Source organism: Trachypithecus francoisi, unplaced genomic scaffold (assembly GCF_009764315.1).
Source record: "Trachypithecus francoisi isolate TF-2019V2 unplaced genomic scaffold, Tfra_2.0 Lachesis_group16, whole genome shotgun sequence".
Classification (NCBI taxonomy): domain Eukaryota; kingdom Metazoa; phylum Chordata; class Mammalia; order Primates; family Cercopithecidae; genus Trachypithecus; species Trachypithecus francoisi.
Genome location: NW_022681461.1, coordinates 88,658,618 through 88,898,980, shown reverse-complemented (window position 1 = coordinate 88,898,980; position 240,363 = coordinate 88,658,618). Strand labels below are relative to the sequence as shown.

The window sequence follows — 240,363 nt, the reverse complement described above, 5'->3', positions numbered from 1 at the left end:
AATATAGGGAAATGCACGTTTGAACTTCAATGAGATACCGTTACTCACATACCAGAATTTCTGAAGTGTTTCAATTTTTGTTACTTCCAAGTGTTGTTGAAGATGAGAAACTGCACTGTACAATGGTACTACGACTTTGGAAGAGTTCAGCCTTATCTCTGCTGAAGTTGAGGTTATGCTTTCTCTATCACCCAGCACTTCCAAAAGCAGGCTGTGCACGTGGACAGGAGGATTCTGGCAAGGAATGTTCACAGCAGCACTATTTGTAACACCTGAAACCTGCAAACAACCTAAATGCCCATTAATAGTCAAATGGATTTTTTTGAAACACTGTGGTATATTCATACAATGGAAAACCACAGCTGCATGAAACCACAGATTAACAACAGAGTTGAACAAATGAAGACAAACTACAGAGGGAAATAAAAAACAAGGGCGTGATCACCATAAGGGTCAAGGAAGTGATCATCTTTAGAGAGGAGTTGGGACCCAGGAGGGACAGGTTGGCTTCTGGGCTGTGGACAGTGTTCTCTGAGTGATGGTTGCACAGGTGTTCACGTTGTAAAAAGTCATGAAGCTGCACGTTTATTTTGTTTACACATACAACATAACTTGTATGTTCTTATATGTTTGATTCACAACAAAAATGTTTTAAAATAATCTGAAATACTAAATCATTGCTTATTTTAAAATGTATGGCATATACCCCTTGAAAACAGCGTTCTGTTATAATTGTGAGGACTTTAGAGGAATTCATTTTCTTGAGAAACAAAATTTGGTTAATGAGTGGCTCTCATTAGTAATCTATACATCAGGATTAAGAGCTGATTTTATTAAGGTCTATCCCACCAAAAGTTCTCCCATAATAATCCAAAATAAGACGTTTTCCTATTTCTTTATAAATTCCTTTGCATGAGCCATTTGTTTATTAAAACACTTAAAATTGTGTTTGGGATAAACTACCTAAAGTGGTTTGTTCTGAAAAAATAAATAAATAAAAAGTCTTTTAAGAACGTGGGTCATTTTGTTGCGGTCATTTCAAATCAGTATTTTAGACACTCCACTCGCTCTCAGTGTAGAGAGAATGCATTCGATTGCGTGTTGAAACTACGTGTTGACAAAACGATCGCCGTTAAAGCTTGCGGCTCAGAGCCCACCTGGCCGCGCTGCTGGGAGACTGAGGGAGCGGCTCTTCAATCAGAGGTGAAGGTGCAGCTGCCGCTTAGCTGGCTTTGGTCCATCACTATTGGGGACTTCAGATTCTCAAAATCTGAATTCTGGACCCCACAGGAATGCAAATCTGCCCACCTTTTCCCACAAAACTCTACCGTTGTTCAAACTCTTCCTGGTACCAGCGGGGAAGCGCAGACCCAGGCAGGGTCGGGCGCTAGCTCGGGGGCAGCCCGACTCCCCGGCGCTCCCCTCCCAGGGCCGCGTCCCGACGGGGAGGTGCGCTGCGCCCCGGCGCCCCCGAGTGGAGGGGGAGGGAAGGAGGGAACTGGCGGCGGGCGGGGCGGGGCGCGGTGACAGCGCGAGCCGGGCCCGCCCCTGGCTCCCACCCCCGGAGCCCACAGCGCCCGCCCGCCCGCGGCCGCCCGGGAGCTTGTCCAGCCCCGCGCTGCGCTAGCCCGCCCGCTGCCCGCTGGAGCACTGCGGCCGCCGCCCGCGTCCATCTGCCCGCTGCCCGCGCCCGTCCCTCCGCCCGCCGCCCGCGCCCGCGCCGGCCCCGCCGCTCTGCGTCCGGGTAAGCCCCCACCCCGCCTGGGGTCCCCTTCGCGCTCGCGGGGCTCCCTGCCCCCGCTCCGGGGCCTCAGCCATATCTGGGCAAAATATTCAGCTGTCGCCGCCGCCGCCAAGAGGGACTGAGCGTGGCTCCCTCTATAAATAGCTGCCGCCTCGGGTTGCCTCTGGGGCTGGGGAGCCCGGGTCTCGGGGTCCCGAGCCCGGCGCTAGCGACCCCGCCTCCCCGAGCTCGCAGTCCTGGCCAGGGCGCCCTCCGCTCTGGACCTCCGCACCGCGTCTGTGAAGGCGAGAAAGACCCGGGGTTCTGGAGGAGCGGTGCCCCGGGCTGGGGTCCTGGCGGAGGGGCGCCCCCGCTGCCCGCAGGACTCCAGCGCGGCGGGGCTCTGCGCCCGCAGGGCGCTCTGCTGGGTACAGGTGCCAGCGGGAGCGGGGCTCGGGGGCGCGGCCTCTTCTCCGCCTGCAAGAGTCTGGGGGTGGGAATGGGGGCGTAAGGGCTCGACTGGATGTGGAGCCCAGGTTCGCACTGAGAGTGTTTGGAGCAGGAGAAGTTTCCCAAACTGTGGGAGACAAGGTTTAAAGCACCACGACACGCGCTACGCGGCCAAGTGGAGCTGGAAAGAGCTTGAAGGCGGGAGCCCCAGGTTGTCGCCGGCTCTTGGCCAGGCCTTGGCAATCCCCCTCTTGTTTCTGGATCTCGGTTTCCCATTTGTAGGGGCGAGGTTTGGTAGCCGCGATGAAGCTGGGAGCCCCGGGCCGTGAGAGCAGCAGGGCGCTCTTGACCGCCTGCGCTCCCCCCACCTGTTCACCCGCTCCGGCCTGGGACGCTGGGGTCCCAACCGCGCACATCCGGAGAGGCTGCAGAAATCGGAGACTGGCTGCCCCAGACCCGATCGTATCCTGGGACCCACTAAGGCCCTCGGATATCCTAAGCCGTACAATCCTAGGAAGGGCACTTTTGGGGTGCCTATGAGCATCTCTCTGCTGCGTAGCCGCCATTGCCTTGGCAAAGCAGCCTGTGAGCCACACAGCTTCAGATGCGACGAGCTGGGCAGGGGTAGGGGTTCCAGTCCAGCCGCTCCCTGGCCAGTTTCCCAGTCTATACCGCGCCTATGATGCGTCCTCCAACCTGCGCAGCGCCGCCCCGTCCTACACCCTTCACCCACCGCTGCTATTACAGACCCTGTCTCTGGCCCTCGCCCTATGTCCTCAGACTCTCGGAGACCACCTGGCCCAAGCTCCTCTGTGTCTGAATCGCAGAACCAGACCCTGAACCCAGGTGCTGGGCCCTCAGCGTGAGAACCCCTAGGGACCCCACCCCATCTCTCTTCCAGAGGTGACTGCCATTTTGTCCTCCGTGCAGGGCCGCAGAGCCCCCTGCTCAAGGTCACACAGGACCTGTCACGCCAGAAAGTCTGCAGTCTCCCAGCCTTTCCCATCTCTTTCTGAACCCTTCCCACTGCTCAGGCAGGTCCGGGAGCTCTGGCAGTGCCTGATCAATGCCCCATCTTCTTGAATCTGCTGCTCTTCTGGACTTTACCTTGTCTAGACAATAGTGCCCTCATCCTGAAGTTTCCTTTTTGCTTCTACTTTACGTTGTATTATATGTTTTTTTTCTAAAGCCGTCTCAAAGACTTACAGATAAAGAATTAAGGGGAAACGGAGCTAAATAATACAGTTTCCATCAGTTACAGCCACACAACCAACAGGCAGAGTGAAAACAAGAACACTGTCACTTTGGTGTATTATCTTTAATGAGCTAGTCTTACAAACCCGTGTTTTAGAAAGTCATTGGCCCTTGAGTTCCTCCCAGCCTAAGAGGAAAGCCAGTGTCCTCTAAAAATAGCCTCCGCCCCACCTTATCAGGGTCTCACACCTTCTCCCTCCTCCAGGGTAGGGCGTATTCTTGCAGCTCAGCAAAAACAGAAAACACAAAGTAGGTGTGGCAGCTCTGAGCACTGGGAGGTGGACTGGCCTGGAGGTTAGGATACCGGGCTTCAGTCCCAGTTCTGCCACTCACTCAGAGCAACCTTGAACAACAAGGCGGTGGACAAGATGGTGTCTAGTGGACCTGGAGTGGGGAGGGCTTGGAGTCCCCCCTGGAAGCCTTTCTAGCATGACCCATCCTGTAAGGAGGAGCTGGGGAAGGAGTGAGAGAGAGTGGCTTTCCCAAGTGCCAAGGGAGGACTGAGGTGGGTAGTGTCACTTGCTGTGAAGAGACAGGAGTGGGGGATGAGGACTGGGAAAGGACCATCAGGATTGGCAGGGATCATGAGTGACTTTGACCAGGGCATTGCAGCAGGCTCAAAAAATGGGATCTGCCAGTGACCCAGCCTATCTGAGCCTCGTTTCCTCCTGTATACAATGGAGATAACAGTAGCCCCATTTCACAGGAGCTGCTTGTGGGAATTAAGTGAGATGATTCAGGGTAAGTCCTCAGCCCAGAGCCTGATATTGCAATGATATAATTAGCTGTGGTGAGGGGCAAAGGCAGGTGCTAACGGGAGCTGAAGAAGTTCTCCACTTCTTCAGGCTGTAGGCTGAGAAGGCTCTCCACAGAGCCTGCAACTCTTTCTAAAAGCTTGGACGAGACAGGAAGGGAGAGGCAAGGTAGCAGGAACTGAGGACAAGGGACAGAAGGGAGGCAGGCATTCTAGGATAAAGAGTATGGCAAGAAGTGAGAAGAACCCAGTAGAGAGGAGAGAGTTAAAGGGGAATCTAAAAGGTGTGCCCATAATGAGGATTGGGGACCTTCTGTAGTGACTTGCAGAATGTCACAGACTCTGCAGGTGGCCTTCATCCCCTGGAATGAGCAAAAAAAGGTAAAATGAAGGAGATCCTGGCTCAGACCCATGTGTCTCTGGCAGACCAGTATCTGCGATGGAGGATGGTGATGGGCCGTGAAGGGTGTTTTGACCCTGCTCATGGGCTTCATGACCTTGGCTTACTTATTTCTGAAATGACATCATCTATCGATGACTCCTGCTGAGCCCAGTCATAATGGCCTTTTCCAGTCAATGTTTTGAGTTTTGAGTCTTACTAATGGACCAGCCAGGCTGCCAACATTTCTAAAGAGGCCAGTTCACTCTTCCCTTAAAGCCAGAACACCAGATACATCAATTATTGGGCTGCTAGGAGCCATTATCAGTTTAAAACCACAGGCCTCTTTCTATGGAAAAGCATGAACCAGATAGCACAATTCCAGGGCCATTTCCTCTCTTTGGTTTTGTTTTGTAAAATCTTCCTTTGGCTAATCATGATAGAACCTGATTCTCTTTGCTCTTAATGACAATGAGAGAATGAGCTCATTGGAGTCAACTTAGGACACGGTCTGGGAGGTTTTCTTTCGTGTTAGGTGGTGTTGGGTCTTTGTCTGATCTGAAAAACTAAACAAACTCAAGCATGCCTTTTGTTTCTCCTTCTCTTATGTCCTTTTGGTTTTATTTCGGAGAAAAAAAATGATTTGTGAAAGGGTTGGACATTACCATCTGTGAGGAGGAAAGAGGGAGGGAGAAGGAGACAAGGGCTTTCATCCATCCACCCACGTCCATCCATGTCTGAGTTCATGTTCTCAGGGTCCCCAGCCTCAGGCCCCACTCACTCTGGGGCTTCAAGGGTGGTGACCCCAGGGCCCTTTCTAGCGATGATTCTGGAGGGCGATGAGTTGTAACCACTCCATTGTTGCTCTCCATGCCCAAAGGAATGAAGGAAAGCAGAACTGCCTCTTGGCATCCTTCAACCTCCTTCATAGACTCATCGCTGCTGCCCATCCCTTTGCTGTTGGTGCCTTGGTGCTACTCCTACCCCTGTTCTCTTTCCACCGCACACTCTCTCACAGTCTCATTCACTCCCACAATCCAATCACCTCACAACTCCCTCATTCTTGCATCAAGCTGGACTGCGCTCCTCGTCTACACATCTCTGCCTCCTGATTCTTTTCTCTTCACTACCCCATTCATTTGCCCACCAAGTCCTGTCAATGCTACCTTCCTTAATTTCTGTTACATCCGTTTATATCGCCACATCCACTATCCCAGTTAGGACTTCATCTCTCCCGTAAGCTGCTCTCAGAGCCTCTTAAAGGTATTTCTGCCTCAAGTCATTAATTCTTTCTTCCATGCTGCTCTTAAAAGATCTTCACTTGTGTCAATTCTCTCCCTTCAGGAACTCCCCATTTCCTAAGGGATAAAGACCAGATTCCTTAGCCTCTAAGACCAGGCCTCAAGCTACTACTCCAAAATCATCTCTAGGCACTCCTCCAAATTCTCTTTACCTTCTGGTCATGGCAAAAGCATGCTGTGCCTTCATGCCTCCCTGCCTTTCCCCTGCTGTTCTTTCAGCCTTCAGTGCTGCTGTTCTCCCTCCTCTCAGCCTATGAACTTGTAATCACCCTTAAAAGCAAAGTTCTTCATTGACTTACCTGTACCCCCGTAGCCCCCTGTGCCAACTTAGAGCACCAGCCAGAGTGTGTTCTAAATGGAATCACCCAGTGATGTATCTCTGTCTCTGGCTAGACTGAAAGCTCCCTGAGGACCAAGTTTCTGGCTCATTTATTTCTGCTTCCCCATGTGCAGCTCAGAGCTTAATGTTTGACATAGTACAGGCACTTCAGGTTTTAATAAATGGCTGACCACCAAATGAATGAATGAATGAATGCATGAAATAAATGAATGAAGGCTCTGTGATAACCGTGACAGTCACACAACACCAACCAGCATTTATAGCATGTTCTCCTACCCAACCAAATCATCAGCTCTGTGAGGGCAGAGACTATGCCTACTCTGCTCCCCACTGCCAGCTCCCCAGCTCCTACCAGCCCCATCAGGATAAGTAGCTAGTGTGTGAATCCATGAGCTCATTTGAAATTCACAGTAACCCCATGAGGCAGGAACAGCAAGTGTTGTTACCTACCTTTTGTAATAAGACAGGGCACCCTAGTAGGAATTGTCCCAGGTCATCCAATTGTCCCAAGTCATCCAATTCCAGAAAACTGAAGTGCTCTCCAGGGTTTGACAAACTTGAGAAATGAGTCTTCTTGTTTTATATCTGTGCTTCTCTAACTTTAATGTGCATTGAAATCACTTGGGATCTTTTCAGAAATGCAGATTCTGGTTCAGTAGGTATGAGATGGGGCTTGAGATTTTGAGTTTCTAAAAAGCTCTTTGTTTGTAATAAACTCTAGCAAGTTGATTACAAAATAAGCTTAATAATTCCTAATAAGCTCTAATAAACATCTAATAAGGTAGTGTTGATTAGTGTCTACAAACCACCACAATTTGAACAACAAGGTGAGTGCTAGTTGCCACAAAGCTTCCTCCTGGCCACTGCATTAAGATAGTGGCTTTTAAAATCTATGAATGAATTCATTTGTGCCCTGGATCAAAATCAAGGGCTCTTTCTGGTCAGCAAACTTCTTGCAAGTTTGGATCTATGAGCACCGGATGGGTGCCTGGCTAGTGCTGGAGTGGAAACCTGAGACACCTGAGACCCTAAGACATCAAAACCACTCAGAGGTGTGCAAAGTGAAGGTAAGAGAGAGGGAGACGTAGGACACACTTCCTCCATGCAAACCAAGAGACATTTAAAAATTCAGGATGGATAGCAACATTGCACGCATTTGCTTATTATGGTTTTACATTGTATTCCACTTACAGCATTAAAAAGGCTTGAGATGGCTTAAAAATAAACTACATGACCAATGTAACTAGTAAGAACAGAAATTCTAAAAAGACAGGGCAGAAACCTTGAAGATTAAGCACACGAAACTCCTGGAGAATCTGATTAGAGCTTACGAATTCTTGCTCCACAAAAATGAATATATTCATATACACAACCATTTGCATATCATTTCAGTGGGTGTGTGATTGCCCTGAAGCCTATTCAAAAGTCCAGGTTAAGAACACCCGATACAGAGAATAAAGAGAGAAAATGATGCCAGTGCCCTGGCTGAAGATGACAACTGTATTTGGATACTCAAATCGGCTCTGAGATGACTCATGGCAGCCAAGGGGAAAGGGGGCACGAGATGAATGGGAGAACTCTTGGTGTCTGATTGTGGAAGGAAGAACATCAATCAGTCTTTCAGGAGAGGGAACTATTTTCTTAGCCCCAGTCCTCAGTATATTGTCAAGACAGGCCACTAGACAGAGGGTATAGTGGTTAGGACGGACTCCAGATCAGTCTGTGCGAGGCCAGGGAACCCAGGAGCAATGAAGGGCAGACTCAAATCCTTCATTAGTCCTTTGGGGGGCCTTAAATAGCAACTGACACATAATGAGACACAATCTATCTTCCTGATTCACACAAACACACACACACAACACACACACACACACACACACACACATGGACTCGAGACCACCTCGCTGGATTCAAATCTAAGGTCTGCTAGTTACTGGCTCTGTAATCTCAGGTAAATTTTAATATTTTTTTCTTTTTTTTTTTTTTTTTTGAGACAGAGTCTCGCTCTGTCGCCCAGGCTGGAGTGCAGTGGGGCAATCTCAGCTCACTGCAACCTCCGCCTCCCGGGTTCAAGCAATTCTCCTGTCTCAGCCTCCCAAATAGCTGGGACTATAGGAGCACGCCACCACACCTGGCAAATTTTTGTATTTTTTTTGTAGAGATGGGGTTTCACCATGTTGGTCAGGCTGGTCTTGAACTCCTGATGTCAGGTGATCCACCCACCTCAGCCTCCCACAGTGCTGGAATTACAGGCACGAGCCACCACACCCAGCCAACTTTTAACATTTCTGTGCCTAGTGTCCCTATCTATAAAGTGGGGTTGTTGTGGGGACGAAATTAGTTCTTACATGTAAAATGCTTAGGACAGTGCCTGGGACATTATGTAAGTGTGAGCTGTTATATTATGGGAAGGTGGCAGCATGGAGTGCTGGTAATGAGTACTGATTGCCTGCCTGGATTCAAATCCTGGCTCTACCACTTGTTAGCTTTGTGACTTTGGTCAGTGTACTTACTGGGTTAAACAGGGTCCCCCCAAAAGTCATGCTCACCCAGTACCCCAGAATGTGACCTTATCTGGACATACGGTCTTTACAAATGTAATTAATGAAGTTAAAATGAGGTCACACTAGATTAGGGTAGGTCCTAACTACCCTATGACTGGTGTCTTAAGAAGAAGAGTGGACACACGCCATTAAAAAGGCTTGAGATGGTTTAAAATCAACCTATATAGGCAGCATAACTAGTAAGAACAGATGATGATGGAGTCAGAGATGGGAGTGATATGGCTGCAAACCAAGGAATGTCAGGGATGGCCAGAAGACACCAGAAGGTAGGAATGAGGTATGGAACAGATTCCCTGTCAGAGCTTCCAGAAGGTATCAACCTGCTGACACCTCAGTTTTGGACTTCTGGTCCTCTGAACTGAGACAGAGTAAATCTCTGTTGTTTTAAGCCATCCAGTTTGTGGTCATTTATTATGGCAGCCCTATAAAACTAACATAGTCTGCACTTCAGTTTCTTCATCTGTAGAATGGGATAATAAAAGTATCTGCTTCACAATTATTAAGATTGCATGAAATAATCCATGTAAAGAGCTTAGCATTGTGCCTGGTATGCAGTAAGAACAAAACAAAGCTTGCTATTATAAGGTACAGTGACAAGTGGCCAACAGTAGCCTCAAGGATGGTGTTAATAGCTGCCTGTTATGTGTCTCTAATTTATTTACTCAATGCCTTGTTGAATTTTTATGCCATTTCCAGGTTTTGGGGGTTTGGGTTTTCTTTTTCGCTAATAGAGTTTTATTTTGTTTTGTTTTGTTTAGACAAGGTCTCACTCTGTCACCCAGGCTGGAGTGCAGTGGCTCACTGCAACCTCCACCTTCTGGGCTCAAGTGGTCTTCCCCCCAACCCCAGAAGCTGGGACCACAGATGCATGCCACCATGCGTGGCTAATTTTTTGTATTTTTAGGGGAGATAGGGTTTCACCATGTTGCCCAGGCTGGTCTCGAACTGAAAAAGGTTATACCAATATAACTTCTCTTCTGTGTGAGGACACTGGTCTCCCCACATCTTGTCAACACTGGGAATTCTCAGACTTTTAAATCTCTGTCAATCTGCTAGAACTGATATCTCATTCCACAATTTGCTTTTTGATAATTATACGTGAGTTTTGTTATTATTTGTATGTGTATTCACCATTAATATTTCCTTTTGTGTAAATTGTCCATTCCTTTCCTCTACCCACATTTTCTGGCCTGTTCTGTTTTTTTATTGGAGGAATTCTTTGTCTATGAAACAAATCAGCCTTTTGTTTAATATGAAGCAAATATATTTTCCCCCAGTTAGCCATTTGCTTTTTGGTATTGTTCATATTAATTTTCATATTGGTTTTTCAGAAAATACAAAAATGTGTTTCATAAAGCTCTACCTTACATTAACTCCTGCTATGAGGCAACATGATGAAGTTCATGTTTGTAAAATGGAGACTGAGGATAGGAATGAATTCCACAAGCTTTTCTACAAGTTAGCTTTTTTTTTTTTTTTTTGGACACTGAGTGTCACTCTGTCACCCAGGCTAGAGTGCAGTGACATGATCTCAGCTCACTGCAACCTCCACCTCCCAGGTTCAAACGATTCTTTTGCCTCAGCCTCCTGAGTAGCTGGAATTACAGGTGCCCACCATCACGCCCAGCTAATTTTTGTATTTTTAGTAGAGACGGGGTTTCACCATGTTGGCCAGGCTGGTCTCGAACTCCTGACCTCAGGGGATCCGCCCACCTCAACCTCCCAAAGTGCTGTTACAGGCGTGACCACCACACCCAGCCTGCAGGTTAGCTTTTATTCTACCAGTGCTTTTGACTTATGGCTATCAAAGTTATAATAATGCTAGGCATTTATTCATTCATTCATTCATTCATTCAACGAATATGTCTTCAGCACTGGACAGGTGCAGGGCTTTGTGAAGGACCATGGGAGACAGAGATGTCTGTCCTCAAGTAGCTTTTAGTCTTGTGGGAGTAAGGTAATGCAATAACTTCCAGAGAACTCTGATGGCCTCTCTTGTTTGTATTACAATCTTTGGCTTCCTAGAACTCTCTTCTACTGGTGTGGAGGAAAATGAAATGGAAGGGGCAGACCATGGGGAGAGCTAAGTGTGACCTGAACCAGAAAAGTTGCAGAGATGGGGGAGGAGTGGAGTGCAGCATGGTTTGAGGGCAGGTGGGCAGGCCAGCTGAGACAGGGAGATGTCTTCAGACTCTTTTTCTGGAACCCTGTTGCTTACAAATGATTGCTGTGGTGACTCAGATATCGTGATGACACCAAGAGATGCAAAATGAAAACGCGCGCGCGCGCGCGCGCACACACACACACACACACACACACACACACGCACAGGCTTTTCCAATTTAAACCACTTGACAACTTTGACGTTTAGAGCATCGAGCATGGCTCATTGTGTTCTGGGATGAAGCTCATAGCAACTGCAGAAAGTGATGGAGTCAAACACTATGTTTAGTGTGTTTATTTTTTTAGAAGGTACTTTCCCATATGACTAAGAGAATGAAATCAGCCAGGGAAAATAACTGCAAATGAACCAGAAAACAAGCCTGTTAACAATAGCTGGTCTCTAAGTCCCCATCCTCCTCCATTCCGGGGCTCCACACACATCTGTCATAATAGAACTAGGCCTTAAAGGGCCTTAAATCCTATATTGTCAACTCCCCAACAACCACCATCAATTAAGACATCAATCCTCTCTGGAAGACCTCATCCGGGGCTCTGCCATCGCTGCTCACAGCCTATAGAGACAGGTGCTCACTACTTCCTGGCCTAGCCCAGTGTACCCTTGGGCAGTTTTTGTTTGTTTGTTTGCTTGTTTGTTTGTTTGTTTTTTAAGTCTGTCTTTCACCCAGGCTGGAGTGCAGTTGTGCAGACAGGACTCACTGCAGCCTCTTTCTCCTGGGCTCAAGCAATCCTCCCACTTCAGCCTCCTGGGTAGCTGGGACTACAGGAGTGCGCCATCACACTTAGCTAATTTTTGAATTGTTTGTAGAGACAAGGTCTCACCATGTTGCCCAGGCTGGTTTCAAACTCCTGGCCTCAAGCGATCTGCCTGCCTCTGCCTCCCAAAGTGCTGGGATTACTGGTGTGAGTCACTGTGCCCAGCCAGCCCTCAGGTGTTTTTATTGTTAGAAAGTTCCTTGTACTGATCAGAAATCTACCTCCTGGTAATTTCAATAAATCTATGTCTTCTGCCCTCTGGGGAGCCACAGACCTCTTCTGTTCCCTCTTCCCCAGGTGAGCCCAGTAGAGGTTTGGAGAGTATGACCGTGTTCCTCCTGGTCCTTCAGCTGTTCCTCATATGACGCCTTGTTCACCTTCTCTGGACTCAGCACCACTCAAGAGAGAAGGCTCAATTCACAGCAGAGGTCATCCCCATGTCCAGAAGGGCATATGAAACGTGCTCAGCATCATTAGTCATCAGGGAAATGCACAATGAGTTCCCACTCCCTACCCACCAGAATGGCTAACAGGAAGGTGCTGACAGTACCAAGTGTTGACAAGGTTGTGGAGCAGCTGGAATGCTCACGCATTGTTGGTAGAAATGTAAAATTGTAAAATTACTTTGGAAAACAGACAATATCTACTGAAAGTAAACGTATGCCTACTCTATGACCTAGCAATTCCACTCCTGGGTACACACCCAAAAGAAGGAAGTGCTTATTTCTACCAAAAGACATATTCATAGCACTGTTTGTAATTACCAAATACTGGAAATAACCTAAATGACCATTAAAAGTAAAGTAAATAAGATAATGATGGTATATTTCAGATAATGAGAAAGAACAAACTGTTACTACACACAATAGCACAGGTGAATCTCACAGATACAATGTTGAATTACAGAAACCACACACACACACACACACAAAAACACATCCACTATACGTTTCCATACAATGTTCAAAAAGCCAAAACTAATATACAGTCTTAAGGTCAGAATAGTACTATAAATATATTATTTTATATATGTTATAAATAGTTACTTTTGAGGGAGATAGACTAGGAGGGAGTTTAAGAAAGTTTTCTTGGGGGCTGGAAAGGTTTAGTATCTTCATTTGAGTGTCTCCATAGGTATAGAAATGTGGGAAAATCACATGGGTTGTATACTTAAGCCTTGCACACTTGACTGTATATAGCCAGTGTCTTGTTTAAAAAAAATTGTTACCACCTGCCCCCCACAAAACAGTGTGGCCCAGAGTTGAGAGCTCCAGCGCAAAGCCAAGCAAGACTGTCATTGCCCTTACTTTGGCACTACACTTTTATTGCAACAGCTGAGGTCTCACCATGGCTTTGGGGATGAACACCTCGAACTGTTGATTTATGCTGGGTCTACAGTCACCAGAGAGCCCCACATCTTTCTCATGGCTGCTCAGCCACATCCATTCAACCGGTGCTTGCAGGCTGCAGGCTGGGCCTGAAGGAAGGTGAAGGAAACTGGTTATCGAGCTATATCATCCCTTCTCTCATGTCCCCTTTACAGTGCCCCTTGGGAGAACATTCAGTCCGTAGCCTGCTCTCACTTTGCAGAAGAAACCCTGAATCTCAGAGGCACAAAGTGGTATGCCTGAGGCTGCCCAGTCAGCTAGAGCCAGGGACAGGGATTTCAGCCCAGGTTTGCATGACCCCTAGTTCAAGCTCTCATCTTTAACCAGGCTGACCCAAGGTGAGGTCTCACCTGTAAAGGGAACTAAGGGCCCAGGGCATCCATTCTGCTCCAAGGGTGGTGGATGAAGAGATGATGGGTGTGACCTTATCCCAGGAATCTCTGTATGAGTCTTATCTCCCCATGTTAATTATAAGCGCCTGAGAGCTAGGACCTCTTATTAATTTCTGTCTCTCTCAAAAAGACCCAGAATGCCCTCCCCATAGTGGGTGTCCAGTAAATACTCACCCAGTGAATTAGGTTGTAGAAACTGAAATCCAGAGAAGTACAGCAATTTGCTCAAGGTCATATGGCAGGTCTTCAACCAAAGTCAGGACTTGTAACCAGGCCCCCTGACTTCTATGGCAATGCTCCTTCTGCCATTGCACAGGGGCCCTAGTGTCCTCTAGACCCCGGGACTAGAAATTTCAGTGGATTGGAAGACACTAGGGAGGAAAAGGACCATCACATGTGAGCCAAGGCTGAGTCTGGCCCTGGGGCCTTCAGAGTGTGTGCCCCGGGGCTAAGGCTGGAAACAGGTTGTACACCTGTGCAGGTGCACAGAGCTCTGCTTTCAGAGGGACCCTGTGCTTGGTGGAATGTTCTGCAGTCACTGTCTTGAATTTTTTTTGTTTTTTTTTTTTTGAGACAGAGTCTCATTCTGTTGTCCAAGCTGGAGCACAGCGGCACGATCTCGACTCACAGCAACCTCTGTCTCCCAGGTTCAAGTGATTCTCCTGCCTCAGCCTTCCGAGTAGCTTGGATAACAGGTGCCTGCCACCACACCTGGCTAGTGGTTTTGTTGTTGTTGTTGTTTGTTTGTTTGTTTTGTATTTTTAGTAGAGACATGGTTTCACCATTTGGCCAGGCTAGTCTCAAACTCTTGACCTCAAGTGATCTGTCCGCCTTGGCCTCCTAAAGTGTTGGGATTACAGGCATGAGCCACCGCACCCGGCCGAAATTCTTAATAGTTTTATATTTGAATTTATATTTTTAAGTGAAATTCCAGTGGAGTACGTGCCAGGGCTCAGAACCTCAGCTTGCATGAGGTCCCACCTCTTGCTGCCTCACTGCTTCCTGGAGATGGGTTCTTGGACTAGAGCTCCCTTGCCCCTGGCACCCTCTGGATCCATTCAGCCTCCCCCTTCCCACTCCTGCTGGGCTACCAGTGAGGCCCCCTGGTGTATTCAGCTGGAAACTCTGCAGGGCAAGCCTTTCATCCACTGCTCATCCAGGTACCTAATGTCCTGGCACAGGCGTTGTAATACCCTTGGGAATTGCCCATGCTATTGCAGCCTCTGTGCCAGGACATTAGCTAATCTGAATTAGAAGGAGACAAAAGGATTGCAGCAGCGGTTAGGACCAGGACACTCGCTGCCTGGATCAGGGGCAGACAAGAAGATTGTGTTGGGCCAGTGGCCTGTGGGAAGGGGAAATGCCTGGCATGACTTCCTGGCCCTCCACCAGGGCAGATGTGTCAGTCCTGGGTGTGACAAGAGAGAAAAATTGGCAGCCAGTGGGCTTCTCGTGCAGTACATGGACACCTATGTGGATCACGGTATTAAATGGTAAATAAAAAACACCATGACTGTCTGGGCACCATGGTTCACACCTGTAATCCCAGCACTTTGGGAGACTGAGGCAAGAGGATTGCCTGAGCCCAGGAGTTTGAAACCAGCCTGGTCAACATAGCGAGACCCTGTCTCTATCAAAAGTTTGTAAACTAAAACAAAAATGAAAAATAAAGAAATCACCATGCCAGATCAAGAGAGAGACCATGGGAGAAAGGAAGAGCTTTATATTTTTATCCTTTTGTTTGTTTGTTCTGAGACAGGGTCTCACTGTATTATCCAGGCTGGAGTGCAATGGTATGATCTTGGCTCACTGCAACCCCTGGCTCCCAGACTCAAGCAATCCTCTCACCTAAGCCTCCCAAGTAGCTGGGACTACAGGCACGCACCACCATGCCCAGATAATTTTTCTATCTTTTACAGACACAGGGTTTTGCCATGTTGCCCAGGCTGTTCTCGAACTCCTGAGCTCAAGCAATCTGTCCACCTCAGCCTTCAAAAATGCTGGGATTACAGCATGAGCCACCATGCTCAGCCTATTTTGGTACATTTAATGGCACTTTTTTCTTGCCTTTTGAGCAAAGGGTCCCACTGTTTTACTTTGCACTGGACCCAGCAAATTATGTAGCCAGTCCTGCCTGGGTGGCAGGTGAGAAGCCAGGTGAGAAGCTGAGGCTATTTTACACAGGGGATCCTTAGGGGAAGCGGGATGGTTTGGAATCAAGACATTGGTGACTGAGAGAGCTCAGCCCTCTCAGTTCAGCTCTCTCCCTCTCCCTGTTTCTCCTCGCTCTCTTCTATCCGGAACCCATCACAGGTGACAACACGCCCCCAGGGGCATGAAACTGCAAGCATAAAAGTAGTTACATTTTTATGAGCTGCAAAGGTCTCTGCACATCGGAGGAGTGGTTATTGGCATAATTATTGCACCACCTTTTATGACCCTGATTTCAGCCTTAAAAACTAAGGAAGCCCCCTCAAACTTCCATTACCATTTGTCTACTCCTTCCACATCTTACCCTACCCCTGCCCCACCCAATCGACTGCTGGTTGACTTTCTTCCCCTGCCAGTCACTGGCCTGAGATAGGATTCAGTTTTCCACCCTTGCCCAGGGGTCTGTATTCCTGACTGACCATTCAATTTGATCTGCAGTTACTTCACCTTCACTCTGAGCCAAGCAGGGGCTGGGTGCTGAGATGTGCAGATGTCAGATGTGATCTTGGCCCTTGCCTGGCTCAGTCTGGGGACACAGAGAGATGTGGGAAGCCCTAGTCTCCTCCACTAGGCAGGGGCAGTGTTATTTCCTTAGAGCTTCCCACAGAGGTGTGGGAGGAGAGGGGGACAGTATCCCAACCAGGGGTGTTGGGAGTCTGCGTGGAGGGGTGCGCCTTAGAGACATGCTCTCTATCCATCCATGGGAAGCAGTTGGAGCTTGGGAAGCAGTTGGAGTTTTCAGCTTGGGAGTAGCTGGAGGACTGATTTTCACCAAGATCATTTGGAGGCTGAGTTGAGTAAGGATAGGAAGGAGGGAGAACTGAGGCAGGGGACTAGTTTGGAGACTGCTGCACTCACTGAGATCATAAGAGGCAGTGCTGTGAGAAGGGAGAGGAGGGACAGATCCAAGGATGTTAAAGAGACAGGATTCCAGTCACAAAGAGACAACACAGCGTGCCTCCCGTCATAGGTGGCCCCCAGAGTAGTCCAATTCACACAGACAGAAAGGAGAATGTGGTTGCCAGGGGCTGGGGGAGGAGAGAAAGCGGAGTTAGTGTTTAATGGGGATGGAGTTTCAGTTTGAGAAAATGAAAAAGTTCAGGAGATGGATAGTAGTGACAGTTGTACAACAACAGGAATGTACTTAATGCCGCAGAACTGTGCGACTAAAAATGGTTAAAATGGTAAATTTTATGTTATGTGTATTTTACCACAATTTGAAAAGCAACTATAACAACAAAAAGATAGTGGGCCTGTGGGGGTGGGGAGGAGAGGCCGGGCATGGTGGCTCACATGTATAATCCTGACACTTTGGGAGGCTGATCAGGGAGGATTGCTTGAGGCCAGGAGTTCAAGGCCAGCCTGGGCAACATAGCAAAACCTCATCTCCACAATTTTTTTTATTTTAATTAGCTGGGCATGGTGATGCACACCTGTAGTCCCAGCTGCTCAAGAGGCTGAGGAGGGAGGATTGCTTGAGCCTGGGAGTTGGAGGCTGCAATGAGCTATGATTATATCACTACACTCCAGCCTGGCTGACGGAGCCAAAAAAAAAAAAGTTTAAAAAAGAGAAAGAGCCTTGTCAGGCGCAGGCTGGCCCTGAGCTGGGGAGCGGGCGTGGGAGTCTATGCTGACCCCAAGGTGACTGGCCTGGGTGACTGACAGGCAGAAGAGGAGTTGCAAACAAGGCCAGGGGAGGGTGGTGGTGCGGAAGCTGGACACGCACACAGGGTTGGGTTGGGCATATGGGGCCTGAGGGCTCCAGGGAGAGGTACCCAATGGGGAGCAGGGCTCAGGAAGGGGCCTGGGCTGGACAGACACCGTCTGAGTGTCCTCAGCTTATCACACGTAGCAGTCCCCACACGGGAGATGATGAGAACCAGCCAGGGAGAACATGAGAAGAGGGCAGAGCCCAGAGAAACAGGTGGGCCAAGAATAACGCATCATCAAGGAGACCTGGGAGGAGTCAGAAAGGAAGCAGGGAAACCAGGAGAGTTTCGCTGCAAGGAGTGGGAGCTCATTCAGGTCACTTAGGACAGCGAGCGGGCATGGCCAGATGGGTGGGCCTGGACAGGCTCGTGGGAGGACAGGGGGCTCATGGGAAACAGGCTGAGCCATACCATCCAGGCCTGGGGGAGGGGGATCTGGACACTGGTGGATCTCATGTGCTCCGTCTCTCATGGGCAGCACAAAGTCTCCCTCAGGACTCTGCTCCCTTGCCTAGTCTCATCCCTCATCGCCTCAGCTTCCACACATCTGCCGTGGTTCCCCAAGCTTCCCTTCACCACGGCTGCCCCAACACCTGCCCCATCTTCTCCTCCTGTCCCAGTTCCATGCTATTACGGGTCGGATTGTGTCCCCAAAAAAACTGCACCTGTGAATGTGATAAAGTCCTTAGGGAAGCCCTAATCCAATATGACTGCTGTCCTCAGAAAAAGGGGAAATTTGGACCCAGACATGTACTGAGGGTAGACACTGCAAAGGAAAAAACAGGGAGAGGAGCCTCTGCCGACCAAGGAACACCCGAGGCCGGCAGAGCAGCTGGGAACAGATTCACCCTCAGAGCGAGCCAGCCCTGCTGACTCTTGATTTCTGACTTCTGCCTCCAGAACTGAGAGCCAACACACTTCCGTTGTTTCTGTCACTTGGTTTGTGGGGCTTTGTTGGGGGCATCCCCAGGAAACAAACACAAATGCTAAGAAATGAACAAGCTTATTTACCCAACTCCTCTTTTTGGGCTTTGGTTTTTTCTTTGTCTTGGGCCACCTAGGAACATTGTCACTGGCCTTCCAATCAACTGGCTACCCTTGAGCCAGGCACCCCTCCGCCCAGTCATCTGACAGTGGAGGGGTGACCTGTGATATGGGGCATGGCTGCCCTGAGAGGTGCCCCTTAAAGGGGGCAGGGGAGTAACAGGGAGACAGCTCTCTCAGGAGGGACAGGGGACATTGCAGGTGCTTTTGCATCCCTGAAGCTGAGGGAAGAGACATTCCGGAGAGGGAGGTAGATGGCATTGTCTTGGGATACAGGCTTTGGTGACAAGGGAAACTGACATAAAATCCCTTTGGCCAAAGTGTCTTCCAAAAGAGAGGGACAAATTCACAAATATTTGGGGCATAAAGGATGGACTTTCTAAGTCAACCTTGCCTTGCCATCCTCAAGATATTCACTGTGGCTGAAATAACAAGTCAGTATAACTGGAAAATATTTATTTGAACTTGTGACTCAGCTCTTCCTGAGCTCAAGGAAGTGAAGTCCATAAATCAAGATGATGCTGCATAAGTGCCTCCTCTGGAGTGTTCCCACATGGGCAGGCAATGCTGGAGAAGCCATTAGCAGAAGTGACTGGACCGGCTGCCCGTGAAAGATTTAAAAGAGCCTTGTGTACTCCAGGAGCTGCCCCTTCTCGGAGCTTTCATTTCTGAGGCTTTCCTGATGGATGGCCTCAGCCTTTGACTCCCTCATTTTTACTGTCCAACCTGCCGAGTGCTACTTCCTGGCACAACTTGTAAATTCTATTTTTTCATATTTAGCGGAGGCTTAAGGCTTCTGCCACAGAGAAGTGGGGTGGCCGGATATGCCTTAAGTGTAAAATAGACACCAGATTTGGAAGACTTGAGTTTGTGATTGTGTTTTAAATATATTTACCTGTCCTTTTATTGCTCTCACCAACTCTTGCTCAGGGTCACAGGGGTGCTGCTGCAGGTGGGCCATGCTGGGAACCCCAGCGGCTTCATCACCCCCTTCCTGCCCATCCCTCCCCTCTCAGACTTTCAGTCCCTCCAGATCTGATCCAATCTTTCCGTGGTGAAGACGGGAAAACCAAGCATCTGAGAAGATAAGGGACTTGCCCAGGGTTCCAAGAACCCTAGACCCTGACCCACGGGTGCTCATTCCCCGCTCCTGGGTGACACGGCTGGGCCAGGCACAGGACGAGGCACTGTGAACACAAAGACACATAGAACATGGATCCTCTCCTGAGGGACCTCGGAGCCTGACGGCAGGGTGGCTCGGGGAGAGAAGCTAGAGACTCCAGCAGCGACAGCCTCATAATAATGGCTGAGATCTGTGAAGCCGATTGACTGCACCACTCAACCCCAGGCTACAGCCTCACCTGCTTGCTGCCCCGTGATCCTCATGACACCCTACAGGTGTGATACGGTTAGCCTCTCACTATGCAGACCAAGAAAACCAGTCCATGGATTTTCTACTTTTTATTTGAGCCACAGAATCCTTTCTTCAAGTGAAATTTTATATGGAACCCAAATAAATTTACATCAGGTAAAATCGGGAGTGAGTCCCCCTCACTTATCCCTAACCCTTTGCGGGGGCCTGGAGGCACTTTCTCAGAGCCTGAGATCTCTGTTGGCATAGTTTAAAAACCAGCCGGTCAATGAGTCAATGCTTTCATTTTTCAGAGGAGCAAATAGAGGCCCAGAGGAGGGAAGGAGCTTAGCAAGGGTCACCCAGGGAATCACTGTCACAATTAGCACTCCAACCACAAGTCCTATGAAGCTCAGGCCTGTGCTCCATCCCTGACACCTCTTCTCTCAGGAAACGGAGGCCTTTTATAAGCAGCTATAAAATACAATCTCTTCCAAGCCGTATTTAAGACCGAGCTTTCAGTGGGCTCTCTGAACACACTGTTTTCGCCTCCCTCCCACCCTGTCTCTTCCCTACCTCCAGTTCTCCCATTTCCTCAACCACAGGAGGAGAATCCTGCTTCGTAGCAACCGTCCTTGTGAGCCAAGCCGATGAGTGTGGCTTGAAACTGACAGCTTCATAGTTTACCTTAGAGTTTTTGGTTCTTCTCAGTTTATTTCATGTTGTGCCTCATTGCTCCATAATATTCACAGGACCCTTGACATTAGAAAGGGCTTTTTAAATCCTGTGAAATAGGATTTTAGAAATGAACAGCACCTTGGGGTGTGTAAGTGGTGCATTCACTTTCCTGGATGCAGTAAGAGGAGACTTCTTTAGGAAATTTCATGATTTGTACCCCTCAGGGTGGCATCTCTAGGGGAGACCGAATGCCCCACCACATATCCCTCCTTCAGCAGGCCTCACAGTTGTCACCTGCTTTCCTTTCTGGCTCTTTTCCCAGCCCGTTTTCCTCAAGCTGGCTTTGATAAAGGATTTCTTTCTCCCCTGCTCCCTCAGCCTGGCCGGTCATTCTCCAGGGTCTGTCCATGACTCTTTTTCTAAGGCTTTTACTATAAAGTATGTAGAAAATGAGGCAGCTGGAAGAGGTAACAAGTATGAGAAGCTCACAGGGTTCCCAACCTGTTTGATGCTCCCCAGAAGTGTGTCCCAGTTGGTCCTGTCTCTGTGTCCCGTCTCGTGTGGTTCTGATGTGACCCAGAGGTGAGGCAAAAAGTGTGTTTTCCAAACTTGGTTTTGTGAGATTCCATTTCTGGGTGCAGTTTCTCAGACACGTGCTTTTATGATAAAAAAAAAAAAAAAAGACTGGGGTAATTCTGCTTGCAACCTATTCCTCTTGGAGACTCCATTGTATACCCACATACCAACACTTTTGAGAAGTCCTGCAGTCCAGAGTCCTTGGGAACTTCATATAACCCAAAACCCGCTTGAGCACCAAAAGCTTGTGTTTGCAGCCCGTCTAAGAGATGCAGTTTTAAGGCAGTTCTGGACATCTCTGTGAGTTGGTTCTGGAAGACTCCAAGCCCTTCATTAGAGTCCCTCTTGGCCCCAGCACAGAGATCATGGATCCTCTCCCCATCCTAGCTTCACTTAGGAAAAGCCAAATTAGGCTGCTTTCTGATGGCCTTCAGGAAGGTTTTTTCATCGATACCAGAGCACTGTCAGCTGGTTGTGCTTTCTTTGGAAGTAATAGAAATGGATCAAGTGGTGGGGGGCCATTTATGGTCTGAGCATTGCATTCTTGGGGCCTGGTCAAAGGAGGACGTTAGGCCAAGCTGAGCCATTCTTAGAGAAAAGGGTGGCACTGGGGTTTCTGTATTTGGGAAGCAAGTCCTTCTTACCAAGCCAGCTGTCATATACTTGGACTTCTCCTGCAAATAGGCCCACACATGCACAGGCTTACACTGATAAAATGTGCTCTCTGCTTTCTGAGACAGAGACTTTTTCTATTAGCTTAGTGAACTTTGGTTTTCATTTATTTTAGATGACTTTAATTATTTTTAATTAACAACTAATCCCAGCTTTTGGATCGATTGGTTGATTGTCCTTTCCTAGTTTTCATTTTTCTCTACTCTAGAAAATTTCATCATGATTTCACAGATAAGCCATGGGTGGGTTGGCTGGTTGGCTTGCTTGGAGGCCTACATACGTACATTGCTGTGAAAAAGGTCATATCTATTACATAAGTTTGCCTGGGCTGCTGTGACAAAATTCCAGCACTGGATGGTTTAAATAACAGAAATGTACTGTCACACAGTGTTGGAGGCTAGAAGTCTGAGATCAAGGTGTTGGCAGGGTGGGTTCCTTCTGGGGCTGGCTTCTGGTGGCTTGCTGGCAATCTTTGGCATTCCTTGGCTTGTAGTAGCATCACCCCAATCTCTGCCTTCATTGTCACATGGTATTCTCTTAGTCGCTGTGTCTGTGTCCAAATTTCCCCTGTTCATAATCCCAGGTAAAATATTGGATTAGGGGCCCACTCTATCCAGTAAGACCGTGTCTAAACTTAACTACTTACATCTGCAATGACCCTATTTCCAGGTAAGGTCACATTCTAACTTGCAATGTGATACTAGGTTACTGAGATACTGGGGGTTAGAAATTCATCATATGAACTTTTATTTTTATTTTATTTATTTATTTACTTTTTTGAGACTGGATCTCACTCTGTCACCCAGGCTGGAGTGCAGTGGTGGGAACGTGGCTCACTGCAGCCTTGACCTCCTGGGCTCAAGTGATCCTCCCACCTCAGCCTTCTGAGTAGCTGGGACTATAGGTGCCGCATGACCATGCCCGGCTAATTTTTGTATTTTTTGTAGAGATGGGGTCTCACTATGTTGCCCAGGCTGGTCTCAAACTTCTGGGCTCAAGCAATCCCCTTACCTCAGCTTCCCAAATTGCTAAGATTATAGGCATGAGCCACCGCACCCAGCCTTATATATGAGTTTTTAGGAGACACAATATAACTCATCACACTGATTCTATGCACGGTGCTACATTTAGCTAAGCTGGAGGACAATAGGGCTCGAGGTCCTGCTGTCCGTCCTAGCTCAGGGGAGGTGGTGTGGTGGAGTAGAGAGCACTCACGGACTGATGTCAGGGGTCCTGAGTCAAGCCCTAGGCCATCCCTCAGTTTTTTCACTAATAAAAATATTTTATGGGAGGCCGAGGCGGGTGGATCACGAGGTCAGGAGATCGAGACCCTCCTGGCTAACATGGTGAAACCCCGTCTCTACTAAAAATACAAAAAACTAGCCGGGCGCGGTGGCCGGCGCCTGTAGTCCCAGCTACTCGGAGGCTGAGGCGGGAGAATGGCGGGAACCCGGGAGGCGGAGCTTGCAGTGAGCTGAGATCCGGCCACTGCACTCCAGCCTGGGTGACACAGCGAGACTCCGCTCTCAAAAAAAAAAAAAGAAATTTTTTTTAAATTAAAAGACCTATTAGTATCCAGGAAGATCTTCAAGGTATAAAAAAGGGGAAAAAAAAAAAAAAAAAAAAAAGATGAACCTCCAGGATGTGTGGAGAGGCTCAGATGAGTTAACAGGTCTGAAAATGTCGTGGTTATGGGATGTAGCAGAGACAGGGTCCAAACATAGGCGTTAGGTGTCATCTGTGAAACAGGAAATGAACGGTAGGCTTCTCCAGCAAGAGAGAGCAGTCTGGGAAGCAGCAGAGGTGAACCCTGGTTCCCCAGGTCCTGATGGGGAACCCTCTGAACTTCTTCCCTCTGAACTGGCTCCCTCTGGGGAGAAATGGGGGCTCTGGACTAGGCAGCCCCCTGGCCATGCCACTGGGTGACTCCGCAGAGAAGGTCTGCAGCCAGCAGACCTGAGTTTAAATGTGGAGCTGCTGCTTCCTAGTAGTGTCGTTTGGGTAAGTCACTTAACCTCACTAAGTCCTTGTCTATGAAATGGGGATAATAGTAAATACCTACCTCATAGGTTAAATGAGAAAGTCCTTGTGAAGTACTTAACACACAGCTTGACATACAGTAGTTAAAGTTAGCTATTTCTATAAACTACCTTTTGTAAGGATTGAATGAAATGGTGTAGGTGACGGGCCTGTATGCAGTAGGTGCTCAATTAACCATCGATACTCCCCTGCCCCTTTTAAACTCAGTTTTGGCAGAGTTTCCAGCATTCATGATTCCCTCTGGTGTGTAGGGTGAAGGGTGGAGAGTTACACAGAAAAGTATTTGAACTCCTTGAAGAATAACATTGTTTTCAAGCACCCCTAAGCCATTTATAATTACCCATTTACTTGTAATTAATGTCCATGCCAATTATAACCAATTACAATTCATTAACTTACATGCTCTCAGGACTTTACCTTGCACAGTTTTATTAGAGAATTAGCCAAACTTAGTGTAGTGTTCCACCGTAGTCATGATTATCCTGGTGATTCATAAAATGTACCCAGGCCGCTGTGTGAATGATGAGCCTCCATTTGCTCTGAGAGAACAAATTTGAGATGGGTCTTTCTAAGATTCTTGTCTTTCTGGTAGGTATTAATCAGCGCAGAAACTCAGGAGACACAGACAAGTTCTTCCACAATGTCGTACAGACGAGAACTAGAGAAATACCGTGACCTGGATGAAGATGAAATCCTTGGAGCCCTCACAGAGGAAGAGCTCAGGACCCTGGAAAATGAGCTGGATGAGCTGGACCCTGATGTGAGTAGGTGCTAAAGGGGAGCACACTGTCACCAGTGAGGGGAGCTGGGGAGGGACAGGTGGGTGCTTCCTAAAGCCACCACTTCCTTTTTCCTTCCATGGCAATGACATTAGAATAACTTTGCCTTTGCAGATTTTTCTTTTAATGTGTTGTATTAGAGTTCTCCAGAGAAAGAGAGAACCAATAGGGTGTGTGTGTGTGTGTGTGTGTGTGTGTGTGTAGAGACAGAGAGAGAAGGAGAGAGAGAGAGAGATTTTATTTTATTTATTTTTTTTTTTTTGAGACGGAGTCTCGCTCTGTCGCCCGGGCTGGAGTGCAGTGGCCGATCTCAGCTCACTGCAAGCTCCGCCTCCCGGGTTCCCGCCATTCTCCTGCCTCAGCCTCCCGAGTAGCTGGGACTACAGGCGCCCGCCACCTCGCCCGGCTAGTTTTTTGTATTTTTTTAGTAGAGACAGGGTTTCACCGTGTTAGCCAGGATGGTCTCGATCTCCTGACCTCGTGATCCACCTGTCTCGGCCTCCCAAGTGCTGGGATTACAGGCTTGAGCCACCGCGCCCGGCCGAGAGATTTTATTATAAGGCGTTAGCTCACAAGGCTGTAGAGACCGGCAAGATCTGCAGTTGCTAAGGTGGAGACCCAGGAGAGCCGATGGTATAGTTCCAACACAAATACAAATAACCAGCAGGCCGAAGACCCAGGAAGAGTTGGGTCTGGGAAAAGATGTTTTAGTTTGAATCCAAAGGCAGAAAAAAGCCAGTGTTCCAGCTCAAGGCAGTCAGGCAGGAGGAAATCCCCGCCTACTTGGAGGAGGGTCAGCTTTTTTTCCCTGTTCAGGTCTTCAACTGATTGGATGCCCCCCCGCCGCCATATCAGGGGGAACAATCTGTGTTACTCAGTCTACTGATTCAAATATTAATCTCATCCGGGAACACCCTCACAGACACACCCAGAATCATGTTTGACCAAATGTCTGAGCATCCCATGGTCAAGTCAACACCCAAAATTAACCATCACAGTCTACCCCTTGTCAGCTTGACACACATGTACATCTCTTTAAACCATACTTAATTTCCAAATAAAGACAGTGATGATGTCATAATTCTGCCTAACATGATACAACTATCATGTTAGGAAAACACACTATCACCTTCCCCAGAAGAGGAGGTAAAGTCCATGAGTGATGTTTATTCTTCTCCTTGCTGTCCTGTAACTTAAATACTATAATGTAAAATTAATGATACTTAAATCCTATTATACAAAGCCAATACAATCAATAACAGTAAAGTCAGTATCAAACAATCTTGTGTTACGTGATAAGGGAATAAGAAAGGGAAAAAGCAAAGATATTTGCTACACACACTCACACACACAACACAAGTGTTCACAAAATAAGGAGGAAGTACTCATGACAATTACAGTCTTCATTTCTGTAACTACTCAGGTAGTTGTGGCTGGTATTGATAACTACCCTGCTTCATTACCCATTCTTTGCCTTTAGCAAGCACCTCAGCTGGTTGTGGTTCTTTACCCGATGGGGTGACCTAAGCTTTCATTTCTGAAAGGCCTAGGCCATTAGTAGTCCTGCCTGGATTAGTTTGTTGTAGTTTTCCATGGACCCTAATCACAGGGCATGGTAATACTTAAAAATGCCCTAAGGGCTCTCCTCTATCCAGACATACACTTTCTCACCTCCCTTGTGCAATAGCGATCCAATTTCTCCTTAGTAGTCAGCATCCGTCACCCCCAGTAACTCCCTTCTTTGCTCGTTGATTCGGAGTCATGAGGAGCCCAAAGTGGGCTGGTGGCAGTTTTAACTTCCAGTTTAATGGAATTACTGTGTCTCCTAGTGGAACTTTCCTCCTTTGAAACTAAGACTTCTAGGCCAGCAGACCATAGGGTCATGGGAACAATAAGTGAAAGTTTTGCTAGTGGATCGCTAGGAGTAATGGTGAGTGGCGCCACTCCTGTTTCCAGCCTTGATTCCCTGACCCACGAATCCTAGCTATGGGAGAAATGGCATCAGCAACTGCCACTGATTCAGAGCATATACCGCCTTCTGGAGAATGTTGCCCCAGCCTGTAAGGTGTGGCCACCTAGCTGGCACTGTAACTGTGTCTTCAAAAGACTGGCTGATACCCATTGTATCAAGCCAGCAGCTTCAGGATGGTGGAGAACATATGTCATGGAATGAATGAGCTGAGAAATAAAGGACCAGAAGAATCCTTCTCATTTAATGTTTGATGTTTTATCATTGCATTTCTTAGTTGGCACATTTAGAAGTGTGTTTAATGCTCAGAATTCATCCCTGCAGTCAGGGTACACAGTGTTAAGAGTCAAAAGTCTGTTTGGTTGTGTATGTGGTTTAGCAAGTCACACTAGAACTGTAAGCATGGACATAGAGGGGTTCGTAGGTGGCCTCCTAGACAGGGGTCTTCATCCTACAGCTATATCCCAGGCACCCAGGTCAATGACCAGTGCAGAGAAGGTAGATAATGAAAGTTACTGAGCTGAGTAAATGTTCCATGTTATTTATTTTTAATTAAATATGGAATGTATCACATCCTTTTTTAAAACCAGCCATTGCTCAACTCTGGCTTCATAGTGAGCCATAAAGAAAACAACACTTCAGTCTCACTCACACACAGATGGCCACTGCTAACATCCAGGGAGCACAGTGCAGATGGAAAAATGCAGGACTAGAAGTTAGGTGTTTTGCTTCCAATCCCAGCCCTGTCTCTTCTATTCCATGTGACCGTGGACCAAGCTGCCATCCTTCCTAGACCTCAATGTCCCTAGTCATGGAATAACAGAGTTGGCTGGTCATTTTCAGGGTTAAACTAACCTGACTTATAATCTGGTCTTATACCCAGGTGTGATTAAGTGGCTTCATTCCAGATAACTCAGAATCCTTGCCTTGGGCTCCTGGGTCCCAGGCCCCATGGAATTACACATCCCTCCAGCAGTGTGTCCTCCTCTTCCTGATATTCACAACCTTCCCCTGCCTGCCACGAGAACATGGTTTCCTGATGAGGCTGCTCAAGTTGATCAGAAGTCAGCATTGGTGGAAAGAGCCTTGCGTTTCTTTCTTCCCCCGCATCATCTCTCCCCATTAGCCTGTGTTTCAGTAAAAACAAGCCATGTAGGCAAGAAAAAATCAAGCTGTAAAATTATTCTGTTCTAATTCTATCCTAGATCACTGTCACACAGAATTCCAAGAACAAACAACTTTATAAAGGGAGAACAAAAGAGGCATGTAGCCAATTCCAGTTAACTCAATAAATGTGACTTGGTTACCTGCTGAGCACCAAGCACTGTACTGGGCACCAACAGGGGAGCCTGGCTGGGACTCTGCCTTTCAGGAGCTCAGGCTGGTGGGGACACAGGCATAATACACTGCGCTCAACACGGAGCAGACAGGAAGTTCTGCCAGGAGATGAACTCTTACTGGTGTGAGGCATCAGAGAGCAGGTAACACTGGAACTGGGCCCTGGATTTTTCTAATTCCATGCAGAGTGAAGGCCTTGAGAAAGGCCACAAGGAGAGTGTTGTGTAGGGAAGGTAATTGGGGATGGGAATCTTAGTGTGGTTTCTGTGGAGGGTCAGATGAGACTAGAAAGGAGGGTTGGGATAGATAATGTGGGGGAAGAGGGGATGGCAGGGTTTAGACTTTGCTCAGTAGATTCAGGGAGCCCAAAGGGTCAGAGACTCAAAGAGTTCGTTGGTTTTGGGAGGTGACACTGAGGACATATGGCCTGGAGGGGTGTCAGGGAGATGGGTGAGAGGGGGGAGGCGCTCCCATGGGGAAATCTTTGCCACTCCCAGGGAGAAGTGCACCTGAGGGCCCCGTGGGCCTTTTGGGCTGTTTGAGTTGCCCTGAGCTGCTGCATGGGGATGAGGTCAGGTCAGGCTGTGGCTGCAAATAAGGCAGGTGATGACAAGGGTCAGAGCCAAGCGTCAGACCTGGGAGTGGAGGGGGACAGATGGAGGAGGTCTCTCAGAACCCAGAGTGCATCCACCAGGAACTGCATTCCATTTCACCCCCACACTGGCAAAGAGCTCCCTCAGGTCTGCCATCCCACATATCAGAGCATCCAGGCTCAGCAGCAAATACCCAGGGCCCCTGCAGCTCTCACACAGCCAGCTCTCCCGCCCAGGTGATTAGCAGGCAAGGGACACTCCACTTGTGCTACTGGAGGGACAGGGCACCTGGGGCTCAGCTTGCTGAGGGTCACAGGACCCGGGCAGGCACAGAGACTCAGATTTCAAACAGGCTCCAGAGTGTGTGCACCTCCCGCTCTGGCAGGAGAAAAGTAACTGAGCACAGGGGTGTGGGAGCGGGCATGGGCCATCTGAGACCTGCGATTCTCACACCACTGTGGTTTCCCAGTTGGCATTTTCAAAGACCCCTTTCTCTTTCAGTTCAAAGAAAAGAGAAGAGAAACCAGAGAGAGGATAGGAGATAATGGAGGCCAGTGGGTTTCTGTCCCAGTCATACAATCGGCCCCTTCATTAAGATCAGCTCTGTTACCTGATTTGCAAGACAGTATGTGAGCTTCGAAAAGGCCTAGAGGGCCTCCCTTCTTTTGGAGAGCACAAACATTCCAGTTCTAGTTTCACCCTCCCTTGGCCCATGCTCTGAAATCACAGCACAGGGAGAGGCCAAAGATATGCAGACAATGAGAGACTCCTAGCTGGCCAGCAGGTGTCCGCCCCTCCCACCGCTTCAGACCAGGAGCAGAGCCCAGAGAAGGGAAAGAACTTGCTCTAGGTCATACGTCCAAGCAGAACCAGATCCGAACCCTGGTCCCTTGGCACCAAGGCCACTGCCCTCTCTGTTATAGTCCATATTCCTCCTGTTTTTATTTTTGTTTAATGAGTGCTTAGATGACACTCACTATTTGCAGGTGCTGTTCTAAGGACTTCGACAATATTAACTCATTTGACCATCATCATGATCCTAGGAGGCAGGCCCTGTTATCATCCCCATTTTACAGATGAGGAAACTGAGAGGTGAAGTAACTTGTCCAAAGGCCCACAGCTAGGCAATGGCAGAGCCACTATGTGTGGGTCTGGAGTCCACAACTTAGCTATGCCACTCCAAGTTCTCATGGGAGTGTTCAGGGAGAGAGTTTGGCTGCAGATGTGCTCTAGTTTTGTGGTTGGGGGTGCTGTATGAAAATCATCCCTCTTTTTTCTGGGGAAGAGCCTGAGGTCCTGGCTCTGCTCCAGACATGATTTTCCTTCTTTGGATCTCAATTTTCCTGCCTGTAAAACGGATGCAGTCGGCCTAGATGGCCTTGGAAGCCCCCTCCAGCTCTAACCACATATGATTTATTTGAACCATTCTTGGCTGCCTCAGTACCTGAATTCAACAAACACTTCAAAGGGTGATGCTTCTGGTTATGCAATTGTTAAGCCCCAGTGTCATGTGACAGAATGGAGTACGAGGACTTGGAAAGCAGCTCTGTTTGCAGCAGAGGATTCCAAACTTGTGCACATTAAAAAAAAAAAAAAAAAAAAAAAGTCCCCGAAACTTTCTATCTCTCACTCTGGAAAAACTCGAGCTTATCATGAGATTGTTGCACTTGGACTCCCTCGGGAAAGGAATGCTTCATGTGCTAAAAGTATCCGCTGTTGACTGACTCCCCAGAGGATCTGCCCTTTCTCGTCTCTCTGGAGTTAAGTGGATGCTGCTCTGAAGCGGAGCCAGTTCCTCAGTTCAGATTGCCTTTGTACCAGGTGGTGGGAGCAACACAGAGAGAGGTTTTAAGAATGACAAGTCATTGTGACTTCTGCAGGGAGCAGTGTACAGTTTTCTTATGAGCAATAGACACTCAATACTTCCTGGGTGTGCCATGAGCAAAGCCCTATGTGGATTATCTCATTTAGTCCTCTGGGAGGGTTCAGTCATTAGCCCCATTTTAAAGATGGAGAAGCCGAGGCTTAGAGACATAAAGTAACCTGCCCAGGATGCAATCTGAGTGGTGCTGGAATTCCAACCTGGATAGTCTTGGCCGGGTAACCTGTGCTGTTAACTGCCCCTGGGAGCACCTCTGAGACTAGCCCAGAAGGAAACTCACAGAGAGCAGACTGGAGAATTATGAGCAAATTCTTATTTCCAACTTGACTTCTTTTGAAGTTGTTATGTTATTTTCACAATAAATACTAATCTTTAAAGAAAAGAAGAATCCACCGACACAAGGAATTTAACCGTAAATATTGATGGTTAATGAGGCTTTGGGGAAAAGGCAGAACATTTCTTAAACTGTCTCATTAAAAGCCTCAAAATATTCGCAGGAGAGAGGATGGTAGAGATAATTCAACCTTGTAAAGAAACTGGGTCCTAAGAGTTGATTTTAAAGTCAGCTGTCAGGAATCTGCAACACAATATAACCATACAGACAATAATGGAAAACCACAGACCCTCTGCAAAGCCTGGATAATAATAACCATGATTTTCTACCAAGGTGTTTTTTGTTGTTGTTGTTGTTGTTTGTTTGTTTGTTTGTTTTTGAGACAGGGTTTCACTCTTGTTGCCCAGGCTGGAGTGCAATGGTGTGATCTCTGCTCATTGCAACTTCTGCCTCCCAGGTTCAAGTGATTCTCCTGCCTCAGCCTCCCGAGTAGCTGGGATTACAGGTGTGCATCACCAGGCCCAGCTAATTTTTGTATTTTTAGTAGAGGTGGGGTTTCACCGTGTTGGCCAGGCTGGTCTCGAACTCCTGACCTCAGGTGATCCACCTGCCTTGGCCTCCCAAAGTGCTGGGATTACAGACGTGAACCACTGCACCCAGCCTCTGCTAAGGTGTTCTTACATGCCAGGTGCTGTGCTAAGCATTTTATGGGCATCATTTCATAAAATATTTACAAGGATCTTATAAGATTGATCCTCATAGGATGAGGTTAATGTCATTCTGTAGATAAAGAAATAGGTGCCCAGAATCACACAGCTATTGATACAATTCAGACAGATGCTGCCTTCCTTAGTCCATAATGTGTCAAGAGTTCTGAGAACAGACCGGGTGCAGTGGCTCGCACCTATAATCTCAGCACTTTTTGGGGCCAAGGCAGGCAGATAACTTGAGGTCAGGAGTTCGAAATCAGCCTGGCCAACATGGAGAAACCCTATCTCTACTTAAAATACAAAAATTAGCTAGGCGTGGTGGTGTGCACCTGTAATGCCAGCTACTTGAGAGGCTGAGACAACAGAATTGTTTGAAACCTGGGAGGCGGAGGTTGCAGTGAGCCAAGATCACACCACTGCACTCTAGCCTGGGTGACAGAGCAAGACTCCATCTCAAAAAAAAAGAGTTCTGAGAACAAAGGGCCATGAATTGCAGGATGAAATAATGGAAAACAGAAATGGAGAATCCCAGAGCTCCAAGGACACTTAGAAATCATCTAACAGTACCCCACCAGGCATCTACATATGTGGTACCGGTAGAGAAAGCCTGATTTTGGAGTCTGTCCTGGACACAGTTGGTGTTTTCTGTATTTCATCAAATCCTCATACCATCCTGTGAGGTGTCATTATTACCATTTCACTGATGAAACATCCAAGCATCAACAAAACCCTGAAGTGGAAAGACGGGAAAGGACTCGTTCAAGGTCACACAGCAAGTCAGCGGCAGAGCCAAGGCACCCACCTGGTACTTCCTGTCACTCCACATGGCTTCCCATTAGATGATCATAAAATCCTCCTACTTGTGTCCTAAATCATATCCTTTAAGGCAAAGACACTCTTGGCCATCCAGGAAGCAGCCAAGTTTGGTCCACAGGGCCATGATTCTCCTTTGTAACACAAACCGGCAGAATCGCAAGCCCAGGATAGAAGTAAACAGTTGAAATGGAAAGAAATAAATCTCTCCTCTAAAAATAGGCACACATCCTTAGAAACACTGCCTGCCGTGCACGGAGACGAGGACGGGCCTGGCGGGGTGAGGGCAAGTCAGCCCAGGCGTCTGTGTGTCCCCATCCCATCCTCTGCCTTCTGGACCCATGACCACCTCTCCCAACCCCTCCTCTGGCTGGGGAACCTCCTTGACCTGAAGCCCCTCACTTCCTCCCATTTTTCAAGGCTTGACCTTTCCTCCCCTCCCTCAGAAGCCTTTTAGACTCTTTCACCTTCACACCCCAGCACAGCACCTGCTCCGCCCTGACGACACTGAGCTGTTTCCTTTTTGATTTTGACATGTTGAATAGGAAACATTGTAAACACATAGGAGAGTACAGTATACACCTATGTTGTCATCATCTGAATTTAGCAAACGTTAAAATTTTGCCTTATTTGGTTCTGATCATTCTTAAAAAAAAAAAAAGAAATCGCTACAGATAAAGTTTAAACCCTGCCTTTCTGTCTCCCTTTCTATTCACCATCGCTGCCACTCTACTGAGCGCTTTCTACTGGGAGGCAGCAAACCGAGTACCCACACGTCATGTAAGTGACCTACATGAAGGAAGGAAGATGGGTCAGTTTTCTTGAGCCATGTGGTCATCTTGGCTTATCTATTACTTTTTCACTTTTAAAGATAGGTATATGTAAGAAAAGTTTCCCTTACCATCTACATTTTCAGAAATAAAAGCAACTGCAAAACCAGTGCTGTGTAGTAACTGACTTTGGCCTCTGTGTCAGAGGCAACAGGGAGTGGTGGGGACTGAGGCAAATGGGAGTTTGTCTAAAGGGCCCACCATTTTCAGCTCCACTAATTGTTGCCAGTATGAGAGTACAGACCTGGTATTGCCACATCACCTAATGTTTCCAGAGATGTTGGAAATCTGGATTTTAAAAAAATGTGTAAGCTCCTTATTTTAAAATGCTGATAGCTCATTTAAATGCACGGGCCAGACAAACCCAACCGAGTGTTAGCATTTAATTTGCCTGTAGGCCTCTCAGTTTGCAGCTCTGGTTCTACCTCGTATGGCAGATGTTTGTTTTAGCATAAAAAATAGACACATACACAAACATATACATGTATGATTAGATGAAAAGCACCTAGCCCAGTGCCTAGCACATAGTGGTCCTTAATAAATGTGAGCCTGAGTATATGATTTGTCCACTAGAATCTAAGTTTTTTGAGACTGGGAACCATACTGTATGGCCACAGATACAGTGCAGCCAGGTATAGTTGTGCAAGTTGCACGCTGTACTCCAGGAGACACTGTTCACATTGACTAGAGAGTGAATCATGTCCTTGGCTTAGTGCAGTGCGCAACCTGCACAACCAGATGTGACTGCCCTGGCAGAGCACCTCCATAATCCAGTGTCTGTTCAGTTGAATGAAAGTGAATGATCATACCCAGTGATGGTAAAACTGACTGGCAAGAAGCTGCTTCTGTATGGAGTTAAACCCTTATTCTGAGGTTTCAAGATAAAAGGGCTCTTAACCCTCATTTTACAGATAGGGAATCCAAAACCAGAGAGAACCCGTGACTCATCTGTGGCCTCACAGCCCTTGGCTGAGAACCCAGGTTATCAGGTAGGGTGCAGCTTCGCTACAAGTAACAGAGACTCAGATAAATGTGATTTGTGCAGTGTTTTATCCATCCCTCAGGTAAAAGTCCACAGGTAGGCAATCTAGGGCTGGGATGCAGCTCAGCTGCCCAGACTTCTCAGAGTCCTAGACTCTGTCCAGCTCATCTTTCTGCCATTCCTAAGGTTTAGCCCTATAGCCATAATAACCACATTCCAGGCATCCAAATAGAGAAAAAGGGGTGCAGAGGGGGGAGGGATAAAAGAAAGGAGAAAAGCCAGGATTCAAGTCCCTTTTAAGGAAAGTTACCAGAAATTGCCACTGGACACTTCTCATATAATTGCCTGGAACTTAATTATATGACTCAACCTAGCTGCAAGGGACCCTGCAAAGTGTAGCCTTTAATCTGAGCAGCCAAGAACTCAACTAAAAAGTGGAGGCTGTCTTTTATTGCTAAAGAAGGGGAAGCTGGAATCAGGGACGATTTGGAGTCTATCACTGTGAGTTCACTAGTGTGATGGCCTGATGTTCTGCTCTGCTGAAAGCCCTGAGATGGATTGAGAGGAGTTGGCAGGAATTTAACCAAATCTAGGTCCTCAAAGAAAGCATTATAAAGGTCTCACTTTTTAGCTTGGCACTTTCCAAAATCCACAACAGTGAACCTTGGTCTCATACGAGACACTCCCCAACTCTGACACCTTTCATAATATGTCCCTCTCCCCAAAACCCACTTGGGAACAGCAGCTGGGTGGAAAAGCCAATGGCTTGGGACAGCAGGTGTGATGTGGGCCTGAAGGGAATCCAAGTCATATCACCCTGTTCCCAGCTGGAGCATCAGTGTTGTGTGACTGTGGACAACTCAGACCACATTCTCTTAGCATTCAGGGCTTGGTGCTGGGGATTCAGAGAAGACTAAGATATATCCCAGCTAGCCCTTGAGGGGCACCCGGTATCCTTGGGGAGAGACATATGGCATAGATATGCTCCACAGAGTAAGATGAGCATTATACAAGAACTGGCAACATGCCTAGGGGAGTTCGGAGCAAGATTCACCAGATCAGTATGGAGAACCCTGCAAAGGCTGAACAGGGTGCTCCAGGGAAGGGCTTTGAAAGATTAATGCAGGGGAGCTGGAGTGACGGAATTCCAAGTAGAAGGCACAGCCTGAGCAAAGGCATGTCAGTGGGAGAGTGCAGGGCATGGCTGTGGAATGTGGAGCAGCCTGGAGTGGCTAGAACATGGGCTACTTGATGAAGGGAAGAGGCTCAGGAGGCTGGAGAGGTGGGAGTAGGTTGGAGTCAAATCATGGAAAGCTCTTCATGCCTGGCTGATGAATTGGTCGAGATTCCGTAGGTCAGGGAAGTGGTTGGACATCTGTGAGTATGTTGGTGAGTGATGTGATCAGGTGTACATGTCGGTGGCGTCTAAGGAGCAGAGGTGGAGAGACCTGAAGCAGGGAACCAGCCAGGAGGCTGCTCTGGTGGTCCCGGCAAGAGTCACAAGGGCTGGAACAAGGATGATGCCCATGGGAGGAGACATTTCGGAACACTGCAGCCTCAGATCCTAATGCCTCCCCTAGCAGGCCATGCCACCCTCATCTGCTGGGCTTCTGCTGCACCGTGCTTTCTCTCTCCCTGCAATGCCCCTCCACTCCCTCTCCTCACTTGGCTGGCTCCTCCCTGGCCCCTCAGACTCAGTTCAGGACCACCTCCTCCAGGAAGCCCGGGGCTGAGTAAGGTGACTACACCACTGAGATGTGTATCTCCCCTGTGGCTGCGAGCCTCTCTGGGCCGGGATCACACCGTCATTGTTTCAGGACACCCAGTCCCCAGCACAACAGGAACATGGAACATTTTCCCTGCACATGAGGCAGGAAAGGAGGATTAGGGGAAAGCCAGGGAGGAAAGGTTTGTCCCCACCTTGTACTGTGAATACCAGAGAGAGACCATGCTGCTATGATAAATAGGTACCACCACAAGTAATTACTGGGTTCGGGCTACAGGAGTGCCTTTGGACATCGGCATTAATGCCCTATAAAGTTGACTGGGGAAATGGCAGTTATTGAGTTTCATCAGCCCTGCATCAAGGTCAGGGCCGCTGAGCCAAAGGCCTAGCTCTGTGGAGAGAAAGCAAAGAGCGGGAGGAAGAGTCCCAGAGTGTGTGTGTTGGGGCAGAGGCTGTGTCTGGAGGGGGTGGGGCTCTTAGAGGTTTGGATCCTGCTGGTCCCTTTGTAACATCAAGACGCTGTGACTGGGGCAAGAGTGGGCTCACCCCGTTGTCCCTGTCACACTCTCAGGCTAAAGTATGTGAGAAGAGCGCTCCACTGAATCATTTCCAGTGGGATCTGGAAGCTGCTGGCCAGTAATGCAGAGGCAGAGATCTGTATATCAGGACGGGACCATAAGTGCCTAAGCTTTACATAAGGAGAAACAGACCTGGCAGATAACTGGAAAATAAATCCTCAAGCCAGTTAAAAACGTTTGTTTTTCCAGTCAAATCCCTTGTAAAAGGCAACTAGGGGAGCTACTGGCCTGTGAAAGGTTTGGCCTGGCATGGCCTGGCCTGATGTGGAGCTGGGTGGGTGTCTAGGGCACACTTAGGTTAAATTGTTTGAAATGGGAGAAGGGAAGAGGAGTCAGCTGGAACTTTGAAAAGTGAGGCCACTTTGGTTTCACTCCTACCCTGGGACAGTTACTCAATGCCCCTGGGCCTCGGTTTCTCCATGTGTAAACTGAGACTCATTTGATAAGCAGGGGAGTGGAGAGCTGGCTTTCTAACACTTGGGGAGGAGACCTGGCTCTCACGTGCGGCCACATCTGGTTTCCAGGATCTGTTCCCAGAGGACGGCAGTCAGGTGGGATGGAAAGTTTTTTGTGGGATGGAAGTCAAGAGTCCCGGGCTCTCGGTCCAGTGTACGACCTCAGGCGAGGCGCCTCCCTTTCCCGGCCCTTGGCTTCTTCCAATCCCTGATAAAGCGGTTATACCACCTGTCCTGTCCTCTTCCAAGAAGCTGTATGTAATTCAGTCACAGAATAGCATCCTGGGACCCCAGAGCCCAGACCCAGGGGTCACGTTTTGCATTCCCTCGTCCTTAGATATAGCTGATATATTTGGGAAAAGTGATAAAAATTCCTTGTTTTTTTGTCACTGTGAAGAACCAGGTTAAGGGTTTTGCATGGTTTTATGCACGGTGAGCCACCAGTCTGAAGATAGTTATATAGATCCTTGACCATGCTAATATATATATATGCTAATTATATATAGTGTCATTTTTATGTAAGCTCAGCCTTCCCAGCTGTGAGGCTAACAAGCTATGTGACTTTAGGCCAGTGACTTCAGTTTTCTATGCCTCAGTTTCTCCACTGGAAAATGAAAAAAATCATTGGTCTAGAGGATCTCTTAGGGCTTTATATTTCTGAGCTGCCAGGAGTCTATGATCCTTTTATTGCATTGTGTGTGTGCATATGTACACGTGTGTGTGCACATGTGTGATCATGTGTGCGTGTGTACATCTGTGTGTGTATGTATACATGTGTGAGTTGTGTGTTATCTATGTGTGAACATCTGAACAAGCCCACAAGGTTCTAGCCAGGATGGCTTCTCACGAAGCCCTATCTATAGCAATGGTAACTGTGCAGATACTTGATATTTAGCTTTACTGGCACCTGTCCGCAGGGTGTTGGAGCTCCTAATGGCACAATTAAGGATCTGTCCAAGTTTCCATTGTCCTTTGAACAACTGGACTCCAGAGTGTGGGTGTGAAAATTAGACTGCGATGTTAGCCTGCCAAGCTGCACATCCGAGTTTTAATTCTACAACATTTAAGGGGAAGTCACCATTTTAAAAATCAAGAGATGGGAACTGAATACAGGAAAGGTTGCCGAATTTCCACCTCTATAGTCATTTTCTTTTTTTTTTTTTTTTTTTTTTTTGAGACGGAGTCTCGCTCTGTCGCCAGGCTGGAGTGCTGTGGCCGGATCTCAGCTCACTGCAAGCTCCGCCTCCCGGGTTTACGCCATTCTCCTGCCTCAGCCTCCCGAGTAGCTGGGACTACAGGTGCCCGCCACCTCACCCGGCTAATTTTTGTATTTTTAGTAGAGACGGGGTTTCACCGTGTTAGCCAGGATGGTCTCGATCTCCTGACCGCGTGATCCGCCCGTCTCGGCCTCCCAAAGTGCTGGGATTACAGGCTTGAGCCACCGCGCCCGGCCTATTTTCAAGAACAAGTTAAACTTTGTATTTTCAAAATTTTAAAAATTCTAAATTTAAAACCTATGTGTATACCTCTTGCTTTCTCTAGCCCAACACCTGATATGGGCAGGATACACAGTAAATATTCGTGAAATAAATGAATGAATATTTTGGCTTTCTTACATGGAATTTTAGTTTGCTAGGAACCTTAGATCAGATGTGGCATAATGGCAGTTTATGGGCCGAGTCTGCCTAGCAGATATGTTTTATTTGGCCTGAACATTGTTTTTAAAATATTTGGACTATGTGTCAATATTTTAAAATCAAGAGATTTCACACAAGAAATGAGCAGATTGAATAACAACATCCACATTCCTACATGTCAACAGTTCGCTGGAGCTGGGTAGTGTGGAGGCACGAACGCTCCAGTGTGCCCCAGTCCCCACCACTCCCAGGTAACTCACAGCTATTATATAATTTTAGCCTAAGATCAGAGATAATCTAGAATTTCCTCCTCCTTAAAACCCGCACTAAATTTCCTGTCTGGTAATGATAAAAAGATCATGCAGGTATTAGTCACTGCCCTCCTCAGATGAGCAAATTTCCAGTTGTTAAATACGACGTGGAGATTTCCTCAGACTCCTATACACAAATCTCACAACCTGTCTTTGGGGTAAGGATGTTTGTGTGACAAGTGCATGTGACTTTCAGTGCTCCTAATGAATTGACGGCTGCTTTGGTGGAGTCAGATTGATGCTTCCCTTTGAACTAACTACAAAAAAAAAAAAAAAAAAAAAAAGGCACTTGCCCAGCAAATTTATCCTGTGCACATTTTAAGATTGAGATTTAAATTCCTTATAGGTTAAATGAGTTCAATTTCCCACAAGCACCATGAAAGTATTCCTTTAAATGTAACGTATAGGCTTGTTATAGATTCTTCTTTACTATTCAATAAAGTAGACCTTCCCCTCCCTTTAGGGTCTTGATTACCATGTGTTTAGTGAATAACTATGTGTAATTAAGCTTTTTCTCTAGGCCAGGCGCGGTGGCTCATGTCTGTAACCCCAGCACTTTGGGAGGCCAAGGTGGGTGGATCACAAGGTCAGGAGTTCAAGACCAGACTGGCCAACACGGTGAAACCCCATCTCTACTAAAAATACAAAAAAAAAAAAAAAAAAAAAATTAGCCGGGCATGGTGGCACGCACCTATAATCCCAGCTACTCAGGCTGCTAAGGCAGGAGAATCACTTGAACCTGGGAAGTGGAGGTTGCAGTGAGCTGAGATAGCGCCACTGCACTCCAGCCTGGGCATCAGAGACAGACTCCATCTCAAAAAACAAAACAAAGCAAAACAAACAAACAAAACGACAACAAAAAAAGATCAACAAAGAAAAAGTTTTCTCTGATCTTACTCTACTTTCTCCATTCACCTCTCATCTCCCTGGTTACTCCAAATTTTTAAATTTCTCTTTGTGGGGTCATAACCCTACCTCTTAACACACTGCCTGGACACATAGCATTCATTTAGCAGATGTTTATTGAATGAATAAGAAATAAGGGAATGAGAGGTGCTTTTCTATGCATACGTGATCACCAAATACTCTCCTGGTCAGAGCCAACAACAGAATGGTTGTGGGAACTCTTTTCCTCACCTATTGGGTAGCCCGGGTCTGAGAGTCAGTATTAGGTTCTAATAATTGTGAGAGCTCTATGGCGATATCTTCAGGTTCATTTAACTTCTCCACAACTAATTTACATCATAAGGTAAATTACATTGGAAAACAGGCACCATTTGAAATTTGGCCAGCTCTAGCCTGGCTGATCTCAGCATCACCATGAACCACTGGCACATGAAGAGCTTTCTGTCCTCAGCATTCCATGACCATTTGGTGCAGTTACTGCATTAGCCACTTGTATCATTCTCCCATAGATGACATATGCCATTTAAAAAATGATAGCTTTTTTGAGATACAATTCACATAGTATACAATCATTCACTTAACGTGCGCCATTCAGGCCGGGCGTGGTGGCTCAAGCCTGTAATCCCAGCACTTTGGGAGGCTGAGGCGGGCGGATCACGAGGTCAGGAGATCGAGACCATCCTGGCTAATACGGTGAAACCCTGTCTCTACTAAAAATACAAAAAATTAGCCGGGCGCGGTGGCGGGCGCCTGTAGTCCCAGCTACTCAGGAGGCTGAGGCAGGAGAATGGCGTGAACCTGGTGGGACAGAGCTTGCAGTTAACTGAGATCACGCCACTGCACTCCAGTCTGGGTGACAGAGCAAGACTCCATCTCAAAAAAAAAAAAAAGAAAAAGAAAAAAAGAAAAAAAAATACACCATTCTTTGGTTTGTTCTTTTAGCATATTCACAGAGTTGTATAAACATCATGATCAATCTTAGAACATTTTCATCACCTCAAAAGAACCTCAGCCGGGGCGGTGGCTCAAGCCTGTAATCCAGCAATTTGGGAGGCCGAGACGGGCGGATACGAGGTCAGGAGATCGAGACCATCCTGGCTAAACAGTGAAACCCGTCTCTACTAAAAATACAAAAAACTAGCGGGCAGATGGCGGGCGCATGTAGTCCAGCTACTTGGGAGGCTGAGGCAGGAGAATGGCGTGAACCCGGGAGGCGAGCTTGCAGTGAGCTGAGATCGGCCACTGCCACTCAGCCCAGGCGACAGAGCGAGACTCCGCCTCAAAAAAAAAAAAAAAAAAAAGAAACCTCGTGCCTATTAGCGTCACTCTCCATCTCCCTTCAACCTTCCCAGCTGTATTAGCCTGTTCAGGCTGCTCTAACAAAATACCACAGACTAGGTGACTTAAACAACAGAAACTTATTTTTGCACAATTCCGGAGGCTTAGAAGTCCCAGATCAGGGTTTTGAGGGGTCAGTTTCTGGTCAAGGAACAACTTCCGTCTGTGTGTTTTCATGGTCACTGGTTGGGGAAGGAGGTGTTGCAGCAGCTCTCTGGCATCTCTTCTTATAGGAACACCAATCCTATCAGATCAGGGTTTTACCCTTATGACCTCATTTGACTTTAATTATCTCCTTACAGGCCCTGTCTCCAATTATAGTCACTCTAGGGGTGAGGGCTTCAACATATGAATTGAAGGCAAACATTCCAGTCCATAACACCAGTCCTAGGCAACCACTAATCTACTTTCTATCTCTACAGATTTGACTGTTCTGTACATTTCATATATTATATGGAATCGTATAATACATGGCCTTTTGTATCTGGCTTCTTACACTTAGTAGGATGTTTTTGAGGGTCATTCATGTTGTAATACTACATTTCTTTTCATAGTTGAATAATATTCAATTGTATGGATATATCACATTTGGTTTATCCATTCATTAGCTGGTGAACATTAGACTTGTTCATACTTTAGTTATCATGAATAATGCTGTTATGAACATTCATGTACAAGCATTTGGGTGGACATACATCTTCAGTTCTTTTCCACCAAGGGGCAGAACTGCTGCATCATATGATAACTTTATGTTTAACTTTTTGAGAAATTGCACAACTATTTTCCAAAAAGGTTGTATCATTCTACACTCCTACCAGCAGTGTAAGAGAGTTGTAGTTTCTCTATATTCTCATCTCATACTCTAAGCCTCCGGAATTGTGCAAAAATAAGTTTCTGTTGTTTAAGTCACCTAGTCTTGTTATTATCTGTGTTTTTTTATTATTGCCATCCTGCTGGCTGTGAAATGGTATCTCACTCTGGATTTGATTTGCATTTCCCTAATGGATAATATTATTGAGCGTTTTTTCATGAGCTTTTTGGTCATTTTTACATAATCTTTGGAAAAATGTCTATCCAGATCACTTGCCCGTTTTTAAAAATTTATTTATTTTTATTTTTATTTTTTTGAGATGGAGCTCTGTCACCCAGGCTGGAGTGCATTGGCGCAATCTCAGCTCACTGCAGTCTCTGCCTCCCAAGTTCAAAAGATCCTCCCGCCTCAGCCTCACATGTAGCTGGGACTACAGATTTGTGCCACCACGCCCCCCTAATTTTTGTATTTTTAGTAGAGACGGGGTTTCGCCATGTTGGCCAGGCTAGTCTTGAACTCCTGACCTCAGGTGATCTGCCTGCTTCAGCCTCCCAAAAGTTCTGGGATTATAGGCGTGAGCAACTGTGCCCAGCCACTTGACAATTTTTATTTTTTATTTATTATTTTTAAATTTTTATTTATTTATTTTTTTGAGACAGTCTCACTCTGTTGCTTGTGCTGGAGTCTAGTGGCACGATCTCAGCTCACTACAACCTCTGCCTCCGGAGTTTCAACACATTTCTTACCTTAGCCTCTTGAGTAGCTGGAATTACAGGCATGCATCACCATGCCCGGCTAATTTTTGTATTTTTAGTGGAGACAGCGTTTCACCATGTTGGCCAGGCTGGTCTCGAACTCTTGACCTCAGGTGATCCATCTGCCTCGGCCTTCCAAAGTACTGGGATTACAAGTGTGAGTCACCACGCCTGGCCCATTTTTAAATTGGGTTATTTGTCATATACTACTGAGTTGTAAGAGATTTTTATGTAGTCCAGATATGAGACTCTTATGAGATATATGATTTACAAATATTTCCTCCCAATCTATGGATTGTCTTCTCACTAGTGTCCTTCGCAGCACAAATGTTTTTAATTTTGATGAAGTCCAAGTAATCTACTTTTTTATTTCATTGCTTATCGCTTTGATATCTTATCTAAGAAACCATTGCTTAATCGAGAGTCAGAAAGATTTATGCCTATGTTTTCTTCCAAATGTTTTATAGTTTAGTTCTTATATCTAGGTCTTTGATTCACTTTGAGTTAATTTTTATATATAATGGGAGATCACATGCTGTTTTTGAAAACGAGTTAGTGTGATAAACAGTCAGGAGTTTAAAAATATGCAACTATCTTTGGTTTTACTGACAATCATGTGATATTTTGTTAAACATACCATTTAATAGAAAGAAAACAAATTTTAACCTCTAATGAGGCTGATATTCTCAATATTTACTTTAAAAATGTGATAAGCTTTGAGTTATTAGAAAAGGCCTTTGACATTTTTGTTTTTGTCAATCAACTGCTTTCAATAAAAACTTGAATAAATGAAGCCATATTTTTGTTTTATAAATAATATTTTTGAAATATATTAAAAACATCTTTATTATATAACATGTAATAATTACATGACTTTTTGTTTAATGCAGTGGTTCTCAATCAGGGGCAATTTTGCCCCTCAAATGAAATTTGGTGGCTGGGCACGAAGGCTCATGCCTGTAATTCCAGTACCTTGGGAGGCTGAGGCCGGTGGATCACCTGAGGTCAGGAGTTCAAGACCAGTCTGACCAATATAGTGAAACCCTGCCTCTACTAAAAATACAAAAATTAGCCAGGCGTAGTGGCAGACATCTGTAGTCCTAGCTACTCGGGAGGCTGAGGCAGGAGAATTGCTTGAACTGGGGTGGCAGAGGTTGCAGTGAGCCAAGCTCACGCTACTGCACTCCTGCCTGGGCAACAAAGTGAGACTCCATCTCAAAAAAGACAGAAGGAAAATAAGGAAGGAAGGAAGGGAGGGAGGGAGGAGGGAGGGAGGGAGGAGGGAGGGAGGGAGGGAGGGAGGGAGGGAGGAAATAAAAGAAATGTGGCAATGTTTGGCGACACTTTTGGTTGTCACAACTGTGGGGACAGTGCTACTAGAATCTAGGAGATAGAGAGCAGAGAGGCTGCTAAACAATCTCCAGTGGGTAGAGCGGCCTCCACGACAAGGAAGTATCCAGCCCAGAATGTCAGTTGTGCTGAGGTTGAGAAACTGTATTTTAACTAAATCCGTGGCCTCTACCAGATAGATTCGAAAAGAGATGAGAGTTTGCAAACCATTCTCCCCTCAGTTACAATCCCTGAATTTCTTCTATCACAATACTTAGCCTTTCTGGGGCCAGAACATGCCCCAGCATCTTACTGCCATTAAAACCCTTTATGGTGATGAAAATCTGTAGGCCTTCCCTGTGGGGATCCTTAAGAAGCATGAGCACTTGCTTTCAGTGCTTAATTCATTTTATAATTGTGTATTTTAGTTTTTTGCATTTATCCTTGGATAATGCATTCCCTGCTTAATATATATATTTGGGTAACCAATCTCCTGTTAACATATATTTTACCTGATTATGTAACAACAGAAGTGATCCTAAGTAAACATTTCTGACCGTTCACTATGTTAGGTGCTGTGCTAAGCGCACTTTCTGCATTATCTAGTTTAATTTTCTCAACCACTCTATGAGAGAGCAACTCTCATTATTTGCATTTTACAGCCATGGAAACTGAGGCACGATGAGATTGAGGGGACTTGCCCAAGATTGTGTAGTTGGATCATTATTACTCCAAGTCAGGGCTTAAGCCTGATGTAGGGTCCAATGTGAAGTGCAGGTATGTCACAAAGACTTTGGATTATTCATTATGGGCAGTCACACATTGATGTTTGCAGGGCAGTGAGGTATTGTCTCATTCTCTTGCATCACAGTAAGCGCCCTGATGTGGAATAGAAAGCATGGGCACACACAGCTAGCTACAGGAAGTCCCATCAAACCTGGGACATGCCCACAGAAGCATGGCTCACCTGGGAGCATCACCTGTCCTGCCTATCATGGTGGATAATACTTGAGAACTGCTGCTTAAGGAAAACTGGGATGTGTGAAGCATCACTTATTTTCCTGATACCCCCCCACCCCAAAGTCAGTCAGGCCTTGATTTGCTACCTACTATCCTCTCATAAAAAGCTCCAACTCCCAGTGTCTCTTTTGATCCGTGGCCTAAATCTGTCTGCAAGTACACCAGCACCACCTGCCAAGCCCATTGTCTGTCTGTCTGGTCTCTGTGCTGGGTGGGCCCTGCTCACTTACAACCCTCCCAGAGGCAGGATCGCACCCTGGTCTCCTGATCTTACAGCTACGAGTCTTACTGAAACAGCACTGTGGTGTTAAGCATAGTACACCTTTTAAAAAATGATGCATTAGTTAGGCTGGGCGTGGTGGTTCATGCCTGCAATCCCAGCACTTAGGAAGGCCGAGGCGGGTGGATCATGAGGTCAGGAGTTCAAGACCAGCCTAGCCAATATGGTGAAGCCCCGTCTTTACTAAAAATACAAAAATTAGCCAGGTGTGGTGGTGTGTGCCTGTAGTCCCTGCTACTCGGGAGGCTGAGGCAGAAGAATTGCTTGAACCTGGGAGATGGAGGTTGCATTGAGCTAAGATCACGCCACTGCACTCCAGCCTGGGTGACAGAGGGACAGAGGGAGACTCCATCTCAAAAAAAAAAGAAAAGGATTCCTTAAACAGTAGTATTCCCTCCCAAGCTGTATCCCTCTATGTGCCAGGCACACAGTGATCTTCATATGCCTGATAACGTTCCCCTCACAGAGGCGGCTTTCAGAAAAGGATTTGGAGTTTGTGAGAGTGACTGAAGATATGCATTTTGATGGTACAAAGTTTGGAAGTGGGGCTGGGAATGGTAATCCCAGCTCTTTGGGAGGCCGAGGTGGGCAGATCACTTGAGGTCGGGAGTTCAAGATCAGCCTGGCCAATATGGTGAAACCCCGTCTCTACTAAAAATAAAAAGAATTAGCTAGGTGTGGTGTCGGACCCCCGTAATCCCAGCTACTTAGGAGGCTGAGGCAGGAGAATCGCTTGAACCTGGGAGGCAGAGGTTGCAGTGAGCCGAGATCGCGCCACGGCACTCCAGCCTGGGCGCAACAGAGTGAGAGTCCATCTCAAAAAAGAAAAAAGAGGTTGGAGGTGGAATGACTTCAATTTAGTCAGTTTGAAGGTGCATATCTTTTGGGTGATGTTCTCCCCATACCAGCCGCCTATGTATTCCCCACTAGCTCTGCAAGTGCAGGGGACAGGGAGCGCACAACAATTAGAAATGAAGATTATCCTGCTCCCGTAGATCTGAAGAAGAACCTGGTTTTTGTTCTAGATCTGTCCTGAAACTCCTTGGGCAAATCTTTCCTTGCTCCGGGCCTCAGTCTCCCCTAATGGGAGAGCACATGTACTAGATGGTCTCCAAGCATCCTTGCAGCTATAAACTTCTTTGACTCCCTAAGGTACCAGGGCCTGAGTTAAAGTGAAGCCCATGAGAGTAACTCCAATCCCCCCTAATAGGAATCTGCTTTAGCAGTAAGCCCACACCTAGAAGCCTGCTTATGTTTGAAGAAGAGAAGGGAACCATTGGTTGATGTTATGTTTCTTGAGATACCCATCTCCAAGGGCGACGTTCAAAATATTTAACCACCAGTGTGTCGTGAGCACAGACCCGTCAGGAGGTTAGAAGGCAGCGGGTAGGGCCAGCAGGGGCTGTGGCCAGAAAGCATGCCCCGTCCACCTCTTAGCTCTGCAGGGCACTGCTCACCTCGCTGCTTTCCTGGGCCTTTCTCCAGCTTTTTTTTTGGTCTGCCTCTTCCTGCCTGATTCTCCATCCAGGGCCCCAGCTCAACCCCCTTTTGGCTTCTTCTCTCTCCAACCACTTGATACTCAACTCAACTCCTGTAAATATCTTTATGCATCCAAACAACAACTCAATCATATTCATCACTCAACAGATGCTCTTTCAGTGCCCTCTGTGCTCAGGCTGGAGTCGGCTGCCTTGCTTGACCCCTCACCTCCTCTCCTTCAAAAATGTTAGAGGGAGGGACGTGCTGGAGGATTGAGAGACCTGAGTCCTAGCCTGTCTCTGCCCCTTGTCTGCCTTTGACCTTGGGCAAGTCCCTCCCCATCCTGGGGTTTCAGATTCCTTACATGTAAAATGAGGGACACCATGGATTCCATGAGCTCTGAGTTCCCTGCTGTTCGATGATGAGTTTCTGGAGAAGTGCAAGTCTTCAGCAGCTGACCACTCTCTCTTTCTCTCTCTCTCTTTCTCTCTCTCCTGCCCCCCACAACCTCCACTGTAGAATGCACTGCTGCCTGCAGGCCTGAGGCAGAAGGATCAGACCACCAAGGCGCCCACGGGCCCCTTTAAAAGAGAGGAGCTCTTGGATCACTTGGAAAAGCAAGCAAAGGAGTTTAAGGACCGAGAAGATCTGGTCCCCTACACAGGGGAGAAACGAGGTACTGAACAATGTTGCTGTTATAATATGCCACTCCCCATGCACCACTGAGTGCTGACTGTATGCCAGGCCCTGCCAGGCCCTGTGTTGGGCCAAATGTGACTGGGCCTCCTTGTCCTCATCCCTGCCTGGCCAAAACACCCAAACCCAACTTCAAAAGCATCTATGGATGATGTAGATTTCATGAAGTTTTGGGGGTAGACTGAGGAAAGACTCCTATCCACTCAAATCAGCAAAACTTTTCCCTAAACCCTCTTTCACTAGGATGTCCTGATTTTTTTTTTAAATGCAAACCTAGACAGTTTTGAGAGTAAAAGAAGAAACTGTTAATAATGACATCAGGACTTTCGGAGACTCAGGCAGGCAGACCACTTGAGGTCAGGAATTTGAGACCAGCCTGGCCAACATGGTGAAAATCTTATCTCTACTAAAAATTCAAAAATTAGCCAAACATGGTGGCACAGGCCTGTAGTCCCAGCTACTCAGGAAGCTGAGGAAGGAGAATCGCTTGAACTACGGAGGCGGAGGTTGCAGTGAGCCAAGATTGCACCATTGCACTCTAGCCTGAGCGACAAAGCAAGACTCCATCTCAAAAACAAAAACAAAAACAAAAAAAGCATAAGGCCTAAGTAGGGACCATCCTATGCAAACCAGGGACTAGAGACGCACTAACGATCTCCACCCGGATTCTCTCTGCTCTTTCTCCAAAGTTCCTCTCTCTGGCAGCTGCAGCTTCCCTTCCTTCGTCTGTCCCTTTATACTCTCTGCTCCAGCCTGAGGCAAGCCATCTTGAAGGCCCCAGGCGAACAGAGAGGGCCTCCCTAATCATCCATTCTTCTAGGACTTCCCATTGCTCTCCAAAACCTCTGCCCCCTCCTATACCCTCCTCATCCCATTGTCCCATATGCCTCCTTCTGCTCTTCTCAAACTTTCCACCTCAGGACCTTTGCACATACTCCCTACTCCTGGAGTGCTGGTCCTGCTGCCCAGCTCCATGCTGTCGTCTTCATGGCTGGTTCCTCCTGCCTGGTAAGATATAATGGTCAGAAGCAGCCTGGAGCTAGATCTATTTCCGTTGCAATCCTGGCACTACCACTTACTAGCTATGTGAACATATGTAAATGTTTTAACCTACTGTGCCTCCATTTCCTTCTCTGTAAAACAGGAATGATGAAAATACCAGCCTCAGGAGGTTGTAATGAAGGTTAAGTGAGTTCAGATGTCTGTCAAGCGCTTAGAACAGCATCTGGCAGGAAGTGAATGCTACTCAAGTATTAGTTGTTATTGACCTTTAGGTCTCAACTGTACAGTCTTCTCTTTCAGGGAAACCATCCCTGTCTACTCTGTTCAGGACAGGCAGTCCCTCTCCAACTCCCTCGCTTGGTTATTTTCCAACACAGGAGCCTGTGTGTGTCCTTCAGAGCAACTCACATCTTATCAGCACCTCTTTATTTTTCATCTATCTCTCTCACTAGCCTGTAAACTCCCTGAGGGCAACCACTTGGGCTGTTTTTGCTCAAGTGGTACTCCCAGCATGCAGCCAGTGTGAGGCCTGCCATATAGTAGGGTTGAGTAGAGAGTTGTTGGATGAATAGATGAGCTAAAATTAAATAAATGTTTAATGGATTTGTGCACTACTTCCTTAGAATATCAGCTACACAAGTGCAAAGACCATATCTGTCTTGTTCATCACCAGCACCTAATAAATCTGTAGTACATAGAAGGCACCTAATAAATATTTGTTGAATGAAAGCACTAATTCTAATTAATTGTGTAATTCATTATTTCTTTTCAGTCTCTTCCATTCCCTCCACCCCTAAGAATGCAAGCATTGTGAGCTCCGGGTCCACGTCTGTGGCTGGCACCCCTGTATCGCTGTTGTATTCTCACAATGCCCGGCACTAAGTAGCTGCTTCATAAAATGAGGGGGTAGACATTGTGTAGAGGACTTCGAGCCATTCCAAACCCTGGACTTGGAGCTCAGTCCCGGTTTCTCTGAAAACTGGAAGTCCAGGGAGGCTTCAGGGGCATCTAGATTATAGAACTTCTGAATTTTGAAAGGAGTGCATGGTCAGAGGGATCTTGGAGGGGATGGCAGGAGAGAAGGTAAGGACAAGGGCAGGGAGTGGGGATGGGCAGCAGACCTGGGTGGATACCTAGCGAGGTGAGTCATTGCTATCGTCCACTTCCTCACATACCCACACCCCTCCCAGGGGAGGACCTGGAGGATGGTGTGAGGGATGGGGAAGGGAGTCTGAGCGGTACACAAATCAATCCTGCCCTAGGCATTCCAGGGCCAGCAAGGCATATTGCTTAGCATCATGGATCACAACCCTTTCCAGCTTGTCATTCTGCCACCCCTACAACCTGTCTTTGTCCTCATGGTCTATCTGGCTGCTGAAGCTCCAGCCATCACATTCACGTGCCACTAGTAAGATGAAGGGAAGAAGTCTAGGTACCTCTTACAGTGGCTCAGAGTTGCCATCCTCACTGGAGGAACCTGTTATGGGGTATAATACACCACAGGTCTTAAATATTTATTGAATATTCATCTCAGCCATTGCTTTAGTCATTTTAATACTTGAGTTCCTTTTTAGGGATTTTATTTTCCTTTTATGTTTTCCTCTTTTCTGGATCCCTGGAATCTGATATTAATAAAAGCTATGATACATTTTTTTCCCCAAATGATTCTGTTGTGTGTTTTGCTGATAGAGGTAATTGATATTTGCTGTAAACAATTTACAAAATAAAGCTAAGTAATTCAAAATCATTTCCTTCACTGAAAATAAGCACTGATCCCATTTTAGGGAATATCTTTCTGGACATTTCTCTATGCGCTTCCCACTCCCTCTCAACCTTTACCACTACAACCCTGGTATTGCACCCACACCGACCTCCTAATCATCTCTGTACCTCCATCTGCACTCCCTTCAGCTTATCCTCCATCAACAGCTACTGTGAGCTGTGTAGGTTTTTATAAATTGAGGTAAAACTTATATAACATAAAATTATCCATTTAAAAATGAACAATTCACAACATTGTGCAACCACCACCTCTATCAAGGTCCAAAACACTTTTGTTGCTCCAAAATAAAACCCTGTACCTATTACAGTTAATGACTCTCCCACTCCCTCTGCCCCAGCCCCTAGTGACCACCAATCTGTTTCTATGGGTTTACTAATTTTGTGTATTTCCTACAAATGAAATCATACAATATGTGACTTTGTGTGTCTGGCTTCTTTCACTGAGCACAATGTTTTCCAGACTCATCCATGTTGTAGCACGAATCAGTACTTTATTCCTTTTTATACCTGAACGATATTCCACAATTTTTTATCCATTCATCCACTGATAGACATGTCAGTTATTTCCACCTTTTGGCTATTGTGATTAGTGCTGCTTTGAACATTCCTGTACAAGTATTTGTTTGAATACCTGTTTTTAGTTCTTTGGGAGTATATACCTAGGGGTGGAATTGATGAATGATATAGTAATTCTATGTTTAATTTTTTGAGCAACTGCTAAACTTCTTTTCCATAGCAACCATACCACTTTACACTCCAATCAGCAACGTATGAGGGCTCCAATTTTCCACATTGTTGCCAACATGCATTTTCCATTTTTTAAAATTGTAGCCATCCTCATGGGTGTGAAGTGGTATCTCATTGTAGTTTTGATTTGCATCTCCCTAACGAGCCATGATGTTGAGCATCTTTTCATGTGCTTGTTGGCCATATGTATATCCTCTTTGGAGAAATGTTTATTCAAATCTTTTTCCCATTTTAAAATTGGGTTGTTTTTCCTTTTGTTGTTGAGTTGTAAAAGTTCTTTCTGTATTCTAGATACCAGACCTTATCACATATATGATTTGTGAATATTTTTCCCCTTCTGTATATTGTCATTTCAATTTCTTGATAGTATCCTTAGATGCGCAAAACTTTTAAATTCTGATGAAGTCCAGTTCATCTATTTTTTCTTTTGTTGCTGGTGTTTTTCTTATCATATCTAGGACTCCACTGCCAATTCTAAGGTCATGGAGACACACCCTTATGTTTTTATGTTTTCTTCTAAGAATTTTATAGTTTTTTTTTTTTTTTGGATGGAGTCTTGTTCTGTGTCCCAGGCTGGAGTGCAGTGACACAATCTCGGCTCACTGCAACCACCGCCTCCCGGGTTCAAGCGATGCTCCTACCTCAGCCTCCTGAGTAGCTGGAACTACAGGCACGCACCACCACACCCGGCTGATTTTTGTATTTTTAGTAGATAGGGGGTTTTGCCATGTTGGCTAGGTTGGTCTCGAACTCCTGACCTCAGGGGATCTGCCCATCTCAGTCTTCCAAAGTGCTGGGATTACAGGCATGAGCCATCGTGCCCGGCCTGAATTTTATAGCTTTTTTTGTGTTTTTTTTTTTTTGAGACAGAGTCTCGCTCTGCCGCCCAGGCTGGAATGCAGTGGCACGGTCTCGGCTCACTGCAAACTCCGCCTCCTGGATTCACGCCATTCTCACTCCGCCTCCTGGATTCACGCCATTCTCCTGCCTCAGCCTCCCGAGTATCTGGGACTAACAGGCGCCCATCACCATGCCTGGCTAATTTTTTTTGTATTTTTAGTAGAGACGGGGTTTCACTGTGTTAACCAGGATGGTCTCTATCTCCTGACCTCGTAATCCGCCCGCTTTGGTGATGCTCCTGCTTTGGCCTCCCAAAGTGCTGGGATTACAGGCGTGAGCCACTGAGCCCAGCCTATAGTTTTAACTTATATTTAAGTCATTCCATTTTGAGTTCAGCTTTACATATGGTGTGAAATAGGGGTCCAACTTCATTCTCTTGCATGTGGATATTCAGTTGTCTCAATACTATTTGTTGAAGGGATTATTCTTTCCCCATCGAATGGACTTTGCACCCTAGTTGAAAATCAATTTGCTATAGATGTTTGGGTTTCTTTCTGGACTCTCAATTCTATTTCATTGTCTATCTATCTATCCTTACGCCAGCACTACACTGTTTAGCTTTTTAGTAAGTTTTGAAATCGGTAAGTATGAGTGCTCTAATTTTGCTCTTTTTTTAAGATTGTTTTGGCATTTGTGGCCCATAATTCTGTAAAAATTTAAGGATCACCTTTTTTATTTCTGGGAAAAGGACTATTGAACTTTGATAAGGATTACATTGGCTCTGTAGATTGCTTTGGGTAGCATTGCCATCTTAATACTATTAAGTGTTCCAATCCATGAACTTAAAGTGTTTTTTCCATTTACTTAGGTCTTTAATTTCCTTCAGTAATGTTTTATAATTTTCATTGTACAAGTCTTTCACCCCTTTGGCTGAATTTATTACCAAGTTTTATTCTTTGGATGTATTATAAATGAAATTGTTTTCTTAATTTGCTTTTCAAATTTTTCATTGCTGATGTACAGAAATACCACTAATTTTTGCATGTTGATCTTGTACCCTGCAATATTGCTGACTTTATTAGTTCTAATAGGTTTTTTTGTATGGAAATTCAGGGTTTTCTATACATAAGATTATGTCACCTACAAACAGAAACAATTTTACTTATTCCTTTCTAGTTTGGATTCCATTGACTTCTTTTTCCTGTCTATTTATTCTGACTGAAACTTCCAGCACAATGTTGAATAGCAGCAGTAAAAGTGGGCACCCTTGTCTTGTTCCTGATCTTAGGGGCTCATTTCCTTACTTCTATCAGGTCCCAGGTCACAGGCTATCATCTCAGTGAGGCGTCCTCTGACTAGACTTCCCAAAACAGCGGTGCCCACCCCACCCACATTCCACCCTGTCATCTTCTAGGCCCTTGTCCTGCTTTATATTTCTCCATAATGCTTCATACCATTCCATATCTTTGTAAGTTTATTATCTGTCTCCTTTCACTACATCAGAAACTCTTGAGGATTTTACTCATTGCTGTCCCCTAGCCCCCAGGAAGGTGCCTGGCACATAAGAAGCACTCAATAAGTGTTGTTGAGTAAATAAATACACATATGCAATTTCATATAAATGGAATTAAATTGTTCGTGCTACTTTGTAAGTTTGCCTTTTTCAAACAACATTTGTCCTAGGCATTCTCCTTCTTAGTAAGTAGCAATCGCCATCATCCTTTATACTAACTGCTAGAAGTCCATTGTATGGATGCACCATAATTTCTTCACCAATTCCTGTGGGTGGGCATGACAGTGACCATCCTCATATGTACCTCTTTACTCCCCTCATTCCGTTATGAATCTGACACTTTACAAATATGATAATGAGGCAGGGATGCATTTTTTCTCCCTTTTCATATTTTATTTATTTGTTTAGAAATGTTTATATATTTTTCTCTCATTTCCCCAAGGTCTCAGAACCTTTGGTTAGGGTATCTCAGACCCTGGCATTCTATGAAATTTTTCTGTGATTTTTTTTCCTACTTACAGATTGTTTGGTCATGACCAATGCTTTTGATAGAGGGTAGTTGGCTTGGACCAAGTTATAAAATCATTCTTGTCAAGTGTGAGGGGTGCTGTGTTGGAGATCCCTGATTCCTGTTCTTTGGGGAAGTTGGTACCCAGAGGGAGAAACCTGAAGGGACTGTCAGCATGGAGGGACCCACAGGGCTCTGGTCCACGCAGGGCCATCGCCAGAGGCTGCTCCGTTGCAACCACTCCCATAACAGGTCCCCTCTGTGTTTGCAGGAAAGGTCTGGGTTCCTAAGCAGAAGCCAATGGATCCTGTGCTGGAAAGTGTGACGCTGGAACCAGAGCTGGAGGAAGCCTTGGCAAATGCTTCAGATGCAGAACTCTGTGACATTGCAGGTAAGAGGCGTTCCAGGAGCTTTCCACATCCTCCAGAAGGATTTGACCCACATCTGCAGGGAGCCTTGTAGGGCTCATTTCAGCATGAACACCTTCTCTATTTCTAAGAACTAGAGGAGACCGAGAGTGTTAAAGCAAAAATCCATTCTCAAAAACCAAAACAAGGAAAACAGAGATAAAACCACACAAACCCACCACACTAGGGAGCCATCTGTTGTTGCCATGAGACCCCATGCCAGAGGGATGTGGATGTATCTCAGGGAGAGCCCACAGACGCCCTTTCCCAGCCATTTGCATTGAATCCTGCCTAAGCCACTTGGGAAGAGAGGATAGAGGGAAGACAGACAGAGGGCCTCTGGTGTCATTGGCTTGGGAGGTTCACTAAGGGCTCGATTTTTACAACTTTGCACTTTGCCTGCAGTCGGCTCAGCGAGCCGGGCTTTGAGGGGTCATCCTTGTATATTGCATATTTGCCCCACGCCCTCCATCTTCATATGTGTTTCCATACGATCCTCACAAACTACCCCCGAAACTCCAGAAGGTGGCCTGATATTCAGAGCCCTTTGCCCCCCTCCCCACCTCACCCGACTTCCCTGCTGCTCCTGTCTAGTCTCTGTCCCACTGCCGGTGGTGTTCCATCCCCAGGAGGGTCAGGCTCTGGCCACATCCAGCACCCTGTACACTCCCTCCCCACCTACTGTGCTCCCTGACACAGGGAGTGGGTGGGTTTTTATTCTGCAAGCTTGGAGACTGCTAATCATAGCCCAGGTGATGGCAGGAGGGTGGGCGGGGTGGGGAAAGCCTCAAGGCAGGTGGGCAGGGGAGAAGGTAGAAGGAGATGCCTGTGACTGATTCGCTGTGAGAGCGAGCTGGAAGAGTCAAGCAGGGTAACCTCAGACACGAAGTGGTGTCGGTGCCATTAGTGACAGACGGCAAGGGAGGAGCAGGAAGAGGGGAGATACAGAGTTCAGTTTACAACCTGTGGCACTTGAGGCACCTGTGGGGCATCCAAGTGGGGTCAGTTGTATAGGAAGGTCTGGAGTGCTACAGGGGGTTCCCATTCAGGGCAGAGATTTGGGCATTATTAGTGTTGTCAAGCTCGAGGAAGAATACATGGCCCTCGTAGAAGCCTTTGGCAGTGGGCTGGGGGGCGGTGTGGAGGAGAGGGCCAAGTCGTAGAAATGGGGCAAAGCTAGAATGTGGATCAGTTAGCCACAAATTAGCTGAGAACCAAAGGCCAAATCAAGATGGGCAGAATTGGATGCAGGAGCCACAGAGACAGAGTGAGGGTTCAGGGCTGGCCAGGAGACTCAGAGGCATGTGAGACCAGAGGCCACGGCGGAGGTGGGAGGGCACCAGCACCAGGGACTCGGCCGGCCACAGCTGCCTTCTGCGACTTGTGAGTGGTGTTGTGCATGACCTTGGTGACATGCGTGCAGGGGTGGGGGAGCCACTGGGGGATGTGCAGGGGCAGTGAGAAGACTCAACTATACACAAAGGGCGCTCTGGGTGGTGACAGGTGAAGCCAGGTCTGGGGACATGAGGAGTGAATGCGGAGAGCCAGTGTGCAGACCCAAAGTCCAGACAGCCCTTTCCTCAGGAGACAGGGAATTTGAAGGACAAAGGGCATGGCTTGAAGGGTGTTGGCACTGAGAGAGAATGGTTTTCCTTTTCACTATGAAGTACAGAAGCAGTGAGTGCTTCACCCAGATGGGAAGGTAGCACTTAACTCTGGAATCTAGTTTGCTAGGGTAGGGATTTATTCTGTCAGAAGCCATACGAGTCACAGTAGATCCTTCATTGAGCCCATATATTATGTATCACACTTCAACCAAACCATCTCCCCGAAGGGTGTCCTTTGAGTTCAGGTTAATCTGTGAGGCAGGGAGGTGGCTGATGCCTTGGTGTGGCATCTCCACTTGGACTGGGGCTGTTTTTACCCTGGACTTTCTCCTCCAATCACCCTCCATGATGTCACTCCCCTCATTAGGCGGCTCAAAGGGATCACCCAATGACTGCTGTCACAACTGCCGGCTCCTGCGGTTTCCTGTGCCAAATCAGAGCTGCAACCGTGTGCTATGTTTCTGTGTTGCTTTCTTGAAACTATTTCTCTTTATTTTTGTTGGCATGGCTATTTGTTGTTATCTGTACCCATACAATACCCTGCCAATGTCTGGGAAGGAGAGGGGAGCTGTAAGTCTACACCAGTGTTAACTGGCTAACCTTGGATGCCTGTCATTTGATGTTGGACATTTGAAAGATGGCAGCATCTCTGGGGAAGTAGGGACTGAACATTTCTGACCACCTACCATGTCCCAGGTTCTATGTGAGTTGCTCTCGAGACCTTGTTGCATTTATTGACCAAAACAATCCTATGAAGGAAATTTTATTACTGTCCCCATTTTACAGATGGAGAAAGTAGGCAAGGTGTGGTTAAATGCCTTGCCCAAAGGATTTAAACCCAGGCAGCTTCATTCTAGGGCCTATGTGCAGCATCATGGCCCAGTGTAACCTAAGCAAAACTCTTCAGGGTAGGGGAGGACACAGAGCACAGAGGGTAGGCAACAGAGGGTGATGGGCAAGGCTGGAGAAGTTGGCTGGGGACTGGGGGTGTCACATTAGGAAAGGCTATGGATGCCACTCCAAGGAGATGCAACTTGGACTAGGGGCATGAGGGAAAGCTAGATGGGAGCAGGGGTTTCAGTGGAGTGGAGGGTGTTCTGCAGGATGGGCGAATGGAGGAGGCAAGCCCTGGATGAGGCCGAGGCCTGGGCAGAGCTGTGGGATTGCATCTGAGATGCAGCTTCACCGAGAGCCCAGCTGTTCCTAGTGCCGGCTCAGAGGCTGAGCAGCTGAGATGGTTTCAGGCTTTCTGGCCTGAGGCAACAGAAAACAGGCTGGGTGGCTGATGAGGAGTGCTCTGCCGAGAGCTGACTTCAGAAACTCCGCATGAGATGGTTTCAGGCTTTCTGGCCTGAGGCAACAGAAAACAGGCTGGGTGGCTGATGAGGAGTGCTCTGCCGAGAGCTGACTTCAGAAACTCCGCATGAGATGAAGGCTGGACTTCGAACATGGTGTTGGAGGTGCTGGGCGGAGCAGGCCCACCAGAGAGTGGTGGGTGGTTGGAGTCTTTTTCACAGGGTGGGTGGCTGGGGCCAAGAGTGTGGGTGACTCACTGGAGGAAGAATAGTAGGGAGAGGAGGACATGGGGCATCCAGGTCACCTGTAGTCGGTATGGCCTGTCTCCCAGGTGGAACATTTCCATCAGCTCAGCTCTGGCTTGCTCACTCACACACGCAGTCAGCGCCATCCATTGTCTCTGGACTAGGCCATGGGAAAAGAATGGTAAGAAAACAGCCCAATTTCTACCCTCACAGAGTCTACGTTAAACAAACATCAGGTAAGTATGAAATGACAAATGAGAATGAGCGTCTGAACAGAATCAGTGCAGTATGTGAGGCGGGCACTTGGGGTAGGGCTAGGGGAGACCAGGGAAGAGCTATGGAGAAGAGCTTAGGAGCAGAAGAGTAGCAGTGAGAAAGTGCGGAGAAGGTCCAGGGCTGGAGAGCGGCAGGAGCAGCGGTTCCGGGCCGGGGAGGGCAGGCCCCTCTGAAACGTGTGCTCTGCAAGAGTAGCATGGCAAGCTTGCTATCTGGTGATGGTAGGAGCCTGGAGGGCATGCTCAGGTGTGCCCTCTTAACTCACGTTGGACACAGGTGAGGTGCATCACTCATGCATTCACTTAACTGCTCATTAAGCCAGTGCACATTATTGAACTCCTACTGTATACTAGGATGAACCAGAGCCAGTCCTTGCCTTTGAGAGGCCCAGGAGGTGATGAGGAAGACAGAGGAGAAACATGCATTTTTTTTAACCTTAAAATCTTTTATCACTTAAACGTGTAGATTTCAACATTAAAAGTGTCCCTGCTGGGTGGCAAGCAGAGTGCACAGGTTCCTGGCAGGGCTAAGTTCTTGGCACATAGCCTTGGGTTGTAGATCAGAGGCTGCTGGGAGTCAGCAAGCGCTTAAAATTCCCAGTTCCTCCTCTGCACACCCAGGGAGGTGATGCTGGCTGGCCTTTAGGGACCCTTCAGATGGGGCAGGACCCAGGAAGGAAGTGGGGTAGGGAGACTCATCCTTTAGATAGGACAGCCTCGGGCCACTCACCCCCAAGGGCAGTTGGCAACCTGGGGGTCTTGCGGCTATCAGAGGCAGGCTTAGCCAGACCACCCCCTGGCTTCTGGCTACTTCCGTGTGCTTAGGCACCTGTCCTGCCACCCTACCAGTGGCAGGGTGTATCTTATCCAGGAGCAGTTCAACTGCATCCAAGTCCTGGACTGGAGCCAGTTTCTCCCACCTGTCCCTGGGATGCAGGAGAACATCTTCCAGCCATCTGCCCAGAGCCAGCCCGAGCAGCTGGCAGCTGGAGGAGCCGGGGACGTGTGCTGTTATCTCCCTGCGTCCTGAGTGGAATTACCAAATGAGTGAACTCTGCCAAGGCAGGGAGAGGAAACAGAACTCAATGTTCTTTTTCAGAGTTCAAAAATAGTCCTTTTTGAGTTTTGAGGAAGATCTAGACTTTAAAAAAAAAAAAAAATCAAGTTCCCCAGTGCTAAATTCAGCCTTGCCAGTATCTACAAAGAATGAAGCAACAGGCGATGTTGATGTGCCGTTTTCTCCCGTCACTCATTCCTAGCGATGTGGAGTGTGGCACAAAACCAAGTGAGAGGGAAAGTCGCAATTTTGTGGCTAGGGCTGACAGAAGGTAATACTAGCCCCAGGCATTCTGCCCATCAATGGAAATCTAGCTGGGCCCTTCCCTTCCTTCTTTCCTTCCTTCCTCTTTCCCTCCTTTCTTCTTTTCATCCTTCCTTTTTGGAATTCTAATTTCCTCTGAGCTGCAAAATTGTTTTATTTCTTCTTAGCCCTGCTGTTAACATAAATCACCTCCTAGAATGAATATATGTTATCTGTCCTTAAGACGCCAAAGTCAAGGGGAAGTTTTAGAACCTTAGAACTGCTAGTGAGCTAGTGAATGAGAATACGAACTTAAAAGCCACGAGAGTCCTTGCTGTATGGTTTTGGCAAAACATTTCCGTCTTGAGTTTGCTGGAAAAGTTGGGGATGGGGGGTCCACGTCAGCTACCCTGGATGCTGTTTGTTTGTGTGTGTGTGTGTTTGTTTTTAGACAGAGTCTCACTCTGTTGCCCAGGCTGGAGTGCAGTGGCGCGATCTCGGCTCACTGCAACCTCCGCCTCCCAGGTTCAAGCAATTCTCCTGCCTCAGCCTCCCAAGTAGCTGGGATTACAGGTGTGCACTACCACGCCCTGCTAATTTTTGTATTTTTAGTAGAGACAGGGTTTTACCATGTTGGTCTGGCTGGTCTCGAACTCCCGGCCTCAAGAAATCCACCCACCTCGGCCTCCCAAAGTGCTGGGATTACAGGCATGAGCCACCATGCCCAGCCCCTGGATACTTACTGTAAAAGTCAAACAGGATAAAAACATAAGAAATTGTTGTGTTGCTAAGTCCTATGGGTAGGTAAGAGATCAGTTCAAACACTTCACTTTACACGTGAGAAAACTGAGCCCCCCGCCCCCAAAAAGGAAGTGACTACAGGGTTACCCAGAAAATTCATACCAAGGCTCAGACTGAAACACAGGTCTCCTTCCTCTTGGTCTCCTGGCAGTCTTTTATAACTTCGCCACCTCCATCCCTCTTTCTAGACCATCACAGGAAGCTGGCATCTGTGTGCCAAAGGCACTTTCTATTTTCCACCTCTCTCCACTTTAAGCCACACCAGCCAGCCATATGAGGCTACGTCTTTTATATGATCCCCCAAAACCTGTACGAACTCTGTTTCCAAGCCTAAAACCTAGCACATCCCAGAACCCCCTTGAGCTGCTCTGTGGGAGTTGGAGAGCCTGCCCCAGAATGGGACTCCTTCGTGGTGATCTGATTCACCTGCTGCTGACTCGGGCCTCAGCTCCTGTTGCCCACGTAGACGCAGCTTAAATTAAAACCCTGAGAGCTTGAAAAAATGCAGATGCCTCTCTCCCCACCAGTTCTCTTAGTGATGAACAAGCAAGTCTAATTTTAGCAGAGAAGAATCTTAGAATGTGAGAAACAGAAGGGACTTTGAGATCATCTCATCTTGTGGTTTTTGACTCTCACTCAACAACAAAATCACCTGAGGAGATTTGAAAAAAAAAAAAAAAAATTGGCCGGGCATGGTGGCTCATGCCTGTATTCCCAGCACTTTGGAAGTCCAAGGCAGGTGGATTACTTGAGGTCAGGAGTTCAAGACCGGCCTGGGCAACATGGCGAAACCCCATCTCTACTAAAAATACAAAAATTAGCTGGACATGGTGGCACGTGTCTGTAATCCCAGCTACTTGGGAGGATGAGGCAGAATTGCTTGAGCCCAGGAGGTGGAGGTTGCAGTGAGCCGAGATTGCGCCACTGCACTCCAGCCTGTGCCACAGAGCGAGACTCTGTCCCAAAAATTAAAAAAAAAAAAAAAAAAAAAATCCGGAGGTTCTGATCGGTTGGTCCAGAATGGAGAGAGGCACTGATATGGTCTTAAAGCTCCCTGTGTGATCCATGTGTGCAGCCTTGACAGAGAGCCACTGGTGTTGTCTCAACCTCTCATTGGAAAGAGGAGGTTAAAGCCTAGAGAGGGGAGGGGAATTGCCCAAGGTCACACTGACATCAGGGGCATGGTCAGGGCTGGAACTTGTGTCTCCTGACTCTTCATTAAGGGCTCCCATTTGTCTCTCTAACAGGAAACCATATCTAATCAAATGACTTGGGTATTTTTTAAAAATCATCACCAAATATTTGCCAAATACCATATTCAGGGAGAGGTGGAAGAGGGAATATCCTTGTCTGACCTCCAGAAGCCTACAGTCTAGTAGCAGAAACACAGGTGTATCTAGTTATATCTAATGCCAGACAGACTCTGATGCATACACCAGGTGCTGTGGGAGGACTAGAGAGGGAGAGGGGGAATCCAGGAAGACTCCCTGGAGGAGGAAGAGTTACTCCCAGTCTTGAAGGATAGGGAGGTAGAGTTGTTAGATAAAATATAGGATATTCAATTGAATTCAAATTTCAGAGAACAATGAATATGTCCCAATATTGAATGGGGCATACCTAGCTAAAAAAAATTTGTTGTTGGCCAGGTGAGGTGGCTCACGCCTGCAATCCCAGCACTTTGGGAGGCCGAGGCGGGTGGATCAAGAAGTAAGGAGTTCAAGACCAACCTGGCCAAGATAGTGAAACCCCGTCTCTACTAAAAATACAAAAATTAGCTGGGTGCGGTGGCACGTGCCTGTAATCCCAGCTACTCAGGAGGCTGAGACAGAGAATTCCTTAAATCCGGGAGGCGGAGTTTGCAGTGAGCCGAGATCACGCCACTGCACTCCAGCCTGGGTGACAGAGTGAGACTCCATCTCAAAAAAAAAAAAAAAAAATTGTTGTTTATCTAAAATTCCAAGTCAAGTGGGTGCAGAGAATCACCAGCAGAAGGGAGAGCACTAGCAAAAGCAGGAGCAGCTATGAGCAGGGACTGTTTGTGTAGCTGGAGCAGAGAAGCTGTTGAGAGGGGGAGTGCAACAACACTGTTGAGGTGGGACCGGCCCAGGGAGGGCCTGTGAAGCCAGGCTCTGGATTTGGACTTGGCTCTGCAAGTCACCGTTCTCCCATCGGACAGCTGCAAAAGCCTCACGGCTCTGCAGCCACGTCCATCTCTCCCCTCTGTAGTCAGTTCTCAACACAGTAGTCAGAACTCAGGTCAGACCATCCCACTTCCTGCTCAAGCCTTCGATGGCTTCTCAGGCTGTTCCTAGGAAAAGACACCCGAACTCCTTACTCAGCCTAGAAGACCCTGTAGACTCTGACCTTGCCTAGGTGAAGAAAATCTACTCCAGAGGGTTATTGGGCAGATCAAGGAGGGGAGGGTCAGGCAATGGTTCTCAACCTTGGCTGCTCATTGGAACCATCCAGGGAGCTTTAAAAATGCAGGTGCCTGAGCTCCATCCCCAGATATTTCAGGTTAATTGGTCTGAGGTGGGACTGGGCATCAGGAATTTTGACAGATCCCCAAGTGATTCCAGTGTGCAACCAAATTGGGAATGATGGATATAAAGTGTCTTCCCTGGCACCAAGCATGTGCTTAGTGAGAGCGGTGGCGTTGCCATGCTTGTGATTATTACCGCCGCATATCGAGCTTCCATCCTGTTTCCCCCAGCAGTGATTGTCACAGTTGTGTCATCACTGGTGTCCTGGCCTTGGCCTCTTCCTATTGTCCACCTCCCAATGTGCAGCACAGAACAGCTAGAAAAGTCTTTCTGGAGATGCCAACCTGACCTTCTTCCCTCTCTGGCCTGCCACTCTCTGAACCTCGAGGCTTTCCCACCTGCATTCCTCTGCCTGGAATGTTCTATAGCCCTTCTCTTAACTTGACCAACACTTACTCCTCCTTCCCGTCCCAAGTTCCTCTTTTATGCTGTCTTAGGACTGAACTTTTCCTCTGCCACACTCACCATATCCTGCGCTGGTTTTTCATTGTGCGGAAACTCGCTTGGCTCCTCTCTCCCCCAGCATACTTTCAGCTCCATGAGTGGAGACCCAGTCTTTCTTATTCTCCGCTGTCCCCACCAGAGCCTGGCACACAATGCTGGGGTGGGCCTCATTATATGTTGAAAAAATGAATGGATGAAAGAATGGCTGAACATGGGAGCAATGAGGTCAGGTTGGCATTTCCAGAAAGACCTTTCCAACTGCTCTGTGCTGCATGCTGGGAGGTAGAGGATAGGAAAAGGCCAGGACCAGGACACCAGTGATGACACAGCTGTGACAATACAGCCAAGGAATGATCAGGCCTCCACTAGGATGGAGATGATGGGATGGGAGGGAGACGGATCTCAGAGACACTGGGATGGTCAAATGGGCTTGTGAGGAGAAGGTGCCACATACCCTGGGGTTTTACCCTGAGGGACAGGCAGGATGACAAGATGGAAAGAGAGCCTTCTACAGAAAGAGGCTGTCGCTGGAAAGAGCCATTCTGGTTTGGCCACGTTGAGCTGGATGTGCCAGCAGGACATCAGGGAATCAGAGGCCAGGGGCAGAGCAGCCTGGGCTGGAGCTGGGGATTTCAGAGTCACATCAATAGAGGGGAGAGTAAAAGTAAAATAAAATGTTGAAGTTTTCGTGCAAGTGTTTCTTGCCACCTCTGTGAGCCAGAGTTCCCGAGGTTTGGGTGTGGGTCCCTAGGAGGCTCTTCTGTCTGCAGAGGCGCATCACGAGCCCTTCCCTTGTCCCTGCAGCGATCCTGGGCATGCACACGCTCATGAGCAACCAGCAGTACTACCAGGCCCTGAGCAGCAGCTCCATCATGAACAAGGAGGGGCTCAACAGTGAGTATGCACCCACCCCTAGGAGGGACCTCATGCTTCTTGCTTCCTTCACTCACTGATGTTCTCTGGCTCGTTGCAGAAGTTTTAACATGTTATGTAGCCAAATCTGTTCATCCTTTCCTTGGAGTCTCCCGCGATTTGTGTCTTGTTTACAGAGGCCTTCTCTATCCCAATATTACAGAAATGTTCTCCTATATTTCCCTCTAAAAGTTTTAGAGATTTGCTTTTTATATTCAACGTTTTGTTTTTTTAGACAGGGTCTTGCTCTGTCAGCCAGGCTGGAGTGCAGTGGCACAATCTTGGCTCACTGCAGCCTGGATCTCCTGGACTTAAGCGATCTTCCCACCTCTGCCTCCTGAGTAGCTGAGGCTACAGGCGTATGCCAGCATGCCTGGCTCATTTTGTTTATTTTGTTCGGAGATGAGGTCATACCGTTGCCCAGGCTGGTCTCGAACTCCTGGACTCAAGCGATCCTCCTGCCTCAGCCTCCCAAAGTGCTGGGATTACAGACATAAGCCACCACACCTGGCCTTATATTCAACTTCTTAATCTACCTGGAGTTCATGTTTGTGTGTGCTGTGGGATGAGATCAAACTTTCAGTTTTTTGAATTGCTATCCAGTGGTCCCAATACCATTCCTTGCAAGATGTATCCTTTCACCAGTGGTTTGGGCCCCAGGCTTTATCATCCACGTGGGTCTGTTTCTAAGCACCTCCTCTGTTCCATGAGTCCTTTTGCCCTTTCCTGTGCCAATACTGCATTGCCTTCATGACTCCACTGCATTGTTCCAAAGCTGGCATTTTGGCCCCAAACAGAAATGAGGCTGCCAAAATATAATTATTCCTCCCTCTGGAAGACTGATGCATTTCTTTCCCATCCGGGCTTCATCTTAGCCTCCCAGGAGCCCACTGAGGTCATGAGCCCCGGTAAAATGACTAGCCCTGCTTTACAGATGAAGACCCAAGGTTCAGAGAGTGTCAGTAATTCACCCAGTTCTTGCAGCACGTCAAAGGCAGAGTCCAAGTAGAACCCCAGCCTCCTGGCTCCCTTGGGGGGCTTCTTCTGAGTGGTGCCCCCTATCCCCACCCAGTCCTTGCGATGTGCAGCCTTCATGTGCCCTAAGTCTGCACATGCTCCTTTCCAGAGTATCTTTGTGTTGGCAGAAAGTGAGCCCCTTGTTTCTGTGAGCCACCTCCCTTTTATCGGTCACTCTAGGTGTGATTAAACCCACACAATACAAGCCTGTGCCTGACGAAGAACCAAATTCAACAGACGTAGAGGAAACGCTGGAACGGATAAAGAACAACGACCCAAAACTTGAAGAAGTTAACCTCAATAATATCCGGGTAAGGTCCATTTATTTCACGTTACCTGCATGTGGGTGGGGGAGGGGGGACCATGTCACCCAAACGCAAGTGGTCCAGGGTTGGCTGTGCAGAGTAAACAGGGTCCTGTTTGGACTCTGGGTGCTTCTGCATCAGGAATAGGGACAAAACCTTTGCAAATGGGAGCCTTTAAGAGAGGTGGGCAGTGTAAACAAGTGCATCTGGCAGTCCTGGTTTCTTTCTGAGGATGATATCAGGCCCAGATGTTTCGCATGGGCCAACCCAGCTTCAATCTGGAAACCTGCCACGTTATTCAAAACACTGAGAGATTCTCCGAGATAAAATCATGAGTCAGACACACGCTGCTGCACGGGATCTCAAGGCTGGAAAAGTCCAGTGCCCACTAGGCTCGGGGGTAACACAGGCCCTGGGCAGGTCCTTCCCCTGTACCATTGCTGCTGCTGTATCACATTCATATTCAGCCTCGTTTTACAGCCACAGAAGGGAGCTGTTGACCAAAATGTCTAAAGCAATATCCCAAGCTATCTGCCCTTTTCTCTGTGGACATTTCCTTATGTGATCCCAGGGTAGGGGAGGGACAGGTAGGCAGGCAGTCCCACCCTGAACAGGCCGCCGCAGGAAGAATTCAGAGACAAATGCAGCTGCCCACCCACCTGCTCTGCCCGGAGAACAGCGGATTAGTTCTGGGAGGGGGTGAGGGTAAGACTAGAAGCCAGCCTCCCATGTGCCTGTTCCATTTCTTTCCTTCTCCACTTTCTTTTAAGCAGCTGCCAGCCCCACAGCACCATCAGATTGGAAACCTACGCCCTAGTGTTCACCCCCACCTGGCCTCCCCATGCTCTGCTCCCACGGGAGCTAAAGTGACGCTCTGAAATGAGATTGGTAAAAACACAGCCATGTTTGCTTTCATATGCCCAGTAGGAGACATTGGCACAATTGAGAATGCTGCTTCAGGGCCGCATGAGGGATGGCATCTCCCTGTGAGGCCCCAGCCTCTTCTGGGCCTCAGTTTCCCCTCTGCACTGTGAGCCTGTTGAACCAGATCAGTGGTTTTCACCTGAGAAGATTAAAAAATACATACCAATGCCCAGGCCTGACCCTAGAGATTCTGATTCTGTTGTTCTGGGCCGGCCCAAGCATCACCATTTTGTAAAAGTTCCCCAGGAGTCTGTGATGTGCAGCCGGAGCAGAGACCCCCTGGGGTAGACGTCTCTTAAAGAGCATCATATGCAACCTCCTTACCTGTTTTCCAGAAACAGGGCTAGAGAGGGGAAGAGGCTTTCACAGAGACACATAGCAAGTCAGAAACATGGCCGATCACTGGGACCAAAGCCAGGTTCCAGCCCCTCCCCACACCCGCAGTCCTCGCTCTTTGCACAATACTACATGCCTTAATTTTTGCCTCTTCTCTGGCCCCCAAGTGCACAAAGAAAGAGGTTACAGGTCTTATCTGAAAATTTCAGGGAGGATTTTCCAAATTTGTTTATCAGAAAGTTCTCCCCAAATCTCAGTCATCTGGGACAAAGCCTGAATCTTTTGCCCACTCAGCTTTTTGGCCAGAGACTTGCCAGGAATCAGTGAGGAATCAGGCTTATCCACCTGCTTCAGCCTGTCCCAGGTGAGGCTTCTGATCACTCTCTCTGTTGTCTTTCTTTGTGCAGAATATCCCCATCCCCACTCTCAAGGCATATGCAGAAGCCCTGAAAGAAAACTCATATGTGAAGAAGTTCAGCATCGTGGGGACGCGGAGTAATGACCCTGTGGCGTATGTATGTACCTTTATGTTCTGTTGCATTGTGGATAGGGGGCCTTGAAACAGAAGGGTTGAAATATGTGGCCTCAGGACTGGTTGTATCCCACTAACAAAGAGCTCTATGTGGTACAGTGGAAGGCACTGGACCAGGAGCCATGAGGGGGTGGAGAGGGAATGGCCATCACCTGGCCAATCCTCACAACTGCCTCTGGTCTCAGATGTGCAGGTCTCCCCACTTTGCACTTAAAGAATCTAGGGTTGAGAGAGGTCGGGCAACTTGTTTTGTCCAGTCACACAGCAAGTGAGAGGTGGACCTGCAATTCCAGTGCAGTCACATGACCCCCACATCTGTCTCTCTCTTCACTCGGCACATCATATTAGAACAAGGGCCTGCCCTTTCCTGTTCCTCAGTTTCTCCATCTCTAAAATCAATGGTTTTGGCTGGGTGCGGTGGCTCACACCTGCAATTCCAGCACTTTGGGAGGTCGAGATGGGTGGATCACTTGAGGTCAGAAATTTGAGACCAGCTTGGCCAATATGGTGAAACCCTGTGTCTACTAAAAGTATAAAAATTACCTGGGTGTGGTGGTGCACACCTGTAATCCCAGCTACTCAGGAAGCTGAGGCAGGGGAAGCGCTTGAGCCCAGGAAGCAGAGGTTGTAGTGAGCCAAGATTGCACCACTGTACTCCAGCTTGGGCGATGGAGCCCAAATAAATAAATAAATAAAAATTAAAAAAAATAAAAACAATGGTTTCGTCAGCAGGTCCCAATGACCAATTTTATTTTACCAAGTCTCAAAAGATATTTCTGATCAAACTAAATTGTACTTACTATGAAGTAGCCATCAACTCTTCTTTTTAAACATCCAGCACGTATGTATTAAGAGTCTCCCTGTGTCCAACACTGAATTAGGTTCTGGGAATGCAGTTGTGACAGAACAGTCTCAGCTTCCACTTTCATAAAGATTCTGGTCCATTTGGCCAAGCAGACAACTAAAGGATAACAGTACAGTGTGATTACTGCAAAGCTAGATTCCTGCAAGAAGGGCAGAAGCTAATTTATCAGGGCTAGCAATTAACCATTCTGTAGCAATCAATTTTTTTCTGATTCTTAAAGTAGGTAGGACAGCGTTCTTTCATATTTTTGAAATAATAGAAATAGCTCACAGTCTCTCATTGCTGTCAGTGGGGAACCTCTGGATTGATGACCTCTGACCTCAGATCTCCATGGTTCCTTGCCCATAGGAACACAGCTGGCAAAGCCACATGCCCTGTATGCTACTATGTCATGGGTCAGAAACCAAGCATGTCCCCGCTGGCCCTCAGCTCAAGTCCACAAATGCTTTTTGGGCATGGACTCTGCCAGACCAACAGCTGATATCAGCCCGTGCATACCAGTATGCCCATGTCGAACACTCAGATGCTTCTGGGCCAGTTGGTAAATCAGGCTGCCAGAGCTCTGTCAGTGTCCCCATTGCCTGCCTTAGCTTTTCTCCTGGGCCCCAGTTCCTCCACTGGGACCCAGCATACAAGGAGTTAACACCTAGCAAGACAGGGCCTCCAGGACCTGCTCAGCCACCAGTATGTCCAGTTGGATCAGCCTGGCGGATTGCCTACTGGTTGTTATTTTGTTTTTGTTTTTTAATTAGATTTGATTAAGCCAGGCCTTTCCTGGGAGCAGGGGGGTTCTGGTGGAGGATACAGAGAAGACTCTGGCTGGGTCCTTTCCCTCAGGAGGGCCAGCCAAATCAGAGACACCATCATAGAGAAAGCTGACATGCCATCCCAGGGGCACACTGAAGTGAAGGGCACTGAGGAGGGGGTGATGATTTCAAAACAGAGGGCTTTTGGGAGCTAGCCTCTCAGCAGGTCTCAGCAAGGCAGGGGCGATGGGGTAGGCATTCCTGGCTCGGAGCGTCCTTTCAGGCAGTGGGGCCCACTGCTCAGTATGTCCTATCAGCTGCTGGTGTCTGTTTTCCTCCATGACACATCGTTTCCACCAACTGCTAATTACCTCATTTCCTTCAGAGGCTCTGATTGTCATCTACACCCCCTGGCTGAGTTCTTCTGAACCATGCTAGGGGCCACCTAAGCTCCTCTTCTCCAGTTTGCCCTGGTCACTTGCCCAGTGGATGGTTTCCCAGGCTTCCCTCTTCCGCTCTATAATGCTCAGATAAAGAAAACCATGTCTCCAAGGAATTTCCACAGGCCAATAAAGAGACAAGTGGGGAGTATGTACGGGAGGTTGAGATTCCACTGGTCACTCAATGAACAATGCCTGAGGGCCTACTATGTGCTGGGTACTGTGGGCAACATGGGATAGATAGGATGCCTTTTCAGCCCACCGGGAGTATATAGTCTAATGGCAGAGGCAACACCAGTGTGAAAGCAACTCCGAACAGAGGAATCCAAGGTCCATAATGAGGGAAGTACGGCTCCATTCTATGAGGATTCGAGAGGGTAGGCTACATCTAGCTGGGGAATGTCAGCAAGAGCTCTTGGAGCAAGGGACATTGAGAATGGCCTGGAAAGATGGGCAGAGCTTGGACAGGGAAGCAGAAAGGGAAGGGAATTCCAGGTGGCGGGGATAGAAAGGGCAGAGACAAAGTGGGAAAGCACTGAGCAGGCATGGGGAGCTGCGAGTAGCCCCACTGAAGAGGAGCAGTGACAATTGATTCTGGACAGGGGAGTAGACCCAGGTCATAGAAGCTTTGGATGTAGGTTAAGCAGCATAGAATTCTCCTGCGGGGGATCAGGAGCCATGGCGGGTTGCAGGAGAGGAGAGACACAGTCAGAGTTGTGCTTGGTGAAGGACGTGGTGGGGATCATCCTCCTGTTCCCCTAGGTGTCTTAGGACCTACCCAGAGGGGCCTCCAGCCTTGCTCAGGGTGACTCATGTGCTTTCTCTTGTGCTTCAAGGCCCTTGCTGAGATGCTCAAGGAGAACAAAGTGTTGAAGACACTGAATGTGGAATCCAACTTCATTTCTGGAACTGGGATCCTGCGCCTGGTGGAAGCCCTCCCATACAACACTTCTCTGGTGGAACTGAAAATTGACAACCAGGTGAGATGGGCAAGGGTCTCCTCCGGTCTGTTACTACATGCAGCTCGCTGGCCTGCAGTTTTCCCATGCTGCTGAACGGAGCTGAGACTGCTGATGATAGAAGCTCAGAGCCCAGCTTTGAGGCACCTCCAAGGTCCCCAAAGTTCAAACCCTCTATCATGCTCACCTTCCTTCTTCATGGCTCCCACTGTGTGCTCTTCCAGTTCTGCTTGAGTCCCTCTTATGATGGGGGACACACTTCTTACCAACATCACCACTTCCATTCTTAGGCAATGAACACTTTCTTCCTTATATCCAGTAGAAGTCAGCTCCCTGTAAGTCCTGTTTGTTGGGCTTAGCTCTGTTTTCTGTGCAACATCTGTTGCACAGATCTCATGAACCACTAAGCTCTCCTTCTCCAGGTTAAAATCCCCAGTTTTCTTCATTCACTCCCATTCAGTGGGGCTTTTGAGTTTCCTCACCATTCAGATTACTCTCTAAGCAAATTCCAGTTTGTCTTTATTCTTATGGAGTTACCGTTTCTCTGTAACTTCTGTGGGTCAGTCATTTATCTGCAGAGCCACTCTTTCAACTCTGACTTTCTAAGAGGATGCTAATAACAATATCTTATATGTTACATGTGTTGAGGGTCTCCTGTGGGCCAGGCTCTGAGCTACACATCTGACATCCGTCATCTTTGATCTTCACAACAACGCTACAGAATGTGGGTATCATCAGTCTCAGTTTTCAGAAAACAGTCCAGACAGGCCAAAGATAAGCCCCTTTTTTAGGGTCATAGGGTCAGCATTTAGGAAGCAGGATTTGAATCCAGGTCTCCTTGACTCTGAAACTCGCACTTCTTCCAGTGTAGCATGTTGCTTTTGATGTTAAAATGCTTTCTTTTTTATGAATGGGGACTCAGTTGTTTTTTTCCACTACATGAAATTTTTTGCTGAATGGTTGTATAAATGTATGCATGAGAAAAAGATTGGAATGAAATATTACAAAATTCTAAACAGTGGTTATACCTGAGTGAGACTGTCACAAGTTTTTAACTTTTTTATTGTAAAATATGGCAAACATACAGAAAACTGCATAAAACTTAAATGCATAACTTAAGGAATCAAAACAGGCATGTAACCCCTGTCCAGGTCAAGAAACAAAACATTACCAACCTCCAGAAGACTTTGACCATCCCTTCCCCAACCATAACGCTTTCAAACCCATTCACAACTTGCTCCCCACTCACTTTCATGCCTCCATGCCTTTTCCTCCTTGTGGAATGTCCTCCCCTGCCTCTATCCTCTTCTCTGCCTTCTGGGTTTAGTTGAGGCTTCTCTTTATCTTAGTGGTGTTCTAGAGACAGCTTGAACCAGCTTGCAAGAGCTGATTGTGGATATCTCTTCCCGAGACCAACGATGGCACATCAGGTGGGAGTATTTACACTATGGAAATTGGCAAATAGGCACATCATGCATCAGGGCTTTTTTTTTTTCTTTGAGATCCGGGTTACTACTGTCTTCTCCCACTAGTCTGCCATAGCTCCTCCACACCTCTGCCCAAAGAGAGTTAGATACCTCTTCCTCTGGGCTCCCCTAGCACCTTGGCTTCCCTTGAGCTTCCCAGAAGCTGGTGCTATGTCTGAGGCATCTCCTTATCTCAGTGCCCCACTCAGGACCTCGCCCTTCAAGGGTGCCTGGTAAGTTAGTTTGCCCTGGATGGTCGTGCATATTGTTCACAGCACAATGAGGCAGCAGAGAGCAAAATTCAACCCGGAATCCACTCTCCGAGCTGTGTGCCTCAGTATGGGGCTTTGTTCACCCAGAGAGGGCACTTTTTCTAGTTTATATAAAGCAGTCACATGAGCTGGCAGCAGCTGTGTCACGTGCATTTGTTGCATTGGACTCCTTGCATCTCTCGCGTGCCGGTGGTCTTGCTGCTGCCTCGTTCATTCTCAGGCCATCCCCACCCCTACCCCTTCTGCGCCCTCCCTTAGCCATTGCTGACTCTGCACCATTGGAGGCAAGAGGGGCAGAGCAGATGGAACAAAGGCATGCAGCACGCTTGGCAGCAGCTCTGGGCCAGGCCCTGGGATTGGCTACTCATGTGAATCCCGGCCTGGCCTGGCAGGAAGTCAGGATCTACCCATAGTCAGCTGAAACTTAACTCCCAGGGCAGAATGGCAGCCAAAGAGGACTGGGAGCACTGGCTTCAGGTCACTGTGGTGGCAGCTGCTAGGGAGTTGCCCCTTCCCTCCACACGCTAACCCCCCAGAGTCCAAGATGGGGCCCATGCTAACCATTGCCCTTGCCTTAGCTGAACACCCGGGTTCAAAAACATTCACTTCCTTGAGCCTCAGTTTCCTTGCTTGTAAAATGGGGATTATAAGAATCTCTGCTTCTAAGGAGATAACAGATGTAAACTCTGAAGTTGTTAACTTCTAGAATTACTGGGAAGGTGATCTAGGGGATTCACACGCTATTCTAACAGTTGATTTCCTGAGCAGGTTATCATGAGCCAAAACTGGACTGGGTACTTTGTGTCTATTATCCAATTTAATGTTCACAAAGACTCTGTAAGTGGCATTACAACCCATCCCCATATCACAGATGAGGAAACTGAGTGCCAGGCAGGCTATGCAGCCTGCCCAAGGCCACACAAGAAGCGAGAGGGGCAAGATTCAAACCCAGGTCTCTGTGACCCCAGAGTCCATGTATAATGCTATGCCTGTCTGGGTTCTTGAAGCAGCTGTAGTTTCATGTGATGTCAGCCTGGCTTTTCTCATCTGTCCTCTGGCCTGGGGCCTGAGCACTGGTCAGCACCACCCCCATCCAATGAGCCTCTTTTCTGGTTCATCTCGACATTCTGATGAATGCTGGCTGCTTGCCAGGACTGTGCTGGGCTGTGTATGGGACTGAGGCTCCAGGTCTGCCCTCCAGAAATTTCCTCACTAGATGGGAGGAAAGATGTTTGCAGAAATGACCATCATACCAGGTGCTCCAGCAGCCAGACAGTGGGCTGTGAGGTCCATCAGAGGGAGCAGTCTCAGTCAGGAATAGGGATCAGGGAGGGTTGCTTGGAGGAGGCAGATTTTGAGATTAACCCATAGATGCTGGGTAGACCCTGACTTCCCACCCACAGGGTGAAAAGTATCTCAGGTGACATGGAGGTCATGGCATCCCAGGTGCAGAGAGGAGTGGGGAAAGCCATGGAGCCCATCCACACAGGCTCACAGTACCCCTAGAGGAAAGCCAGAAAGGGGATTAGGAGTCAGAGAGCTTTGAATGGGTAGGTTTAGGGAAAGTGGGCTGTGGCTGTGCTCTGGGAAGATGGTTCCAGCTGAATGGGAGGGGACTGGGGGCAAGGAGAGGATATCAGGGCCCAGGAGATCAGCCAGGGGCTATGGCCCCCAGGACCAGGGGCCTGTGGGGAGGTGCTCCTGCCTAACTGGAGTTGGGTCCAGCAGGGGAGGGGCTGAAGGCAGGTCTCAGGGAGGGGGCTCTGCTGACTCAGGCTCAGGAGGAGGCCACCTGTGCCTCCCCTTCAGGTGTCCCAGCCCCACTGGGGGGAGGCAGGGCAGTGTGACACAGAGGAGGTGGTGAGTGGCATTTGATTTATTCCTTTATTCCTCATTCCTGGTTAGTCACTGAGGTCCTTGGAGACGGGAGCTTTTTCCTCAGTCCTGTGCTTATAACCTGTGGCAGCAAGTCTCTGTCCTTCTTTCTCCTTATACGGCCAGGGAAAGGGACTTGGGGAGTTCTGCCCAGGGTGACACGGTGCTGGCTCAGGACGCAGTTTGGGAACCAGGACTTTGAAGCTGTTTGTTGACTCAAAGAGTCTATCTCCAGCAATGTTCTGTTGCCGCCTGCAATTGCGCCAAGACCACGATGAATTGGAAAAGGGCAGAGCAGGCCCCAGAGCCAGAAGGCACTGAGACAACGTCTAGCCCAGTCCTCCTTTCATAGGCAGGGAGACTGAGGATGAGAGAAGGGATGGGACTAGCCCGAGGCCACGGGCCAGGTTAGTGGCAGAGCTGGGTTGGAGCTGCAGTATCCTGGCTGCACTGATGGATGGATGGATGGGAGAGACCCCGTGGGCCCCGAGGGAGCCTGCAGGCCCAGCCCAGGCCAATCAGGCCATCTCCACGCATGGCTTCTCTGCTGCTCTCACCAAACTCTCCAAAATCCCCACAGAGTTGCTCTTCCCCAGGACCCCCAGGGCACAGGGGGACCCTGCTCCCCAGGCCAGACAAGGCCTGGGGTGAGCCCCACAAATGAGAATATGTATAATATCTGGGGTAGTGGCCGCTTCCCCACTTTTTATTCCAATATTTGACAATGAGGATGTACGTAATATTTTGAAGAGAAGTTAAAGTAGATGGATTGTGCTGTCTTGTTTTCCCAGATTGGATGATTTGTGTCTGGCCTTTTTTACTCAACATTGTGAGTGTATCAGTTATCTGTAGCTGTGTAACAAATTATCCCCAAATATAGCAACTTAAACAGCCTCAGAGTCCTGGCATGAAACAACAATAAACATGTATTAACTCACCATTTCTGAGGGCCAGGAATCCAGGAGCAGTGTGGCCGGCTGACTTCGCCCAGAGCGCATGATCCGAGGTGGAAGAACTGCTTCCACCATGGCTCCCTCATGGCATGGGCAGGAGACCTCAGCACCTTGCTGTGTGCACCTGGCCTAGGGCTGTTGGAATGTCCTCACACTATGGTAGCTAACTTCTCCCAGAGTGAGCGAGTCAAGGCAGAGAAAGAAGAAAGCCTCAAATGCCTTTTATGACCCAGCCTCAGAAGTTACGCAAAGTCATTTCCACCATATTCTATTTATTAAAAGTGAGTCACAAAGCACAACCCACACTCAAGGGGAAGGAAATCAGGCACCACCTTTTGGAGGGAGGACGATCAAAGAATTTTGCAGATATTAAGTCATCATAGTAAGAATTATCTGTATTATTTTGTGTCACAGGAGTTGTCCAGAAAGACCTCTGTAACTAGCAAAGCTACCCCAGGATGGAGCAGGTACCTCAAAGGGGGAGGAGTTCCAATCCTGGGGGTGTGTAAACAGCTGGGAGATGGAGGGAATTTTAATGTCAATTAGGGTTTGGGACTCTGGAGTTGGACAACATAATTCCAAGAGCTCCTTTCTGTTGTGTTTTGAAGTATTCCCAGTTGTCCACATCATCTGGGAATGGCCAGAATTGGCCCCATCAAATGTCCAAAGTGAGATTCTTTGGACATTTGACATCCAAAGTGAGCACATGTTCCTGGTGCTTCTGGCTAGAAAGGGGGCCTCAGAGCTACCGGCTCCAGGATACAGCCTGTAACACCTAAGGTACTGGTTGGTCATTTTGTTCAAAAGCAAATCTGATCTCTTTCTCATCAGACGGGTCATGCTCTGACACGGTAAAGGTGTGAGGACACACAGCTGTCACACACTGCTGAAGGGCACGCCGACTTTTACATCCTTTAGGCAGAGCAGTCTCAATTTTAATTCGGAAGTGCCTATCTTTCAACCCAGCAGTTCTGATCTCCGTGGGGAGCCTGAGGAATTCCCCCTCCCACCCCTGCCACTGCCACATTGTTCGTAACAGGAAAAAACGGAAGTAACCGAAATATCCATCTACACCAGGGCATCCCGTGAAGCCAATGGAAGGAATAAGGTCATTCTCTGTGTACTGACTTGGAAAGAGCTCTGCAAAATATTAAATGAAAAAGGCAGGCTGGGCATGACAGCTCATACCTGTAATCCCAGCACTTTGGGAGGCCAAGGAGGGAGATCACTAGAGACCAGGAATTCAAGACCAGTCTGGTCAACATAGCAAGACCCCATCTCTGTTAAAAAAAATAAAGGAAATTCTCCAGGCATGGTGGCACATGCCTGTAGTCCTAGCTACTTGGGAGGCTGAGCAGAAGGATCACTTGAGCCCAGGAGTCGAAGGCTGTAGTGAGCTATGATTGCACTGCTTTGCACTGCGGCACTCTAGCCTGGGCAACAGAGTGAGACCCTGTCTCCAAAAAAATAAATAAATAAATAAAAATAAATATAAAATGAAAAAGGCAAGTTGCAGAACAGTAAGTATAGTATGAATTCATTTAAAGAAGAAACAAGTACCACAAAACAAAACAAACCCCTGCACATTTCTGTCATATACTTCATGCATAGAAACACAACTCACTGACCATGGTGGTTACTTCTACAGAAAGGGGTGGGACTGGGAATAAATTGGGTGAGGGAGACTCTTTTATTTTACTCAATCTGTGTTAGTATCACTTGAATTTTTAATAATGAGGTTATATTTATTCACAAGTGGTTTATTTACTTCTCAAGCAAATCTGAAGGGGAACAAGAGTTCTTCCCCAACCATCCTGTCCCTGGCTCTGCTGCCCAGAGACTGTTGCCAGTCCAGGCATGACCAAGCCCATGGTCTCTCCCCCTTTACATACTTCCAGGCACAGGCGGCTCACTACCCTACCAGGCAGTTCCTCAGTGTGTGGACACTTCAGACGGTCAGACCATCTGCCCGTAGTTCCTCTCGTCAGTCCTACTTCTGCCTCTGATCATTCTCAGAGGCACTTAAGTGAGGTGGAAACCAGCACAGACTCTGGAGCTGACTGCCTATGTTCAAATCCTGGTTCTGCAAGTGACCCATTCTGGGATTAGGGAAAATTTTCTTAATACCACTGTACTTCATTTTTCTTGCCTATAAAATGAGAATAATGAGGATGGGCATAGGGGTTCATGCCTGTAATTCCAGCACTTTAGGAGGCCAAGGCGGGTGGATCACTTGAGGTCAGGAGTTCAAGACCAGCCTGGCCAACATGGTGAAACCCCGTTTCTACTAAAAATATAAAAGCCGGGCATGGTGGCACTACTCAGGAGGCTGAGGCAAGAGCATTGCTTGAACCCAGAAGGCAGAGGTTGCAGCGAGCCGAGATCGCACCACTGCATTCCAGCCTGGGCGAGAGAGCAAGACTCTGTCTCAAAAAATAAATAAAATAAAATAAATGAAAATAATGATAGTAGTACATATTCCTTGGATTGATAGGAGAAAATGAACTAGCTTTCATAAAATGTTTATGACATTGTTTGGCACGCAGTAATCACTAAATAAGTTACTTGAAAAATAAGGAAGAGAACTGGTTTTTAGTCCTGGCTCCCTAGCCACTGCTTCTCTCATCTATAAAATGAATGAGTCCTTTTAGTCTCAGGGTCCCCGGAGTCAGAGAAGGATGAAGCTTCTTTGACATCTTAAGGCTTATTGTAAGATGTATGCACATGTTCTATTTTACTCCCTAGTGTAAAAAGAATGGGGTTTGGTCTGAGATGAACACTCCTGGAAGATCACGATTATCTAATGGAATCCTGTACCTTGTCGCACACACCCAGACACATCTGTGTGTATCCCAGGATATTGGACACTAATGTGAGAACTCGGCCTACAGGAACCTCTGCAGTCCTTCCAGCCCCAGGTCAAGGTCAAACTTTGGCTCTGTCATGAATAAGTCGAGGGAGCATGGTCCAGCTTCCATCTACGCATGAGTTCAGTTTACCCATCTCTAAGCTGGCTCTTGCCTGCCCTGCTCACCTCCCAGGGATGTAGACAGGTTGAATGGGGCAATGCATGTCAAGGGGCTTTGTACTCTGCACGAAGCATCAACTTTGCAGAGGCAGCCCTTGAAGTCCCTGGTAGCCCCTTCACTCAGGAGAGACCAGTACTTTCTGAGACTAGCCCATCCTGAGTTTTAGCAGGGCATTTCCAGCAAGTGACCTCAAAGCGAGGCAAGGGTTCCTGGTAACTGGGTGAAGGCAAGGGTGGGTAGAGGAGCTGCCAGTTCCTTCTTGGGGCCTCAGATGATTGCTGTACCATCTCCAGGCCAAAACAGCCAGATTCCAGAGCTGTGCTGAGTCCTCCAAGGACAGACCTGACCTCTTCCCGGCATTCTTAGGATCCTTGCCAGAGGGGACGGTGGAATTTCACCAGTGTCCCTCTGCCTGCTGTGGCCAGCTTTCTGAGCCCAGTCTGAACCTAGATGAGCTCTGGTGAACTCAGAATACCTGGGGGGAGTTCTCAATCAAGAGTCTCAGCTGCAATTCGTGCTTGTCCATGAGGATACTGGGCTGATGTCCCCTCTATCCCTCCTAAGCATGTTCCTATTTCCTCCATTCAATTCAATTCCACACACCTTGACTGAGAGAAACTGGGTACTATGTCTTACCCGGGAGCTCATGGTCTACAGCAGCACTGTTCAGTAGAACTTTCTTTGATGATGGAACTGTTCCGTATCTGCACTAACCAACATGGTAGTCTCCAGCCAGTGGCTATTTGTTTGTTGGTTTTTGTAGTGACGAATTTTCTCTATGTTGCCTGCCCAGGTTGGTCTCAAACTCCTGGTCTCAAGTGATCCTCCTGCCTCAGCTTCCCAGAGTGCTGGGATTATAGGTGCGAGCCACTGCACCCGGCCACCAGTGGCTATCAAGCACTAGAAATGTGGCTAATAGGATGGAGGAACTGAACTATACATCGTTTTCATTTTAATTATTTAGATATATAGAGCCATATGTGACTAGTAGCTACTGTAGCTACTGTATTGGACAATACAGTTCTAATTGGTGAGACAGCTAGAGGCCGGTGACTCAAGTAAGGCAGATGGACTCTGCTAGGTGTAGGGAGGGACATCCAATGTGCACTTGAGTGTGGAATGGGGAGAGATCATTTCCTGGGGTCAGGATCAGGAAAAGCCTCATGGGGAGGGGGAATTTGCAGTGCATATTAAAGCAATAGGGATGTACATACAGGGAGGCTAAAAGCATTCCACGTGGAGGCACATAAGCTTTTAGGAGTAGACCTCTGTCTGCACCAGGTGCCATTATCAGACTGCCAGAGATAAACAGGCTGAGTAAGGAAGGAGAGAGAGAAGGAAAGCAAGGAATCATTTGTGAGGGCCTTGAGTGCCAGGCTGAGGAGATGGGGCTCTGTCCTGTTGGCTTAGTGGGGGAATGAGCTGAGATCATGCAAGTGGGGCACAAGGCAGGGTCTGGAACACAGTAAATAGCAGCAATTCTTGGCAATGAGGAGCCATTAGAGGTGGTTGTGTATTTCTGTTTGGTTTCTGTTTTTTTTTTTTTAATTATTAAACTTTTAAAATTTGGGGATAATTACAGACTAGCATGCAGTTGTAAGAAATAACACAGAGGAGTCGAGTGTGGTGGCTCACAGCTGTAATCCCAGCACTTTGGGAGGCTGAGACGGGTGGATCATTTGAGGCCAGGAGTTCGAGACCAGCCTGGCCAACATAGTGAAATCCTGTCTCTACTAAAAACACAAAAAATTAGCTGGGTGTGGTGGCACATGCTTGTAGTCCCAGCTACTTGGGAGCCTGAGGCAGGAGAATCGCTTGAACCTGGGAGACAGAGGCCGCAGTGAGCCAAGATTGCACCACTACATTCCAGCCTGGGCAACAGAGTGAGACTCTGTCTCAGAAAAGAAAGAGGAAGGAAGGAAGGAAAGGAGGGAGGGAGGGAGGGAACAGAGAGGTCGCTTGTACTCTATGGAGTTTAGGTGGGAACTGTAGTTTTGTATCACAGCAAGGATAGTAACATTGATACAGTCAAGATACAAAATATTTCCATCACAGGGATCGCTCATATTCCCCTTTTGTAGTCAAGCTCACTTGTCTCTTCCTCCTGCCTCCTTAATCCCAGGCAACCACTAACCTGTTTTCCATTTTAATATTTTGTCATTTAAAGAATGTTATATATATGATGTTATCTAAATGAAAATCATATGCTATGTAACCATTTTGGACTGGCTTTTTTTTTTTCCACTTGGCATAATTCTATGGAGACTCATCCAGGTTGTTGCGTGTACCAATAGTTTGCTCTTTTTCACTGGTGAGTAGTATTCCACAGTGTGGATGTACCATGGTTTGTTTGACCACTCACCTGCTGAAGGACGTCTGGGTTGTTTCCAGGTTTGTCTGTTACATATAAAGGTGCTATAAACATTCATGTACAGATTTTATGTAAACATATGTTTTAATTTCTCTGGGATAAATACCCAGGAGTCCAACTGCATTTTAAGAAACTCAACTCTTGTGCACAGTGTGCCATTTTCTAGACCCACCAATAGCTTATGACTAAGCCAGTTTCTCTACATTCTCACCAACATTTGGTGTTGTCGCTAATTTTTATTTTAGAGATTTTGTTAGGTATGTAGTGATATCTCATTGTGATTTTGATTTGCATTTCTGTGATAGGTCATGATGTTGAACATCATGTCATGTGATTATCTGCAATATGTACATTCTCTTCAGTGAATGTCTCTTCATATCTTTTCCCCATTTTCTAATTTTTTTTTTTACTGTGAAATTTTTTCTAATTGACATGTACTTCACACACCACACGATTCATCCTTTTAAAAGGTACAATTCAGTGGGTTTTGATGTATTCACAAGGTTCTGCAACCATCAGCACTATCTAATTCTAGAAAATTTTTATCACTCAAAAAAGAAACTCTGTACCCATTAGCTCTCATTCTGCTTTTATCCCCTCCCCCAGCCCCTGGCAACCACTAACCTCCTTTCCATCACTATGGATTTGCCTCATCTAGACATTTCATATCAATGGAATCATACAATATATGGCTTTGTGTCTGGCTTCTTTCATTTAGCACAATGTTTTCCAGGGTTATTCGTGTTGTATAATAGCACATATCAGAACTTTATTCCCTTTCTAGCTGAGTAATACTCCACTGTAAGGATCTACCATGTTGTGTGTATCCATTCATCAGATGGTGGACAGTTGGGCTGTTTCTTCTTTTGGCTATTCTGAATAATGCTGTTATGAGCATTCATGAACAAGTTTTCATGTGGACTTATGTTTTTATTTTCCACCCAGGAGTGGAATTGCTGGGCCATATGGTAGCTCTATGTTTAACTTTTTGAGGAACTGCCAAACTGTCTTTCAAAGCAGTGACACCATTTTATATTCCCACCAGCAACGTATGAGGGTGCCACTTTCTCCACATTCTTGTCAACACTTGTTACTGTCTGTCTTTTCTATTACAGTCATCTTAGTGTGTGTGAAGTGGAATCTCATTGTGGTTTGATTTGCATTTTTTGAATTATTGATGATGAGCACTTTTTCATACATTTATTTGCCATTTTTATCTTCTTTACAGAAATGTCTATTCAAATCCTTTGCCCATTTATAAATTATTTGTGTTTTTACTGTTGAGTTCTAATAGTTCTTTATATATTCATATTTAAATCCTATATCTACCAGATATTTTTACAAATGTCAATACAAAATATTTTTCCCATTCTTTGAGTTGTCTTTTCACTTTCTTGTGTCCTTTGAAGCACAAAAGTTTTAAATTTTGATGAAGCATAACATCTATTTTTTCTTTTGTTGTTTGTGCTTTAGGTGTTGCATCTAAAAAACCATTGCCAAGGTCACAAAAAACTTACACCTATGTTTTCATCATAGTTTCATAGTTTTAGCACTTACATTTAGGTCTTTGATCTATTTTGAGTTAATTTTTATGTATTGTTTGTAGTGTCTAAATTCGTTCTTTCACATGTGGATATCTAGTTGTCTCATCACCATTTCTTGAGAAGATAATTTTCCCCCATTGAATTGTCCTGATGTTCTTTTTGAAAAGAAATTGTCTGTAGATGTGTGGGTTTATGTCTGGACTCTCAATTCTATTCCATTCATCTATATATCTACCTTACGCCAGTACCACAAAGTCTTAATTACTGTAGCTGGTAGCAACTTTGAAATCAGGAAATGTGAGTTCTTCAACTTTGTCCCTCTTTTCCAAGATTGTTTTGGCTATTCTGTGTTCCTTTCATTTTCATGTGAATTTTAGGATCAGCTTGTCTATTTCTGGAAAAAAAAAAAAAAAAGGCACCTGGAGTTTTGATAAGGATGGCATTGACTCTTTTAATCAATTTGGTAATATTGCAATATTAACAATATTAAGTCTTCTGATCCATGAAGACTTAAGATCCATAGGATGTTTTAATATTTATTTAGGTCTTCTTTGATGTATTTCAGTGTTGTTTTGTAGTTTTCAACATACAAGTCTTTACTTATATATACAGTCATACATATATTTCTTTTGTTAGATTTATTTCTAACAAAAGAAGTTAGAATTAGTATTTTATTCTTTATGGCCATGCACAGTGGCTCATGCCTGTAATCCCAGAACTTTGGCTGAGGCAGGTGGATCACCCGAGGTCAGGAGTTTGAAAGCAGCCTGGTCAACATGGCAAAACCCCGTCTCTACTAAAAATACAAAAATTAGCCAGGTATGGTGGTGCATGCCTGTAGTCCCAGGTACTCAGGAGGCTGAGGCAGGAGAATTGCTTGAACCCAGGAGGCAGAGGTTGTGGTGAGCCAAGATCGCACCACTGCACTCCAGCCTAAACAACAAGAGTGAGACTCTGTCTCAAAAAAAAAAAAAGAAGAATTAATATTTGTTATGTTATTATAAATTGGATTATTCTCTCAGGTTCATTTTCAGATTGCTTATTGCTAGTGTATAGAAATACAACTGATTTTTGTGTATTGATCTTCTTTTCTGTAATTTTGCCAAATTCACTAATTTTTTTTTTTTTTTTTTTTGAGACAGAGTCGCATTCTGTCACCAGGCTAGAGTGCAGTGGTGAGATCTCTGCTCACTGCAATCTCTGCCTCCCAGGTTCTCCTGCCTCAGCCTCCCGAGTAGCTGGGACTACAGGTGTGCACCACCACGTCCAGCTAATTTTTGTATTTTTATTTTTTTTAGTAGAGACGGGGTTTCACCATGTTGGCCAGGATGGTCTTGACCTCTTGACCTCGTGATTCACCCACCTCGGCCTCCCAAAGTGCTGGGATTACAGGCATGAGCCACTGTGCCCAGCCTGAACTCACTAATTTTGTGTAGGAGTGTGTGTGTATTCCTTAGAATTTTCTATATACAACATTATATTATCTGCAAATACAGATAGTTTTACTTTTTCCTTTGCAGTCTGGAAGCATTTTATTTATTTCTCTTGCTTAATTATCCTGTCTAGACCCCCCAGTAAAATGTTGGTGAAAGCAAACATCCTTATCTTGTTCCTAATCTTGGGGGAAAAACTTTCAGTCTTTAACCATTAAGTATGATGTTAGCTGTCTGTCTTTTACAACCTGTTTAAGATTATATTTATGTTTTATTATTTTATTATATATGGTAATAGAAAATCTAAACAATACAATAATATAAAGGAGAAAACAAAAACTTTCTCCCCAAATCCCACCATTATCAGTATACTTCAAAGTTTTTTCTCTGCATTATGTATATATGTGGAAAATATAGATAACCTTACATACAAATCACCTATTTTGTGACCAGGGTTTTTTTTTTCCATTCAATATTGGTTCATGGCCGTCTTTCCATGCTCATGGTCAAAGATTTGCACCATTATTTTAGAGCTGCCCATATTCTATTTAGTAAGGTTGCAGTATCATTTATGTGAGCAACTCTCTTGATGAATTCTCTTTCTTTCAATTTTTATTTATTTATTATTGTTTTCTGGAAACAGAGTCTCACTCTGTCCCCTGGGGTGGAGTGTAGTGGCACAATCTCAGCTCACTGCAACCTCCACTTCCCAGGTTCAAGCGATTCTCCTGCCTCAGCCTCCCGAGTAGCTGGGACTACAGGTGCCCGCTACCATACCCGCCTAATTTTTTTTTGTATTTTTAGTAGAGATGGGGTTTCACCATGTTGCCCAGGGTGGTCTCGAACTCCTCAACTGAGGCCATCTGCCTACCTTGGCCTCCCGAAGTGCTAGGATAATAGGCATGAGCCACTGGGCCTGGCCTCTTAATGAATTATCTCCCTTTTCCTCCCACTATTATAACTGAGACTGTGATGAACATCCTCATCATATCCTTCCCAACACTGTCGGATCGTTCTGATTTTTTTTCTTTGTATCTTTGTCAGATGCTCACTATAGATTTGGGGGCAGGGAACTAGTAATAATATGATCAGAATTGGGCTTTAGAAAGCTAACTTTGGCATTGTCAACTTACTATGTGATCTTGGGAAAACCCTTTTTCCTTCTCTGGGCCTCACTTTTTTCATTTATGATTTGAAGAGACTAAATTACTGTTTATCAAACTTGGGTGCATATTGAAATCTCCTGGGAAGTTTTTAAAAACACAGCCATCAGAGTCCCACTGCCCAGAGATTCTGATTCAGATAGTATGGGGTGTAACCTAGACAGCAGGATTTTAAAAGTCTCCTTAGGACTAGATGATTGAAGGTCCTCCTTCAAATATTCTTCTGTCGTGGAGCTCTTACTTGGGCACCTGCTCAGAGAGAGGCTGTTGTAAAGCAGTGAAAAGATCTGTTCTTGGCATCCAGCAGATCTGAATGTGAATCCCAGCTCATTTGCTCCTGGCTGTGTGACCTTTCAACCTCTTAAACTTCCATTTCCCTACCTTGGAGAGGAGGCCAAAATCCCCTCCCACTACTCAAGAGTTTCCGCAGGTAAACGTGGTTTAGGCACCATACACGTGGAATGAGTGGTGATTATTGTGTTTTTGTTTTGTTTTGTTTTGTTTTGTTGACCAAAGAGCCAGCCCCTGGGCAACAAAGTGGAAATGGAAATCGTGAGCATGTTGGAAAAAAACGCAACGCTTCTCAAATTCGGCTACCACTTTACCCAGCAGGGACCCCGGCTTCGGGCATCCAACGCAATGATGAACAACAATGACCTTGGTGAGTAGAAATATACTCCCTACCCTGCCCATAGACCTGTTATTCCCTCCACCTGTGCTGGGGATGTCAAGGAAAATTCTGTAGATGCCTCTCTGATTCTTCTTGAGCCTTGATTTTCACACTGATCACGTCTTCCTTGTTTTCTGTGTTTGTACCTCATCTCCACCCTGGACTATGAATTCCTTGACTTTAGGAGCTAAGGCTGAGTCCTCTCCTCCTCAAAGCACAGCTCAGCACAGGCTGGGCCCAGAGCACACGTAAGTGTGTTCGCAGAAGGAACTGAAATTTGGGAGGGCACAAGGCTCCCTGGGAGTATTTCCTCTTCTGAATACCCTTCTCTGAACTCATGGCGTCCTCTCCAGGTCACACAGTCTAGATTTAGCCCCAAATCCCAAAACTACCTTCCAACAGGACTACCAAAATCCTGAGCCTAGGAGACTTCACATTGATTTTAAGATAAAAGTTAAAAACATCAACTTCATAGTAAAGTAAAAGTAGGGTATATTAATTTAATCTCAATTAAAGGCATAGTTTTTCTTCTAAAAGGAAAAGTAATTATGAAGGAGACATCAGGAAATGTTTAAAAAGAAAAAAATTTAAGAAAATGAAAGTATCACAATATTTTTTGATGATGAACACTTATCATATACCTATATGAACAAATAGGCATATAAGTCAACTGAATGAAAAGTTTGAGCAATCATGATCTTACTTGCAGATGCCAGTTGTTCACAAGCTCTGTGTAGTTATCGCTTATGTATATTCCTGCTGGCTGCCAAAAAAGAATTTGATATAACATTCAACAAAGGGAGCGTGACTGACAAGGCTATAGGAAAACAAGAGGGGAAAAAACCAAGAAAAGCAGTAGGTCTATATCATTAACATGAATGATGATTATATTCAGCCCTGAGTTTCCTAGAACCAAGGCAGGAGGAAGCCAAACCAAGTTACAGTATTCTTATCACAGAAGAGAAGGAAGCATAATGAGTTTGAACAATAACAAAAAAAAGCTTCTTTCTGGGACTAAATCGTGAAATAAACTTGTGTTTTAAAGGACAGTGTCTTCAGTGAGTTTTTCATCAGGTTCAAACCTGCTCTACACAATGGTTTCCAACCCTCAATAAAACACAAAGAGCTTAATACGAATGTTCCACTCAAAGTATGTCACTTCCTGGTGATTTATCTGAGGCCAGGTCACTACCTGGAAGCCCTCGAAGAATGGAGATGAGTGCGGAGGGGTGTATGCTCAAGGCAGGTGTGCACAGACCCCACATGCACAGATAACCACAGGACTACACACACTCACACACACACTTTAGATTCAGTTATTAAATTCCACAAACATATGCCAAAGTTCTATAGATTCCTGCTTGTAAGGATGTCACAGCCTAGGAGCTATTCATTCATTGCTCACTCCAAGTGCCACTATTTTCTAGAGCCTCAGGTTTAGAGAAGCTCATTTTAAAAAATGTCCACATAGTCTTGGTTTATCAGAAGTGTCCTTACTTAAAATAAGAACGAACACAAATAAGAATCATAATTCTTATATTGTACCACAGATGTCACAGCTAAACTGAATTGTTGGAGAAGGCCAGCAATGAAGCCTCTGTTGGTCCAGGTGTGATCTGGCTGCAGTACCAGCATGGAGAAGCCTTGAGTTTCTACTCTGTGTGCAATAATCTCGTATTTGTTTCCCTCTCAGTTAAGTTTCTTCTGTGCCCCTTGGCTCCTATCTCTGGGCTAACCCAGTTTTTGTCCTCCAATGGCATGATGGTCTGGAGGTCTTGTTTCTGGGGACAGAGGCTCTAGATGAGCAGAGGTCACAGGTGCTGCAGGGGGATACCAGAATCATCTAGGAGTTGGACAAAATGGCCTTTGAAAACTCCCAGTCCTGTGAATCTGAGAGTCCAAAATTCAGGCCTGACTCCCATCACCAAGAACTTTCACAGGCCATTGTAAGAATGTAGAATGGTAGAGCCAGGAGGACTTAGAGCTTATCCCTCCAGCTCCCTTAGAAAGCAACTGGAGCCTGGAGTGGGGGTAGGGGTCTAGGCAGCAGCTCAGTCAGGTCACACCAGCTGTTAGTGACAGTATTTTCTGGGCAACTTTTGTGTGCCTAGGACCGTGCTAGGTGATAATCAAAGGTAGCAGAAAGGCTACCTCTGACTGAAGAAGCTTTATAACCTTTTAGGGGGAAGAAAAATACTCAAAGGCATGCCTAAAAATTCAAGAATGCCTACAAATTCTATGTAAACAAAGTGAGGAAATGATTTATGGAAACAGAGGCCAGTTAGGCAAACCATCCTGGTTGGGGATGGGGCTTTAGCCAGCCTTGAAAGGAAGAGATAGGTTGATGGAGGAGGTCAAGAGGCATCCCTCTGGGGGTTCTAGAAGTATTATGAAGTAGTGCTGGGGGTACAAAGGAGAGACAGAAGGATCTAAAAGAACTGGAGGAACTGTTATAAGGAGTAAGAGCTAGAAGGAAAAATAGGAGTTCACAAAGAAGGACGGGAAGAGCATTCCCAGCAGAGGGAACAGCATGAGCAAAGGCAGGACAACTGAAAGTATATGGGATGTTCACAAGGAATGGGACTGGGTAGGTGTGTGGGTGGCTGCAGCCCAAGGCCTTTAATGTCAAGCTCAGGGACCTGGTGATGGAAGCAGGCGGGAAGCAGAAACTGTGGCAGTTTCCTGGATGGTGATGCCAGGTGATAAAAATGGGCCTCTGGGTTACCCCAGGGAACTGTGGGCAGCTGCTCCCTTGGGGTTTCCTACAGAAGGAATTAGAGATGAATCATCTCAGTGATTACAGGGAACAGAGTGCTACTTGGTGATGTAGGATCTCTAGCTTTAAAATGAAATTTGCGCCCATCTGCTAATTTTTCTAAGAGAAATGTTTGTTTATGGCAGTGCATCAGCTTCCTCCTGACTTTACAACAGATTATTTGCATCCTACATTAATGCCACAACGAAGTAGACAGACTTCATGTTTTCCAACTGAATATTTGTATCATAAAAGCCTCCTGCCAGCTCCTCCTTGGGAGTGAGGCTGTTAGAAGGCCTGGCAGCAGGGAGCACAGATTGGGAAGCGAGCAGGCCTCTCAGGCCTCCTGCTCACTCTCACCTGCCTCTGCTGGCCCTCTGCCCATGGCTGGGGCCTCTGCAGTACTTGGGCTCCTCCTTGAGGGACATTCAGTCCCCAAGGCTATGGGGACAGGGACTGGCTCTGCAGACAGGCTGTATGCCCAGGATGCATCCTGACCAGTGCGTTTTCGGTCCTCCTCACCCTGTGCACCAAACTCTAAAGAGAGTGTTCCGTGATTGCAGGGCGCCAGGGAGGAGCTAAGCTGTGGATCCCATCTGCGTTTTCCCACAGCAATACCTCAGATGACTGTCATCTCCACACTATTTATAGCAAAAAGCCAGGCCAAGCATGGTACTCAGGTCCTCTGTATCTGCCACTGCAGCTCTCTCTACTTAGAAAATCTGAATTGCAGCCTCTGAGTTGATAGTTGTGTGGGTTGGGGTATCGTGTGGAGGGACAGTAACGTGTTTAAAAACAGAAAAGATCCCTTCCTGGGAAAGTCACCATTTTACAATATTCTCAGGGAAGACCTTTGCAGCAAGCAACCCAGACATAGCACACTGCAAAGCAATTTCTAATAAAATGTATTGTCAATTGACAATTTGTAATTGTGTATATTTATGTGATACAAATTGCTGTTATGATTTATGAATACAATGTGGAAAAATTAAGTGAATTAGCATATCATCACCTCAAATACTTTTTTGTGGTGAGAACGTTTATTTTTAGCAATTTTGAAATGTATAATACACTATTATTAGCTATATTTACCATGCTGTGTAATAGAGCTTTAAAAAACACCTTATTCCTCTTGTCCAACTGAGATTTTTGTATCCTGTGGCCATTATCTCCCCATTCCCCTGCCCACAGCTTTTGTAATGACAGTTTTACTCCCTGCTTCTATGAGTTCGATTGTTTTAGATTCCACATATAATTTGTCTTTTTGTGCCTGGCTTGTTTCACTTAGTATAATGTTCTCCAATTCCATTCATGTGACTGCAAATGAACAAATTTCTTTTTTTTTTTTTTTTAAAGGAAAGGTTGAATCGTATTCCATTGTGCATATATCCCCCAGTTTCTTTTTCCATTCTTGTTGATAGACACTCAGATTGATTCCTTATTTTGGGTATTATGAACGATGCTGCAATCAACATGAAGTGAAACATCTTTTCTTTTTTTTTTTTTTTTTTTTTTTTTTGAGACGGAGTCTTGCTCTGTCGCCGGGGCTGGAGTGCAGTGGCCGGATCTCAGCTCACTGCAAGCTCCGCCTCCCGGGTTCACGCCATTCTCCTGCCTCAGCCTCCCGAGTAGCTGGGACTACAGACGCCCGCCACCTCGCCCGGCTAGTTTTTTGTAGTTTTTAGTAGAGATGGGGTTTCACAGTGTTCGCCAGGATGGTCTCGATCTCCTGACCTCGTGATCCGCCCGTCTCGGCCTCCCAAAGTGCTGGGATTACAGGCTTGAGCCACCGCGCCCGGCCGTGAAACATCTTTTCAACTGATTTTAAATATTTTGGGTAAATATCCAGAAGTCGGATTGCTGGATCCCAAATCAGTTTCATCATAGTCCCTCAACCTATCTCAGAAAAGGCAGCCAGGCACGGTGGCTCACACCTGTAATCCCAGCACTTTGGGAGGCCGAGGCAGGCGGATCACTTGAGGTCAGGAGTTCGAGCCCAGCTTGGCCAACATGGTGAAACACTGTCTCTACTAAAAATACAAAAAAATTAGCTGGGCTTGGGGGCCTGTAATCCCAGCTCCTTGGGAGGCTGAGGCAGGAGAAATGCTTGAACCCGGGAGGGGGAGGTTGCAGTGAACTGAGACCACACCATTGCACTTCAGCCTGGGCAACAAGAACAAAACTCCATCTAAGAAAAAAAGAAAAGGCTATTCCTTTCCTCACAGCTACCCAAGCCAGAAATCTGGGCCTGTTCCTAAATGTTGCTTCCATCCCAGTCAGCCAGTCACCTCCTTGCCAGTCCCAGTGTCCTGCCGCATGTTGAGCCCTCATCACACTCATCTCCTCCAACATCCTCAGGCCCCCAGCTCCTCCAGGGAAGGCACCCCTGGCACTCATCTCAAGTCTCCTTCCAAAGCTTGTGTTGTCACCCCTCCACTTAGAACCATCACTGGGCTCCCATTGCTCTCAGTCAGCCCCTTGAAATGACTCCCAAGTCTTTTAATAGCTGACTCTTTCATGGCACTTACTGTGTGTCAGAGACTGTTCTGAACACTTCCCATCTCATTAGCTCATGTAGTCCTCCCCACAACCAGGTGAGACAGATGCTATTGTTATTCACACTTTACAAGAAAGAAACAGAAGTCTAGAGAAGTAGGCAATTAACGTTACCCACAATCCGTGGGCAGGACCAGGATTTGAACTGGCAATCTGGCTCCAGTGCCTGGGTGCCCCACATTGGGTGATGGTCCCATCAGGACGTCATCTATTAACATCCTCAAGAAGCCATCCCTTTGTCATGTTAGTACCATTCCAGGTAGCCTGAGTGCCCCCAAGTGACCAAGGAAAAACTTACCCTTAGAAAGTCGTTACTTCCAATGCCTCCAACCTTCCTATCCTCTACCTTTTTGTTGTTTAAAATTCAGTTGACCTGTTAGCTGCCATCCTGGGAAGGTCTGACCACTTCCTTCTTTATGCCTCTCATATCTCAGAGATCTGCCAGGGCATCTCTAATACTTCATATTTATCCAACAGTAGTTCTCAAATATTGTATATCTTGGTCCCTGTTATGCTGTGTCTTTACTTCTGATTCTTGTGCTTGGCACACAGCACTCAGTACATGCTGCTGAGTATTTAAATGAATAGAAAGTGCTTTCCAAAAACATGATGGAAATGTTCAAATTTGGCAAGAGGTGGCAGAGGAGTTCAAGCAGCAGATGGAGGTTGGTCTGGATGACTGGAGAGCCCTTCTGGCTTTCACAATAAAAGGAGTCTCTGGCTCTTGCAATAAGCAGTGAGGAGTTTTTTAAAGAAAGTAAAGAGCAGACAGAATTTAAGGAGGATACTGGGAGACCCAGCTTTTACTCCCAGTTTTGTGACTTATTCGCAACTTGGAATGAGTTACCTCCCTCTCTTGGTCTCAACTTCCTTCATCAAAAAGGGAAAAAAATAATACCCGAATAAATGGATGCCTTTCCCCTCTCTCCATCCAGTCCCTGAAAAAGCCAGTGCCAGGTGGCCGGGAGGGGTGGCTCAGGCCTGTAATCCCAGCGCTTTGGGAGGCCGAGGCGGTCAGATCACGAGGTCAGGAGATCAAGACCATCCTGGCCAACATGGTGAAACCCTGTCTCTACTAAAAATACAAAAAAAATTAGCTGGGCGTGGCGACGCATACCTGTAGTCCCAGCTACTTGGGAGGCTGAGGCAGGAGAATTGCTTGAACTCAGGAGGTGGAGACTACAGTGAGCCAAGATCGGGCCACTGCACTCCAGCCTGGTGACAAGAGTGAGACTACGTCTCAAAAAAAAAAAAAAAAAAGAGCCAGTGCCAGGGGAACGGGGAACCACGCACACAGATCTGACCCAGTGTACACAATGACGGCAAGTAATGGAAAAGAACGCCCGCATCAAGCCCTGGAGTCCTTTCTGTTCCCTCAACCATAGGCCAGGGACTTGGATTTCAGTCCTGGCTCTGCTGCCAGCTTTCAGGGACTGGGGCTTTTCTTCTGCAGAGAGATGAAGCTAATCCTCCCTGTGAGAATCAGATGAGAAATGGATATGGAAACCCTACCCACACAAGGCTCAAATCTACTGAGGGAGGCACTGGACTGAGGCTCAAGATGAGTCAAAAGCCTTGGTTCTAGCCAGGCGCGGTGGCTCACGCCTGTAATCACAGCACTTTTGAGAGGCTGAGGAGGGGGGATCACTTGAGGTCAGGAGTTCGAGACCAGCCTGGCCAACATGGTGAAATTCCATCTCTACTAAAATCACAAAAATTAGCCGTATGTGGTGGCAAGCACCTGTAATACCAGCTACTTAGGAGGCTGAGGCAGGAGAATTGCTTGAACCTGGGAGGCGAGGTTGCAGTGAGCCAAGATTGTGCCAGTGCACTCCAGTCTGGGTGAGTGAAACTCCATCTAAAAAAAAAAAAAAAAAAAAAAAAAGGCTTGGTTATTAGCTTTATTGCTTTAAGAAAGAAATATACCCTCGCTGCCATACTTTCCTTATCCATAAAATGGGAATGGTAACAAACATTCTAGCAGCGTTGGAGGGGCTCCAATGAGGCAATGAGGATGGCCCTGCTGGGCATGCCTGCACAGCTACCATGGAGATGCTTAAAAGTCTGGTTCATGTAAACTCTGTGGTCATGTTGAGCAAACCTCTTGTGCTCTTTGGGTTTTGGTTTTTGTCCCTGCACATCCACCCCTAAGAAGTTAGACATTCTGATCATCTCAGGAACTGGGCTGGCCTCGCCGCCCGTGTGGGTCTGCTTTGTATGGCCAGTGTCATGCACAAGCTGATTCGGTTTTTGTTGCAGCTCGTATTCATCGATCTGGTGGCTGCAGGTCTACCCCCTCAGCTCGGGAACCTGAAGACATCTAAGTATAGACAGACTTTCTTTCCCTCCACAATAGCTTCCTGTCTCTGCCACACCAGCAGGCCTCTCGACTGCCACCTACTGGCTCTACAGACTTCTTTGACCTTTCTCTTGTGGCTGATGGAGCTTGCTGCTTGGTCTTCATCTGCAGACACTACAATTAATTTCAAAACACTCTCCCTTATTACGACAAAAGAGCCCCTCCTGCCCCTCCCCGCATCCTCATCATCCTGTAAGCTAACGTCTCCAGCCTGCAACCTCCTGGCTAGTGCTTTCCTCTTTATGGCATTTAACTACTTTGTCACTTGAACAGTGTTGAGCTTAACTGTCTTGCCCCTGGGGAAAATGGCAAGGTTGAACATAAGGGGATACAGATACTGCAGGGTAATTGTTGGGGTGGAAACTCTCATTGACATAGGCAGGAGGTAGGCCAGGAGCTCCCAGTCATAGCTGGGGGAAATGTTTCCACCTGGTTAAGACCCTAATCTCATTAAGAAAACTAAACTTTTAACTCTTACCTGAACTGGAGTAAAGATCTTCAACTGGGGTTTCTGTAAGCAAAGAAAATAGCCGAGTTCTAAACTGGGACTGTGTGGTCAGCCATTTAGCAGATTACCTGTGAATGAAACCCCACTACCACAGACCCTCATCAATGAACACTGACGAACTGGAGGGTTGTTGTACAACTCACATACACTGTCCTTTCAGAACAACAGACGTCAGACTCTGTTAACTAATTAGTGCAAGGCTTCACAGTGCTTTCTCAGAGCAACAGTGGTGGTCCCTGGTCTACAGGGAAAAGTACCTTATATCTTATCTCCATTCCTTTCCAGTGAGGAAGAGGAGGCTCGCGGACCTGACTGGGCCCATCATTCCCAAGTGCCGGAGTGGTGTCTAGTGTGTGGCGGTGGAGACCATGCCTTTGAACTGGACGTGTTCTATTGATGACTTGTACTCTGCAGGGGAAACCAGAAGGCAAAATGCTGGCAGCACGAAACCCTTTTGTGGTTCAGTTCTTTATGCACTAAGGTTTTAGGCTGACTAGTGGTTGTAGTTGAAAATTTTATAAAATATCGTTAATGTGAAGTTTTTCTTTAGTCACAGAAGTTGAGTCTGGTTATTATTTAAAAACTAGAAGTCCCCAAACCAGCAGATCTTACTGAAGATGATGTTCCAGAAGCAGCGACTTAGCCCCAGGAGCCCAGTTTCAATGGCCTTGCTGTGTGGTGTTTCAAGTGCATTTACAATGTGTGACAGAAACAGCACACTCTTCCACATGCTTTTGAAGTATTATAAAACACTTTATTACAAATTTGTCTTAGCTATTAGCAAATAAAACAGATTATCATTCTTTATTAACCCTCCTTGGAATTTTAAAAACCTCAAGATTAAAGTTGCCAAATTGATTACTGGATTAAGAACACAATTTTCCCCTCAGGACAGACAGACAGACTAAAGCCACAGAACTCTGCCAAGAATCACAGAACATGAGATTCCTTTTGCTGGATATGCAGAAATGATAGGGAAAAAAACCAATGGTGAAATTTCAAGTTTTGAAAACCAACTTTTCATTACCAATCCCAGGCAACAAACATGTCCCAGAGTGTCCTTTAAACGTTTGGGATTTATGTACGATTGAATACTGGAGTTAGAAAGAACTTTTGCCTTATTGAATGCCAACCTTATGATGGATGTGAAAATCTATGACCAAATACTTGAAAACACCTTTCTATATTGCACAGTGGGCAAATGGCTTATGTGAGGTAAGACACTAGAGGGATAAATTTCCAGTCCAACATGGCCATGGTATTTAGCAATGGCCCAGCTTAGAGACTTCAGCTACTGATCTCATCACTTATTAGACAAATCGCTGCTGATCTTACACCTGTATATTAAGCCTCTGCAGGACAACAGTGAAGAAAATCCAGATATCAAGGAATTAGGAAATCCTAGCCAAACCACCCCAAGATGATTACACTGAAGCGTAATACTAGTATTGCTGCCAGATCTGTTTCTAACAGCATGTGCGTCTCTTGGGATCCAGCAAAAGTGTTAAGCCACAATGCCCTTGTGCCTTTTAATATACCACAGTGCCAGTTAAACTAGTATTTTTGTTTGTTGCTTTCGGGAGTTATTTTCATTAGTGAGTTCAGCAAATCTCATGATAAAGGACAAGGTCAAGAACTCCAGAGCACTGAGCAGAGAGGCTGGTAATGAAAAGGTGAAGGCCTGCACACTGAACTGTAAGGCAGTAGGCAGTATAGGGTAACTGGAGGTGGGGCCAGGGCCTCAGCACTATGGAAGAGTGTCCACTGAGGCTGCACATGGCCCAGAAGTGGCACCATGTTGCAGGGACAAGCATCCCCACTTGGCTTCTCCTTAAAACACAATTGCAGCTGCATTCTGCATCGCTGAAAACTGCAATATAATATTAAATCTGTTGGTCTATGTATGGCTGCGTATGTGTTTCTTGGAACCTGTGTGACAGGGACATGTGCCTGGCACACTGGCCAGAAGACTGGGCAGCCACCATGGCAGTGCTGGATGACCTCAGTAAGAATGTGTCATGTATTCCAGGTGCTGATCTAAAAACTGGGGCTCAAATGTCATCGAGCTTATATGAAGCTCCGAGAGAACATTTAAAAGCTAAGAGAGTAAGTGCGGGGGAAAGCAGAGCTATTAGAGGAAACCTCCCATAGAAACCAAACCAACAGAAAATGAAGAAGGCCACATCTTTAAGGCCACCTCTGCCTCTCTCAGATGAGTTGCTGGTCTAGACCAGGGACTGGCAAACTTTTCAGTAAAAGGCCAGACAGTAAATATTTCAGATTTTGCAGGCCACATCATGTCTGTTGCAACTATTCAATTCTGCCGTAGATCATGTGTAAAGGAATGGGTGTGGCTGTTCCAATAAACTGTAGTTGACCCTTGAACAATATGGGTTTGAACTGCATGGCTGCACTTATATATGGATTTTTTTCAACCATGCAGGTTGAAAATACAGTACTGGCAGGAGGCGAAACCTGTGTACATGGAGGGCTGATTTATCACATATGTGGGTTCTGTAGAACCCACTGTGGCACTTGAGTATGCACGGGTTTTTGTATACTCAGGCGTTCTGGAACTATCCTCCATGTATACCAAAGGATGGTTATTTCTACAAAAGCAGGAGGTAAGCCCAATGCACAGCTTGCAGATTCCCCTCAGGCGAGAGACAGAGATTAAGGGTAGATGGCAGATGACCTTAGTGGCTTGTTTTAGGAGGCCACTCCCAGGGCCACAGCTTTCACATGTTTGCCACCAGGGTAGAAGGTCTGCTGACAAGGACAATGACTACTAACAGCCCCAGCTGCATGGCAAAGAAAGGGGATGCTGTGGCCACCAGGCTCAGGCTCTATCCCTCAGCAGCTTTGGGATTCCATGCAGCTCACCTTTTTCCTGTGCTCTAGCATCATCCAAATCAGAATGTCTCAGGTAAGTGGTAGACAACACGACTCCTCCCCTCCCGCTGTGAAGTGCAGACGGCTGCCATACTGGCAGTGGCCAGCACTAAAGTATCCCGATTTCTCTGTTTCTGCAGCCTCGCCATGCTTTCTCTGTATGGTCACCCCAAACCTACTTTTACCAAGGGCCTGGGAAAATGCCAAAGGTGCTGCTCACGCAAGCACTGGCCCATCCTCAGCAGCATCAGGCCCTGGCTCTGGGCTCACAGGCCGTTGCACGTGCCGCGAAAGTTCCCTAGGTATGCGCAGCCGTCTGGCTGTGCACTCACATTCCTCTTTAAAGCTGTCTTGCATAGGGCCTGAAGCTTTCCTGCTCCCCTTGTCTTGACATGTGACACAACAGGCTGTGAATCCTTGTCCTTGACAGGCAGGGCAGGTCAAAACAAGCTGGCGGCACTGGAGAGTGGAGCAGAGTTTATACTGGTCCCACTGGGCTCCACAGTATGAACACTCTGGGGAGGAAGGAAAACCATCATTATAAACACATGCGTTCACACACATGTGGACAGGCATTGCTCCCTCTGCTGACTAGAATCTCAAAGATCTGTGGAACCTGGGGAAGGTTTCCAAATAGTAAGTCTTCTGTCTTCCAGCAATAACAACTAACCACCACTCCCACCACCCAGCTTATTTTTTTTGGGGGGTGACTTCTGGGAACTGTCTGCTTCCAGTATTTACTTTTTTTTCCTTTTTCCCATCTAGAGAACAGGTGGTAACTAGATGGTAATGAAAGTTTCTCTCTCTCACCAGCTATTCCAAAGCTGGCCAAACACCTCCCAACCCCCTTGTTAAGTGGCCTTCTCCCCTTTGATCATTCCCTTTTCCAGTGGGGACAACACACCTAAATACAGGCAATAACCCACCTACAGTGAGCATCTGCAGTCCACACCCCTCTCCCCGAGGCCTGCGTCTCTCCTGCTGTTGCTAGGACACTTGACCATCTGATTCCTAAAACTCACACCATCTTCTTTCTCCACCTGTTTTTCCCTGATGACCTCCTGTTACCACTGATAACATCATTCTTCCTCACTTTTCCTTACCTTGCTTATCTAAGCTACCTCTGAGCCTTCTCTCTCTCCTTCATACTCACACGCAGGTACCCATCGAGTTCAGCCAATATAACCTCTATAAAATCAAATCTACTCTTTCTACTTGTTGAGAATTTATACTCCATCTAGCTCCAAAACAGATCAGAAGTAGTGATCAATAGAGATAAAACCACTAAAATGAAAATAAGACCAAGAAAGTAAGGGAGAGGACAATCAAACTCAAATCTTACTCAAATGTGCATGCCACCTGTGTCCACAGAGAGGTAGGAGTTCCTACAGTCATGTGTGCTATGGATTTACCTGGTAGTCTGGTGAAGCCTATAGATCCTGGCCTAGAAAAACTTTTTTGAGATAGGGTCTTGCTGTTTCGCCCAGGCTGGAGTACAGTGGCATGATTTAAACTCACTGCAACCTCAACCTCCTGGGCTCAAGCAATCCTCCTGCCTCAACCTCCTGAGTATCTGGTACACACCACCATGCTCAGCTAATTTTAAAAAGTTTTTGTAGAGACATAGTGAGCTATGTTGCCCAGGCTGGTCTCAAACTCCAGGGCTCAAGCAATCCTCCCACCTTGGCCTCCGAAAGTGCTGGGATTACAGGCATGAGCCTCTGTGCCTGACCAAGAAAAATATTTTTAAATGCATAAACATGTAAGATCACAAAGGAAACCAACTATACAGAAATACAAAATATCAAAGTATTTTTCAAAGTCTGTGATATATAATAAGATGTGCCATTTATTAACACATTATATATCAACTCTTAGTGGTGGGCCTAATAACTATTTTCATTTTGAAGCAGTGATGAGTATAAATACTATTTTGAGGTATCTGAGGCAACTGAAACATGATATGAAAGTACTGTAAATCCTACTGAAGACAAAGTCACAGGTACATTAGTACAACTGGTTTTGTTGCCTACATTCATAACTGAAGGAAACACTTCATTTTAGTGAGGTGTTATTGAAAACAAAGATACAATTATTTTCCCATCCAAATTCGCAGAACCCCTGAAATTACACGTACCAGTTCCAGGTTAAGAGCCCTGAATTAGCCCAGTAGTCCAACTCTTGACAGGCAGACAGGCAGGCAGGCAGGCAGGGCAGGTGAGATGATCCCCATGTTAATAGGCTTGTCCAGCTAGGAATGGTGAAGCCAGAATCCTAACCCAGGCCTCCTGACTCCTGGGCTAGGGTTCTCTCAGCTGCAATGCTAGGAAAATGGTGGCACAATGTACTTATTTTCCCTGATTATTCAGTGCTCAGTAATGAGCACTGGCCTGTCTTCCCTGTGTCATTTTTCTAGAATGGTGAACTGACAATGTGCTTCATTTCAGTTTGGGCTTGGAGCCCATGCTGACCTACCTGACACCACATCACTGTTGTAGGACAGAGCATAGCGTTCATCAAAAACAAACAACTTCCCTTTGTAAAAGCCATCGGGAAACTCTTCCAGGTACTTGTGGATGCCACCCTTGAGCTGGAACACCGCCTTGCACACTCCCTAGGTGTGGAAAAACAACAGGAAATCTGAAGAGCCAGCAGAGAGACCTGTTAAGATGCTCCACGGAAGAGCGGCGCATGGCGAGGAGCGCTGACGTGGAGGACTCATGGCCGCTGCTATTAGTTAGGGGCTCCTGGCTCCCACGGCGGTACACTAAGGAATTGCTGACCAAGGGGTCAAGGCACCAACTGGCTAGATCTTGCCTCCTAGGGGGATGGGTGATGACAGTAGGCAGGGCCTTCACCCTCTAGATCCTGGGAAGCCCAACTATTTTTGCTGCCCCCTAAATATAGGAAGACACCTGTTGGGACATGTAATGTTACTGAATTTGCTCTTCTCAGGATCAAGCAAAAGGATTAGGAAAAGGGAGATGTTAACTAATCTCTCCCTTTTACATTTGATGAGTCTCTAAGACTGTTAAGTGTTTTTCATATCTTGAGATTAAAGATCCTCAGATTCTGTACTTATGAACTCCATGCTACAGCCATACGAGGGGTGAAGGCATGCTTTGGCTGCCTGGGGGTGGGGAGTACTGCGGGCAGCAGATAGCTCCACATATGCTGCTGGTGGAGCCGTCTCCTTCACCGCCATGCCCACAGTGCCCTGGGGTGGTGGCTCACCTTGGCTTTGAGGTAGGCTGAACCCCGCTCACAGCGGATGCCCCCGGTGCAGTACATCAGCACTCTCTTCTCTCTGAAAAGTTCTAGGTTTTTGTCAACGTAGCTAGGGAAGTAACTGAATTTCCTGATGTCTGGGGCTAAGCAGCCTTGGAATCGTCCCTGTAACATAGGAGCAACAAAAGGAAAATTATCACAAAAACATACCTGGTAGGAACGAAGGTTCTTTTTGTACCTAACAAACCCTACCTTAGCAAAGAAGCCCCTGCCAGTTGCTACTCTCATCCCTACTCTGACCTTTCAACTTCAAGATCTGAACTTGAAACCGAGGCTGGTGGGCTGTGGGTCACCTTTCCAGGGTCCTTAGGGGAACTGGAGAGGCTGCCAAAAGGCAACTTTGCAAGATCCTTGATACATGTCAAAGGCAGGCTCATGGGAGTCACTAAGTATATTATGTGCCTAGATGTCTTTAATTCATATTTTCTTAGACTCTCTCACTAGATTCTGAGTTTTAGGACTTGGGTTTTCTGTGAAGCTGCTAGTACTGGCAGGAGATCCATGTGGCCACAGGTGGGCACACACAAGGTCCCCTTGGGAAATATACCATACTTTGGGAATGGGGAGATCTACCAATTTAGAGAACTCAATTCCGGCTTTTACTTACTATTTTGCTTTCATAGAAGTTTCTGCAATCAAGAAGGATAGTATCACTTTGTTCTTGATTTGCCTGAGATAAAAACTTTTCTACTTCTTTATGAAATTCACTTGGGGATAAATGGATTCCTAAAATCAAACCAAAAAAATTATGTTAAAACAAAGAAAAAAAACCCAAAAAACCCAAAACCCAATCACAACTCACCCAACCTGACTTACATGTTGCTTTGTTTCTTTCCACCCTAACCTCTTCCCTTCGTAATTACAACTGTCTAAAAAGAACACTACTTGATGATTATGATGAAATAATTTAGTAATTCCAGTAATTCCAGGTATCCTCAATTTCCCTCCTCCTAAAATGAAGGCGATGGAGACCTGGTAGTTTAGAAATAACTAGTCAAAGAATTTTGCATCCTCTTAATTGGCCTAATCCTAGTGATAAAAACCAGGCAACTGGGATCTAAATTGCCATGTGAATTTGCTGGTCCATTGTATGGTCACTAGTAGGTCAGGAAATGGCCACTGCTCTATTGTCACTGTACACGGAGGAGCTGCGCATGTATGTGGCTGACTACAGGCTTTGTAAACTGTTCTATATCAAGGTCGAACCCACGTTGAAGGTTAAGAACCCTGGCAAACGCAGGTGTGCACAAAAAGTTATGGAATAAATTTGGAATAGATACATTTTTAATGCAAAGGGGCAAGAAGAATGTGTCTAAGTGTGTGTGCATAAGTGAAAGAGAAAAGGGCAAGACGGGTGGACAACAGAAATGACATATGAGAAAGAAAGTAAAGTAGAGAAAAAGACAAGAAAGCTAGAAGATGGATAAGTATTAAAATACAAAGGGAAGCCTGGGGAACATAGTGAGACTCTGTCTCTACAAAAAAAATCGAAAAAAATCAGCTGGCCATGGTAGTGTGTGCCTATAGTCTCAGCCACTTTGGAGGCTGAGGCAGGAGGATCCCTTGAGCCCAAGAGATCGAGGCCTCAGTGAGCTATGATCACATCACTGTACTCCAGCCTGGGCAATAGACCAAGACCCTGTCTCAAAAAATATATATACAAAGGGACTAATAGGAGAGAACCTCAGTCTCCTGGGGCTCTTTGCCTTGTAACTCTCTAGGACAGAAATATTTCCCTATTTTTGGGGGTCCAGACATCTCAGTAGATTGTGAGGAACTTTTGGTGAATCTGCATTGAGATAGCCATGCCTCATGGGCAGGGTCTCTGGTGACTCAGTTACCCACCATTCATTATAAAGCTTTACAGTACCAAAGGAGCCTCATTCCCCTCAGAGAAGAACCCCAACAACCAACGAAACTGCTCCACACCAAGGAGAGATGAGGGCCCACAGCCAGGCCAAGGAATCTGGATTGCTACCTGCCTTACAGTTGTAGAGAGAATGGAGTAAGGCCAGATTCTATATAAGGTATTGTCACATAATTACATGGATACAAAAAGAATGGGGGGGAAAGGGAGATTCAAACATGGGACGTAGGCCAGACATGGTGGCTCATACCTGTAATCCTAATGCTTCGGGAGGCTGAGGCGGGTGGATCCCCTGAGGTCAGGAGTTCAAGACCAGCCTGGCTAACATGGTGAAACCCCATCTCTATTAAAAATACAAAAAGTAGCCAGGTGTGGTGGCATATGCCTGTAGTTCCCAGCTACTCAGTAGGCTGAGGCAGGAGAACTACATGAAACTGGGAGGCAGAGGTTGCAGTGAGCATTCCAGCCTGGGCGTCAGAGTGAGACTCCATCTCAAAAAAAGGCCAGGCATGGGCGAGGTGGCTCTTGCCTATAATCCCAGCACTTTGGGAAGCTAAAGCAGGCGAATCACTTGAGGTCAGGAGTTGGAGATCAAACTGGCCAACATGGTGAAACTCTGTCTATTAAAAATACAAAAAAAAAATTAGCCGGGCGTGGTGGCACATGCCTGTAGTCCCAGCTACTCGGGAGGCTGAGGCAGGAGAATCACTTGAACCTGGGAGGCAGAGGATGCAGTGAGCTAAGATTGTGCCACTGCACCCCAGCCTGGGCAACAAAGTGAGACTCCATCTCAAAAAAACAAACATGGGACGAAAAGCATGGAAATCTGCTAAGACTCCTACCTGCAGGGAGCCGCAGGAAATGAAACCTGTTCCCTGCTTAGGCTATGATTGCAGTTGCTCTACTGGCCCTGAGAAGGATTGTTGGGACAGTGACCAGCATGGATGTGTTTAAAAGAGGTCCCTTTACCAGGTGTGGTGGCTCATGCCTGTAATCCCAGCACTTTGTGAGGCTGAGGTGGGCAGATCACTTGAGGTCAGGAGTTTGAGACCAGCCTGGCCAGTGTGGCGACACCTCGTCTCTACTAAAAACACAAAAAGTAGCCGGGTGTGGTGGCATGCACTTGTAATCCCAGCTACTTGGGAAGCTGAGGCAGGAAAATTGCTTGAACCCGGGGGGGAAAAGGTTACAGTGAGCTGAAATAATGCCACTGTACTCCAGCCTGGGCAACAGAGCAAGACTGTCTCAAGAAAATAAAAAAGAGGTCCCTTTAAATAACTTCCTTCAAGTGAAAACATGACAGCACTGTCTAGAGCCCACTCTCTGCCTGCAATGTCCTGCAGTGCCTAGGAAAAGTTGTAGTCACATTGCCTCCTGCTAAGATGGGAACAGTAAGCAGACAACAGCTCTTTCTGGCCCTCATCTCCCCATGCATGAGTCTCTTTCCCAGATGCCTGTATCCATTTCCCCCTGGCTTCACTCTCAGACTTCTTTCAAATCTTTACATATTAAAAATGAACACCATGGAGTCAACCAGACCTTTGTGCTTCCTGATCAAAGAAGACAATAGTGCTTATGTAGTCTTGGTGGCGGGAGAAAAATAAATCAAATCGGAATCTGATCAAGTCTCTAGTCCTGAGTTGTCAATACAGTAGCCACTAGCCACATGTGACTGGCAAGTATTTGTGCTATAAGGGTGACATACATACTGGATCTCAAGGACTTAGCATGAACAAAAAGCAAACTAATAATTTTTTCTATTGATTACATGTTGAAATAATATTTTGATATATTGCATTAAGAAAACCATATTAATTAAATTAATCTCATCTAGTTTTTACTTTTAAAGATGTGGTTACTAGAAAATGTGAAATTATGTAGCTCATATTATATTTCTATTAGCGCTACTCTAAATCTAATCATCAACTTACAGGAAATAAAGAGGACAGAGAAATACATCTTGGAGATACAATTAGTATTGTCCAGATTATGGGAAACTCTAAAGGTCAAATGACCCAGTTCCTTCAAAAATAAACTGCAAGGGGGGAAAAAACGGAAATAAATCTATAGGTTGAAAGACACTTAAAGAGACATACTCATGAATCACAATGAATGAATCTTATTTAAATCTAACAGAAACGAAGCTTAAAAAATATAAGACAACTGGGAATTGAGTGACTAAACCAACTAGATATTTGATAACATGTTAAGGAATCAGTTAAAATGTTTTAAGATGTGATATCGTTTTACATCTTTTAAAACATATTTTTATCTTTTAGAGATATCTACTAAAAATATTTATAAATGAAATGGCCTGACATTGGGGTTGCCTTCAAAATAACCAAGATGGGAGAAGGGATGGGGTATAGGTGAGGGCTGGCCATGAATCAGTTAACTGCTAAAGCTGCATGATAGGTGCATGGAACGTCACTATACTATTTTCTCTACTTTTTTAATGTTTAAATTTTTTCATGGTAAAAAGTATAATAAAACTCCAAAACACCTGCCAAACAAATGTCTTTCAACCATTTACCATGGAGAAGATGGGGAAAGAACATTCTAGAGCACAGTGAAAACTGCTTTGGTGTTGAAAGCAACTTGCTTCCTGTAGCAAAAGGCCTGCATACTCTATTCTGCTGACGAACTGTTTACAAGTAATAATTACACTCTTCCCAAACTGCTTGCCGTCTTTGGAAAGAGAAAACAACTACTTGCTGAACCATCACCAAGAAGAATAAGATAGATCACTCTAAGAGGTGAGTCTTCAATCACCACAGCACCACAGAGAAACAGCGTAAGCACTGGACGCAGCCAAGGGTTAGCCACCCCACAGCTGCTTTAGAGAGGACTCATGACTGCTACTGATCACGGTGCCCAGCTTTCTTATTTGTCTATCAAGTTTTGTCCCTGTGAATTAAAGCACAATCTTCTAAAAACAAGCATACCAGGTTTCTTGTAGGAGATCTTTTTGGGGCTGATCCCCATGGGCACGATTTCTTCAAATACACCAACACGCAATTCTGGAAAACAGTGAGATCCTCCTTTGCTGGTCTAGCCAATGAGAAACAAAACAGAATACAGTCTTGCTGTCCCATCTCCAGGTATAAGACAAGTGCCAATATAAGAATGATGGTCTGTTTTGTAATAACGATAGTTGAAGTCTTAAAAAACCTCTAGTTAGGGCCCAGAATGTTCCAGATAATTCAACACTGATAAATACTTATTGCATATCTGCCATGTGCAGGAATGTTAAGCTGAAAAGGTGTTTCTTTAGGTACAAGCATTTAATTGTAAAACTGCAACACTGCTGAGCAATTCTAACATGTGATTATGCCCAGTTTTCATTCTTTTCCTATCACTGCCAGTGTGAATGCTAGCAAGGCATTTCCCATCACCTTATCACTTATTATGACAAAGTATAAAGTCACTCAAACAAAGCAGTGAGAGCAACAACTTTATTCCCCTACGTGGTGTGAAGTGTTAATCTTACAATTCCAGATTTACTAAAAACACAGTGATCTGCTGACCAGGCTGGTGGTCTCTCAAGTGAGTTAATATGTCCAAGATTTGGAGTCCCAGACTGCATGAGCTGTAACATCCTTATTTTATAAGAAGGGATACTGAGGTCTAGACCACTAGCTGGTCCAAGATCACATGGAGACTCAGTGGAAGCATGGGGACGAGCATGCTCCTTCTATTGTACTGTCTCATAACCTAAAGGGAAAAGCGCATTTAAAGGGGAAAGGGGGCCAGGTGCGGTATCTCACGTCCATAATCTCAGCACTATGGGAGGCTGATGTGGGCGGACTGCTTGAACCCAAGAGTTCCAGACCAGCCTGGGCAACATAGTGAGACCCCGTCTCTCCAAAAAGTTTGCCAGACATGGTGGTGCATGCCTATGGTCCTAGCTACATGGGAGAACCACCTGAGCCTGGGGAGGTCGAGGCTGCAGTGAGCCATGATCACACCACTGCACTCCAGCCTAGGTGACAGAACAAGACCCTGTCAAAAAACAAAACAAAACAAAACAACTCCCCAAGCCCCAAAAAAATAAAGGGGAACGGATACTTAACTTGGCACTGCTTATGTCTCTACTTTGAACTCTTCTTCAATAACATGCACAGAGGCAGAAGCAGATGGCTCTAAATCCATTTAATTTTCATTTTCTCTTACCTTAAAATCATCTTTACACAGGTCATCCTTAAACAATGGGAAGGAAAGCATGACTTCCACATAGAGTCTGGTAGCCAATTTGCTTCCACCAACTGTCCCATTGATTCCTTCTGTAGCAATTCGAATCTGAGACACAAGATGGTGAGAAAGAGAACAGACTGTTCTTAGCTTGGTTATCTTTCTAGGGAAGAACAACAGGCTCATGTGTGTCAATAAGTTTAACAGGAAAAGCAGACGCTGCTGAGGACACCAAAGTGTTACTGGACAAAGATATCTGTGTTTTTCTTTTTTAAACTTTTAAGTCCGGGGTACAAGTGCAGGTTTGCTCTGTAGTAAAATTGTGTCAGGGGGGTTTGTTGTGCAGATTATTTCACCATCCAGGTATCAAGCTTAGTACCCCTTAACTATGTTTCCTGATCTTCTCCCTCCTCCCACCCTCCACCCTCCAAAAGGCCCCAGTGTTTGTTGTTCCCCTCTATGTGTCCATGTGTTCTCATCATTTAACTCTCACTTATAAGTGAAAATATGTAGTATTTGGTTTTCTCTTCCTGCATTAGTTGGCTAAGGATAATGGCTTCCAGCTCCATTCATGTCCCTGAAAAGGACATGATTTTGTTCTTTTTTTATAGCTGCATAGTATTCCCACATTTTCTTTATCCAGTACCACATTTTCTTTATCCAGTTTATCACTGATGGACATTTAGGGTGATTTCATGTCTTTGCTATTGCAAACACTGATGCAATGAACATATGCATACATGTGTCTTTATAACAGAACAATTTATATTCCTTTGGGTACATACCCAGTAATGTGACTGCTGCATCGAATGGTAGGTATTGCTGTCTTTAGGTCTTTTAGGAATGACCACACTGTCTTCCACAATGGTTGAGCTAATTTACACTCCCACCTATAGTGCATAAGCATTCCTTTTTCTCTACAACCTCACCAGCATGTTATTTTTTCACTTTTTAATAATAGTCATTCTGATTGGTGTGAGATGGATACCTGTTTTTTTTTTTTTTTTTTTTTTTTGAGACAGAGTCTTGTTCTGTTGCCCAGGCTGGAGTGTAGTGGTGTGATATCGGCTCACTGCAAGCTCCGCCTCCTGGGTTCCCGCCATTCTCCTGCCTGGCCAACATGATGAAACACCGTCTCTACTCTACTAAAAAATACAAAAATTTTTAGTAGAGTAGCTGGGACTACAGGCACCCACCACCACGCCTGGCTAATTTTTTTGTCTTTTTTAGTAGAGATGGGGTTTCACTGTGTTAGCCAGGATGGTCTCGATCTCCTGACCTCGTGATCTGCCCACCTCGGCCTCCCAAAGTGCTGGGATTACAGGCGCGAGCCACCATGCCCGGCCACCTGTTTTTTAAGACAGAGTCTTGCTCTGTTGCCCAGGCTGGAGTGCAGTGGCACAATCTTGGCTCACTGCAGCCTCCACGTCCTGGGTTCAAGTGATTCTCCTACCTTGGCCTCCTGAGTAGCTGGGATTACAGGCATGCATCACCAAGCCCAGCTAATTTTTGTATTTTTAGTAGAGACAGGGTTTTGCCATGTTGGCCAGGCTGGTCTCGAACTCCTGGCCTCAAGTGATCTACCCGCCTTGGCCTCCCAAAGTGCCAAAGTGCTGGGATTATAGGCACAAGCCACCGTGCCCAGCTGGATACCTGTATTTTTCTAAAATGGCATAGCCTACAGTTCCGACGAGGTATTCTGTTTCATATGTGCTGAACACGAGAATGTGAATAAAACTCCCGGAAAGCCCCATTTGCTATGGAGCTACAATGGTCCAACAGCCAAAGAAGTGAATTCTGAGCTTAATCTAAATCCAAGTAGCTCAACAGAGTCCTCCACAGAGGTCAGTAGATCTAGGATCAAGATTAAGCTCTACCACTCACTTGCATGTAGCTATGAGAAAGTTAATTGACTTCTCTGAACCTTAATTTCTTTATATGAGTAAAAAGGGAACTAAAGAGCACCAGAAATTAAAAGAATTGCTGAGGAGATACTACCAAAATCCTAAAGCACAGAGCACATCTGAGGGCAGAGGGCATACATCAGCATGTATCTCTGCATGGTGTTTGGAGGACAGCCCACCACTGCAAACCCATCCACTGGAATACAAGTTCCACATGGGTTTGTGTCTGTTTTGCTCACTGGCATATCCCCTAGAACAGTGCCCGCCACATAGTAGGCACTCAATACATATTTGTTGAATAAATGAATGTGTATTCGTATTTGGGGCTCTTTGGCATCTCAAGCCCCATATTCTCTTTGAGATGCTGCCCTGATTAGGGGACATTAGAGCCTGGGGTAAGGCCCCAGCCTTAAGGGGCACTGCTCTGGGGGCCCTGCAGAGTTGGTTGTTTTCATACTACAAAATCCTGTGGATGAGTTTAAAGATGGATCATCTTTAAAGGGAACTGAGCTCTCTAAAGAAAAGTGCTAGCAAGCGCAGCACATGTGGCATCATGGCATCGTCTGGAAAAAGAGATGATTTAACTCAAGGTCCTATATTGTTCTAGTCATATAATACTGATATCTACCAGTACTTGGTAATTTGAAAATTTTTAATGGCTGCCCTTTTTTAGGGTCCAGAGAAGACACATGAGTTGATGCCTCACTTGATCAACTCTTTAAGGTATGGATATAAAACAGGATACATGGCACAAGGCAATGCCAACTCACTGGTAGTCGTATATAATTTTAAACTTTGAAAGTTAACATAAAAGACACAAACATATGCATGTGTGTAATGTAATCAGAGACTATTTTAGGAAAATAAAAGCCACTGATAACCCTACATGCCTAGATGATCCTCACTAACATTTTGGTATACATAACCTTCCATGTTTATACACACACTTCTGGTTTTGTTACGAACATGCATGCATTCCTTCATTCTATATTCTCCAAATATCTACTGAGGGTCTACTACATGCTAAGCTCTGTTCCAGCACTGAGAATATATCAATTAATTAAGACCAAAGTTCCTGTCCTCATGAAGCTTATGAATGAAGATTATACTTTCAGATACTAATCAATTCTTTGGAAAGCAGAAAGGGATAGAACGTGATGAGATCTGGAGAGGACTACTTCAGACTAGAGCTCTAAGGAGACAATATGTGAGCCGAGATCTGAAGTGGGGTATGCGCCATATAAAGGTGCGGGGGAAGAGCCCTCTAGAGAGGAAGGAAACAGCAAATGTCAGTACCCTGAGCCGATAAATGATCCTGGTAGGTTCTAGAAAATTAAGAAGCAACTTGGAATCACACCTCTATGTACAGTACTGTAAAATGTTTTCCAGAGTTCCATGACAAAAGATTCCAGATCACATTCAGACTCCTTGAGAAACAGTGCTGCAGTCTAGTAAAGCCAGTTCTGGGCACGGGAGAGGGAAGCAGGAAGCCCATGACATCTCTGCTACACAGGCTACTGTCCCCACTACGAACTTATAGTGGACTACATAGAAAAATAGAGCCCAATCAGTGTAAGAGTTAGAAAACCCACTCCAAAATGGTTTCTGACTACAGCAGGTAAGACGAAGTATGTACATCTAAGCACCTCGCTTTGGGTAGGCTAGTAGATTCTTTTCTAATTCATTTTAATCTCAGAACCCAAAGAAAAGACAAGTACATCTGCTCCCTACATAGCTAGGGCAGAGCATGCTCTAAACTCATGCACTAGACTTTGAACCCCCAGGATTCTCTAACAGAAATCCTTCAAAGCTCCTTAGTGAGGAAGGCCCTTACATAAAAGAAATTGAGAACAATTAGCATTTATTCAGCAGTTGCTATGAGACAGAAGCATTACACTATAATCCTGAAAGGCAGATATCATAATCCCCATTTTACAGAAAAGGAAACAAAAGCTCAGAGAAATCAATTAACTTGCCCAAAGGTACAGGTGATAGCTGGTAAATCTGGGATTCAAAACCAGATCTTACTGGCTCCCAGTCTTATCACTTTTCCTTTCTAAAGCCTTCAATGTACCCCTTCAAATTTTTTGAGGCAGTAAGGAATACACAGCAATAGGGTAGAGGCTTTTTTCCCATAATTTCACAACTGTCAAGTTCTTCTCTTTCCCTACTTAGGCACCGATATTTTGCCAAATCTCCAAACACAAAACTCTCATTAAACGGGCACGTATCCTTGACACCTAGGAATTTGTATCCAAGATCTAGGCAAGTACTGCCACCTTATGGGTAAGATCCCTCATTGCTAATTTAGCACTTGGGTTGGGCCAAGAATAATAATCTGCCTCTAAACCAAGAGGTTGTTTTCATACCTTGTACATTCAGGTTTACTGTGAGAGTATCCATCTTTCAGGGTGTGGAAGTTTTCTGAATAGGAATGGTGATGAATGTATTCATTCTACAAATAAATATTATTTATTTATTTACACTAGGAATTGTGCTAGGAATTAGGGATACAGTGGTTGAAAAAAATATAGCTTTTCGCTTTAGGAGCTTACAGACTATGGGAGGTCACAGATATTAAAATAAAAGTTACAAATGGACAAATACTATAAAAAATAATTACAAGATGCCATGAGAGAGTGCACTGGGAGAAATGAATTTCGATTGACAGGAAAGGTCTCTTTGAGGAAATGTCGTGAAAATTGAGAACTAAGCTTGAGTAAAAGCCAGACTAAGCAACAGAGTGGGTGTAACAGAGCTCCCTAAAGATAGTTTGCTTGTAAAAAGGCCCAAGGACAGCAAAGAACTCGGTGGGTCCCAAAATACTGAAAGACCATGTTGCTGGAGTATAATGAGCAAAGAACAGTATCAGACGAGAGGAAAAGGTAAGAAGGGGCCAACTCACGCAGGAACCTAAGGGCATTTTTAAGGCACTGGTTTTCCTCCACATGAACTGGAAGTGGCAGCCACTGAAAGAGTTTGAGGAAGGAGTGATATGATTTTATTTACCTTTTAGGATCATTATGGCTGTGTGGAGAACGGATTAAGTGGCAGGCAGGGATGGCAAGTAATTTGAAAGCTACTGCATGGACTGGGTAAGAAAGGGTGGTGGCTTCGTCTAAAGTGATGACTGTGGAAGAGAGAAGGGAATGGAATTAAGGAATATTTGAAGAGGTGGAAATGGCAGGACTTGGTGATGAACTGAATGAGGTAAATGAAATCATTATCTATTAGAAAACATGGATGTGAAAAATATCACTGATTGATCAATTCAGACCTGGGCCATATGTTGGGAAAGATGAAACAAAGCAGCACAGTGTCATAACCAAAGGAGGTTTCAGGGGGAAACTAGTTCACTTCCTTTTGATTTAAATTTTGAAAATCATATAAAAGACATAGACATATGCATATGTGTAATGTTATCAGAGAATATTTTAGGAAGATAAAAACCATCGATAACCCTACATGCCTAGATAATCCTTACTAACATTTTGGTACACACAACCTTCCATGCTTATACATGCACTTCTGGTTTTGTCATGAACATGCATTCATTCCTTCATTCTATATTCTCCAAATATCTACTGAGGGTCTACTACATGCTAAGCTCTGTTTCAGCACTGAGAATACATCAATTAATTAAGATCAAAATTCCTGTCCTCATGAAGCTTATAAATGAAAATTATACTTTCAGATACTAATCAATTCTTTGAAAAGCAGAAAGGGATAGAACGTGATGAGATCTGGAGAGGACTACTTCAGACTGGAGCTCTAAGGAGACAATATGTGAGCCGAGATCTGTGTGCCACGTGAAGGTGCAAGGGAAGAGCACAATATGTGCGCCATGTGAAGGTGCAAGGGAAGAGCACTCTAGGAGAGGAAGCAAACAGCAAATGTCAGTACCCTGAGCTGGTACCTGACCCTGGCAGGTTCTAGAAAAAGAAGAAGCAACTTGGAATCACACCCCTATGTTCTATAAAATGTTTTTCCAGTTAATATATCATGAACATTTCCCTATACCAGGCTTGGCAAATTATCCTTGCTTTTGCATATAGTTTTATTCAAACACAGCCATCCAATTCTTTTACATATTATCTATAGTTGCTCTCATGCTATAATAATACTGAATAGTTTTTTGTGCAAAACCTAAAATATCTACTATCTGGTTCTTCAAGAAAAAGTTTGCTGACTCCTGGTTTATGCTAGTAAATATTCTTATAAAATATGATGTTAATAGCTGCCTAGTATTTTACTTAAATGCCCAGTAGAATTTCCTTAACTTCTAAGAACTCAAGAGTGAATATTTTTTATAATGAGCACAGCATTTGCAATCCAAGGTTGGCAGGCAAGATGAACCCAGTGAAGGAAGGAATATAGGAGAAGGTGTTACCTTGCCTGTGAGGTGCAGGTGCTGACACAGAGCTGTCTGCCAGGCACAGATCCACTGGGGATCCTCCAGGTCACGGTAGCAGTAATAAAGGAGCACCTCCCCTTCTTCATTGCCCTGGCCACTATAAAATGAAAATCCGAGGCAAAGAGCATTTGAGTCGCTGACATAAAAAAGTCCTAATTCATACAGTACACGAGGGAAGGCTAAGATGAAGACACTCATGCCTGCCTTTGCTCTGATTATTGTTCTCCTGAAACAAAAAGCAACTTCTTTTCATATTTGCTCTACAGAAGACAGTATCTGCACTGAACTTACTTTACAAAAAGTGAGTTTACTTTGATCCCTCATTTAATGGTCACATCCAAGAGACAGGTATCAGTAACTCCAATTCATAGAAAAGTTAGAAATTTGGTTCCATTCTGGCTTATCCTCTCACATAAGGCAGTACCTGTATGTATCATCATACAAAAAAGTTTCACTTCCATTTTTTCTTTTTCTTTCTTTTTTTTTTTTTTTGAGATGGAGTCTCGCTCTGCCGCCCAGGCTGGAGTGCAGTGGCTGGATCTCAGCTTACTGCAAGCTCCGCCTCCTGGGTTTACGCCATTCTCCTGCCTCAGCCTCCCGAGTAGCTGGGACTACAGGCGCCCGCCACGTCGCCCGGCTAGTTTTTTGTATTTTTTTTTTTTTTGGTAGAGACGGGGTTTCACCGTGTTAGCCAGGATGGTCTCGATCTCCTGACCTCGTGATCCGCCCGTCTCGGCCTCCCAAAGTGCTGGGATTACAGGCTTGAGCCACCGCGCCCGGCCACCATTTTTTCTTATAACCCTCTTTCTATGATGCAGGTTATTATTATCCCCATTTTACAGCTGAATAAATTAAGGCCAATTCCTCCCAAGTCAGACAGCCAGAAAGTGATAGTAAGGACTTAAACGCCAGTTTTCTGACACCAGATCTATACTCCTTCTACTGCACTGTGCTGTCATACTAACTAGCTGGGCAGGTCTTTCATCACTTCTGGGCCTTGGTTTCCTCGTATGTAAAATGAGAGAACGGAAATAAACTATATTTTCCAAAGTGTGTTACGAAGCTGTTCTATAAAAACATATTTGGAAACCCTACAGACAGCATCTCCCTACTTAAGAATCCCAGCAAAAGCCTCTTAAAGGCTCTGAGAAGTCTTGCAGTAACAACATTTTGACTGAGTGCTTCCCAAATTTGTCTTTAATACCCCTTTTTTCAATACCTTGTTAGCATCCTCTAGAACTAGTGTTCCACAGAACATATTTTAGGGAATGTTACAGTACAGGACAATTAAGGTACTATCCAGCTCTGGAGTCTGATTCTCTCATCAACATCCTCATCATATTTTAGGACCTAATCTCCTCCATGCTTTCCATGCTCCTCCATGAAACCTTCTTATCTATTTTAGACCCTATTTTCCTTTCTCTAAGTTCCTATAACAAATTATTCTCTGTACCATACAATTCAACTGATAATTATGTAACCTGTATCATCTGCTAATTATCTCATGTGTCTTTTTCTTTGTTTCTCTAACTACTAAGTAACTTCCCTGAAGTGTGGGGCCATATGAAATGGAAAGGCCATATCTGTATAGAACAGTGTAGTTCACAACTGCTCATACTATCACCATCCTATTATATAACTCATTCTGCAGTACTGGGAGGTAGGCAAGGCAGGCATTATTATTCTAATTTTAGAGGTGAGGAAATGAAGGTACAGAAAGTTTTAGTGACAAGCTCAAATGTGACTTCTACTTAAATTTGCTTTCTTTCTGCTTTCCAATAAGCAAAAGAGAATGTGGTACTGAGTAGTAATTACAAAAATTTATCAAATTTGGACTACAGTTGACCCGTGAGTAACACAGGTTTGAACTGTGTGGGTCCACTTATTTGCAGATCTTTTTGTGCCTCTAGCACTCATGAGGCAACAAGACCAATCCCTCTTCCTCCTCAGTCTACTCAATATGAGGGTGATAAAGACCTTTATGATGAGCCACTTCCACTGAAAAAACAGTAAATATATATTACGATTTTCTTTTCCTTTTTTTTGTAGGGACAGGGTCTTGCTATGTTGCCCAGACTGGTCTTGAACTCCTGGCCTAATGTGATCTTCCTGCCTTGGCCCTCCACAGTGCTGGGATTATAGGCATGAGTCACTGCACCTGGCCTCTTATGATTTTCTTAATAACATTTTCTCTAGCTTACTTTAATACAGTACACAGTATATAATATACGTAACTCAGAAAAATGTGTTCATTGACTGTTTACATTATTGGTAAGGCTTCAGTCAACAAGAGGCTATTAGTAAAGTTTTGGGGGAGTTAAAAGTTATATGTGAATTTTCAACTGCCCCTAATCCTTGGATTCCTGACCTCACGTTGTTCAAGGGTCAACTGTATTTCTCTTTACTGAATAGTTCAAGAATTGCTTAAAGTCAGAAATTTGTCCTCTGGAATTCTGCAATATGACTTGGTGAGTTTTTCAGAGCCAGGATCTAAACATCTAATCCTATGATTCAGTTTTAAAAGTTAATATACTTCCTAAAACATATTCAGCTCAGAAAACTGTATTTGGCAATAAAAACCTGATATTGTTTGGCTGTGTCCCCACCCAAATCTCATCTTGAATTGTAACTCTCATAATTCCCACGTGTCACTGAAGGAATGCAGTGGGAGGTAATTGAATCATGGGGGTAGGTCTTTCCCATGCTGTTCTCAGTGAATACGTCTCATGAGAGTTGATGGTTTTAAAAATGGGAGTTTCCCTGTACAAGCTTTCTCTCTTCGCCTGCTGCCATCTATGTAAGATGTGACTTGCTCCTCCTTGCCTTTCACCATGATTGTGTGGCCTCCCCTGCCATGTGGAATTATAAGTCCATAAAACCTCTTTCTTTTGTAATTGCCCAGTGTTGGGTATGTCTTTATCAGCAGCATGAAAATGAACTAATACAATAAACTGGTACTAGTAGAGTGGGGTGCTGCTGAAAAGATACCCAAAAAGGTGGAAGTGATTTTGGAACTAGGTAACAGGCAGAGGTTGGAACAGTTTGGAGGGCTCAGAAGAAGACGAGAAAATGTGGGAAAGTTTGGAACTCTCTAGAGACTTGTTGAATGGCTTTAACCAAAATGCTGATAATGATAAGGACAATGAACTTAAGGCTGAGGTGGTCTCAGATAGAGATGAGGAACTTCTTGGGAACTGGAGCAAAGATGACTCTTGTTATGTTTTAGCAAAGAGACTGGTAGCATTTTGCCCCACCCTAGAGATTTGGGGGAACTTTGAACTTGAGAGAGATGATTTAGGGTATCAGCAAAGCATTCAAAAGGTGACTTGGGTGCTGTTAAAGGCATTCAGTTTTATAAGGGAAGCAAAGCATGAAAGTGCAAAAAATTTGCAGTCTGACAATGCAGTAGAAAAGGAAATCCCATTTCTGAGGAGAAATTCAAACTGGCTACAGAAATTTGCATGAGTAATGTGGAGCCAAATGTGAATCCCCAAGACAACAGGGAAAATGTCTCCAGGGCATGTCAGAGGTTCTCATGACAGCCCTTCTATCACATGCCTTGTTGCGGGAAGTCAGGGACCCCGAACGGAGGGACCGGCTGAAGCCATGGCAGAAGAACATAACTTGTGAAGATTTCATGGACATTTATTAGTTCTCCAAATTAATACTTTTATAATTTCTTACACCTGTCTTTACTGCAATCAGGAAACATAAATTGTGAAGATTTCACGGACATTTATCACTTCCCCAATCAATAATCTTATAATTTCCTATGCCTGTCTCTACTTTAATCTCTTAATCCCATCATCTTCATAAGCTGAGGATGTATGTTGCCTCAGGATCCTGTGATGATTGCATTAACTGCACAAACTGTAAAACATATGTGTTTGAACAATATGAAATCTGGGCACCCTGAAAAAGAAATGGATAACAGCAGGGCCGGGCAGAACAGAATCATATTTTTCTTATTGCAGAAAATGAGTAGGAGAAATATCGCTGAATTCTTTTCCCAGTAAGGAATAACCCTGGGAAGGGAATGCATTCCCGGGGGTGCCTACGTACAGCCGCTCTGCGGGGTGTCCCTTATACAGCTGAAGATAAGGGATGAAACACACCCTGGTCTCCTGCAGTGTCCCCAGGCTTGCTAGGATCAGGGAATTTCAGCTTGGCAAATTCTAGTCAGACCGGTTCTCTGCTCTTGAACTGTTTCCTGTTAAGATATTTATCAATGACCATGTGTGCACAGCAGGACATGAAACCTCATCAGTATTTCTATTTTCACCCTGGCCTTGTGATTTTGCTCTGCCCTTCTGCCCTTGTGACCTTTTATTGCCATTTGAAGCACATGATCTCTGTGACCCAGTCCCTATTCGTACACCCCTCCCTTTTTGAAATTCCTAATAAAAACTTGCTGGTTTTGTGGCTCAGGTGGGCATCACGGAACCTGCTGACATGTGCTGTCACCTCTGGAGACTCAGCTGTAAAATTTCTCTCTTTTGTACTCTTTCTCTTTATTTCTCAGATCAGCCAACACTTAGGGAAAATAGAAAAAAAACTACGTTGAAATATTGGGGGCTGGTTCCCCTGATAATGCCTGAGTGTCTAGGAGGAAAATGGTTTCATGGGCTGAACCTGGGGTCAGTCTAGGGACTTGGTGCCCTGTATCCCAGCTGCTCTAGCTGTGGCTGATAGGGGCCAATGTAGAACTCAGGCCATGGTTCCATAGGGTGCAAGCCCCAAGCCTTGGCAGCTTCCAGGTGGTGTTGAGCCTGTGAGTGCACAGAAGTCAAGAATCAGGGTTTGGGAACCTCTGCCTAGATTTCAGAGGATGTATGGAAACACCTGGATGCCCAGGCAAAAGTTTGCTGCAGGGGCAGGGCCTTCATGGAGAACCTCTGCTAGGGCAGTGTGGAAGGGAAATGTGGGGTCAGAGCCCCACACAGAGTTCCCCCTGAGGCACCACCTAGTGGAGCTATGAGAAGAGGGCCACAGTCCTCCAGACCCCAGAACAGCAGATCCATTGACAGCTTGTACCGTGCACCAAAAAGCTGCAGACACTCAACCCCAGCCTGTGAAAGCAGTCAGGAGGGAGGCTATGTCCTACAAAGCCACAGAAGCAGAGTTGCCCAATATCATGGGAACCGACCTCCTGCATCAGCATGACCCGGATGTGAGACATGGAGTCAAAGGAGATCATTTTGGAGCTTTAAAATTTGACTGCCCTGCTGGATTTAGGACTTGCATGGCGCCTGTGGCCCCTTTGTTTTGGCCAATTTCTCCCATTTGGAATGGCTGTATTTACTTAATGCCTGTGCCCCCATTGTACGTAGGAAGTAACTAACTTGCTTTTAACAGGCTCATAGGCAGAAGGGATTTGCTTTGTCTCAGATGAGACTTCAGACTGTGGACTTTTGAGTTAATACTGAAATAAGACTTTGGAGACTGTTGGGAAGGCATAATTGGTTTTTAAATGTAAGGACATGATATTTGGGAGGGGCCAGGGGTAGAATGATATGGTTTGATTGCGCCCCCACCCAAATCTCATCTTAAATTGTAACTCTCACAATTCCCATGTGTCATGGGAGGACTCCCGTGGGAGGCAATTGAATCATGGGGATGAGTCTTTCCCGTGCTGTTCTTGTGATAGTAAGTCTCACAAGATCTGATGGTTTTAAGAACAGGAGTTTCCCTGCATAAACTCTCTCTCTTTGCCTGCTGCCATCTAGGTAAGATGTGACTTGCTCCTCCTTGCCTTCCACCATGATCGTCAGGTCTCCCCTGCCATGTGGAACTGTAAGTCCATTAAACCTCTTTCTTTTGTAAATTGCCCAGTCTTGGATATGCCTTTATCAGCAGTATGAAAACAGACTAATACACAACCCTTTTTTAAGCTCTGACATTACACAGGGTAGAGGAACAATTAATGTCTCTGTGTCTTCCCACTTGTTTTTGAAAATAATGTAATTTTCTTTCTTTACCTCTCCTCCCTAGAGAACATATAGAATGGTCTCCAAGAAACACTGCAAACAGGCTGGATGCAGAGGCTCATGCCTGTAATCCCAGCACTTTGGGAGCCAAGGTGTGCAGATCACCTGAGGTCAGGAATTCAAGACTAGTCTGGCAAACATGGTGAAACCCTGTCTCTACTAAAAATACAAATTAGTTGGGTGTGGTGGTGCGTGCCTGTAATCCCAGCTACTCGGGAGGCTGAGGCAGGAGAATCACTTGAACCTGAGAAGCAGAGGTTGCAGTGAGCCAAGATCACACCACTGCACGCCAGCCTGGGTGACAGAGCAAGACCCTGTCTCAAAAAAAACAAAAAAACAAAACAAAAAAACCCACAAAACCTAGCAAACAATGTCAACTGACGGGGTATATGCTGTTGCACAGGCTACGGTCTGTGGCTACATATAGTATGTATGTTATTGGCCTAACTTAGGCCTCTAGAATTCTGTGCCTTAAGGATCTAGCTGTTGCCAGTAGTTAAGATCCTGACAGAATGGGTAAAGTGCAGGCTAGGTAATACACACTAAAAAGTAACAACTCTGAGGTATGGTGCCCAGCCTCCAAGATGATCCCTGATGACCCCGCCTCCTGGTATTCAGACCCTTGTGTAGTTCTCTTCTACACTGTACTGAGGTTAGTCTATGTGACCAACAGCATCAATAAAAAGTGATGGTATGGCAATTCTAAGATTAGGTCATAAAAGATTGTGGTTTCTGTTTTGGTGTCTGTCTCTCACAAATCACATGCCACGTCATGAGAGCACTCAGGCAGCCTATGAAGAGACCCCCATAGAGAGGAATGGAGGCCTCTGACTAAAAGCCACTGAAAAAACAAGCCTGCCACCAACCACATGAGCAAACCTGGAAACAGATTTACTGGCCCCAGTCAAGCAATGAGATGACTGCAACTTCATGACAGACTCTGAGCTAGTACCACCAACTATCCTGCGGCTGGATACCTGACCCTCAAAAACTGAAATATTGTTTGTTGTTTTAAGCTGAATTTGTTACATAGCAATAATACAGAGGGTTTGGATCTAGAATTAGGAGAGAGGGAGGAGAGATAACAGAATAGTAAGTCTGAGCCTTCTTAGTAAAAAGATGAACTTTTATACCTTCCTACTTAAGTTCATCCTGATGGCATTAAAGCATTCAGAAAAAGTTCAATCACATTCACTATACTCTATTTAATTATGTAACTAAAGAGGTATCTAATGCAGTCTGAAAGACTCCAGGAAAAAAAAAAAAGGTTAAATCAAAGAAAGTTTAGATGCTTTAAAATGTAAGCTACATTTACCTGCTTTCTGAAAAATTCACTATGTGCAATGCTACATTCCCCAATAAACCTAATAAATGATGCATTTTTCTGGATACGTACATTTGAAATCATACAGATAATGATATCTAGCTTAAAATAAACCCCCCCTTTTTTTGCTTAGTTTTTCCTGTCCTATTTATTTAAAAATAAGTTTAAAGCATGGCACAGTTTACAAGTGAAATACACAGATCTTAAGTGTAAAGTTTGATCATTTTTGACACAGGTACACCTGTGTAATCCACATCACTATCAAAACCAGAACATTTCCAAGACCTCAAAAAATCTCTTGTGTATTCCCAAACTCTCTGCCAGAACCCTTCTATCATCATATATTAGTTTTGCCTTCAAGTACATGAAATCAGAAAATATGTATTGTGCTGTCTGGCTATTTTCACTCAGCATAAGGATTTTCTCTTTCACCCATAGATGTTCTTGAATATTAGCGGTTCACAGCACTTTATTGTCATGCAGTATTCTTACATGACTATACCAGTTTATTCATTCTCCTGTTGATGGATATTTGCAGTTGTTCCCAGTTTTTGTTATTATGAATAAAACTGCTATGAGCATTCTTGTACAAGAATGGACATGTTTTCTGTGGACATGTTTTTATTGCTGTTGGTATTATATCCAGGAGTGGGCCACAGGAACGATGCATGCTTAAGAAACCGGCGAACACTTTTCCAAAGTGGTTGTGCCATATTACATTCCCACCAGCAGTGACTGGGTGTTCCAGTTGTTCCACATTCTCATTCACATTTGACAGAGCTGGTCTTTCTCACTTTAGCCATTTTAATGAGTGAATTGTAGTATCTCATTGTGGTTGGAAAAATACTTTAAATCAAACCGAAATACAGAATGAAAATCTTACCTTATCAGCTCATCAGGGTTAAAGCAGCTTATATCAGGGAGCCAAGCAGACACTTCATGACTATGTGGAAGGCACTCTTTTAGAGGATTCTTTTCATCTGCAGACGAAAGACTCTTTGAGGCGCTCGATGTCACAGCCAGTTGCTTTAAAATAGAAGCTGTCTGGTGATAAATTTCATCAGCATGTTGTGTTGCCACATGTCTATGGATGCTGGTTTGGTCTGTGAACAGTTGCTGACAGCATTTCCACAATTTTTCTTTACATTCAAAACTCCTTTTTGTCGGAACTTCTTTGGTTTTGACAAAAAGGGCAAAGGCCTGCAATTAGATTTCAAACACTAACACTGTTAAATAACCTTAGGTTTATGGCTAATAGAAGTTTCACTGAGATTCCTTATATTATCTTTCCACAGGGGCTTCCAGTTTTATGTTCCATTATGTTATACAATTCTCTGAGGAGTAATACTTCTCTTATTAGTAAGCTTTAGAAGAGACTATTAGAGAAATTAAAACTAGGCTTTATATTGAGGAAGTTAAATAACTCTCAGCATAATTTTATTCTCAGGATGTAAGACTCTAAGTTACACTGGAATATACATAATACAGTTTGGTCTAAAATATTACAAATAACACTATCAGCTATTTTCGAAAGGAATACAGAAAGTAAATTATGAAGTATGCTTACCATGGAATATTAAGCAGTCAGTTTTAAGTTATACGGAAAAATATTTATGATATAATATTACGTGAAAAAAACTGGATAAAATTTGCTTATGTAATGTAATCTCAACCACATTAAAAAGTACATTGAAAAAGACTGGGAAGAAACGTACCAAAATGTCTTCTTTCTTAGAAAATAATATTACTGTTTTTATAAAAATTATTTATGCTTATTGTAAAACAAACAGAAAATTCTCTTAACCAGTTACCAACTGATGAACATTTAGATTGTTTCTAATATTTGCATTTAAAAGCAATGTTGAATGAGCATTCCATACATCCGTCTTTCCATATCTTTAACCACCTACTTAGAATATCTAAAATAAAAATTGAGGGGTCAAAGAGCATTAAATTTTAATCTGTAATAGTGACTTCCAGGAAAAATGTACCAATTTATACTCTAACCAGAAAAGTATGTGGGTGCCATTTTATCCACAGCCTCACTGAGTTCTACCAGTATCATCAATATTTTTAATGCTGGTCCAAATAAAAGGCAAAAGAAATGCTACCCTTTTTTTTTTTTTTTTAATATCTTTGATTAGTAGTAATGCTGAATACTTTTTCCTGCTTATTCTATTTGTTTATTTCTGGCTTGTCTGTTCACATCTGTTGCCTATTTTTCCATTACAGCATTTATCTTCTTACTGAGATGGATGTGTTTTTAGTGATCTTTTGTTGATCATAGTTACCAACTTTTTTCTTCACTTGTCATTTGGTTTTCAACTTTATGGTTTTTTTTTTTTAACCTGTGGGGTGGGGAATGAAAACTAATCCATCTGTCTAGGATTCACCCTCCTCAAGTACTCCACCATGGCTATTCCAGGGCCACACCTTGCCTATTATTACCCTTTGCCTGGGATGGAATTAACATCGCTGGTTAATGCCCCTGACTAGACTTGACCTTGAGCTGGACAGCAACCTTGATAAGCTACTTCCAAATGTATCCGCATTAACCACACATATATGATCATGAAACATTCATAGGAATTCTACCTTTTTCTTTGCAAATGAGTATTTCTTTTTTGTAATGCCATCTAATTCTGCTTTGAGACTGCTGCTGGGATTAATAAGACTCGTATATTTTAAATCCAGGTCAGAAAATCTTAAAATGCAGGTCTCCAGGTCATCTCCTTGGTCTGGTGAAGTAGAAGAAGGCATCTGGTTGGTTGCAACAGTGAAGCAGATATTCCTTTCAGTTAAATATCTCCTAGAATATAAATAAGAAAGAAGCAGCCATGCTAGTCTTTGATTACTTCTTGAAGAAGATATGAAGCTAATCAATCATGCAAATTAGCATGGGCAAAGTAGTCCAAGCTAAGCATTCATTTATTTACTAAATCAATAGTATTTACTTAGCAACGACTCTAAGTCAAGCACTATTCTACGCATCAAGAATATAGCAGTAAACAAAAGCAAAAGTTTCTGTCTGCTTAGAGTTTACATTCCAGTGGGGTGAAGTAAACAAGTGGATAAATTGATTTTTTATTTTTAAAGTCAGATGGTGAAAAGGTTATAAAGAATGACCAGCAGGGTAGGGAGGCAGTGATGGAGGAGCCCTTCAAACACAGAGAGTAGGAAAAGCTTTTCTGCAGCAATAGCATTTGGGCAGAAACCTGAATTAGGGAGCGAGCCATGCAGACATTAGGGTACATAATACCAGAAAAGCACCAGGTACAACCCAAATCAATCAAGCTGTGTGCCAGTACCTTCAGTTATAAACGTTTTCTTCTTTTTGCCCCCTAATTTCACAGCTATGCAAATTTCCTTCCTTAAAAGAAATAGTTCCCAAGATAGCCCCACCGTAATGAGCCAGAAGAAATGTCAAAATCCCTACTGTGGCCAAATCTTGTCAAAACGGACACACTACAACCATCATACTGCACTGGTTCTTTTGTAAAGCAAAGGTTACAGGTGACAAGCACTAAGAGGCACACTGAGAAAAGGCATTGGCTTTGGTTTGTGCTGCAGCAGTTTGCCAAGCATGTGAACATGGGCAAGCTACTTCTGAGTTCTAAATCTCTTGTGGAAATTGTGCATTGTAGTATCTACATTACAGTACTGTACTGTGGACTGGAAAGAAATATTAATACATAGTGTCTGCCATATAATAGGGTTCAATGAATGGTAATATTAGTAATATTTTAATTTAATGCTGTATTTTAAATTTAACATTAACATTTTCTTTAAAAATTAGCTGTGACAGATTATATTTTCCAAAAATGGCTGCAGCAGTATTTCTGGGCCATTCCCCTAAGCCTAGGCAGGCTTGTTAACTGCTCCCAAAAATAAAATGTGATGGAAGCAATGCTGTATGACTGAGGTCGGGTCCTCAAAAGGAGATGCCAGCACTAGCTCTCATTCTGAGATGCTCAGGCTGAGGACACCAACCATTGTGCTGTGAGTAAGCCAATCCAACCCATACAGAGACCACACACAGAGAACCAGGTGGAGAGGAACGGAGGAGGCCTCCAGCTGACAGCCAGCATCAACCACTAGACCCTTCAGATTCCAGATTGGTCTCTGAGCTGAGAGCAGAGACAAGGTGTCCCTGTTGTGCCCTGTCCAAATTCCTGCCCCACAGCATAACAACCGGTTATTTCATATTACTAGTGAACTGGCAAAGTTAGTTTCTTGAAGACAATATTGAAGGAGGCACCCAGACGTGGACACTCAAGGTTGTGAAAATAGTAACATGCAAAGAGGTCCTACGCTCCACAAGAAGGAGCAGAAAAAGCACCCCTAAGAATGAGAAAAAAGAATGTGGGCGACACTGGTGACAAACTTTGACAATTCACAACTCTGTCTACAAGGTACCTCAACCAGGAGAAGGCAACGAGGAGCAGTTTATGTCTGGCGGAACACACACTGCTTGTTAACAATGCTGGATGGGATTGATGGAGACTACACACACACAGACACACGCAATACCAACTTCCTTATGAAGGACCTTTGTTCCTTGGATTCATAAATTAAGATGTCACTTGCACCACATAAAATGCATCTGAATCAGCTAAGTGGTGCTTCCATGGGGCTCAAAATGAGCTTTGTTCTAAGGGTAAGGCAAGGTAATACAGATCTATTAACCCAAATTCTCCTGTATTTGAAAAATAAGTGGAAGAGACTGGGTGAAGAAACACTACCTTCTTTGGTTTCTCTTTCCTTTCTCATGAAAATCTCTTTCATTTCAAGTCCCACTGAAAAAAGTACATCTCTAACTCTACACAAACCTATAAGCTTCCCAGGCAGAAGAAAAATAAGTAGAAGAATCTTATTTAACACACTTCCTCCATGCTCAAAGCTGTTTTATTGTAAAGGTAGAAAAAGAACATATATCATTTCCAAATTAAAATTCATTCAGCAAATATTTATGGAGGGTCTTCTAGGTTCCAGGCATCGTTCTAGAAGCAGAGAACTTACTCACTTATAAAGGCAGTGCATGTGGGAGGTAACATTGTAGAAAGGAATTACTATCCAATCTGATTCCACCTCCAGCATCTTTCCCAATCTCCCTCTATATGACCTGATGTGGTCTGTCCCAGCATTTATGCTTTCCACTGCTTTGTTTCCCTTACTTTTTCATCTCTTTCTCTCCCCATATGCTCACTATGTGTAGCAAGACTGAGCTCAAGTGTTACCTTTCACTTATGTCTTGTCTGCTACCCCGTGTCACTGCTTCCTTTGAAGGCCTGAAAAACTTAGTTTCTCTATACTCTAGGCTCATCTCTGACTATGCTCCCCATTCCCCATCACATATCCTACTCTGGCCACACTGGACCATGCCCAGTTCTACAAATGAGCCCTGTTCTTTCCTGACTCAAGGTCTCCACACCTGAGTGTGGCACGCCTTTCCCACCACCCCAAAATGATCTCCTCAGACTCTGCATCTTTTTTCAGTTTCAGTTTATTTTCATTTACGTATATACTCTGAATTATTATTATTTGTGGCACCTCTACTATGTGCCGGGCCCATGGAATAGTCCTGGGAATGCAGCTATGAATGAAACAGTTGAAGTCCCTGCTCTCTTGGAGCTTATATTCTGGTAAGGAGAGACATTAAGTAAAAAAAAAAAAAGAAAAAGAAAAAAAAAAGAAAATACCAGCTAGGGATAAGGGTCCCTGCTTCTCAGTTTCCTTTGCTGGCTCTTCCTTATTACCCCAACTTCTAAATGTTGAACTACTCTATATCTATACTTACCCCACAGGTGATCTCATCTACTTTCAAGGACTTAAAACTATATTTGCCTCAAAATAATTGGGTGAGAGGAGGTAATATCAACGAAACCAGAATATTCATGAATTAAGAATTACTGAAGTTGATGATGAGTACATGGGGACACATCATAAATTTTCCCTACTTCTGTAAATATTTGAAAATTACATGAAAAAAGAAAAAAGGGAAACATAAAGGAAATTTTCTGTTTAGAATACTATACAATAAATGACTCCAAATTCTTATTTTCAACCTGGGCCTTTCTCCCAAACTACAAATTCCCATACCCCACTGTGTGTGAAGCTAGCTAGCTTCAGCTTCAAATGTAACTGTTCAAAACCAAACTCTGGTCTTCCCCAGTCTTCCTTATCTGAGTAAAAGACAATTTTATTCTTCCTGTTATTCAGACAAAAAAAACTTTTGGGATGATTCCTGACTCCTTATTTTCTCACACTGTCATTCACTTGCTCAGAAAATCCTATTTTTTTTTTTTCTTGAGACAGGTCTTGTTCAGTCGCCAGGTTGAAGTGCAGTGGCATGATCTCAGCTCACTGCAACCTCCGCCTCACGGGTTCAAGCGATTCTTCTGTCTCAGCCTCCCGAGTAGCAGCTGGGAGTACAGCTCGGACTCCCAAAGTGCTAGGATTACAGGCGTGAGCCACCACGCCTGGCCAGCTTTGCAATCCAATCAGATCACTTTGCACCATCATTTTCACTACCACCCTAGTTCAGGCTACTATCATTTGCAGCTTGAATTATTGCAACAGCAGAACTATCTTCCTCCTTTGGGAGCCAGAGAGGTAACCATTAAAAAATAAGTCAGACTGGCCCCGCACAGTGGCTAATGCCTGTAATCTCAGCACTTTGGGAGGCCAGGAGTTCAAGACCAGCCTGGGCAACACGGTGAAACCCCATCTCTACTAAAAATACACAAATTAGCCTGGTGTGGTGGTGCATGCCTTTAATTGCAGCTAATTGGGTGGCTGAGACACAAGAATTGCCTGAACCTAGGAGGTGGAGGTTACAATGAGCCAAGAGTGTGCCACTGCACTCCAGCGTGGGCAACAGAGTGAGACTCTGTCTCAAAGAAAAAAAAAGAAAAAATTCATACTCCAATGACTTCTCAATTTACTTGGATAATGTTCAAAGTCCTTACAGAGCACCTTCCCCCTACCCTCTGATCTCATCTACTACTCTCCCATTGCTCACTACCTATGATGGCACTATTTGGGGCTATTCCTGAATGGATCGTTAGAATATATCAGCACCACCAGAGCAGGGGTTTTCCTTTGTTCACCTCGACATCCTCAGCATTCAGAACTCTGCCTGGCACCTAGGAAGTGCTAAATGCTAATAAATACAATATTTGCTGAACGAAATAAAACAGCAATTGGGTAACCAAAGAAGGCCTAACTAAGGACCTGATATTTGAGCTGATACCTAAGTGACCAAGAGCCAGTCACGCAGATTTAGAACCAGAGATCTTCAGGTAAAGGAAATAGTATAAGTTCCTAACACAAGAACAAGCTTGACTTATTGTAAGAACAGAAAGAGTGGCTGGAGTACAGTGAGGAGAGGTAGAACTCCACAGGCCATGGTATGGAGTGTGCAATGGAAAGTCGAAGAAGACTTTTTTTTTTTTTTGAGACGGAGTCTCGCTCTATCGCCCAGGCTGGAGTGCAGCGGCCAGATCTCAGCTCACTGCAAGTTCCGCCTCCCGGGTTCACGCCATTCTCCTGCCTCAGCCTCCCGAGTAGCTGGGACTACAGGCGCCCGCCATCTCGCCCGGCTAGTTTTTTGTATTTTTTAGTAGAGACGGGGTTTCACCGTGTAGGCCAGGATGGTCTCGATCTCCTGACCTCGTGATCCACCCGTCTCGGCCTCCCAAAATGCTGGGATTACAGGCTTGAGCCACCGCACCCGGCCAGACTTTTTTTTTTTTTTTAAGACACGGTCTCACTTTGTCGCCCAGGCTGGAGTGCAGTGGTGTGATCACGGCTCACCGTATTCTCGACCTCCTGGGTTCAAGGGATCCTCCCACCTCTGCCCCCAACCCTCCCCTCGAGTAACTGGGACTACAGGAACCAAACACTAGGCCCGGCTAATTCTTTTTTTTTTTTTTTTCCTGTAAGGACAGTGTTCGCCTCGTTGTCCAGGTGGGTCTTGAACTTCTAGGCTCAAGCGGATCCGCCCGCGTTGGCCTCCCAAAGTGTTGGGATTATAGGCGTTAGCTACCCCGCCCGGCCGTCATAGGAGACTTTTAAACAAAGCAGTAACACGATCTGATTCAGGATTTGTGTTGAAAGCAGAGCAGGCAGGGTTTACAGATAATTGTTATGTAAAAAGTGAGGGAAAAGAGCTAAGAAAGACTCTCTAAATTTTTGGATTAAGCAGGCGATGGATGACGTCATTTACTGAAATGGGTAAGACTGAAAGAGAATTAGGCCGGGAGAGTGAAATTTCAGATGGCCATGGACAAAGCAGATAAGCCAGTATGGTACTCATAAAGACATCAGGGGAGAGGACGGTCACACACAGGCATACAGGTATCCAATAACCCTTGATTACTAAAACGATCATTTGTTCCTTCTTAAGCAAACAACTTAGGGAAAATGACGGGCAGCCGGCAAGCCGGGAGCAGCACGCTCGCGTCAGGGCCAGCCTTTCCATCCCAGGGAGAGGCACGGGCGGCACCGCCTCCCGCCCAGGCCCCACCCCGCATGCCGAGCTTGACCCAACCTCTCCGCCCACTTTTCCCAAGGCGGCAAAAGCCGGAAAGTGGGAGTAGACGAGCACATACCCGCCAGTCCTGTTCCTTTCTTAGGTCTCTCTTCCCTGCACTGTTTCCACCTAGCAATTGTCACTGCTCACCGCCCTGGAGCCTATTCCCCTGCCGCGTGTTTGGGTAGAAAAGCTCGCTCGTGACGTCACCAGGCTCCGGAAGTCTCCTGGACGTCGGCGCAAGGGCCGCCGGGAAAACCATTGAGAGGCCGCCGGGAAAACCATTGAGAGGCCCCCGGGAAAACCATTGAGAAGCCCCGGAGGACCGGCCTGAGCGGAGGCGGGGACTAGAGCGGCCGCCGGCACCACCCGCCTTCAGGCGTACGACAACCGCGGTTCGGGGTCTCTGACTGGCCGAAACGGCGGCACTTTCTGCGTGGCCCCGGAAGGACACAGGGCGGAAGGCGGGAGAAAGAAGCAGCCGGCAGGCGGGGGCAGCCTGAGGGGGCGGTTGCGTGTGTGCCCAACGCCTGTAGCCCACTGAGCTTCCTCACGCCGGCTCTCGCAGCGCCGAGCCCACCCGGCGGCCTCTCCTTCGCTTCCGGGAGCCGTGGCGAGCGAGTGCGCCTGCGTGCCGGCCCATCCGCGCGCCTCGCAGCTGTCCTTGCGCCGGCCAGCGGCCGGACAGTTTCCTCGGCGCCTACCGCCTGGTTTCTGGGCTCCGCGGCGCACCGGAGGGCAGCATGTCGCGGCGGCGGCACAGCGACGAGAACGACGGTGAGTACCTGCAGCCCGGCCGCGGAGGCCGCTCCCGGTTGGGAACCGAGGCTCGGCGTCTTTGGGTGTCCATGGAAGAGACTGGAAGCTCTTCTCCCCGGGAACGTGCGGGGAGCCTTGGAGGGAAAGGGGAATACAGTGGCGGTGTGACCGGGCGGCTTCTAGAAAGCAACTTTTTCTCTCCCGCCCCAGTTCTTTGAGTCAAGGGCCGATTCTCGGGAAAGGAGGCCTGGTGAACCCCATGGGTAGACCCTTGGTCTCTAAGGACGCTTCAGAATTTGGTCCTTAGCGCCACAGAGCAGGGAAGCACACCTGTGTCTGTGCTGCCGCCTCTTAGGGACCCACTGATCCCAGTGTCTCGTTTTAACCTTCAAAGCTGCACCTGAAAAGGGCTCGGAAGAATTCACTGAAGGAAAGAACTGAGAGATCTCATGAGTTGCAGTCTGAACTCTGTTCCGGTAGTAGTCATCCGTTGATTTCCCTTATTTCGAGCTGCAGAGAAAGAATATTGTCTTACCCACGCCCAAGAGGTCCCTAATAAACAAACACAGGTTACTGCAGATTTTGAACTGGCCGTAAGCGCATTTCCCTCGTGTGAGAGAGAGTGCTAGAAAACTAACTTCAGGCCTCAGGGAGTTAGAACAGGAGTTCCCATCTCCATTTGGATGATTGTGCTCGTGGAGATCATAGTGTTGTCTTCATAAAGACGGAATAATTCTAGTTTTAACAACAAAAAAATGCTTATATTATACGTAAGCCTTACAATCGGTCAAAAACACAAATCCACACACCAAAAAAGTGAAACTTAGAGTAATTCTATTAACGTTTTAGTGTATTGTTTTTTGAAGAGAGTGTATAGTAGTGGTTAAGAGGTGAGACTTTGGAACCAGAGGGTTTAGGTTCAAAGCCAGGCCCTAGCATTTACTTGGTGATCTTTTCCAGGTTATGTAATCTCCTTAAACTTTAGTCTGTAATATAGACGTAATGATACTTATATCTTCTGGTTTTTGTGAAAGTTAAATGAGGTAATACACATCAGCAACGATGATGTTTTAATCATTTGCCAGCGCTTAAGAGGCGGTAAACGTTAGCAGGTGCTGTCAATGTAAGAAAAGAAACCATAACAGACATTTTAAATTGAGTAAGTTTTATCCACTAACGTTTGTCTCTCCTTGAGTGTTGTGGCAGTTGAGGTGGAGGCAGAATCGCATGCATTTAGTTTTAATAGTGAAACACCAGATTTCTACGAAGGCATGGTTTGAGAGGATATTCTAGTCCAGCTTTCTCATCTGACACCTAAGGGTTTAGAGACTGAGCATAACACGGAGAGACAGCTGTCAGTTCCCAAACACCAGCAATAGCAAATCCAGTCCAGGGCTCTCTTCACTACCCAGGTGTAAGTTAAATAACTATGCTGCATGCTTTGATATCTAACACAAGAGGCTTCTTGTGTAACCTCTGGGCAAGGCACAGAAAATACAGTTCCCTCCCCTTTTTTTTTTTTGAGACGGAGTGTCGCTCTTGTCAGGCTGGAGTGCAGTGGCGCGATCTCGGCTTACTGCAACCTCTGCCTCTCAGGCTCAAGTGATCCTCCCATCTCAACCTCCTGAGTAACTGGGACCACAGGCGCAGGCCACCACGCCCGGCTAATTTTTTTTTTTTTTCCTGTATTTTTTGTAGAGACGGGGTTTCGCCGCGTTGCCCAGGCTGGTCTTGAACTTCTGAGCTCAGGCGATCCACCCGCGTCGGCCTCCCAAAGTGCCGGGATTACAGATGTGAGCTACTGCGCCCGCCGATAATATAATTTTCTTATTCTTTGTAATTGACTAATCAAAAACTAATCTACTTCTCAAGTCATTACTTGGGGGTTGGAGAACTTGAATGTTTTGTTCTTTCCAATTTCTTTGTTGTTCTTATGCTTTCTTTTTCTCACTTATAGGTAATCCCTAAAGAGAGGAAATGTCATTGTAGGGCATCCTAGAGAATTGGAATGCAAATATGTAGAAAAATAACTTTTGCTTTGGTTATTGGGAGACTTACATAACTTTCTTGGAGTTGGCTTCTTTTTAACACCAGCTTGCAGCCAAATCACTGTCCATTTGGGTCTTGCTGCAGGAACCTCAGAGTAAATAAGACAAGTAAAACAAGGCCTTCATTAAGCAAAGGTTTTTATGGTTGGTATTTTAGTATGGGAGAGGCAGATACAGTTCATGTTTGATAATACAGCAAATCTGAAATTTTTGTAAATTGCCACAATTTGGATAACGATCAGCTGGAGTTTACCCTACACAGTGATCTGAATCAGATTATTTTGGATGCTTTCCTTTTAGTTAAACATCTATTTTTTAAAAAATGAGAACTCTTAGAAGCTTAAGATTTTAGAAGGCTATTTTAAAATAGGCTAGGAATTATTACAGTCAGAAATAAATAGGTGCATCTGAGCATTTCTGGACAGTTGTCAGCTGTTTTCAGTCTCTGCCCTGACTTTCCATATGCTTGACACTCTCTCTCTCTCTCTATAAAATACTGTAATAGAATATATAATATATTTATACATTATATACATTTATATTTATGTAAAATATATACTCTATAATATATATTTTACATATATGTAATTATAACGTGTATACTCTATATATAGAAGTAAGCATATGGAAAGTAATATATATAAAAAATCATTTATTCAACAAATACTTAACAGTGTCAAGCTCTGTCCTAATTACTTGCAATACAGCAGTGGACAATATAAAGATAGAGCCTCCCCTCTAGAGTAGAGAGAAGACAGTCAAGTAAAGTGTAGTGTATCATACAGTGACAGACTGTGGAGTGATATTAGGTAAAGAGGGTAGAGATTTCTGTGAGGGAGAAGTTACTATTTTATGTAAGTTGGTTAGAGAAGGCCTCATTGTGAATGCCATTTGATCAGAGACTTGCCGGAGGTAAGGTAGCACCCATATAGCTGTATGAGGAAAAGCAGTGATCCAAACAAAGGGAACCATGGGCGCAAAAGCCTTAAGACTATAGGGTTCCTGTCATGTTCACAGAACAGCAAGGAGGCCAGTGGTGCTGGAGCAGAGTGAGGGGGAAGTTGTAGGAGATAAGATTAGAGAGATAGCAGAGGGTCGCATCTTATAGGGAGATTATAAAATTAGACTTCTGTGTTGAGACTTGACTATCAAAGATTCAGGGAGGTAGGATTAGGAGGCTATACCAATGAAGTTCACGTAGTAGTCCATTTGTAAACAAGGAACAGGAAATGCTAAATGAAAAGTAATGTGTATGGATACTAGTCCAGTGCTGAATCTTAACTAATTGCTTAGACTTGCTTTAAAAAGGTCTCTGAAGCTTTTTAGTTACTATGGGATATGCAGTCCATTGTTTGTTCTTTTAAGAAAGGATTTAGATTGTTCAAAATCTTAGCCAGAAACAGTACGAATACAATTTTGGGAATTTTGGCAATTTACAAAAATTTCAGATTTGCTGTATTAGCCCCATTTAAGCTTCTTAGAATTAGGTCCTTGTCTTTTAGACTGTGGCTGATATTTTTACTTAAGAAAAAAATGAATAGAAGTGAAAGGATTTGTTATTCTGGGAGAGTATAGTTTATTTCAGAAGTGATGATTGCCTCTGTTTTAAATCTGCAGGATCAAGGCATGTTATCTTTCTTTGAAGTTGTTCAATATCAAAATAGATGAGCCAAAAAGAATGAAACAGTGTGCTTAAGGTTTAAAAATGTAATGTTGAAATTGTTGGTTTTAGTTACTTTACTTTCTTATTTTACAGGGTTGGTTTTTGTTTTCCATTTTGTGGGTCTAAAATTTATTGTAAGGCTATAAGATGTACAGTGTGCCCATATAAAATTAGGATTGCCTTATAGAGGGGAAATTTATTTATTAAGATCCTTTCAGATGGATTTTATACCTGCATCTCTATACTAGCCAAGTCTGTCCAAGTGAAGTGGTAATGTTATCTTTAATTTACATTTTAAAACTTTTACGTAGTTAAATTTTAATAAAAAATCTGTTCTTGCCTTGGGAACTACCATAGATATGTTTTCTTTTTTTTTTTTTTTTTTTTTGAGACGGAGTCTCGCTCTGCCGCCCAGGCTGGAGTGTAGTGGCCGGATCTCAGCTCACTGCAAGCTCCGCCTCCCGGGTTCACGCCATTCTCCTGCCTCAGCCTCCCGAGTAGCTGGGACTACAGGCGCCCGCCACCTCGCCCGGCTAATTTTTTTGTATTTTTTAGTAGAGACGGGGTTTCACCGTGTTAGCCAGGATGGTCTCGATCTCCTGACCTCATGATCCGCCCGTCTCGGCCTCCCAAAGTGCTGGGATTACAGGCTTGAGCCACCGCGCCCGGCCCATAGATATGTTTTCTTCAGGGTACATTGAGCTAATTCCCCAAATTGTATTCATATTGTTTTATTTCATTTCCCTGTTCCCTTACCCAGGTTCTCTTCTGAGTTCAATATCATGTTTCTGTTCGTAAGTTCAGATTGTGTCTGTAGTTTTCCCCCCTTCATATTCTCTCAACTATCAGGTGAGAGTGGAACATTTCTTACTTCTTAATACTTTCTGCCTCCTCCCATTCTCCAGACAAATCTTGTCCTTCAATATAGCCAAAATGAACAGAGGGTTTGCAGTTCAGACATGTGACTATGTACATGTATTTTCTAGTTTTTTTCTCAGAAATCATACCTTCTCTTCCTACAGCATTATTCTCCCCTTTTCAAGCTTATAAGAGGGCCTAAGAGGGTTGCTTTAAAGGCTGTGGTATGATTCCAAACTGGAACAAGCCACCTGGAAAGTTAAGTTAGGAAGACTGTAGAGGTGGAATAAAGGGTTGGCAAAATATATGAGCCAGAAAGAAGGGAACAGTGTGCTTAAGGTTTAAAAAACAACAACAAAAAATAACTGCTCTCATTCAGCTAGTTTTTCAGCATCGGCCATCCTCCCAACCTCACTGAAATTTGGTTCTGAGGAGCTCTGCTTTCTAGAATATGGTTTCTTAACATCAGCACTATTGACATTCTTGGCCAGATTATTTGTTTTGGGAGATGCCCTATGCAACGTGGGATATTTAGCAGCATCCCTGGCCCCTACCCACTAGATGCCAGTTGCTTCCTCTAGTTGTGACTACTAAAAATGTCTCCCAAGGATTGCCAGATGACCACTGGGGGCAAAATCTACACCCTGTTGAGAACTACTGCTCTAGAAGGAGGCTGTTGAATGTCGTAGCTGGTGGCTTGTGTAAATATTACATCAATTGTGCTTTGTTTTTTCAATAAATGAATCTTGGAAATAAAAGACCTTTGTGTGAAAGTTGGTACTTTGGGTGGTAGAACCTTGATAGGTCCTATGACTTAGGTTTGATACATACTTAAGAATCAAGGTCCCTGAACCTCTGTGCCACACATGTCTACAACTTTACACAGGCAGATATCTCCAGGAATCAGTACATCTCAGCTCTTACGCTACATGCATATTATACTTTTTGTGGCATTATCCCTTCAAAATTATAGTCAGTGGACATTCAGTCAGTTTATAATGGTAATTAATGGGTTGGGAAGTTGAAGCACAGAGTGTCTTATCCTGTAACCTTTGTAATACCCCCCTCAGATCCTATGGATAGTAATAGATTCGCTTTATTCAGCTTCAGTTCATGTGGTATCTGAAGATCATTTCAGTCATTCGATAGATTTAACATTCCAAGCTTAGAATAGCCAGGTGCTGTGTTTTATGAGAATCACCATACATCATTTCAAGCCAAGTGTTCCAGAGGCAAGTAAGTGATTATGAACTTTGTAAAAATAATTCCTTTGGCCATTCAAGTCTGAAGATTGAAGTTATATATAACTTACTACTGTGTAGCCCTATATCCAGCTGCCGATTTTCATTAATACAGATTCCCAGCACAGTTACAGACTCTTGCTTTCTTGCCCATATGCTGACCAAATAATTAAATCAATGGAAATCAAAAATTGAATTGTATTAGACTAGCCAAAAGTGTTAAGCAGCAGCATCAGGTTCCATACTTAACACTATTATTTTAACTTTTTAAGCCTTATGTTAAACCACAAAAGGACTTAGGTGAGTGTGTTAAGGCTTTAAACAAAGTGATAAGAGATACAAACAGCAAGGGTCTTAATAGACAGGTGTTTGAGGTTAGTTTTTAGCACAGCTTCATTCAACTTGAATTGTTTAGCAATCAAAAGGACAGATGCTTGGTAATTTTAGAATGGTAGATTTAAAAAACATGATTCAAATGATACGGTTTTTAAATAAATCAGTATCAGTAATTCAGTTAATAAAAGCTAATTAAAGCAGGAATTGTAAAACATGTGGTCCTTTTTTCCACCAATGATTTTATATAGTGCTCAGGACTTTTAATATGTATATACTGACTGTCATTCCTATTATTTAGGATAAACTATACCATCGTGCTGCATCATGTGCAGAACTGAAATTGTTCATTGAAGACTTGAGATTAGAGCTTAGAAACATGTGAAGCAAGTGAGAAATCCTAATGTTTTATGCTCCTTTTTCCCATCTTTTGAAGCTTTCCTCTTTATAGTTGATAACAGCTTTTTTTTTCCCCATCAAGTCTTTCCAAAGCATTCGACTTGGTTTTGCACCCTTATTTTGTCATTTACATAATAATTACATTATTAGACTAATGAATACTACTGGTACTAACAGGTTTCGGAACAAGCAACTGAGGATCAGTAAACAACTCAAGTTGAAAGAATGGGAGTAGCAGTACATGAGTATTCTAACTACTAGTGTTTAATGCATTGTTGGCAGCTTTCCAGCTTGTCCACAGAAATGCACAGGGCTACTGATTGCTTAGCTCTGTGGGCACTATTCACACAAAATTTAACATAAATAATGCCTCCTGGAGTTATTGTATATAGTGGCTCTGGGAATGGGAGGTGTTGGTTAATCTAGCTTAGTCTGAGAAATGGAGGGTCTGTGAAGAGCTTCTACTCTGTAAGAAAAATAGGGCCTGGTAGAAAACAGATTGTAACCTAAAAAGGTTAAATAAAATTTGTGATAGCAGATTTAGCATGTAATGTTAATTTTTTATGTTGCTGAAATAGGTGGGCAGCCTCACAAAAGGAGAAAGACCTCTGATGCAAATGAAACTGAAGATCATTTGGAATCTTTAATATGCAAAGTAGGAGAAAAGGTATGTCACACAATAGGCACAGGCTGTGATGGGTTTAAAAGAATGTGGTTGACTGTGCTTTAATTTTTGCAGCTGAAAACTTGAACTACATTTTGGTAAAGCTGGTATTACCATGCATCTGTATCCCAAATTGAATCCATGTTGAAGCCCCTGGGATGCAGATAATTGATTATTATTAGTAATTTAGTAATTAATAATTTTCATAGAAGATGAGCCTTAGAAGGGACCTAGGGTATAGCCCCTTAATTTATACATGAACTAAATCAGCCCTGAATACTTGAGGTAATTTGCCTAGAGTAACAGAGTGAATTAGTAAAAGAGGTAAAATGGAGCCCATGGTGTCCTCCCATTTCTAATACTTACCTGCTATCATAGACTGCTTAGTTTTTAAATTTCACTCATCAACTTTTCATGGATTTCTAAAGAACAATAACTATCTGAATTGATTTATACTAAACCCATTATAGCTCTGTCTGCATGTAAGACTATTTTCATGATCGTGTAGAAATTTTTATTTTAGTACACTAAAATAGCAATTAAAAGGACATGATTGGTAATGATTTTAAAATGATCGATTTTAAAATATATATTTACATTTAAATAAATTTTTAACAATAAATTTATATTGCTGAGTACTTGACAGATATTTAATGTGATGTCCTCTACAGAGTGCCTGCTCTTTGGAGAGCAACCTCGAAGGCTTGGCTGGTGTTTTGGAAGCTGATCTTCCTAACTACAAGAGCAAGATCTTAAGGCTTCTTTGTACAGTGTATGTATGCAAAAGATTTATGAATCCAGGTGATAATGTATTATCTACTCTTAAATGCTTTGGGAAATGTTTAAAATACATGTTTATGTTCTATATGTCCTTGGCTTTCCTTCTATGGGGAAATTTGTACAAATGAGCCAACCTTTGGCCCGTTTTTTTTTTTTTTTTTTTTGAGACGGAGTCTTGCTCTGCCGCCCAGGCTGGGGTATCAGCTTACTGCAAGCTCCGCCTCCCGAGTTTACGCCATTCTCCTGCCTCAGCCTCCCCCTTTGGCCCGTTAATGAACTCTTTTTCTTAGGGATAAAACTAAAATTGAGCATTTTCCTTGTGTGTTATTTCTTAGAACCTTAGAATCATTTTAGTTGACTTTTTATAGAGAGAGTACTGTCTCATTCAGATACATATTTTTAAGCATGTACATTTAAATGTATGATACTTAGATTTTAAAATTAGTAGTACCAAACAAATTTGGGAATTGGTAACTCAAGTAATAGCTCTTCTTGGAAGACTGAAGATGCCTTGGAAGCCACTATTAATAGGCATACTCTCTGAATAAATGAGAGTCTTTGTAGTTACATGAAATTGTAACATATCCTTGAGGTGTTTTTAAATGATGAAGGTCACGTTTATCACTTCTCAGCCTTTTAGTTTAGATCAAGTGAAGGTAACTTTAAGAAACTACTAAGGAAATCTTCTGAAATCCTTTATTAAAATGGAGTAGTATTTATACTTAAACTGTTGGAAACCTTGTTTGTTTAAGGCTGAACTTGTATTGCTTCGAAGTAGTCTTCTTTAATTTTTGGTTTTGGTAGGGTTTCAGGGAGTACAGTTACCATCAACACAGGTATTTTTTTGAAGACCTTAATTGTCCCTGATGTTCTGCTAGATACTTTAGGAAAACAAGTCAAAGAGAATCTCTTGCCCACTGAATGATTATGAGTTCTTACTTGCTTTTTGAGCTAATTGTAAAGGCTGCCTAAATTAGGAAAAATTGCTTTTTCTAAAGGTTTATTGTAATCCTTTCCCATACTTTTCAAATAACTTTAACAAAATCAACATACTTGGAGTAAGCAACTGACATGTAAACAAATCTTAACTATATCAGACTACATTTTTTAAAAATTCAATAATTAAGTTGGTAGGAACTTAGATGAAACCCGTTTTAATTGTGCATCTTTTCTAAGCAACTAGAATAGTGTTTCTCAAAGTAGAATTCTAGTTCCATGACATTTGGTTAGCTAAGTTTAGAAATTCTGAATGCCGCACCCCCCTTGATGATTCTGTATTAAAGAGGCTTGTTTCACCCAGGATTTCTGAGAGGTTTTACCATGGAAACCATGTTCTGTGGAAATGCTGTTCAGTTCCACTAAACACACTTGAAGAAAAACTGTTTTAGCATTAATTTTATTTATTTCAGTAAGATAACTTTACAATTAAATCATTTACTTAACTCTTGGATTAATTAATGAATTAAAATGAAAAATTACGGGACTGTGTTTGTAACATTTCTCAGTGACATGCTTTTTCTGAAGTATTTTTAAAGACATAGCTAAAAGTAGTCCTGTTCCAAAGTTAATGGAATGATAAAAAGATTAATATAAAATTCAGCAACTTAACGCTATTGTTTTGGGGTTTTCTCGTTATACTGGGTTCTTAAATCAGTGCACGTCTGTTACCTGAGAAGTTGACAATTTATACAACATTAGTTGGACTGCTGAATGCCAGGAATTACAACTTCGGTGGAGAATTTGTAGAAGCCATGATTCGTCAACTTAAAGAGTCATTGAAAGCAAACAATTATAATGAAGCCGTATATTTGGTAAGTTTGTTTGTTGGTATGTTACGACTTACTGTTGGGGTGGAGGGAAAAGGTGAGCTACAACCAAATAATTTAAAATGCTCCCCTGAAGCATTCTCATTCACTTTGATAGCTTCATAGGCCACCTTTATTTTGATGATACCCCCAAATCTGTAACTGTATCTCCATCCTTTCTCCTGAGCTCCAGTCCAGTATTCCAGATGCTAACTGTATAGCCTTCAGATATCTTACCAGGAAGTACCTAAATTAATGCAGCATTCATACCTCCTTTTTTCTGCCCTTTCCCCAGCTCATGCAGTGGCCACTGTGTACTGAATAACCCATCTATAAAGCTGAGCTTTAATTTTTGTCTTCCCTTTGCCTTCTTGTACCATACGTGTTCCCAATCCCTGTCAATTCTATCTCCCTAATTTCTCTCAAGTCTGTCCTTTCTTGGTCTCCAGGGCCTCTAGCATAGTCTATGCCTTCCTCCAGATGTTCTTAATAGCCTCTTAACTGATCTTTTTGCATCTAGATTCTGTTTTTCACTTTGTGTTCTACAGTGGCACCAGACTGGTCTTTCTGTAACTAGGCTCTGCACATGTTGGTTATTGGTTAAAAAACCCTTAGTTCCTTCCCATGACAGTGTGAGTGGTCTTAAAAGCCTGGTGCACAAGATGATTCCTTGGATTGCAGAAAGTGAATATTGAGAACTCTTATTTATCTTAAGTGGAAATGAAATTAAGCCTTACTAATAATACATAGATTAATGGTGATCCAGTGTATATCATAAATAAATATGTATGTGTTGAAGATGTGTGATCAAATTCTTTTTTACTGAGTACGCAATCAAAAAAGTTTGGACACCCATCAGGCTATAGGATTAAAGTCCAGACTCTTTAGCCTGACCCTTTATGGTTTCCCCAGTCTGTTTCTCTATTCTTGTCTCCCATACACTCTCTGGCAATATCAGAATAACTTGCAGATCCCAAAACACACCTCGTTTTTGAAGCTCTATGCCTATACTGCCTTCATTGCTCACTACTTGAGACTGTTGCTTATCCTTTATGACCTAGCCTAATTGTTACCTCCTTTGTGATGGTTTCCCCAACTCCCTTTGTCATTGTTCCCAGAAAACACTTAATTTGCCTTTTAGTGTGGGAGTCACTCATTTGTATTGAGATTGTGCTTATTCCACTAGAATGGGTCCCCTAACAGTTGACTTTTAGTAGTGTTTAGCAATAGCACACTAAGCACACCCAATAAATGTGTTCTGTAATTTCCATTTCTGTAATTCAGTAAAAATTACAGTCAAACAGAAAAGAAGGTTATAGGTTGAAATAGGTAGAATATTTTACAATCTGGATTGTTGATGTAGTATAGCATAGAAACCTATGAACTCACAGATTGCTGTCCTTTATATAGTTTTTGTTACAGCTTCTCAATTCTGCCATGGTAGCACAAAAGCAACCATACACAATATGTAACTGAATGAGCATGGCTGTTGCAATAAAAGTTAACTTATGGACACTGAAACTAGAATTTCATGTAATTTGTATGTGTCATAAAATACTTTTTTTTTTTTTTCAAGCATTTAAAAATGTAAAAACCATTCTTAGTTCCCAGCTATGCAAAAAACAGGTAGTAGGCTAGATCCAGCCCTTAGGCTATAGTTTTTCAGACCAATAGTTTAGGCTATAGAAGATTGCTTGTTTTGTAGTTATTATGAAGAACATTTAGATTTAATAGCAGAAATTGTTTGCCCCAACAGGTCCGTTTTTTATCTGATCTTGTGAATTGTCATGTGATTGCCGCCCCATCAATGGTTGCCATGTTTGAAAATTTTGTAAGCGTAACTCAGGAAGAAGATGTGCCTCAGGTAAGAGAACCCCTCATGCTGAATCTTGAGGGGTTCTTGAGGGGTTTCTGAATCCTGGTACTTCCATATAGTACCAGAAATCTTTCGCTGATAATCCATTAGCAATAAAGAAAAAATAACAGCAGACTATCACACTGTAAGTTCTTACTATCTAAAAATTAAGTTGACTGGCACACTGGTGGGTTCTCATAATATCTGTATGTTGGTTTAAATGATGCTGTCCAGTAAGATTAGAACTAATGTATCTGGAAATGCTCTGTATAAACCAGATGTCTTAAATAGCTTCCATAGGATTTCATTCAAGAATAAATAAAATATGAATGAATATAATTAAAGCATATTTTAAACTTAACTTTTTAAAAATCCTTTAGGTGCGGCGAGATTGGTATGTGTATGCATTTCTGTCATCTTTGCCTGGGTTGGAAAGGAGTTGTACGAAAAGAAAGATGCAGAGATGGACCGCATCTTTGCCAACACTGAAAGCTATCTTAAGTAAGGGCACAGCTCATAGTACTCTTTGTTGCTTAGGTAAAGGATATCTTATATCAGTGATATCATTTGAGTTTCTCAAAAATAAGCTGTAGAGTTCCTGAAGGTATTTTCTAGGTAATCCTGTTCTCCTGCTGTTTTAACTCACTGAGACCTCAAAGTAGTCAGATACGGTTTGCTTACTTTTGCCAGTGCAAAGGACAGTTGGTAATATAGCTTCTTTTAAGCTGCTTTTATATGTTTATAAAAGACATAAAACACCCTAGTGCAATAGTTCCTCAAATATTAGCGTGGATAAGAATTACCTGTGGTACTTAAAATGCTCAGACGCCAACCCCCAGACCTAATAAATTATACAGTTTGAGAGAGAGGTTTGGACATCTGTATTATTAACACATTTCACAAGTGGAGAGCCACTGCCCTAGCACATACAATGTGTTTGTTTCATGTAAATTAATCCTAAATCAAGCTCTTAAAACAGTGGTCCTTAACCTTCCATCCAGGTGGTACTTCTTAAGTAATATGACACATTTCAATTAAAATAGTCACATGTCTTCCCATTACCCATCTCTCCCAAGCGAATGTAAAAGCTTGGTTTATATTGTTAGATACAGTGATAATAAATAGGTCTTTTTAGTAAATTTATGCTTAACTATCCAGCAACATGGTAATGGTTATGTGGCCCTTAAGTTTTTACAGATTGATTTTGTTGTTAAATTTCACTTTCTCTTTTTTAAGTACTTTTTTAGATAACTGTTAATAGCTACTTAGTTGATTATTAAGTAAAGTTAAAAGAAGCTTAAAAAATAAGAATCTTTTGGCCAGGTGCAGTGGCTCATGCCTGTAATCCCAGCACTTTGGGAGGCTGAGGCAGGTGGATCACCTGAGGTCAGGAGTTCGAGACCAGCCTGGCCAAGATGGTGAAACCCCATCTCTACTAAAAATACAAAAATTAGCCAAGCGTAGTGGAGGGTGCCTGTAATCCCAGCTGCTCGGGAGGCTGAGGTAGGAGAATTGCTTGAACCCAGGAGACGGAGTTTGCAGCGAGCTGACATGGTGCCGCCACTGCACTCCAGCCTGGGCGACAGAGTGAGACTCTGTCTCAAAAAGAAAGAATCTTTTGTGTGTGTATACATATCCTTTCTCTTTTTTATTCAAGTGATAGCCCAATATACACACTGTTCTTCACTTGGCTTTTTTTTTTTCTTACTATAACTTGTTTCTGTTGCATAAAAATACTTCATAAATCTTTTTAACGGTTGTAGGATATTTCACTTTTTAATGTACCATGATTTCTGTAGTCTCCTGTTGGTGGACATTTAGGTTATTTTCAGTCTTTTGCTATTATAAACAATGTTTCAGTGAATATCTTTGTGTGTATGTCTTTGTGTACACGTGCAGATATATTTATGGGAGATATAAATTTTTAGAAATGGCATTGCTGGGTTGAAGGTTCTAAACAGTTTTAATTTTGATAGATTTAGTCAAATTACCTTTCAAAGAGATTATACTCTCCCAAAGAGATTATACCAGTTAACCTCTTTGTCAACGATGTTTGAAACTGAATCTCGACCTGCATCTTGATGATACACAGTACATTATCAAAACTGTTGATATCTGCCGCTCCAGTAGGTAAAATGTTATTTCATTGCTTTAATTTGCATTCTAATAACTATGAAGGTGACTGAGCATCTCATGTTTGTAAAAGCCTAAATGTAGATTTTCATTTTTATCTTTAGAAGACGCCAAAAGACTCATGTACCCATGTTACAGGTATGGACTGCTGATAAACCACATCCACAAGAAGAGGTAAATTGATTTCAGTCTCTTGTGGTACAAACTCAGTCAGCTCTTGAATAGATTCTTATCTCTGTAAGATACTTAGACCATTCCATTTTACCCCTTGGCTATGTTTCTGCATTTCATGATAGCTCCTTTTCATAGCTCTAGGTGTACAGTAGATTTTTAATAGATGATAGAATGTAATTGAAATATTCCCTTGTTCTTTGGGATGCCAGCTATTACAGAGTTGACATATATTTATGTAAATGCTCAATTTGAAAAATGTAAAAACAAACAGTTCCAAACAGACTTTATAAGTAAAATAAAAACAAAAACTTAGCACCTTTCTTTGTACCGTCTTGTAAGTTAGCTTACTTTTGTATCCTGTATTTTAAAGGGTAGTGATATTTTCATTTTGTCTAGTCAAAATGTTAATTATATTAATGATTAAAAATTAATCTGTCTTTAGTATTTAGATTGCCTGTGGGCCCAGATTCAGAAATTGAAAAAGGATCGCTGGCAGGAACGGCACATCCTAAGACCTTATCTTGCCTTTGACAGCATCCTGTGTGAAGCACTGCAGCACAATCTGCCTCCTTTTACACCACCTCCTCACACTGAAGATTCGGTGTACCCAATGCCAAGGGTCATCTTCAGAATGTTTGATTACACAGATGATCCCGAGGTAGGTGACCTACTAAAAGTCCTAGATACGACCTGTGTTGCATTGTGCTTGTGGGTTAATCCCGCTTGAATTATGCCTGTGGTCTGTTTTAATTTTGAGTTGTTTTTTGTCTAAGAAGGTCAATAGCAATGAAGTTAACTTTTTAATTCAGTGAATGATATCACTTCATTATGCAAGAAATTATATTTAGCATGTGTAAATAGATTAGAGAGACATGCACAGTTTGCAGGCTAAGAGTGTGGGTTTTGGGTTTTGAGAGCTACATTGGGTTGTGTTTTAATCTTGGTTTAGCCAAATACTAGCTGTGTGAATTTGGGAAAGTTGTTTACTTCCCTGTGCTTTCGTTTTCTGAAGGTAATATTAATAGTATATATCTCATGTTATGAGGATTAAATTATTATTAACATGTAAAATGCATAGAACAAGAACAGTGTCTGTCACATGATGAATGCTCAGTCATTCTGGCCATTTTTCTTTCTTTTTTTTTTTCTTCTTTTCGAAATGGGGTCTCACTCTGTTGCCCAGGCTAGAGGGCAAAGGTGAGATCTAAGCTCACTGCAACCTCCGCGTCCTGTGCTCAAGTGATCCTCCCACTTCAGCCTCCTGAGTAGCTGGGACCACAGGCATGTGTCACCTAGCCTGGCAAATTTTTTGTATAGTTAGGGTTTCACCATGTTGCCCTGGCTGGTCTCGAACTCCTGGGCTCAAGCAATTCGCCCGCCTCATTTTCCCAAAGTGCTGGGCTTACAGGCATGAGCCACTGCACTTGGCCATAGTTATACTTAATAAAGTTATTTCTCAAGAAAACCACCTAGTTTTAGATATGGTCCCTCTTTCTTTAGGCAACACAGCCTGTCTTGTGATTATTCGTATTGTATGATTATTTGAAAACAAATATTTAAAGTATTTTTAATTAAAAAGTTCCAAAGATTAGTCTAAGTTGACTTTATCGTTTTTAATATACATATTCTTTGTTTCAAAGTCAAGTTTCCTGGCAGCCATGGTACTATTAAAATTGTATATTGTACAATTAAGAAAACTTACAATTTTCATTGTGAGTGCTATCCTGTGTATTGTAAGATGCTCAGTGGTATCCCTGACCTCTACCCTCTAAATGCCAATAGCACTCTCCCTGCCTCAGTTTTGACAACCAAAAATATCTCCAGAGAGTGCAATAGGTCCCCATGAGGGCAAAATTAACCCCAGTTGAAAACTATTGCCGTAAAAATTAATATTACCACCTAAAGTCAAATTTGAGTTTCTTTCTCCTATTGTCTCTTTTCTGTCCTCTGGTAAAGTGCTTATGACCAGTAGGAATTTAGTATATATGCAATCTATTTTGGAATAAAAATTTGTCAGTCAGTTACATATACAAAATTATCAACTGCCCTCTTTGCTATATTCCATATGTAACCAAATACTTTAGTCAAAATTTTGTAATGATCTACTTAGATATATTTAACTGAAAATCTGGTTTACATTTAAGACTGCTAATGTTTGTGATCAGATTTTTTTTTTTTTTTTTTTTTTTTGTGCAAGGGAAACTAGAATGGGACCTCAAAATTTTTTTCTCCTGTATTTATATTTAATTGGTATCACCTCTGTAAGGTGCATGTCCATCCCTTGCTAGAAGAGTATAAATATATAAAATACTTACTACTCTCAAAATGAACAGAATTTTGTTTTTGTTCTGGCCTTTTACAAGTTGTTTATTAAAAAACATTAGAAATTATAAAAAAAGATTAAAATCATCCAAAAGTCATTATTAAAGGTCTGTTTTGTGTTTTTTGAACCTGTTTGCTGTGAATATGCTTAAGAATGAAATAATGCCATGTAGGGAATATGTTTTTTTTTTTTTGAGACGGAGTCTCGCTCTGTCGCCCGGGCTGGAGTGCAGTGGCCAGTTCTCAGCTCACTGCAAGCTCCACCTCCCAGGTTTATGCCATTCTCCTGCCTCAGCCTCCGAGTAGCTGGGACTACAGGCGCCCGCCACCTCGCCCGGCTAGTTTTTTGTATTTTTTAGTAGAGACGGGGTTTCACTGTGTTAGCCAGGATGGTCTCGATCTCCTGACCTCGTGATCCGCCCGTCTCGGCCTCCCAAAGTGCTGGGATTACAGGCTTGAGCCACCACACCCGGCCGGGAATATGTTTTAAGCTTAGACGATATATTATGGGTATCTTTCAATTCATACATGATTTTTTATGGCTATGTGATATTTGAATAGAATTTTCTGTCTCCATAGTTACTAATGGAAATAATTCACTCCCTTGGTTTAAAAAATAAACTCTGTAAGGCTTGTATTATCCAAAGTTATTTAGTTTCATATAATAATTGGTGTGTAAAGTAGGCAGTGGTTGTATGGTTAGGTATGAGATGTAGTAGAAGAAGCACTATAGCTGATACTCTGGGGTATAAGTGAACATGGCAATGGAATTTACTGAAATATAGAGCTTTAACACTTCAGAACTTTTATCCCCACCACCCAGTATAGTGTCTAGAACATAATAGTCTCTCCAATATTTGTTGAATAAGTGAAAGAAATCTGTGTTCTAGGCCTGTAGTGTACACATTTGATTTTCTTTCCAGGGTCCTGTCATGCCAGGGAGTCATTCAGTGGAAAGATTTGTAATAGAAGAGAATCTTCACTGCATCATTAAGTCCCACTGGAAGGAAAGGAAGACTTGGTAAGATTCTTTCCATAGTACTTTTAGAAGGGAGAGAAAGCAGCAATTTTGATGATTCAGTAAGAGCAAAATGTATGTTGAGAGTGTAAGAAAATTTTATCCTCCTGACTCTCTGTCTCGCTAAAATCAATTTCTAAAAACACTTGCATTACTTTCTTGAGGTTCTTCACCCTTATATAGTACTTTTCAAGGTGCTTTATGGTAATAAGCCTATGATGCCAGTCTTTTTGGTGTGGGTATTTAGCATATGCTATGGAGAGCTTGAATGGCAAGTTATTTTGGGTTTGGATATCAGTGGTTTTGCTGTTTTCAAAACACCCAAACTTTGGAGTTTTTTTTTTTTTAAATAAAATTTTCTTAAACTTTGGAAAGTTTGGTTTAGATTTTAAAGTGGAAATGAGTATAGTATTTTGAGAGTGATCTACTCTATTAAAACTTTTTTAGGTTAGTACATCTGAATATGCTTCCTTAGTATTATTACCTAGACTCCTTTTGATCTTTCAAGAAATTTTGGATGCATTAAAGATTTTCCTTGTGCTAGACAGAATAATTTATGCCATAGTTAAATGAAGTAACTGAAATCTAGGACATTTCAAAGAAGATTTTTCTTTGCTTATATCTAAACACATTGCTTTTGAAACTGCTTATTTGACTTTTCATGTGTCTTCGTATACTTATTAAACTTAAATTACACTTTTTATAGTGCTGCACAGTTAGTGAGCTATCCAGGGAAGAACAAGATCCCCTTGAACTACCACATAGTTGAGGTATGCATTCCATGTGGAGCGTGTTTCTGAATTTCAGAATCTTTCTGTTGCCTTTAAAGTATAATCTACTCTTGGCTTATGTATGTATGTATGTATGTATTTATTTATTTATTTATTTATTGCTACTTGTCTGGCATTCAAAATTAACAGAGAAGCGAGGAAATTGCTGTCAGTTTTGGTGCTCTATTAGCCATGTTAGGAAAGAGAAAAAAGGAGATTGAAACCAGTAGCCAAATGGAATTTTGAGTTGCCTATAAGCTATTTATATAGTATGTCTTCATTCATGGATCGTTGTTGTGGATAATGTAAGTTACCTCTAGCTCTGGTAATACATTATCCACTTAACATATGTGTAAGTGGCTTAAATACTTTAAAATACCATTTTAGATAAATAATACATCTTTAGTTGTGTTTATCTGGCCTCTCAGTACTAGCATAAACTTGGTTAGTGTATTATTTCCTGTAACACCAAGTATAGATGAATCATCATTTATACTTAGAAATCTAAAGAGCCAAGCAGTTTAGAAATAGAGTAGCAACACTTTTGACTTCATATTAACTCATACAAAAGGTTGATGTTAGTATACAATTGAATACATTATAGAGATGTATATAAAAAAAAAACAGTGTTCATTTGACATGTGAGTCAAACTGTTAACTGAATTTTTTTTTTTTTTGAGACTAGGTCTTGCTCTCTTGCCCAGGCTGGAGTGCAGTGGTGTGATCTTGGCTCACTGCAGCCTCTGCTGCCTGGGTTCAAGCGATTCTTCTGCCTCAGCCTCCCGAGTAGCTGGGACTACAGGCGCACACCACCACGCCCGGCTAATTTTTGTATTTTTAGTAGAGACAGGGTTTCACCATATTGGCCAGGCTGGTCTTGAACTCCTGACCTTGTGATTTGCCCGCTTGGGCTCCCAGGGTGCTGGGATTACAGGCGTGAGCCACTGTGCCCATCCCACTGCATTATTTCATTATATTAAAGTATTCATGGACCAGGCTCTGGCTCGTACCTATATTTCCAGCAATTTGGGGGGCTAAGGCAGGCTGATAGCTTGAGCTCAGGAGTTCGAGACCAGCCTGGGCAACATGGCAAAATCTGTCTCCACTGAAAATACAGAAAAAAGAAAGAGAGCTAGCTATGGTGGCATGCACCTGTAGTCCCAGCTACTTGGGAGGTTGAGGTGGGAGGATCACTTGAGCCTAGGAGGTCAAGGCTGCAGTGAGCCGAAATTGTGCCTCTGCACTCCAGCCTGGGTAATAGAGTGAGACTCCGTCTGAAAATAAATAAATAGTATTCATGAAAAGACAGCATAGATAGGATGTATTAAGAGTCTTATCGTCTACTGACTGATGCTGGATGGGCCTGATAGGATGTGTTAAGATACACATTTTATTAATATTGCACTTTTGTGCTTTTTTAAAAAAAGTGCTGTGTGTTTCCTATCTTTACAAAACTTAAGTGTACTTAATGCTGTGAACTTGGCTCAGTGACATGTCTGAAATGCAAAATGTCATTTTTAAATCTGCATAATGTATAGAAATTCATCAGACCGAAGTGTAGAAGTGTGAGAGATGGGTAAGAGTAAAGGATGCAGACTAGGGCTTTAGAATTCTAGGCAGGTGGTCCACCAGTTATACAGAGAGAGTGGGAAGGAAGTTTCCGAATAAGAGGCATGGCAAAGAAGTCTTGGACTGCTGGAAAGATCTGGGCATCTATTTCAAGTAACAGTGTGGAATGACTTGATTTTCTTGTTTACTGGATTCAAGCAATTCTCCTGCCTCAGCCTCTCAAGTTGTTGGGACTATAGGTGCCCACCACCACACCCGGCTAATTTTTGTATTTTTTGTAGAGACAGGGTTTCACCGTGTTGGCCAGGCTGGTCTCAAACTCCTGACCTCAAGTAATCTGCCTGCGTCAGCCTCCCAAAGTGCTGGGATTACAGGCATGAGCCACTGCGCCCAGCCTAAGAGTTCTTGTTACTTATAGTAACCCAGAAGGTGGAGGTTGCACTGAGCTGAGGTCGTGTCACTGCACTCCAGCCTAGGCAACAGAGCAAGACTCCATCTCAAAAAAAACAAAAAATCCTTTTAGATTCTGGGGACAGTAAACAAGAAAAAAGCTCTACATCCTGACTCAACTGTGATGCTTTCAAAGTTGGAATTTAATTGCTTAGTTTTCTGGGAGGAATGTAGATCAAATAAGCATTAGTGTGGTATATTTTTATTTGATTGAATTATAGAGAGAAGAAATTTTCCTTACAGTTTTCAATTTTAGATTTTTGTGTTTGAAAGAGCATAATTTTAAATATTAAAAAGTAATTCCATTTTCATTATGAATGCCATGGAGTTAGAGCTCAGATTTAGAATGTTAAGGTCTTTCTAATAGAAGTGCAAAGATAGCAGTTGGACTGAATTATGACTCATGATTCTTTTGTAGGTGATCTTTGCAGAGCTGTTTCAACTTCCAGCACCCCCTCACATTGATGTGATGTACACAACACTCCTCATTGAACTGTGCAAACTTCAACCTGGCTCTCTACCCCAAGTTGTATCCTTTCCTTTGTTTTTAAACTTAATCTCTTTGACCGGGTCTTAGAGGATTATTAAATATTTCTGCTTGTGGGTTTAAATTTTGTAGGTAAAAAATGTGGCTTTTGAAGTGTGTTGTGTGTGTGTGTATTACATGTATGTATTTTTATGGTCTGTAAATACATATGTACCTATAAATATGTAGATATACGCTTCACTGTTTGGGTCAGGAAGTTCAAAAATAGACAACAATGAAATTGGTTGCCTAGATTGGCTTTTCCTCTCGCAAAAGATTTCTCTGAAGCATGTGATGCTTGCTGTTTGATACAGCATTTTACCCACAGTACTACTTCTTTCAGAGTTGGAATTAATCTTCTCAAACCCTGCCACTGATTTATTAGCTAGGTTTCTATGATATTCTAAATCCTTTGTTGTCATTCAGCAATGTTCCAAGGAGTGGATTCCATCTCAAAAAACCACTGTCTTTGCTCATCCATTGAAAGCAGCTTTTTATTTTTTAAAGTTTTATTATGGGATTGCAGCAATTAATAATAATGGAAAAGCTTGCTTTATTGTAAGAATTACCAGTATGTGACACAGACGTGAAGCAAGCATATGCCATTGGAAAAATGGTGCCAGTAGACTTGCTCGTTGCAGGGTTACCACAAACCTTGTTTGTTTAAAAAAAAAAAAATGCAATTTCTGCTAAGCACAATGAAGCAATGTATGCCTGTGTGTATGGAGGAGCATGGGGAAATCTGGGAGGCGATGAAAATATTATCTTGATTTCACGAGTGTGTAGACGTCAGATTAATTATACATCACTGATATTTCAAAGCTGTAAGAAAAAAAATCAAAAACAAGATCAATTGTATTAGAATATGTTCAACATTATTAATCATTATAAAGACTTGAAATGTTTTATTTCTATTCTTGTCTATTACAACTTATTTGGGATAAAAGTGGAGAATAGTTTTCCTTATCTTAAATTCACAGCTTGCACAGGCAACTGAAATGCTATACATGCGTTTGGACACAATGAACACTACCTGTGTAGACAGGTACAGTAATTGCTTTACTGCTGAGCTGAGTTAGCAGCTTTTACTTCCTATACTTCCTAAAGGAATTTGATAAAGACATTTTTAAGAATTTCCATGTTTAGTTTTTTTTCTTGCCTCCCAAAATAACCTTTGTACAATAACCAGATTCATACTTGTTTAATGTAACATTACGTTTTTTGATGTCCATGCTATGGTTTTCTTTAATTTCATTCTCTAGTCAAGTATCAAAGACTATACTTTGGCTCTGCCATCTATAAAATGTTCTATCTGCAATTTCTTTTTTTTATTTGAGATAGGGTCTTGCTCTGTCACCCAGGCTGGAGTGCCGTGGGATGAGCATAACTCATTATAACCTTGAACTTGTGGGCTCAAGCAATCTGCCTGCCTTAGCCTCCATCCTGGGTAGCTGGGATTACAGGCATGAGCCAGTGTACTTGGCCTACAATTTCATCTTTTTTTTCTTCAGTTTCATCATCGTTTATATGAGGAAAATAATATGTACCTTGGAAGTTGTGAGAATTAAATAATAAACATGTTAGGTGCCCACACAAAACAGATACTAGAATTGTATCTGTCATTGACCTAAAAAGGATAAAGAGAGTTGGCAGAAGATACAGCTGCATGTAGGGGAATATGCTTTTCATTAACTCTGTAAAATCGGGTTTTATCTATCTGTTTGAAGGCTTATGTAAGTTTCTGTTCTAAATCCCAGCCATTCTTCCTTTTTGTCTCCCCACCACCCCTTCTCTACATAGGTTTATCAATTGGTTTTCTCATCATCTAAGTAACTTCCAGTTCCGTTGGAGCTGGGAAGATTGGTAAGTGATGATGTGTTTTATCCTACTTTTCTGTAGTCAAAAAACTGCTCATTTTTAAAACTGTAACATAAAAGTGACTGAAATATTTAATTTCTTGGAAACTATTTGTAGTTAAGTATAAATAGTTACAAGTGCAATTATAACTTAAAACTTGTAAGTTGTTATAAGTTCACAGATAATTATAGTACAAATGAGTGTAAGTGCAGATGATACATAAGAATTGATAAAACTACATTTCCTCCTCAGGTCAGATTGTCTTAGTCAAGATCCTGAAAGTCCCAACCAAAGTTTGTAAGAGAAGTTCTAGAAAAATGTATGAGGTAAGTTTTTTGTGTTTTCTCCTTTGTTTAGGTCTTTTAACTTCTTTGGGAGGATTTCTTTCTCTTCTCTGCACTTGTGATATGTGTTCAGAATATTGGATTCAAAGTCTACTTACTCATCTTCTATCCCATTTTTAATCAAGATTTAGGCTAAAAAAAATTAGGCAACCATGCCATACAGATTCCATGTGAATTTAAGCCGGTAAGTTCTTTTAAAGATGTTACAGGCTGGGCGCAGTGGCTCACCCCTGTAATCCAGCACTTTGGGAGGCCAAGGCGGGTGGATCACATGATGTCAGGAGTTCAGACCAGCATGGCCAACATGAGTCTCTACTAAAAATATAAAAATTAGGTGTGGTGGCACATACCTATAATCCCAGCTACTTGGGAGGCTGAGGCGGGAGGGTTGCTTGAGCCAAGATTGCGCCTTTGCACTGCAGGCTGGCCGACAGAGCGATACTCTTATCTCAAAAAAATAAAAAAAAAGGATGTTATGTATGAAATGAATTCAGATTTATAGAAAAGTTGGCACAACAGTACCAATAATTCTGTATCCTGTTCACCTAGATTCCGTAGCTATTAACATTTTATCATGTTCGCTCTCATGCTCACTCCCTTTTCCTCTCTCTCTAGAGACCCGTTATATTGGTTTTCCTTTGAGAATCAGCTGCATACCCAGCTGATGTAACAGCCCATTATCCTTTAATGTTCCATTACATATCTTCCCCAAACAAAACCACTTTCCTACCTAGCAAGCATACAGCCTTCTAGATCAGGAAATTAGCTCTGGTACAATCCTACACATAATTCACAAGTGCTGCTGAAATTTTGCCAGCCATCCCAACGTCTGTATTTCCTGTCTAGTCTGTAATGTTTTATTTTTTGTTTTTTGGAGACAAGAGTCTCACTCTGTCACCCAGGCTGGAGTGCAGTGGCGTGATCTCCGCTCACTGCAAGCTCCTCCTCCCAGGTTCATGCCATTCTCCTGCCTTAGCCTCCCAAGTAGCTGGGACTAAAGGCGCCCGCCACCATGCCTGGTTAATTTTTTGTAGTTTTAGTAGAGATGGATTTTCACCGTGTTAGCCTGGATGGTCTCAATCTCCTGACCTCGTGATCCACCCACCTGAGCCTCCCAAAGTGCTGGGATTACAGGTGTGAGCCACTGCACCCGGCCTGGTCTGGAATCTTATCCAGGTATATGTGTAGTGTTGAGTTGTTCTCTCAGATTCCTTCAATCTTGAACACTTATTATTTTTCTGTCTTTGTGTTTTTACCAGTTTGAAAGAGTCTAGACCTTACTTGGATTGCTCTGATATTTCTCATGAGCAAATTGAAATTGTTAATGCTTAAATTGTTAATGCTCTTGGTGTGTCACATCTAGAGGCACGTGATTCCCACCCCTGGTGATGTTAATCTTGATCCACCTGGTCATGTCAATATCTGCCAGCTTTCTCTACCTTAACCTTACCGTTTTTCTCTTTAGTAGAATTGATCAGTATTTTGTGGGAAATATTCTGAAGTTTTACTCTTACTCTGTTCTTCATCAGATCTCCATCCTGCTTTTAGCAGCTACCAGTAAGATGGTTGCCAAGTGATGATTTTCTCATTCCATTATTTTTCCTACATTTATTAATGGGCCTTCTGTAAGAGCTGTCCTTTCTCCCCCATTTATTTATTCCTTTATTTATATATCAGTAGGGACTAATTAATTTATATTTCATTCGATGGGTTATAAACTATGAGGATCATTTATTTTGATGCCCAAATTGTCCCTGATATGTACATGAGGAGTCCTGGTAAGCTCTATATATTTTGTTTTGTTTTGTTTTTGTCTTTGTTTTTAATGTCCCCCACCATTCATTGAGCATTTCCTTATTTTCTAGAATAACATGTTTAGGATCATCTTGCATATTTCTCCTAAATACCATATTCTATTAGTAAAGGACTAATTAGTAAAGGACTAATGGAATATGGTATTTAGGAGCCAAGATCTGGGCACTTGATGTGCTCATTGCCATTGGGGTGTCATTGGTTCTGAGCCTCTTGGTGGGCACACATCCATCCATCCTAACTATTTTTAAGTCCACCTGTGTGTATATATGCCTTAATTTCCAACTCAGTACCTTATTTCTACACTTCTTCTCTACCATGGTTTGTAAATACCTTCTCAGGCAGTAAGAAACTTGGCTCCCATTATCCTCAATATTTATTTATTTGATACAATGTAGCCAGTCTCCAAAGTGTACGGACTGTCATCTTCACCACACCCCATCATCATCCCACATCCTTGGCCACCAGGCTCATGAGCTCACTCACCCATACCTCAGTTGCAAGCCAGTAAGTTCCGCAGTATGCCTGAGATTTGGTGTGCTGCCTTAGACAAAAACTCAAAGGATTTTTTTTCCTTTCACTCTTGGTTGTCAGCTGAGTTCAAGTTGTTGGAGATTGTGACTTTCTGGGTAAGTTGGGTGTTACTGAAGAATGGAACTGATAAAAGATACTTTCTGAGGCTGTTATTTGTATTGTAGGTTGTCTTACCATCAGCGTATATTAGATATTGTTCCTCCTACCTTCTCAGCTCTATGTCCTGCAAACCCAACCTGCATTTACAAGTATGGAGATGAAAGTAGCAGTAAGTAATGAAACAAATTTGTCTGTCTTTAAAAGGTACCAGTTAAAGTATATTTAAATTAGTTGTTTAAAGTGGAGAAATTGAACTTTTTCTTTTCTTGGGGTTTATGTTTCCTGTATTTGAAGGGTGGTCTAGCATTAGCCACGTTTTATTTGCCCTATCATCATTTTGAGGATTTGGTTGTGATAAAATTAATTAATACTGGCATATCTTTTCTTTCTCTTTTGAATGTGTTAAGTATAGCAAGATGAATTTATAGTTAGAACTTACTAAACTGAAAATGTGTATTTGTCATGGTGATAGAGATTACTTGAATTAATTATCTTGTTCAGGTGTATTGAGAACATAGATGTCCATATTCTGTGGCAGTATGCCTTTAAAAGTAAATTCTTAATTATGATTTTCTTACCTTTTGGTCACATAATTTCTGAAATTGCACCATAAATCAGGGAGTGTAATTTGATGTGCCATTTTGCTCTTTGCACAGTGTTTACACTTAATGTAGGTAGAGTATTATACATTGTTGATCACTGGTAGAGTTAGGTATGGAGTTTTTTCCAACTTATCCTTTGCAGATTACACTTAACACAGCCCCTCCATGATCCTTCCATTTCATGTTGTGTAGAGGTTCTTCACATCTCACAACTTTCTGCTGTTCCTTGCTTTTCATACTGTACGCCTGTTTCTCCACCTCTGTCTCTGACTGTACCTGTTTCCCTTGAAATAAACTGTGTTGGTCCTGGTACATTTGCTATTTCATTATGTCAGCTCTGAAAAATAGATATGATTATCAAAACCACAATGAGGAAATGGCTTCCAAGAGGTCAAACTAGAATGAGATTGCTTCTGAGTGGTGGAGCCCAAATTCAGGCGTAGGTGCACTGCTGAGTGGCTGTGCTCTTAGCCACTGTGCTTTTTGGCAGATCAAAGGTTCATGCAGCACTTAGAAGTGCCAGGTTTTGAGTTTTGTCTTGTACTCGTTCCAAGAATGATAAAGTACAGTCTTTGCTGTCAGAAAGCTCAGACTTTTGTTGAAGATTAAGCTTTCTTTTTTCCCCATAGGATCAACTCAGCCTAACATTCAAGGCCTTCATAACCATTGTTCCTACTTTGTTATTTTTCACTTCTCCCCACATGGGCCTCTACTTCTGCCAGGTCCATGTCCTTTTTTATTTTTTCCATACTCTTTGTTCTTGGCTTTGCTATTACCCCAGTCTGGAAAGCTCTTTCTAGCTCCACTTCCTTTTCTCCTTCTAGATTCTAGCCCAAGCTAGAAGGAGAAAGCTCAATAGCTGTAAATACTTTTTAACCTTTAGCAAGCCAGTTTTCTATTGCTCCCTGGCTGTGTCTAATGTGAATATCTTGGTTCCCCAGCTGGAATGTAGACTGGTGACAGGGGATTCTGTTTTTCTTTGCCTTCTTTCTTTTAGAGAAAAAGCTCACAGCAGGTGTAATATGACCATCCTCACGTGACTGTTGTAATTTACTTCATTCATTCCAGTAACTCCTACTCTATGACAGGATTGCCTTTTTTGTTACCTCTTTGTCTGCCTTACATTAAAAGCAGATTTCTTGTTGCTCTGGTGATGCCTTACGGTGTATACTAGCACAAATTTTTATAATAAGGACTTAACTGATACCAATAGTAAATACAAGGAGTCCTATCACATGAGCATCTGACTTACATAGATTCAAACTTGTGGACTCAGCAAAAAAGAAAAGTACAAAAACAAAAACCTCTCTAAACTTGGCAGCCATTACCTTGTTGAGGCTCAGACTTCGTTTCCATGGTCCCAAGGAAAGAAAGAGGAAATGGGTGTTGGCAAAATGAAAGAGAAGTACGTTGGTTCTGGGCTTTTGAGCCCGGGAGAGTTGAGGGCATTAAAAGACAGTTTAACTGTGTCCACTCTTCTCCTTACCATTCATCTTGAGGATGATCAGCACCTTGTACTCAAAATTTTACTTAGCTAAGTGTCCTTAAGGAATTGTTGAAATGAGAATTGTCCCTTTTTAGGTGAAAAACCATTAACCTATTAGAAAAAGCTTCCACATGTGGTACTTTTATACAGATTAAATATTGACCTTGGGATAAAGAGCATCCTATTTTGAAAGGAAGAATTTAAAAAAATTTTTTCTCAGTTATTTAACTATTCGTTAGAATAGTCTTGAAACCTGATCTGTCATTCCCCTTACCCCCAATTATGTGTTTAGATTCTCTTCCTGGACATTCTGTTGCCCTCTGTTTAGCAGTTGCCTTTAAAAGTAAGGCAACCAATGATGAAATCTTCAGCATTCTGAAAGATGTACCAAATCCTAACCAGGATGATGATGACGGTAAGTGGAATTTAGTATTTCTTGAGTGGAACTATGTATAGGCCAAGTTAAAGCGTAAACATAACTCTGGCAACATGATGCGCTTAAAGTAATATATCTGTATCTGTTTGACCTGTTCAGACTGTTGGTTGTTCCTAGCATCCCAGGTGTTTTCCCCTTATATAAAAAGAGATCCTAACATTTCTGTGATAATACCTTCCTTAAGAATATAAACTTCATCGTAAATACAAAGTAAAATATGTTACCACACAAGGATTTTTAACCCCTTTTATAGCCCTCCTAGCTTTCACCATAGGTTCCTGAATAGAAAGACTTGGTGTGTTATAAAGTTCGACATTTTCTCCAAGTCAAGCTATTAGAATAATAATGCTTAACATTTACTCAGTTATATACCATGTAATTCCAACCAGAATCCTAGGGGTTTTTCTGGGCAAGAGTGGGAAAATTGACAAAATAATTTATACAGTTCCCTGAATCAATAAATGGATATGCACATAGAAAAACTACTTCATCAAAATAAGATATTAGTGGCCTTTGGATATTTATTACTGGGATTTTGTTTGGATATCTCTAAGAAACTTGTGTTATGATATTAGAGAAAATGAGTTTAGAAAGCATAAGCCAAAATGATGGCATTAAATTTAGACATTGTCAGACATCTTAAGACATAAGCTTGTGTTAAGGGTTTGCTGGGTTTTTTTGTTTTTTGGGGGTTTTTTTGGTATTAATATAATAGAGACTATGAATAAGGAAACCTGTGTGATTTTTTTTTTTTTCAAGGAATGGATGATAGAATTAAGACAGTCACATAAAACTAAGAATTAAAATTACATGTGGTTTCATATTTGCAGTGTTTGAAATCAGTGACGGTCTTTTATTGTTTATTAGAACTAAAATACATTACACATATGTCTGCATATAGATGTGAGCATACCATCTATTTAGCATTTGAGGTAAGGCACCAAGGAATTGCTGTACTTACATTTTTCTATTTTACTATAAAATATTTTTCAGATGAAGGATTCAGTTTTAACCCATTGAAAATAGAAGTCTTTGTACAGACTCTGCTACACTTGGCAGCCAAATCATTCAGCCACTCCTTCAGTGCTCTTGCAAAGTATGTATGAGTACAAAGCCTTTCTTGAGGGTTTGGAACTTTGCTTCATGAACGCCAGTGGTATAGTAATTTTTACCTAAGATTGTTGAATATGAAGATCTTAATAATGTATAATTGGATACAGTGGGTTTGGGTTTGTGGTAGCTAAAATCCATATCCTAAGGCTTCCATCAGTCTGTTTGTACAGTTGGCATATGTACATGGTAAGCGCTTTTTTTATATAGACATTTAAAGTAGTGAAAAACCTAGATTTTTAGGACAGTCATATGCAGTTGGAAGTTCCTACGCTAAGTATCTTTGCAAAACAATGTAAGAAGAAATTAGAATCACCTACATTGTTGGGAGCCACCCAAAGGTTGACATCTAAAGACAGATATTTTTAACTTGTTAGACAGGGTCCAAAGGAAGAAAGAGCACATAGATTTTCCTCCAACCAAGCAGAGAAACTGAACATCTCACCCCATCTCTGCTTCCAAGGCTTTATGTTACTTGCAGGGTTCCCACAGAAGATGCAGTTTGAGTATTCCACCATGTTTGAAGACAGTTCCTTAGTCCTTACCTATTCTTGTACTGTAGCCCTGGGCTAACGGTAGTATATTGTAAATGTCTTGAGATTTTGTGACAGCTTCCTTAAAAACTATGAATCTCTAATCACACTTTTTGCATCCTTAATGGTTAATACTTACAGTTATTTTGCATTTGTGTATTACATTATAAATTGAGTAACATTGAAAAGGCTTTGGAAACACTAAAATGTTTAACGAATAAGTATATGTGATATTTTTTTCCCACCATTATCAAAAGGTTTCATGAAGTCTTCAAAACCCTAGCTGAAAGTGATGAAGGGAAGTTACATGTGCTAAGAGTTATGTTTGAGGTGTGGAGGAACCATCCACAGGTAAAAATTATTTAATTAGACATGTTGAAGCTCTGATTATATAGGTATAAAAATAAGGCCGTTAATTGCTGCTGTTTTGTTTGTAAAACATGAAATTTGACTCTGCCTAGATAATGGTTTTTAGATCTAATTCTTTCAGTGCTATGGGAGTAATGATGTTTGATTCATTCTTGAAAGAGAAAGCATTATTATGATTTGGTTTTGAACTATAATATCTCAACATATTTTAAATGTTCAGCAAGAGGTTTATCTAGTCTATCCAATTTCTAAATACAAGCTCCAGATTTCTCAAACCTTAATATATATTGTGTATTATAAAGAAACATTTAAATAAATTTCATAAAACAGTTGAGTTTTTAATGATAAAACATTGTTTTACATTTATCTTCTGGGGTTCATCAAAATTACGTATTTTTTTGAATAGGTATTAGTATCTGAAATTTAAATTTTTTTTTTTTTTGGAGACAGAGTCTCACTCTGTCACCCAGGCTGGAGTGCAGTGGCATGATGTTGGCTCACTGCAACCTCTGCCTCCTGGGTTCAAGTGATTGCCCTGCCTCAGCCTCCCGAGTAGCTGGGATTACAGGCGTCCACCACCACATCTGGCTAATTTTTGTATTTTTAGTAGAGATGGGGTTTCACCATGTTGTAGGCTGGTCTTGAATTCCTGACCTCAGGTGATCTACCTGCCTCGGCCTCCCAAAGTGCTGGATTACAGGTGTGAGCCACCGTGCCTGGCCAGTTTTTTCAAATTTTAACTGTTACTATTCAGAGTTTTTGTTTAGTCAACCTGTTTCTTGTAGTGCTAGAGCAAAGCAAAGGGGAGAATAAATCTTAAGACCTAATGATCAGGCCAGGCGCGGTGGCTCTTACTGGTAATCCTAGTGCTTTGGGAGGCTGAGGTGAGTGGATCACTTGAAGCCAGGTGTTTGAGACCAGCCTAGGCCACAGAGTGAAACCCTGTCTATACTAAAATTACAAAAATTAGCCAGGCATGTGGTGCACACCTGTAATCCCAGCTACTCAGGAGGTTGAGGCAGGAGAATTGCTTGAACCTAGGAGGTGGAGGTTGCAGTGAGCTGAGATCGTGCCACTCCACTCCAGCCTGGGTGACAGAACAAGACTCTGTCTCCAAAAAAAAAGACCTAATGGTCAAATTGATCAATCAGTTCTACAGCCATCAAAACTAAATTTTATAGCCCTCCTATTTTACTTTTATGGCAGCAGTGTCGTGGCACATATACATGTGTGTGTGTGTGTGTGATTTACTTGAATAATTCTTCTCTGTAGATGATTGCTGTACTAGTGGATAAGATGATTCGTACACAAATAGTTGATTGTGCTGCAGTAGCAAATTGGATCTTCTCTTCAGAACTGTCTCGTGACTTTACCAGGTAATATGAATTATTTTATGAAACTTGTGTTCTCTAAGAATTGATACATGTGTGGTCTCTTATACATAAGCTTCAAATTCTGGTCCAAACCAGGTTGATATTAATATACTATGGTCCAATCTGGTAGGATTGGACATGGCAAAAATTCCTAGACAGTGGAAACATACACAGCCTGTCAGGTTGCAGCATCTCTTAGCAGGGACTCTCTTAAGTTGAATCAAGACTAAGCTAGTGAAGTAGAAATCCTGTTGAAGGATCCAGACTGTTAGGAGAGAAAACTAGCAAGAGCCAGCTATGTGCAGAGTCTCAGCTGGTCTAGATGGAAATCAGGAAGGGTTCCAGCTTCAGTGGGGATGGCACCTGGAATGCATACCAGGAAGTAGGAGAAACCAAAGTCAAAGTAGATTAAATCATGGAGGGATCTGGGAAAGCTTGGTGATTACCAAGACACCTGAGGGATGGGGGGAAAAGGGGTTGTCACCACAGTCATAATCTTAGGTTTAATGCAGAAGACTCATTCTGTACTCATTCCCCCTAAAGGAAAGAGTTTTTGCTGTTTGGTTCTTATTTGTGAAGTTCACAGACTTTACAGTTGATAGGACCAGGACAGCAGGAGTTGACACAAAGCAGGAAACTAAAGCAAATTACTTGTAAAAACATAAAAATCCATCACAACCTTTAACTTTTCCACTGTATCTGTTATTGCCAGAGGACACTGATCTGAAATATACTGAATCGTTAGGGTGATAAGGTGTGATCTAAGGTTGTCATACCAGCCAGGTTGGCCTTCACAAATAAGGACAACAGAAGGACTTTTTCAGATTTGTAAACTCCAGAAAACTAACCACCTGAGTATGTTTTAACCGTTGTCCTGAGTGATTTACATTTTCAGTTCATTTTATTCTTACCACATCACCATAGAGGAGGTTCCACTATTGTCACATTTTACAGAATAGGGAAGTGTCACAGAGTGCTTTAGCCTGCCCAAAGTCACACAACTAAGCACAGAGCCAGCATTCAAACCAGGCATTCTGGAATCGGTGTAGTGCTCATCAGCTCCGTCTGTTCTTTAACACCTAGCTCAAATATTTGTAACTCTGCAAACGTTTCCCTGACTACAGTCCACCCCCTCCAGAGTTAAAGTGCTCTGCTCTTTTGTCCTATTTCCTAACATGCTAGACTTGGAGTTTTATGAACAGATTGTTTTATTATCTTCCACTTAAACTATTATTTGGGTCAAAATTTGTAGAAGGAAGTACAGTTGACCCTTGAACAACATCAGGGGTTAGAGACACCGGCTTCCCCCCACCTACCCCACCCCCACACAGTCAGAAATCTGCATGGAACTTTTAACTGCATGGAAAATTTAACTAGTAGCCTGTTGACCAGAAGCCTTAGTGATAACGTAGTCAATTAACACGTATTTGTGTTGTATGTGTTAATATCCTGTATTCTTACAATAAATTATAAGAGAGGAAACATTATTCATGAAGTGAGAGTGGATCATCATAAAGGTCTTCATCTTCATTATCTTCACATTGAGTAGGCTGAGGAAGAGGAGGCGTTGGTCTTGTTGTCTCAGGTGGAAGAAAACCCATGTGTAAATGGACCTGCACAGTTCGGACCTGTATTGTTTAAGAGCCAACTGTACTATTCTGTGCTGGGTTAGGAGACCTAGTTTATAGACACAAAAGTAACTAAGAAGTTACTTTAAAAAAAGAAAAGAAAAGAAACACTTATGCAACAAACATTTTAAAGCACCTACAAAGTGATCTTAGTATGTATTTGCTAGTAAGAAAGCTGACTTATACTCATTCTTAGAGCCTATCAGTTGATACCTGTTATCAACTAATGAGTTTTTTAAAGGTTCCAAGAGAATAATTGCCTGAGTGTGTGCTAAAGTGTAAATAGTGTAAAGGATGTGCAGTCAGTCTCAGGTTAGGTCACCATTTTGAGAAAATTTCTACACATAGTGTTTACATTTAGGAGAGGAAAAATGTATTTCCATTTTTAATGTTAGTGTCCATCATAGTTTGCCATTTCAATTCAGTGAGTATGTACCTCTAGTAAGGGATGGAAATAAGAAAAATGACTACACAGTACTGCCCTCAGGGGACTCACCTGAATCTAATGGGTGTGAAGATAGATATTTGCACAATTTACAATAAAAGACCAATGCATAAGTACTGCTGGAGAAATATGACTAATTCAGCCCAGAGGACAGAAGGCTGTATCAGCTGTTAAGAATGAATAGATTATAAAGGTTGAAAGGTTTTATTTTCTATAACCATAGCTTGACATAAAATAACCAAATGCCATATATTTCTTTAAGATTGTTTGTTTGGGAAATCTTGCACTCTACAATTCGTAAGATGAACAAACATGTCTTGAAGATCCAGAAAGAGCTGGAAGAAGCTAAAGAGAAACTTGCTAGGCAACACAAACGGGTAAGTTTTGTGTAAACTTGTAAATAGTTAAAGAAAATATACCAGAAACTCTGGAGAGGATTCAGAGTTTATTATCTTGATGGTATTTCATTTTTTTCTGAGCCCAAATTAATGCAGAGCTGTTTGCAGAAGCAGAAGAGGAGGAAGGAGCAGGTAGTGTGTTGTGTGCTGTTACACTGCATGATGAACCAGTTCAGGAAGCCACAAACTTCACTTTCCATAGTTCACCATCTCTGGGTCAGCCTCATGTTTGCACAAGGGAAGTAGCAGAAGGGAAGAGGACACTTGTATTTCTGTAGGAGTCTCTGGGGGAAGAGGGAGAAGACTATAGATACTTACACTTTCCCCATACTGTGAGGAGGAATGGGGCAGTCATTCCCAAGTTAACATAATACTTCTCATAGTATATTAATTTAGTATTGTAGCCATTTTGGAGGGAAGCAGTGAGTGACTTAACATGATACTCTTCCTTATGAAAGTATTTTCCAGTGTTACGCGTATTTATATAAACACAGACCTAAAATCTGTAAGGTAAATAGTGTCATCTCATTTTGTAGATGTTATAAAGTGAGACACAGAGAAGTTAAGTAGCATAGCTAGTAGGTTGCATAGCTGGTACATGACCAGAGCTAGGTTCTGACACAAGTCTATCAGACTCCAGAGACTTTCTCTCATGCCACACTGTTTCTAGAAATGTGCTGTCCAACACTGTAGCTCCTAGCTGCATGTGACTATTTTAGTTTAGTTAAAATTAAATACAATTTAAAATTCAGTTCTTTGGTCACAAAACCATATTTCAGGTGCTCAGTAGTAACGTGTGTTTGCCGTCCTAACAGGCCGCACATATTTATATAACATTGGCCCCACTGAAGAAAGGTCTGTTAGGTAGTAGTGCTCTAGAACCTTACCTTTGAGTGGTGTTAGGAAAGGACAGTCATGTACCCACGTGTCTAGAACATAAAGCAGACCTCATAAATGGGCTGTGTTTATAGAGAGAAAAGCAAGATTCTGTGAAATCCGAGAGCAGGGTTCTGATAATTTTGCTTAAAGCGGAGAGATCAGTAGCTGGGGCCTTAGCAGTTAAGTATTACTTCAAAGAATTACCAGGCTTTCTAGAGTCAGTGATGCCACTTCTTGCTGAAAGTACCTTGGTATGTAACACCTAGAGCCACGTTCTGGCTCTGCCACTTTCTGGCTGGGTGATGCTGGGAAAGTCATCTAACCTCTCAGCCTGTTCCTTTCTCTGTAAAATGGAAATAAACCATGCCTTGTTTTTCTTTTCCTTTAAAAAAAAAATCAAAATTCTATAAACTCTTCAGAGTGAGCTGGAGGGGGGGAATTATTAAAGCTTTACGGGAGTGTATTGAGCCCATCATTGCCAGCAGAAAGTCTTAAATGGCCCACTTTGAATTATTATATGTTGGCTGTAGCCATTTCTAAATTATAAGAAGAATGAGCAGGCTTGGCCCGTAGGACTTGCTCAGTTTTTCTATATGGCCCATGAGGAGATTAATGATTAGCAAGCCGTCTCCCTGTTGTTACTGCTCAAATGGTCAAATAGTGATAAATTGTAGCCAAGTCCCCCATGTTGTTACCAAGACAAGTGCCACTAAATTTCCCTGGCCTAGATAAGAACCCATGGTATTTCTGAGTGAGAAGACAGTGTCTCTGAACCACAACAGGACTTTGAGGTATATGTGTGTGGGTGGCAGAGTGGGGGCTACTTTCACTGTAGAATATAAGTCTTAACATTTGGCCAGACACAATAAAATGCTTCCCCTGGACGAGATTTAACACACTAGAATCTAAATGGTATTTTCCTTTTGTTTCTTTGCCTTCTGTAGCGAAGTGATGACGACGACAGAAGCAGTGACAGGAAAGATGGGGTTCTTGAGGAACAAATAGAAAGACTTCAGGAAAAAGTGGAGTCTGCTCAGAGTGAACAAAAGAATCTTTTCCTTGTCATATTTCAGGTATCTTGGCTTGGGACATGTATACATAAAAGGAAATAATACGTTTCTTTAGTTTTAGTTTTTAAAAATGTTATTTTTCATTGTAAAAGGAAATCACATTTATAGAAGAGATTAAAAATAAAAAAATTTAGGAAGGAAATAAAAGTTCACTACTCAGAGGCAACCATGTATGTTTCTGAGTTTCTCTGCTGTTTACTTAGTATTCTTGCATGAGCATTTCTCCATGCTTGAAAAAAAATTGTGGGTTGCTTTTGTTATATATGTCTCGTTTAATTATTCCTTATTGCTGATCATTTTCCTTCCATGAACATTTTAATACAGATTCCTGTTAACATTTCTGATTATTTCATTAGAATAGATGCCAGGAAGTAATATTACTAGGATAAGTAATTTAAGATCATTAAAGGTCTTTATGTATTGCCAGGAAGGATGTACCAACTCACGTTATTACCAGTCTGTCTTTCTAGGTTGACTTAATGAATAATGAAAGTTAGGCACACACACCACAAAGACAGGGTACAACAAGCAATACTTTAGGGTTTCTTTGTCATGAATTTTTTTCTGAAGTATAAGATTCTATCTCTAGTACTACTTCTCCCTTTCCAGCGGTTTATCATGATCTTGACTGAGCACTTAGTACGATGCGAAACTGATGGGACCAGTGTATTAACACCGTGGTATAAGAACTGTATAGAGAGGCTACAGCAGATCTTCCTACAGGTATGTGGGGAACTTTGATTAGATAATAAACAATACTATTCTCAGCCACAAAGGTTTTTCATTTAAAAAAAAATCCTTGTCAAATTTGTTAGGAGGCTACATAGTACCTGTTAGACCCTTCAGCTCATGTCCATTTGCTGCTACCATTGCTCATCAGAATATTTAGGCTTAACTGATTCTATACCACTTAGATTCCTAATCGCAACCCCCTCCACACACCCCCGCCCCACCTGTTTTTTTTTGAGATGGCGTCTCACTCTGTTGCCCAGGCTGGAGTGCAGTGACACGACCTCAGCTTACGGCAACCTCCACCTCGTAGGTTTAAGCGATTCTCCTGCCTCAGCCTCCCACATTGCTGGGATTACAGGCGTCCGTCACCACTCCCAGCTAATTTTTGTATTTTTAGTAGGGACAGGGTTTCACCATGTTGGCCAGGCTAGTCTCAAACTCCTGACCTCAGGCGATCTGCCTCCACCTCCCAAAGTGCTGCTGGGATTACAGGCATGAGTCATGGTGCCCAGTCTCCTAATTACCATTTTCTGTGCTGGGGATCCTAGCTGTAATATGAAATGTAGAGGACAAAAATATCAAGAGGACAGTAATTGGATTTATAAGTCCCTAAAAATCCAAGGTTCAGGTGGTAAACTACACAGAATCAAGGTAAGCTCCCAAGGGTCTCTCTGCAAAAGCAAAATGCCAGCACATATTCTCACCTAGATTTAAGTTAAAGGTATATAGGAGAGTGGAGCTAATTCAGTGTGTCTTCAGACACTACTCCCCTAAATCTTCATTTGTTCATTCTAGAAGAATGATTAATGTAGAAGTCACTGTAAGTTCAATTATTTGAGCCTCCAAATAGGAATTCCCTGATTTTAGTTACTGCCAGTTTTAAAAGCTTTAACAGTCTCTAGTCCTACAGGAATCTCTGAGTGTTTTCAAGGCTTATAGAGGAACACATAGAAAAAGAGTATTTCATTTTCTCTTTATCTTCCGGTCAGTCCTTGTCTGGCTGCTTTTTAAAAAGTCATAATGTATTATGCCCTGATTGGGGAGTCAGCCAGCTGAACCTAGTGTGTAATAATACTAGCAGCAAGCAGGCATTGCTGCCAATGCCTTGAATCATGAATTCTATTTACATGAAGTTGGTAAGAACTGGATTTTTTAAAAAGCTATTGAGCATTCATTTTTTTCATTCCCCCCCGCCCTTTTTTTTTTTAATGTTAGGGACTTTTAGGGGTCCATTATTCCTATCAGCACTTTATTTTCCCCTTCCTTTTTTCATCATTCTGCAGCATGGGTGGGCTGCTGAAGGAAATGTTCAACAAGATTATTTATACGCTTTTTCCTGACCTAACTACCCCCTTTTCTGTGTCCCTAGCATCACCAGATAATCCAGCAGTACATGGTGACCCTGGAGAACCTCCTCTTCACTGCTGAATTAGACCCTCATATCTTGGCCGTGTTCCAGCAGTTCTGTGCCCTGCAGGCCTAAGGGTCGTTTTTTCGTCATGTCAAGTTTTTTTTTAATATCTTAAAATAATTTGTCTTATTTTTTGATGGTTTGAATGCTTGCTTTCTTGTAGTATCTTTTCACTTCTTAAAGGAAACAAAGGGGGAAGAGGACAGTGGATAGCATGGCATTGCTTTTAATTGCCCTGAAAAGAAATACTTCCTAATGGCAGTAATGTGACGATGACCATGATGTATTATATATGTGACAGATACAACTTCTCTGTGATCAGTTTGGTATTTTTTTCTCCTTAAGGCACAAAATAATTGGTTTGAGGTATGTGAAACACTAGAGGTCAGCCTTACATAGTATATAGAACTGATGGGTTTACCCAGCTACCCAGTAGCATAACTTTTCACAGCTCGGGGATAACATGGCTGAAATAAAACTAAAAGTATGGTTTTTAAACTTTGGCATTTCATGATTTATCATCTCACTCTACTCTAAAACTGGTTGTTTCTTACTGAAGGTGTTCTCCATTTGAAATTTTCTCTTCAAAGTATTTTTAAGTAGTATCTTAAGACACGACTTGTTAGTAATAAAAGTGTTACTAGTTGGAAGAGTAGTTCTCAAATTTGTCTTAATGTAAATCACCTGGGAATCTTTCACGTTATTTTGAGGGTGGAACGCAGACATCCTCAGTAATCCTTAAAGTTTCCCCAGGTGATTCCAGGTTTGGTCACCATTATCTTAGAGCATCTACTCACTTCCTCTAGCCTCTGGGTTATTTGTCCAAGGTCTTGTAGTGAGTTACAGAATACTAAAGTGGATGTAGAAGTGGTCAGATTGACTGAAACCATACCCTGAATTAGATGTGAGTTTAGATTTTGTTTATGTGGATCCTGATCCAAAAAACTACGAAGTCCTGAGCTTGTTTCATGTATGGTGTCGATGCTGAAATGACAGCTGTTTGTAAAATAATACGCAAGTATGAGGAATTGTCTGACATTCCAAATTTAGAGGATTTTTAGACTTTTTTCATTAAACCTTAGAAAAAAATTACCAGTAATCCTACAACTACTGGTAGTGTTGTTGTGCATTTGCACAAAATAGGTATAATTTTTTCTTATTACATCCCAAGTTGATGCATTAAGCGTTCTGCATATTTTGATATATTTTCACTTTGGTTTACCATACATTTGAGTGGCTACAGAATGTGGTCCACTTAATAGACGGGAATTCCTAGGATTTTTAAATACCATACTATTTAAGACAAAATACAAAATATTCAGAAAAATCCAGATTGCGTGGTGGGTTAGTAGAGGACTAAAACCAGGTTCTTGGCTAAATATTCTCATTTATACTGTTTCTCCTTCCCATTGCTTAAGCACAGCACAAACTATGTAATTATATATAATTACAATTGACCCCTGAACAACATGGGTTTGAACTGTGTGGGTCCCCTTACACATGGGTTTTCTTCCACCCTTGAGATGGCAAGACCAGCCCCTTGTCTTCCTCAGCCTGCTCGACATGAAGATGATGAGGATGAAGACCTTTATGATGATCCACTTCTACTTATTAAATAGTAAATATATTTTTTCTTACGATTTTATTTTTTCTGTATTTTCATAAGAATATAGCATATGGGCTGGGCGCAGTGGCTCATGCTTGTAATCCCAGCACTTTGGGAGGCCGAGGCGGGCGGATTACAAGTTCAGGAGATCCAGACCATCCTGGCTAACACAGTGAAACCCTGTCTCTACTAAAAAATACAAAAAAATTAGCCAGGCGTGGTGGCATGTGTCTGTAGTCCCAGCTACTCAGGAGGCTGAGACAGGAGAATCGCTTGAACCTGGGAGGTGGAAGTTGCAGTGAGCCAAGCTGCACTCCAGCCTGGGTGACAGAGCAAGACTCTGTCTCAAAAAAAAAAAAAAAAAAAAAAAAGAATATAGCATATAATATACAAAATGAGTTAATAAACTGTTATTGCTAAGTCTCCAGTCAGCAGTGGGCTATTGGTGGTTAAATTTTGGGGGAGTCAAAAGTTATACGCAAATTTTTGTGCGGGGTGTCGGCGTTGCTAACCCCATGTTGTTCAAAGGTCAACTGTAGTTTAAAATGACTCCTGTGTCAAAAAACCAAAGGATAACCTTTAAGGGATTGGTAACTTTGACTCGAAACTGCTTTGTAATCTTTTCACAATGTACTGAAAAGTGTGGCTAGTTATGTTTGATCCACATTCTAGAGAAATTTGTAGGTTTTAATTTCTTTTCTCTTGGTCCTCTCTTCATGTATAATGGTTGCTTTTAACAGCTGTTCACTGATGTGATCCTGCTCTGTCCCAGTCTAGCAGCTTAAGTGTATGGAAAAACTGAACTAGGAATTGAGTTTTGAAGAAATAAAGGTATGTAAGAGCAAACATTCGACAGTTGCTGTCCCCACTAATGAAGTTCATACAGACAAAAGATGGCATGTCACTGTACATCATACCTTGCAATAAACACTCTGTTAAATTGTGTTGGTGCAATTTAACATGCTTTTGTCAAAGTAAACATACTGTTCTCCTAATTTATAATTACACTTGAAAATGAAAGATGAGGAAGGGGCCTTGCCAACCTGTGTAGAGCAGATTTAGCTGTTAGTGATGTCTGGATACCAGGATTGTCTTAAACTGATAAGGGTGTAAAGGGTGAACAGAAGCATCCCTTAACCACACAGATCTATTTTCTGTAATATAGTGGCCTTGAAAATAACATGCTCTGTAACTAGTGGTTATTATGTGCCAGGTGCTATAGGTTCACCCTATTAACTACTTCAAACAATCCTTTGAGAGATGCAATTGCAGACATGACATTCTGCACACAACCAGGCCAGGCAACCTTCACATTGAAATGTGCTAATTTTAAGCCATAACATACATAATTATTACTGAAGCATTACTTATACAAGGGTTTCATTCATCTAAGAAGATGTTGCATTTTTTTGAATTTTGAAAATGACCAATCAATTTCCTTTAATTAAATATAAAATTCTATAAAACAGGTCACTGAACTAAAAAAATCACATTTTTTCATATGTCAGTTCATGGCCACACACAGTACAAGTCTTGCGGTACATGTCATCTTCTAGGTTTTCTTCTGGTCCATATTCATGTTGATGAACAATCGTCTCCCTTTTCCACACGCTGCTTCTTACTGCTCGCCGCAATTCTGAGAAAAAAATTTTAAAGTCATCTTTTCAGTGGTGCTATTCAGCTGAATCCAAAAATCCAAATCCATCAAGCTTTCAACAATGTACGTGTGTGTGTCTATGTGTATTTAAACCATATATAGTTTACCTTAATTTTACAACAAAGTTGATTATACAAACTTGGCAAACTTACTTTCTTACCTCACTAGTTTGGCCTGTGAATCAAGTTTTCACTGGAGCAGTGTGAAACAAGAGATTCAGAAATGGTTATGTGGGTTGGTGATATGCAAAACAGAACCATATTCAGAAGTGAGTTGAGTAACAAGATAGGACACATTCAGGTATGTTTGACTTCAGATAACAGAATGCCATAGTAGGAAAATGAGTCAGCTGAAATAAAAAGTATTTTTAAGTTCTTGTCAGGAGCTACGTCAATAAGCATCAAGTCAAGCTTTGCCAGAAAACTAGAAAGTAGAGAACTCTACCACTATGCTGGTATGTTTTCATCTTAGAAAAACTGCTTGTGCAATAAGACCTCAAGTCTATTGAAGTTCTTATAAGAGGGCTAAAAATAAGAATCACAGAATATTAAGAGCTGGAAAGAACCATAGAGTTTTGATTTTACTTTAATTTGCAGGTTGAGAAACTAAGCAAAGATAACTGTGAAGCCAGGACACTGGTCATATTCTAATGTTTGGAGCTTTTTCTGCTATTTCCTGTCAAAATCATTTTACAAAGAAAATTATATTGGGTTCTTTGAAAGCAACCAAGTAAATCATATTTTAATAAAAAGCAACACTTTACATTTCTGTTCTCACCAGTGATCCACACAGTTCATCATTGTCTTTGACAGAGGCATTACCTAAGGGAGAGTGTATGATAGCTGTCTTGTATAATCGCAGCTATAAAAATCAACATACACCAAGTAATCACGTATTTTCCCTAATCCATTTTAGATCTGTAAGTAGTATCAAAATACTACTTGAATCTTATTTTCAGCTTTTATGTCATGAGGATGAAAACACAGGGCTATGTGTAAGGCAGTGTTCTTACCACTTTAAATACATTTAATCCTCAACCCTTTAAGCTAAGTAGAATTATTCCAGTTTTACAGATGAGAAAACCAAGGCACAGAGAAGTTATAAGTTGCCCAAGTTTGTATAGTTGATGGATACTTCTAGCATGAAAAGTACTTTGACATTATTTCAGTGCACATACCTCTAGATAGTTTTTGGTCTGGAAGAAAAAAATGTTCATCTAAACTCTTCATTTCTTTCAGTATCCTCTCATATTCTGAAGACCTTGGTTTTTCTAGATATAGATCTGGAATGCCCCCCTTCCTTTAAATTTTACCTTAGGATATCTTCTAAATAAAAAATGATATGCTAACCAGAACTCCACAGATGCCCCCTGGTTTCAGATAATGTAAGGAAGATGTTGCCTACTTGAATTCTAATACCTGCTTTTCAACTTGGTTCTCATGTAAGACATCTGGCCACCTTATCCCACTGAAAATCCTACAGAATTTTACTGTGGCGCAATCATGCTAAACTAACTTTTCTGCCTAATTTGAATATTATGTGTACTTAAAAAGAGTACCAAAGAAAACTTTTCTGAATACTAAAAAAAAAATACTTGTAGTAAAACTCTTTCTAGCCATAATTGAACCTAAGGTTTTACACTGACTTTGACTTTTTCTCCCCACTCTTCAGCTAGTGTGTCAGGCTTAATGGTAAGAATAAAGCCACATCTTTAATTTATTTACTAGACATTCCTGGAAAAACTTGTGCCAGAAAGGAAGTATTTTGGGCCAGGTGCAATGGTTCATGCCTGTAATCCCAGCACCTTGGGAGGATTATCTGAGTCTGGGAGTTCAACACCAGCCTGGGCAACATAGTGAAACCCCCATCTCTTAAAAAAAATAAAATAAAAAATTTTTAAAAATGTTTTTAATTAGCTAGCCATGGTGGCATGTGTCTGTAGTCCGGGAAGCTGAGGTGGGAGGATCACTTAAGCCAAGGAGTTTGAGCCTGCAGTGAGCTGTGATTGCACCACTGCACTCCAGCCTAGGTGACAGAGCGAGACCCTGTCTCAAAGGAAAAAACAACAGAACATAGGAAGTATTTTAAAATAGATAGATTTGGAGTTTTTTTCACCCTTCTTTCCCTTTCTGAACAATCCAGTCCTATGGAGCAAGTAAGCATCGACAGCAGGGTGAGAGAGCCCAAGAAAAAGAGGGCTCCCTCCAGAAGAGGAGGCAGCAACAGTAATGGGAATTAGTCACACAAAGGGCTTTGATCAAGTCACTATATTAAGGATTACGGAAGCCACCAGGTTTCTCATCATCCAAAAAGCCCGTATAAGTAAAACTAAAATGAACCATGAAATTTTAGAACTGGATGTATCAGTGTGTAAACTCAAGGTTTACATACATTTATAGACAGAGACATAGAAATACAGGTACGCATGTGTTGTGCTAGAAAGCAGGAGTGCTCAAATGATGACATAAGGCTGGGCATGGTGGCTCACACCTATAATCCTAGCACTTTGGGAGGCCAAGGCAGGTGGATCAACTTGAGGTCAGGAGTTTGAGACCAGCTTGGCCAGTATGGTGAAACCCCCATCTCTACTGAAAACACAAAAATTATCTGGACATGGTGGCACATGCCTGTAATCTCAGCTGCTTGGGGGGCTGAGACAGGAGAATCATATGAACCCGGGAGGCGAAGGTTGCAGTGAGCTGAGATTGCGCCACTGCACTCTAGCCAGGGTGACAGAGCAAGACTAGGTCTCAAAAGTAAACAAGTAAATAAAAATAAAAAAGGAAATGACATGTCAAAAGATACAAAAGCTAGTCACTAGGCCAAATCAGACCATTTGAGCAACAAAGTAAGGACAGAAAGAACCAAAGCCACTGGAGAAAAACAAATTAATGAATTCATACCAATAAGTAAATGGGGCAAAGGATGTTACAGAATGCTGACTGCCGACTGCTTAAATGCAGAAGGAATGCTGGAATTAGAAGACAATTCTTATAACCATCATACTAAAGACTGGTTCTAGCAGGAACCATCAATGGATGGATACTAAATCTAGGGGGATACAATTTCTTTTTGCTTATCAAATCAAAAATCAGAATTACCACTGAGGGCTGACAGACATCAGTGCCTCCAGATATGAGGCCCTGAGAAAAGCACATCACTTACATACTGTCCCTGGCCTGAAATGCATACCCTACATCCAGCCAGCGGGACACACCAGAAACTGCCCCAAGTGAAAAGCATGTTTTGAAAGGCAGGGCAGAGGAAGCAGACTTTTCTTCAAAAATGTCAATGTCATAAAAAATAAGAGCTGTGTAAATATCCCAGAAAAGTTTAGAAAGACTTGGTACCTAAAGCCAATACCCAATCCCAGACTAGATTCTGTTCTAGAAAGGAATCACTAAAAAGAGTATTAGATCAACTAACAAAACTAGAATATGGAGGGCAGATTAGACATAAATACTAAATCAATGTTAAATTTACTCGAGTTAACAATATACTTTGGTTGTGTAACAAAATATATCCCTATTAGGAAATATATGCTGTAATATTTATGGGTAAAGGGTGGTAATGTATACAACTTAAGTCTTAAATGGTTCAGAAAAAAATACTGTGTGTATAGAAAGAGCATGCAAATGATGCAAATAGCATAAAGTGTTAACAGTAGGTAATCTGGATAAAGGATATATGAGTGGCCCTTTGTATTATTATCCTTGCAAGTTTTTATATGTTTGAAATTATTTCCAAACAAAATAGTTTAAAAAGACAGGAGCTAGTTTGAAGGGGATTCTACTGGACAAATTTTGGACAATTTCAACACCAAAATGAATCATGACCGGAATGGACTATAATACATTGACTTCAGAGTAGAAACAATGAGTCCAGCTGATGCTTAAAAAAAAAAAAAAAAAGTTTTTAAAAGGAGAAAAGCTCCTCTTTCCAAAAGCCAAATAACAATTACAGAAAGTGACAGAAATAGAAAATCACCATTTATATCCACCACAATAATAACTACAGTAAGACTCAGCCCTGTATACTAAATAAAACCACTGAGTGAAAGGTAAGGAATGAGATATTCACACAGTATTAGATTTCTCACTAATTAATTACAAAGGATAAAGGGTACCTTTACAATGGACAAACCTGGCAGACACCACCTTAACTAAGCAGTCAAACTACCACTCCCTTAAAAGAACTGGTACCATGTGTCTACTGATAAATGCTCAAAACACATCAGCTTGAAAGTATTCCCACCAAAAACATTCAACCTGAGTCTAACTGAGGAAACAAGCAGCTAATAAATCTGAATGGAGGGACACACTGAATAGCAGCTGGCCTGGGCACTGCAAAATGTCAACGGCGTGAAAGACGAAAAAGGCTGAGAGACTAGTTTAAAAGCAACTATCACTATACATCATCCTTGAATAGCACCTGGATCCAACAAAAAGCTGTAAAGGACACCGAAATAACGGGAATATTAAATTATACACAAGACAGCAGCATTATATTAATGCTAAATTTGAGTATGATCATTGTTCTTTAGCTATGTAGAAGAACACCATTGTTTTTTGTTTTGTTTTGTTGAGACAGAGTTTCACTCTTTTTGCCCAGGCTGGAGTGCAATGGCACAATCTCAGCTCACTGCAATCTCCACTTCCTGGGTTCAAGCAATTCTCTTGCCTCAGCCTCCTGAGTAGCTGGGACTACAGGTGCCCGCTACCATGCCCAGCTAATTTTTGTATTTTTAGTAGAGACAAGGTTTCACCATGTTGGCCAGGCTGGTCTCAAACTCCTAGCCTCAGGTGATCTGCCTGCCTTGGCTTCCCAAAGTGTTGGGATTACAGGCGTGAGCCACTGCTCCCGGCCGAATGCCACTGTTTTGAGGAAAAACATCTGAAGTATTTGTAAGAATCACAGTGTCTGCAAGTAACATAAATGGCTTGGCAAAATATTTGTGTGTGGAAGAAAAAGTAAATATGGCAAATGTCAACATCAGGTAAATTTTAAGATTAATACTTTTTTCACACTACTTCATTTAACAACTTAAAACTTAGGAAAGCAGAAATCAACTACCTACTGCTGAGAATGGGAAGGAGGTAGTTGTAAAAACAAGATAAGGCTTTAGGAGAGTGAAAAAAGGTCTGTAGGTCTGAAACCGACTTTGGGGGAGCCAAGGAAACCTGGCGTGGGTGCAGGTCCTACGCAGTGCTGAAGGCCTAATTGAAGCTGGAGACAAAATAGTGGTTTACCATGTGCCAGCCTCCTAGTTCCACTGGCCTAGAATTTCACAATGCTGGAAGCTATTAACTAAGGACTGCCTTTTGTGGAAATTTATAACAATTTTCATGGTAACCAGTCTTGTTACTGATATATTCAGGGACTGCTTATACATTTTACACGAAAAAAATTTTCTCCTAAATCCTTTTTTAAATGAAAATGTTATTTTATACCAATCTAAAACTTGCATTCAGTTTAACATCTTGGTTTTGCAAAAGAGGTGGTCTGTATTCAAGGAAGCCCAATGCTGCTTCTGAGGTCAACTTATAAGACAACTAACTGAGACGGACAAGATACTTCTAAATGCTTCATGGTAGAGCAGGAAGTATTGACTCATGGTGCCCCTTGTTAACAGGAGGAAAAAAAATTACAAGGAAAAGACACAAAGACAATATGATGCTTTGGTCTTATTTAGTCCTCCATAAACTAAAGCAGAGTAACAGAGAATTGAGTCTCCCAAACTCTCTTGAGAGATGACTCCAAAGACTCCTAAATATAACCACAGACCCACAATGTACAATGTTCACAAACTTGGGCCCCCATAAGAGATTTCTTACCTACCTCTTTTGGGAGGAAAGTACATAGTAATAAAAAATGAAAATGAATTTATTTTCCTTTTTTTAGAAGGGTAACCTCTACCAGTACTGAATAAGAGAAAGCTGGTATAACTAAAGAAGAGCCTTATCGCTACCTTATTTATAGAGTAGACATGCAAACCCAAAAAGTTCTGTACATTTGAACCAAGTGAACGTTCCCATCTAATACTAAGGCCAGTGCATCTTGAAGTTTTGAAATCAAAACTGATTTCTATAATCTATAACTGATTACTGTAATGTATAACGGTCCTTTCACACGCCTTAAGATGCCTGTTCACTACTTTATCCTTCAAGGCTCTCCTTGCTCCTGGAAGAGAGGAAGGACTAGTGGAGGGCATTGAAATGGCCAAATTCAAAAGAACTCTTTCCAAATACTCTCAACCGGTCCTTTGAATATTTTGATACAGAGTTTTGATACCAGTTAAAAAACTGAACAGCAGTTTCTGCCTTCTTGTATCTAAAATCCGTAACAATTTGAATTCACTAACAAGAAAACACTTTGTCTTTCACCCTATTTTTATAGATCTATATAGATATAGATCTATACAGATATATACACACCTTATACTATTTAAACTATAAAATTATTTTTGGTAGTAAGATCAATTCTCAAATTGCTAAGTAGAAGATCATATTCTCAAAGCAGGTAAATATAATCTCTTACCTTCCCATAAAGAAGTAAACTGTGTCAGCTTCTTTGTGGATCAAAATCAGAAGACCAAGAGGAACCAGGTTCCAATTTCTTTTCAACTAAAATACTTTTAGACTTGCTTTTATTCCTCTCTGTTCTGAGCCTCTGAGAAAACTGTACAGTAAGCTCCTTGTGTCTACTCTCTACAGTGTCTACTCCAATCTCAGCCCTTTGTGGCCTATTCAGGAAGGCGGGAACAACCTCTAAAGTAAATCAACAAGAAGCCATAATTAAAGAAGGCATCACACTGACCTCTCTGCACATTAAACACCAGAAGACAGTGGAGTAATGTTACAGAACTTAGGTATTCATATGCACAAAAGCAGAAAAACATTTCTATTTGCAGAGACTTGGAAAATATATGACTCATGTAACCACTTTGGAAAATTTCCTCAAAAGACATGCTTCATTCAAATAAAAAGCGAACTGGAAAAGAAACCAGACCCAAGAGGTCTAACTCTATGAAAAACTTCAGGGCAAGTTCAAACTCTTCAAAAATGAGGACAATTAACAATGAACTTATCTGGTGATTAACAGCACCAATTTAATGTAATGAGAAAAAAAGCCAATTACATTAAAGTTTATATTTCTTTAAAAAGTAATACCAATGAAAACTAAACCTTTTTGAAGAGTTCTGTTCATACTAATAATATATATGCCACATAGAATTTTTATTAAAAAAAGCATGTGATGAAATGGATGCCATTGTCTTTCATTCTGTTTGTCAAATTACAGGAATTTGTTACCATTAGATGACACTGTGACCAAACTACAGAATTAGTATCTAAGAAAGTACAGACAGCCCTCGTTTCAAAAAATATTTCATCACCTTGCAGATACAGGTTTTTAATTAATACTTAGTATTTTATCCATATATTATTATCTGCACCAAAATACCACCTGGAAATGGTTTAAGGAGGCAGCAGAGAGGTAAGAGTTGAGGTGATTTCAGGTAGCTGGAGTTAAAAAATCGTAGGCTAGTATATAACTAATCTATAACTCTGTCCTCTCTTTCATACCTCTTAAAATGCCTTTTCACTACTTTATCTTTCAAGATTCTCCTTGCTACTGGAACAGAGGAAGGACTGGTGTAAAGCATTGAAAAGATTAAAGGGCCAAATTTAAGAACCATTTCCAAATCCTCTCAATACAGCAGTGGGTAATTCTGGGGAGGTCTTTAATGAAATGTTCTTAGGTGACACAACTTATTACAGGAAACCTCTCTACAAAGCCATGAATGTGTGCCTTACCTTGTGATTCAGGAATTGCTAAGTAACTATATAAAAAGATGTGTATACGGATGTTGATCAAGGAGTTGGTGGCTTAACTTCGTGTCAAATAGTGCTTCCATTTTTATTTTTAAAAAATTTTAAGGATCTTAGGATAGAAAAGAACAGGAAGAGCAAAAATTAAAACGTCGCTGATGATTGTCTCTGAGTAGGAAAATCAATGCGATAAGAGCTCTTTGTAATTCTCTAACTTTTCCGCACTGTAATTGAATCACACTTGTAACAACAAAGGAAAAACAAATCCTCACAATGAAGAATTACAACAACTTGTGTTCCTCACAACAAGGAAGGCTTACGTTCAATTTTAGGTTTTGCTTTTTTGTTTTTAAGACATCTGATTTTATCTTATTCACTCTCCAAAACCACTTATGAATACAATCCAAACCACTCCAAAGCCAATTATGAAAAACAAAAGCAAAATTATATGGATAGGATATTCATTTTCAATGAATTAATGTAGTATATATATAAAACCCAATATACACATAAAGTATGTGTTATCTCTACATAGTGTACACTACAATGGGCCTCTGCAAAATTACTGCATGAAGAATATGGATGTTTATTTTTTTAAGGCTCTTTCAGGGATTCTGTGATAGAGCAGAAAGTGACCTCTGTGCTCCTGCAGCACCGCTCGCTCATCACTATCATGGTACCTAGCACACCGGTACGATTTTAAGTTTCTCTCCTGACAAATTCTGACTCCAGAATTTATGTTAGCACAGTGCCTGGCACATAATTGACACTTAGTAAACATTGGATGCATTGATGGATGGATGGATGAAAAGACAGACAGACTTAACAGACATATATACCTGGATGGATAACAGGGACAAATTAATGCATAGATAGATGGACAAGGGAATGTATGCAAACACAGATGCATGGATAGAGAAATGACTACTTCATGGAGACTTTCAGTCAAAAAAGCCTGCTTCCAGTCCCACCTCTGCCAGTAACTATCTATGTAACAAGTCACTCCACCTTTCTGGGTCTTTTGGTCATATATAAAATAAAAGTTCCTTCTAGCTGCTGAATTAGATGACTAAGACTTAGGGCATGGCTTTTCATTTTAAGCAATTACAGGAGATTGTTGATGGGTGTGTTTTTTATAACACTATTGATTATACTTAAGATTTAATTGATGCCAAATCCTTGACCAGTGATACCACTTCCGATCCTCACATTGTTCCTATATAAAAACATGATTCACTTTAAGATGATGATGTACATGCTTTTCAGAAATGTCGTACTGTGAGCTTTGAGCTGAGTGCCTTGAAGACCAACATACTAAGGCAAACTTTAAGTCATTTTTTTTCAACCTCTGAAAAACACATTCCAATCTATTGGCGACATTAAACAGGAAGAATCTAGCTAAAGGCTTTTTGCAAAATGGCAAAACACAATCCTTCACGATATAAAATGTGGCCATCTACCTTTTACTTTTTTATCAAATTTCTTCTGTTTCATTTTTTCTCGGTTTTCCTGTCGGACTTCCTTTGCTTCTTCTAATGCTTCTTGACTACCCCAAACTTCAAGAGACCTCTTCACAATCTACAACACAAAATCCATATTTAAATAAGTTGTGATTTGGACTTGCAAAATATTATAAAGTTACAACTGTAAAATCCACAGGTACCAAAGAATATCTAACTCAAGTATAAATTATAAATACTTATGAGAAATGTAAAGATTCTAAATATTAATTATCAGAAACAACTCTAATAAAACATCTATCTAAACCTATGATAATGATCAGAAACAACTCTAATAAAACATCTATCTAAACCTATGAAACTGTCAGTAAACGTATGCTGAATTAGATTATAAATAGAAAAGTTGTCCTCTGACTGTATCGTCACAGGAATCAAAAGTACATGTGGTCAGTGAGTTTGATCAACTGTAGCGGGCTCACCAAAGAAACAGTGTGTTGACAGATTAGCCACATCAGACCTAAATATGCGGTCATCTCCAAAAATCTCCAACCGCAGGAAATTACCAATTACTACTACTCATCTCCTTCAAGAGCAGTAACTGTTTCTATCGACCTGACTTCTAATCTGCAGGATATATATACTTTTTAAATTTTGGTACCAAAATGATGTAAAAAGTCTTCATTCTACTTTTAAAAGTTTACATTACATACCTTTACTCTATAGTATTTACTTACATTTTAAGAGAATTTACCACTAAGGATTATGCTCAAGATACCTCTCACAATATGTTAAAGGACCATAATATTAATCAGTGTAGCCAAACTCAAATTTAACATAATCAAGTGATATACTTGTTTTTCATATATTCTGGGACATCACGTTTTCCACAATTTAACATCCCTGAAAATGCTGCATCACCAGTGCACTTAATGGTACTTTAACAACTCTGAGTCAAAAAGTGGGTGAAGAACTGGACTTTGAATGGAAAGTTTAGGAATACCTTCATAAGTCTTCTGCACTTGCATTTTCCCTTTTATGTATGCAAAAGTTGTGATAGATGACAAAAAACTGTAATAAAGTCTAATGGCACTATTTCACCGAGTATAAAATAAAAGCATCAAGTGATAAGAAAGCGTATATTGATTTAATTAGCGGCATTTAAAAATACTTAATAGTACATAAAACAATAGTGAATTTTCTAATCAACAGACTCTTGTATTAGTATTTAATTAAATTTAGTACATGTTTTGTTTTACAATATGGCTTCTTAATTTTATTTGGTGATATGGGATTTTCTAATATAGTATTTATTCAAAACTGTGCTCTAAAGCAATGCTTCCCAATATTTTAAGCTAACAGCACAAAAAGAATATTACAATATTTGTACCACTCTGAGGTAGATACAAGAGACTGCTTGTGACTCAAAGAAACTGGCCTGGGCACTAGCAGTCCTAGCCACTAAGTGGATCACCATCTTGGCACGGCTGTACCCCATCTGCAGCAAGTGGAGCTAAGAAGATCTGCTCTGAGATTATAGAGCTATATGGACACTCGCTAGCATTCCAGATGGGTAGAGTTAGATTTTAGGTATTTCTGAAATTTTTCTTTTTTTTAATATTTCTTTTTTGGTGGGAGATGGAGGTGAAAGAGGGTAAGGAAATGGGGCCTGACTCCCATTCCAACCTTTTTTAGTTTCCAAATTGTACTCTTAACATCACCCCATAGCAACATGTTTGTTTCAAAGTGCCATATTAGAAGCAAAATGAGGTCAGGCATGGTGGCTCATGCCTGTAATCCCAGCACTTTGGGAGGCCAAAGCAGGAGGATCACTTGAGCCCTGGAGTTCGAGATCAGCCTGGGCAATATGGCAAAACCCCATCTCTACAAAAAATACAAAAAACTAGCCAGGTGCTACTCAGAAGGCTAAGATGGAAGGATTACCTGAGCCCAGGAGGTCAAGGCTGCAGTGAACCATGATCTCACCACTGCACTCCAGCCTGAGTGACAGAGTGAGACCTTATCGTATTAAAAAAAAAAAAAAAGCAAAATGAGAAAACATGTTATTAAATGTCATTATATGTGACTGTGATGCATATGCAAAACTAGGGAAAAGAGTTTTTTCACACTGTAAGCAAAAACCAAGCTAATTATGACTAGTTTGTTATTAAGACTTTACCAAAGTTAAACATAATAAATACAACTTATTAGAGACCTGTAACTTTAAGTAGAGTTTCATATCACCCCATTGTGAATGATGTGGATTCTTCTTCACAATAAATTTAAGAGGTGGCTCTCTTTTTTCTAAATCACAGTCTTTCAGAAGATATTCTTGTTTTGCCTCTGTTTTGGTTATAAGCTTATGTTTATCATCAGCATCTCTGAAAACAGATTAAGTCCATTATATAAATTAGTTATTTTAAATAAACTAAGTTTGCAAATGGCCCAGCAACTTAGGGGCACACACAGCAAAAAGGACATATAAAATACTTTTTCCTGCAACTCTCATGGTTAAATTAGCAACATAAGAATTCTAACGGAAAAATACTTTATCTTTTACTTATTCTGATAAGTTACATTATCTAGAGAAAAAACATTCCTAGCAAAGGGAACAGCAAGGGCAAAGGCTCTAGGGCCTGGGTGTATTTTGCAAAGAGAGCTTACAGCAAGAGGACCAGTGTAACTAGAAGACCTGCAGTAAGCGATGGTGAGGAGTGGTGGGAGATACAGTCAGACAGGGCCTTGCAAGCAATGGTGAAGACAATGGTTAGAAACCACTAGAAAGTTTTGAGCAAAATACTATATGAAAAGGAGACCCTAGGGGTACAAAAGGGGTAGTGGGGGAGAGACCAGTTAGAACACTACGGCAGTGGTCTAGGCAAGAGCTGATGGTGGCCTAGACTAAGTCAGCAGTGGGAGAGGATGAGATGCCGATGGATTCAGGATATGGTTTGAACCTAAAGCCAAACAGGTTTGGAATTAATACACACAGGAGAGTGGAGACATAGCCAGTGAATGAAGCTGGCTTTACTGAAATGGTAAACACTAAAGAGCAGGTACAGGTCAGGGCGGGAAGAAATCAAAGGTTCAATCAGAGGATTCTATCACAAACACATATAAGTTAAAACTGGGAAGAGCTGTATGAAAGCTAAATAATTCAGAAGTATAAACTAACAGGAGACATGTAGACTACATGGTACTAAAACTATCATTTTTGATGATGTTGAAAAAGAATGGAGGACTGTGTTCCTGATTATGATTAAACATAAAAGCGTAATGTTTCCAGACTTTTCAAGGTGTTGGCAGGACTGCGTTCCTTTCTGGAAGCACTAGGTAAGAATCCATCTCCTTGCCTTTTCTAGCTTCTAGAGGCCACCTGCATTCCTTAACCATGACCCCCTCCTTCCACTTTCACAGCCAGTGATGATGGCTTCTCACATTGCAGCACTCACTTCATTAATCGCATGTCCCTCTGACTCTCAGCTTTCCTCTTCCACTTCTAAGAAAGCTCGTGTGCTTGTATTCGGTCTACCTGGATAGCCCAGGATAATCTCCCCATCTCGAGGTCTTTAACCTTAATCATATCTGCAAAGTCCCTTTGCTATGGTAAGGTAATATATTCACAACTTTCTTTAAACCAGTACAACAGTTGCTTCCATTTTCTCTTGGAAATAAAATTCTATGTAGTGTTTCAGTTCCCAAAAGCTATACTGGCTTTTAAGGAGAATGATGACAATACTGTGGACCTTAACCACTGTGTCGGTGGGAAATGAGTTTGTAATCTGTAGTTCCAGCTGTGGTGCCAGAACATTCCCAGCCATATATCCGATCATGAGACCAGGGACCACACCTCCCTCTCTATCTACCCAGGACTCCGCTCAGCAACAAGCCAATCACGATGGCTCCCAATGTCTGCAGCAGGGACTCTAAAAGGTTGGGTCCTTCAGGTATGTGAGGAGTTGATTTAGGACTGTAGGGACAAAGTAAGCACAGGGAGCAGGTAAGAGGGACAACTAAGATTCCAAGATAGTGCCTTCAAAGTGCAAAAGATACCAGCACAGCATCTGGCTGAGTCAACAGTAGTGATAGGAGAACCATGTGAAATGAGAAAGGTTATTCTGGGTGATATAAAAAAAGGATAAAGTCTAGAAGAAAAAGAATGGAAGACTATGGTTTTTCCTCATCTATTCTCTTTATGAGGGTAGCAAAAGATGAATGAAAAAGGTATTCTGAGCTACAGTCCTCTCACTGAAGGCCCCAGTCCTCTGACCAAGATGTAACACACCCTGGAATAATGAAGAAATAGAGGGATCATTAGGGCTGGGTGAAGAGAAGGGTTAGGAGCCTGCTACTGAGAGATGTTAAAAAACAAAAACAAAAAAACTCAGGCCAGCAGAAAAAGAAAAGGAAATTTCTATGGCAGAACCATCGGCATCCTTCCTATTTTATGGGGTATATCACAAGCTTTAATAGACACAGATTTACTGTATTTGGCAAAATAGAAACCATAGAAATTTTAGGAAACGCCCAAAATAAAAATCATAATTACTAAGAAAATATCAAATCCAAACAGATATAACTTGTTTTGCCCTAAACCTACCCATAAACATTAGCAATTAAGAACATCATCTAAAGTAAGTACCTGCAGTTATCACAAGTTGGCAAATCAAAGTGGTTCATAAGATAAGAATCCATAAATTCTTTCCCACATTCTTCACATATTACATAATCAAATTCCATAACAGGTCCTAAGAAAAGGAAAATGAACTCTTTAAGTTTCCTTTTTTATGACTAGAACAATATATTTTCCTCTACTTCATTAGCTTATCAGCATGTATGTTATGCCTGACATAAATACATTCAAGTAAAAGACAAAATAGGACCTTATGTTTATCTAAAAAAAAAAAAAAGAGGAAAAAAGAAAAGATAAAGAAAAAAAACCTAGCAATTCCACAAGTATTTCTGAATCCCAGCCATGTGAAAGGTACCTGTATTAGTGCCACATTGCAGCTATAAGAAACTATCACAGACTAAGTGACTTAAAACAACACACATTTATTATCACACAGATCTCTAGTTTATTCTGACATGGGTCTCAGTAGGCTAAAATTAAGGTGTTGGCAGGGCTGTGTTCCTTTCTGGAGGCTCTAGGCAAGATCCATCTCCTTGCCTTTTCCAGCTTCTATAGGCTGCCTGCATTCCTTGACTCATGACCCCTTCCTCCATCTTCACAGTCAGCAATGGTGGCTTCTCATATGGCGTCACTCACTTCTTCCATAATCACATGTCCCTCTGACTCTCGGCTTCCCTCTTCTACTTTTTTGTAGAAAAGGAGTCTTGCTCTGCTGCCCAGGCTGGAGTGCAGTGGCACGATCTCGGCTCAGTGCAACCTCCACCTCTCGGGTTCAAGCAATTCTCCTGCCTTAGCCTCCCAAGTAGCTGGGATTACAGGTGCATGCCACCATGCCCAGATAATTTTTGTTTTGTTTTTTGAGATGGAATCTCACTCTGTTGCCCAGGCTGTAGTACAGTGGCATGATCTTGGCTCACTGCAACCTCCACTTCCTGGGTTCAGGCGATTCTCCTGCCTCAGCCTCCCAAGTAGCTGGGATTACAGGCACGCACCACCACGCCCGGTTAATTTTTGTATTTTTAGTAGAGATAGGGTTTTACCATGTTGGCCAGGCTAGTCTGGATTTCCTGACCTTGTGATCCACCCACCTCGGCCTCCCAAAGTGCTGGAATTACAGGTGTGAGCCACTGCACCTGGTCCTAATTTTTGTATTTTTAGTAGAGACAGAGTTTCACCTTGTTGGCCAGGTTGGTCTCAAACTCTTGATCTCAGGTGATCCACCTACCCTGGCCTCCCAAAGTGCTGGGATTATAGGTGTGAGCCACTGTGCCCAGCCCCTCTTCCACTTTTAAGGAAACTTGTGTGCTTACATTGGGTCTACCTGGATAACCCAGGATATTCTCCCCATCTCAAGGTCTTTAACCTTAATCATATCTGCAAAGTCCTTTTTGCTATGATAAGGATAATATATTCATAGGTTCCAAGGTGATTAAGGCATGGACATCTTTGGGGGCCATTATTTTGCCTACCACAGCACCGCTGAAAGTACAAAACAGATTAGTCCCAGAGCGGTAGGGCGAAAAGGGATCTGCTTACAGACAGGGCACCAACATTACACAGGAAAGAGCAATAAACAGCATGGTAACAGAAGAGAGACAACAACAGCATTCACTTCCAAATGGAAAAATGTTTTTCTCCCTCCATTCTACCCCCTACCAACAAAGCAAAAAGCTTCCTTATCTGTCTCACCTTCTGGATTATAAACTCCTTGAGAGGAGAGTCTGTATTCAGCCATGTATCCTCAACTCCCAGCACAGAAAAACCACTCTAGGTAAGATAAAGCTAGATTATTTAAGAACTTCAAATGCCTAGCTATGAAACTTAATCCTGTAAGAACTGTTTCTGCCAGCAATTTTACTAGTAAGGCTGGGCACAGTGGCTCACACCTATAATCCCAGCACTTTGGGAGGCCAAGGTAGGTGGATCACTTGAGTCCAGGAGTTCGAGACCAGCCTGGTAAACATGGCAAAGCCCTGTCTCTACAAAAAAATACAAAAATTAGCCAGCTGTCAATTAGCTGGGCGTGGTAGCAGGTACCTGTAATCCCAGCTACTCTGGAGGCTGAGGCAGGAGAATCGCTTGTGCCCAGGAGGTGTAGGTTGCAGCAAGCCAAGATTGTGCCACTGCACTCCAGCCTGGGCAATAAGAGTGAAACTCCGTCTCAAAAACAAAAACAAAAAAATTAGCCAGGCATGGTGGTGTGTGCCTGTAGTCCCAGCTACTTGGGAGGCTGAGGTAAGAGAATCACTTGAACACAGGTGGTAGAGGTTGCAGTAAGCCAAGATCACGCCACTGCATTCCAGGCTGGTGACAGAGTAAGACTCTCTCTCTCTCTATATATATATATACACACACACACACACACACAACCTACCTACATACATACATATATACACACACACAACCTACCTACACACACACACACACACACACACACACACATATATGTAAATAAATACATTTTACTAAGAAGTCTTTAGGCTGAATGCTCCAACTCTCAGAGCTGCCACAATTTCCAATGAGAAGAAAGAGGAGCTGTCGACTGGGCGCAGTGGCTCACGCCTGTAATCCCAGCACTTTGGGAGGCCGAGGAGGGTGGATCACCTGAGACTGGGTGCTTGAGACCAGCCTGACCAACATGGAGAAACCTCGTCTCTACTAAAAATACAAAATTAGCGGGGCCTGGTGGTGCATGCCTATAATCCCAGCTACTCGGGAGGCTGAGGCAGGAGAATCGCTTGAACCCAGGAGGCAGAGGTCGCAGTGAGCCGAGATCGCACCACTGCACTCCAGCCTGGGCAACGAGAGTGAAACTCCATCTTAAAGAAGAATAAAAAAAAAAGAAAAGGAGAATTGTCATTATGTCATTAATTGTTTGTTTCAAAATATTCCTATCACTGCCTTCCCTTACCTCCTTCGTTATAACACACTAATCTCCAAACTTTAAGAAAACAAACAAACAAAAAAATCATGCTTTTTTTGTAGAATATTAGAGGAGCATATCCATAGACAAAAGGAAAACTAAAAATTTTAGAACAAGGCTAGTGATAGCCAAAGTGGTATATTTGAAAAATTTACCAGGATGCGTTAGAATGAAGAGAAAGTGTGTTAGAAATACCAATTAGGAAGCGATCACATAGCATTATTAATTAAAACATTTAAAATGTGCAGTTTTCTAATTTAAAACATTCTTTATAATGGGAATTCCTAAATAAACACAATGATAATTTTCAAACTGTCACTCCCTTTTACATTTACCACTCAGAAACTGGCAGTCTACCATAAGCAAGAGTTGTGTAATTATTTCATTATGTATTACAATGTAATAATAATGGAAATAAAGTACACAGTAAAATGTAATGTGCTTGAATCATCCTGAAACCATTCCCGGCCCCCCCCAACCCCACCCTGGGTTTTGTCTTCCACAAAACCAGTCCCTGATGCAAATAAAAACAACTATTTTAATCCTTCGAGTCTCAGCTTCTGCAAACAACAGTATAGACACACACAGATTAGAGCAGGGCAACCACCTACATTGATGAATGCACAACACTTCTGTAGCTGCAACTCAAGACTGAAATAGGTTTTTGTTTTTTTTAAATCTGTTATATTGCATTGTTGGCTACTAAACTTATGAAAAAATAAAGTGTTTCTATCTTTTTCCCAAAGACTGTGAAAGTACCCTCACTGTGAAGATATGCATACACATAAGTGATTTACCAAAGCACTAACCTTAGATCATAGTTATATCCTTCTTTGTATGCTGGTCTAACTTATACTTTGTAAGTTACTTTCTTTCTCCACAGTTATCTCCTGGATGCTGGCGCCTCATTTCAGCCTATCAAGATAATTCTGAGTATTTATTCTACCAATCAATATACTGGCTAACCCTGCCTATTATAAAACAACAGAGAGCATCAACCCCAAAGCACATCAGCCACAAGTTAAATAATCATTTCCATATGCATGGCTGTTTCTTTGATTTTTTTTAATCTCCTAGCAAAACTGCCAAACTTTATCACTTTTATAAAGATAATGTACTCACTAATTAAAGTAACTGCAGCATTATTTAGCATCAGTTTGCATAGAATTATGCATGTTACTCAAAATAACCAATCTAGATACTTATTTCTGAAAAACTCACTTTACCTGGTTGATGAACAACGTTTCCAATTTTATGTTCTTCTTCTTCTTCCTCTTCTAAAATGAAGCCTCCTCCTGTGTCAATTATCTTTGGGGCTGCTTTTACATTAGCCATGCCTACAAAAGTAAAAGCAGTCAACAATTGAAGTAGGTAAGCCCGTATGTTACCTTGTTCACAAAGAGAAAATTCCTCTGAATTCAATATATCTCACACAACACAAGGATGTCCACGATCACCACTTCTATTCAACATTATACTGAAGGCCCCAGCTAGTCCAACAGAGCAAGAAAACCAAAAAGGCATAAAGGATGAAAAGAAAGAAGTAAAACAGCATCTATTCACAGATGATGTAATTATGTGTGTAAAATATCCACAAGAATCTACAATTAGAATTAAGAAATAACAACCTAGAAAGAGATGTGTGAAACCTCTGCCCTGAAAACTACAAAACACTAAGGGAAATAAATCAAGAAGACTTAAATAAATAGAGAAATATACTGTGTATGGATTGTAAGCCTCCATATCATGAAAACATCAATTCTTCACAAATTTATCTAAAGATTCAAGGTGATCTCAGCCAGAACTCCAGCAGTGGGGTGTGTTGTGTTGTATGTGTATGTATGTGTGTGTGTGTGTGTGTGCGCGCGCGCGCGCGCACGTTCACCTGGAAATTTCCATTTCATATTTTGGGCCATGGTTGACTGTGGGTAACTAAAGCCACAGAAAGTAAAACCTTGGATAAGGGAGGACTAACGTATGCATATCTGACAAAGGACTCACATTCAGAATACATAATAAAATCCTCCAAGTCAGTAAAAGACAAATAACCCAACTTTTAAAAACAGGCAAAAGATCTGAATAGGCACTTAACAAATAAGGATATCCAAATGGCCAAAAAGCACATGAAAAGGTTCTCATTATCTCTAATAATTGGAAAAATACAAATTAAAACCATAATGAAGTATCATTAGACTCTCACCAGAATGTCTAAAATGAAAAAGACTGACAATACCAAGTGTGAGGATGGGGAGCAACTAGAACTGCCATACATTGCCGGTGAGAATGGAGACTGATATAATCACTGTTTGGCAATACCTACTAAAGCTGAACATAACTACACCTCTCCTATGACCCAGCAATTCCATCTCCAGGCATATACACAAGAGAAGTGAGTATGTCCACTAAAGCACATAAACAGGAATGTGTACGGAGGTTTCATTCCTAACAGCCCCAAAGTGGAAACAACCCAAATAGCCACCAAAAGGAAAACGGAAAAATTGCAGCATAATACAAAAGAATCTATACAACATCTAAATGCACAAACTACCAATGCAGGCAACAAAATGCCTGAATCTCTGATACCATGTTGCGCAAAAAAAAGCCAGATACTGTACAGACTCAATGGACATGAATTTCGGAAATAGGTAATACCAATCAAATGGTCAGAAGAGTATTACTTCTGAGAGTAGAGAGTGGACACCGACTAGGAAGGCACAACAGGAAAACTTCTCAGGTTCTGGAAGGGTACATATCTTGACCACTATGGTGTTTACACAAGCATTCACATAGGTAAAATTCAGATGAGTACATTTTACAGTATGTTACATCTCCATTTTTTAAAATAAGACAAATTTAGTAGGTTTTATTCTGCTAAAGTCACTCCCCTTCTCTGGCCTCAATTTCTCCCTCTATTAAATGAAAGGATTAGATTATAAGCTTGTTTCCACTGTTAATAGCAATTCTCACTATAACGCCTGTTCATTTCTCTGTACCCCTTCATTAGACTGAGTGCCTTTACCTGTATACTTCTGACAAACAGTAAACATTCCATGAGTACCGACTGGATGGATAGAAACGAATGAACCTACCAGAATATGTAATATAAATAGCAAAGTAAATGAACGGAATGACAGTAAGCACAATGAGAATTCAGAACAAGGAAAGCTGGAGTAGTGGAGCCCATGACCCCAGCAGGATCCTAAACAACGCTAACTCATGCCCAAAACAAAGCCCAATTTCTCTCTGCTGCTATGACTTGCTGTTCCCCCAGGACCTTAGCAACACTCTTCGTATTCTAAGCAAGTTTTTTCAGTCTCTTTCATGGCGTATGTCATGGCACACAGAGAAAAAGAAAATTGTATAGTACCTGGAAATAAAAGTATCACAAAGATAAAAAATCCTGGCACTTACCTAACTCTTGAAACATGGTGGGTTGTACTCAACGCTACAATACAGTTCAGTTCTTGGGGAACTGCCTAAGAAATCTTACAGAATGTTCATTCTTCCTTGCTTTCCATGATCAAAAGTTTAATTTAATACCAGTTTTTGCTATTTTGCACCTTGTGTTCCACAGCCATGTAGTATAGATATGGAAACTTTTATGGAATCGTGACTATGAATTAATCAGTGCAAATGAACTTTTTGTCCAATTCTAGTGTGCCTCAAGTTGAGAAAGGAATAAAAGGAAACCACCATAAAGCAGAAAGAATGAGACCAGTACCATCAAAAGTAGCTGGAATTTGCAGTTTCGGTGTTAGTACGAATATCAAGACATGCTGCCAGCTTCAGACTCTTCTCACTCTCACTACATCTGGCTGATAAAAAAGAGTAACAGATAATACAGCTGTAAACTGAGCTCGACACAGGACAGTACAGAGCTTTAGGAACACATGTACTTCATGTTATAGAGGTGGTCCTATATTTCAAGTACCCTGGAAAAAATTATTAGTTGGCCCCAGTGGCAAATTCCATAAAAGAATAATCTGCAATGAGAGATCAGTCCTTAATTTACTTCAATCAAAAAACATGTTTTGAGCATCTAGCTTTTGCCAAGAAATCGTACAGGTCACATGTCCAAGAAACAGACTCATGGAATCTATGGATTAGAATCTTAAAGGTTTACTATCCAGTCCCTTCTTCTGATTGCTGAATCTCCTCTCCTCCACATAAGGGTTCTTCCAGTCCCTGTTTGAGCACTTCTAGTAACGGGTAGCTCATGAGAAGCAATCCATTAGACTTTTGGCAACTCCAATAGCTGAAAGTTCTCCCTAACAAACACCAAGATAATAGGCTAGAATCAAGAACTAGTCTAACTCCTCTTTCTGGGACAGCTGAGGCCCTGACACCTGGCAGTGGCTGGCACCTCCCAGCCGGGGCGGCTGCAGCCCTAAACGAAAAATCGAAGCTGAGCAGCCCAGGTGCAGCAAAGAAGGCCCGGGGGCCAGGAGGCCCAGGCGCGACCGCGGAACGCTCTGTGGTGGTGGACAGGACGCTCTGACAAGGCGGCTGGGCGGATTCCCTCTACGACTGGGGAAGAATCTGCGCACAGACGCCAGCGGAGTTGACGCGACCCCCGGGCCCCGGGACTCGGCTCGCACGAGCAAGTCTGGGGACCGGGGAGGCGGGGAGAGAGAAGGGGCAAGCGCCGCCGCGGCCCAAACCTCCAGTAGCCGCAGCCGCCGTCGCCGGGTAGGGCCGGGCAGCCAGCCGGGCCTGGCGCAGCATCAGTGCCCTCTGCCTTTTCCGCTCGACACTCGCCCGCACAGAGGCAGGCAGCTCCGCGGGTTGCTCTAAAGCCGCCGCCTTCGGCGAAGCACCGTCGGCCGCCGCCATCTCCGACCTGCTCCGAGGACCCAGCTCCCAGCCCCACGCACGCGCACTGCGCGCCCAGGCAAGCCGACCCCCCGGCACAGCCTCTGCATTCCCCGCACCCAGGGGCCTTTCGGAGTGAGAACGCCTGCGCAGTTAAGGTCCTCGGCGTGGCCTGCAGGGGCGCTGGGCGGAGTCTGGGCATGCGCGGACACGGAGTACCCACCTACCTACCTGCTCACTTGTCATCTGGGAGAAGAGTCCCTGCTGAAATCATATGTCAGGACCTGGTCACCTTTAAAATAGGTCTCGCTTGGTGATTCAGAGTATAGGCTTTGGAGTCAGGCCTGGGTTAAGTCTGAACTCTTGACAGTTAAAGTCTGTGTGACCTTGGGCAAGTTATTTAACCAGAGTTCAGTTTCTTCAGTAGTAAAATGAGGATAATTACGGAACCATTTACTGAGTCGCTGGGAAGATTAGATTGCCAGGACAATACCGGGCACGTAGAAGACCTCAAAAAATAACAGTGAGTAGTAGTAGTGCCAGTCACAGAGCCCAACAGATGATAGTCCTGATTTCATGTTGGATACATGGCCTAGAGACAAAGCCTTAGACTTAAAATGAGAAGACCTGGGCCGAAACTCCCAGTTAACTTGCTGTGTGACCTCAGGCAAATGCAGCACTTGGTCCAGGGCTGATATGCATAAGGTTGGCTATCTTTTCCATGGAATATTCCTTCAATGAGGATGAGCTGCTGCTAGGTAGACAGTGGGTTTGGATCTGGGCCAAATATCCTGACTTCCCAAAAGTGTGGCTAGTGGAACAAAAGAAACACAGCAGGCTACCCCAAAAATGTATGCTTTCCCTTTGTTACAAATAATACTTATTTGAAACCAGAAAACATTAACTTCTAATTACCGCATGTACCATTTAGGACTGGCTTTTAGAAAGACAACCTGACACACTGATGTTTCCCACTAATATTCAATGGTTAACATTTCAGAAACACAATTCAGTAGTTCTAGTTTATCGGTCATACACACATAAAGCTGCAAAACCTTGTATAAAGCAGTTACATGCTGAAATCTTCTGGTTGAATTGGAGATAGAAATCTCAAGCCATCCACATCTCCCTTCCCCTCAGATCCTTCTTTCTCCCTATCCATCGATCTTGCCCAGGTGAAAATATTTCAAATTCCATAACACCAAAAGCACAAACAGCAAAAGAAAAAAAAAACTGGACTTCATTAAAGTTAAAAGCTAGGCTGGGCACAGTGGTTCACACCTGTATTCTCAACACTTTGGGAGGCCAAGGCAGGAGAATCACTTGTCATGAATTCAAGACAAGCTGAGGCAACATAGTGAGACCCCGTCACTATTAAAAAAAATAATAGTTGGTAAGGTGCAGTGGCTCATGTCTGTAATCCCAGCACTTTGGGAGGCCAACACAGGAGGACTGCTTGAGCACAGGAGTTCAAGACCAGCCTGAGCAATGTAACAAGAACCCACCTCAGGAGGTCAAGGCTGCAGTGAGCTGTGTTGGCACCACTACCCTCCAGCCTGGGCAACATGGTAATATCCTGTCTCAAAAAAAAATTAAAGTCATTGGCAAAGCCTGAGTCCTATCCTCTCACTCTCCTCCCTGGACAGCATAAGCTTCACCACTCACTCCACCTTCTTCACCAACTACCAGTCCCTGGGCTCTGTCCAGGCGCCCAGCTACAGTGCCTGGCTGGTCAGCACCAAAGCCACTGTCTATGCAGGCGCAGAGGGCTCTGGTTCCCGGATCTCCATGTCCCGCTCCACCAGCTTCCTGAGTGGCATGGGTTCCGAGGGCCTGGCCGCGGGGATGGTCAGGGGTCTGGCAGGAATGGGGGGGGTATCTAGAACAAGAGGGAGACCACGCAAAGCCTGAACGACCACCTGGCCTCCTACCTGGACAGAGTGAGGAGCCTGAAGACCAAGAACCAGAAGTTGGAGAGCAAAATCCAGGAGCACCGGGTAGAAGAAGGGACCCCAGGTCAGAGACTAGAGCCATTACTTCAACACCACTGAGGGCCTGAGGGCTCAGATCTTCACAAATACTGTGGACAATGCCTGCTTTGTTCTGCAGATTGACAATGCCAGTCTTGCTGCTGATGACTTTAGAGTCAAGTATGAGACAGAGCTGGCCATGTGCCAGACTGTGGAGAGCCACATCCATGGGCTCCACAAGGTCACCGATGACACCAATGTCACTCAGCTGCAGCTGGAGACAGAGATCGAAGCTCTCAAGGAGGAGCTGCTCTTCATGGAAAATAACCACAAAGAGGAAGTAAAAGGCCTACAAACCCAGATTGCCAGCTCTGGGTTGACTGTGGAGGTAGATACCCCCAAATCTCAGGACCTCGCCAAGATCATGGCAGACATCAGGCGTAATATGACGAGCTGGCTCGGAAGAACCAGGAGGAGCTGGACAAGTACTGGTCTCAGCAGATTGAGGAGAGCACCTCAGTGGTCACCATGCAGTCCACCGAGGTTGGAGCTGCTGGGATGATGCGCACAGAGCTGAGACATACAGTCCGGTCCTTGGAGATTGACATTTCCATGAGAAATCTGAAGGCCAGCTTGGAGAATAGCCTGAGGGAAGTGGAGGCCTGCTATGCGCTGCAGAGGGAGCAGCTCAGTGGGATCCTGCTGCACTGGAAGTCAGAGCCGGCACAGACCTGGGCAGAGGGACAATGCCAGGCCCAGGAGTACAAGGCCCTGCTGAACATCAAGGTCAAGCTGGAGGCTGAGAGCACCGCCTACTGCTGCCTGCTGGAAGATGGTGAGGACATCAATCTTGGTGATGCCCTGGATAGCAGCAACTCCATGCAAACCATCCAAAAGACCACCACAAGCTGGAGAGTGGATGGCAAAGTGGTGTCTTACCAATGACACCAAAGTTCTGAGACATTAAGCCAGCAGAAGTAGGATACCCTTTGGGGAGCAGGAAGCCAATAGAAAGTTCAGAGGTCAAAAAAAATTAAAAACTTTTCTGCATCAAAGAACACTATGAAGAAAATGGGGGTAAAAAACCCCACAGAATGGGAGAAAATATTTGCAAATCAGATATCCAATAAGGATCTAGTATCCAGAATTTATAACAAACACTTCCAGCTCAACAACAAAAAGACAACCCAGTTTTAAAATGAGCAAGGGACTTAAATGGACATTTTTCCCAGGAGGATGTACAGATGGCCAACAAACACATGAAACGATGTTCATCATTAGTCATTAGGGAAATGCAAATTAAGGCACAGTGAGATACCACCTCACACCTCCAGGCAAGCCTTCTTTCTCTGATTTCAACCCTGCCAACAAACCCCCCCTCTCTCAGTCCTCCTCCCACCACCATCCCCTCCTCCTTCTCCTTCGGCTCCACTCCCCCACCCCCTTACCCTGGTCCTCCATCCCAACCTTCCTTCTCCACCGCACACCCGGTCTTGTACCCAACCCCCTTCTGCCAAAGGTCATTCCCACAACCAAATGTTTTCCAAAGTCCTTCCCTTGCGAAAAGTGTCAGGGTCGAAGGTATAGTCCAAATTCATGTTCCCTTCTCCCTAGCCAACCTCTCCCAGCTTAAAAAGAGACTCAGCTCCTTTTCCATGGACCCCATTTCCTCACGCAAGAAATTTCTGTATGTCACTCAATCTTATGGCCTTACCTGGCATGACATTTATGTCATCCTCTCCTCCTCCCTCACCCCGGAGGACAGGGAATGTATCCGGACAGCCACCCAAGCCTATGCAGACACCCTCCACCAACAAGATGCTGCCCATAACCTTATAGGGACCCTAGCTGTCCCCAGAACTGACCCCAGTTGGGATTATGAGGCAATTTCCTCAGACAGACAGAAACAAAGCCATATAATATCATGCCTCCTAACTGGCATGGATAAAGCTGCCCTTAAGGCTGTAAACTATGAAGAAATAAAAGACATTACTCAAGGCCCCAATGAACACCCTGCTCTTTTCTTCTCCCTCATTTCAGGGGCCATAACTAATTACACCACCTTAAGCCCTGATACCCATGAGGGCAGAATCTACCTACCCATTTACACTTTATTTCCCAGTCAGCCCCCGACATCTGAAAGAAACTTAAAAAACTAGAAGATGGCCCTCAAACCTCCCAAAGAGACTGAATCAAAGTGGCCCTTATGGTCTTTAATGATGATGGCTAGAATTTTAAAAAATAACAAAACAAAGAAAAGAAAAGAAGTATTGGCAAGGATGTAAAAAAAAAATTGGAACCTCATGCGTTATTGGTGGGAATGTAAACTAGTACAGCTGCCATGGAAAACAGTTTGACTGTCTCTCAAAACACGAAACATAGGATTACCGTATGAGTCAGTAATTCAACTCATGAGTATATTCCCACAAGAACTAAAAACAGGTGTGCAAACAAAAACCTGCACACAAATGTTCACGTAGCACTATTCACAATAACCAAAAACTGGAAAGTACCCAACTGCCCATCAACTGATGAATGGATAAACAAAATAGAGTATATCCATACAAAGAAATATTATTCGGCCGGGCGCGGTGGCTCACGCCTGTAATCCCAGCACTTTGGGAGGCCAAGGCGGGCAGATCATGAGGTCAGGAGATTGAGACCATCCTGGCTAACACGGTGAAACCCCGTCTGTACTAAAAATACAAAAAAAAAAAAAAATTAGCCGGGCGAGGTGGTGGGTGCCTGTAGTCCCAGCTACTCAGGAGGCTGAGGCAGGAGAATGGCGTGAACCTGGGAGGCGGAGCTTGCAGTGAACCGAGATCGCGCCACTGCACTCCAGCCTGGGCGACAGAGCAAGACTCCGTCTCAAAAAAAAAAAAAAAAAAAAGAAAAGAAAAGGAAAGAAATATTATTCAGCCATAAAAAAGAATGAAGTACTAATACATGCTACAACATAGATAAACCTTGCAACTATTAATGCTAAGTGAAAGGAGCCAGACATGAAACGCCACAGAGTATATGATTCCATTTACATGAAACATTCAGAATAAGCAAACCTACAGTGACAGAAAGCAGATTAGTAGTTGCCGTGGGCTGAAAGGAAGAGGAACGGGGGAGTGAGTGCTTAATATATAAGGGGTTTCCTTTTGAGACAACAAAAATGTTCTGGAACTAGATGGTGGTGATGGTTGCATGACATTGTGAATGTACCACATGTCACTAATGGTCAATTTTATTTTATGTATATTGTACCACAATTGAAAAAAAAAAAAAAAACCTCAATATCTCTCCGGGCCCAGGTAGGTAATAGAAGTTAATGAACCTAGCCTGTTGTGAAACTGAGACAAACTGGAGTGTGGAGATCCCCTTTAAAGAGGACAGCTACTGTACAACTCCAGCTGGTAGTTTTAAAGAAAGAATTTGGGACCCTTGTTGCCAGATTTTTCAATCTTTCAAGAAAAGGAAAAATCAAATTCGAATGCACGTAGAAGTCTCTTGTACCTTGTTAAATGCATATTCTGACTCAGTAGGTCTAATGGTAGGACCCAAAATATGCATTTCTGTTTTTTAGACTTTATCTTTGGAGTAATATTAAGTTCACAGTCAAACTGAGAGTAAGATACAAAGATTTTCCACATGCTCCCTGCTCCCACACATACATATCCTCCCCTATTATTAACGTCCCCTACCAGAGCGATGCATCTGTTACAACTGATAAAGCTACACTGACACGTCATCATCATCCAAAGTCCACAGTTTACATTAGGGCTGCTCTTGGAGTTGTACATTCTGAGTTTGAACAAATGAATAACGGCATGTGTCTACCATTACAGTAAAGAATGTGCATGTATAATAAGAAATGCCATTATCTCTGGTGGTGCGCACCACAGATCACACTTGGAATGGTAAGAGTCTAGATTACAGGTTCCCAAATTTGGCTGTACCGGGAAGCACCCGGAGTGTTTAATAAATACCAATGCTTAGGCCCCACCCCCAGGGATTCTGATGTCATGGGGTCAGAGTGAGATCTGAGCATCAGGATTTTGTAAAGCCCCAGCCCCACCCCCTACATCATTCTGATGGGCAGCCAAATTTGAGAGCCCGCATACTAGATGGCCCCTATGGTCCCCACAGCCCTAATAATCCTAATGTGGTGAAATATTTCTAGAGGACAAGGTCACGGTTTTCCCCCAAGGTAACCTTTTGAAAATAATTAATCCGGAGAACCTCCTCCCCAACAAAGCATTCCAAGCCTCAGTGCTGGAGAATGTGACCTACAGCTCGGATGCCATACAGGCCCTAGATTCTGTAACTCTTGGCAGCTTTTGTAACTGTGGTCTTCTTTTGCCGGTAACTCCCTCTTCTTTGGTGTACTGACCTTTGTTAGCAAGTTTCGTATAGTTGGGTCTGCATTGTTAGTCAACCGAGCTAAAATGACTCCTTTGGAGAAAAGAAGAATGCATGCCCGAATCCATGTAGCCCACAGGGTGCCAGGCTTGAGGGCTTGCCCAGAGCAAAGCAGCATGAGTCATTTTGGTCAGGGCACAAAAGGAAAACAGACCAGTAGATGTGTTCTTGCCTCTCCTGATTCAGTCTCGGGGAAACCTGTGACTGCATTTATCTTCCTGCTTTCTACCTCCCTCACCTACCAACACACCTGTGGTCCTGGCTTAACGAGGGATACTTAACAAAGCACAGAAAGAATTGAAAGCCCTCACCGAAGCCTCAAAAAGAGCAGGAAGATAAGAATGGAGGCCAGAAAGGAGAGTGAGAAACTTGGCAGGGTTTCCTAACAGGGCCTGCTCTCTAAGTGCGTTACCGAGGTGACTCATGCCTGAGATGACAGGGTATGAACACATTTGTCTTTATTATCTAGTAAATAGTACCTGTGTGTGGCTTTCTTTTTTGTTTTTATTTCTTCCCTGGTTCCCTGGGGCTTTACTTCTTAATGTGGTCACTTTGAACATCATTGGCATCAGTTCACAACAGGGAAACATCTGTGAGAAGAAGCACACTAAGGGGGGAATCTTTCTGGAACAAGGACGCAGCAACATAGAAATTAGCCTGATCCTGTTGCCTTAAGCTGCATTCATTTAGTACTCCAGGAAATGCAGTCTCTTTTTTCTGTGATCAGCCAGACAAATCCTCCTTCTGAAGAAACTTAGATTTCAGCGTCCCTGAACCAAAAGGAAAAAAAGAATCGGGCAAAAACATCACAGTGGAGCATCTATCAACAAAATGTGTGCGCGGAGAGGTTTCAAAATCATCTCGAGGACTCACAAGATTTGTCTTTCCAAAAGCAGTAAGGAGTGGGAGTGTACAACGGCTTCAACTAAGGACAGGGCCATCAGCTCTGGATGTCAAAATCTTCACCACTCACAGACCAGCAAGGGCACGTCTTCCCACTCTGCATCCCTAGATCCTGAATATGCCCAGAGGTCCCTAGCTTCCCGTTGCAGCTTTTTGGAAGCCCAACTCCCTCCTCTGGCTGTCCCTGATCCTCCTCTGTGCTGGTGCTGTGGCACTTAGCCCACCAGAAGTGATACCCACCTGCCATCCTCACTAGTTTTTCAGGTCCTTAAGAGCTAAGGCTGTGTGATTCATCCCAATATCTCCAGGACTTAGCATGGTATCCAGCACAGAGTAGCTGCTCGGCAAATGCTTGTGGGATTAAATACATTGGATGAATAATACTGAATAAGACTGCTTGCATATCTTTTTAGCACTGACAACTCACAGTCCAAAGCTGAAACTTATAACCGCCTTGTCTCTGCTTGTGTGCCTTTGGTGATGCAGAGCACTCCACTTGAGAACAACCCATTCCATGGTTGTCTAGCATTGGCCATTATTTATTGTAATAATAACAGTAAGAATAGCAACACTTATATGGTGCTTACTGTAATACTAGGTGGTTTTTAAGCATATTCACTAGTCTTAGTTTAGAGATGAGGCAACTAAAGCACAGAGATGCTAAGCAACTTGTTCAAGATCATGCAGCTAATAAGTGACAGAGCTGGGTTCAGGCATGCACAGCCCAACCCCAGCATTAATAGTCTCAACCACCAAATTATAAGCCTCTGAATTAGAACAAGTCTCCTCTTACTTCCTCCACTACAGATTGTCCTACATGGGTTAGCACAGAGCTGGAATCAGAGCAGGTTCTTGCCAGTACCCTATGTGGCTAACCAAGTGGCTTGAAACAGAGAGGGCGTCTCTGCCTCAAGCTTAGTCTTGGAGTTATCGTTGCCCATTGTGGGTAGGGCCAAGGGAGGATGAATGTGGTCCAGGGTTCACCCATTATGTAGATGAACTCTGCTCATAATGGGGTTATGGTCTTGTGGTTTCCTCCTCTCTTATTACCCCCAATGGGGGTTTTCCTTTCAATTACCTTTATAACAAGTGTGGTTGCAGCTTCAAACCACAAACCACTAATATTTTTATTGGCAAGTGTATCCTCTAATACGTATCGTTCTGTTGAACGGGTGAAATATTTATCACCAGATGCACTTGTTTTTGTAGTTTTTATAATGCTTGGAAAGGGGTTGGTGTGTCTCTGGCCTTAATCCCTTCTTTGGCTGTACTGCCACTGTCCTGGTTTAGCCCCCACCAAATTTTACCTGTGTAGCCTCTGAACTGGTCTCCCAGACTCCAGGCTGACCCCTCTAATCCATCTTCCACATAGGCTTACAGCTCCATCTTTCTAAAGTACAGCTTTGGCCATGCCATTCCTTTGCTCAAAAATCATTTATTGACTCCCAGTTGTAGATAATTGTAAGTTCCCATCACCTGGTACCCACAGCCCTTTAGGAACTTTCCTTCCATAAACCTTTATCGTGAACCTTATGTGTTAGCCACACTGGACAAGTTTCCATTTTCTAGACCTGTCCTGTGCCCTTCTGTTTCCATGCTTTGCTCATGCTGTTTTCTTTCTCTGTAAATCTTTTGTTTATACTGTCACTCATTCTTTCATTTGTATATTCAAGCATTCCACAAACTTTACTATGCACCTTCTTCAAGCCAGGTCCTATGCTGAGGACCAGTTATGAATTAGTCATGGTCCTCCTCTCAAGGAGCTTAAAGTCCAATCTAGACTCCTTCTGGTCACATCCATGACCATCTGTCACAATCTTATTGGAAAGGATACAATTTCCCTCTCCTTGAAGCCTTTTTCCAACGTTTCAGCTAAAAGTAATCTTTTCCCTCCTCTGAGGCTTATCCCTTGCCCCTCATCCCAAACTTCTAAGGACCCCCATTTTCCCACCTTGCATCTTGTATTACAATGATACTGATGCTTATTTCCCCTGGATGATACAAGATGCACTTGACTTCTTGAGGCGGAATTCCTTTGCATCCAGGGACCAGCAGAGGAGCTGGCCTGCAGTGGACTCATATCCAACCAATGCTGCTGATTGACACTGCATCCACCATTGGTGAGAACACAATTGGAGAGATTACACAAAGCACTCATAAAAGGTAGTGTCTCCCAGCTTTGTTGAGATAGAATTATATAATTCACATACCATACAAATTACCCATTTAAAGTGTACAACTCAATGATTTTCAGTATATTCACAGAGTTGTGCAACCATCACCACAATCAATTTTAGAACATGTTCATCACCCCAGAAACAAACCTCATACGCATTAGCAGTCAAACCCCCATTTCCCCTCAAGCCTCCCCAGCCCTGGGCAACCATTAATCTGCTTTCTTTCTCTATAGACAGAAATTTGACTATTCTGACTTTTCACATGAATGGAATCACACAATACATGGCCTTTTGTGTCTGGCTTCTTTCACTTAGCATAATGTTTTCAGGGTTCATATGTATTGTATGATATTTTGGTTTTTTATTGACAAGCAACATTCCATTATATGGATGTACCATATTTTATTCATCCAATCCTCCACTGATGGACACTGGGTTGTTTTTACTTTTTCATGATTATGAATAATGCTGCTGTGAACATCCGTGTACAAGTTTTTACGTGGATGTATAGGATCATTTTAATCGGATATAGAACTTAGAGTGGAATTGCTGGGGAATATTTAACTCTATAACATTCTGAGGAACTGCCAGACTGTTTTCTAAAGTATCTGCACTATTTTACATTCCCACCAGCAGTATATGAGGGTTCCACTTTCTCCACATTTTTGCCAACATGTATCTTTCTGATTATAGCCATTCTGGTGGGTGAGAAGTGGTATCTCATGGTGGTTTCAATTTGCATTTCCCTAATGATTAATGATGTTGAGCATCTTTTGAGGTGTATATTGACCATCGGTATATCTTATTTAGATAATTATGTGTTCAAATCCTTTGTCCATTTTAAAATTGATTTATTTGCCTTTTAATTATTGAATTGTAAGTGTTCTTTATATATTCTACATATCACAGGGTTTTTGATTGTTTTCTCTATGCTTTCTCTATTTTCTAAATTTTCTACAATGATTATGAGGTACCTTGATGAGCAGAATGCATAACCAGTATGTACCAACATATATAAAAATGTAGAAATTGTCCTAATCAAATTTATGAACGACACAGAACTGGAAAAGATGACTAATGTGTCTTTTGACAAAATCAAGATCCATTCTTGGAGGAATGGAACAAAAAGCAAAATACAAATTCCTCACTTCAGTTTAAAAATACTGTAAGGGTGTGGTATGGTTTGGCTGTGTCCCCATCCAAATCTCATATTGAACTGTAGTTCCCATAATCCCCACGCATCATGGGAGGAACCCAGTGGGAGGTAATTGAATCATGGGGACAGGTTTTACCCGGCTGTTCTTGTGCTAGTGAATACGTCTCATGAGATGTGATGGTTTTATAAAGGGCACTGGGGAAGTGTGCACACGTGGAAGAGTGCACAGGCTCTCTTGTCTGCCACCATGTAAGAGGTGCCAATGCGCCTTCTTCACCTTCTGTCATGATTGTGAGGCCTCCCAGCCATGTGAAACCATGAGTCCGTTGAACCTCTTTTATCTTTATAAATTACCCAGGCTTGGGTATTTCTTTAAAGCAATATGAGAACGGAGTAATACAGGGTATTTGAGGAAAGGGTCTCTTTCTGCATATGTGGGAAGTGGCCTTAGATGACCTCTAGGACAATGTTCAACCTTCAGTGTCTATGATTTTCATGTTAAGTAAGGGTAGATTGCTCTTGAGAAGGGCTCATAAAATAATCTGATGGCCTTGGTGTCCTACAAACTAAGTGGGAACCAACAGTGTGACATGGCTTCTGAAAAGAGATGGGTGACCTGAGGTGACAAGAACAAAAGCAGTGCCTGAACTGAGGGAGGTGTTTGCTCCGCTGTTTGGGGCTGCTGAAATGACATCTGGAGCTTGCGTTTAGTTCTAGACACCATCAGGGAATCAGAGAGCCATCTACGTGGCCAGGATGGGGAGGGAAGTGTTAAGAAACCCTATCACAAGAAGAAAGTGCAGATTCATGACCAGGCACTGCATCTCCAAAGGGCTCCCCTGGGACAGAGGGCATAGATGTGGTCTGCCAGGCCTTTATGTTCCCACTTACCTGGACATTCATAGCAGTCTGCCTGGGCAGGATTTCTTCTCCCCTCAGACCACAAGACCCAGGACTGCTCCACATTCCCCATCTCTCAGAAGCTAAAGACGGAAGCAGCAACAGGGTGAGAATCTGACCTGAGGTCCACACTGCAGAGATAAGAAGGTGCCAAAGACTCGACTGGCTGGCAAACTCAGGATGCTGTGGAGTCCAAGCTGGCAATAAAAGCAAGTCGGGTGTTTGCCTTTAAAATGTACAGAAATTTATTTATATACACAAATAAATACATTGTACTCAATTTTTCTTTTTCCTCCTGTTAAAATTTCTCTTTTCACTTGAAAAAACTTCAGGCCAGGCACGGTGGCTCATGCTTGTAATTCCAGCATTTTGGGAGGCTGAGGTGGGAGGATCCCTTGAGCCCAGGAGTTCAAGACCAGCTTGGGCAACATAGGGAGATCCTGTCTCTAGAAAAAATTACTGTAAAAATTAGCCAGGTGTGGTGGTGTTTGCCTGTAGTCCCAGCTACTCTTATTTGTTTTTACAATAAGAAAAACAACAGCACATGTGTGAGGCGAAGTAGCCTCTACCAGTAGTCCTCAGTGCTGGGGGACAACGCGGAGGGGAGGGGCAGCAGTGACAGGCTGCAGCGGGCCCAGTGAGGCCAAGTCTCCCACTTTGTTAAAGAGGAGTTAGAAATCTGGGTTTTAATGTGAAATCTTCCAATTTCTAAATGTTTACACCAATGTTTAAAAACACACACCGGCAGCCAGGCGCGGTGGCTCACGCCTATAATCCCAGCACTTTGGGAGGCCGAGGCGGGCAGATCACGAGGTCAGGAGTTGGAGACCATCCTGGCCAGCATGATGAAACTCCATCTCTACTAAAAATACAAAAATTAGCTGGGTGTTGTGGCACACACCTGTAATCCCAGCTACTTGGGAGGCTAAGGCAGGAGAATCACTTGAACCAGGGAGGCAGAGGCTGTAGTGAGCCGAGATTGTGCCACTGCACTCCAGCCTGGCAACAGAGTGTCAAACAAAACAAAACAAAACAAAAAAACCAAACCAAACCAAACCAAAACAAAAACACACACAGGCTCGAAATCCCCTTTCAACAACTCCACTGAAGTCTTCTCAAATTGCTTACATATCCCTGGGATATGTAAGTTCACCCCCACGGGAGCAGCCTTCTCTGTCTGTGGACTGCTCTGATCCATAGAAATGGATTCCTCAAATTAAATTGGGATCAATCTCTTTATAGTACAACTGCAAAACCACCCCTGACCTGCACAGCCTCTGCCAATAGTCCTCACCCTAGTGTCTAGGCCACTCCATTCATTCATTCATTCATGCATTTACTCCTGGGGCTCGGTTGCACAGCATGGTTGAATCAAGTGGATCAAATGTGTTTTCTGCAGCTCTGAGTCCCTTGGAACTTCCTTCCTACATATGCCTGGGTACAGAGAAAGGCCCAGAGACACCCTAGTTCCCCTCCTAGTTCCTCTTCTGGAGAAACGCTACCACAGGGAAGAAGTTTCCTTGGACACTTTGTAGGCCGCTTTCCTTCTGGGGAGCAGCCTGGCACGGTGAACAGCAAGCATGGGGTTTACCGGACTTGTGGCCCTGAGCAAGCCACTAATGTCCAGCCTAGGCCCTCCCATGTGTTCAGTAGTAGTACTGACACAGAGGAGCGGAAGAAGAAACATGGCTGGGTTTGAATCCACGCTCAATCATCTTGAGCAGATCATTTAATATGTGTGAGACTCAATTTCATCCTCTATAAAACTGGGATAAAACTGCCTACTCTCCAGGCCCGTTGTTTGGATTCAAAATTAGAAATAAATTTGCACATTGAATGTCCTGCTCAAGAGATGCCCAGGAAGAGGGGCAGTGATTGTCATTGTTACTGACAGCCACTAGAGGGCACCAAACTATTCTTTAATGAAGCGGCCTCAATTGTCCTGGCCACAAACGCAAGAAAGCCTTTATACCCCAGACAGCAGGAGGTTCCTCAAGTATGTAGGTTACTCACACACACACTCCTTTTTTATTGGAAAGTTAGAAATTGCACTACATTGCACCTTGGGGGTGAGGGTGACATTAACAAAAGCAGCTTGGAGTAGTGGAAAGGATACTCCAAAGGGGAAGGCTTGCAGGACATGGGTTCTTGCCCTGCCCTAGTCCTTGTGCTGTGTGACCTTGGACGAGTCACAGCCTGTGTCTGGACCCCCTCTTGTAGCCTGAGAGCGTTGAACCAGAAGATCTCTAAGGGATCATCCAGCTGTCTATGATTAAGATTCTGGTACAAATAAATATCATGGGGCAGCAGGTCGGGGGACTGCATGGGGGGACATGGAATAAATGACCTCTGGATGCCCTCATTGGGGCTGGGACTTGATGATTTGTACACAGTCAAGAGAAGCCACATACAGGCTAATCTTGGCCTCACAAAGGAGTGTGGTTAGAGTTGTTGGGTGGTGGCGATGTTTTCCTGCAAGCACACACGATGTTTATCATCTTTGTACAGGTTGATGCTGAAGCCCTGAAGACCACCCAGCCTGACAAAGAAAGGAATTCTTGTCTGCCGTTGACAGCCCTCAGGTTGACGGCTTTCCATTTGCCCCCGAGGCTGTCACTTGCAGAACAATGGCAACAAGCAGGGTGGCTCTCACCTGAGACTGGCGCTGCCGCCAGAGGAGGGGGCAGGCCAGAATGGAATGGGGTGGGTGGCTGTTATCTCTCCTCCCAGGATAGGAAGGTTGTAGGATAACTCCTGCCTACAGCGGACATGCTTGGAGAGTCTGTAGAGGATTATTTTTGTGTGGATCCTGTCTCATCCTGTAGATCAGAAAGCAGGAAGTAGTTAAGATGTTACTCCTCATTTAAAAAAAATTATAAGGGGCCGGGCGCGGTGGCTCAAGCCTGTAATCCCAGCACTTTGGGAGGCCGAGACGGGCGGATCACGAGGTCAGGAGATCGAGACCATCCTGGCTAACACGGTGAAACCCCGTCTCTACTAAAAAATACAAAAAACTAGCCGGGCGAGGTGGCGGGCGCCTGTAGTCCCAGCTACTCGGGAGGCTGAGGCAGGAGAATGGCGTAAACCCGGGAGGCGGAGCTTGCAGTGAGCTTAGATCCGGCCACTGCACTCCAGCCCGGGAGACAGAGCGAGACTCCGTCTCAAAATAAAAAATAAAAATAAAAATAAATAAATAAATGAATTATGATGAACTACGGATACACACAAAAACATAAATACATCTCAGAAGCATTATATTGAGCAAAATAGGCCATACATAAAAAGAGTATGGACTGTACAATTTCTATTTCTTCAAAGCAGACAAAACTAAGCTACAGTGATAGAAATTAGGTCAATGGTTGTCTCCTTACGCAATGGGAGGGTTGACTACAAAGGCTGAGAAGGAACTTTCTAGTGGATGAAAACATTCTAGGTTTCGATTGAGTGATGACATAGATATATATACATTTGTAACTTATTGAACAATGAACTTAAAAATCAGTGCACTTTACCATTTGCAAATTATACCTCAATAACACTGATAAAAATTGCATTACAAAAAAAGGTATAATGACTTCTCATTCTCAAAAGAAATACATGTTCATGCTAGAAGACTGAGAAAATCAGATTTAAAAAATAAAATAAAATAAGCCAGACGCGATGGTTCATGCCTGTGATCTCAGTACTTTGGGAGACTGCGGGGGTAGGATTGCTTGAGTCTGGGAGTTCGAGACCAGCCTGGGCAACATGGCAAGACCCCCCAACCCATCTCTACAAAAAATTTAAAAATCAGTCAGGTGCAATGGTGTGCACCTGTAGTCCCAGCTACTCAGGATGTTGAGGTAGGAGGACTGCTTGAGCCCAGGAGTTCCCAGCTGTAGTGAGCTGTGATCACACCACTGCAGAGCTAGACACTGTCTTAAAAATAAACAAATAAATAAAAATAAAAAAATAATTCACAATTTCATTACCCAGAGGTAAACATAGTTATCATTTTACATTGATAGTGACAGTCCTTTATTTTCACAAAAATGAGATTATAGTTTTATAGTGTGATTTATTTATTCATTGAATTGGCAATACATATACACAGTTAAATCTTCAGAAGGTACAAAATAGCTTAAAGCGCACTTGTCCATCCCACAGCCCATGGGCCACATACAGCCCAGGATAGCTTTGAATGCAGCCCAACACAAACTGTAAACTTTCTTTAAACATTATGAAATTTTTTCTGTAATTTTTTAAAGCTCATCAGCTATCATTAGTGTTAATGTATTTTACGTGTGGCCCAAGACAATTCTTCCAGTGTGGCCCAGGGAAGCCAAAAGATTGGACACCCCTGACATGAAGTAAAATATAAATATCTCTCCCATTCTCAATCTCCAGAAGCAACCACTTTCATCAATTGCTTATATATCCTCCTAAAGATATGTCATGTATTGAAAAGCCATGTGTATGATGACCTTGAAGGGGAATAAGAGGAAGCACACTATACACAAATCTGTAGTTTTTAATATAACATGACAACACAAATATCTTTCAATGTCGTGAACATGTTTCTGTGTCATTTTTAAGCAGACTTTTGATTAAAGTAGAACATAAAAGCAGAAACATGCAAAAAACATAGGTGTAAATCTCACAGAAACATGCAAAAAATCATAGGTGTAAATCTTCACTTATTGACTCTGCTTTTATATTCACGACCAAGATAAACTACGAGAACATTACCAGCATCCCCCAAAATCTTTTGGACCCTCTCCACTGTCACCTCTTGCCCAAAAGTAACATAATTCTGACTTCTGATTTCTAAAAATGGTCTTGTCTGGTTTTTAAACTCTATGGTAGAATTATACAGTATTTATTTTTGTCTATATTTTTTCACTCAACAGTATATGAATGAGATTCATGTTGTTGCATATAGCTATAGTTCATTCACTCATTGACATATATAGTATTCTTTTGTATACATATATCACAATTTACTTATCCATTCTACTGCTGATGGACATGGGGGCTGTTTCCAGGTTTCAGCTATTTCGGCTGCTATGAACATTCTTTAGATGTCTTTTGGTGAACATAGGTATATACTTCTGTTACCTACCTGCTCAGGAGTGCAATTTCTAGACTATAATGTTCAGCTTTAGTGGAAAAAGCTGATAAGTCTCCAAAGTGGTTGCAGCAGTGTATGAAAGTTGCAGTTGCTCTACATCTTTACCTAAAACATCAATGTTAATATCAACACAGCATTTCATTATATGGATACACCAAACTTCATTTTATCAGATTCCTAGAGATCAGGGATTCCTTGCCATAGACCTCTGGCACTCTGATAAAGCCTGAGGACTCTGTCTCAGAATGCGACGTAGTAAAATGTGGGTTTTATCATTAACACACTAAATCACAACATCTAGTAGCAGGTCTAATAACCAAGCAATTTCAAAATTTCAAAATGAGCATCAACATAAAAATATGTTTATTGGCCTTTGTGCTGCTTCTCCAACACAAAATCATTTTCTTTGTTTATACATTTATTAGCAAAAGTCAATGCGTATTCCTGACTTTTGCCAATTTTTTAATGGCCCATATATAATTAAATTTGTATGTAAGCACTCCTCATGTGTTATGGATATGAACCACCTCTGTGAAATGTTACGATTGTTTTCATTTGTCATTAGTTTTGCCATTTTGTGGTCTTTAGAAAGAATGGATGCCCTGTGTTTAGTGCGATGACAAAGATTGGCTAAATAAGTGATAAAGTGAATTGTGGAGTCTGTTTTATCCTTAGAACAGTCCTGGAAGTTAGACAGGTCCTAGGGCTCATTATCTCCATTTTACAGAGAAAAAACAGAGCCCCAAGAGGGTAACTGCTGAAATCATAAAGCCAGGACATGTTAGAGTTGCATCTCAACAGTCCTTAACTCCTGACTCAAAGCTTTGAAAAACCCCTGTTCACCAGGGAAAGGAAGTCAAAGGTCCAGGGTGTGTACACAGACAGCCCTTGAAAGGAATGCGGGGTTTTGTGGTTTGGGTTTTTCCTCCCCTTTCTAAGCACGCTTCGCATGCCAGCAAAGGGTGTGCATTTGTGTGTTGGGGGGCAGGAGGGAGGTGCAGGGTTGCATGTCATTCCTCAGCCTTTTCATAAAGGAGGTCAAAGCATGGAGCTTGTGATGAAGCTCAAAAGTCCCTTCAGGCTTTCTGGTGGTGTGCACCTGTACAACTCCCGCCAGGGAATGACTTGAATGAGACGCACCCCAACAATGAGAACTAGGCTTTGGGTCCATGTAATATGACTCATTAAATGGTTTATTGTGACCCATACATGAGCTTCAAATTTATAAAATGCCCCCTTTGTTTTGTATGTATGTATGTACGTATGTATGTATGTATGTATGACGTATTTTGAGATGGAGAGTCATTCGTTTTGCCCAGGCTGGAGTGCAATGGCACAGTCTCAGCTCATTGCAACCTCTGCCTCCAGGGTTCAAGTGATTCTCCTGCCTCAGCTTCCCGAGTAGCTGGGATTATAGGTGCATAGCTAACTTTTTGTGTTTTTAGTAGAGACAGGGTTTTACCATGCTGACCAGGCTGGTCTTGAACTCCTCACCTCAGGTGATCCGCCCACCTCAGCCTCTCAAAGTGCTGGGATTACAGGCATGAGCCACTGCACTCAGCAAAATACCCACTTTGTGACAACAGAGATAGACAAACTCTGCTTCATGGCCTCAAAACTAAAATTGAAAAGATTTTTTAAAGCCTTTACATGCCTATGACATGGCATATCCCAATGAGAAATCTTCTTTGTGGAAGATTTCTATTTTATTTTATTTTATTTTATTTCATTTCATTTTTGAGGCAAGGTTTTGGTTTGTCACCTGAGCTGGAGTCCAGTGGGGATGATCTTAGCTCACTGCATCCTCAAACTCCTGAGCTCAAGTGATCCTCCCACCTCAGCCTCCCAAGTAGCTGGGATTACAGGCCTGCATGAGCCACCACATCCAGCTAATTTTCTTGATATTTTGTAGAGACAGGGTATCTGTATGTTTCCCAGGTGGGTCTCAAACTCCTGGGCTCAAGCAATCCTCCCACTGTGGCTTCCCAAATTGCTTGGTGTGTGAGCCACCATGTCCAGCCTAAGATTTTTTAAAATGACTTTCTGGACAAATGTTATGGGCACATGCTATACATTGTGCACTCCTTTTGGAGAGTCACAGTGAAAATTGATATACTTGAGGCTCCAAAAAGCCATGCAAAGATGAGCCTGTTGAATACCTGGATGTAGGGTTTACCTGACATCTCTGACCACTGAACCTCTTCTCAGGTAACATCTAAGACCTCTTACCAAATGATGGTCCCATGGAATTTAATTTTGGTTACCACTGCTCTAGAACATACATTTCTATTATATATGTTTGCTAGTAACAATTGCAATATTTTAAAATATCAATACATCCCTCCATTAATTCCAATTTATGACTTTGAGAAATGTTGACAATGTTTTTGAGCCTAAATAGATACAGGTTTAAATCCTGAGGCTGAACACGGTGGCTCATGCCTGTAATCCCAGCACTTTGGGAAGCCAAGGGGGGAGGATTCCTTGAGCCTAGGAGTGCGAGACGAGCTGGACAACATAGCAAGACCCCATCTCCACACACAAAAAAATTAGCCTGTCATTCCAGCTATGTGGGAGGCTGAAGCAGGAGGATAATTTGAGCCCATGAGGTGGAGGCTGCAGAGAGTCAGGTTAGTGACACTGCACTCCAACCTGGGCAACAGGGATAGACCCTGTCTCAAAAAACAAAAAACAAAAAGAAACATTCTAGTAAAACAAAACCCAAGAGGTTGCCCACATTCTTTTAAACATGTGCTGTGCTTTTAAATGTATCAAATATTCCTTACTATAAGTGTGCTATTGTCTAGGCGTGGTGGCTCACGCCTGTAATCCCAGCACTTTGGGAGGCCGAGGCAGGCAGATCATGAGGTCAGGAGTTCAAGGCCTGCCTGGCCAGCATGGTGAAACCCCGTCTCTACTGAAAACACAAAAAAATTAACTGGGCATGGTGGCGCATTCCTGTAATCCCAGCTACTCAGGAGGCTGAGGCAGGAGAACTGCTTGAACCGGGACCCAGGAGGCAGAGGTTGCAGTGAGTTGAGATTACACCACTGCACTCCAGCCTGAGCTACAGAGCAAGACTTCATCTAAAAAAAAAAAAAAAGTGCACTATTTTCAGAAGTGAATTTTTTATCATACAGATATTTTAATGTGTAAGAAATTTATCATAATATATTTTCACTGTGCTGCACCTTTTCAGTGACTCAGAATTGCTATCTTTATTAATATTCATAGAACATCTTACTTTCAGATGCTTTAGTATTATTAATAGTATCATTAATTTTTATTGAAATGGTATATGTAATTCTTATAAAAATACATAAATGAATTATCCCTTTGGGGCCTTAAAATATTTCTGAATAGAATATCTTTTTCATATAAGAGCAATTGATGAACACTTTTAGGTTTTTAGAAAACATAGAAAAGCAGTAAAAGTTGATTATCTATTATCTCAAATACAATCACTATTAACATTTTCATCAAGTCTTTTCTTCTATGTATACACAGATTTTACATAGTTAAAATCTGGGCCTCCATTTAACAAGAGTATTAGCATTTGTTTTTATATTCAATAAGTGTATAAATGAAGAAAACAATTTTAGGTAAGACTTTCTGCCTTCCAAGAGATGGTGGTGGTTTCAAATACTTGGGGCCCAGAAGGAAGAATGAAGATGTTCCTTCAAGAACATAGAGGACAATTCAGCTGTTCTGAATGATGGCCCTGAGAGTCAGCTAATCCCCTCCCGCAGCTAAGGCCCCCTGGGTCCCCCTGCAAGCTCTTCCCACCCCAGGTGCTGGGACCACCTCTTCCCTCAATCAGACATAAATCAAAGGACCAAGATTAGGAAGGATGAGTGATGTTGACCTTTCTATAACACAGAAAATCCAGATAAATGGTCTTCTCGGAACCACCAAGTTTTGCTTTTCTTTTTCTCTCGAGTTGGTAATAACATGAACAATGACACATTTCCTTAGATCTTGAACTGATGGTCGAATAGATAATCTAATGTGGGCCTGATGAGACCCTTTTACAGATGAGGTAGTTGAGACTCAGGGAACTTCAGTGACCAGGCCAAGATTCCCTTTTGGCTGGTAAGTGACAGCTCAGAATCCAAGCTGTTGTCTTTGGAGTCCAGATCGTCTCCGGACTTCCCCCATTCTGTGAAGACCTGCACCCCTTCTTTCAGGCAGGCATAAGACACTGTGTAAAATGTCAAACAAAAGTTCAGCTATCTTTGGCTATGTGAAGATGGAAGATATTTCAATCCAACAGAATTAATAGGCTTATTTTGAAATCCTTCTAATTCCTCAGTCAACTCATCTGAGCCCTAGCTCTGGGCCCTCGATTGCTGGGTTTTCAGCTGTGGCTGACAGGTGCATACTTTCTGACCAGAAAACACGCAAGGCTGGGAAGTGGCATGGTTTTCATAATAGCCACAGGTGTTCCAATCTGCCTTTCTGCTTCACGCTTTTTACACTTTACCAGACAGCAAAGATGTGTTGATGAAGACTGGTTTGCCCTTCTGAGGTTGTACATGACTGGAAGGATTTGTTAGGTAAAGCAACTTACATTTTCCTGCTGTGTTTCCCCTGGGAAAATAGGACTCTCAAAGACAGTGCCAAAACTTTGAATCTGGACGTTCTGGCCTAAAGCTGAGTAAGGAAAGGTTAAAAACAACAACAACAAAATTGGGGTGAAATACAAAGTGCATGCTAACCAAGCCAAGTGTGAGATTAGAGTTGCAATTTGCTAGTAACAGCTTGAGCATAGAGAGAAACAAAATTGTATGTTTCTTTTTTTCTTTCTCCTCCTCCTCCTCCTCCTCCGCTTCCGCCTCCGCCTCTGCCTCCGCCTCCTCCTCCTCCTCCTTCTTTTGAGACAGGCTCTTGCTCTGTTACCCAGGCTGGTGTGCAGCGGCGTGATCTTGGCTCACTGCAACCTACATCTCCTGGGTTCATGTGATTCTCTTGTCTTGGCCTCCCAAGTAGCTGGGATTACAGGCACCCACCACCACACCCAGCTAATTTTTGTATTTTTAGTAGAGATGGGATTTCACCACGTTGGCCAGGCTGATCTTGAACTCCTGACCTCAAGTGATCTGGCCTTTTTGACTTCCTAAACAAAATTCACCATTAAATGCATGCCCTTTGCCAATCGACATCATTACAAATGAAGAGATTCCCAAGTCAGAGGCTACTAGGACCCCAAACTGAACCTCTCAACCTTCTCTTTTAATTCCTCAAATTTTCCCAAAAGTCTGGGCTGGAAGACATGTCCTTTCCCAGTCTGGGTCTCAATTTCCTTGTCTGTAGAATGAGAGTTTGAACACATGACCACTAAGGATACTTCCAGTGCAGTTTCTATTCTTTTTATGTCAATTCAGCTTAAGAATTAGTACTGGGCTGGGTGCTGTGGCTCACGCTCATAATCCCAGTACTTTAGGAAGCTGAGGGAAGAGGATCACTTGAAACCAGGAGTTCAAGACCAACCTGGGCAACAAAGCATGACCCTGTCTCAAAAGAAAAGAAAAAAAGAAAGAAAGAAAGAAAGAAAAGAGGAAAAGAAAGAGGAAAAGAAGGAAGAACTGAACACTGAGCACATATCCTCCCACAGGCCTTGCTCCTGGCTCTGACAGTGCCTAAGATGAACATTTCCTGCCTTCAAGAGCCCTCTGGTCACCAGGGGAGAAGGAGGCCAGTGGAGAGGCTTGCACTACAGGGCCACGCCTGGCAGATTGTGCAGGACATGTGGTGCACTGAGGAAGATGTGGAAGTAGAGATTCTGCTTGGATAAAAAGATGAAGAAAGGCATCATGGAGGAAGTGGCATTGAGCTGGGCCTTAAGGATGAGAAGGATGTAAACACGTGTTGATGAGGAAGAAAAGGGATTCTAGCCAGGGGAAGAGCATGAGCAAGGCAGGGAAGCAGGGAAGAGCAAGGTAAGTCTATGTTATTATGAGATGAACTTGCTAGAAACTTAGGGCCTGAGCAGGGGGGCCATGAAAGAGTAGGAGGCCTTGAACACCAAGGCAAGGGGTGTGTAAAGCATTTGGTTGGTACTAGAAGCCACTGAAGGCCTGGAAAAAAAGGTAGGTAACGTCATCAGAACTGTGCTTTAGGGGTATTAATCCAGGAAAATGTGCACATTTGTTTTCCTGAAGGCCCCCCAGGTGGCAAACGAAGGAACTGAGATTAGAAGACACATCTGGCTGACTCCCAAGCTTAAGCACGTAACCCTTCAAGAAGGCCATAGAGGCTGGGCTTGGTGGCTCACGCCTGCAATCCCAACACTGTGGAAGGCCAAAGCGGGTGGATCACCTGAGGTCAGGAGTTTGAGACCAGCCTGGCCAACATGGTGAAACCCCATTTCAACTAAAAATACAAAATAATAGCCAGGCATGGTGGCATGCACCTGTAATCCCAGCTACTCGGGAGGCTTAGACAGAAGAATCGCCTGAACTCAGGAGGTGGAGGTTGCACTGAGCTGAGATTGTGCCACTGTACTCTAGCCTGGGCAATAGAGCGAGACTCTGCTTCAAAAAAAAAAAAAAAAAAAAACGAAGGCCAGAGAAATGCTATAGATGAGATTCAAACGGACAATTGCTGTTTTTAGACACAAGTGTCCCACCCAAAGGAATATACTGAGAGAGACAAAATAACATCAAACAGGGAAAGGGTGGAGATTTGCCTGCTAATTTCTAGTGTAGTGGGTTGGATGGTGGCCCCAAAAGCTGCGTTCACATCCTAATCCCTGCTACCTGTAACTATGACCTTATATAGTAAAAGAGTGATTATTCCCTTATATGACAAAGATGTGGTGAAGGATCTTGAGAAGCAGAACTTACTCTGGATTCCGTGAGTGGTCTTATAAGCAATCACGTATGACTTTATAAGACAGACACACAGAGAAGAGGAGGAAGAAGCAATGTGACCACAGAGGTTGGAGTGATGTAGCCACAAGCCAAGGAATGCCTGAGGCCATCAGAAGCTGGAAGAGGCAGGGGATGGACTCTCCCCTAGAGCCTCAGAAGGGAGTAGGGCCCTCTTGACACCTTGATTTCAGACTTCTGACCTCTAGAACTGCGAGAGAATACATTTCTGTAGTTTTAAGCTACCCAGGCTGTGGCAATTGGTTATAGTTGCCAACAGAAACGAATATACTAGATTACCTTTTGTTAAATTTAATTAATTCCAGACTGGGAAACATGGCAAAACCTTGTCTCTACAAAAAATACAAAAAATTAGCCAGGCATGGTGGCATGCCCCCGTAGTTCCAGCTACTTGGGAGGCTGAGATGGGAGGATCTCCTGAACCCAGGAGATCGAGGCTGCAGTGAGCCCATGGGTGACAGAGTGAGATCCTTTCTCAAAAAACAAATCAAACAAAAATTCATTCATTCCTTTGAATAGGTAATACATGCATATGGTTCAAAACGTTACCAGTGTAAAGGATAAACGCTGAAGAAGAGATCTCCCTCCTTTCCATGCCCAGGAACCACATAGTTTTCTACCCCAGAGGTATCCAGACATCACTTGTTCAAGATGACTATTCAATCTTTTGCGTGTGACTACAGAATTTTGCAAAGTATCTCAAAATAATCTGGAAGGTAGAATGTGGTCATGGGGTAATTAATGGAACGAGACCTTGTCCTTGCAGACAGGCAGACCTGGGTTCAAATTCCACCCCAGTTGCAATACATAGAGACTCTCTGGGCAGGCTCCCCAGTCTCGGAGGGGCTTAGCTTTCTCCACTGTAAAATGGCGATGATGAGGTTTGCCACCTCTAGGACTGCTGTGAGGAGTACATGAGATGACTTGGCTGCCACTCACAGCAGGTGACAGTTTGCAGCTGTCCAGGGAATTCCCATCTTCTGAATTCATGTCTCTGCTGCCCATGTGGCCTGTGGAGGCTACTTCTCAGCTCAGGTGTTTCTCCGCTTGGACTCAGTCAGCATGCCCTTTGCTGACATGCTTAAGAGACACGGCTGCATTCTTGCCATTCCGGGGTTATTTCTGACTGGTTGCCTGTGGTATCTTTTTCAGGTGTTGATAGAAATCAAGGTTACATAACATCAATAAGCCAACTTTGGAACCCCTAAAGAGAGAGGGTTGAGCATCCTGAGGGAAGCAGATGAGCCTGGGCTGCAGAGACAGGGCTCTGGGCCTTTGTTCATGATGTCCTTCACCCACAATGCCTTCTGTCTCCAGTACAAAAATTGCCACAGCAGCCATGCAATGGTGTCTTCAGTGTAAATTAAAAAATACAGGCGTTAGAGGATTCTAATCCACCTTGGCCAGGAATCTTTTCCTCAGTGAGCCTCTGTTTTCTTTATCTGTAAAATGAGAATAGTGTTCTTTTCCCTACCTATCTCAGAGTCATCATTTGGGTTACAAGGGAAGAATCGGGGACCAATTTAGACATGACCTACTCCACCCCTTATTTTACAAATGAGGAACTTGGGACCCAGAGAAATGAAGTTACCTGCCCAAGATTACCCAGCAAGTCAGTATCTGAGCTGGGGCTAGAACTCAGCCTTCAGGAGAGACCCTTTTTCTTTTTAGCAGTCTGGTGAGATGTATACAATAAACCATAACATACTATGTAAATGTCATTTGAGGTTACTTGTCTTAAAGATGTGTAGACTTCAATGTACCTGTTTCTTTTCATAAAGTTTTGTTCCAAGTGAGCAAAGCCCCAAGCCTGTACTTTTCAGCCTTTCAAGGAAGCCTATAGGGTATTTGAGTTATCTTTGCAACTGTGGGCCTCTGGTCTTAATTCCGTCATGGCCACTGGCTGCTCAAGACAGCAGTGACTTTGCCTGGCCCTCTCTGCCCCTTGATCAGGAATGCAGGGAATTAGCCTCATGCATAAGGCCACTTGACCTTCTGCAGGGTGACATGGTGAGGAGGACAGGCGGCGGGGCCTTTTAGTGGCAAATGGTTCTTCCCGGAATTGGGTAAACATTCTTGAAATGTACACATCACTCGCAAATATTTGTCTCCCTGACTTGTACTTTTTTCTTCCCAAGTTGTACAGAACTAGAAAACAACCTGGGAGGTTTCCAATCAATGAATACCACAATCCAAAATAAAATGACTTCTTTCCTCTTTCCTATCATTAAAAATAAAACAACAGAGTATACTACCTTAAGCAATAAGGCATTTTCATTATGTGGAGAATAGTGGTGTTTCAAATAGCAGGAACAGGCAGAAAGGAGGTTTGGTCACCTTACTCTAAACAGCTAAAGCTACCCAAATCTCTATTTCTGTTCTCTCATACCTAGAGACACCAAAAAAAAAAAAAAAAAAAAAAAAAATCATAAAAAATAATAAACCTAGTAGACTGTAAAGGAATCAATCAGTTTTCACTTACAGCAGATTAAATGGTCTAGGATGAAATGAGAGGCCTGGAGAGGTCTCCTGGCCCCTCAGAGGTGCTCTTCAAATGTAGAGGCCAGTTCTTAGCATCACTCCACAGTGCATGTCCACACAGATGGCAGAGTGTGAAAGCGTGTTGCAACCCAAATCAGCATCTTCCCGTTAGTACAAAAGACTGACCAGGTACAGGTGCTCATGCCTGTAATCCGAACACCTTTTTTTTTTTTTTTTTTGAGACAGAGTCTCACTCTGTTGCTCAGACTGGGGTGTAGTGGCGTCATCTTGGTTCACTGCAACGTCTGCCTCCTGGGCTCAAGCAATTCTCATGCCTTAGCCTCCCAAGTAGCTGGGATTACAGGCACGCACTACCACACCTGGCTAATTTTTGTATTTTTAGTACAGACGGGGTTTCACCATGTTGACCAGGCTGGTCTTGAACTCCTGACCTCAAATTATCCAACCGCCTCAGCCTCCCAAAGTGCTGGGATTACAGGCGTGAGCCACTGCGCCTGGCCTGTAATCCTAACATTTTGAGAGGTGGCAGCAGGAGGATTGCTTGAGGCCAGGAGTTCGAGACCAGCTATATAGCAACATAACGAGACCCCATCTCTACAAAAAATCTTAAAAAGTAGCTGGGCTTGCACTTGTAGTCTGAGCTACTTGAGAGGCTAGGGCAAGAGGATTGTTTGAGTCCATGAGTTTGAAGTCAGTAAACTACAATTGTGCCACTGCACTCCAGCCTGGATGACAGAGCAAGACCCTTTCTCTAGAAAAAATTAAAAAATAGAAAAAAGTTTTCAAAAAATACAAGACAGCTTTGGTTAAAGCAGAAGTCACTGGCTCCTTTTCCATTTTTGATAGCGGAAGCTTAAATAGATGTAAGTGGCTGCAGTTAATGAAAACATGAAGTCTTCAGTTAAGATTTTTGATCCATGAGGAAACTTCTTCCATTTCAGTTTGAATTCTTTCAGCAGTAGTCATTGAGAACCTACCCATAGAGTAGGTACACTCTTCATTCTGCCAGGTGGAGGGATTAGATTTCATTCTTTCCCTTCTGTAAGAGGGGAAGACAGACATATCATCACTTAATTCAAAAACAAGGTACAATGAGGCAGGTGCTAAGTAGACGTGCATATAACTTAGTCAAGATAATGTAAAACAGAAACAGAAAAATTCTATAGGAGGGAAATAATCAAGAAAGCTTCATGGAGGAGTTGGGGCAAGAAGGATTCTGGGCTGGGTGTGGTGGCTCATGCCTGTGATCCCAACAGTTTGAGAGGCCGAGGTGGAAGGATAGTTTGAAGCCAGGAGTTCGAGACCAGCCTAGTGCATATAGCGAGACCCCCATCTCTACAAAAAAATTTAAAAATTATCCAGGCATGGTGGTATGCACCTGGAGTCCAAGCTACACGGGAAGCTGATGTGTGGGAGGATCACTTGAGCATGGGAGTTTGAGGCTGCAGTGAGCCGTGACGGCACCACTGCACTCCAGCTTGGGTGACAGAGAGAGAGATCCTGTCTCAAACACAAAAACAGAAACATGTTAACATTAGGGAATACTTCGTGATGGTATATGGGAATTTCCTGCATTACCTTTGTAACTTTTCTATAAATAAAAAATTTCCTCCTAAGGTGTCACAGCCTTTGAAGATTCTTATTCAAATCAATGTTTACCATGATAGTTGCAAAATGATGATCTTCCAACTCTAGCACTGTCTTCATATTTAATGGTTGGCATTTTACTGTAAGCAAGAGGCCTCTCCTCTCTCCTGTTACTTATCTACTTATTATTGCTCTGTTTTTTATTGCACAGACTCATAGATTCCTATTTTTCAATGGTTTATTTTCTTTATTTTCTTAATTATGTTGATGCTTAAATTGCCCTAGATTTGGCCAGTGGAAGCCTCTTCCAGTTGATTTCCTTGTCCTTTTGACAGGTCCAGATCACTTTTTTGAGCACTGCCTTACTTTCCAGCACAAGATATTTAAAGCTCATTTTGTAATGGAGAAGTGTGTGATTAGAACAAAACAAAGGGGACCCTCACAGATCAACAAAGATGGTTGTGCATTGGCAATTATAGGTGTAATTAAGTGTAAATTATTTTGAGCATATAACACAGAAAGAAATAATTGCACAGAAAAAAGAAAGGACCAGAATAAAAGACTAAAAGAAACTCTTGGAATTATGAAAAGTTTTTTTATATTGTCCTTTTTTCTGTACATTCAAAATTTTATGTAATGAGAATGTATTACTTTCATAATGAGAAAAATTACATAAAAGGTTTTTCCTTTTTAAGAATAATGGAGTGGACCAACTCTGAGACATTACAACAGGGTAAATAAATATGTTCAAAACACCAACAAAAATGCCTGAAAACACCTCTTCACCATCATCAGTCACACTATCAAAAACTGTCAGTCCTATGGCTGAACGAGGGTTGGAAAACGTGGGTTTCTACATCTTATTCTGCCGTGTACCTCTTGGGTTACTTTGTCTAATCACTTCATCAATTTGGGCCTTAACTCCCTCACCTGAAAAAGAGGATAATAACTTCTTGCTATATCAGGAATGTAATGAGACTCAAGTGAAACCATGTATATGAAAACTCCTTTAAAATGCTATAAAGGTAACTAGTTTTATAAAAGAGCTTTTAAAAAAATGGCTGCTTTGTTGAAATGTTTTCAGTTTGTTTTTTAAAAAAGCAGCCAATTTGGAGGACCTGTGCATTTGGATGGTGAAGCCCTTTGGCAGTCTGAGTAAGCCCACTTGGGTTCTGTGTTACAGCCTGGGCAACTGCCTCTGCATGGCTGCGTCTTAATCGGGGTCCCCGGAAGCAACCGTGGAGTAGGATTCATGTGAAAGTGGTGTATTAGGAAGTGCTCCCAGAAAAACAGGTAAGGCAGTGGAGCACCGTATCACACAAGGCACTCGGAGGAGAACTTTGGCTCAATCCCACCAGGGAGTTCTGGTGAAGGTCACACCCCTGAGTCGTCTTGGTTAGGAGCCGGCAGCTGGAGTACTTATGCCTCAGCACCCATCAATTACCAGAAAAAGGATGGGTGGGAGTGGGTAATCTCCCAGGGACTTCCAGCTGTCCTGTGTGCAGGCAAAACAGTCACCAGCAGCCCTGGGCTCTATCCTCTGACAAAGAGATGCAGATGCTGGCCACAGGTAGGCCCCCAATGGTAAAGGAATCTAAATGGATATGCACTGACAACATCAGCTCAAAGAAGGGCTAATTCCTTCTAGGCTGGACATTCAGAACACGAGAAATGAGAACAAGAGACACATAGGACAGGCCTCTCTGGAGATGGCCCAGAGAGGCTGAGTGACCTCCCAGGGTCACTCAGGTGACAGAGTCAGGATTCCAGCCCTGGTGTATCTGACTCCAAATCCCATGTGCCCTTTTCTATGCCCTGCTGTCTCACTACATGAGTTAATGCCTTACCTATGGAAGACCACTCATAGGAAATCCTTCATGTACCACAAAATCCTACACACCCTATCTTCCCTCAGAAATCCAAAGCCCTCATGGGTGTCCCCAGGATGGCATTAATGTTCCCTTCCCTATAATCACCTCTGTCCTCTTGAATTTGTCCAACATAAGGGATCAAGATAAATTAAATTACGACCTTATGAACTCCACAGAGAGACGCCTATGTCTCAGATACAGGGTGGCCCATCTCCTGGCTGCAACCGCCAGGAGTGATTTGGGGAGAGTCGGTTAGATAAACAGGTACCATCCCAAACAAAAAACCTTGTGAGCTCATCGGCTTGTTTCTCTTTTATTGTATTTAAAGGCAATTTCCCCACATCCTGCATCTTGAACATGAGCAAACATGTGAAGGAGCCAGACACACAGAAGCTGAAGCCATGCAGACCTCACATGTAGCCAGGGAGCAATGGTCTTGAGCCCCAGTTTGATGGCTGGTCCTGCCACAGATGAGCTGAGGGATCTTGTGTAAGACACATTTAAGGACTGATCATCCGCATCCATAAAATAGGAAGACTACCCCTACCCTATCACGTTATGGTGAGGATAAACGATATATCAAAAGGCTTCATAAAATGTCAAGCTCGGCCAGGCGCAATGTCTCAAGCCTGCAATCCCAGCACTTTGGGAGGCCGAGGTGGGTGGATCACCTAAGGTCGGGAGTTCGAGACCAGCCTGGCCAACATGGAGAAACCCCATCTCTACTAAAAATACAAAATTAGCTGTGTATGGCGGCGCATGCCTATAATCCCAGCTACTCAGGAGGCTGAGGCAGGAGAATCACTTAAACCCGGGAGGCGGAGGTTGTGGTGAGCGAGATAGCACCATTGCACACCAGCCTGGGCAACAAGAGTGAAACTCCGTCTAAAAAAAAAAAAAAAGTCAAGTTCAATGCACATGTGAAGGTATTGCTATCCACATTTGTTCTACCAGCATGATTTTAATAAAACCAAATGTGGTCACTTCTCTTGTTTCAGATAATTGATCCAACATCCTCAGACACTCAGACCCCAGCCAAGAGTTAAGATATAAACCTGCAAGGCCTCTGGGCAACTGTACAAGATGACATGAACCCATGCACCTTCCTTTTAATGAAGCAACCAGGCTCTGACACTCAGTGAATGTGTTTTCTTCTAAGCAATTCTAACAAGCTTAGTTATCGCGTCTGGTTTTTCAGAGTAGAAGTAAACAAAGACTCAAGAAGTTGGCCCACTGATCCCAGCAAAAAGCAATATTTAACAGCCTGACAGGAGAAATGCCCAAAAGAGTATAAATGGCAGCTGTATTCATTCAAAAGCATAGTCTGGGGTCAAAATCCTACACATTCCAGGTATTGGTAATGACTGCAGATGCTGAGAATCAGGCTTTGAGATCTGTGCTGTCGATCTAAGGGGGCAGGGACAGTAGTAGAAAAATGTCCAATAGCACTAGTAGTTAAAACAAAAAGCACAAAAAACAACAATTAAAGTCTATGATTGGCATATATTTTCTGAAATGAAAAAACTCTATGCTAGTAGCGATGACATAAAACTGAAAACTACACAATTGTTTCAAAGGAAAGGTAAAGCGAATTTTGATTACATAAAATATGACATCTTCTGCATCCAATAGTGGAAAATGTGGAAACTATACAGGAACATGGAAACTTGCTTATGATGTGTTCTTCTAGAAGCCACAAGACACTAAATTGCATGTACAGGCCAAATACAGCTGCCCACAGCCATATGCCTATGAAAAAGATACTAGAAAGGATATCAGGGTTTTTTCCTTTTTTCATCCCTCCATCCTCTGCATTTACAGATGAGGAAACTGAGACCAATGGGCTGTTCCTGCTGTTGAAAACCTGTCCCTACAGTTTCCATGTGGCCCACAGGGGCAGAGTGGAGGAGCTGTTGACCATGCACCAGGAGGATCAGGTCATGAAAGAGACCTGGAGCTGGGGTGGAGACAGTTGGTTCAACACATGACTTCGGCACACACCCACTTAGCAATGGAGCCTACTCAATGCCAGGCCCTGAGGAAGAGAGGCGGACCTGACCTAGTGCTCACTCTCACGGGGCACATGGGAGGAAGAGACGATCTCTGCCTGAGGTGATCAGGGATGGCATCAAGCAGGAGTGGCATTTGGATCTCAAAGCAGGGTGAGGACATGTGGCATGCTGGAGCCAGTTTGTACCAGCTTTTGGAGGCTAGCTGCTTTTAGGAATCTCACATGCCAGTGCTTAGACATAGGCATTATTAAAAATAAATTTGACAAATTTACAATTTGATAAATAATATTTGAAACAAAGGTAATACCCAACACTTGTCACATCTGAATTATTTTACTACATTTTACTATTATCTATGCTCTTGAGAATGTTTGCATCTATTGCAACATTCTCAATATTGTACTACAAAGCTGTGTGCTACTATACATCTCTTCCCAACTCTGTATCCAGCGACACAATGTTGGTAGCTGAAACTGGCCACAGTGGGAGTATTTACACTATGGAAATGGGCAAATGCTACACATCAGGACTCCATTTAGTGTTTTGTTGATTGTCTAAAGTTTAGACTCTGAACTTCAGGGGTGAAGAAAATGTTAATAATGCAGATTAAATTTCAAAGTCTGTCACGTCTATAGCTTTTACATATTGTGAATGCACCCACAAATGAGGAAATATTCTATTTGAAACTAATACCTGATTGAATTCTGAGTCAATGAAAGTAATATCTGTGTCACTGATAAATGAGTGAAGTTAGATTATATGTCTTCATTATATGTCATTTTTTCTTACTTGTTAGGGTAAATGAAAATACCAATCAACATTTGTGAAAGAACTAGGCTCCATGACATGAGTGACTTAACTGCTGAGTCCTATAGTAAACAAGCATTTGTTCATAGTTTGATTTTATAATATGATTTTTGGTGATAGAATTACAAAAATCTAGTGGATTTATTTATTTATTTGTTTATTCATTTGAGACGGAGTCTCTCTCTATCGCCCAGGCTGGAGTGCAGTGGCGCGATCTCAGCTAACTGCAAGCTCCGCCTCCTGGATTCACGCCATTCTCCTGCCTCAGCCTCCCGAGTAGCTGGGACTACAGGCGCCCACCACCACGCCCAGCTAATTTTTTGTATTTTTTTTTTTTTTTTTGTAGAAACGGGGTTTCACCTTGTTAGCCAGGATGGTCTCTATCTCCTGACCTCGTGATCCGCCCGCCTCAGCCTCCCAAAGTGCTGGGATTACAGGCGTGAGCCACCACGCCCGGTCAACTGCTAGTGGATTTTACAACAAAGGGCAGCACTGAAGTTAAAGGTGTGTGGAATTTATAGTAGAGTATTGCATGTTATTGTCTTTAAATTGTGGGCTACACAGTCTTTACATTAGGAAAATTTATAATTAACATATACATATAAATTAACTTGTATACTTATATTAACTTATATACATATATGCATACATTTTTGAGAATCTGTGGTAAGAACTCAGGTAGGGGAAGATAGGACAGGAGAGGGTAGAGGAAGATACAGTAGGGATTATAAAATGGGTTCTTCTATAGCAGAGTGACACTGTAGGAGATGAGGAGGCTGCTATCTCCTGGGGGCCAGCATCCTCACTGCCCTAGATTCCTCTGGCTCTGGTCCTTGGCCTAAACAGCTTTCAGGAGAAATGAGGAGGCCCTGAGTGGGGCCACTCCCAACCTCCCACTGAGTGAGCCTGGCTACAGGCTGTGCTGAGCTGGACCACCCCAGGAGAAAATGCTTTGGAGGCACTGGAGAGAGGGGACCTTGTATTTTCAAAGCATCCCTGAGCTGGAGGCAAACCTAGGAGGTCCAAAAGATCCCCTCATGCAATGCCAGCCCTCTCTAGGTCAAAACCCAAGTAGGAGAAGATGAGGCAGAGAGGGAAGGTCTGGGCATGCTGAGCTGATTCCAGGATCCCTGCACACCCACTGGGGAACCTGTGCTTCTGCCCTTCAAGAACACACGCTGCAGCCCAATTTTGTTTCTCTGCCTAATCCTGCCATTATGTTGAATCCTAGTGAGATAGAAAATCCAAGAAGTTCTCTGCCCTTCACTGTACATGCCCGTCCTTCCTTTCTTTTTACTGTGGTTTCCTCATTACTTACTGTTCTTATATGTTTTTAAATCTCCTCAGTGGCTGTAGTCAGGTTTCTCCTTCAGCCCCTAGCCATATTTTTGTACTTGATATTACTTGTCTTACATATATTTTTCCCTTAATTTTTCCTAAGGCTGGTGATTTTATCAGTTTTTCACAGAACTGGCTTTTTGTTTTGTTGATCATCTGTGCTGGTTTCTTAGATATCCCTACTTTTAAGTAGGTTTCTTCCTTCTACTTCCTCTGAGTTTATTTTTTTTCTTTCTCTTTTTTTTTTTTTTGCATCTTGAATCGAACATTTAGTTGGTCCCACTCCTTATTTTTAAAATTTTTCTCTTTTAATAGTGAGGACACTTAAAGCTATGAATTTCCCTCAGAGTACTGCTTTGGCAATATCCCATAGATCTGATATCCATTCATTCAACAATTTTTTTCCAGCTTTATTGAGGTATGATTGAGAAATAAAAATTATATATATTTTGGGTATATAACATGATGTTTTGATATATATACACACTGGCAAATGATTACTACAATAATGCTAATAGTATATTCATTACCTTACATAGTTACTGTGTGTGTGTGTGTGTGTATGTGTGTGTGTGTATGTCGTGTGCATGTGAAATAAGAGCACATGAAGCCTATTCAACAAATTTCAAGTATACCATACATTAATATTAACTATAGTCATTATGCTTACATTAAGTCTCCAGTACTTATTCTTCTTATAACAGATTTGTAAACTTTGACCAGTATCTCCCCTCACTCCCCAGGCTCTGGTAACCACTGTTCTACCCTCTTGTACTATGAGTTCCCTCCTTTTTTTTTTTTTTTTTTTTTGCGATAGGCTCCCACTCTGTCACCCAGGTTGGAGTGCAGTGGTGCAATGTTGGCTCACTGCAGCCTCCACTTCCCAGGTTCAAGCAACCCTCCACCTCAGCCTCCCAAGTAGCTGGGACCACAGGCATGCACCACCATACCCAGCTAACTTTTTTGCATTTTTGGTGGAGACAGGGTTTCACCATATTGCCCAGGCTGGTCTCAAACTCCTGAGCTCAGGCAATCCACCTGCCTCAGCCTCCCAAAGTGCTAGGGTTACAGGCGTGAGCCACCATGCCCAGCCGAGTTCAACTTTTAAAAGATTCCACATGTGAAATCATGAAGTTCAGCAAATATTTATTAAATACCTACTATGTGCCAGGAAGTAAGAAATGGTGTTCTCATTATCATTCACTTCTAACATGTGCATTTTCCATTTGGATTTCTCTTTAACCCGAGTCATTTTCAAGTGTATTTTTGTTTCTAGGTGTATGGATTTGCAAAGGGAAGCTGTCTTTCAATAATTTAGTTCTAATTGCTTTGTATTCTGATCAGTGAATATGATTTATTAGATGGTAGTGTTTTGGGATTCATTGAGATTTCCACAACTTGCTATTTTTTCTTAACATATTTTTAAGTTGAGGTATAATACACGTTCAGTAAAGTGCACTCATATTAAGTGTACAGCTTAATGAATTTTCACAAAATACATATCTATGTCCCCACCATGTGGATCAACGTATAGAACATTCTCAGCACCACAGATGACTTCTTATCTCCTCCCAGTCAATACCCTTCAGAGGTAACATTATGATTAATTTTTCCATTTGTAAGTTTTTGAAATTCTTATAAATGGAATCATACAATATGTATTCTTTTGTGTCTAGTGCCTTTCACTCTATATTATGTCTGTAAGAGTCATCCACACTTTTGCAGGTCGCAATGATTTATTTCATTTTCACTGAGGGATAGTAGCCCATTGCACAATTACAATTTATCTATTCTATTGTTAAATGATACCTAGGTTGTTACCAATTTATGGCTATTAAAAACAGTGCTGCAATAAACATTTTTTTTCTTTTTTTTTTTTTTTGAGACGGAGTTTCACTCTTTTTGCCCCGGCTGGAGTGCAATGGCGCAATCTCGGCTCACCACAACCTCCGCCTCCCGGGTTCAAGCAATTCTGCTGCCTCAGCCTCCCAAGTATTACAGGCATGTGCCACCACACCCGGCTAATTTCGTATTTTCAGTAAAGACGGGGTTTCTCCATGTTGGTCAGGCTGGTCTCAAACTCCCGACCTCAGGTGATCCACCCGACTTGGCCTCCCAAAGTGCTGGGATTACAGGCATGAGCCACTGTGTTCGGCCAATGAACATTCTTATAAGTGTCCTTTAATACACAAGTGCATTTCTGTTAGGCATATACCGGGAGTCCTAATTAACTTTTAATTTGGGGATTCTGAGGGTAATTTTTTTCCCTATGCCACTTTAAATCTTATTTGGCTAAAGGTAGGATATAAAACATCTTAAGGTGTGTGACTATGCCAACTAAATCAGGGACTTTAACTTACAGTAGCATTGCCCACACTTTAGCTTGCCCGACCCCTTAGTGTTTGGACTTAGAAGAATCCTGGGCCCCAGAGCTCTCAGATAGTGGCTCCCAAACTTCTGTCTCAGAATCATCAGGAGGGCTTGTTAAAATGTACTATCCTGCCCCCGCCCAAACTTATGGCCTTGGTCTTTCCAGGAGCAAGACCCAGCAATCTGCCTTTTAGAAAGCATCCCCAGGTGATTCCACCACTCAGCCAGGTGTGGAAACTTTCCTGATTTCTGTTTCCATGGACTATGGACCAATGAAGCAAATTATCACCATCTCAGCCAGATTTCTCCTACTTCCCCAGTCCCCTTCTGAGGACGGCAGTTTCAATTAGTTCTGCCCCTGACACCCCCACCCCTACCCCACCCCCATCTTCTTCCATGTCTTTGCTCCTAAAAGCCAAAGTAAAAAATAAAAATGTGGATGGTTGATTGGAACCACCAATAAGTTTGAGTGCATCTGGTCTCTTTCCTCATTGCACTCATGGGGAAATTGAGGCAGGAGAAGAAGAAATGGCCACAAGGAGTTAGGGTCAGGGAAGAGCCCCACTCTCACTACTTCTACCCTCTACACTAAGAAAAAACATCCAGCAGAGGGAAATGCTTTAGCCTCAAGCCTGCTGAGACTATCAGTATTCTGAACATCTATCTATAATAACATTTATGTTATTATAGATAGAATGTGGGCTTGGAATCAAACACACCTGAGGTCAAATCCTAGCTCCTCTCCTTGTAAGAAATAATTTGAGGTCTCTGAATCTCAGGCCCCACATCTTGAAAATGGGATTAGGACTGGTGTTAGGATTACAGCTAACACACATGAAGTGTGGGGTGCATGGGATGTGCTGAGTAAATGGCTGTGATTATTATGAGGAAAATCTAGGTCACCCACAAAGTCCTGTTGCATTACCTGGAATATTACATAGGCTGGTGGCAGAGGCAGAGGGAGGAGGGAACGTTGACTTTCCCAATGTTTTACCTGCTGTCTTTAAGTTCTTCCTTCCTCTATGATCTGTGAGCCTTAACTCTAAGTTCACCTGGGACCATCCCACTGGACACACATGGTTGAGCAGCTACTCAGGGTTGGGTGAGAGACACTGGGGTTTCATCCTGCCATTGAGGAGCACCCAACCTGACAGGTAGACAGGCACCTATGTGTACAGCCACACTGTAGGGGGCAAACTGAGAGCTGGGGTGAGGAAGTGGTGTTTACAGCGGGCCCCAGGAGCCAAGGAGGACGTCAGTGGGCAAACTCCGGCCAGGAAAACACACCACACACATTCAAGCCTGGCAGTTTACAGATGGGCAAGCAGACAGGCAGGGACTGGGGAAAGCTCTCCCAGTAGCTCTGAACCCTGGATCTCCTGTCGCCCAGGGCTCCATCTCTCCATCTATTTTGGAGTTTATCTTTTAGGGAAAGTTGGATTGATATAGTGTCAATAAAGAGGCCAGCGGATATGCAAGAGCTTAGTATGAACTTGTAGGAATAAAGCAAATCAAATATGTTAAGCAAACTGAGAGTCAGAGTTCTTTGTATGCCTATCTGAGCTAATATTGCACAAAGAAGAAAGACGCATCTCCCTCCACAGCAGAGTACATGTGAACTTGTGTTAATAAGTGGTATTTACAGAGTATTTTGGTTTCAAAATGACATCCACATGGAAGTTCAGGGGCAAGAGCAAGAATTCACCTTCAACAGCACCTTGGTCTTTTCAAGGCCAGGCCTCAAGCTTGGAGCATGGGTCCTGGTAGTCAGGAGGCCTGTGTTCTAGGCAATCTGTACTTGACTTGCTCTGTGATCTGGGCAGGCCCCTGTCTCTCCCTGGGCCTCAGCATCCCTGTCTGAAATGAAAGCTTTAGGCTAATTGTGTCCCAGGGCTCTTTCAGATCCAGAGCTCTCAAATGTTGCCATGTTTGTTTTTGTATACTTGCAATGGCCCTGGGAGGTAGACATCATCCTTCCCATTTTACAGGTGGAAAGTCAGGACTTTGAGGAAGGAAGAATCAGAAGTCACCCAAGAGTCAGAGGCTGAGCCAGATCAGAACCCAGAGCTCACACCTTTCTAGTATAGCGTCTAGAAAGTCATGCATGTGTATATTTGTGTGTACATATGTGCTTGTGTATGAAGGTGCATGTCTCCATATGTGCCCCAGAGCTGCCCTGTGCTTATTCCCTGGATGCTGCATGTGTAGACTTGTTAGCTGGACTGAGCTTATTCCAGGCAGTTCCACCCTGTGGGAGGGGAGAGAAGAGGGGCGAGGTGGAAGGGGGGAGGGAGCTACACCTACATTTTTGTGCTGCCCACTGATTTTAGCTGCTGAAACGCAGGCTTCTGGCTGCTGTGTACTTAGCTAAGTCTGAGTGACTCTATACGTGGGCAGTGGGCCAGAACGCTGCCTGACAAGCATCAGAACTGACAATTTCTCTCACAACTGGCATCCAGGTCTGCAGGAGCATTCAAGGCCTTTCTTGCACACAGAAACACACATACACATGAGCATGCATGCATGGTGCACAGAGCAAGTGCCTTTCCCTCTCTGGCCTTAGTTTCCTAATTAGTAAAATGGGAGACTATCTTTGCTTGCCAGAGTATCCTTAGAGTTCAGAGACATTAAAGTTTGCTTTGCAAACTATAAAGTACTGGGAAGACCCTGCTGAGATAATGCTCATTCGATCTGCCCATATAAATAGCAGAGAACGGAACTTTTCCCCATTTCTTTAAATCATAAAATTAGCCCTGTGGGCTCCCTCCAAATAGATATTGGATTAACTTACTCTAATACATAGATAATACCCTAGTCTATTCATAGAAAGTTGGTGATTTCAGCCTCAGAAACATGCTATCCAGTGTACCCTTTTCCCCACCAAATCTGGAATGGTTTGGTTGCCAGAGAATATCCTGATTCATTGTTCAAAAGGAAGATAATGTAGTGAGATGACTAATAGAATGGACGCTGGAGCTAGAATGCCTGGTTCAAGTCCCAGTTCTGCCACTTGCAGTTGTGTTGCAATGCCTAGGGCCTGTCATTTAATTGCTCTGTACCTTAGAGCATGCGGCATGACTACAGCACCTCCTCCACTGGGCAGTTGTGAATGTCTGCACATATAAGACTGCTTGATATAAGTGGTGGTTATTTTTTTTTCTTGAAGAAGAGTAGGTGGTGGTGATGATGATGGTGATGTACATATTCAATGTGAATCAGTGATTGCCAGTGCCAGGGCTAGACCTGAGCTCACCCATGGCCTCCTCCAGCCTACACTGGTTTTGGAGGAACGCTTTATTGTTGGAGGAAGGGCAGGTACTCTACCCCAATTTCCTGACCACAGTATTTTCCACAGGAGCTCCCACAAGAGGTTTTAATGAAGGAAGCACAAGCTCTCACCAGTTCAAAGCAAAAAGATGGGGATCTCTGCACCTCTCTCTACCAGTGCTAGCATCATCACCACCATCATCTGTGCCTGGATTCAGAGGTCTTGTGACAGAAGGTTTGGAATCCCGAGGGCTATAATGACTCAGAAATTTGTTAGGACCAAACAAAATGAATAATTGAGTTCCAATTTCTGTTCTGCCCCTGGCAAGTTGAGTGACCCTAGGCAAGTCATTTCACCATTCTGAGTCTTTGAAGATTACATTATTGGTTGTCGTTCTTAAGGCCAGGATTTGATCAGATCAGAAAAGTCTCACTTTCCAAAGGGGATGTCAGTAAAAAGTATTTACTTAGTTTGGTGAAGGTGTGAGGAGAGATCAAGCATGGAGACTTTGACTAACCCACTAAGCTGCTAAGAATCATCATCAGATCTTGTATTGAAAAATTATTTATGGGAGTAATTTTATTTGCAGTTCATATGCAGTACAAGAAGCCAGTACACAAAAGGTCAAGTCATGGAGGCTGAGTCTGTTCTGAAGCTACCCATCCCAGAGAGTGAGAACTGGAGAAGCTTCAGGGCACAGTGTGAATAGCACTGTGGCAAGAGTTAGGGACATGGGTTTGGTGTTAGGCAGACCTAGGTTTGAATCCCCGTTTGGCCACTTAGTAACAGCTGGGTGGCCCTAGGTACATCCCTCAGCCCTCTGTGTCTCAGCTTCCTTGTCTATAAAATGGCCATATGGTTCATATGGCTGTGTGCAAAATTACATAAAGTGATACAGTGAAAAGCTCCCAGCACATAAGTGAGCTCAATAAATGGAAAATGCTGGTCTCATTTGGGACTCTCTTGGTTTGAGTGACGGAAATCAAATTCACACTAGCTTAAGTAAAGGAGTCATTTTGTTGTTTTAAATAACCAAGAAGGGCAGGGGTGGAGTTGGCCTTAGGGCAGTCTGGGACCAGGGACTTAGACATCAACAAGACTCTCTCTTCTCAGCTTCTCATCTCTAACTCTTGGCTTCCTTCTGCCCTGCCACAGAGGTTTCCTATGGGGTGAGGACATGACTTCCAAAAGCTCTCAGTTCCCCATGCCATGACCCATCAGGAGAGGATTCTTCCTCACCAGCTAAAAAAAATCCCGGGAAAGGACTCTAATTTGCCTGGCTATGTCACATGACCACCTCTGGAGCAATCACAGTAGCCAGGAGGATGGAGTCCTCTGATTGGCTCAGCTGGGGTCACGTGCCTCTCCCTGGGCTAAGGGATGTGTTCCTGTAAGGAACAGAGGGAGGGGATGCTGCGGGATTTTCTCTTCAGAGAGTCTGTATGTGGGTGCGTTAGGAGAATAGTTCTTGGCACTAGGTGCTAAGGGTGGCATGAAGCCCCTTCTTACAAGTGCCATATCATCTTAGTGTGGCTTTGGTACTATGTTTATCCTAAATGTAGTCTTTGTAGAAACAGCTCGACTTAATACAGCTTAATGCTGACCAAATCCACCATCCTCAGCTGCTGTTTGCAGAGCTTAGGCAGCGTTCCCAGCAGAGGAAGCCCAGGTGCCGTGGCAGTCTCTTGGAGGGCTCCGTGTGGAGCTTTCCCTTCCCCAACCCATAGTCCCCTGCCTCAGTAAGATCCTGGCCTCATTTCCTCTGTCAACTCCCTGCAGATCTCAATGAGCCTGGGAGCTCGGTAATTAGCAAAAACAAAACAAACAAACAAACAAACAAAAAACAGTCATAGTGTTAGAAGGGACCTCAAGAACCACCTGGCCCATTTCACAGATGGAGAGACTAAAGCCAAGCAAAGGAGAGGTGCCTGCCTACCCAGGGACACATTGCTCGTTTGGGACTATGTCTTCATCAAGCGCCCTCTGATGAAATAATCTGTTCAAACCCCCATGACAGGAGTTTACCTATAAAATAAACCTGCACATGTGCCCCTGAACCTAAAATAAACTTTTTTTTTTTTAAAAAAAGCACCCTCAGCTCCTGTCTTATGGTAGGTCCTCGGTAAATACTGAGTGAATCAGGTGTGGTGGCTTGTGCCTGTAATTCCAGCTAATTGGGACGCTGAGGCAGGAGGATCCCTTGAGGCCAGGAGTTCAAGACCAGCCTGGGCAACTGGGCAACACAGTGAAACTCTTTCTCTACAAAAGAAAAAAAAATTAACTGTGTGTGGTGGCACATGACTGTAGTTCTAGCTACTCAGGAGGCTGAGGTGAGAGGATGGCTTGAGCCCAAGAGTTTGAGGCTGCAGTGAGCTATGATCACACCACTGCACTCCAGCCTGGACAACAGAGTGAGATCCTGTCATTCATACATACATACATACATACATACATACATAAATAAATAGAATGTTGGGTGAATGAATGAATAAACTGAGACTTAAATCCAGGTCCGTATTATTTCTGCTATATCATTCTACTTCCCCTTGAACCTAAAAATCATTTCTAGACTAAAGTCCTTTCCTGCTCTAAGGGAGATGTCTCCTTGACAGGATGGGCAGGAGGTTATGGAGATGATGTCAGTGAGCACAGTCTTAGCTGACGTGAATGAGAACTGGTATGTGGTATTGGGGCAGGCAGATGGGAGGAATGGATTAGAGAGAGGTCAGCACACACTCATCATTGCCTTTTAATAACTCATGATTTGGTCCTGTGTGTGATAGGCAGGACAGCATTCCACTCTCATTCAACAGATGAAAAAGTTCCGTCAAAATTCCTCTGAAGCTTAAAGAAGGCAAGCACTCCGTGAGCCTTGCTTGCCTAGTAATTTGTGGAGTTTAGACCCCTTCCCCGGTGTTCCAGCTTCTGGCTCCCTAAACCTCTGAGGCAGCCACTTTGCTGCCTCATCCTCATGCCCTCAGCACCTGCCATGCCACCTGGGGTATCTCCTGCTGGTCATTTCTGGCACAGGCCAGATGTACTGGGGAATTAACAGCCCCTCGTTGGGAGCAGTCCTCAGCCGGTGGCTGATGGGAGTTGGCAGACACACCCTCCAGCTGCCTTGTCCCTGGGAACTCAGAGGCTGTGCATATGGGCCACACCGGCTCCCAGAACGCCCAGCAGGACCAGCTCCAGTTGCCCACAGGGGAGGCTTGCTTGCTAACACACCATGATTGTTCTTCCCCTCTCCTGCTTTACTTCCATGCTCCCTAGCAGCATTTCCTGGGATCCCCTCCCAAACAAACTTCTTGCATTTGAATCTTTGTCTTAGAGTCTGCTTCAGGAATAACCCAAACTAAGACTACCACCTTCTTAAAAAAATGGCAGAGTGGGTGAACCAGCAGGCTACATACTGGCAAATATTGTTTATATGAAATAAGTCCAAGTCAGGTCTATACCTCCATGCCCTCTCACCACTTGCCTGCTCCTTTCCCGGCCCCACCCTCACCAGTCTTGCAAGTTTCTTCACCACTCACGAAGGAGGGGAACACCTGTGAAGGTGTCACAAGTCATGCTACCAAGAGCCAGAACCATACAGGGCTTGACTCCATCCCTGAGCCCCTGGCTGACAGCTTCCCATGGCTCTGACAAGGTGCTAGGAGTGAGCTGGCATATGCTGTGCCTTCTCAGACAGGTTACTGGTCTGGTCTGTCCTGGTGTCTGTCACACATGAGCCCAGCCTTATGTCACCCAGTTCCTGAACTGATGACTCCCCAGGATGATCTATGTCCCTGACAGCACAACCTCTAGACCACTGGGTCTGAGGACCAGAGTGGTGGAGCCATGGGATGCTGGAGCAGGAGAGACGTGTAGGGACTGGGCACTTGTTCTAACCCTCCCATTGTTGGGGGGATGCCTTAGACCTGGGAGGACAAGGTCTGGTCCAAGGTGACACAGTGTAACAGGAGTGGAATGGGGCATGACCTCAGGGTTTTTTCTTTTATTTCCAGTTCAGCATTTTTGCCTCATTAACAGACTGTATGGAAAGAGGAGCGAGGGGGCATGGCAGAAGAACAAGGGCCCTGGATTTCAGACTTGGCTTGAAACCCAGTTTTGCTGACTGATAGCTGTGTGACCTTAAGCAAGTTACTCAGTTCCATGTGCCTCAGTTTCCACGATTGTAAAGTTGAGGTTCTATTAATCATCCAACAGGGTTGTCAGGAGGCTTAGCAGAGAAAATTGAGATGGAACACACCTGGTAGTAACAGATGCTCAATAAACACCGGGTGACTCTGAATCTATAAAGGGATCCCTCTTATTTTACAGCCTTCCACCTGGATGACACTCCACAAATTTTAAACAGAAATATCCTCATCATCTTCACAGTCACTTCTGGAAAGTTTACAGCAGGGTCTAGTGCAGAATTTCCAGATCGTGTGCTTCAGAGTTCTGCTTCTATGTGAGAAAAGGTGCCATGTGAAAAAAGAAGGATGCTACCAAGTAAGTTTGGAAAGGGTGGTATTAACATCATCCACGTTAACACACTGCAGAACTTCTGAGGGCCTTCGCTTAACTTTTTTTTGTCAGGAGCACTAAATATCTCTTAGTCTTTGGGGATGCTGCAGGGAACAGGTTTGGGAGACAGCTGGTCTACTGGAAAGGCCACCTGACTGAAGTCAGGAGCCTTGGCTCTTTTATGTCTCTCATTTACTCATTGTGTGCAGTTCCTGAACCATTAGAACCTCAGTTTCTCCACTGGTAAAATGAGAAGGGGGATGAAATCCGTAAGGGAGTTTCCGGTTCTTGTGCTGGATCTTGAAGCTCTTCTCCACCACTAGCGCCCTGCTTGTAACCTTAGCACACGCAACTGGACAGGAATAGTCCTGAGAGAAGGGTGGAGGGTTCCAGGAGGGCGCCTGCCTGCGAAGGGTCCCCTTGCCGGTCTCACCCTGGAAAGGTAGGCGGAACTGGGAGAGGCGGACCGCACTGCCTGCAGCCTGCGAGGAGACGCCTGAGCTGCGAGCCTCCCCGCCCTCCTCCTCCCCTGCCCAGTCAGCCGCTAGGGGATTAGGAGCGGGCCCAGCTCCCATTCAAGCCATTCAGCGAGATAGGAAACCAAGCGCGCTTCTGCCCGCCCGCCTCTGCCGGGCAGGTCTGCAGGATAACGCGCATTGTGCTGGGGACTCGCACAAAGAGAGGCCCAGCCATGGGGAAAGGCCGCATCCCGAGGGAATCCGCCGCCCGTTGACGGGGGCGCCTGCAAGGTTTCAGGACGAATCCCTGACTCCCACCCCGGGGCTGAGCCCTCCCGGGGCCGCCTCCGCACTGCTCAGTGCTGCCGGTTATCTGCTGCGGGTGGCTCCGGGCCTTCAGGGGTGCGATGGGGGCCATCCCTTCCAGCGCCTCCGGGACAAGGCCCCCGTCATCCGCACACGGAGTTTCAGCCCGAGTGCCGAGTGCCGAGTCTTTCTTCAGAACAATGTAGAGATCTGCACAAAGGGCAGGCAGGCGGGTAAGGACGAGTTAATCTCTGTGAGCCTCTAGGCTCTTGAAGGCCTTGGGGGAACGGGCATGTTCATTTTCTCTGCCTCACTGGAGACATCGAATCCTTAACCTAGACAAGCTGGATCTGGCTTTGAACGCTACTGGAAGACAGGGATTCCTTGTCGGCTCCCAAAGGCCGATGGGGAGAGGCTCGCTTGAGCCCAGGAGTTCAAGACCAGCCTGGACAACATGGTGAAATCCTCTCTACAAAAAAGAAAAAAAAAGAAGAAGAAGAAAAAGAAGAAAGAAAGAAAGAAAGAGAGAGAGAGAGAGAGAGAAAGAAAGAAGGAAGGAAGGAAGGAAAGAAAGAGAAAGAAAGAAAGAAAGAAAGAAAGAAAGAAAGAAAGAAAGAAAGAAAGAAAGAAGAAAGAAAAGTCCAGTGTCCTACTCCTCTTTAGTCCCAGCTATTTGGGAGGCTGAGGCAGGAGGATCGTCTGAGTCTGGAAGTTCGAGGCTGCAGTGAGCTGTGATTGCACCACTGCACTCCAGCCTGGGCCACAGAACGAGAGATCTTGTTTCACCAAAACAAACAAACAAACAAAAACAAAAACAAACAAACAAAAAAAAACAACCAGGAAAGAAAAAAGAATGATGGGCTTTCACTGTCTGGGATCCTGCCGGATTTGAGCTTTGACTACTGCAGAGTGTTGGAACTTCACGCATTCCTAATTTGGCCATGTCTGTGTACCACCTGAGTGGGACACTTCTCCAGGAGGCCTTGGACTCACCCAGTTCTACCCCCTTTCTCCCTTGTAGTTCTCAAGAATAACTGTAGAATATGCTGGAAGGGCAACATCCTGAGATAGGGAGGGGCTGGCTGGAACAGCCTGGCTCTGTGCCAGTCCTCCCGAGAACAGAATGTCCTCCAACGCTTTAGTCCAGCAAGTCTTGTTTTCCGGGGTATAAAACCCAGGACAGGCTGCTTTCCAGGGTCCTCTGCTGCCATGCAAGTGGGAGACACACAGTCGAGATTCCATTCCCCTGGGCAGGTTTCCCAAGCCTTGGGGCTCAGGCCTTAAATGCGTCCTGTGCTTCTACAGTCCCTTGCTGCATCTCTGTAAGCAGTGAACCCACTTCATGTAACTTGTCGTGTGTTGGCGTTCTATCTCACCCCACTCAGACAAGTTGGTAACCAGTACACAGTGAACCTGATTCACAGCCTGTAGTATTACTGATTCAATGTTTTACTTTATATCAACTTGCTTATTAAATTTTGCTAAGTTGTATCTGTGAAATAATGAGATTTATGTACTAGTAGTTCCTACTACAATAAAAATAATTTTCCAACCATAAAAAATGATTTGTTCCTGTTTGACCTAAAATCAGATTGAGAATCATCAGTGGTAAGTAGAGAGATGGGATTATATAGTCTCTAAGTGCCCTTCAAATATTGAGAGCTGCTGTATTTTGTGTTTTTACAGAGTATTCTGTTTAATCCTTATTTCAACCCTATAAGGTAGATACTATCCTTGAGTTTTCAAATGAAAAAAAAAAAAAAAACCTGAGATGCTACAATATTAAGTAATTTCCCCAAAGTCCCACAGCAAATGACAGAGCTAGGATGGAAACCCAGGAGTCAGAAATCAGAACTTGTATTCCTAATCACTTAAGCTATATCACAAATGAGAGAGGGTGGATGATTCTATGAGTCTAGGGCTCTCAAATGATGTGGAGGGATGAACGGTGCCCCCCAAGAAATGTCTATGTCCTAATTCCCAGAACCTGTGAACATTACTTTATGTGGTGAACAATGTGATTAAGTTAAAGATCTTGAGAAAAGGAACTTATCCTGTATTACCTGGGTAGGATCTGCATCAATCACATGTGTTTTTTAAAAGAGGGAGTTTTGACACAGACAGAAGACACATAGAAGAGAAGGTGATATGAAGACAGAGGCAGAGATTGGAGTGATGCAGCTGCAAGCATGGAATGCTGGCAGCAACCAGAATCTGGAAGAGGCAAGGAATGAATTCTCCTGCTGGAGCCTCTGGAGGAAGTACAGCCCCACCGATACGTTGATTTAGGACTTCTGTCCTCCAGAAAGGAGAGAATACATTTCTGTAGTTACAAGCCACCAGGTTTGTGGTAAATTTTTTTACAGCATCCACAAGAAACTAATACCAGTGGTAAAGTATATTTTATCTCCCCGTTTGTCATAGTTGCTCTTGATGGCTGGAATGGTCTGTCTGGGGCTTTGATATGGTTTGACTCTGTGTCCTCACCCAAATCTCATCTCAAATTGTAACCCCCACATGTCAAGGGCGGGATCTGAAGGGAGACGAGTGGATTGTGGCAGTGGATTTCCCCTTTGCTATTCTTGTGACAGTGAGTGAGTTCTCACGTGATCTGGTTGTTTGATAAGTGTCTGGCACTTTCCTCTGCACTGTCTCTCCTGCTGCATGTGAAGGAGGTCCTTGCCTCCCCTTTGACTTCTGCCATGATTGTAAGTTTCTTGAGGCCTCCCCAGCCATGTGGACCTGTGAGTCAATTAAACCTCTTTTGTTTATAATTACTCAGTCTCAGGTAGTATCATCATTAGCAGTGTGAAAATGGACTAACACAGGCTTGTTAGCATGGTTCTTGCCTTTGGATCAGCTTGGCATCAACTGACTCTGAAACATCAGTAGAAAAAATAAAATCAGGTAAAAATGAGAGGAAGAAAATTATACAATAAGCAAATTATATAATAAGCACCTATACTGTTATTATCGCACTTGAGTTTTACCTTGAGCCTCCAGATAGCTGAGGTAAAATGAAAATCAGGGTGGATGATCTAATTTTCACTTTCTGATAAAAAGGAATCAGTTCTGCTCTTCAAGAAACACACATCTTTTCTTTATGTTATATTCTAGGAATAACTGAGCAAGTATGTCTTCACACAGTGGACACTGAACAAGGCAAGAGATAAAATGCTCAACAGTGACTCAGACCAGATCTAGGGCTATCCTCACATGGAGAGTTCTCATGTTATCCCTGCATAAACACTACAGCCCAATAAAGAAACACAGTTCAACATCCTGACCACCCAGGCTGGCACCCAGGAATAAGCCCTCACACGGACACAGTGCACCAGAGTTCACAAAGTGCTTTCGCATCTGTCATCCTACATATGTTCAAACAGCCAGGCAGGGCAGATAGTGTAATCTGAATTTTACAGATGCCAAAACTGAGGCTCATATTCTGGAGATTGTCCCAAGGTCACACAGCCGGTGAGTGGCAGGGCTGGGGCTCCCTGAGGCTCCAAGAACAGATCTCCCAGGCATGCTGCCTGGGAGTGAAATCCGAATGCCTCATATTTTTCTGCAGGAATTTCATACACATACGTCTTATCTCTCCAAGCACACTGAGCCTTTGCAGGCAGGGTCTTTTCTTCCATGTTTTAGGAAGCCTTGGGTACCTGCCCAGGGCCAGTAGCTGAAAGATATCCTGCCATGTGTCAGGCCCTGCCCAGGAGAGACACCCCATCCTCCACCTGGCCCTTTAGGTCAGGTCCCAAGCTATCTGAGAACCGTGGCCTGAAGGAGAGGAGTTGAGGAAGGGAGTTGGGGGCAGACCCAGCACTGTCCAATAAGATCCAAGGAGAGAGGGCAACACCCCCGCCAGCTAAAGGTGTGGCCAGGGTGCTGTCCGACCCACAGTGCTGACTGGTCTCTCCTTGCTGGGAAAAGAGAGACCTCCAGGGAGGTGGATTTGTCCTTCCTGTCTCCTACCCTTCCCAATCAGTGGTTGAAGGGGTTGGAGACACTTTCTTAGCTGAGGCACTGGAGGAAAAGGAGAAGGAGGGACTGAATGTTTCTGCTTCCCTCACTTTCTTCCTACTCCTGCCCCTTCGTGCCCTTCGCCTTAATTCATCCTGTTCCTCTTCTCTCATCCCCTTCCAACCTCCCCTCCATTCCTCTGGAGGTACTCATTTCCACCTCCCTCCATCCCTATCCCCTCTCTTTATTTTTTCCTCCCTCTTTCCTCTTCACCCACTAGCTGTGCAACCACTTGCAAGTTTCTTAACCTCTCTGAGTGAAAGCCCTAACCTCACAAGGTGGTTGTAAAGCTTAGTAGTCAGCATAGAGAAAATGCCCAATCCAAGTGTGTTCTACTCACTCACTGCCATTTCTTCCGGATGGGAAGGAGGACAGGGAGGGACACCACATTAACTCCCTTCCTCACCACCGCGGAGCTCCAGCATACCAAATGTGCCCCAACCAGTGGAGAAAGCCTAGGGTCACAATGGACCTCCTCTTCCACCTGAGGAGTCAGACCATGGCCCAGGATGTCAGACTACATCCAGCAGGGCTATCAGATGACATATAATGATGGATGATGATCTCTAAGAGGCAGTGGGAATCATGATTTACCATACACCTGCCATGTTGCCAGGCATAGTCTGAGAATTCTACATACACAGCCTTTATGACAGCCCTATGAAGCAGGTGCTGTTTTAGTAACCCTGTTTAACAGGTGAGTAAAGAGGTTTAGAGAGATGAAAGTCAGAGAGTGACCTTCCCTGGGTCACATAAATCTTAGGTGGTGAAGGCAGGTCAGTCTGACTAAATGACATGCTCTTTGATTTAACTTTTTTTTTTGTCTCGCTCTGTCCCCCAGGCTGGACTGCAGTGGCATAATCTCTGCTCACTGCAGCCTCTGCCTCCCAGGTTCAGGCAATTCTCCTGTCTCAGCCTCCCGAGTAGCTGGGACTACAGGTGTGAACCACCACGCCTGGCTAATTTTTGTATTTTTAGTAGAGACAGGGTTTCACCATGTTGGTCAGGCTGGTCTCAAACTTCTGACTCAGGTGTTCCACCCGCCTCGGCCTCCCAAAGTGCTGGGATTACAGGTGTGAGCCACCACACCCAGCCAATTTAACTTTTTATTATGGGAAAATGTAAGCATATAGAAGACTAGACAGAATAGTGTAACCAACCCTCACTCACCTGTCACCTAGCTTCATTGATCAACTCTTGGCCAATCCTAATCCACATCCATTTCACCCTTTCCTTATTTTGAAGCATATCTCAGACATCATATAGTTTTGTCCATAAATACTTCAGTATGTGCCTTTACAAGACAAAGCCAATTTTAAAAACAGAACTAAAATACCATTGCTATGCCTTAAAACTTTGCAATAATTTCTTAAG

The 240,363-nt window shown here is 43.5% G+C and overlaps 4 protein-coding genes, 1 long non-coding RNA gene and 1 pseudogene across 9 annotated transcripts; 3 read left to right on the top strand and 3 right to left on the bottom strand.

Moving 5' to 3' along the window:
• Positions 1 to 1,574: 1,574 nt before the first annotated feature.
• TMOD1 (tropomodulin 1) lies at positions 1,575 to 94,520 on the top strand. Of its 2 annotated transcripts, XM_033238028.1 has the most exons (11): positions 1,575 to 1,744; positions 24,356 to 24,523; positions 47,138 to 47,294; positions 53,978 to 54,097; positions 63,429 to 63,518; positions 64,734 to 64,864; positions 66,526 to 66,633; positions 69,538 to 69,681; positions 84,283 to 84,427; positions 92,007 to 92,071; positions 92,900 to 94,520. In XM_033238028.1, exons 2-10 carry the CDS (start codon positions 24,404 to 24,406, stop codon positions 92,069 to 92,071), a joined length of 1,080 nt encoding a protein of 359 aa, XP_033093919.1. In that variant the 5' UTR covers positions 1,575 to 1,744; positions 24,356 to 24,403; the 3' UTR covers positions 92,900 to 94,520. The 2 variants fall into 2 exon arrangements, with proteins under 2 accessions (XP_033093919.1, XP_033093920.1); XM_033238029.1 differs by lacking the exon at positions 92,007 to 92,071 and having other exon boundaries at positions 1,646 to 1,744.
• Positions 93,345 to 127,238, bottom strand: TSTD2 (thiosulfate sulfurtransferase like domain containing 2). The gene is made up of 10 exons (XM_033238027.1): positions 127,094 to 127,238; positions 121,077 to 121,290; positions 119,365 to 119,681; positions 111,147 to 111,267; positions 104,835 to 104,960; positions 103,607 to 103,712; positions 99,402 to 99,520; positions 98,741 to 98,899; positions 97,982 to 98,120; positions 93,345 to 96,021 (listed from the first exon to the last, which is right to left on the bottom strand). Exons 2-10 carry the CDS (start codon positions 121,239 to 121,241, stop codon positions 95,723 to 95,725), a joined length of 1,551 nt encoding a protein of 516 aa, XP_033093918.1. The 5' UTR covers positions 121,242 to 121,290; positions 127,094 to 127,238; the 3' UTR covers positions 93,345 to 95,722.
• A 396-nt stretch (positions 127,239 to 127,634) lies between these two features.
• On the top strand, positions 127,635 to 168,084 carry NCBP1 (nuclear cap binding protein subunit 1). Its single transcript, XM_033238026.1, is given in 26 exon segments — positions 127,635 to 127,791; positions 134,894 to 134,982; positions 135,651 to 135,751; positions 137,414 to 137,570; positions 139,321 to 139,428; positions 139,800 to 139,839; positions 139,842 to 139,920; positions 141,657 to 141,726; positions 142,169 to 142,384; positions 144,972 to 145,069; positions 145,773 to 145,836; positions 148,274 to 148,384; positions 149,362 to 149,426; positions 150,182 to 150,244; positions 150,491 to 150,522; positions 150,525 to 150,564; positions 153,093 to 153,196; positions 155,408 to 155,530; positions 156,545 to 156,647; positions 157,452 to 157,545; positions 158,836 to 158,939; positions 161,272 to 161,386; positions 163,231 to 163,359; positions 163,966 to 164,079; positions 165,458 to 167,117; positions 167,846 to 168,084. Coding segments are annotated over 25 exon segments (2,367 nt in total). The 5' UTR covers positions 127,635 to 127,757; the 3' UTR covers positions 165,572 to 167,117; positions 167,846 to 168,084.
• On the bottom strand, positions 167,439 to 190,577 carry XPA (XPA, DNA damage recognition and repair factor). 4 transcript variants are annotated; one of them, XM_033238033.1, is made up of 8 exons: positions 190,266 to 190,403; positions 189,326 to 189,419; positions 186,831 to 186,941; positions 182,691 to 182,796; positions 180,264 to 180,429; positions 178,052 to 178,169; positions 175,300 to 175,529; positions 168,516 to 168,741 (listed from the first exon to the last, which is right to left on the bottom strand). In XM_033238033.1, the coding sequence occupies exons 3-7, from the start codon at positions 186,937 to 186,939 to the stop codon at positions 175,324 to 175,326; spliced, it is 705 nt and encodes a 234-aa protein (XP_033093924.1). In that variant the 5' UTR covers positions 186,940 to 186,941; positions 189,326 to 189,419; positions 190,266 to 190,403; the 3' UTR covers positions 168,516 to 168,741; positions 175,300 to 175,323. The 4 variants fall into 4 exon arrangements, with proteins under 4 accessions (XP_033093922.1, XP_033093921.1, XP_033093924.1 ...); XM_033238030.1 differs by lacking the exon at positions 189,326 to 189,419 and having other exon boundaries at positions 168,413 to 168,741; positions 190,266 to 190,577; XM_033238032.1 differs by lacking the exons at positions 189,326 to 189,419; positions 190,266 to 190,403 and adding an exon at positions 189,016 to 189,302.
• A 560-nt stretch (positions 190,578 to 191,137) lies between these two features.
• LOC117099272 lies at positions 191,138 to 193,331 on the top strand (annotated as a pseudogene).
• Positions 193,332 to 208,330: 14,999 nt separating this feature from the next.
• LOC117098953 lies at positions 208,331 to 208,909 on the bottom strand. Its single transcript, XR_004443658.1, has 2 exons — positions 208,879 to 208,909; positions 208,331 to 208,430 (listed from the first exon to the last, which is right to left on the bottom strand). It is a non-coding gene; the product is annotated as an uncharacterized LOC117098953 (long non-coding RNA).
• Between the last annotated feature and the right edge of the window lie 31,454 nt (positions 208,910 to 240,363).

Bases quoted from the DNA above. Each gene is read 5' to 3' on its own strand.
- TMOD1 (XM_033238028.1), top strand. From the start codon at position 24,404: ATGTCGTACAGACGAGAACTAGAGAAATACCGTGACCTGGATGAAGAT. The intron at 54,098-63,428 runs GTAAGAGGCGTT...TTGTCCCTGCAG, and splicing joins AGAACTCTGTGACATTGCAG to CGATCCTGGGCATGCACACG. The intron at 84,428-92,006 runs GTGAGTAGAAAT...TTTTTGTTGCAG, and splicing joins GATGAACAACAATGACCTTG to CTCGTATTCATCGATCTGGT.
- TSTD2 (XM_033238027.1), bottom strand. From the start codon at position 121,241: ATGCCTTCTTCTACTTCACCAGACCAAGGAGATGACCTGGAGACCTGC. The intron at 104,961-111,146 runs GTAACACCTTCT...CTTGTGTCTCAG, and splicing joins ACCTGCACCTCACAGGCAAG to ATTCGAATTGCTACAGAAGG. The intron at 98,121-98,740 runs GTGAGCCACCAC...TTCCACACCTAG, and splicing joins CAGCCTACCTCAAAGCCAAG to GGAGTGTGCAAGGCGGTGTT.
- XPA (XM_033238030.1), bottom strand. From the start codon at position 190,437: ATGGCGGCGGCCGACGGTGCTTCGCCGAAGGCGGCGGCTTTAGAGCAA. The intron at 180,430-182,690 runs GTACTTACTTTA...ATCTGTTTTCAG, and splicing joins CCAACTTGTGATAACTGCAG to AGATGCTGATGATAAACATA. The intron at 178,170-180,263 runs GTCTCTAATAAG...TTTGTGTTGTAG, and splicing joins AACTCTACTTAAAGTTACAG to ATTGTGAAGAGGTCTCTTGA.